The sequence below is a fragment of the Emys orbicularis genome, chromosome 11 (assembly GCF_028017835.1).
Source record: "Emys orbicularis isolate rEmyOrb1 chromosome 11, rEmyOrb1.hap1, whole genome shotgun sequence".
NCBI classification, from domain to species: domain Eukaryota; kingdom Metazoa; phylum Chordata; order Testudines; family Emydidae; genus Emys; species Emys orbicularis.
In genome coordinates, this window is record NC_088693.1 from 25,964,198 (window position 1) to 26,252,555 (window position 288,358).

The 288,358-nt window shown below is 42.2% G+C and overlaps 2 protein-coding genes across 3 annotated transcripts; both read left to right on the forward strand.

Moving 5' to 3' along the window:
* Positions 1-4,903: 4,903 nt before the first annotated feature.
* KIF5C (kinesin family member 5C) lies at positions 4,904-118,672 on the forward strand. Of its 2 annotated transcripts, none has more exons than XM_065413242.1 (25): positions 4,904-5,029; positions 45,924-46,014; positions 54,273-54,346; positions 59,255-59,359; positions 63,085-63,133; positions 64,163-64,218; positions 64,954-65,041; positions 73,754-73,878; positions 75,668-75,772; positions 76,155-76,303; positions 78,867-79,015; positions 84,649-84,824; positions 88,239-88,307; positions 96,158-96,364; positions 98,065-98,211; positions 100,362-100,550; positions 103,836-103,953; positions 105,390-105,466; positions 107,117-107,226; positions 108,247-108,348; positions 109,873-109,933; positions 114,244-114,315; positions 115,143-115,247; positions 117,071-117,287; positions 118,563-118,672. In XM_065413242.1, exons 1-25 carry the CDS (start codon positions 4,904-4,906, stop codon positions 118,670-118,672), a joined length of 2,877 nt encoding a protein of 958 aa, XP_065269314.1. The 2 variants fall into 2 exon arrangements, with proteins under 2 accessions (XP_065269314.1, XP_065269315.1); XM_065413243.1 differs by having other exon boundaries at positions 45,927-46,014.
* A 127,919-nt stretch (positions 118,673-246,591) lies between these two features.
* On the forward strand, positions 246,592-257,561 carry LYPD6B (LY6/PLAUR domain containing 6B). The gene is made up of 4 exons (XM_065413816.1): positions 246,592-246,706; positions 247,960-248,058; positions 251,004-251,134; positions 257,397-257,561. The coding sequence occupies exons 1-4, from the start codon at positions 246,592-246,594 to the stop codon at positions 257,559-257,561; spliced, it is 510 nt and encodes a 169-aa protein (XP_065269888.1).
* The last annotated feature ends 30,797 nt before the right edge of the window (positions 257,562-288,358 follow it).

Here is a 288,358-nt window from a genome sequence, read left to right on the forward strand (position 1 = left end):
TAAAAGCATGTGCAGTTCTTATTGAAATCCAGGAGAATTGTGTGCACTTATGTGAGGGAGGAATTGACTTCTAGGGTTTTAGGCCTCTTTTGGTCAGTACTTCACCTTGTTATTTTATGTGACAAATTTCATATACTGGTGATGGATACCTAGGCAAGGCTAGGTGCATGAGAATATATTAATGAACACTATGCGATGAAGAGAGTGTTTGGTGTTTTCTAGTTTATTGTGGTTTACATTCTTCATATCACACACACACACACACACACACACTCACTCTCCCCCCCCCCTCAAGAAATCAGCATGGTAAACATATTCTGGTATTGAATCTCTGCTGAGTTTTTTTTTTGGAACACACGTGCATATATTTTGCTTTTGGTCAGCGTTAATATGCCATTTTACTGACAGAGTAGTTCTAATACATTTATTGTGGGCAACCACAGCTAAATATTGTATGGCTTAGTCCTGTATAGGATATACAGTGGTAAACTATTGGAGTGGCACAGAGAGAATTCCTTCCTACCCAATCTCTTTGAATGTTTCCCAACTGATATCTTTGTCCTCTTCTATGCTATCCCTTACACTTGAAATTCTGCTACAAAATCTTCATGTTATGTATAAAGGACTTCTAACACATGGGACTCTAAACCTATGTGCATTTTGTACTTGAATGTTCTTATCTCTGATTAACTTGTAAGATCCTTAGGCTTGAGACCAAGACTTCTATGTTTGTACAGTAGTTGGCATATTTATGGTACTCAACAAATAACTACTGTAGATTGGTAAAACTGCCTATTTATCTCCCTGGGTGGGGGTGGGGGTGTCAGATCTCATTAATGTTTATATAGTGCTTTAGAGAAAGGTAAGTGCTATAATAATTACTACATCATACTTACTGGCCTGTAGTTTTGGTTTAGTAGTAGATTGTTTATGAATAGGTAGCAAGGAAGGGTTGGCATCTACCAGAGAACAAACCAATACATAAAATATAATGAAGCTAAAGCACCTTTGACTCGGCCATGCCCTAAGAAGATATGGATTGTAGCAACGAAAACTAATGGATAGCAACTTCCGTGAAGGCCACTTGCAATAATGATTGTGAGACAAACTGATACTCTGTACAGTTTATATTTAGCCAGAGATACCCATGTTTGACACTTGGTGAAGCTTGCATCCTGCAGTGGACTGAAAAAGTCTGTAGTGGTGATGATGGCTTTCCATCATTATGGAATAATGACAGTTGTTCCATAGTTAAAGATAAGGTTGTAACAGAGGTTCTGTTATAAGTCTAATTTTTGCATCTCTCTTCTTTAAAACAAAAAACAAAACAAAAAAAAGAGAGAGAGAAACACACACAACAGGCTCAAAACTGGTAGGGTAGATCTGAGCCTAAGGTAGAATTGTTCCAAGTGTCAAGTGATTGGCTCAAGAACTGCCTGAGTTATGACACCCTAAAAACAATCCAGTCAGGAAGGGTCCCAACAACTTAGCACATTACTGCTCTTTTGGAGCATGACAGCTGTAGTCATATGTTTGTTAGATCCATGATTAATCCTGCACAATAAGCAGAGTATCGTATCTTTCATGTTAAGTTATTCATTGGACCACAATAAAACAAACAGTGATCTGTCTCTAAACACACTATAGTTTCCACATATAGAAAACAGCATCTTTATTACAACATGCTATTGACAGGGGGCTACAGCTTTCAAACCTTTGTGGCTTCCCCCACCTCTTGTGAATTTCACAGCCAGATCATTTCAGATGTAGTTGTTTTACTCCGCAATTCATTACAATCTCAAAAAGGAAAAAAAAAGGTTAAAAAGGTTTTTGAGCACTTGGTTAAGCAAGGAGAGCCCTGCCCATGCTAGGTGTCAGCAAATGAGGGATGACCCTAATCAACCAATCAAATTGAAATAGGTTAGCTGATGGATAGACAACAATTCAGTAGAAGTTTTTTTTCCATGGACCACTTTGCCCCCCCTTCATCACGTCAGAGGAGCCTGGATCAAGATAAACTGCTAGGAAACAAAACTTATCTTTTCATGCAAATGTATCTAATGACAACTCCCTTCCTACTGCCCCTGCCTATGAATTTATTGTTTCTAAGTAGAACTTTTTTCTAAGCTTCCCAGGAATTGATAACAGCCTATTTAAAAACTTTTATGGTAATAAAACTGCATAATGAGGAGTTTCCTGTTAGCATTTGGGTTAGGCTGCAATTATAGCCTGCTTCATGGCCTCTCACACTGGAGAAGGTTGCAACCCATGGACTAACTATATGGCTAAAATAGAGATCCCCCAAACCATTTTTTATTGTAACATAGAATCATAGTTCAGGCCAACTGCACCTGTGTTTCCCCTCAGTGGTCCAGCAAAGGCATCTGCACTCAGCCTTCTGGCCTCCTAGCCATTGCCTTTCTTGGGTGGAGACTTACATCTCTCTCCCTCGTGACCTGGGTATGTCCAGGCTGAAATGTTCCCTGCCTTCATCATATTATTCCCAGCAAAAGACAGTTCACCTAAACACACTTGCTTCTCCCCTCAGAGACAGCACACAGTGTCATTTCCCACTGTTATAAGTTACCACACAACTCTTCCTATGCAGGCTTATTTATTATGGTAAAAGTATTAGAGAAAACACATTAAAAACAATAAAAATCTACAAGCATGCTAAAAATAAGCTTGCAAGAGATCTCCCCCCAGTGTCTGCACCATGCACTCTGGCAGGTGAGCTCCCACAGGAGGTCTTGTTTGTGGTCACAAGTTTATAACAGCCTCAGCTCAGAACTAGCACCTAGTCTTATGGGGCTGCAATAGGCCATGTTCTTCCAACCCTTCCCTAAGGATTGAGGCCCTCCATGGACCAGAGATCCTGTTCATTTGCTGGAATACGAAGAAGCTCTGAGTCATCTTAAACTCAGGCTATTTATCCAATCATTTTTTCTTTGTCAGTTACTCCCTGGAGAATGCAGGTTGGGTCTCTGAACTGTCCTCATGTCACAGGTGATCAGCAGACAAAAGGTTCCCCATCAGGGAAAAGCTTCAAAGGCTGAGTCAGTAGGTGGGGGTTGCAACCCTCTCTCCCCCAGTACCTCCTAAGAATTCCACTTCACACATATTGTCCGAAAAGATCAGTCATGTCTGCTATATTATTTGTCAGGCTTTTGAAATTCACATTGTCTCCCAGAGATTACATTAATCCTTCGTCCTAAAGAAGTTCCATAAATCCCACAGTAGTACACAAACATTTCCATTTTCAATACAATGGACCCTGAAGTTACTAAGTGTAATTAAATATGTTTTACTTCATTCCATAAGGTTTGCACACGATATTGCAGGATATTGTCATATCTGTCACAAATGGTATGGAAATGGTTGAGAATCAGTGCTCTACTTACACACATTCATTAGGTGCTAAAAGAACCAACCCACCAATAGAACATAAAATAATCCAATCTATTGTCACATGAACAAACACAGGGGGTGAAGTCCCGACCCCCTTGAAATCAATGACAAATCTCTCATTGACTTCAACAGGGCCTGAATTTCAACCAGAGACTACTACAGAACATGTTTGCTTCATTTCACATTTTCAGAAAAGCATGGGATAGTGACTATAAAGTAAAAAATCCTGTGACATATCTCCCAATCAGGTGTACAGAAGCTCTTTAGCATGGTTTAATACTATGGGATATTGATTCTATTATATTTTCCATATGCAAAGAGCAAAACATACTTCCAGTCAGAATGACCTTTATTTTATATTAAGAGTCCAACAAAGCAAGAAGGAACAAAGGTAAAGTCTGCAAAAGAGAGCACAGAGTGTGTGTATGTCTCATGTGCAGCAGGAAAGGAAACATCTGCATTTAAAAGTGCACTTCACAGAACATGTCAGAACATTAACAAGCCACATATACCATAGGGTCTATTCCCCTTTTCTCTCTAGCTCTCATTTTTAATTAAGTATAATTGGGGTTTCTGGATTTAGGGTTAAACTGATAAAACCCCATGCTGGAAACAAAAGTAAGAAAAATAATAATAAAAAAGCTAAACAAACACCCAAACTGACATGTTTTGGAGTGTTGAAAAATCTTTAGGGGGTGGGGAGGAAGGAGGAGTTATGAAAAATAACTCAGAGCTCATTCCCTGCTGAGCGGGTGTAATGTTAATGTAATTAACAAAAACGACCAAGATTGGAAATTCAAGACCCTGATTGGAAACCGGGGAAAATATGTTTGTCATTGTTAAACACTTTTGATGTGATTTGTGAAACTTTGAAACATTTCACCCTGATCTAATTAGAAACGGATTTCCTCTCAGCTGGGGAGCTGTAATCGGCTTTCAAAATAGCGCCCACCGCCACCACCCGTCAATCCTCACCCCCCAGCTATCAGTAGTTAGTCGGACACCTAAAGAAAGTGGGGTACGGCCCTTTCCTTCACCCCCCCCCCACCTGTATGTCGCTCGGAGGACTACAGCTCCCAGCATGCCTTGTTGGCGCCTCTCCCCTCGAGCCCGAGCTTTGGGAGGGGTTGATGTAATGCGGTGAAGTCACAAAGCCTCTGGGGGCGGTGAGGGGTGGTGGGGCTCGCAAGAGGCTGCTGAAGGGGCAAAGGAGCGGCCGCTTTGTCTGTTCGCTGCCCGCAGAGAGCCACCTGCAGCCCCCGCGCGGGGTGCGAGCCCCACCCCGGTGCTCTGCAGAAGTGGTTCTGCCGCGGGGCCGGCTGGTTTTTTTGCCGGAGAAGCTGGACAATGCAGGGGCGCTGCTTTCTCGAACCCCCCCACCCCATGACCTGCTGAAGGTGGGCCGGGTGTTTGCGGTCCCTGCCTCGCTGGAGGCTGGATGCATTAGGCACGCGGGTTGCAGCTCGCCCTTCAGCATCCCTCCCACCCCTCCGAGATGGCGGACCCCGCTGAATGCAGCATCAAAGTGATGTGCCGGTTCCGGCCCCTCAACGAGGCGGAGATCCTCCGCGGGGACAAATTCATCCCCAAGTTCAAAGGCGAGGAGACGGTGGTGATCGGGGTAAGTTTCGTCGGGAGGTCCCGCTCCCAGCCACCGTGGGGCTGAGCATCCTGGGGCCGCGGTTCTGCAGCCTTGGCAAAAAGCACCATCGCCCCCCCTTGCGCGCCGCGCAGCACCCGCGCCCTGGGCACCCGGCTCCCTCCCTGCTGCGACCCATTGTTCCCGCTCTAGGATGGGGGCTGGGGGGCAGGGGTTATCCCAGGGCTCTGGTGTAGCTAGCGGGGGTCTGTGCAGGCACCTACCGCAGAATTGCAGGGACCCCGCTTCCTCCCGGAGGGGGCAGGGGCTCGGGCACGCCCCCAGGGTTTCTCTCAGTTCCCAACCCCCCCCCCATCCTTTCACTTGGGGTTTATTGCCCCCCCCCGCGGGCACGCGGCCCCCTGTTGGGATGAGAAGGGTCTGGGGGATGCAGACGCCAGGCAGGGGGGAGAAGTTCCTCGGAGTGGGGTGGGTGGCACTAGCCTGCTCTGCACACCGCGGCTTTTCCCCCGGGGACCAGTTACCGCCTCCGCTGCCCGCGGCTCCAGCCCCGGGGCCAGGCTGGGAGGGCAGAGGGCAGCCCGTGTGCCGCGCTCCCCTCGTTTGTACCTGCGGTGGGGAGGAATTGAATGGAGTCGGCCTCGATTCCCACCTGGGTTGCAGCCTCCCAGCCCCCAGTATTGATGAAGCTGATGTCATTCTGTTCACTGGGCATGCTCGCGCGCTCCCTCGCTCGTGGGGTACCTCAACTGATTGGCAGGTGACAACAATTTCGGGAGAGAATTGCAGAGCTCAGTGTGTGAGTCCTTTCTCTTCCCCTCCCCCCTCCGGGCTTGGCTTGCGCTCAGCCTCTGCATCTCACCAGCGGCGCTGTGTAAAAACCTGCCAGGCTGCGGTCGGTGCAGATGGAAGGAGAGAGGTGTACGGGCTGCGTGTGCGCTGGTTATTGCTGGGTTCCCTTCAGCCCCGTTGCTGTCACATAGCTAGAGAGAGCTCTTTGCGGCAGCCGCTGGAGGCCGCCTTCTTTCCCGGGAAAGTTTCTTCGCTTGAATGGATCGAAGAGCCTTCCGCCACTCTCGCTCTACACGAGCCGAGGAGTAGTGCTTGGGGTTCTTACGGGTTTCTGAGCCCCTCGAGCACCTGGCCCGTGGTTACTTCGTGCTCACTGTGTTTTGTGGAACACAGGAATGTGCTCCCTGAATGTGCTAGGTCAATGATAGTTCTGTCGCACCTGTTTTGCATTGTGTTTGCATTAGAGCCATGTGAGGTCAAAGAGAGAAGCAGGAGGCAGAGATTAAATCCTAATCTGTTTGTTCGAAGCAGGAATCAAAGTATAGTTTTGCAGTATGTAATTGCTGAGTATAGTTTGTATGTAAAGCAATCATTACATTTTATTATGTATTATTTATAGAGGCACATTGATAAATGGTTACAGATTCCAGTAGAACAAATAGTTGATTCTAATCGTCTGGGAGCACAGTGTAGTAAAATCTCATTACATGGGCAAGTTAGTGATACAGTTGAAATGTTCATCCTTATATATGTAACCCTTCTGCCCATCTAAGTTGGCAGCAACAAGGGCTGGGTTCTGTATCTAGGGGTTCTGTTTCAATAACACAATGCAAAACCGGCTCGAGCCCCCACCCAGTGACCTGGGACAATTACATACCACCCCCCTGGGTACCTCTAAGAGGCAATACTTCCCCTCTCGCAAGCACGGAGTCTGAGTGTAGCAGAAAATGTTTAATAACATGAGGTAAACGACATCAGCATAAAATTGGAAAAACACCACAAACAGGATTCCTAACACAAACCATGAGCAAAACCCACCCCAGCAAATTGGGCTGTGTCCTTTCCCTTTGGCACTTGAATCCAGCAACCCAAAAATCACCCAGAGTCCCCAAAGTCCAACACCCCCAAAGTCTCTTGGGTCCAGCAACCACCCAAAGTCCCAAAAGTCCAATAACCCCCCAAAGTCTCTGTCCCTGGTCAGTGCAGCCCCAGAGTAAAAGGGGGGGCACGCAGAGTGTTAAGGGGCACCTTACGTGATCCGAGGCTGGCCAGCCGTCTGTTTCCCTGTGGGGGTTCCGCCGCAGCCTTCACCACAAGCCAGTCCACTTTCCTGCCATCCCATGAACTGCTCCGCTCTACAAGCTGCTCCGCTCCACTCCGCTCACCGACCTGTGAGCCGTTCCAGCCGTCCCCGCAAACAGCTCCACTCGCCGTTCCTTGGGCCACTCCAACCGGCCCCTCCAGTCGTCCCCACAAATTACTCTGCCAGCTGCTGAGCAATATAGCTTCAGGCTCCCCCACTAGTTAACACAGCACTCAGTGATCTCAGCTCTTAATAACTTTAGCTCTTTTGTGATTTCAGCTCATAGTATAGTAGGGGAGCCCCAGTGCTAGTGCACCATTGGCCCAAAGTGAATTCAGCTCAGCAGCCTGTAACTAGACTCCTAATAGAATCAAAGTTAGCTCTGACATTCAACAGTAGAGAGAGGAGATGGTGCAATTGGTGTTTTGAACCCTCAGAGGGGGCCCATACCATCAGGCACAAATACCTGTCCCCATCCTCTCTCAATTCACTGGGTTTTGTAACCCATGCCCCTTGTCAAGCAAGTGCTACTTAGGTAATGGTGAAGGACTCACTCAGTCCTTCTGTCATACAACAGTTCCACTGGCCTTGATTCACAGAATCAGGGTAACAAAACTTTATTCTTCCTGCCTCAATAATAGAGAAACTGGGGATCCCACACCAGCCAAAGTAACCACTTTCAGTTGCTGTTGTTTCATGCCAGGCGAGTGGGTGTGCCTATGCAAACAAGATCAGCCCCTGGAGTTCTTTTCCACACTCACCATAATTCACCACCAGATGTCAGGGTAGAGCTCATCCTGACTCTGCTTACATATAAGTAGATCTGCACATGGTGTTTCTTTCTACCACAAAGTCTAAAATATATATTTAAGCATCAGTTCACTACTCCAGGTCCTAGTGACAACAGATTTCTGGACAGGCCAATATTCTTGTTCCACCAGCATATCACGCTGGGAAGTAACCTTCATAACAGCAAAGGGCTCTGGAATCACTGACTAGAGCATATTTAATATGATCACTAAAAAACAGTCTATGTGGTTATTTGGATCCCTGTATGGTCTGGGACTAGGGTGACCATATTTCTGTATGCTGAATATGGGACACCTAGTAAAATTACTCGTATTCAAGCAAGTTCAATGAAAATCAATCAGAATTATGCAGTACAAATGTTCAAATTAACATCAAGTTGACTGAACCCCTGTTAAAAAGAAATACTGCACAGTTGGATTCTTTTTATTTACTTCTTATCTTTAAGGCTTTAGGGTTCACTCGTGGAGAGGTGACACACACACACACACACTCCCATATACCTCTCTCTCACAGAGACAGTGACCCACCGACCCGACTCTCCTTTCCCAGTGCCCTCCGTGCTTGGCTGGGCCCCCAGGATGGACCTGCCTCTCCTGGTACCTGGTGCTGCGTCTTCCTGAGGCAGCACATGGGGGCGGCATGCAGGGTCACGTGCCCCCCCCACACCAGATTTCTGCCAGGGTTCACACCAGAAAGTGGCCAGCAGCAGCCTTTCGGCACTGCACGGGAGGGCAGGGGGCTGTGCTGATGGACCAGCAGGAGGAGTGGCTAGCCGTGCATGCTGCAGCTTTGTCCTGCCACCAGCCTTGCACACCCACTCCCATCGTTGGTCATTGCCCCCCCCCCCGCCCCCTCACTGCTGGTGGGCGGGTGGTTGGCAAGCAGGGATCCGGTCAGCACCAGTACAGATTTAGGGGGAGACAGAAAATATGGGACAATTTGCCCGTTTTTAAGAAAGTCAGGACACCTGCAGGAGGGCTTAAATATGGGACTGTCCCTTTAAAAACAAGACATCTGGGACCCAACTCTCCCACAGACTGTTTGATTATCAGGCAGTTAAGATAGTCTGGGGTGTGCTTGCTGTGAGTTTTTGGAGCTGACGTTTTCCAATTGAGGGCCCTTATCTTTGGAATGGGCTCCCTTTGGCAGTCTGCCAACATTGGGCTTTGGTTTTCTTCAGTGCATGATGTAGGTCATTTCTACTTGAGCTAGTATGTGGTTAATTGTCTGACTTGCTGGATTTTATTTTCCCTTAGTGCTTTGTTTTGTATTTTGGTCTGCAGTGATCACAGCCATGTTTATGTTACTCGTTATAAGGTTTATTTTTATAACCAAATACTTAAATAAGTGCTTGAGATCAATAAATAAATAATAAACCACATAAATGGCTAGTTGGTTATTAACAAGGTTCTTATTTCAACTGCTTACAGCTGTTGTCAGAATTTATTGGAAGGACAAGCACTTTTTCATTAGAGAGCTGCTAAATGACTCATGAAAGACTGAAATGTTTTGAGATAAATTTTATAGAAAAGTCTATTTCTCTTCTCTTTTTAATTATTGAGGGCATTGCATCAAAACAGGATATTTGCTTTCTGAGCAGATAAACTCTCATTCCTCACCTTGAGTTGTAATCATCATAATCTCCACAGCAATTAATCTGATGTCAAAAACAGAGGATTGTAACTTCAGGCCATGAATGTTTAGAATGAAGGAGAAATAATTAGCAGAAAGAGATGAAACCGTATGAAAGAGAGATCTTTCCATGCAAATGTTAGTGATCTTAAAAACCACACAAAGTACATTAATTAAACTAAGTGAAACAATGTGCAAATTGTAATTCTGGTTATAGCGCATCTCTGCTTATAATGTAGTTCTTTGGAAAACACTGAGTTCAGTTTAAAATGATTCAACTGAAGAAACTGCTCAAACATCACTATAAAGCATTAGCTGCTCTCTCCAAAGACAAAAAGGAAAAACAGATATTTTCTAGTTCTTATGCATTGGAGGTCATAGTCTCTAATTTATGACATATAAAAGTGTATTTTGACCCTTGTGTATAACTTGTGGTTTGGCAGGATAAATCTTCAGCACCTTTAGTTATCATCCTGGAAAGCTTGTCTCAACCAGAACAGCTTCTTCATTTCTCTTTCTCATGACATAGGCAGGGTCTGGGAAGAAGACCTAGTGACATCCAATGAGACTTAGGGCTTGTCTACACTACCGACCGGATCGACAGGCAGCTATCGATCTAGCAGGAGTCGATTTATAGTGTCTAGTATAGACGCAATAAATCGACCACCGATCGCTCTAGCATCGATTCTGGTACTCCGCTTCAATGAGAAGCACAAGGGGAATCGACGGGAGAGCATCTCCCGTCAACACAACGCAGTGAAGACACCGCGGTAAGTAGATCTAGGTATGTCGACTTCAGCTACGTGAATAACGTAGCTGAAGTTGCATAATTTAGATCTATTTTTTTCCCCCTCTCCCCCCAGTAGTGTAGACCAGCCCTTGGTTTGCTTAGTTGTAAGTCTGTCACATTAAACAGAGAAAAAACTGTATCTCCTGAGTTGGGTTCACTGCCATGATACCTGTGAGAAATCAGCTAGTTTATACTGGCTTGAGGGGGCTGATGTTTTCTGTATCTCTTTACAGTTTTTGAATTATAAACATACATATGAATATTTTCACACTTGAGGCCTTGACCTTAACTGGAACCTATGGGTACTACTGCAATATACTATTAATAATAGAATGTATTATTGATCTTCATTATTTAGTGTGTCAGATTGAATGCTCAGATCCAATAACTAGTAATACTTACCCACAGAAAAATCACATTTCTGCTAGAAAATATTCCCAGCATGGTCTTCATTTTAGAAGAGCGCTCTGTTTCTTTAACATTCATAAAGTTATTAAGATGGAACTGCAAAGCTAAATTAAACAAATCAACCACAATTTCAAATGGTCCTTTGTTGCTTCTGAATAAAGGCCATAAAGTGGGTTTTTTGTTAGTCCAGCAGCTTTTTCTTCAGCAATATCATGACTGATTTTTCTATGAGAAGACAAAATTCCACTATTTTCAGTCATCACAAAAGACAAGACTGAAACTTGAATAGCTGAAAGGAAAGAAGATGTCTAATCCAACTCTTCTGAACCCTTAAAGAGAGATTTTTTTTTTCTTAACTCAAGCTCCTGACAAACAACTGGGGGAAAATGCTTTCTTTGTGAAATAGTCAACATCATGCTGTGACGGGTTGGATCACAGAAACCCCCTTGGGAGCTGCCACCCGATGTGCAAAGACTACCCCTGCTTCTGTTTTCCCTGCCAGCTCAGGACTCCAGCACCCTGTCTTGCTGAGCCAGACACTCCCGTCTGCTCCAACACAGACCCAGGGTCTGAATCACTTTTCCCAAAGCTGCAAGTTTACCTGAAAACAGCTCACAGAAGTGTGCTTGTCTTTAGCACTCAGATGCCCAACTCCCAATGGAGTCTAAACCCAGATAAATCCGTTTTACCCTGCATAAAGCTTATGCAGGGCAAACTCATAAATTGTTCGCCCTCTGTAACACTGATAGAGAGATATGCACAGCTGTTTGCTCCCCCAGGTATTAATACATACCCTGAGTAAATTACTAAATAAAAAGTGATTTTATTAAATACAGACAGTAGGATTTAAGTGGTTCCAAGTAGTAACAGACAGAACAAAGTAAGTCACCAAGCAAAATAAAATAAAATGCGCAAATCTATGTCTAATCAAACTGAATACAGATAATCTCACCCTGAGAGATGCTTCAGTAAGTTTCTTCTCAGGCTGGAGACCTTCCAGGCCTGGGCACAATTCTTTCCCCGGTACAGCTCTTGTTCCAGCTCAGGTGATAGCTAGGGGATTCTTCATGATGGCTCCTCCCCCCTTTGTTCTCTTCCACCCCTTTATATATCTTTTGCATAAGGCGGGAACCCTTTGTCCCTCTGGGTTTCCACCCCCCCTCACTGGAAAAGCACCAGGTTAAAGATGGATTCCAGTTCAGGTGACATGATCACATGTAACTGCAAGACTTCACTGCCCACTTGCCAGCACACACATATACAGGAAGACTAACAGGTAAACACAGCCATCTGCAGACAATGGTCCTGGTTAATGGAAGTCATAAAGATTCCAAACCATCGTTAATGGCCCACACTTTACATAATTACAATAGGCCCTCAGAGTTATGTTTTATATTTCTAGTTTTAGATACAAGAGTGGTACATTTCTACAAATAGGATGATCACACTCAGTAGATTATGAGCTTTGTAATGATACCTTACAAGAGACCTTTTGCATGAAGCATATCCCAGTTGCATTATATTCACTTATTATCAAATCTTTATAAAACTATCCGAGTTACATTATATTCACTTATTATCATGTTTTTATAAAACCATATAGACTGCACAATGTCACACATGCACCTCCAGTTATTCTCTCCTATTATAGTTTTATGGGCTTCAGAAGGTTCTCCAGCAACTACAGGAAGGGAAGACTTGTAATTACTGCTGTTTCTTTTTTCTTTTTTAAAGGAAAATGACTCCTCCTCCCACAACTTCTTTTGGGACATCTTTGAGTCTATTTCTATACATCATGAATAAAGCTGTACATTTATCATATCCACGACTCTCTGACTTTCAGGATTTGCTTATCTAAAACAATCAAATCCTGGCCCCATTGAAGTCAATGGCAAAATTCCCCTTGACTTTAATAGGAGTGGGATTTCATCCATGGTCTTTGTCACCTGAACCAGCCTCCTCCATGAATCTTCTCAGATTTGGCTGTACATGTGTGCCATTTAGTATGGATAAACTAATATAACTAAATGGCTTTAATCAATTTTTAATTGCAAATTGGAGACTAATTAACTTTTCTCAATTTTCCATGGGCAACAATATAATGAAAATTTTAGTGTGCCACGACTTATTTTTAAATTCAGATTATGATTCCTATGTTTTTACTGTGACTTAACCCTTTTTTTTGCCATGATGGCCAGCTGACCTTGATCATAGTAGGGCACTAAGAGGCAAAAGCAATAAATAAATTGCTTTCTTTTGCAGTTCACTTTTAACTAAGCTACTGGATTCCTTATTGAGCTTCACAACAGATTTTCAGTAGACTGCTGCTTAGTTTGTTGTCTTTGTTCCTCTGTACCCTGAAGTTAGCTATTTGGTTTTGCCTGATGTGTCTGCAAATGTATTTTCCTTGGCAATTTTTTTTTTGTATTCTGTGAGTGTTAAGTGGTGTGCTCAGCTCAGCCAGTGAAGTATCTTGCTGGCTTGGGGACCTGAAAACACTTAACACCTGCAACTACTGTACTCACATGCCTAAGTGTTTGCAGGATCGGGGACTGGGAGGGATACACAGGGAGACTCTGTGAGGAAATAAGCTGCCTGTGATGTAAAAAGACTTTTTTCCCAGCTAAGTTTGTGGGCCCACAATATATTTTCCCCCAAAATTTAAAAAATAAATAAGGAGTAAGGAATTGAACTGAACTGAGGAAAATGCAGGAACAAGTTCATTCTTTGTTCTTCAGGTGGATCTGTCGTGCCCACTCATTTTGAAGCTTGCTGTTAGTGAAAGGCAGAAGAAACTGATGTATTTAGTCTTAGTTGTGATATTTAGCAATGTGGATTTCCTGAACTAATTTCTCGCTGTCGTAATGTCAGTGTTTTCTATTTCCAGGAAGGAGACAGAAATTAACTTTGGTTCTGATTTCACATTCCTTTTTTGAGATGAAACTTAGGGCTGAACTAGGGCAAAATATTGGCATGTACCTCTGCATACTGAATCTGCTGAGTTTCGCACATCTCTTGTTGTGCAGGCAACGTAGGGGTAGGGAGGGAGAGGAATGTTTGGTTTTAGTTGTTGCTCAACAGGATTCATTCCAGCTGACTAAGTGTGGCACTGGTGGGCTTTGAAGCAAGTCCTTGCCAGTTGTGCTTGACTAGAAGGATGATGGCTATGATATGGGACCTCAAAGTGTGTGTGAGTGTGAGAGAGAAAAAACAGTAAGGAAAAATGGAACAAGCCTAAGGGTCCTTATACTAGCATACGTAGTTTGTTCCCCCCAGAGGGAAGTCCTACTATCTATTGTTTCAGCCTTGAATTGCTCTAAAGATTCCTTATTGTATTCAGTGACTACATTTTTGTGAAGAGACATTGAATAATTTTTTCTTTTGTTAATCAGACACTACAGAACATGTAGGAATATAGGGAGCAAAAGGTCAAATGATGTTTCACAGCATAACACATACAGTACTTGTCAGATGCAAATAATGATAGCCCATTCCTCTAGGGAAACAATGTCTATTTTTACCTAGTTTTCTAATGTGTTTACTACTGAGAATTATGACTGTGTACTACTGACAATATATTTTCTCCTTAAAGTATCAGGTCAGACTATTCTCTTTCTCTTATGCAGGAATGATAATGAAGTTAATGAAAGTTGCACTAGTAAGAAGAGAATTAGATCCATAAATTCTTTCTGTTTAAATATCTTTGCAGACTATTTATCTGGATCATTCATGCCTAATTAGCTTATTTAGCAAAAACTCCTAAAACAAATGCATAAAAATCCTCATTGGTTCTTGAAAGTCATTTCCATGATTTGATAGTTCTCTTTGATGCTGCATGGCATGTTGCTGTTTTAATGAAATCCACACCAATATTTCCACCTCTCAATGCACAAGGGTAGACTATCATATCTTGATGTGAGACACCCTAGAAATACTAGAAATTATACTCTCATAGATTGATGTGGGGTGGGAATGTCTGCATTGCTAGTGAAGTTGATTTTATTTTAAATTAGCGAAATCTAACCTGTCAATTTGTTCAGTTAAACATATTAATTTTTTTTTTGAGAAAATATATTTAGCCATGTGGTGTTGGGATTTTTTTCTTTCCTTTTATAAAACACACACAATACATATTTGATGTACAGTCATTCATTAGGTGTGTGATATATTTTGTTACAATGTTTCTACTGGGAAAACTTAAGCTGGAAACCTTTAATGTGTTATAACGGTGCATCTTTAGTCCATTTCCCTGCCCCCTCCTAACTTCTTTATTCCCATGAAGTTTAAGGATTGTTTCCACAAAAGAGCTCATCTGAGATACCTGTAATGAAGTACAAGCAGCTTGCAGAGATAAACATATCATATCTTTGAAGCCTATGATCTCCAAAGGCACCATGAAATGATACAAATGTGTGGTGGGTTCTTCTCTTTTAAAAAACATGACAAATCCTCCCACGCCATCAGGTTTTCCTTCAGTATGACATAAATTGATAAATTGCAAAGCATGTGCTTGACCCGATGCCTTTCATCTTTCTGCTTTATGTATAAGATGTAATGCTGTGCTAACTTTCCTGTAATGTTGGGCTGTGTTGTTTCCATGCCTGATTATTTCTAGACAGGGCCGTAGCAACAAAGAACGTGGCCCCCTCCGAACATATGTCCGGGCGGGACCCCTTACAATGCAGAAACTGGAATGCGGTATTTATTTTATACAATATACAGGGTTCATATTATGTATACATAGGCCTACAGTGTACATGTATTCCGTATTTACGCAAAGCGCTTCTTTCGAGCCTTGTTCTCCGCAAATTGGTTAATCAATGCGTCATAGTCCAGAGATCTGGCAATCTTGTTTTCGATTGAGATAACTGCAAGCGCAGAAAGCCTGTCATCTGTCATGGTTGAGCGCAGGATATTCTTGATCAGTTTCATTCTGCTGAAGCTCCTTTCAGCACCAGCGACAGTAACTGGTGTGGTCAGAAGAATTCTGATGCAAATGCAAAGATTCGGATATATCTCCTGAAGGCTGTTCTTGTATATGTACGTTAAAAAATTGTTTGCCGTGACAAGTCCTCTCTCTTTCTCGATGACATAAATAAAACGATTCAATTCCATTATGAGTTCGTTGGCATCAATGTCTCCCATTTTTCTTTCAAAATTTTTGCTGTGATTCTCCAGTTCATTTTCTCTGTGACACTGCTTCAGGCTGTTAGCGTTGTACAGAAATCCAAACAACTTATACCACTCCACGAGTTGGTCAAATCGCGACGAAACAGAAGATATGGCCTGATCAGTGAGAACAAGAAAGAACTGCGATTTGAATTTTTCTTCGGCAGAAAGACAACTCGAATCATCAGCACATTCGTAATCAAACATTCTCTTCTTACGTCGCACCCTGGTTTCTGGAAACACCTGCTCAATACCCATATGCTCTGCTATTTCACGTGCATTTGTGACCACAGAGATATATCCTGTATTTCGATAGTCTTCCAAAAACTTCTTTGTAGCACCGACTTCTGCCTGCAGTACGTCAATTGACACATCTGGTGACTGAATTAATTTGCTGGTTTTATTGACGTGAAATAGTATATCGTACCACGTGTACACAGTCAGAACAAAAGGCCACGTAGTAACATGGTCTAAAAGCGCACCGGCTTCTGTTGCTGTATTGCTATCTTTCTTTTCGAGTGCATATTCTCGCAAAGATGACAAAGCATTGCACAATTCTTCAAGGTGATAACGCAATGGCTTCACAGCATCAATTCTCAACTCCCAACGAGTGTCCGATAACCCTTTAACAGATATTGGCATATGTTCTTGAAGTATATCCCAACGTGAAGGTGAAGAAGAAAATATAACGTATATTCTGTTAATCAGACTGAAAAAGTCAACGGCATATTTCGACTTTGCCGTGTCTGAGATCACAAGATTCCAAGTGTGAGCTCCACATGGTACATACAAGGCATGGTCATTTATTTCTAGCATGCGGGCTTGAACTCCTTTATTCTTTCCTCTTATATTTGCGCTGTTATCATAAGCTTGGCCTCTCATGTCAGCAATGTCTATTCCTAAGTTGTTTGCCTTTTCAAGAAACGCTTCCAATAAGCCCTCGCCAGTTGTATCATGAACATTAAGAAAACCAACAAACGCTTCACGAATATTGACACCATCTTCACCGTTGCATTCAACAAAGCGTAACACCACAGACATCTGTTCTTCATGTGACACGTCGGGAGTACAGTCCAAAATAACTGAATAATATTTTGCTTTTTTAAGCTGCGCTATGTTGGCCTCTTGAATGTTACTGGCAACAAGTTGAATCAGCTCGTTTTGGATCTGTGGACTGAGGTACTGAACATGTGTCTCTGCCTTCTTAATCCTCTGTAAAAGTTCGCTGAGGACAGTATCATACTTTGCAAGCAATTCAAACAGTCCCCAAAAGTTGCCATTTGAAGGATCGCCGAGCTTTTCATTACTTCCTCGAAATGCCAAGTTTCTTTCGGACAAGAAAATAACGACATCAACCATGCGTTTGACAACATTTCTCCAGAAATCTCTTCCTTTCAGAAAAGCCTGCAATTCGAGTTGGTCAATAGATGTACGGTTTACTATGCCTGACCGAAGGTCAAACCATTTCACCATACAGTCTTGATGACCTTTGCCTGTTTCATGCTGCTGAAGTCTTTTTGACAGTGCTTTCCAAGCAGATGTTCCACGACGTAGCGGTATGTTGCCAGTGCCAAATAATTTACAACAAAAAAAAAATGGCATCTTTCTGAACTGAGTACGTTAACCATGAACGTCTTATTTTCTCGCCATTTGCCATGGTTCGATAGAAATGAGTAGTTGTGAACCTCCGTCTTTCCTCGTTAAATGGAAATTCGTAACTTTCATTCTGCTGCGGTGGGCCACGTGCAGCAATGTCACACACTTGCCTGTCCGATATTATAGACGGCCAATCTCCTGGATCATCAGTCAGTGGTTCAGATTCAGATACTTCTTTCCCGGCAGCATCTGGAATATCTGTCACAGTTTGTTTGGTAGAACAACTGGCTTCACCTTCGACCTCACTTGAAGCACTTCTGGATACTTCTGGATACGATTCGTCGCTGCTAGCGCTGTCCATTTCATGTGCCTGTACCTGTACGTTGGATTGCAGCGCAAAATACGTTGACAACTTTGGAATTTTCTCAAGTTCCTTCTCGGCATCTTTTGCTGCCTTTTGTTTACTAGCTCCGCTCTTATACGTTCTCTTAGACATCACAAAGCACGCTTCTGCGTTGGAAATGAATTGTTTCAAACGATAAAAAATTAAACAACTAAATTAATAACATTTATCCGCCGACCGCCATTATGAACGCAAATACACATTCTTTGAATGGGTCCAACTAAAATTCGAAACTGACCGACAGACAACTGATGTAGCCAATAGCATTATGATGTATCATAATGACTTCACGGTTTTGTCAGTAAAACCGACATGGATTGTGCAATAGCGTCAATAAATGTCACTTACCTAGTTATACCTTACATTTTTTTTGCCACTTTTAGGGGCCCCCTTCCTTGCGGGGCCCCCTCCGGTCAGAGGGTACGGAGGGCGCTCGCTACGCCTCTGTTTCTAGAGATGGAACAGCAGAGTGCTGGCAAATCTGTCACTTTATTTCTGTGGTGATTTCCCTCCTACTCCAACCCATGAATTAGCTCAAGGTGAATGGGACACATCTTGTATAAGTACCACATTTTCTTTCAGTTTATAAGGCTTCCTTATCTGCTGCAGAACAAACATGTTTCACTAACTTAAGGACTGTAGTTGTAGCCATCCAGGGAGTAATTGTTGGAACTGCTAAAAAGAGTAGATTGCTCTAGGTCTGTTATGCTTAATAATTAATTGAAGGGGAAGCTGTTTAGGAGGTGGAGTTCTTACTGCAGTGGAATAATTAGTGTAGTAGAGTTTCTGGTTCTAACAGAGAAGTTAATTGTCTAGTACATGAGGGCTGGATCTGCAGCTGCCTTCTTTATTAAGAAGAAATTAATTTTTGCAGCTTCCCTCTTTGAAAAACAGCCAACCATCCAATGAATTTAAAAATCTAATATATTGCATTCTCAATTGTAATTTAGGGCAACAAGCGATTTAACTGCAAATATATATTTGTACAGATAAGGGCGTCCTGCAGACATTTCTGTATTCTCAAATTTAAATTTGCTTTCCTTCAAACCACCTCATCTCTGATCCTGCCAGATTTCACAAGCTGGGCTGGGTTAGTACATCATTAGGACACTTCTAAGGACTAGTCTACACTGGCAACGCGGCAGCGCTTTAATGTGCCTTGTGTGGTGGCAGCGCAGTGCTGGGAGTGCTTTTAAAAAAAAACAAAAAAAAAAACCCCATCTCAATGAGGGGCATAGCTCCCAGCGCTGGGGCACTGTTTACACTGGTGCTTTATAGTGCTGCAACTTGCTGTGCTCAGGGGTGTGTTTTTTCACACCCCTGAGCGAGAAAGTTGCAGCACTATTAATTGCCAATGTAGGTAAGGAACATATTGGTCTTGTCTGTTTCTGTGAAATTTCCCTTGTGTGCAGCAGCACTGGGAGTTCTGGTGTAGACTGATTATTGGTAATATCTTAAACCACTGTGTATGAGCAAGGCTAGATGATGTGATGGTACAAATGCTGGTGGCTGGACTTCATTAACAGTGATTGCACCACCACAAAAGCTCAATGGTGGGAGGTTTCCTGAAGGTGTAGCCTTAGGTGCTGCAGGAAGAGCTGTTGCTGAGTTAGCCATTGGTACCCTGTGAGCTGGTACAGGACCAGTTCTCTAACACAGTTTTGAGGCAGAAGCGTTTGCCTTTCAGATGCAAAACCAACATCATGAACCATGGTGGCTATTAAAGATTCCATGGGACTCTAAGAAAGTATAGGTGGATTGCCAGATTTCAGTGTGAGTAACTATGTTCTGCTTGCCAAAATTCCTTCTGGAGAGTCATTTGGAAAGAGCATTCTTTATGTCCTATTCTAAGGTGTTGTGCTGATAATTAAAAAATAATGTTTCAACCCATATTTGCATTTCAGTGGTGGATTAAGTGATCCTGTGGGTGTTTTGTCGAGGGGAAAAATGAAATGAAAAACAGCTTCCATTTACACTCATTTCAAGCATGTGTGTTTCTTACAATAATGTTAATTGTTTTCACTGAAGCAAGTTCCTTTCAGCCCTCCTTGTGTACTGTAGGTTTTTTGAATGCAGTCTTTTCCAAGTCCCTGTTCCACTTTTATTTTATTTTTTGATGTCCTATAAACACCAGTATGTGTGTCAACAGTGTGGAATTATAACTAAAGGTTTGAAATTTTGAAGTTCAGATTCTTGATTTTTACATGATACCTGATTTATAAAATTCTAAAACAATTGTAGAAATAGTTGCAGTTACATATCTCTTGTGCCCTGGCCAATCATGTTCTGCTAGCTGCTATATGGTTTTCTTTCTCTTGGAGAAACACATTGGGGTGAATTTTTTTAATAAATAGAAGTATATGATTTGGCATGACTTTTTCCCTGTGACTTTTTTTGTCTATATATTTTCTTATGGACAGTCTTCTAGTCTGGGAAAAGAGATGATGATGGATTTTTAATTCAGTGCTTCAAGTGAAGAATTTCACAAGGTAGACAGAAGACAAGTGTCTCTCAGGGTCATCCTGTGAGTAAGGGAGGTGTTAAATTTATAATTTATAGGGGGAGAGGGGAGAAGAGACGGGTGAGGGCTCCTTTTGAAAAGTGGACATATCTAAGATCTTGAAATCAAGGTCTCAGCATTGATGTTTAGATTCCTTGACTTCAGGGAATAGTTCTGTCTATGGTCCAATTTCTAATGTGGGTTGCTTCCCTTTGTCTTGAATATATGATCATGAGTTATCTTGAAACTAGGCCATAGAGGTAGCCAGACAGGAATTGGGGAAACCTTTATTGAAATATTTTGGAGGAAGTGAGATTGAGGAGTCTTTGAAAGTTAATCTAACATTGTGGTTCTCAACCAGGGATATGCCTACCCCTGGGGGTACTCAGAGGTCTTCCAGGGGGCACTTCAAGTCATTTAGATATTTGCTAGTGCTTTTTATGTAGACTGTTGTACTGACTTTGCCTAGTTTTACAAAGTAAAATTTCATGCAGACAATGTTTTGTTCATACTGCTTTATACCTGAAATGTAAGTACAATATTTATATTCCAATGGATTTATTTTATAATTATATGGTAAAAATGAGAAAGTAAGCACATTTTCAGTAACAGCGTGCTGTGACACTCTTGTATTTTTATATCTGATTTTGTAAGCAAGTAGGTTTTAAGCAAGGTGAAACTTGGGGTACGTAAGACAAATCAGACTCCTGAAAGGGGTACAGTAGTTTGGAAAGCCACTGATCTAACAAAAAAAAGTGGGATACGTGTGTTCTCTCTCTCTCTCTCAGACTCCAGCTTGCATTAATTAATGTTTGTAAAGCACTTTGAAGATAAAAACCACTATATAGGCACTAATAATGTCAATCCCTGAGATGGAGATTGAGTTATGGTTCATAAATGTGGGTATGTTCATAATTTTTTATTATGTCTATCCTTTATATTACTTAACTTTTCAATAGCAAGAACATCTTAATTGCTACCATATTTTCAATTTCTAGTGTCTCATCTTCTGCCTTGTCAGTAATGTTAAATGCTATCACTTCAGTTGTCCTTGAGTGTGATATTTGGGAAGTATGGTATCTCAAAGAATAACCATGCATTATGGAGAAAACTAATCAACCTCTTTAGCTGGGCATTAAGAGTATTTGAAACAGATCCTGGGTGAATGCTGAACATGAGTAGATGTGGTGCTAAGGTGCTGAGTCCATGGCAGAGAGCTAAATTCCCATGTTGCAGCCTGTTCGTAATGGGAGCTGTGCAAGGTGCTGAAACACTAACCTTCAGTAAATCTTGGTTCCTCATTATCATTGACTTCTAGCAACCACAAGTCCATTAACCCTTTTCTAATGAAGGCGATCTGGATACGTTTGTCTGAAGCATCCCAAAGCAAACCTCTCTGTAGCTACAATATGGTCCTGCCTACCCAATGACAGGCTTTTTCTTTTCTTTCTCTCCCCCCTCCCCCCCCCCCCCCACTCTTGGTGCAAAGAGGAGGAAATCTAACTGATGTGAAGGCAGGAAACTGTGCATTTAGTCTTTGGCAGAGCTGGGAATAAAACTCAAGAAGTCCTATCTTACCTTTCCTGTGACTCACCTATCAAGTGAAGATTAACTAATTTTTATAAAGCACTTTGAGGCCCTCTAGAGGGTGTCCCTATAGAAGTGAAAATAAGTCCCCCAATTGACATTTAGTTTATCATATGTCTTGACTTGATAAAAATGTATCCAATACTTTAGATAAATGTATTGTGCCTTAGTAATGCTGTAGTTAGGCATGCACATTTAATTCAAAACCGACCTGATTTGTGTCTTAACCTTTGTCAAAGAATTTAAATGTTTCCCTTATTTAATAATATATTTACACATTCTTTAGTCACAAAATTGTCTGCATTAAGAACTTCTGTTAGCTTCATTGTTGCTTTGTGACAGTGTTTCTTAGCTGTTGTAGCTATTCCAGCAAATATGAGGCTTCAATGGATTTTTCCAAGGAGGCTTTTCCATTATATATTATGTTGTGTGTTTACATGCACCAAAGCTCAGTGTTAATAGCAATGGTAGATGTAAAGATTTAGAGGAATGCTAATTGCTTGCAATGTGTTCAGCAGCTGGGCTTGCCTATATCTTTCTAGTTTGGCAGACTTATTGTGTTGTTAGTACATCTGAGGGGAGGCAGTCGATGGTAGTGCTGAAATTGACTTCAGGACACTCCTGTTCACTCTAGTACAGTCATAAGAGAAGCTTTCAGAGAATACTGCTCCATCCATCGGGGTTTTTTTGTATGGTCAGAGGAGACTTTGTATGAGGTTCTTCACTCCCCCTGAGGTAAACGGGGGAGCAGTGGCTGTTTTGGTTAAGAAAGTGATGTGATGCTCTTATACTGGAAGAAATGCAGAGATGCTTCAGACCTTGCTTAACAGAGCACTGTGAGGCTGTCAGTGATTGGCTGTAGCAAATGATAAAATGGAAGAGGAAACGAGAGCTGCTGACCGTGGACCTTCCAATAAGAACATGCTTATTTTTTCCCTACAATTTTTTCAAGACTTATTTTTCAGTTTTGAGTGTGAGGAATATTGGAATTTCATAATGTCTTGTAAAAATGCACTGTTGATTACCATTACCCCCCACCACAACTGGTCACCCTATGTCCTTACCATCACCTGCCAACAGCAGCCATCAAAGTGAGTCACTTAAAGATTTCCTATTTCTTCCATGTTGACTTGTGTAGTACCTCATGTGTTTCTAGCCATTCATGAACCTTCTCAGCTGTGTAAGTTGCATTGCAATCAGCCTGCTAAAACAGCTGACTGTATTTAGATGTCTACAGCTGGAAAGAGGGGGCCACTTCAGTGTGAATAATGTTTAAAGTTTCATTTGTAAGTAGATGTCTCATCTTTGTATATTTTTTTGTTTAAAAGACTTAGAAATGTATAAGACTTAGATGTGCATAAGTGAAGTTATGTAGTGGTGGTTGTAATAGCTTTCTAAATGGCCAAAAGCGTAACTTACTTATGAGTGCAGAAGGGGAAATATTTTTACTGAAGAAAAAGATGAATTGAATGATCTAGTCTCCTTTTTGGAGCGAGGTGTGTGCATAATTGAAATTCCATCCATTTAGCCTCCAGGGCTTGGAACGTTTTGGTTGATTATCATTTCCTTTAGTTTGCTAACTCTTGGTGTCTGGATTTTTTTTTTCTAAGTATGAATGCAGGCAAATTTCAGTTGCAACTTTTCATTGAATGTAATTTTTCTAAACAGAAGAACTACTTTTCTTATTAAGAGCACCTAATGCATACGCGTACTTTGTGTCCATTTTGTTAAATCTCTTAGCTGAGCCTGTAACGCTACATCTCCGTGAAGCAGAACAAGATCTAACACAACCTATTTACCCCATGCAGCTTCTTACAGACGCTTCCCTTTCCTTCATTCATTTTTATCTTGCTTTAGCCTTTCAAAACCCAAAGGTCACATCTAGAAGAGACCTTGATTCCAGAGTGGTATTAGTCATGCCATTCTGATCGCTTGAAGAAATTGTGAATGTAGAGTTGAATATAGCTGCAGAGTAGATTTTCTATTAAGAAACTGTTCAGACTACTGCAGTCTGAAGCAGCAAAGTTCAGAGCATGTCTTTCAGCAGTGTCTCTGCAGGATACTGAAAGGATATTGAGTGCAAGTCATTTGAGATAGTAGCCTATGTGTGCAATATACAGTAAACCCTGCTTGAGCTGACTGCTTGTATGGAAGCAGAAAAATGACATTGGGGAGAAGGGCAGGAAGGTGGGCAATTACTGAGTGACTGTGGGGCAACCAAGGCTTTCCTTAGCTCCAAAGAAAAATCCATGTTGGAATATTAATGGCTTCCCCATGGGAATATTTTACAATATACTGAGCAGGGGACTCTACCTCCCTTCAAATTATCAGGTTTTCGAGTGTGAGAAAGCTGTGTATTAAAAAAACAAACAAGCCCATAAAATACCCCAAACTCTTCCCTTTAAGAATTCTTAAAGAGCTGTTGCTCAGAGGCACATGTCTTTCCTGTTGGGTCTGTCTATTGGAGAAATCAAAGTCTCTTTGAAATAGCTGTCTGAAATATTGTGGCCCTTTCCTTCTCTTTAAATCTGTCTTCCTGAAATGGAAATCTACTGACTTCATCTAAAACCACAGTGGTGGAGGCAGCCATGGGGCCTGGCTTTGGGGGAATGTGCATGTTATCCTTCAAGTGGACGTTGACTTTAGAAGGCTGATTGTGGTCCTCCTTGTAACTCCAAGAAAACCTCCTAGTTGGGGTTCAGGATTATTTAAAACCAGAACACTTTTTTGAAATACATGATTTAACTGGGTGAGTGCTTCTTTAGTAAGAGAAGTAAGATGTCAAAAAAGAGTCTAATATTATGCAAAATGTCTACAGTATTTCTCTGTGCCCCTCTGTCTGCTGAATGAAATCCTCTTGCACTGCAAAATTTGAAACACCAGTAAATTTTGCTATTCATGCAAGAGATTATCTTCAACTGCACAGTAAAATTTTGGTTATTTTAAAACTAGGTACACTGCTATCAGTGAAGCTGGTGGAGGGGAAGAAGGTGGCAACAGAAAATAATTTTCATCATTATCAATCTTTGAACTGGCCCAAGCTAATTTTGAGAAGGAAATGGAGGTTCCAGCATTTGGTAAAAATGACTTCTTGTGCATTTTGGTAACACATACAACTTCACCTTTGTTTATCTCTTACGTACCTACGTGGTCCCCACTCTCATAGTATCTGAATTAGGGATGTAAAATTTCTGGAAATTTGAAGGCATGGCTTTTTCCATGGAAATTTTGGGAAAAATTGAAATTTGCAGTAGTTACTTGCTTATCAAAACTAAACTTTATTTACTTATTCAAGAGTGAGAAATGTATTCTGTATAATTTACTTGTCAGATTGTGACTGAGTGCTGAGAGCTAGCGGGTGAGCCAGCACTCTGATCAATCAGCTCTCCTGGAGAAGGCTGACTGAGGATATGCAAGCTAATTAGCTGATCAGGCTGGGAGAGCTGATGAGCCAATTCACCCAGCAGCTGAGGGGTATAAAAGACACAGGAAGGGAGAGGGTGGGTAACCAGGGCCAGGTGAGCTCAGTGTGTGAAGAGGCCTCAAGAAAGGGAGACCACTGTTCCTCCCTGGCCCTGCAAGAGAGGGCTAACGGCAGAGAAGCATTGTATGTAATATTGGTGCACAGGACTGTGTTAGTGTTGGTAGTGATGCAACTCGGTGGAGAGAGTCTGAGGGCAGATCTTAAGTGCTGCTTAGGTCTTCTAAATGTTGTCACATAGCAACTGTAACTATGTGGAGTGTGTGTATTTTTTTTAATGGTTTGGAATAAAAATGGCTCCTGCCTTTTTAGCCTACTACTCTCATGGAGCCTAAAGCATCTTTCAAACGTTAATTAAGCCTCTCCTCTCCCATGTGAAGTGGTATCCTCCATTAACAGACAGGGAAAAGAGGGCATAGAGAGTGACTTTCCTCAGGATACTCTGCAAGCTGACATCAGAACTGGGAATGGGACTTAGGAGTGGAATGAACTGACTGCCAATTCTCTGCTCTAAGCATTAGACTAGAATGCTTCACTGCCTTCCATTACTTTTTCTCTTATGGTATAATCTTGTTAAGGGTGGGTTGTTCTAGGTCGGTCCTGTAAGCGATAACACTGACTGATACCAAGTTAATCTAAAATCAGATTTATCACCATCTTGCTGAGGCAGGCAGTACATCCCCCAAATAGCTCTGTGACTTTCTGCATTTGTCACAGCGGTGGAACATGCATGTGAGTCTGAACTGTCCCTGTCCTTTAATCAAAAACATTTGAAAGGCTGTTTATTCAATTTGGTGTAAAAACTGACACTGCTGCACATTCAGAAATGGCTAACTTGTTTGCTGCAGTAACAAATGCTGTGTTCAGTAGACCTCTCATCTGTTAATCACTCTGCCAGAATGCGCTTCCTGACAGGGAAGCTTTCCCTTTGTCATCAGGAACACTACAAGGCACTTGCTGTTAATCCTGGGGGAATTCTGTGCCAAAAAATAAAAAATTCTGCACACAATAATTTAAACTCTGCAAATTTCTGCATATTTTATATTGTCAAAATAGTACAAAATAATCACGCCCGTTTCAATTATTTTGGTAATTTATTTTAAAATACCTGTCAGCAAGTATGTCTGTAACAATATAGACAACAAAAAAGATTCAGGAAATGTTTCTTGACGAATCGATTCTTTACTAGGCATATTAATACAGAACTTGGAGTAATTCATTTAAATTACAATACAGAAACGTATTTCCCACACCCCTCAGAAGCAGTGGGCAGTGCAAAAGCTTGGGGGAGGTAAGGGTAACAGAGAAGCTGAGGGAGAGGGAAATAATTGCTGGGAAGGAGCCTGGGAGTGAACCTGGAGGGTTGTTGGGTGTGTGTGTGTTGGGCGGGGGGGGGGGGGGGGGGGTGAGGGGAGGAAAGTGTGGAACAGTTTTTTTCCAGGGGAGGGATTGTAAGGGAGTTGGGGAACCTCCCCCATGCAGACTCTGGCTGACCCCAGCCTCTCCCATTCAGTCATTTGCCCCTGCACCCCACTACCATTCAGCCCCTGGCTCAATGCTGTCATCCCACTAGCTCCTGCGCCCTGCCCCAGTCTTTTCCCCCACTACCCCTTCTGAACTCCAGTCTGTGTGAGGTGCCCCCCCAGCAGCCCAGTGTGCCCTGCTTTGTCTGTCCCCCCCATACTCTGTGTCTCCTCATCTGTCTCCACGGGCAGGGTGCTGTGAGGAATTCAGCTGTCCTCCTCCCTCTCTGCAGCTGGCTGCTCTGGCCTGTGAGCCAGCTGCCCTCTGTTCTGGTGCCACAGCAGCCCCTGGTGGGCAAAAGGGGTAATTGCAGCAGCTCTCTGGCAGAATCTGTTTTCTGCGGAGAAAAAAATAATCTGCGGGCAACATTAATTCTGTGTGTCTGCAGTGGAGCAGAATTCCCCCAGGAGTACTGTGTGCTAGATTTTTGGAAAGGCTTATTGAAGTGGATGTTTTCTAACTGCAGCCTGAACCACTTATTTGCCTGCTACCTTTATTGCATCAGCAGAATTGGTGAATGTCGCACCACACAGAATGGTATTTCTGCTTTTTAACCCATCTCCCTGTTTACATTGGACCTAAGCTGAAATGCAGAATTTTTATGTCCTTTGGTGTGTTCTCTACATGCTGTTCTGGCTTGATGCACCTCATAACCTGTTTAGCTTTAACAGTACTTCTGCAGTTGAATGGTTTTATGATTAAGACATTGGACAGGGACTCCGGAGATCTGGGTTTAATTCCTGGCTCTGTCACAAATAAAAAGAGCTGCTGCTTGTGGCTCTTCAGTGCAAAGATCTTAGTGACTGCTTTTTCCAGGGATGCCTGCCGGACAGAATGATTTGGAGAAGGATTTATGTAGAATGCCTTGACGGTACAAACAGGATTGATGAGCTTAATGATGCCAGTAGAGCACAGATGCTAAATTATCTGACAATCCTGGTCCTTCATGCTCTGGGAAGAAGGTTAATGTGTGAGAGACCTGACATAATGACCACCTGCACTCTGGGTGGTCTAGCTGTTCTGAGTAGCCGTATTGTGAAATCCAGATCTTCAGTGAATATCCTATGTATGCTGTGTTCTTAGTTTGGTTGCTTCTACTTCCCTAAGGAGCTACGTATTACAGCTAGTTGACCCATCCTCTCATGGGTTTATTAAGGGAGTACATATTTAGGTATTTTTTTCTCCCTGTTACTAAGATTTGGGATACCAGCATTTCCCCATCTGAGAATCTGACATCTTTGGCTAGAAAACTTGGCTGACTAGCTGCTTCTTGCACGTTTGTCCCAATTTGTTTACTGTTAATTGTGTGTCGTCCTTTCCTCTTCCTCCATCTGGCAGATTCCTTCTGTTAGGTGGAGACATGCAAGAAGGCCTGGATTAGCCATGATCCTATGTTAATAGTCCTTGTTTTGATGATTGGGATTATAAGGAGGTTGATCTTGTTGTCTGATGTGGACATGGTCCTTTTTTCCACTGTTTTTTTCAGTGAGGGTGAGAAATTAAGCCTATGTTCCTTCATTTGAGTCTGAAACTAGTGTTCCAGAGGCAGTGTTCACATTGTCTACCCGAATCCCACTACCTTTGTGCCCCTAAGACTCCAGGTGCTATTAATTAATTTTGTATAATAAGAAGCTGCAGAGGAAAAGGCTGTAATGGCAAGACTATATACTGTTTGAAGGATAAGTCAGGAAATTCTACTCAGTGTGACCAGTTTTAGCAGGAAAAAAGGGGCGAGATAATATCCAGTAACTTCCTGTCAGCCTTATTGCTACACAGCAAGAGAAGAGAACATAAATATGAACATATTGTCTATGTAAGCCTTATTGCATTTTGAGTGGGTAACCGATTCACAGGAATTGTAGGCCAAAAGATCCATTTCCTGCTTTATTTATAAAGAGCAAGCCCAAGAAAGAGACTTCTAAAAGAAAACAACTCCCCAATATTTTAAATAAAATTCCAATCAATATAGGAAAATATTAGACTGTATATTTTATTTCTAATTGGCTCCACGCCATAAATATTTATCAATCTGGCAGTGAAGTCATGTTATTTTTCAATTATTCATACTGTTTATGTAATAACTGTTTGGATTACAGTAGTGCATAGTGGCTCCAGCTGAAATTAGGGTCCCATTGTACAAGGCCCAGGAGAATATATCCCTTCCTGCCCAGATAAATATGTTGACAGGTGGGTTGGCATAGGCACCTCTGTACCAACTGCTGGTCTCTCTAAGCCAGTCAGAGTCAGTGCAATCAAATTTTGGATAAAGTCACACAACTCTGGATTTCCTGACTTTTGAGTTCCTGATTTCTTAGCTTTAATGTTGCCTTAATGCTAGTGTGTGTATGTTTGGCTTTTTGGGTGGTGGTGGAAGAGCGGGAGGGGGCAGGTTCTTCATATAAAGCATAACATTTTATAATCTATCCCCCTGTTTCAGAAAACTGAAAAAATGTTGTTCTATTTCAGGCATGCTAGTTGTCTTCATGGCATGTGCTTCAAAATTAGGAGAGGAAGGTACTTCAACATTCTTGCAAGCATGAACTTTGTTTCTGCCCACCTCTAGGTTGATACTTTCAAATGAAGACTGCCCCTATTTCCTTGAAATAAGGTTGGTTATACTGAATCATTCTAAGGACTCAACCATTATATCAGGGTCCACCCCCAATGTTCCCTTTAATTTTTCCCATCAATGTGCGGAATGAATTTTGCTATGTGCACCAATATGGATGTAATGTGCGGCGGGGCTGGGGCTGAGGGGTTCGAAGTGTGGGAGGAAGCTCAGGGCTGGGGAAGAGGGTTGAGATGTGGGGGGTGAGGGCTCTGGCTGGGGGTGCAGGCTCTGGGGTGGGGCTGGGGAGAAAGGATGCTCCCTCCCCCCAAGCAACTCCTGGACCGGGGGAGAGCACCTCTCCTCGCAGTAGCAATCCAGGGCTGGGGCCGGGGAGAGGCGCCTTTCTCCCCGCCACAGCAGCTCCAGGGTTGGAGGAGTTAGGTGCGCGGCCCTTGGTGGTACCTTAGCTGGAACTTAGTCCACCCGTCCCTAAAGTATGAGATTTAAAAATAATAAATGTTGGGATCTTTTTATTTGCCATCTAGTTTTTGAACTTTTAGGATTCAGATTTTCAAGCTTTTTTCCCCCTGGAACCACAAGGGCTAGGAACCTTATATATAGAATCTGAGATTCTAATGTAATCACCTGATTCCAGATGTTGGAGCTTTAAAGACAACACCAAATATTGTGAGACTTGTGTTTAAAATCATGAGTGCTGGCAATGCTGATGACTCACCCTTAAAATCAAGGTGATCTGTTTTCTTTCTTAAATTAATGAGAGAAGATTCATCAGGAAAATATTTCTTCAGACTGAACATCAGAAGCTCATGGAATTCAAGATCATGAATAGAAGGGTCTTGACTGCCTTTTACAGGGCAGGAGCCCCACTGATCAGTGTCGTCTTGTTAGAATCAAAGTTTCCAGTGACTGACTCAATTAGTGACCACTTTGTGCCTCTCGGTTGGGCTGCTGTTCCCTTCCTTGGATTAGAAAATTGATTTGTTTAAAAAAGATGGTCATGGATGGTGTGTGAAATGTTAGGAGGAGAGTGAAGCACACAGCAGTCTAGCTGAGAACAGAATTGAAGGAAATGTAGGGTGACCAGATGTCCTGATTTTTATAGGGACAGTCCTGACATTTAGGTCTTTGTCTTATATAGCGTCTCTTACCCCCCCCCACCCTCTGTCCTGATTTTTCACACTTGCTGTCTGGTCACCCTAAGGAAATGACAAATGAAATCGAAGTGTTGCACAGTGACAAGAATTTAGCGATTGTGAAGCGAGAACATGATGTCCAACAGTATGTGGAACACTACACCAGAGAGATGGAAAATACAGCTTTAACAAATAGATCCTGTGTATTTCTTATTTGTCTCTTGCTCTTATACAGTGAGCTTCTAGGTACAAGTTACATTAATCAAGCTTATACCATACTGTAATAATATTGTACACAAAGCAGAAATCAGACTGCTGCACAGTCAATGAAGGGGAATCTTCAGAAGTACCACTACAAAGAAAAACGGCTTGCATGCAATAAATAATCAAAATGTTTACACATGTATAAGTGTAATAGGATCTCTCTCTGGTTGCAGTCTTCGCTCCATCTCGAAAGAGGATTCTGCCATGAGCAGCCAGTCTTTGGATCACTTACAGAGACAGGGCAGTACCTGCTTTGATGACACTTGGGATTTGGAAAGCCTTTTGGACAATGGGATTTTAGCCCCTGGTGTAGCTGCATTGGTGTAAGCCCCTACATAAACAATTTACACCATATGTAAATAGACTGAAACCAGGTAAGCTGCATGCTAGAAGTATGTGCTTGTGCAGCTATGCTGGTGGCTAAAGGCTGAAGCTACCGTCAGAGTGCTTGCTATCTTTTATGTCCATGTATTTTTGCATGTAGTTCCCCAAGAATAGCATTATGGAGAGACGGAAGGAGGTATGCAACTGGTTGTGCTGTAATTTGCCAACATTAATTCTATTACTGTTTTTTTTTTTTTAAATGGGTCTTTTAAATTGTGTTACATGCGAAGCCGCTGAGGTAGGCTGGTAATACTTAAAATTTAGAGCATAATATAAATGCTCAGAGTGTTGTAAAAACATTAAATAATTGAGCCTCTCAACCCTTCTCTAAGATTGGAAATTACTTTGTGTGCCAGATGAGTTAGTATGTTCAAGTGACTTGCTTATGGCCTCACAGTGAGTCAGTCAGTGATGCAGCAGGGACTAGAATTTAGGCGTTCCTAGGCTCTAGTAACATACTCATTCCACTATTAGATCACAGGCTCTGTTGTCACGCTCTTTCTGCTACCTTGGAACACTACTTGGTTTTGACTTCTAAGAATCTACAGTTTTTTCTCATGTAGGATGGAAAAAAAACAGCTAAATGTTCCAATTTATCTAGTAATAAAATTTACTATCTGTACTTGCACGTTAACAGTAATGGGATTGTTATTGTTATGGTAGTCTGGATGTTAAACACTCAGAGTTTGTGGAAATATCTGTGTCTCAGTTACTTTGACTTGGATATATCTTCAGGTTAGCGTTGCAGAGGAAATCAGTGAGTGTGGACAACAAGCAATGAATCTCATGTGCAGAAATATATGGGCCTTTACTTTTTTATTTTTATTTTTTTGAATATGGAAGTTTTATATGTGCTTGTGAGTTGTGTTGGCTCAACTCCACTGCCAACAGAGCAGGTATTGTACAGCACAGGCAGTGGGAGTGCAAGCTTCCATATGTTTTCCTTCCAGTGTATGTCTACCCTGACCTGGAGGGACCATCTCGAGCAGTAAGCAACTAATTTAGCTCTCCATTCCCATTCAGGCCTTGGCTTTGCTGAGAGGGCCAAGAAGGATACTGTTTATGGGGACCAAGACTGCCATCTCATTTCATGATGACCCCTGCTGACCTGGCTTGGATTTGAATTTGTGACCTAGAATGCTCTGTATCCTATTACTAATCCCCTGAGCCATCTAGTCTCCCATAAATCTGTAAGTGATACCTTGACCCAAGATGCCAAAATGGGGTTACAATGAAGGGGTCACATACTATGGTACTGATGCTGCAGTTCTCTTCCATATGCAGAGTTGATAATCAGCAGCTCCATTTATCATTTGTGCTTCCCTAAAAGCATGTTTAATTTTTCTCAGATAGTGTTTGCCTATCTCTTGTGCTTGTATGAATGCTTTTGTAAAAAAACCTCACGTTAAATAGAGACTTTGCTCCATCTGTGGTTCATCTGAATATGACCATTTTCCATTGACTTTTTGAGAGGGCATTGTGTGTCATCTGTTGCTATTGTTATGATCTGGCTCAGAATATCTTATTAATAAATTCATTTCCATGTTGTTGTGAATAGTATAATATATCTTTAAATTTCTAGTTTTCTTTAAATGGGACTTAGAAACAATATTTGATGCTTCTCTAGTGGTTCTGCAGCAGAGTTCTTTTGTGTTTTTATAAAAAATGGAATATTAAAAGCGATGTAATTCTGTTCAAGTGCACTTCAAGTGCAAGGGGAGAATAAAGATGGCTTATTAGAGAAGCACATGTACTAGAGTGTTAGTTTCAGGCCTCTAGGGGAGGGTATTACAAACAGTAACTTCTCTTCCCCTTGTCCTTCTGTAAAGCTAGGTTTTGATAGTGTCTCCAAGTTATTAATTTTACACATACAAAAACAAACATGGGAGATGAATTGGAACCCTATCTTTTAATTTTTACAACCCAATGATTCAGCAAAGCAGCCATGTTATCCTTGGCTTTTGTCCTCAAACCCAGTAAAACTTGAGTAAAGGATTGTTGGAAAAATCATGAGCCCATCTTTCATTCAAAAGTCTGCTTGGCAATGCTTTAGCTGGATGCTTACAAGGGGCCTCTCATCTTGCTGGTCCTGGAACGTCACCATTGAAGATGGAAAGCATTGAATGTGTTGGAAAAGAAAGTCAACATGTTAATTGTGGCCTGGAATAATGTGTCTAGTGTCCTTACATGACTTTTGTTTACCTAAGGACTTCCGAATGTGGTCTGAGAGAGCATGGCTTGTCTTAAGAGCAGTTGGAAAGCAGCATTTTAAAATGTTTAGCTCAGACTGACTTTGACTGTGTTTTGTGGAAGTAAAATGAATTAGTTTGTGACTGTGTGCTGAATGGGACTGCAAATACATTCCATGTCAATAAGGGCATTTTAACCTAAAATAATACTGGCTTTTCCCCCATAATGCAGTAACACAAACTAGTGGAAAACTGTGAGAACAAGTATTGGGTTGGACAGAATGTCTTGCTCTCTCCTGTAGTACTATTTCAACTGCATCTGTAGGTAAAGGAGTAAATCCAGATTCACTGATGTGTATTGGAATTGCATCTGTTTATGCTAGTGGTTCATTTGGTACATACTGTGTGATATAGTGGCACAATATAACGGGAGAGATTTACACCTATTCTAGATGGGTGCAAACTAACATCTCAAACTCACGTGTGTGAAGAACAGGTTTCTCCTTGCAATCTCATTATGGCAAAAATTTACCCTTTTTTTGATCTGCCTTTATCTACATCTGGATTCTTAATGCAGCAGCCTTTCTGTGATTTAGGAATAAATGCCTAATTTATTGTGTGTCTGAAATATTTTTTTTATTCTGCCTTAATTCATATAATTTAAAGGGAAAAGAGGGAGGAAGGCTGGGGGAAGCCCTTTAACTTTATGAAAGCAACTTCAGTTGGAAATTCATGATTTTAATTCCACCGCACATGGTAAATGACCCAAATAGTGAGGTTGTGAATGTGCATTTTAAATCCGTGTTATACAGGCTCTAAATGAAATCCTTTTTCCAATTAATTATTAACATAGTTTCTTCTCTGCATGGCTTCTTCTCTGCGAAGACTAAAAATGAAGCTTAAATTAAACTGCGGAAAGATAATGCTGCTGTTCAAATGTCCATTGTTTGCTGTGAATTAATCAAGTACTATGTAAGAGAGAGAGAGAGAGAGAGAGAAACTGATTGTGAGGTGTTACATACATTGAAAAGTAATTAAGGCCCCCATCTGCAAGCTGTTTTGTGTGGCACTGGGGTCCCCTTGCATGATGCAGCTTGCTATATTCAGGCCAAAATTAAGATGTAGAGAAATATTATAAACTTTCTCAGAGATAAGAAATCGGGGGAGGGGGAGTTCATTTATCTGATTTACGGGTATTGGTGCTCATCTCTGTAGTATCTAAGCATCTTACAAAATGAATTTATCCTTGCAATACCCCTGTGAAGTGGGAAGTATTATGTCCCTCTTACAGCAGGAGAAATTAAAGTGCAAATAATAAGTTACGTGACTTGCCCAATGTCACAAACTTGTGACAGAACTGTAAAAGCAGTTCTGTCACAAGTTTGTTACTTTTACAGAACTGTAAAAGAACTGTGGCACCTTATAGACTAACAGACGTACTGGAGCATGAGCATTCGTGGGTGAATACCACTTCGTCGGATGCAGACTAACACGGCTACCCCCTGATACTTGTGACAGAACTGTGACTAGAATCCAGACCTTTTGACTTCATTCCAGTAACTTCCCTACCAGCCCATCCTAATTCTTTGTCCATTATTGCCCTTAATATAGGCAGTAGAATTCCTGATCCTATCTGATAGCAAGAAGTCATCCTACTCTACTGTAGAAAGGTGGTGTTTGTTACCATTCTTTTGGATTAATCCATCTGAGGCTTTACTTTGATAATTTTTAATGATAAACTTGTCCTTCTACCAAAATGCAATTAGTAAAGCTGTTCAGAACTCACCATATCACAATGAGGGCAGATAAGTGACACTTTAAGCACCAAACACATCTATCTGGGGAATCCTACAAAATGTTGTTAATTCCTTTCCTCAGGCTTCCCTGGAATTTCCCCTTCCTTCCCACTACATTTCTGTTTCCTCCATAATAGGATGGGCACTGTAGCATCCGCAGAATACCAGACATTCCAGTACTTCTGGGAATGGCATGATTGCGCCTCGCCGGAGTGATGTGTGAGGTGGGTCACACTGGCTGGGGGTGGCACGCTCTGAAAAAATAAGGTCCTCCATGCATCCACCAACTGCATGTGAAAATACCAGACAACCATATCCAGTTCTAAATTGCTACTGGACAGGGGGCAGTACTTTAGAAAACCAGGACTGTATGGCTTAAAACTGGATGAATGGCTTCCCTGCTCCACAAAACAGCCTCAAAGGTCCAGTGCTGTCATGACCCTTCCTCTGGCTAATAAGGGCTGGATATTGCTCCCTGCAGAGCCCCTCAGCAGTATTCTTTGCATCTGCACAGGGAGATTGCTAAAGAGGAATGTGGGGCTTCCTTCCTTCAACATGGGTTCTATCTCAAAGGTACGTCTACACTGCAAACCGCTTCGCCTCCTCCCCCCCCCCCCCCCAAAAAAAACCAACAACAAAAAACAACCAAACCAACCCACTCAGGCTTGCATTATGGAGCTAAAAGTAGATGTGTGAATGCTACTGCTCAGGCTGAAGCATGGGCTCTGAGGCCTGTCAAGGGGGGTGGATCTCAGAGCCTGGGCTCCTGCCTGAGCAGTAATGTGCATGCTACCATTTTAGCCCCATAGCGCGAGCCCTGCAAGCCTGAGCCAGTTTGTTTTGAACTCTGAGATTTGCTGCCATGTCTCTCTTTTTCCCCCCCCCCCCTTTCAGTGTAGACGTACCATAAGAGTTTTGTACTGCTGCCTGTCACCATAGTATCTGAGCACCTTCAATGTAAAATCCGTAGTGATAGCGAGGTCCTGAGTGAATTTCCTGGAATCTCTCTCTCTTTCTTTCTTTTTTTTAAAGGGGTAAAATCCCTGCTTGAGGTATAGGGCTTTTGTTGTTTGATTTCTGTTTGTTTCCGGTATTGTTTTTTTTTTTTTTGAGGGGTGTGTGTGTGTGTTTGAATGGAGTGTCATTCTTGCTATGATGGAAAGCTGAGACTGAAAGCTGAGGGTATGTTTACATTGCAGTTAGACACCCAGAGCTGATTCAGTCTTGTGGGTCTCGGGTTAAGGGGCTGTTTAATTGCAGTGTAGATGTTCAGGCTCAGGGTACAGCCTGAGTTCTGGGACCCTCCCATCTCGAAAGGTCCTACAGCCTGGGCTCCCGGCTGAGCTCGAATGTGTACATCGCAATTATACAGCCCCTTAGCCTGAGCCCTGCGAGCCCAACTCAGCAGGCATAGGTCTTTTGCGGGTGTCTAATTGAATGGTGAAGACTGCGTGTTCTATTCACTTAGTGCATTTAGCGGTTGCTGCTGTAACCAGAGGCTTATGGAAAGGTTGGGCACTTAAAGAATTTATTTTTATCGGTTAGCTATTTAAGTTGGCTTCTTTGTATTATGAAGACTTTTTATGTTCATGCCCTAATGTTCTAAGGCATTTTCAAAGAGAACAGTTTCCAGGTCTATTACCTTAACATGAATTCAGGGGAAACTAAAACTGAGGAGTGACTTCTAGAACTTCTATTTCTAGATTGAAAACTATTCCACCATATCAACAATTTCGTGATGTAAAATTTCTTTACTCTTTGAACATGTTACAAAAGGTTAAAGATTCTTTCCGCAGAGAATGAAAGTTACAAATTGCACTGCAGCTGTGTGCTAGATTCCAGCAACCCCAGCGAAATACTCAAGTCTGCTGTGTGGTCTGTCAAGCTATTTCCTGACTTGAATTGCTCTGCAGTGCCTGTTCATACGTAATTGCTTGGTCTCATTTATTTTTCAGTTGAGGATTAGGATTATCATCAGGATTTAATAGTTCATGGGAAATGCTGTTGGTGTACATTGACTGTGGTATTCCAGAGAGATTATGAGCTGAGTAATTAATTTAGTTATCTGTAAAACCTTTTCTTATACCTGTCTTTAAATCTTATTTATTCTTAGATGTATTTAACATGTTCTAATCTTTTTTTAAAATAAAGAGCAGTTATGGTCCGAAAATGTCCTGGGTAAAAAAGATACATCCTTACTCAGTACAACCGCTGGCCTCTTCCTTTTTATTTAATCAGATTTGTTTACTTTCTGAACAAATACATTTTTAACCTTCTTTCTAATTCTGCTGGCACTCTGAAGCTAACATAGCTATGGGAGAGTGAGATGGGTTCTGTTTGTTCTTGTGCATCAGCAGGAATTGTAAACTAAGATTCAATTGTAGAATCTGTATTGGTGAAAAAGAACCCATTTAGACTTTCAGATCCCAGACTGACTTCAGAGGGAAGGCTGTTAGCCCTTTCTACTTGTGAATGGAACAAATTTGATATAGCAGTCATGATGCAATCAACGTGGCCCCTACACTTAAAATTTTGAGATGGCATCAAATGTAATATTTTGACACTAATATAGGCTAGGAAGATGACATGAAATAATTGTTCTCTTCTTGGCAATAATACCAGTACTAGACATAGGGTGGCTGAGTTAGATTGCGTGCCTCTGTAACAGGGTTCACGCTGCGCCCCTAGGCCCCCCTCTTCAATGAGTCAGGGACACTTCAGTCTGGTGCAACACCCATGCTCTTTTTTCTCAAAAGGTTTCCCACCACCAGTTCCCAACTATATACAGTCTTCAGAGCTACTTTGCCTACAACAGGCCTGGCCAGCAACAGACTAGGGGGCTCCCACTTCCTTCTGTGCTTGACCTTTCTCTTTCCCTTTCCCCCCCCTTCTCTGCCTTCCTCCCAGCCTTTATAGCCAGGCTAATAAGACTGGCAGGTGTGGCCAGTTACCAGGCAGGCACCGGGCTATTCACTCAGCCCCAATCCATTCCCCTTGATTGGGGCTGGAGTAGCAGGAGCTGATATAATTAAGGGCTTCTTAACCAGCACCTTGCCACAGCCTCCCAATACATTGCTTTCCACTCTCTATAAAACTTATGTTCTTATGTTCCCTTTCAGGCATGCGACAAGTATTCTTTTCTTGTTTGTGTTGTATGTGAATGGTGTCATTTTTAAAGTATGCATATTTGAATGATCTGAGATATTATATGTATAATGAAGTCATATGACCATCTGTTTGTACTTTCGATATCTTGGTGAATGTACTTTGCTTGATAGGTTAAACCCAGTTATACATTATTAATTTTAGCATCAACAACAATAATCTCTGACCTGAATTATCAATGATGCAGAATAATGACCAAGTTTTCTCAATAGTCATAGTGCACGCAATCCACCTGGTAAAGACGACTATGTGGTCTAAAACAGCTCTGCAGTATTCCCCTGTGAGAGGATCAAAAGGATTTAGTGCCACTAAATGATTGACTGACAGTAACTATCAGAGTCACATCTCTGAATGCACCTCAAAGGCATTGTCTGGACTAGTGGGGGTAGGGGCGTAGGAGAGTAGTGGCCCATATAAGAGTCCCCTCTCCCTTGGTGGTTGTGCGTGGGAGGTCACTGGGAGAGGGGGGCCCCATCACCTGAGTGGGAAGGTGGGAGGGCCATCAAAGCTCAAGTAAGCCATTGGCTCCTGCAAATGTGGGGGAGGGTATATTAAATCCTGTGCTTCCAGAGTCTAGCCTGAGTCCCCTCACATGTCCAGATTAGTAGCCCAACTCTCAGGAGCTCTTTCCCAGCCTAATGGCAGTGACTACCTGCAAGAATGAAGTCACGAGTCAGAGAGATGATTCTGAAGTATAAAGCAGGCAGTGGTCTACAGTGGTAACTGCCAGTTCTTCAAATTACTAGGAATACAAGGTGGATGAAATTTGAGAGTTGGTGTTTAGAGCCAGCCAGCCATTCGGGGCAGCTAGATCTCTGGAACCTTGGTTCTTGACCAGTTTTACTTGTTGCAAAGCAACTAACATCTTGAACATTCAGGTTTACATTATGGAGGAGTTTACTTAACTTTATTTGAAGGCATGGGTTTGCCCTCTGAGTTGTTGACACTACACTGTGCATTGTCATGGCTACTGCAAGGACAGCCTCTATCAGGGTTAATAAGGGAATCAGCAAGGAAGGATTTAGATAGGGCTTTGGAATTTGGGGATCTGCAATTGGAGGGAGAGGTTTGAAACTCTGATGTACATGTACATATACATATACTGAAATGTAAATACAATATTTATATTCTATTTGATTTCTTTTATAATTATATGCTAAAAATGAGAAAGTAAGCAATTTTTCAGTAACAGTATGCTGTGACACTGTTTTAGTTGTTTGATTTTGTAAGCAAGTATTTTTAAGTGAGGTGAAACTTGGGGGTATGCAAGACAAATCAGACTCCTGAAAGGGGTACAGTAGTTTAGAAAGGTTGAGATCCACTGGCCTAACTAAACCACATCCCTTGCATCTTGTCCATCTTTCCATGTCCTGGACAAACCATCTCTTTCCCTGTTCTCGCTCTTTATGCTTGATTAGCTGAAGTGCTGCTGTTGCCCACCATCTCTAGATTTGTACATCTGGGAGCAGAGAGCTCTCAGTGAAAGGCACTTTTCTCTGTACTTTTCCCCTTGCTTCATTCTCGAAAACAGCAAAATAGCAATTTGCACATGCTCCATTTTAGCGGCTAAATTCCCTGAAGATTCTGTCTGCACTAGGCACGCCCCCACTCTGGAGCTGAACGGGTCTTTCTCTGCAGTTGCAGCTTTGGGCTGCTGCAGACTGTGTCAGGTCCAAGCACTTGAACTGAGAGCAGGGAGTCTCTCTCTTCTTGCTGGAGGAAGCTGCCTGATTTGAACACAGAGGGGTCAAAAGCCAGATCTGCAGGGCAGGGAGTAAGGAGCACCGATTGGGACAAGAAGCCTGGGATGGGGAACGGAAACTAAGTCTGGAAGCTGGGGGAGGGGGACTGGGGAGGGAAAATGGGACCATGAGTTGGGAGTGGGGTTGGGGACTGGGATTGGGACTGCTTCTCCAGCTTTCCTTGAGTGGGCCCTGCGGGAGGGTGCTCTCCACCCACCCCTCACTTCCGGCCCGCAGAAATTCATCATTGGGCTCCTGCCCTGTGAGCCTCCCTGGAAACACCCAATATGCCACCTGAGCTGCCTGAGCAACATCCAGCCAGTCTGCCTCTGAGCTTAATCCAGAGAACATCTGAATATGCTCATGCTTCATAATATCCACTTCCTTGCCCTAGTGTCCTGCCCCAACACCAAGCGGCCGGACCTCTTACCACCTTAGAAGGACGAAGAACCCCAGTGGGCCAGCCTGTACTCCACTCTGGTTCTATGGCCCTCTGGGAATACTAGTTGGCGGCTCCTCTAAGGAGCCATGAACATGGGTGTGCACCTGGTGCAATTCACAAACTCCCCTAACACCCGTCCCTTGTGCTGCATCTATTTAGTGTGTCAGTTTGCAGCCCTTCTTCTGGCTCCTCTAAAACCTTCTACTGAGGTTCTGGCTTCACTGTTCCCCACATCTCCTGATCTATGTACACCCTATATGTACACCCTTGTGTCCTATTTTGTAAGGACACAAAAGGCCATTTGTGGCCTTACAAAATTGCAGGACCGCCTCGTCAATCTCTTCCTGGCATTGACTAAGATGGACCTCCATCCAGGAAGAGGAAGCTGCACACGGGGCGCTCTGCGGATGCGGGGCCTATTTCTGATCCCTTGTTTGCTCGCGTATCCTGGCAGAATTCCTCTGGGTAGTGTCTGACATCTTGGACACCTTTCAGGAGTAGTGGGTACTGTTTGGGATTCTCTGCTTGATGTCCCCTTCTAGTTCCTTTATTTTTCAACCTTTGACCTCATTCCCATTCCTGTTTTCTCCTTTGTCCCCCATAATCAGTTGGAACCTGTACTTAGTGGTCCCTCTGCCTTAGTTGAGGGGGAGGGCCTTTAGTTATGGGTGGGCTTAGACCTGCCTGCACAAGTACTTCAAATAGTACAGACTTTCCATCTTCAGGAAGATCTGAGGGGTCCTGCTGTATTAATTTAGATGGAATAAATGGGCCAAAAGTCCTTGCATAACCCAGTCACTGTTCAACAGTATAAAGAAGGTTTGGTATACAGAGACCTCAGCCTGCTTAATGCCATGGCAAAGACACCATTAAAAATCCTTCTAACTTTTTATTAAAGATACAGAAAAGGAGGGAAACCAGTTACAGCATTTGAAATGTAAAATATTAAGTAAGGCTTTCATTTTAACAACATCCCTTGTTCCTTTCCCTTTAGCTGGAGAGAGTTTTTAGATGGAAACCCCACCTTGTTTGACAGTCTTTTAGAGGGTATCAAGGAGGGTAATAACTGTCCTTTTGGGGAAAAGAGAAAGTTTGTGGTGGGCTGGAGCAGTTGTTGTTGCTGTTAGTCTGATCACATTTCATCCCAGGTTAGTGGTTGAGATTCATCTGGAGTTGGCAGGGGGTGGCGATATTATCTGGGTCCCCCTCTCTGCCCTGGTCTGGTCAAGTTATCTCTTAGGATTAGGATAAAGAAGGTTCTGAGTTCCAGAAGATGGTGAAGGTAGCAGCCATGATGGTGAGGCTTGCTTCAGTAGCCTACATCTGTTCTTTTCTCTCTTCCTCAAAAAAAATTTTAAGGATGCAAAAAGGGGATGGTGATTGGACTAGCTCATCCTCTCGTTATTTATTGTCAACAAATTAGGCCTAATGTCTGACACACCAATTTTGGTTCATTATTTTCCAGTTCCCCATCTGTTTATATAAGCATGATTTCAACACTGTCCTTGAATTTGCTCAAGGCCTATGATCTTTGGACTAATTTAGTCTCTGTGTTGTTCTCTTGTACCTGCTTATATCATTCTTTATTGAAAATGTCTTGACCTATTTTCCATGGTAAATACCTAAGCAGGCACAAGTTATAGCCCAATTGTCACAATAATCTTGTGCAAAAAATATATGATCATGTAATTGAAAACTGTGTTATCATGCATATGCATAAAGGGTCTGAATTAAGGTTGTAGACTACCTTAATTCTTGCATTTCCTAACTTTTGAGTGCTTGGTATTGGAGTCTTAATGTTCCTTTAACATAGGTTTTGTGTGTGTGTGTGTGTGTGTATGTGTGTGTGTGTGTGTGTGTGTGTTGATGTTACAAGTTAAAGTGAGCTCACATTAGTCCATTTTATAAAACATTTGCTACTTGTACCTTTTTTCACATGTGGAAAAAACAAAGCAAAGGTGTGAAGAGTTTGGAATGTTTAAAAGTATTATATAAAGGCAGTTGTGAACAACGTTACGATTAAACCTGAAAAACTGACAGGTGTGGGAGGAGCTCATGGTAGGGTATTGATGGTAGGCTAAAGAAGGGGTGTGTGGGGGATAGAGGAGTTGGAGAACCCTGTTTACACTACCTTAAATGTAATTATAACTTTCCTTAGAGAGAGTACTGTCCATTGAATTGGATATATTGGGACCCATTCTTTAATAGCTCCAGAATTTGGCTACCAGTAACAGTGTTTGTTAGAGATTACTTTATACCAAAGCCCTGGATCTAAAGAGCTCCCTACTCTAGGAGTTTGAATGCTTGCTCAAATTTGTGCCTTGGGTCCATCTCTAATTTTAGTGAGTGATTTCAGGGATGCCTCATAAGGTCAGAAGTTAATGGTTCTAGACAGCTGTGATGAATCTTGCAGTTTAATTTTCCTTAGTTAGTTATTGTTGCTATTAGTATATCCTTTCTGAAGCTCTCCTTTCTAAAATGCAAGTGATCATCTGGGTTGAAAATTAATGTGGTGAGACTGCTAGAAGTGATATAAAATAAATTAGCTGGCATTTTTTTCAAAAGAACTGTATGAGGTAATTTAACCTACATGGCACTTTTTGAGCTGTTTGCTCACACTCTTTTACTTTTTAGTTTGATTAATAAAACAATTTAATGTTTGTAACTTGCAGATAGTGCTTGTGAAATTTACCCTTTCAGCTGTGTACAACAAAATTATGATGGATCATCTACCTGAGTTCTTGAAGATCTCTGGCATTTTTCTTGTTGAGTGCTCATGAAAGAGCTGGATTGATTGCCCTGGAGACTGAAGTTCTCTGTGTACATGGTAACAATATGGTGCAAGGTCTGCCGTATTGTTTGGCTAATGTGCCTCAACCCTAACCTGGGGCAAATGTCTCTGTGGGTGAGAGGGTAGTTCAGGCTCCATGTACATTCAGTCCTTCCTTGGGCTTTCTGCTCATGGCTTGTCTTACATGGGGAAATTAACCAGGATAGCTATTGTGGATTAAATTGAAGTGGGAAAAGATGCTCTTTTTTCTACTCAGGGAATTATTCCAGAATAGCTATAGCACTTTAAACTCACACCCTACCCAATTCCAGAATAACTTCCCAGTGTAGACAAGCCCTTAAGACAGGGGTTGGCAACGTTCGGCACGCGGCTCGCCAGGGTAAGCACCCTGGCGGGCCGGGCCAGTTTTATTTCCCTGCTGACGCGGCAGGTTCAGCCAATCGCGGCCCCCACTGGCCGCTGTTCGCCGTCCCGGGCCAATGGGGGCGGCGAGAAGTGGCGCGGGCGAGCGATGTGCTGGCCGCGGCTTCTCGCTGCCCCCATTGGCCCGGGACGGCGAACCGCGGCCAGTGGGGGCCGCGATCGGCCGAACCTGCCGCGTCAGCAGGGAAATAAAACTGGCCCGGCCCGCCAGGGTGCTTACCCTGGCGAGCCGCGTGCCGAACGTTGCCGACCCCTGCCTTAAGATATCAAAAAAGGGGATCATGCATGTGCATGAGAGAGAGATGGAAACCTATTAACTAGGAACTGGATGAAGGCAACTAAATTCATTTCACATAGGCTACTTGAGATCTGTGCTTTGAGAATATCCCACACATGCTTTATTGCAACAGGACTGTACATAGTTTTATGTGCTTCCAACTTTTTAAAAAAATGGTTGGTAATATATGATCTTATCTACAGTATTTCATATCTTAAGGATGAGCTTTTTCTAATATATTTTATATTTATCTTGCTTGTATGTGTTTTACTGTAGTTTAAGAAGTGAATGTTCAGAATTACGGAAGTGTCAGGTACATGGTTAGCTTAAAATAAATCAGAGTGCAACAAGAAAATAGTGAGTCAAGCACAAATATTTGAACAGCTGGCTACAGATGGCAGATGTGATTGCATGATTGACAAGAGTGTGACCATTATGGCAGATTTAGCCATCAATCAGTTACTTGGAAATCCCTGTAATGCTGTTTCAGAACAAGTATTGTATTTTGGATTGGAGGTATTGCATTCTTTGGTGGAAAACAAGAGAGAGAGAGAGAGAGAGAGAAGAATTGGCTTCTGTTCTTCATGGCATTTAACTGAAGAAATCTTATTTTAAATGAAGATAGCTTAGCATTTACTTGTTTTTACTGATCTGTAAGGATGCTATCTAAGCTTCTGTCTTAAAAATTATTTACCTTTTAATGTCTTCCACATCAAAGGTTTATTTCAGGATAGCTGGCATGTATTTCTTTGTAACCAATCCCATGTTGCTGCCAGAAAGAAGAAAAGCAGATTCCACTTCGTTAATGCACGTGTATCATTTTTCCACTTACTTATTCACGTCTTTTCAGTGCACCATTTGCCATGGTATTTAGAATCCATGGCTAACTTTGTTTCTGTGGTAAGATCATCCTCTGCAACCTGAGAAAATCCCAATAATAAAATCCCCAAAGCCAAATGTTTTTGTTTCATTTCATAAACATGTGCTTCACTTTGTAATCATATTTGTTTCTAGTGCACAAAAAAGCATTCATATTGTTCAAGCCAAAAATCTTTGTAATTCTTTGAGTAAAAGACTAGTCTACTAACTGGTTAGGCCTTCCACTCCTTGGCTTCTTTTCTTTGGTTATGGCTATGCTTCAACTTATTTGCATTTTCAGCACTTAGCTGAAGCCCAGCTATTTTCTTTCCAAATAATCAAAATGTGCTAACAACACTCAAGATTGATATGGGGCTGGTTAGACAGCAATGCAGGGCTTTTAAAACTGATGATAATTTGAATTAATTTGGTCTGTCTTCAGTGATCTTTACCCCTATGGTTAGAATGGTAGAAAGTTGTGATGAACTTTGACACAGATTCCTTTTCAATCATAGATTTGGGTTAGAACTGTGGATCTTCTATCTTAAATTCTGGAAGAGATGGGGAAGAGCTCCGGATTACATTGGTCACATTTTAGCCCATTGTTTCCTTCCACTTTCTTTAACTTAGGAAATTTGAGGGCAACATGTGCCACTCCATATTTGCTAATGACTGGGAACAGATTTTCAGACAACACCAGATGTGTCGTTTATTCATTGTTTGTTCACTGAAATGCATCATTTCTGTTGCATTGAACATCTTCCCTAATTTAAACAGCCATGCCTTTTATCAGGGTGCCTATTAAATGGGTTCTGCCTTCTTACTGCTTTGGCTATAGGTTTTTATCATTTTCTAAAACATTACTTTGTGTTTTATTATTTCAGCAGGCAAAACCTTATGTCTTTGATAGAGTGTTACCACCAAACACGACCCAGGAACAAGTTTATAATGCCTGTGCCAAGCAGATTGTTAAAGGTAAGTGATGTCACAATTGCTCTCTATTACAGCAAATGTAAACCTTAAATTTTTTTCTGGATTTAACTATAAAAGCTGTATTGTCCCATTTATATTGGAGTTCATCCTCTGGTAGGAACCAGCTTTTAAATGAGTTTTAAAAACAATTTCTGCTAACGTGGGTTAAACACAGTTTGTTTAGTGAGTGTGGAATCATTTTAAAACACTGTCAGAAACTATTTCCTCCACTAGCACCTCGTCTAGAAAATGGCTTTCTAAGATTGGTTTAACATGTTTTTGTCTGCTGTACTGTGACTAAGGAAACTGTGTTTTAAACCCATGTTAGCAGGAACCTTTTTTTGAAAAAAAAAAATAAAAAAAAAAATCCCACAAAACAGTAGTGGAGACTGCTTTCTAAAAACTTTCCTAAATGTGGGTAGGACCATAGGACAGGGCCTGGTCACCTATCCAACTGAAGATGATAGAGTGGCTTCAAGAAAGATGAGAAACTTCAGTTTTGCTAAAAGGATGAAGATCAGCTGCTGCTGAGGTACTTTACTAGAACAATTTATGGCTTCAAAGATGTTTATTGTCTAAGAGAACACGAAGGGCTTAATTCTGCTGCTGCTTTGAGCACAGATAGCACCCATTAAAGGAAGCTAAACACACAAAAAACGTACGTCTACACTGTTGCTGGGAGCATGCCTCACAGCCCAGGTAGACAGACATGCATTAGTTCTGCTTAATCTAGTATGCTAAAAATAGCAATGTGGACTTCGAAGCATGGGCAGTGGCATGGGTTAGCCACCAGACTATGAGCATGCCTGACCCCTGGGGTCGGAGCTTGGTTGGCTAGCTCATTAGCACACTAACTCAAGTAGAGCTTGCATGTGTCTGTCTGTCTGGCCTGGGAGTCACGCTCCAAGCTGCAGTGTAGACATACCTTAGTGACGGTCAGATTGCACACCAGTATCTGGGAAAAAAAATTACTATAAGTCATTTCAGTTTTATGCTTTAACTTGAGAACCCTGAACATATTCAACACCCTCTAAGGATGTGATCCAGAGGTGCTGAGCAATAGCAGGTGGCCATGTAGTTGTTCAGTACCTCTCAGGGTCAGCCCAGATCTGTTTCACCATGGCAAATAAGACACCAAGGCAGATGGTTGCACTTTTTGGATGCTGAAAGCACTTGACAGCCTTGCTTAAAGCTTTTTAATACTCCTTTAGGGTGTTATAAACTGTCCAGAGGTGCATCAATTTGTTGTTTAATGCAGTGTTACTCTCAGTGTGAGGGGTGCTCCCTGGGGGTGTGAAGGGCTGGCTGGGGAAGTGTGGACCCACCTCTGTTATTCTCCAGAGTCTCCCTCCCCCCTCCCCCCAAAAATGAAAGCTGTGTCTTCAGCTGTTATGGTTGCAAAGGAAATCTTACACTCACTTCGTGTTTTGAACAGATGGATATCCATCTACCTGAGTTCATAGAGAGCCTGAAACAACAGCTCTGAGGTCTGAACTGCCTCATTCTTTTTAATGGGGTTTAACTCCGATGCCAATGATGTTGTTTTAAATGTCAACATTAACTATTTCACGGCTCAAGGTATTAAAAACAAATAAAATAAAAAAAAGTAGTATCCTGCTATGAAGATCTACACCCAAGGTTTTCCAAAGGAGGGGGCCCAATTATAGGGATTGTGTAAATTAGGAAGGGTCTGCCTTTAACAACACAATGGGAGTTGGGTTGGGGGAGTAGGGGAATGATTTGTTTCATTTTCCTCAACTGGGACTCCGCTTTCAAAAGCTTTTGGAAAACACTGATTGAATGCATTCCATTGAAAATATTTACTGATGTTATCTTGCTGGCATCCTGGGTGCCAGACTCATTGTTTTTATGTTTGAGTAGCTTTCCAATAGTTCTCTTGCATCCTTATTCAAAATATACTCTCACAGGACCCAGTGGTTTCATTGTGATTAATATAATTATAGAGAATGCCAGCTGGCTTAATGACTGACCGCTGGTTTCTAAAATTATGGTTATAATAATTGCATTGACAGTAGAATTTTCTAAATGAGTCCTTTTTAATAAACAGCAATAGCTAAGCCAAATTATTTTCATATCCCTATGTATATGGACCATATGAAACCATACACTTTTGTACAGAAACAATCTATGTAGTATAATAATCTAGATTTTAGAGGCATTTGTTAATCTCTCCAGTGTGGTGATTTTTGTAAAATCCATTTTTTTGAAGGATTATAATAGGCCGTAGTGGGTCGTATATTCATTCTTTTTTCTTTTGCTCTATTTTCCGCCCTCCTGTTCCTTCCCACTCTGATCTGGTCTTTTATCATCAGAAAAAAGGCTTCAGCTTTTTTCCTATACAGAGAGATGATTAGGTCTGAGGTCTTTGTCTTTCATGCACTGTCCTATTGGAAGAATACTGCTGACTGAAAGGAATTAAACACCATGGTTACGAGACGTTGTTAAACTACGTGGTCGATATGTAATGGCCAACACTAGGTATTCAGTGGGCTTTGTTTTTTAGTTGTAGCAATTTTTACTGTTTATGTGCAGCCTTGGAGGAAGAGACAATGAATTGTTTTAATGATTTCTTTGTGGTAATTGCTTTTTGGGTAGTTCTCATTGAGTAGCCCATTGACTGTCTTTCAGTTACTTGTGTACTTTTTTGAATATTTAATTATAGAATTGTAGGTGGAAGAGAAATACTGGATTATACTGCCTACCTCTAGGATAATTGATTCAACAATATTTTTAAATCTCTATATTGTTTTAGATTATATTTAATGTTTAAAAGTCTTGCCTTAGGATCTTGTATCAGATATAAATACCAGTAACCTGTTTAAACAGAATGAGCAGAATAAGCCCCCCCCCCCTTTTTTTTTTAATTAAAAAAGGCTCATGAATTCTGGAGGAAAGCATTTATTCTCCACAGAAAATAGGAGCACTGAAGTAATTTTTTTTAAATTTAAAAACACATGCAAGAAAACTTTCATTATACAGAGTCTACAAACAGGTTTAAGGACACAAGTGGCCCTATTTTCAAGTTTAAGTGTTTCTTTTTACAGGCTATTCTTTAACACTGCTTAAAAAAAAAGAAACTGTGGAAAGGAACAGACAGACTCTGTGAGAGGGTATAAGTATGAGAGGGCTAAGTAGCAAGGACAGGAATGATAACAAAGGAGAAAAATGACTGGAATGGGCCAGAGAATGTGGTCCCATATGAGCTGATCCTCAGTGGTCAGCATGTACTAATATTTACCACACCGTAATAGCTGAATGGCTGAGCTCACTGTGTCGATGGAGGGAAGCAGGGAGGGCAGGCATGTGGGTACAGGGGGATATCCTGGATTAAGGATTAGCTTCATTTGGATTTTAGAGTTTGAAGAAAAGAATAACACTTAAAATGTGTTTATAGAGACGGGTTGGGTCAGGAATTAATGATGACTCAGACGAGGGGCACTCGAGTGTGTGTGTGTTTGTGTGTGTGTGTGTGTGTGTTTGTGTAAATGTGTACAGACCACTTCTCACTCCATGACTCTTTGCAGGAGCTGCAGTCACCAAAGGCAATATAACTGACAAAGGCCAAAGCAAAAATCTCTCTCACAAAGGAAGAGGACATTTTACGTGGAAAGCTTTCCATTGTGGAACCCTCTTTGTTTATATATTGCAGCAGAACCTTAAATGTTCTAGGCTCTATCTCAGAGCAGAGGAAGATAGTTCATGTCACAGAGAGATTACAAGCCAAAAGGGCAGAAAACAGATTGAGAGAAAGGGAAAGAAAATAGAGAGTGGTAAGAACCAAGTGTATATATGCGTGTGCACACATCCATCCGAATGTGGTGTGAGAGAACCTGAACCTAGAACTTTCAGGGCTGTAGTGGTCAGGACCAACCCCTTGAAGCAAATGCTGTATTTAATTTTGGAGCCAGTGAAGGTTGCATATCAATTGTGTAATATACCATTATGACATAGCGGGGCACAATCCAGACTAATGAATAGCTGTGTCACCCCGCCCTGTAATCTGGGGTGCCCCTTATAATGCTTTGCTGCTGTAGCCTCCAACCTGGACGGCTCACAAACAAACAGCCTCCAGCACGTAGTCACTCCCAGATATGGCTGTGTGCTGCAGCCAGCCACGCCTTGGCTCTTACCAGCCTTGGCTATGCTGCAGGGTGACCCCAACATACCCCCAGTTCCAGCTGTTCCCCAGAAATGTATGTTCTGTACTGCCCAGCCCTCTCCTGGACATTACAAATATATTTAGTCCATTATACCTTTAAGGGAATACTATGCTATTTTATTATTTTAAATAGAGTACCCAGACACTCCAATTTAAATACAATAGATTAGATAAAACAGTAAAACAAGTTTATTAACTATAACAAGACAGATTTTTAGTATAAGTAATGAGGCATACAAGTCAGAAGTGGTTACAATAAAAATAAAATGTCTTTTAGTGCTGAACTTGACAAACTATATTAGATTCAAGCAAAGTTTCCCACCATATGCTGCAGCAGATTACTGATCAAACTCTCAGGTCAGGACCCCTCCTCCAGAGTCCAATGGCTGTTTCATTTTGTCTTCACAGGTAAAGAGAATGAGGTGGGAAGGGAGAGAGAGAGAGAGGGATCTCTTGGGCTGTCTGCCCCTTCTTTTTATAGTCCTGTCCCCCCTCCCTCTCAGAAGCAGTTCCACCTGGGAGCCAAGGGGAGAGGCAGTCTGGTGAAGAAAGGAAGCTCCATGCAGTATTTTTGCTAAGATGTACATTTTTGTCCCCGCCCCCTTCCTTGCCAAAAAATGGCCACTTAGCACATCATGGTCCATCAGCCTTGTTGACACCTGGCTGAGGCGTCAGCTTGCCCTTTGTCTCTGAGGAACTGGCATAGCCTCTCCCCAGACTTATCTTGGAAACGTGCTTATGTTCATAACTTTAGAGATAATGTTATGTGTATTTTGGCATGATATTATTGTTCAGCAAATTGAATTTTTAAATATCTCACAAGCCATACCTTGTGTGACCCTCCTCTCCTCCACCCCCTTTCCGTGAGACCTCCGCAGCTTGCTGCATTTCTCCTCCACCCCCTTCCCCAGCAAGGCCCACCTCCTTGCCATTTCCTTCCTCTCCTCCCTATGAGCCCCCCCCCGCCTTGGGAGAGGGAGGGGAGGAGAGGAGGGACGTTGCGAGCAGTGGCTGGGGGGGCCAAGTGGGTGGGGCCCAGGGGAAGCTTCACCCACCGCCTTTGCCTCTTCACCATGGCACCCCCCCCCCACCTCAACTATGGCGCCCTGGGCTGTCGCCCACCCCTAAGGTCAACTTGGGTTCTCCCTCCCGCTTTCACTACCACCACAGCTATTTCCCAGATTCTCATTGCTTTAGGCATTCCTCCCTATCCAGCCACCCACGACAGCCCTCCTAGGCTGCCCCAGGCATTGTCGGTTGCCTAGACTAACAGATAGAAACTCAACATTTGAGTTTCTAGGGCAAGCCATTTTAAAGTTTTGATTATCCACAAAAGTTAAGAAAATGTTAAATGAGAGAATCCCCCCTCTAACCATCATACCTTCTAAACACCTTGTCTGATGTGCCTCAAGCTTTCTAGAAAAGTGGCATTAAAATCGCACCCAGGAAATTACAAGTGAATTTGTTTAGTTTTGATGTAGGCAGGTATAATGGTGGTCAGAATCAGGGCCTATAAATAATTGAAGGCTACCTGCAACCAGACCTCTGGAAAGGCTGTTGTCTCTGTAATATTCAGGCTAATACTGCTATAGGCATTTCTGTCTGCCTGAGCTCACGCTTCATTTAACTGCAAATCAATAAGATGCTTCTTCCAAAAGGGAATTCTGAATGAATGTTGTGAAATAATAAAGAGAAACTCAGACCTGTTTAGAGGCCCCTTGGTAAATATAATGGGCTGGACTGAATTCATGGACTAGTTTGTTTATACCAGAGTAGACTTCTTTTCATACTCTTTTTCCATTTGTGAATTTATTACAGGCCTTCTCTCGCTAGGGAAGGGGAAAGCTACATTTTATTTCTGTGATATTTTTATATATGGAAAGAGGAGATAAGATGATCTGAGTGCAAATGTATTTTAATCATCTTGATGCACAGATACTCTGGTGCTCTGCATTATTATCTGATTATTTGATTTCAGGACCTGAAAAATTTACCCAGTACTACTAGCCCGAGTTCTTAAAAATCCATGAGTGTTACGAACACCTGTGTATATCCCCCCCCCCCCGCCTGAAGATCCCGCTTACATTGTAAATAAACAATTATGTACTGTTGTGTGCTGTATTGAACTATAACATTGTACCAATCAACTTTCTTTTTAATATATTTTAAAAAATATAACTTCGCTCCTTTTCCTTTTTCAATCTTATTGTATATCAGATCATGATGTCTCTTTGCTTGAGTTGTCTTCAGTCTACTCCCTCCCTTTTTTTTTTCTGCTTTCCTGTTAATTTATATTTTCAACTGTCTCCCTGTATTTTCTCTTTCTCACTTTCACCTCTTCATCTCCATCTCCCTCCTAAGTATCCTTCCGGTTAATCTCTCTCTTCTTCTCTCTGGGCCCCTCCATGCACGTACCCTCCTGATACCCATCAACCTGCACAGAAACAGAGGTTGGAAATCTTATCAGATACCTAATAGCCAGAGAGGACTAAACCTAAAAGCCAAAGACTGCTAGGAAAGATGGAGGGCCCATTGTCAAAGGGCAGTGCCGAGGTGAGGATTCATTTCCCCTCATCCTGTATGCACCAGAGAAAGGACCGAGTACTGGAGTTCCTACCAAGTTATTGTCCCTGGACCCTGCTTGGGACTCTGTTTTATTTTTTTAAACCAGTCTCCAGCTCATAGTTGGTTGACCAATTTGAAGTCTCCATTCAGCCTTCTCTGCATGCTAGAAAGGTAGGGGAGCATTTTTATTTCTTGTGTACACATACGCGGTCTCTCTCTCTTTCTCTCTTTCCCCCTCCCCTCCTGGCTGCTACAGTGGCAGGTGGCATGTCTCTGATACTTTATACCGCTCTGCAGTGGCAAGAGGTGTGTCAGAATGGGACACCGTGCCACACTGAGGGTATAACTACACAGCAAAAACTGTGCACAGGTGAGCCAACCCAGGCTAGCTTGAATCCTACTGCAGTGAAGACACCTCTGTGTGAGCTTCAGAGCAGGCTAGCGGGCAGAGTAAGTACCCAGTGTCCATGCTGGGTCTGTACTATCCAGAGAGGGTGTGGGCTACGTTGGCTCCAGTGCCTGCCTCTGCAACTGCTGAGTGAAAGTACAGCAATAGAAACTGAGAAGATGTTCATTTTTTACTCTGTGGTAGTATAGGGAAACTCTGAGCAGCCACAGAGGCTCTGGCGCTGTCCCTCTGCAGAGACCTAGGAAGACAGCACTACATTTGGTTATACTCGATTCATATTCAATAATTTGGTTTGCTTGTTTACTGGCAGCCATAAGGGTTAGAAATTTAAGTGGTGTGTATATTTTAGTGTTTTGTAATAAAAGCTGCTGTAAGTAGATGGCCATTGCCCAGGAAAGCTTCCTACTCTCATGGGTAAATGAGCTTTCACCTGGCTAACACTCCTTGCAGATTCCTGTATTTAGATTTGTAGAAACTAATACTTATTGGTATGTTTCTGGTTTTTAGAGTGCTTATCTTTTGTGTGATAACTCATTGTTTAGAACTTTCTGGTTACTCCATTTTTTAATTTCTTTTTAGTTTTTATAAAAACTTCTATAGGCGTCCATTCTATAAATTAAAAACATAGTGCTAATAACACATTATAAAGGATTGTTTATCCTGCCTTAACAGATAAATATTCACCAGCAAATATAATCAGAATAAAATAAACCCCAAATCCTCCAGCTCTCAGGCTGCCCCCTCCCCACTACTCCCTGGAAAATTAATGAAGCTGTAAATATTGCCAATGCCATGGGTATGGGAAATGGTAAGTATCAAACTTATATCTGAGTTTTTCATTTTCTCTCCAGTATTTGATAAATTTAGGGTGTACAAATGATTTTTTAATTATCTAAATTAGATCTTGTTGTAAAGAAATCAAATCCCACTTTTTTCATTAACATAGTGACTCGGTGCATCTATGTGCTTTTCTGTTTCTTTCCACAAATTTCTTCATTTTCTTATTGAATTTTGATCAATGTAAATAGTGATTTGCTAAACACTTTTCTGAAAATGCAGTATTTAAGACAAGAATGTGGATTTTGATTATTTTCTTCTTTCCTGCAGATGTTCTTGAAGGCTACAATGGAACAATTTTTGCTTATGGACAGACATCTTCGGGAAAAACACATACTATGGAGGTAAAGTAGCAATATTTGATTGTAATTGAGTAGGAATTTGGGAATTAAATGGAATCGGTTACTTCAGAGAATCTGGATGCCTAGAAAAATGAATTGTACTTCTGTGGCATACAAATGGCATGTAAGAAGACATACATATGTCTTGTTTATAATGCTTGTAGAGATTTCTTCAGTGTAGAATTTTCTCAAGGGTTTTTATTGATAAGTAGCTGACATAAGGAACAGTGAATGACAAGTGCAAACTGCAGCTTCTCCAGATTTATCATACCAGGTTAGATGTATGTATTTTTAGAGGTTTAGAATGGGATTTGTTAATCACAAAACAAAAGCAATAATAAGGGTTCGTGTACTCATCTTGAATGCAGCATTGTGAAAATTCATCCTTCAATTTTTGTTTTTCTCATTTGCAATCCTCTTATGGGAATTCTACTCACGCATGCTGCCGCATAAAAAGCTGAGCATTTGAATCATTGCTCTTGAAGAGAGGAATGCAAGGCCAAAGGCTGAAGTCCTGAGTATATCCATGTTTCCAGCATAGAGAAGTATAATGTGGTCTGCAGCCTCAGGGCATCTTACCCTTAACAAGGGGATGGTACCCTACACGCACAGGCAGTTAGATGATATTTTGATCTCTTGATCTAATCCTCTAAATCTCTGCAAACATTTAATTGTGTGATGGGTTTACTTACACGTGATGCAGTCTGAGTGTTGGGCTGAGATCTGTCTCACAGCAAGAGCCTCCCAAAGTCAGTAGATAAGAAGCTGGATAACGTTTTTCCAGCATATTTTCAGTTCAAGCTACAAACCGTAAATAGAGGGCTGTGAAAGAAGCAGCTCCAACCAGGAAAGACGTCTTACTCAGACTTGTTTAGCAGCATCAAGCAGATTTTCTGAATGATTAATACAAGTGACCTAATTACCCTAAAGGTGCAGGGAGAAAGCCAGGAATATTTTCTTCAGCTTTTTAATTTTTTTGTTTTGTTTTCAGGTGCTTGTAGAATTGCTGTTTGTTTGCCACAATTGCTCCTTTACAGAGCCGTGATGGCTCATGTCTAATTAAGTCTGCCCTTACTTCCTTTTGTAAATTGAGGGCTGGGAGGGGAGAGGAAACATCAACTCAGTCCACACAGATGGTGGATTATTCAGTCATCCCACCAGCTCATAATGTAATTAAATCAAAATGTCTGCAGGGTTTGAGCTGGTGCTTTCACATACTATGAGGAAAGATTTCTTCAAGTCAATTTATATTCAGAATTACAGACTCTGATAAGGAAAACTGCCCGCTGTGGAAAAAGGGGGCATTTTCTTGCTTTTTTTTTTTTTATTTAAAAAAAAATTAATAAAGCCACCTGTCACATTTAAAGAGGAATCATGTCTGTTTTCAGCTTTAATCCCTCTTTTTAACCCAACATCCTCTTGTAATGCCATTACAATACTTTAAAGGGGGAAATACATAAGCTGATCTAAAATAGAAGAAATATTAAATCCTTAAGGTGAAGCTTTTATGGTGGATTTTCTGTAATATATGTGAAATATCTCACATTTCAGTGTTACACTTAACAGGACAAAGTAATACAATGGAGCTCTGGTAAACCCATGTCTTGCATTTGTAACTTGTATAGGGAAGCCTGAGAGAGCCACATAGAACTAGATAAGACTCGTATCAATCTGCATGTGTAGGGAGGTACCTTTTCTTTTGTCCACTAATCTCACGTAAATTTATATTCAGTTGATTCATATGGGCTTTGAGCTCACGCTAGACTCTTCAGAAGCAAGTCTGCCATAGGTCCTCGTTATTGTGTCAACGGCCTGAAATAAGAGCACTGTCTCAGTGTTACAATTCACTAGCTGCTGCTTGTCGCCCATGTTAAAATGTGGGAAATAATGTTCTTATTAAAATGAAGGGTTTTAATGAGCAAAGCATTGCTGTTTGGTGTGTTCACTGACAGCACTGTCAGGATGGCAGCTGTAGAACTTTCCTCTAAACCATTCTTGAGGTTACAACTGGAACAATGAGAGTTTTGTAGCTTTAACTTCTGTGTGACGAGGCCACCTTGGTTTCTCTTGCCTTCCAACATTGATATGAATATATATATATATATATATATATATATATATTTAATTCTAATACAGTGGAACCTGCTTCAGTGAACTCTGATTTTAGTGAAACTCGATTTATAGTGAAATAGAATAAAATTTCCTCCTCTTTCAGTGCATCACAAGGTGCAAATGTTAATAAATCCCACTATGCTAAGCCTCTTGAAAAAAGTATTTCTGTGCGGCAGGAGGAAAAATATTGTTGTCTTTGTGAGCATGATATTGCTTCCATTGAAGAAAGTTCCTATTGACCTCAATGGAAACAGGGCCTGGCCCTAGAAGAGGATTACAAAGTGTATTCTGGGTTTTCAATTTGCATGCACACTTCATTTATCTTTTTTCACATAGACCCTTTGTTTTCTGGGACTGGCCTATGTACGTAAGGAGAGGGTGGAGCATGAGAGCTCATTAAGGAAAGGAGAACTTTTTATTTTATGTTTTTACATTGTCATTTATTTGGGGTGTGTGTAAGATATTCTCTTCCCATTAGAGAAAGCACACTCCAAGCAGTACTATAGGGCAGGTGTGCTAGCAAAGCTGATTGCAGACTGATCCAAAGGGCAGGAATTAATGGCATTAAAGTTATACTGCAGTGCCAGTTCAGTAATAGCATGTCTTAATGGCAAAGACATAGGCAATGAGGCATGAGCCCTTTGGTGGCAAGGTAAAGCGTGGATCATCTCCACTCCCTCCCCCGACCCCCAAAATAATCAGGGATTCAAAAACAATTTATTTTTAATTTAATATATCACCTCTATTTTCCTTCTCACTGACTACAGTGAACTACCGTACTGAGCAATGCAGGCTTCTCATTCTTTGAGGAGCTGAAAGGGTTGCCACACATATAGGCTTGGCAGAATTTGATTTTTTTCCCCATCAGATAATGTCAACGTCTATTTTGAGCATTTCTACTTGCATTGATTTAAATTTTCAGTTGTGTGAAATTATGGGGTTTAAGTTTTTGTTTGTTTGTTTTTTTTAATTTTTATTGATTTAAATGTTCCAAGTTGTGGGAAATTATGAGGAGATGAGACAGTTATTTAATGACAGACATTGAGATTCAAAAAGTGTAAACTTTATGATCATTAAATCACAAATTGTCAATTTATACAGAGTAAATATAATTAAATCAAACACAAAGTTGTCAGGCAGCATTTTTCTTAGCTTGCTTATCTGTAAATTTTAATTATTGTCGATGGAAATACTTTTACAGTTGTTTGTATTTGTATGTTGAAATCATGTTTACTAACATTTACCAGTAAAAATCTAATTCTTCCAAGCCAAACTATATAGTGGTTAATGTTAACTTTGTATAAATACCAAAACACATACACGTTTTAACATTAGTTGAATATTCATGGTTTAAATATAGCTGAGTTCTGCTTTTCTAGGAAGGGGCATGTAGCAGTATAATTGATTCTATTTTCCCCTAGGATCTGTAATTCAAGGGCAGAAAACTAGTGGACACTTTGAACAAAATCCTTGAGATAGACTGCTATATATAGAACGTACCAGTTTTCATGTTTAATTTCTGTCATACTGGCTTAATGTTTATAAGATGACTGTCACTCCACCCGCTCCAGTGTATTTAAATGCAGCAAGTTGTGTCTACAGGGACTGTATCTGAAAACAGTAATAATAGCTGACTGATTGGTAGGACAGTTGTATATGACAAACCACTAAGATCCAGAAATTTGTACATGATATAAAAAGCTATATAACTAGTCTGTAAATTCACAGTCTTTTCTTCCTAACTTGCTCTGATTTTTGTGTGTGTTGCTTTTACAGTTGAAATGGGTTTTACTCATAGAAATGACTACTGACTATATTTTTTAAATGATTTCTCATGATTCATAGCAACATGGACATCTACCCAATTTTTAAAAGTAGCGGTATGATACTGAAATCAACATCTTCTCTGATGTTGACCATTTTTATTAGTGATGTTAACACTTTTATGGGGTTTGTTTTTGCAGACCATATCTTTCTTGAGTCCATATGTTTCAATAATATTTCATAATCACTGGAAAAAATCCTTTCTATTGTATCATCAGGCCCTTTCTTTAACTATGTGTGAATGTAAATGACTGCACAAGGTGTGAGATATTTTTCTGCTATTTTCATAGAAAGATTTTGTTTCAAGCTCTGATCATAATTCACTTTTAAGGTTACCCATCTGTATAAAGGAAAGCAACAGAAAGATGTCATGCAGTTAGGGAAACTGTTTTTACTTAATATTTGGAGCTGCTTGATAGGGCATAGGAAGCTGGCTGTGCCCGCTAAGAGAATGGTCCTGTTTGCAAGACTGTGCATCTTGGCAGCTGGCCCAACAAAATCAAGCCACAGTGTAACCAAAATACCCGCCTTCCCAGATTCCTTTTTAGCTGCCTGCACCAGGGAAGTGGTAGAATAGAGTCTGATGAATGCAGCGTCAGGAGGTTTTTCTTTTCTGCAGGTTTCCATACATCTCAATTTAACCAGGAAGACCATTCCATATTTTCTGAGTGGGTTTTGTTTGTGTGTTTTCTCAGAGTTAAATCGGAGTTGGATGGTGTGATTGGCAGTAGGAGAGCATTCTGCACAGAATGCCGGCAACTGACAAAACTAGTGGGCACTTTGTAGAGTGAAGAGTGCTAACACATTGAGTCACTCTGCCACCTTTTAATGTGTGTTTTACATCAAGCAAATCCCTAGAGAGCAGGGGACGTGTTCAGAGGTGCCCACTGTGTGAAGATTTGTTTGAGGAAGGCCTTCTCTATTTTGACACACAAACAACCCTTTCCAAGTTACAGTTTTCCATTGTGTCTTTAGGGGAAGCTGCACGACCATCAGTTAATGGGAATAATTCCAAGAATTGCACATGACATCTTTGATCACATCTATTCCATGGATGAAAACCTGGAGTTTCACATAAAGGTAAATGCAGAATGACTTGTTATGTAATGGGTCAGATGGAAGACAATGAACTGGATGGTAAAAACTCAATCTTGTTACAAAATGTAACATTTCACTGCAGGATTTTTCATTTTCCTTAGGTGATTCAAAGACCCATTAATATAAAATAGGTTTTTGTACAGGAATCCAATATAGTTGTGTCTGCTGTAGTTAGGCTATGGAAAATATCCTTGCTGAGTTTTTTTTCTTTTTGTATTTCTTTCAGATCTCTGTAATAGTGTAATGCACTGTTTTTCTATATTGCTTCCCTAACTCAAATACATGGTGTTTCAGATCAGCCCTTGTTATTGGTTATTAACAATTTGATATGCATGGCACTTTAGTGAGAGACTATAGAGCAGGGGTGGGCAAACTACGGCCTGCGGGCTGTGTTCGGCCCATCAGACCTTCTAATCTGGCCCTCGAGTTCCCGCTGGGGAGTGGGGTCGGGGGCTTGCTCTGTTGCAGCTGGGGAGCGGGGTTGGAGGCTTGCCCCACTCTGCGTGTGCCGTGGCTCCACGCGGCTCCTGGAACCAGCGGCATGTCCCCCATAAACATAGGAGCAGCCAGGGGTCTCCGCACGCTGCCCCCGCCCAAGCGTCGGCTCTGCAGCTCCCATTGGCCAGGAACCGTGGCCAATGGGAGCTGCAGGGGCAGCACCTGCAGACGGGGCGGTGCACGGAGCCGCCTGACCGCGCCTCCGCTTAGGAGCCAGAGGGGCACATGCTGCTGCTTCTGGGAGCCGCTTGAGGTAAGCACCATCTGGAGCCTGCACTCCTGACCTCCTCCCGCGTCCCAACCCCCTGCCCCAGCCTTAATCCCCCTCCTGCCCGCCGAACTCTTCGGTCCCAGCCCGGAACACCCTTTCCCCCCCCCCCCTTCCCCACCCTAGCTGTACTACTGGGCTGCTGGATGATCTTGGACAAAGTCTGTTCACCTCTGTGCCTCAATTTCCCCATCTGTAAAATGGGGATAATGATACTGACCTCCTTTATAAAGTGCTTTGCGTTCTACTGAATAAAAGTGTAATATAAGAGCTTGGTATTACTGCTTACTACTCTGGTAAATGTATTAAGTAAATCACAGGTCTGAGAGATTTAACTGGCAGAAATCTGTCTTTGAGCGCTGCTCTAGTAATTGAAGTAGGGGGCGGAAATAATGCTTTTAACTATTGTGAGAACACATCTGTAAAGTTTTTTAAAAAAACGTTTATTTTCTGATTTATTTTATTGTTCAAAGCCTAAATTTGTGATCCACGTTACCCAGTAATGTCAGTAATCACTTATAAAAAATGTATTAAACAGATTGATGGTGTCAATTAGAGTGCTAGCCTGAAAAATGAGGAGAATGGGGCTTGAGCAACCTAAAGTTTACTCCCATCTCTGCCACTGATTGGAGCAAGTAGTTTAAGCTTTGTGTGCTTCCATTTCCCTTTTTCTAACACAGGGATTCTTACCTCCTCACAGTGCAGTTACAAGGATTAATTTATTAGCAGTAATGTTTGCAGATTGCTTTGAGGTCCTCTGATTATAGGTGTTATACAATAGCAAATTATCAGTATTTATTTATTTATTTATTTATTTCTACATGGGATAAGTGAATGTTTTGAGGCATGAGGCTCATGGTCTTTGGAAAGCATGGAGCCATAGTCATCTCTCCTTACTCAGGCAAAACTTCCCTTGATTGCAGACTGCAGAAGGGAGTGCTGTCACATAGCCCATAGTGACTAGTGTGTGTGTATATATAAACAGATATCTTCTTGTTATTCCCAGACACTTAAAGCCATGCCACTAAATTTCAGTTTTAAAACCTGTTTGTTTAAGCTATAACAATCTCTTGTTGAAATGTGTCTAGAAGTCAATTTAGTTTAAATTCTGGGCCAGTTAGTTGGATTAGAGTCACTTGCATGCCACAGTGATAGCATAGTATAAAAATATGGGTAGAATCCCTGTAGCTTTGGGTGCAACTGCATTAACAAAATGTAGACCTGTAGTTAATCATTGGTGATTCTCCATCAGTGGTAGCAATGATGAAAATGCTAGCATGGAGTGGGCTAGGTGGTAGAGTTACAGCATTTGTGACTTACGGGTTTGAATATTGCTAGTGTTGGCAAAGCCTTAGAGCAAGTGGGTTGGACAGGATTTCGAATGGCCTAGAATGGAATCTTCCAATGGCTGTTAATATCAGAAATTCGTTTTAAAATGCATGCAGTAAGCTGGTTTCATTAAATAATAAGAATTATTCCATTAAAATCTTTTACCCAATAACGCAACTACCCTGACTGTTCTGCCTGAATAGCTAATACTTTGAAAGAGATTTAATTTTAAAAATTAATGAGATCTGCAATAAAAAGACCCTAACAAAATGGATTGTAGTGTATTATCCAGTCAAACAGAGTAAATAAGGAGGCACATTCTGAAAACTTCACATTTGGTTTAATGGCTTATCAACCATAGAACACAGAGTTTAATGTGTAGCTGCTGACAAAATAAACAGGAAATATTAATGTAGGTACTTCCTTGGGCTTTTTGACAAATTACTTCAAACAAAAAAACTTCCACCAGCTCAGCTGCTTATGATGAAATCTGTTTTTTTTTTTCACTCTTTCGTCTCTTGACTTGAATGTGTAAGTCTGAAACTTTTTTGGTGTCCAGGAGGAGACTGTAATTGAGACCTATGAGCTTTGTTCATGTCTTTTCCTGTAATGAATGATGGCGTATCTTCTAGACTTCTTTCTTGCCAATCATTGCCTTATTAAATCTCATCTACTTAGTAGTGCCATCTATTTAACCATTTTAGCCTTTGGTGTGAACTCTAGGAAAACAAAGATTTTGTTCCATTACAAATGTAATGGAGCTGACCTGCAATAGATATAATTACATGTCAAAATAAGTTGACAATATAAAGTTATCCCTTAATTGCCTACAGCAGCACTGCTACAGTAAATGATAAAGAAACTTTTGTCACGCTAAAACAAATTGGCAACAGAGTTATGAGTGTAGCTTATTTTTTCCTTAAAATAAAATTATTCAGATAAAACAGAGCCTAACTATACAAATACTCATTCACTGGACAAAACTTAATCCAGATACTAGTAGCCACAACTCCATTAACTTAAATGGGGTTTTGTTTGTTTATGCCAATGCTGAGTTAGCCCTTTATTTTGAGGTTTTTGTACATTTTCTCTCCCAATTTTTATTTTTAAACAAAGCATTGTTTCTCTTCAGCTCACTCCTCCTTTTGGTCCTGATTCAGAAAGCGCTTATGCAGGTGCTTAACTTTAAGGATGGTCTTAACTTGGATTAACTAGTTTAATACAGATGTTGTACTAAACCTGCTAAGTGTCTTCTTGTAATGTACATCAGTATAGCTTTTACAAATGTCAAAGTGGTACCTTCTACTACATATGCTAAGGTAAATACATATGCTAAGGTAACATTTGAGCTTGTTAATTTTCTGCTATCTCAATTTGCATTTTCAATTCTGCATGTCTGAAGAGACTTGTGAAAGAAAAGAACAAAGGTAGATTTATTCACCTTATTTTGTTGATGGGCCAGTGTGAAATTACTCTTCACTGGGTAGTACTGGACACCTTTTTAGTTGAGTCATTTGCCTCCTCTTATTTTCATAGATATGACAGTGCAAGTAAAGAAGAACAGTTTTGAGTCAGTGCTATAAATCTAAAACAAATACTTGTTTTGCACTAGGTTTCTTACTTTGAAATTTACTTGGACAAAATAAGGGACTTACTTGATGGTAAGTAACAGCATGCTTTTTTGTTCCCCACTGGCTGGGTTGTGGGGAGTTTGGGGAATGTGTTTCTTTCCTGTTTATAATTGATTCAATGCTGTTGTATTGAAAAGCTTGAATTACATTTACAGCTGAAAGACTGAATTTCTAAATTTTATTTAAACTGGTTTAGGTTATCTGATTATCTGGCTCTTTTATTTTATGATATTAGAAGAGGCATTTGAATAGTTGAGACACTGTGTGCCACAGCTTTTCTGTGTAAATGAGGATGCTTCAGTGGTGTACAAAATCCAAGTGCCAGAGGTGCATTTGTGTCCAGTGTAGATATTCATAGCTTGCTTATAAGCTACAGACTTCTGAGATTTTGTACTTTCTTGCCAACCAGACTACTTCTGAGTCCTGCAAACTAACATTATTTTCATGCATGCTGTACATGTAAACCTCATGACTTACAGCCAGTTTGCAATTGAAATGCAGACTTTATACAGTATTTGTCAGAAGTTAGGTTAGATTTACATAGTTAAATTTTAGCCCAGAGTATGAGAATAGACCAAGCTTTAATCAGTGTTTTACTATGTTTCTATTGGTTAGAAGAACTTGGAAACATTAAAAAAAAATAGATTCTTTCAACTGTTGTTCCAGCCTGCACCTATTTAATTAGTCTGGAGATGAGGGGTGGTGGTGAACTGTAATATTAACACAAGAGCAGTGAAGTTGGCTGGAACTCTATTAAGCCTTTGAAATATTTGCTTTGTTCAGGAAATCCAAGTTGGTTTCATGTTTCTTCAATACATGTTTATATTGATTGGAGCGTGCAACAAAAGCTCTCAGCCATAAAAATCATTTTAGATAAAAAGCCCTCCCCTGAAATTAAGGGTAACTTTTTTAAAGTAAGGAACAGGAAAAAATATCCTCATTCTGAATTTGAGTTTTGTAATGAATTGTTATAGTGTGTTCAAATTATTCTTTTGTCATTTCTACAATTGACAGAATTTGTAAGTGAAATACTGCCAATACATGTAATCTTTCTTCTAGTGTCAAAGACGAACCTTGCAGTACATGAGGATAAAAACAGAGTTCCATATGTAAAGGTATAAGGAAGACTTTCAGATGTTTGATTTGGTTCATTTTCCCCTTCTCCCCACCTTAAACCAGCTTCTGCTTTTATGTGGGGATTTCCATTTGCACCTTCCTTAACGTGCAGTTTGTGTGTGTGTGTGTGGGGGGGGGGGGGACAGGGACAAGGAGTCTGGTGACACCTTAAAGATTAACAGATTTATTTGGGCATAAGCTTTTGTGGGTAAAAAACCCACTTCTTCAGATCCAGAAGTGGGTTTTTTACCCACAAAAGTGTATGCCCAAATAAATCTGTTAGTCTTTAAGATGCCACCGGACTCCTCGTTGTTTTTGTGGATACAGACGAACACAGCTATCCCTATGACACTTTGTGCGTGTGGAGGCAATAGAATTTACAGAATAAAAACCCTGAACATGTAGGCAATTGTGAGGAAAATAATCTAGAAGAATTTAGAGGTTCTAATGGAAGTTATTTGATACTTCAGCATTTTCTGATTGTATAGAATCCTCTTATTTGGAGTGTTTGATTTGACTGATCCTTTAATACAATCTGAGAGTAGAATCTTCTCAAGTTACCCCCCCTAAACCCTACTGAAGTCAATTTGAGGGCAGATTTTGGCCATATCTCTCTTGAAGGTTCATATTGGATATTTATTTTTGCCTGAGAGAGATGAACATTTTACATTACTATGAAAAGATGCAAAGACACATTTTCTATACTTCTAAATACTGAATTTACGTGTTTCTAGGGCTGCACAGAGAGGTTTGTCTCTAGTCCTGAAGAAGTTATGGATGTCATTGATGAAGGGAAAGCAAACCGCCATGTAGCTGTTACAAGTAAGTGATCTCAAAGAAGTATATAAAGAAACAATAGCACTTAGTACCTATATTTTGTGTCTTGCTTAGATTAGGAAATAACACCCCAATCCATCAAAGCACGTGCATAATTCTGTTGAAGTAAACGGGATTGCTTGTGTGTTTACAATTAAGCATGTGTTTAAGTACTTTACTTACTAACTCACTCTCAGGTACCAGTGTGCTAGAACAGTTGGTGAATGTTGACTTTTTAATGATGATCTGTGATGTGAGAAGATCTTTTAACTTTGGCCCAGTAAATGACTCTTGGAGACCATTAAAAAGCAAATGGGAAAACCAAGTGCAAATAGACATTTAGGGCTCATCCAGCTCCGACTGATAACAATTTGAAAACTCTTATTGACTTCAATGGGAGCTGAATTGGTACCTCAGTTTAACATGCATTGCATACATTGCAATTTCTTGACATAGGCTTTGTGAGATTCCTTACATTTTTAGCAGCGATATATACTATTGTATGTGTGTGCCATAAAAGGTATAACTTTTTAAAGAATGGCTTGTGTGATACTGTTTTCAAAATAACATGGATACTATTTTTTAAGATTGTCTTAGTATTTAAAAATATTTTAATAAGTTTTATTTTGTAATATTTATTTTAGCAGACAAAAGTTATAGAATGAAAAGTTATGAAATAATTGTCAAGCTAGTGGTTTTTTTAAAATCACTGTTAATTGCTGTTTTGTATTGTGGGTGACTTTTGTGTAGACAGTCTGTTAGTGTTGACATTAGTTATGATGTGTGTTTCACTAAGAAAATGAGCAGTGGATGGATGCACTAACTACATATAGCTCACTATAGTTTATTTATTCTGTCAGTCATTATTGAATAAGATGTGACAAATTATACCTGAAAAATAATTTCCAAGCTTTTACCACGGGAAAATAAGTAATTTTACTTTTGAGCAAGGGATTTCTATTAAATTGTAATTTAAATCAGTCCAAATTATAATGCTAGATTTCATAACTTCAGCTCTAAAATGTTTTAGCTTGTCCACAGTTTACTGCTGTTCAATATACCTCCGATATCTTGAAAATGTGAATGTAGGCATCTGGTGGGTTCCAGGCTGAGGGTTTTATTTTGTGAATTCTAGGTTTTGTCCATATTCCCACTATGTCCCTGCCCTCATTTTGTGATTCGTTCTAGTTTTATGATTTATCTCTGCCTCAGTTTACTCATCTGTAAAGTAGAGATAATACTTTCCTACCTAGCTGATGATGAGATTCTTAATATTCACAAAGTGCTTTACTAAGTGAACGGGGCTGTGTTTAAATCCTACTGATTTTGGGCTTCTTTGCATGCATACATTTCATTGGCTACATTCCAGATTTTTGAGACCTGAATATAACAAATAAGATTTTAAAAAGAGGAATTGTTTCCTTTTCTGTACTATAATTCAAAATTCTGGAGGAATCAGTTGGTCACAATAACATATAAAGACGGCAGAATGTTGTTTAAACAGACCTTCAAAATAATTCTGCTGTCTTTTGCATTGTTTCCTTATCCTACTGCAGCAGTGGCCTGGACTGAGTTCCAGTAGCCGCAAAGCGAATAAACCTTTTAAAACATGTATTTACTATTTTGTATTTTACTGCACCCTATACCAGATCTGTAACTATTATCATGGTGCATTATACTATGCTGGGCATGGTGATGAAAAAGACAGATATCATTGACCCAGTCCCTAGACTATAGCATAGGCTGCCTTTGATGCAACTAGTGAGTTTGGCACAGACATATCTCATTACTCAAGTATATTTGGAAACTTCTCCCCTAAAAAAGCAAATGACTACCTCCTAGACAATTCTGGCAGTTCCTTCTGATTCCTTGTTGTTCTTCAGTTTGCTGTTACTCAGTGGATAATACCATTCTCCCCTACACTCTCACCGCCTTCCATTTTTAAAGTACTGTGCTCTTCTGGTTTTCCTTTGCCTTTCTTACCACACCTAAATAACTTCTATAGAACAGCTTTTCTTTCTTTCTTTCTTTCTTTCTTTCTTTCTTTCTTTCTTTCTTTCTTTCTTTCTTTCTTTCTTTCTTTCTTTCTTTCTTGTCTATGCTTCCATGTTTCTACTACTTTCTTTAGACTAAACACCCAAATCTACTCTTAACTTCATGTCCAGCCCCACACCAAGGTGTAGAAGTCCAGACAGGAATCAACCAGAGAACAAACTAGTGCCTGGGTTGAAGTTGGGAGAGGAAGAGGAAAACTTTGGGAATGTTGTAGAGAAAGTGAGGGGAGAAAGAGAGTGGAACTGAAGTGAACACAAAGATTGCAAGCTTGGGAGAGAAGAAAGATGGTAGTGAGGTCAGTGGTGATAGAGAAGGGTGTGTGTGTGGAGGGAAAGAAGGTGGTTACTTGTCTGACATCTTCTCTTGGATATCTCACTACAACCGCCAACACAATGTGGTTAGATCCAAGCTTATGTTGTATGGAAACTTGCACTGCGCCTGACCATGCTGTACCTATTGTGCGGATAATTGAGGATTCCAGGCCTCAGGGCTCTCACTCTGACACAAAAGCAACAAAAATCACTTTAAATTTCCCATACAAATTCTCATGTGCATTTCTGATTAACATCATGGCAACAATTACATCCAGACCCATTTCAATTCAAATGCTTTGTGACTCGCATGATAATTCTCAAAAACACTTGCACTCCACACCTTAACAAACTTCCTTCCCATTCCATATACCATACTCATTCTCTTGCTACAGTACTATTTTTTTAATAATGTATTTTCTAGCCTGTGTGTGTGTGTGTGTGTGTGTGTGCACACACGCTATGCACTTGTTACCAAACACAGCAGGGAAATTGTCATGTTCCGGGGGCGCAATCCAGACCAGCAAGAGGCTGTGTCACCATCTGCCGCACAACCTTGGGTGCCTCACAATGCTTTGCTATTGTAGCTTCCAACTAGGGCTGCTCACAAACAACCTAACAACACGCAGGCTACACCCTGAATGTCTGTGTACAGCTACACCCCTGGTCCAGCAACTCCAACCCCAGCAGCCTGTCAGCAACACTCTAGTCAAACTGTGTCTTCCGCCAGCCTGGATTACTACTTGCGGGGTGATCCTAAAACACTCCCAGTCCCAGATTTTTCCAAAAACATGTTCTGCACTGTCCAGCCCTTTCCTGGACAGGTTAGATATTAAAGTTCTGTTGCCCTTGCTAAAGAGTCAATATTCAACAGTTTGCTACTTTATTTGGTAACTGGATTAGTTTAGATTAAAAATAAGACAAATTTATTTACAAAGAAAAGTTTTAAGTGAGTACAAGTATAAGGTATTAAAGTTAGAAATGGTTATAAAAAATAAAGATAAAACGCCTCCTACTAGCTGAAACTTAACAAGCTAGACTTGGTTTAAGGTAAAATCTTTACTACATGTTCCCAGCAACAGGGATAATCAAATTCTCATGTCAGGATCAGTCAGTCCCAAAGTCCATGGGCTGGTTCCTTTGTCATTTTATGTGAGAGGAGAGAGAGAGCTTGGGATGTTTTTGCCCCTAACTTTTATAATCCAGTCACCCTTTGAAATTCATGTTCCTGAGGATTACCCCTAGATAAAGTTCATTCCAGCTGTGAGAAAAGAAATATGAAGTCTCTTAGAGAAAGAGGTTCCGTGTTTGCTAAGGGTATATCTACACTACGGGATTAATCCGAATTTATATAATTCGAATTTTGGAAACAGATTGTATAAAGTCGAATGTATGCGGCCACACTAAGCACATTAATTCGGTGGTGTGCGTCCATGTACCGGGGCTAGCGTCGATTTCCGGAGCGTTGCACTGTGGGTAGCTATCCCATAGCTATCCCATAGTTCCCGCAGTCTCCTCCGCCCATTGGAATTCTGGGTTGAGATCCCAGTGCCTGATGGGACAAAAAACATTGTCGCGGGTGGTTCTGGGTATATCCTCCCCCCTCTCCAGGGAAGCAACGGCAGACAACCATTTCGCGCCTTTTTCCTGGGTGAACAGTGCAGACGCCATACCACGGCAAGCATGGAGCCCGCTCAACTCAAGGCAGCAGTGATGAACATTGTAAATACCTCGCGCGTTATCGTGCAGTTTATGCTGAACCAGAACCTGCAAAACCAGGCGGCGAGGAGTAGGCTACGGCAGCGCGGCGGCGAGAGTGATGAGGATATGGACATGGAATTCTATCGAACCGCGGGACCCGGTGCTTTGGAGATCATGCTGTTAATGGGGCAGGTTATAGCCGTGGAACGCTGATTCTGGGCCCGGGAAACAAGCACAGACTGGTGGGACCGCATAGTGTTGCAGGTGTGGGACGATTCCCAGTGGCTGCGAAACTTTCGCATGCGTAAGGGCACTTTCTTGGAACTTTGTGACTTGCTTTCCCCTGCCCTGAAGCGCAAGAATACCAAGATGAGAGCAGCCCTCACAGTTGAGAAGCGAGTGGCGATAGCCCTGTGGAAGCTTGCAACGCCAGACAGCTACCGGTCAGTCGGGAATCAATTTGGAGTGGGCAAATCTACTGTGGGGGCTGCTGTGATGCAAGTAGCCAAAGCAATCACTGAGGTGCTGCTACGAAAGGTAGTGACTCTGGGAGATGTGCAGGTCATAGTGGATGGCTTTGCTGCAATGGGATTCCCTAACTGTGGTGGGGCGATAGATGGAACCCACATCCCTATCTTGGCACCGGAGCACCAGGGTACCCAGTACATAAACCGCGAGGGGTACTTTTCAATGGTGCTGCAAGCACTTGTGGATCACAAGGGACGTTTCACCAACATCAACGTGGGCTGGCCGGGAAGGGTTCATGACGCTCGCGTCTTCAGGAACACTACTCTGTTTAAAGGGCTGCAGCAAGGGACTTACTTCCCGGACCAGAAAATAACCGTTGGGGATGTTGAAATGCCAATAGTTATTCTTGGGGATCCAGCCTACCCCTTAATGCCATGGCTCATGAAGCCATACACAGGCAGCCTGGACAGGAGTCAGGAGCTGTTCAACTACAGGCTGAGCAAGTGCAGAATGGTGGTAGAATGTGCATTTGGCCGTTTAAAAGGTCGCTGGCGATCGCTACTGACTCGCTCAGACCTCAGCCAAACCAATCTCCCCATTGTTATTTCTGCTTGCTGTGTGCTCCACAATCTCTGTGAAAGTAAGGGGGAGACCTTTATGGCAGGGTGGGAGGCTGAGGCAAATCGCCTGGCTGCTGATTACGCGCAGCCAGACACCAGGGCGATTAGAAGAGCACACCAGGAAGCGCTGTGCATCAGAGAAGCTTTGAAAACCAGTTTCATGACTGGCCAGGCTACAGTGTGATATTTCTGTTTGTTTCTCCTTCATGAAAACCCGCCCCCTTTATTGACTCATTCTCTGTAAGGAACCCACCCTCCCCGTTCCCCCAGCTTGCTTTCAAAGGAAATAAAGTCACTATCGTTTAAAAATCATGTATTCTTTATTAAGTGATTATAAACATAGGGAGAGAACCAACAAGGTAATCTGGGTGAGGTTTGGGAGGAGGATAGGAGGGAAGTAAAAGGCCACTGAAAAAATTCAATATAATGACCGCCTTTTGGTTGGACTGTCCACTGGGGTGGAGTGGGAGGGTGCACGGAGCCTCCCCCCCACGTTCTTACACGTCTGGGTGAGGAGGATATGGAACATGGTGAGCGGGGAGGGAGGTTATACAGCGGCTGCAGCGGCAGTCTGTCATCCTGCTGCCGTTCCTGAAGCTCCACCAGACGCCGGAGCATGTCCGTTTGATCACGCAGCAGCCCCAGCGTTGCAGCCTGCCACCTCTCATCTCGAGCGTCCCTCATGACCTCACGTTCACTGGCATCTTTCCTAAATTTAGATACCGTGTCCTTCCACTCATTCAAATGAGCTCTTTCATTGCGGGTGCATTCCATTATTTCCATGAACATCTCGTCTCGCGTCCTGTTTCTACGCCGCCGCCTTATCTGAGATAGCCTTCGGGACGGAGGAGGGAGGCTTGAAACATTTGCAGCTGCTGGAGGGAGGGTTGAAAAAAAGGAGAGAAGTTTTAAAAATGATACTTTTTACAGAACAATGCTTATACTCTTTCATGGTGAACAACACTATTCACATTACATAGCACATGTGATTTCAGTACAAGGTCGCATTTTCCATCTTAATATTGAGTGCCTGTGGCTTTGGTGTTAGAGATCACAGACGCAGGTCCGGGCAACAGAATTCAGCTTGCACGCATGCAGCCATGGTAAGTCATTGTCTTTCGGCTTCTGCGCCCTCCTTTCCCACATACCAAGCAAAGCCCGTTGACTGCTGCGGTTTTCCTGTTAACCTTCAGCAGCAGAAAACAAACTAACCCCACCCCCCATCCAATTCTCTGGGATGATTGCTGTACCCCTCCCCCCACCGCGTGGCTGGTAACAGGGAAGATCCCTGCTAGCCAAACGCGAAAAGCTCAGGGCCAATTCCCCCCAGGGAACTGCAGGGAAGGATTTCTTTTCAGCCACAGGCAAACAGCCCAGTAGGAACGGCCACCTCTGTCCCCTTAATTAAATTCCCGTATTTCAACCAGGTTACCATGAGCGATATCACTCTCCTGAGGATTACACAACGAGATAAAGAACGGATGTTGCTTGAATTCCAGCAAACACCGGGACCATATGCTGCCAGGCTTTGTCAGGCAATGATACCAGATTACTTGCTGCAAGCATGGCATGGTCAAGTGTCCTACCATGGAGGACGGAATAAGGCTGCACTGCCCAGAAACCTTGTGGCAAGGCTTTTGGAGTACCTCCAGGAGAGCTTCATGGAGATGTCCCTGGAGGATTTCCGCTCCATCCCCAGACACGTTAACAGACTTTTCCAGTAGCTGTACTGGCTGCGAATGCATCCCAAGTCCTCAGGGCAAAGTAATCATTAAAAAACGCTTGCTTTTAAAACAAGTTTTATATTTTAAAAGGTAAACTTACCTGAGGTCCCTTCCATGGGGTCATGGTCTTGGATACTGGCTTGGGAGGGTACTTCAGTCAGGCTGAGAAAAAGATCCTGGCTGTTGGGGAGAATGGAGTGCTGGGTGCTCTCCGCAAGCTCGTCCTCCTTCTCCTCCTCCTCCTCCTCCTCTTCCCCATCCGCAGAATCCTCAGGTGTAGCTGATGAGATTATCCCCGCCTGGGAATCCACGGTCACAGGTGGGGTAGTGGTGGCGGCCCCCCCATAGAATTGCATGCAGCTCGGCGTAGAAGCGGCATGTCCGCGGCTCTGACCCGGAGCGACCGTTTGCCTCCTTTGTTTTTTGATAGGCTTGTCTGAGCTCCTTGACTTTCACGCGGCACTGATCTGAGTCCCTATTGTGGCCTCTCTCCATCATGCCCTTGGAGATTTTTTCAAAAGTTTTGGCATTTCGTCTTTTCGAACGAAGTTCTGCTAGCACTGAATCCTCTCCCCATATAGCGATCAGATCCAGTACCTCCCGTACAGTCCATGCTGGTGCTCTTTTTCGATTATCAGCCTGCATGGTTACCTGTGCTGATGAGCTGAGCTATCTGTGGTCACCTGTGCTCTCCATGCTGGGCAAACAGGAAATGAAATTCAAATGTTCGTGGGGCTTTTCCTGTCTACCTGGCCAGTGCATGTGAGTTCAGATTGCTGTCCAGAGCGGTCAAAATGGTGCACTCTGGGACAGCTCCCGGAGGCCAATACCATCGAATTGCGGCCACACTAACCCTAATTCGAAATGACAATATCGATTTTGGCGCTACTCCGCTCGTCAGGGTGGAGTACAGAAATCGATTTTAAGAGCCCTTTATTTTGAAATAAATGGCTTCGTTGTGTGGACGGGTGCAGGGTTAATTCGATTTAACGCTGCTAAATCCGAATTAAAGTCATAGTGTAGACCAGGCCTAAGATGCAGATAAATCTGTTCCTGCCCCCCTTCATTGCCAAAGAATGGCCACTTGACCGGTGATTTCCAATCCGCTTTGACGACACCTGGCTAGAGGCATCATCTTATCATTTGTTTACCCCCTCCCCAGATTTGTCTGGTAAACACACTCTAGTCATAATTTCAGTTCATGTTCATAACTCTTAATATGCATCTCATACATAGGTTGCACAAGAAGATTGATTAGTGTGGTGTTAGTTTTTAAATGATACCTGACAAGGCATATTTTGCATAGAGATTATTACAGTAATGTGTAGGGTGTGAATACAAGGGTGCTTTTGATCACAGGAATATCATCTGTAATTCTGCTTTGTACTCCTAACTCTCTTGGGTTTTCATTGACTTTTTATTTTAGTGAAAACAAATTAGGATTCTCAATTTAGGCCCAAAGTGTATGCTGTTTAACAAAAATTATTTGATGAGGGTCCTTCTAAAGAAATGCTTCACATTTTCCACCCCATCCCCCCAGGATCATGTCATTTGTCATGAATCCGGCTAATTTTTTAGCCATGTTGATGGAAAATAAAAGCTCATTCTAGACCGCATAAATGTTCGTCACTACTCTTGAGGGGCAACTGCTTTCAGAAGGGTTCAAGAAGTTGTCTGAAATTTATACTTCTGAGTAGACTATTGTGTGGGGCTTCTATGCTTATTGACTAGTCACAGGCCAACTATGATAAAATGAAATAAGAACATATATTGGCAGATTTTTAAAATCTCTACAAATGGGAGTGTTAAACAAAACTATTAAGTATTATTTCTTTATAGATATGAATGAACACAGCTCTAGAAGCCACAGTATCTTCTTGATTAATATTAAACAAGAGAATGTAGAAACTGAAAAGAAACTCAGTGGAAAGCTTTATCTGGTGGACTTGGCTGGAAGTGAGAAGGTAATGAGTATGTTTTTATCAGTAATTTTTACAGGCTTAGAAGTATTATTGTATTCCTAAATTGAGTGTGTTTTGGTGCAACTTAAATCTATGGATGTAGTTTTATGCAACTTCTGGAACTAAACGTAGCATATCCTTATTATTATTGTTATTTTATTTATTATTAAAAGTCTAGTATGTAGATAAGAATATTGGCTCAAACTTAATCTGTGACATGATTGGAGTTCAAGGTGGGGAAAAGTAAACAGGTCAGTAGTACTAACTAGAATGAAATGCAAAACACAGCATCTGTAGTTGGTCGTTAATTTGTAATGGAGTGAATTGCAACAACATAATTTTCATATAACTTGACACATTCTGTATCGGAGTATGTATCTTCATGTTTGCTGTAATGGAAGGCCGGTTTTGTTCACTAGCATCTGGAGAAAGCTGTTATGGGCATGAGTATAGACTTTCCACCAGTTTTGGTTTGGGGGGGGGGCATGTAACCTTTCTGTAAGATGTTATATTGGGCCATTACTGTAATTTTAATTCAGACATATCCCATTTCCAGTGCTTCAGTTTTTTAGCATATTAGGGTGTTGAGACATTAGTATTTAATTTAGTTGGTATAGCTGAAAGCTACATGTATGTTATTGAGGCTCCCTGCAGATAATTTTCATAACACTGATGGCATAAGCTATTTTTGCTTTCATTTGGATACAGAAAAAATGTTAAGCAGAATGAAATTTGTATCTTTTTACTCAGAATTACAATGGAACAAATCTCCATTTTGTTGCCCAGAACTGATCTGAACATCAAAGGAAATGTTCTTAACATGCAGTCAAACAGAATGTCTGGCTGTAAATAAATAGTAATAAAAAATTCCTTGGTTAGAAGGATTACTTCAGATCACTTCAGATCTAATTTAGGACTCTGTTGCATTTCTCTGTGCTCTCCACCCACACGCCTCTCACTAAGTATTTGAGAAATAATCAAACTTAAATAGTATAGATGGCTCTTCCATAATGGTAATAGACTTTATTTTTCTCTCTTTAGAGACAAATGGGTAAAATAAATGTGTTGCAGTATATTGCGTGGTTGGTAAAATAGCCTTCTTCATATATTGGTTGATAATTCCACTGGAGATTGCCTTTACATTGTGGCAGCAAAAAGCACTTTCACTTTAAATAAATCCATGCATACATTTCTTTATGTCCATTAGAGAATTCAGAATATTGTTATAGCAGTTTGGAAAACGAGTTCCCAGTTAGCTTCCCTTCATCCTTAAATTCACAGATTTGAGATTTGTTAAATTGGTTTGGGGGCATTCAGAAGAAAACCTGAAATTATGCAGCCTGTCAGTAGGCTAGCCGGTTCATGGATGGGAAATTTTTTCACTTGTCTGTGAGGTAGCATCCATTTCCCATGGCTGGATGCAGAAGTAATATCAGGCATATATTGTACCTTCAGCGGTACAATAAAAAGAAATATATGGCCTGATCCTACACTTCTTAAAATTCCCATTGAACTCCTTTGACCAAGTAAGGACCCACCCATAGACTGTGTTCCTACTTTGAGCTAATGGGAAGAGAACCAAGAGAAAGATGGAAAATGCCATTAAATAGACTTTTTCTAAGATGCTTTAAAAGTATTAGATACATTTTTAAATAACTTCTTTAGTTTGACGGTAACATTTTTTTCTCTTCCAAGGTTCTCTAATTTTTCCATTGTCTCTTCCTGTATCGTAACATTATTTGCACAAGCTCTCATTGACAGTTTAGTCTGACTTATTTCTGCTATCTGGTAGGTCAGCAAAACTGGAGCAGAGGGCTCTGTTCTTGATGAAGCTAAAAATATCAATAAGTCTTTGTCTGCTCTGGGCAACGTGATCTCGGCCTTGGCAGAGGGAACTGTAAGTAATCCTTTTTACTTTTTGTGCTACTAAATAATAATAATAAGCTATGTTTGTCAATCAGCTTTCTTTACCATGGATACATGAAATAAGCTGACATCTCCACTTAGAAAGGAGAAAGGGGAGTATTAGCTTTGAACGCTAAACGAATATAGCACTGTCTTTTTCTATTTAATTTAGAAAGTATAATGAAAACTAACTCCTAATGACTACCAGGCACAACACATTAGCAGGCACAACACATCTTAATAGAATTAAAACAAGTATACCTATGTCACACGTTGCAAACTCAGTAAAATCTAAATCGTTGGTACGTCATGCTCTTTCTAATGTGCCTATTAAAAATATTGTTTGAAGAGTAATTTATCTGTCTTTCAATTAGAAAACCCATGTTCCATACCGAGACAGCAAAATGACCCGCATTCTTCAAGACTCCTTAGGTGGGAACTGCAGAACTACCATTGTTATTTGCTGTTCTCCCTCCATCTTCAATGAAGCAGAAACCAAGTCTACCCTAATGTTTGGACAAAGGTGAGTCCCAGCATTGGCCTGGACGTTGTTTCTTCTGTCTGCCCTGGCAGCATGTTCTGAACCAGCTGAACTGCAGAGTGTTTAGAAGAGAACTATGTTAGGTGGACATTGGTTTTTAAATGGAGGCTGCAGTTTCTGTACAAACTGCAGTTAAAAAGTTTTAGTTTGTCCTGAAGGATGCTACAGAAATATAAGTAGTATCGTTGTTCCTTGGATTATAAGAAAAAATAAATGTTACAATGGCAGGAAACGACACTGGTCAAGGGTTCAAAGCCGCCACTTGTCACTGGAAGGACTAAGCACAGTAGCATCACTTTAAAATGTTGTGGAAATGGCAACATTACTGTGTTTTTCATCCCCGAGCTAACCCAGTAGCCAATTTCTGGTTTTGCTTCATCTGGGAAGCTTTCACTTGAGGCTGCTTTTGAATCTTTTACGGTTTAGTTTTCCCTTGAATGACACCTTGATGTAACTGACGGGACTGCTAAGGAAGCATTTTCTGCCGCTACTTAGGAGGAGTATAATGTGGATTTGTGTGTAATGTCTATTTCAGTAGGTTTTTTGCATAAATGGGATCCTGACACTTTTAAAGATTTCTGGAGATGAAGGCAAGAATGGAAATGGTCAGAATGAAAATCTTTCTCTCACACTGGTCCACAAGAAACAGTTCTATGAAGTCCATGGTGGGAGTTTGGGGGGGGGGGGGAAATGCCAGACTCATTAAATAATTAGTGTTTTTATTATAATCTGTGGAGTCTCTGATACTTTTGGAAATTACTTGCTTTGTGTAGTATATGACTGATAAACAAAACAATATGTGCTAATAATTGCTCTTTGCAATGTTATTTACTTAACCATTTGTATAATATATTGGAATCTCATTTATCTGTCAGAAATTGGGTTATGTTTCCTGATGTGCACAATTTGCAACAAAACCCACCCTTCTGAAGGAGCATTTTACATGGGATGGTATAAGAATGTGGAAAGTTTTACCTGGCAACCCTTTATTCATTATGGCCCCATTCCAGCTTCTATTAAAGTTAATAGGAGTTTTGCTATTGACTTCAGTGGGAGAAGGATGGAACCTGTGTTTCTTAATTGGTGCCTGATGATGCCTTCCTTGCACATAGACAGGTGCATAAAGAGTGCAATATATTGGGGGGGGGCAGGTGAGGGGGCAAAGGAGGAGGTGAAAAGGCTCAACTGAATGCACCCCTCTATGCATTTGGAGCTTTGCTGTGTGGGGCAGTTAGTGGGTGGAGCCAGAGGTGACAGTGAGTGGAGCCATTCTGCAGCACGCTCCCCTTATGGACATTCTGATGCTGCTCCAGTATTAACTTGCCCTTGGCATCTGCTAGGACCCGGTCAGGGCAGATAGGACCCAGACGTGGCAAAACAGACACAAGCTATGGGAAGCACGACTGACTTCCTGTGAGTTCTGCTGCCATTGGAGAAGAGTCTTTATCCCCTTCCCGCTTGTTACTGTTGATATGTGTATTAGGGTTTTGCTTACTTCCTACTCTAGCAGTATAATAAGGCTTATGGTTTTGTTTATAATTGTGTATGCTTTTCTAAGGCACACAAAGGCCTTTGGATATTAAGCACCAACAATTTAAACATTATTAGTATTATTGGCCTATATCCCTCTTGGAGCACATCAGGCAGGATCTCTCAAGTTCAGCAGTTTTGGCCCTGGTCAGTATCTGGACGGGAGACACCCTAGGAAAGGCCAGCGTTCTTCATGTAGTTGTGCTGTGATTTTAGTAAGCGGTACTCTTAGTTCTGAGACAGTGCCATATTATGGCTTTAGGGAGCAGCATGCCATTGAAGGAGCCATCTTTAAAGGGGAAATAAAGTTATCCATTTTTACTAGCTGTGGTCACTAAAGATTTTTTTTCTCTCCTTTTGAGAGAACAGGGTTAGCCATGACATCCCAACCACATTACAATTTGGGTAATTACGTTCTGCCTACTTAAACTCCCCCTGCAAATTCAGCTGGATTTAATATTTTTGTGCTAGAGTGGTATGCAGTGTTACTTTATACTGTCCAAGGTGAATTACAAAATGTACATGAAAATCTGTTCCTAACTCTACATGCAGAATCCTTCTTCTAACCAAGCTGTGGGGGAGAATTCTTCACAGACATGAGTTTTTAACTAACTTGAAGAAAATTAAGGCAAAACTTTCTGGTGCTGAATACCTCCCACAGCATGTTTTTTGTGGTTTTTTTTTTTTTTTTTTTTTTTTTTTTGTTAAATTTAAAAGGGATTTTTTTTTTAACTTCTTTACCTCAAAGTGGTTCTGCTTTTTGAGACTTGATCCCTTTACTAATCAGTTGCTGCATTTGCTATGTGAACATTTTTATATTTAAGCTCCAAGGGGCCAAGGTGTTTAAGAGAAGAGTGAACTGTGGCATTGTACTTTATTTCCTAAGGTGGAGGCATTCGGTGTTTTGGTTCTGTTTTTTTAAATCTGAATCCTTGCTATGTTACACTGAGAAATATTGTGATGAAAACAATTTAATGATCACTTACATTTTCATGCCTTCCTTATTATTGCACAGAGCCAAGACTATTAAGAACACAGTTTCTGTGAATCTAGAGCTGACTGCAGAAGAATGGAAGAAAAAATATGAGAAGGAAAAAGACAAAAACAAGAGTTTGAAGAATGTTATCCAGCATCTGGAGATGGAACTGAATAGGTGGAGAAATGGTAAGAAACGATGAAACAAAATATGTATTTATTTTTCATTCTAGATGTTTAAATCTTTCTTTGAATTGCAAAACAGTCATACAAGTTTTCAACACAGAAAAATACAAATTTTCCAAATGATGATGAACTATATTGAACTGGTAAGACACTTCCATGATAAGTGATTATTCAGTCTACTAGGTCCATATATATTACAGCACCAGAAAAAATGGAACATTGGGGTACCAAGGTGGCCTAGTGAGTTAGTTCACTAGTCTCACCTCATGAAGACTGGATTTGAGTTGTCATAACTAAAAATTAGTTGCATTACCATTAGACTGCAGACTACTGACCTGCTGTATTATTTGCCATAACTAGCAGGTTTTTTGCTCAGAGGAATACCAGCACTGGAATAGGAAGTAACAAATCAGGATTGAATTGAAGTGACAGTTGTATAAGGAAGTTTGCACAGTGTCTGTCTGCATTGTACTAGTCTCAGAACAGTGCTAAAAACTCACTTTCATGAGTACCTACTTTCACCATAGTGTCTTTGGAGAAACTTTAAAGCCTTTGAGTTTGGGGATGGATGTGCATAGCGGCTTAATTGATGTATTGCAGTATATTCTGCCTTTGTTTAATTGATGTTGCTTACCACTTTGAATCATTGTGCTAAAGCAGAATAATTCCTTTCAAGATCACCACTCTGCAAAGTTGGCCATTTTAATCGCTCCTTAGAATCTTTAGATCACTTTTGTCCTTAGGGGATATGTCTACACTGCAATTAAAACCCATGGCTAGCCTGGACTAGTGGACTAATGGGCTGTTGAATTGCATTGTAGATATTCTGACTCAGACTGGAGTCAAGGTGAGAGGGTCACAGAGCTCAGGCTGAAGCTCGAGCCCATATTTCTATATCTCAATTACAAGAGCCCAGGCCGGCTGGCCTGTGCCAGCCGTGGGTGTCTAACTGCAATGTAGACATACCCTGTGTGACTGCAGATGCCTTCATTGCCCTTATGGGGAACAGCAGCCATAGCTGCCTCTGTGCTTATCTCAGTGTCAGAAGTGGTCACAATCTCTTCTCAGGGTTTGAGAGAGGACAGAGACGATATTCTTAAAAAGCTAGCTTGTCACTTTCTCAAACCGATCCAATTCAGAGTCGATAAAATAGAGGTCCCAAACTCTTCCATAGTAAGGGCCATATTTTACAGAGAAAGTCTTATGAACAATCTGCTTCCTCCTCTTCATGAGTATGTGGACTGCTTCCCTCACATTTATGATCGCATAATGTCTCTTGCAACTACATCATTGCTTATGAGGAATAGTAGTATTAAGGAAGTATATATTTTTAGTGTCTCTTAATGCTGTTTAGCAGTTGAGAAAATTAGGAGGAGGAGTCCATGAACCACAATTTAGGAGCCTATATAAGCAATATCAATTATTGCGGTTTTGATTATTTTTTTTTAAAGTTTCAGGTCTCTATTGCGCACTTTAGGAACATACGTAATAGAGAACTAAAACTTAAAATATAAAAAACCAAAACCACCCCAAGCCTAAATAATCAATATTGCTTTAAGTTTAGTGTACTTAACAAACATCTAATTAATGGCACCTTCCACCTCACAGCAACTGGAACTATTGACCTGACCATAAGGCTGTAACCACTTGCAGCCAAGTCTAGTAATGCCTGCCATTGTCTGGTTCATCCTAGTCTAGCCTCCACTGGTTTAGCTCATTTCCTGGTACGGTAGAAATCTCCTGACTCTTTAACACTCAGATGAAATGTTCATGCTGCTGGAAATCCATAGATGCAAGGAAGATCCTAGTTTTCAACAAAGCTTTAAAAAAATCCTATATACAGATACTAGTAATATTGGAATTGGACATGTTGGTCATCCTCTCATGCTCACACTTGTCTGTAATAACTTTTAGGACAAGATCATTTTCTGCATTTGGAGTTGATAAAAACACCCAGATGGGGCAAAATATTGGTGTAGATTTTTTTATTTTATTTCATTTTATTTTTTTTGTGAAGCAAGATCTGAAAACAGTCTTTTGTTTAATTTTAACCTGCAAATTTGGTGTGTTCCAATGGCTTTGCTCAAAAGAAATGAAGGAATTTGTGATTAAATGATTTTGTCTATATTAACCACTAAATTGAATTCATTTACTGCAAATGAACACAATTTCAGGTAAATTTTCTAGAGCATAAATGGTCATATGATAGCTGCAATTACACAGTTGCTTGTCTAACTGCATAATGAATGGAAAATTATATTGTAATTTATTTGTTACTACGGCGTTCAATTAGGTACATCTGGAGTAACTGGGCTGTTGTAGTAATGAAATCATATAGCATTTACTTGGTAAATAAGTGTGAAATTTATGAACAGAAAATGTAATGTTAAGATTTTTTTTCCTGTAAGAGATCTTCTCTAATGTGGTTTTCACTGTGGTTTGTTACAAAATAATTAAACTAGCATAATAAGAATATGTACAATTATTATAAGGCATCTAGGTCCAAATTCCGTTTTCAATTAAACCAGTGTAAATCTGGAGTAACTGCACTGAAGTTAGTGAGCTGCTTTAGATTTACACTGGTGCAGCTGAAAGCAGAAGTTGGCCTCTGGAACTGCTATCACTAATTGCACAGAGCTCTGTTCTCTTCCAGCGTATCAACAGCTTCTGGAAGTAAAAAGCTGCACAGCAAATTTTGGAGCTAGACCCATTATTTCAGCTGGCAAGACTGCAAGCAGTTTACAGTATCTTTCATAAGTACTAAAATTCACATATGTGCTACGTACTATGATAGGGTCACAGGAAGGCACAGTAGAGGAGATACAAACATTTATAAAGGATCTTATTAATTTCTCACCTTTATTTTTATTTTTTTTAATCACTATTTTCCAGCATGGAATTCTACTTTCTGGTGCCTCTAGTATAGCTGGATATCTCCTAGATGTGAGTTTGGCATTAGAATAAGCAATCCGTTAGAACTGCATTAGAGACTGTCAATCTGATCGCCTGCCTGCCTGCCCTCCTGTGGCTTTCAGATGGAATTTCTGTGGAGATGAGTAAATGTGCTGTTCTGAGTAGCACAAAGAGTGGAATTGCTATTCCATTCTCTGCATAGGGTTCAGTTCATTTAGCGGGAGAGAAGGTAATTTGGTAGATAGTTTTTGTGTTTGAAATTTCAACATGTAAATGCTAATTTATAGGATTTTATCTACTCCAGCATTCTGACAAATACAGTAGTGATATTTCGACAAATAGTTAACTGTGACTATCTTTACTTAATACTTGACTGCAGTTTTTTTCTTATTAAAAATAAACTGTAATTATGGGAAAAACCACTTGAATGGGGTCATTACAAAAACTTTTTTTTACTTCAGCCAAATCCTGTGTGTTTCTGCAGCTAGTAATCGAAAGGTTAATGTATGCAACACACAAAAAAGGCTGGTAATCTGAAGTAAATGCACACCAGTGATTTGGCATGGACAGATATGAAAACCTTTGAATTTGTCGTCAGAAGATAGATCAGTTACACTTATTCTGAACATCATATGTAAAATCTTCATTGGAAAGAGGCAACTGCTTTTGATTTTGCTGAAAGCAGGAGAAATCAAACCTTTCCATTTATATAAATGCTCTCTTTCCCCAGGTGTTGTTTGTGGTTGTCTTCCTTATTACAGTCAACTGACTGTAATGATAGCTTTCTTGGGCCATCTCTGGAGACTCAGGCCACTTCCGTGCAGGGAATATTTCTCCATTAGTGCAGTGAAATTGCCATGGAGACCGTTTGTCTGGTGTTGGGTCTTGTGTAGTGCTGGGAATTTATAGTCTCCTAATATGCTTGTATGTTTGATTCTATGTTTGTTAAATGTAACTTTCCAAATCTCCTTTCCATCCTAGAAGGACAGTAGCATTTTAGAAAAGGGAACACAGATGCATGGCTGTATGCAGAGTAATCAGCTCTTACAGCAAACTGTCTTTTATTTATTTATTTTTATTTTATTATTATTATTTTTTTTAATGTATGCACTTTCTCAACCCAATTCTGTCTCACTGGCCTGGCCTACAAGCAGATTAACTGCAATCAGAAATATATTATTGGCTGTCTGTCTGGTGGAAGGCTCCATAAAAGGTGACTTTCTCTCCAAATGAAGCTGTAATAGAAATAAAGATGTGTGCACAAATCCCAAGGACAGTCAGTCAGCGCCAATTAAGTGTGCACGTACCCAAGGACAGAATTTGACTTGTGTGTTCCAGTAAGAAGGATAATGTCATATAGTTTTAAGATCCAAATTTTGGTGGTGGTTGTTTTTCCACACAAAGCAACATGAATGAAAAAGTTTTTCTTTTTAAAAAACAAAAAAGAAAATTAAAATGTTTGAACTTTTTTTGTACAGGTTATTTACAAACCTTGGAAACTGTTCTAGTTCCCAAGGGCAGAAAGTATCTGCTTTCATTGTTTAATATGGGCGAAATGCAAAAGCTAAATCAAAAGCATAAATGGTGAAAAATAAATTAGATTTAACATTTTCAGTATTAATCGTATAAAGTGGTATCAGCAATGTAGACAAGGAATTTTTTTAATGTAGGATTTCTATGGTGCTTGATTTTGTCTTATATGTCTAATAATTTTGTAATTTTTTTAAAGCTTGAAAATTTTATTTTCTCACTAACTTCATCTGATTACATCTGGGAACATTGATCGTTACACTCCCAGGCCCAATTCTTTCTCCCAGGGTTGAATTACCATGTCTCCTTTTGTTTTGTTACATTTGCGTTATTTACTTTACCTAGCAGTGTTATGGATAGTGTCTGCACAGTTGACAGGAGTTACTGCTAGTTATTTCATCTATGGAACAACAATTTGGTAGGCTCTGCCTTAAACTGTAGCTATTCTCTAGATTTAAAAAAATCTTCATGCAGAATAGTGGAATTTAACCTTCCCCATACAATACACACAGTATTTACCAACTAGAGGAGTGTTCCCACCAGATTATAATGAACACCAATTCAATTTTTGGCATTAACTACTTGCCTGTTCCTTTTCAATGAATTGCAACAGACTAGTAATTGGAACGCACATATGTTTTTGTAAAGAAAATATTCTTCAGAGAAAATTCTTCTGAAGAAAAAAGTTTAAGAACATCATATCTAGTTTTATTCTGCCACTGCATACCAATCTAAATTATTCCACTTTTGATGCCCAGAGTTACAATTGCATGTTGCTTTTTCCTGTTTCAGTCTCTGTGACTGTACTGGAAGTTGGCTGTTTTCATGCAGCTGTTTGATCTTTGTATTCCTATAGCAATACGTAGGGGTGGGAAGGAGAGGACAACAGAAAAATGGGGAAAATAGATACTTAAGTCTAATATGCTTTAAAATGAGTCTGATTTCCCCCCCCCTTACTTACCATAACTCCTCCTTCTAATTGCCAGTGTGGGGGTGTGGCCATCCCGTCCCTGAATCTGGCTGAATAGCTGTTTTTATGGTCTCTTCCTTCAGGCTCCTATGACTTGCGCTAGGGACCAGTGTGACAGCTGAGTTCCTGGCCTCTTGTCTAACCCTTGTTTTCAGAAGTGCCTCTCTTTCTCATGGATTCTAATGACACGCTTCCTGTAACTGTTTCCTCTCTGCCACTGCAGGAGAAGCAGTGCCTGAGGATGAGCAGATCAGTGCTAAGGAGCAGAAAAATCTGGAGCCATGTGACAACACACCCATCATTGACAACATTGCACCTGTTGTTGCCAGCATCTCAACTGAGGAGAAGCAGAAATACGATGAAGAGATTACCAGTCTCTACAGACAGTTGGATGATAAGGTCTGGAAATTGTTTCGTTGAGTCTGCTTTATGTACGTAAACTGCTTCCCAACAGTCAATGGGTACATGTACCTAGCTGTTGCATTATCAGTGCTGTATCCTTCCCAAACTTCAAGCTGTAGTCCTTTCTATTTACTATTTAGAATAGGCCTCGCCTCCATCTTCACAGCTTGGGAGTGACGCGCACGGCTGCCTACCCTCACAATGGTGAGAGGCACCTATGAGGCTGCCCCTCCCCACAGGTGAGGGGGCTGTTGGCTTACTCCAGTTTTTATATAGTTTTAAGAAACGTTTTCTCTGCTATATACTTTTATTTAAACTAGTCTCTCTATGTGTTCTTGGCTTGTAAGCATATCCTAACTGCCTTCAATTTTCTTTCTCAAAGTTGCTCATTTTCAGTCTAACTGTAGTGTGGAACTGTTTGAACTGCTTTAGGGATTTCTCCGTGTTGTGTATAGGAACTTTATGTTCTCACTGCTGTTACTCTTGAGTGCCTCTGTTTATGGTAAATACTGGTCCTATGGATTATTTTTTCCCCTTATGCAGTCCCACTGTGACTATAACTGCACAGCACAGTAAATAGACTTTGACTTTTCCGTTACTGGTGAATCATCCTAAAAACAGTAGGCTCATCTGATATCTACAGCTTGATATTTAATACACACTAGCTGATATGAAAATAGAACAGGGGAGAGCCTTCCAGCCCCATTTGATTTTTTTAACATCTAGTGAATTTTGGCACAAGAGCCATATAATTGAAACTCACTAAACCTCTACCAAGCCACCATTTTACATAATTACTCAGTTTGAAGGTCACAGATTTTCTATATTTTCATTTTGAGCCCCATGTATTTTCTTTCTGGGTGGGTAGGAAGCAACCCAGGATTCAAAGTCCCACCACCAGATCTGCTGTATCCATCTATTTTACTCCACACTCTCTTCATGTATGTCTCTATACAGCTCTCATTGAAGTCTAGGGAAAGATTGAGATTAATTTGTAAGGTTCTGACCCACTTCCTCCTGAATCCCTCACCTTTTCCAGGAGATCCAGAACCCACATCAGTTATCTACCACCTCATCTCAACATTATTTAGGAGAAGGCAGGGGTGGGAGGGAAGAGAGCATGAGATACAAATATTAGATTTTAATTTAACAAGTAAAATCTAAGACCATCCTTTAGGTCTTCTAATGAATGCATCTTGTCTGATCTATGTCAGTCTCCTAGAATGCAAGTACCTTGGGACAGGAGTCTTTCATTTGTCTTGTGCAGGTCCAATACATTATCAGTACTTCTCAAATATATGATAGAGCAATTTATTGGGCACCTATCATTCTGAATAGTTGGGCTTGGGTGACAAAAGAAAATACTTCTGTTCGGGAGATTTTAACTATAAGCATATATGTTAGGAGTGCCAAAAGATAAGAACATTTTGGCAAAAACTGATGATTGCTTAAAAATATTCCTGAACCAAAACTTCATTTGAACTCATGTATTTTTTCATCAGGATTGTCCAACACAAATGGAAAATCATGCATAAAAAGCTGCATTGGCTCTGTATCTGCTGATAGCTAAAAGCTGTTGGACTCAGGAGAGCACAGGGAGTGCACTTGTCTCTGAGTCCTGAATGAAGTGGGAGAGAGTGTTAGGGCTACTTGAACATGTGCTTTCCATTGTGCTCTTGGACAAGGACCATGCACAGCCTGACCCCAGAAATATCAAGCAGTGTTTTAATCTTTTATTTGATTTTCAAAATACCATCTGAGCCTCTTGGTGAAATTGCAGATATTCCACCTAGCTTATCAAGAGGTAAAAATTCTAGTAATAAAATACTTAACTATTTACTCTCCCCCTGTCCCCTCTAAACCCACACAGGCTATATTATTCTTCAAAGGATTAACTATAGATTGTTCTAGTCACTTGCACTTTTTTTGAGATTTATTTCTCCAGGAAATATAGGAATGCACAATTCAATCCATTATTACACTATTGTAGGGAATATGAAGGGTGATGATTTTCCCTAGTATAAAAACAAGGCTTTCCCATTTATAACTCACAAGAACCCACATTTTATGTTTACAGGAAATCTGAAAGACCATTTTAAGTGTTGGGAGTGAAGTGTCCTATATACTGTACTTGATAGCTAGCCTTGCCATCAGAAATCAATCTATTGTTTAGGATGGCTGCCAGGAAAATTCAGAATTCTGATTGACTCCGACGGGGCACAAAAGCAGCCACTTAGATGCTGAGTTGCTTTAGAGATAGACATCCCTTTTCACAAGAGTGGATGAGAGTGACTTTGTCAGCTGCCAGGATTGACCTGTCTGTCTGAATCCATGCTTTTAGAGAATATATTCAGTGGAGTCAGACATTTCTGTTCTACTTCTGCATTCAACAACAATTTCTAACCCTGAGGATATTGTCTTAACTAAAAACCTGAAATGTCAATAGAATTGAACACCTGGAGTTGCAGTAGACACAAAGGTGGATAATGTTTCCTTCAAGGTCTTTGATAGGGAAGGAAAGATATAAATGTAACAAAGTGTACACATCCCGTGTTTTATGATGTATTTTTTTTAATGAAGTTCAGGGCTGGCCCTAGTTCTTGTTTAATAAACCTATTTCCTTTCAGAATAGAGCGGCAGACATTTTTATAAAATAATATCTATATTATCACAGCTAAATTAAACTTTTGAAAGTCAAACATGACAGTAAAACTGCTGACTGATCTTTCCCTATAAAAGCACCTCCATTTTAGGGGCACCATGACTGTCAAGATTTTGGAACTCTTTCAGTGTAAGCAGGGAGAGATGAGATATAAAAGCCCTCAACTGAAGTCTGCAATCTTAGCACTGAAGATCTTGTTGTGTTATACAATTACAAATTGACTGTTACTGGTTTGTTTGCTTGATGCAGTTACTGCCATTTCAGTGTCTTAGTCATGATCTGAGGCAAGCCTGCTTAGCTACATGCTATGATTTTTATTGAGACATCTAATCACTAATGACAGGTTTCAGAGTAGCAGCCGTGTTAGTCTGTATCCGCAAAAATAACAGGAGTACTTGTGGCACCTTAGAGACTAACAAATTTATTAGAGCATAAGCTTTCGTGGGCTACAACCCACTTCTTCGGATGCATATGCATATGCATCCGAAGAAGTGGGTTGTAGCCCACGAAAGCTTATGCTCTAATAAATTTGTTAGTCTCTAAGGTGCCACAAGTACTCCTGTTATTTTTGCTAATCACTAATGTATTTTTTTTAACCATGTAGCTGTTCTTTATAATTCTTTTTCTTTTGCCCATCCATATTTATACTCATTTCATTTCCATCTTGGGGCATTACTGTTGTCCAGGTCCTGCAAAAGAAAAGGGTTCAAATCCAAATTACAGAAATAAATCTTTTTATTAAATTGCAGGATGATGAAATCAACCAGCAGAGCCAGTTGGCTGAGAAACTAAAACAACAAATGTTGGATCAAGATGAGGTAAAAAAAAATATCCAAAGAACCTTTGTTACAAAAGTTTTGTTTCACAGAGAGCTTTTGTTTTTTAACATTACTGTATTAGCTATGCTGTTAGATGTCATAACTGGCTAAAAATCTGTTGGATAAGACAACGACAAGTCCCTATGGCACCTTGGAGACAAACAAATTTATTTGGGCATAAGCTTTCGTGGGCTAGAACCCACTTCATCAGTGGAAAATACAGGAGCAGGTATAAATACACGAAAAGATGCGAGATGCCTTACCAAGTGTGAGGTCAGTTGCCTTATGTGACAGATGGAAGGGTTTAAACTTTAAATTTGTTAGTCTGGTCACCTTGAGAATTTGAAGTCTAAATGAGCACACATTCAAGTACACCATATTGCTGGGCCATAATATAGAGCAGGGGTGGGCAAACTATGGCCTGGAGGCCGGATCCAGCCCGCGAGCCATTTTAAGCCGGCTTGCGAGCCACACCACGCAGCTCGGCCCCGCTCCGGTCGGGGCGCAAGGTCGGGGGCTGCACCACCGGCTCCTGGAAGCTGCGGCATGACCCTGCTCCGGCTCCTACATGCTCCAATGGCCCCTTCTGGCGCTCCAATGGGAGCTGCAGGGGCGGTGCCTGCAGATGGGGCAGCATGCAGAGCCGCCTGGCCGCGTCTCTGCTTAGGAGCCGGAGAAGGGACATGGCACTGCTTCCAGGAGCCACTTGAGGTAAGCGCCGGTCAGATCCTGCACCCCTGAGCCTCTCCCCACGCCCCAACCCCCTGCCCCAGCCCTGATTCCCCTCCCACCCTCTGAACCCCTCGGTCTCAGCCCAGGCCATCCTCCTACACTCCAAACTCCTCATCCCCAGCCCCACCCCAGAGCCCGCACCCCAACCCCAATTTTGTGAGCATTCATGGCCCACCATACAATTTCTGTTTCCCGACATGGCCCTCGGGCCAAAAAGTTTGCGCCCCTCTCCACTTCCCCCCTATATAGAGGATGGTAGCTCTGGGGTTTTGAAAGTAAGAAATGCTGGTAAAACATTTTTCAGTATGTTCGTCTTGTAAAATGCAAGCCAAGGTGGACGTTAGCCAATTACCTGATTTCCTTGGGAATGCTGACGCTTTAAAAATTATTACTACTGGTGAATTAGTAATGCCCAGGATTGGCCATTACTGATGGGTAGGCTGCATAGTTTAGTGGAGTGTATGTGGGAAATGGAACCAGTTTTTCTTGAGTTTTCATCCTGGCACTGCCACTGATGTGCTCTGAGGCCTTAAGTGAATCAGTTAATATCTCTTTATATCAGTGTCTGTGTCTGAAAAAGGAATGTGTGTGTGTTTTAATGAGGATGATCCTTACCTACCTCACAGAGATGGTAAGAGGATACAGTAGTAATTGTGTGAAGATGTAAAGTACTGTATAAATGCTAAATCACTATTACTGAGCTTCCAAAATGTAGTTGTGGTATTTTTCGGAAAATTTGGAGGAGGTGAAATGTTTCATAGCGAGTTAAATTCTCTATTTTTTGCTGTGCTTTCTTTTGCAGTTTGACCCACTTTTTAAAAATATTTTAAAGCTTTTCTTGGGTCAATTTCTGCTGTTAAAGCAGTGTAAATACAGAGTAACTCTGATACACCAGTGCAGCAAGTGAACTGAGATCAGTTAAACAGAGCAAAATTTGCCCCTTCACCCACCTCTTTTCTTTTTTGAGAGTTCTTCCTGCTTATTCCCCATATTTCTCACATCCGTATACAGACATCTAAGATACTGATTTGATTTCCCCTCTATGTTCTCTCTTTTCTCGCCCTTATTCCTCCTGTAATGGCACATGCTCCACCTAGGTTCTGACCCTTGTCCCGGATCTCCATGTTTTTGATTTACATGTGGGCTTTTGTCTCCTGCTCCCATCAAATCTAGTTTTAAAACCCTCCTCACTAGGTTAGCCATAGTAAAAAAGAAGAATTTTCAGAAACCTAGATGAACACAATATGTCTCACCAATCCATTAGAATTCTTTGAGGGGGTCAACAAACGTATGGACTAGGGTGATCCAGAGGATTTAGTGTACTTGGGCTTTCAGAAAGCCTTTGACAAGGTCCCTCACTAAAGGCTCTTAAGGAAAGTAGGCAGTCATAGGATAGGAGAGAAGGTCCTCTCGTGAATCAGTAACTGGTTAAAATATAGGAAACAAGGAGTAAGAATAAATGGTCCGTTTTCAGAAGTGAGAGAGGTCCCCGAAGGATCTGTACTGCGACCAGTGCTTTTCAACATATTACATAAGAAAATAAGAATGGCCATACTGGATCTGACCAATGGTCCATCTAGCCCAGTATCCTGTCTTCCCACAGTGGCCAAGGAGAGGTGCTTCAGAGGGAATGAACAGAACAGATAATCATAGAATCATAGAATATCAGGGTTGGAAGGGACCTCAGGAGGTCATCTAGTACAACCCCCTGCTCAAAGCAGGACCAATTCCCAACTAAATCATCCCAGCCAGGGCTTTGTCAAGCCTGACCTTAAAAACCTCTAAGGAAGGAGATTCCACCACCTCCCTAGGTAACCCATTCCAGTGCTTCACCACCCTCCTAGTGAAAAAGTTTTTCCTAATATCCAACCTAAACCTCCCCCACTGCAACTTGAGACCATTACTCCTTGTTCTGTCATCAGGTATCACTGAGAACAGTCTAGATCCATCCTCTTTGGAACCCCCTTTCAGGTATTTGAAAGCAGCTATCAAATCCCCCCTCATTCTTCTCTTCTGCAGACTAAACAATCCCAGTTCCCTCAGCCTCTCCTCATAAGTCATGTGCTCCAGCCCCCTAATCATTTTTGTTGCCCTCCGCTGGACTCTTTCCAATTTTTCCACAGATCAAATGATCTGGAAAAAGGGGTACATAGTGTGGTGGCAAAGCTTGCAGATGATAGAAAATTACTCAAAATAGTTAATCCCAAAGCTGCCTGTGAAGAATTACAAAGGGATCTCACAAAATTAGGTGACTGGGTAACAAAATGGCAGATGAAATTATGCACATTGGAAAACATAATCTCAACTACCACTCTCAAGGACGAGATCTTGGAGACATTGTAGAGCATTCTCTGAAAACATCTGCTCAATCTGTAGCGGCAGTCAGAAAAGCTAACCATGTTAGGAACCATTAGGAAACGGGTAGCTGATTAGCCAGAAAATATCATAATGCCTCTATGTGAAGCCATGGTAGGCTTGAATACTGCATGTGGTTCTGGTCATCCTATCTCAAAAATAATGTATTAGAATAGGAAAAGGTTCAGATAGGGGCAACAAAAATGATTAGGGGTATGGAACAGCATCCATACAAGGAGAAATTAGAAAGACTGGGACTGTTCAGCTTTGAACAGCTGTCAACCTGTGGAACTTGTTGCCAGGGGATGTTGTATGTTCAAAAAAGAATAAGATAAGTTTATGGAGGATAGCTCCATCAATGGCCATTAATCAGGATGGTCAGGGATGCAACCCCATACTCTGCCAGAAGCTGGGACTGGATAACAGGGAATGATCACTTGATAAATTGTCCTGTTCTGTTCATTCACTCTGAAGCATCTGGCACCGACTACTGTCAGAAGACAGGAAACTGGGATAGGTGGACCATTAGTCTGACCTGGTATGGCTATTCTTATGAGTGTCTTGATTAGTGTTGCATTTCACATATTGCCAGCAATAATACTTCAAATTACATTCTACAACTTGCTGATGTGTATTCTTAACTATATAGGGTTTTAAGCCATCTACTTCTGTTTCATAAAAGAATGTAGTCCTTTGTGGATCTAATGTCTGTAAGTCTAATTTAGTGTCCAAATCTCACTCATTTTCACTAGTTCCCCATTTGTATAGTTTCTGTACTCCTGGGTTCTGGCATCTTTTCTTACCTTTATTTCTTGGGCTATTTGTATCACTCTCCTTTTGGATGTTTGTTTACTTGGGAGTCTCCTGTATTCTAGCTCATCTCCTGCCTCCCTCTGGATCCTTATTTAATATTAGTTTGTTTTCAGTGACCTCTAATCCCTGCCATGGTGACCATTTTCTTTCTTTTTTGCATTCATTCCTGCTTCACCAACTTTATTATCAAAATCCCTGAGGCTAGTGTTGTACCACTGGCTTAGAAGCTTTACTGGCTCTTCCAGTGGGGATGGCAGTCTGTCACCTCTGGAGGCCAGTGCAATATTTTTGTTAGTTTGACTCTCTCTAAAGGAGGAAATTAAGGTTTTTTAGGCTTTGACTTCATGTCTGTAAACTTCATGAGCTTCTCACAGCTCTCATTGAAATGATCCACCTGCAGTCTACTACTGCTTGTGATTAGTGCATTGATATATGATGCAACGTGGCTGTTCTCCCTAATTAGCCAGAGCACTTATTTCTGGCTGATTAAACTAGTAGATTCAATGCTATTATAAACCATGTTACGGATAGGACACGTGCTGTTATAATACCCTTAGAATTCCTTTGCCATGGGTTAACTATTTCTTTCGCAGGTGAAAGTACATACACTTGAGCTACATACTGCTATATGGTATTCTCAGATGAAGTTCTGAATCTTCGCAGGAAGGCCGTGCCTAAACTTTACTAGAACATGAGGGGTAGAACTCCATGTACTAAATTAAGCTTAATTGCTAGATAAATTGTTCTGGTCTGCTTTCTTTCTAGGTATGTGTTCATAAATTGACCTTTCACAGTGTTCCAACCATCCTAAGATTTCAGTCACTCTTCCTTTGGATGGATGGCCAATAACTTGTTCACTCCTATATATTTTGATTCTTTCTCTTTGGCCTCTGTAGTAAATACGCTGCTTCTAATAGCCCCCACAGTGAAGCTTACATCTCAAAGTTGTGAAACATGGGGAATAGAACTCCAGAAACACAGATCTGTATCCCTTAAGGTAGAGAACTCCTCCTTGCACCTATCTGTCAGTATTAAGGCTTATCTCTTCTTTGTGAACCAGTCGGTAGAGAATGAGATAACTAAGCTCCTGAAGTCTTGATTTCCCCCCCTTCCCCTGCAATCAAGTAAAGGGTAGTGTTGCCACTTACACATTAGGTAGTATATTGCACCAATGGATTTTTGGTATTGTGAAACCACAGTGGTAAGCACATCAAAATATCTTTAAATAAATTGTAAGGAGTAGTCCATGTCAGTTTAGCAGAGAAATACTTTTAAGGTGTTTGGTTATTATTGTTTAAATCATCTCCTATCCCTAGGTCCTGATAAATTAACTAACACTTCACTTTGAGGATACAGTATTACCAGCTGGGTGCATTTCCCTAATGGTGAATCATCTCTTCCACACTTTTGGAGCAGGGGCATGTGTCCTGAAACTAACCTGCTTACTTCCTATTTTCCAGCTTTCCTCTTAGACATCTCTAGATGCTGAATATATTGAAAGAGAAGGTGAAGAGATACTATCTCAGTTCTGGTTTTGTATCTAGAGCTGAACTTCCTCAAGGCTTGGGGGTGAAGAGGTAGTGGACAGTGGTAGTTCAGGCTGATGATAACCACATACTTACCTAACTTTTTATCACTCCTATGAAGTGTGGCAGTAGAAAGAAGAGCCTACCACATCATCTTTCAGAGCTCCACTTTTTTTCTTAATTGTTTTAACCGTCCACTCCCATGGCATGTTCATTATCCTTCTGGCTAAACCGGACAGGATTTAATTCTTCAGCCCCCACCAGGACTACTAATTTGGCACTAAGGGCTGTGAGTAGCCTAGGAGAACGCCATCTACAGCACTTCAAGCTCCAGTCAACCCATAAAGTGAGACCCTTAAAAACAAAAGCATCTCCTGAATAAATATCCAGGATGTTGCCATTAGGATGACCCCAATCAATAACCCCTTCTTTTAATTGATGGATTAAATTTGTAGTCTTTATTTGGTGCTGCTTTTTGCCTTATTTTATTTTTTTAAACAATGATTTTTCAACTTGTGACTTTCCAAAAGTGTATTATTAGCAATAAATATTGTGAGATACTTTTCAGTTTTCTCTTTTATTTTGACACTGTTCTCTTATAGGTAACTTTACTTGAGAGGTTTTCCAGTTCAGTGTGCAATCTGAATTTTGAAGAATTTTCCATGGTTTAATTTTTTGTATTAAGATGGAATAGGATATGAGAGTAGAATATGAAATTGACCTCTGCACAATCTTCGCCATCCTATAAACTTACCTACGTCCCTTCTTATTTGAGAATGAAATGGATTAGATGGGTATACCAGGAAGGTTAGAGACAGCCATCAGTCTGTGCTAAACCTGTGTTCTTTTTATTAATCAACGGTTTGCGCATAAAAATGCTTATTTTAAGTTGATCTCTGCAAATAGGAGTAATTTTTTTAAAAGAAGTCTGTCTATAGTTTCTTTTAACTCAAGTTAAAATGATTATCACAGTTTTTCCTGTTAAAATACTCAGTTATTAATGGTTCCCAATCCTGCTGGATAGGCAAAACAAGTGGGGTTCCGCAGGGGTCTGTTTTGGGACCGGCTCTGTTCAATATCTTCATTAACGACTTAGATATTGGCATAGAAAGTACGCTTATTAAGTTTGCAGATGATACCAAACTGGGAGGGATTGCAACTGCTTTGGAGGACAGGGTCATCATTCAAAATGATCTGGACAAATTGGAGAAATGGTCTGAGGTAAACAGGATGAAGTTTAACAAAGACAAATGCAAAGTGCTCCACTTAGGAAGGAAAAATCAGTTTCACACATACAGAATGGGAAGAGACTGTCTAGGAAGGAGTACGGCAGAAAGGGATCTAGGGGTTATAGTGGACCACAAGCTAAATATGAGTCAACAGTGTGATGCTGTTGCAAAAAAAGCAAACCTGATTCTGGGATGTATTAACAGGTGTGTTGTGAGCAAGACACGAGAAGTCATTCTTCCGCTCTACTCTGCGCTGGTTAGGCCTCAACTGGAGTATTGTGTCCAGTTCTGGGCACCGCATTTCAAGAAAGATGTGGAGAAATTGGAGAGGGTCCAGAGAAGAGCAACAAGAATGATTAAAGGTCTTGAGAACATGACCTATGAAGGAAGGCTGAAAGAATTGGGTTTGCTTAGCTTGGAAAAGAGAAGACTGAGAGGGGACATGTTAGCAGTTTTCAGGTATCTAAAAGGGTGTCATAAGGAGGAGGGAGAAAACTTGTTCACCTTAGTCTCTAAGGATAGAACAAGAAGCAATGGGCTTAAACTGCAGCAAGGGAGGTCTAGGTTGGACATTAGGAAAAAGTTCCTAACTGTCAGGGTGGTTAAACACTGGAATAAATTGCCTAGGGAGGTTGTGGAATCTCCATCTCTGGAGATATTTAAGAGTAGGTTAGATAAATGTCTATCAGGGATGGTCTAGACAGTATTTGGTCCTGCCATGAAGGCAGGGGACTGGACTCGATGACCTCTCGAGGTCCCTTCCAGTCCTAGAATCTATGAATCTATAACAAAATGACACGAGACACCCCAAGCTACTTTAGACAGCTTATTATGTGGTTCACTTCAAAGTTGTGACACTTTGGCTTGAAGTCTTTTTCATTTTGGTTCTTAGCTTGGACAGCATTGAATTCAGAGTAGAAAAAGCATCTGAAGCTATGAAATTGCTCAAAATAAGTTTTTGTTTCTGTCTGAATCTTGTGGCATAATAGGATTTGATTAAGCTTTCTTTTCCATGAGGTCCAGAGGTTTTTTGCTTAGTTTCTTCAAAGATATATTTGCACATTACACCTGCTGCTTATATTGTTTCTGGTAGAGTGGCAAGGTCTCTTGTCTCCTGTAGTCAATGTTGTAAATCTTTTGAGCTAGTTCTTGGGGGAACAGCGACCTACTTGTGATCTCTGCCATCTATTTCCAGCTTTTGGCTTCCACTAGAAGAGATTATGAGAAGATCCAAGAGGAACTGACTCGTCTTCAGATTGAAAATGAGGCTGCAAAAGATGAGGTGAAAGAGGTTCTTCAGGCCCTGGAGGAATTAGCTGTCAATTATGACCAGAAATCGCAAGAAGTGGAGGACAAGACCCGAGCCAATGAACAGCTGGCTGATGAACTGTCACAGAAAACAGTAGGAACATTGCTGGTTATTCCTTTATCTGATGTCTGTTTTTTACATGCAGTTTATTATTGTCAAAAAAACTGATTTTTAGGGAGATACCCACTAGTCTGTACCAATTTATAAATCTTTTCTTAATATTCTAGTCAAGTGTATTACTAGCTTTTGTTGCTAAAAACTGAAGTAGAGAAGCCATTAAAAGGCCAACATTTGCCAAGAGTTACCTCTTGTATCGCCCATCTTGAAGAATAAAATTGTGGTAGACTCTGATACTACTGTGTGGTAATTGTTGGCAGATACTTGCATACCACACTCAAAATATAATGGTAATTTGTAGGAGCAAAGCACAATAGTAATGTTCTTTCTAATGACTAGACTTTCTTCTCAGCAGCTGTTAGCTTTATCGTCTCTTTGTTCTTCCAATATTCTGGTATGTAGATCTACTTTGTCACTACAGTGTCTCAGCCTCACTCGCTAAGGGTACATCTAAGCTTCAGGCTGGCAGTGTAAATTCCAGCTCAAGGAGACATACCCACACTAGCTCTGATTGAGGTACCTGCACTCTAACAATATAGTCAGTGTTGGGAGTGGTGGGACGGGCTAGCTGCCCAAGTACAATCCTATCCAAGATGCTAGGCATGTACTCAGGGCAGCTAACCCCTCCTACCACTCATGTTGCTACAGCTACACTCTATTTTTAGGGCTCTAGCTTGATTGGAGCTAGCATGGGTATGTTGCTTCAAGCTGAAATTTATCCAGTTAGTAGTGTAAGTCTACATTAAAACTGCCAGGTTGGTGAAAATCTCCCTCCTTCACCCCTCTCCCTTCAAGGATGTTGGAATAATCTGCATCTTGACAAGCCCCACCAGAATGTAACAACTGTTTCTTTTCCCTGACTTCTCTGGCTGCAGTAGAGAAAACTTAGCATTGGGGATAAAGTAAGAGTGCAAATATTTACAAGAACATTTTGTATTCACTCACTTCTTATTCTCTTCTCCTATGACACACACCTTAGCTTCTTGGATGTGATCAAACTACATCACCTACTATATCCTAGTCTACAAGAGTTTCAAATCTAGATTTGGTTTAAATACCCAAAGGGTTAGGCAGGATAGACTCTGGAGCATGTGTGATTCATGCCTATTTGGGTCATTGTCAGGTTCTGATTTCCATTATTTTGTAACTGATACCAACAATATTGATTTCATGTTGGTAATGTTTTTAACATTATATTAGCAATTTTCATTTTACTGTGCTATTTGCTAAAAGGCATACTGGCTGTCTGCTGAGGACACTGGTGATAAGGACAGGCAGTTAGATAGAAGGCATTACTGTACAAACACTAGAAAGATGCAGATGTTGGTGTGTTTAATATGTAACTTGGATGTCAGACTCTAAGTGAATTCTGCAAAAGGATGAATAAAATAAATAATCCTGTAGCCTGAAAGCCATAATTGAACAGCCTGTACCCATGGAATGGCACTGAAACAAGGGAAAATGAAATGTGGGGTCACAATTATACCTCTATCAAAGGGGAGACATAAAAACAACCATATAAAGACAATCTTTTAAATGTAGAAATAGGAAAACTGACCTATGTGGGTTTGTTCTGTTCAGAGTATGAACTGTCAGTTTTCTGAACTATAGTTGCTGTTCTATATAAAGGGAATCATTGGACAGGTTTGTAATCTCATCTCTTAAATCTTTTCCAGACGGCTTTGACTGCCACCCAACGAGAACTGGGTCAGTTGCAGGAACTCAGTAATCATCAGAAAAAGAGAGCTACAGAGATCTTGAACTTACTGCTTAAAGATCTGGGAGAGATTGGAGGAATCATTGGTACCAATGATGTTAAAACGGTAAACCAGATCTTATATTGCTTTTTTCAAAAGACTATAAAGATGTAGTTCTGAGGATGGGTGGTATGGGTATTTACAGCCCCAACCTTTCACCTCTGTAGTCTGATATTTAAATCCTCCTTGGATCACAAATTAAAATAATTTGTTTTGGTCTTGGTGGATGTTTTTCTAGGTCATAAAACCACCATGCAGCTTACGCAATCTATTGTGATAGGCGCTCTCTGTTCTTGAGAAGTCAAGGATTTGTATTAGCACCCGTTCAGCAGATCAGGACAGAGTCATGTCAGGAGAAATGTTTGTGGCTTATCATTTAAACACTGGCTGAATTTAGAAATTTCACAAATTTTCAGGGAAATCAAAGTATTGGTGACAAACTCAAGTCTGTCAATTTCCAGCATTGGTGAATTTTTCTGATTACCCCATAAATGTCAGCATTGCTGTAGCATACGCCTGACTATAGCCAATGTAGGAGAGGAAACTTATTGATGGTTTCTTCTTCTGTGGAATAACAAAGTGGAAAATAAATGAATGCTATTGACAAAGTAGAACCCTGGGAGTGGAAATGTTTCTGGAGATACCTGAAATCTTGCTCCACTCAGTGCTTTGAAATTTGCATGCTGACTGGCTCCTCTGAATACAGACAGCTGGCCAAGTTCTTCAAGGTTTTCACTTCTCCCACTGTAGATAAAGGAAATTTCAACAATTGGAAATGGTATTTCAATGGCCATTGGCTAAAACTGTGCATCAAGTAACTGAACAAACTATTCACTGTAGGTGATATACAAATTCTCTTTACACTGTTGACCATGTCACTTTTTTCTTTTGAAACTAAATGTTATGTCTATTTGCTAGACCATTCCGGCAAGTTTGCATGAGACAAATCTATTTCCAAGTAGTATTTCATGTTGTCTTTTTAGTGTACTAACTTTCTCCTTTTTGCTTCACTTGGAATATTGGAGCTGGCATCTTACTTTTTAAACTCTTTCCCCATACTTCAAGGATAAAAAACAAGTATGTGTTGCTGGATACCCTGTCCATGATATACCCCTTGGACCTGATCCTGAGAGTTGTTGTGCACCTGCCTCTCTCTCACTGAAGTCAATGGGATTTGCAAGTGCTCAATTCCTCTCTGATTACAAAGGACATGATCTTTGTCTGTCTGGCAATGTGTTTCTTATGACACGTCCTGCATCATTATTTCCCGGAGTATGAACTGTTCATTTAAGAGTTGCTAGAAGGCATGTTTGGGTAGGGGAGGGAAAGGAAATCCATGCTTGCTGAGGAATTCCTTGCTCAATGAACTGAGAGAAAATTGGGCTCCTGGAATTCTGCTGTTATCATTGGATTCCACAGGTTCTGAATGTTCCTTAGTTTATTAATTTATATTAAAGTATTTGATAATTCTGGAAATCTAGCTGTTGCAATCTCAAAATAAGCAAAATAAACTGTCATGCCATTTCAGTTTTTGGCTGATACGAATAGCCAGTAAATCTAGGGTTGATATAAGATTACAGGGAGCTCTGTCCAAATTAATGTGATCTGATCTGGAAGTTCTTTTTAACCATTTTTTTCCTAGTAGTACAAGAGTGAATCTTGCATAAGATGTTACAGCAACCCCTGGTGGTCATGTAATTGTATATGAAATTATATTAAAGGGTACAGTACTTGAAAATAGATGTTTACCATTTAGTGGAGGCTTTGTACTAATTAAGAAGCCAGTTTTCAGTGTAAACAAGTAACAATGGAAGGTGCTTTATAATGTCATTTTAAAAAGGGAGGTTCCTGGCCTCTCCAGCAGCATCGGAAAGCTCTTCTGCAATGTGTCACTGCAATTAGGGCAAGTGTTCTAAATTATTCCCACTTTTAATGTTGAGTCATTGGATCAGTGGTTATAACCTGAGCAGGAAGATTTAACTTTTGGCCTTTGTCTGACTTTTATCCATGAAGTTTCGGAGAGGTTGAGTGATATGACATCTTGGAATGTAAATGGGGAAAAAATCCAAGCTGGTGTACCCAGGACTTGTGAGTTGTGCTGTGTATTACTGAGATCTCCTAGCTCTAGACAACTGGTTCACTAGTAGAAAGTTTTCTGCATTGGCTATTTTCTTTTATAAGCCTGCATTAAGCAATGCAACTCTTTGTGTGTTTAGTTAGCAGATGTGAACGGGGTAATCGAGGAAGAGTTCACCATGGCACGGCTGTATATCAGTAAGATGAAGTCTGAGGTGAAATCTCTGGTGAACCGCAGCAAGCAGCTGGAGAGTGCCCAGATAGACTCCAACAGGAAGATGAATGCCAGTGAGAGGGAACTTGCAGCCTGCCAGCTCCTCATCTCACAAGTATGCCTCTTTCCTCCTCCTCCTCTCTTTGGCAGAAGTCTCACTGATTTACCCTCTTCTTCCTTGAAATGTCCTGCCTCCACCCCCAACCTTCTTAAACATGCTACTTCTCAATGATGAGATCATGCCTGCTTGGCTGTAGATTTCTATCTCCCTCATACTGTAAAGTACAGCTTATCCACACATGCTGAAGAAACAACTTTTTATTTCTGCAACTCTATACCTTTAACACTCTGCCTTTAACTTAAAAAATGACATGCAAATGAAATTAACAAAATTAATATCCAGTTCATTTGTAAAACATGCTGGGAGAGGCATTCATCCCATTAGCAAATATACAGTATAGTACAGGGGTCGGCAAACTACGGCACGCGTGCCAAACACGGCATGCGAGCCAATTCTGAGTGGCACGCAGCTCCCTTCCGCGGTCCCAGCCCCACGCAGCCCCCCCGCCCACCGCTCTCCCCTGCGGGGGCAGGAGGCAGAAGCTTGGTTCTGCGGCAGCCAAGCTTCCCCCCTCCCCCACTTCTTCCCCCAGCGTGGTGCTTTCCAGCCCCTCCTCCTCTCCTTCCCTGGCCAATCAGCTGATGGCCCTAGCGAGGGGGAGGGGGAAGAGCGGCAGCATGCTCCCTGCTCCGTAGAGGACGCAGAGAGAAGTAGGGACGGAGCCTGGGGGAAGGGGGTGGAACAGGGCATATCCCTTCCAGCCCCCTGCCCTGAGCCGCTCAGGGAGCACCCCCATGAGCCGAGCACCCCAGCCTTTTGCTCTGCACCCCCCCCACCCCAACACACACCCATCCCTCTGCCCTGACCCCCCCCCACCCCAACACAAACCCATCCCTCTGCCCTGCACCCCCACAGCCCCATTCCTCTGCCCTGAACCCCCCCACCCCAACACACACACAGCCTTCTGCCCTGAACCCCCCACACCCCAACACACACACAGCCTTCTGCCCTGCACCCCCCACATCCCCTAGCCCTCTGCCCTGAACCCCCCACACCCCAACACACACACAGCCTTCTGCCCTGCACCCCCCACAGCCCCTAGCCCTCTGCCCTGATCTCTGAACCCCTGCCACACACACACACACACCAGCCTTCTGCCCTGAACCCCCTCCCCCAGCCCTCTGCCCTGACCCCTGAAACCCCCACCCCCCCCCAGGTCTGGGTCCCGGCCGCAGGCCCTGGTCAGCCCTCTGCCGGCCTAGGTGAACAGAACCCCAGGCTGGCAGCAAGCTGAGCAGGCTGGTGGCATAAGATCAGCATTTTAATTTAATTTTAAGTGACGCTTCTTAAACATTTTGAAAACCTTGTTTACTTTACATACAATAGTTTAGTTATATAATATAGACTTATAAAAAGAGACCTTCTAAAAACGTTAAAATGTATTACCGGCACACGAAATCTTAAATTAGAGTGAATAAATGAAGACTCGGCACACCACTTCTGAAAGGTTGCCGACCCCTGGTATAGTATATGAAATGATACTGTTAACACTATGGAGACTGGTGCCATATAATTCTGAGCAGCAGGGTTTCCTGGTGACTGTTGTGTGACCAGAAAAAGAGCTTGGAGGATGCCCCTCTGGGTCAGACTTTTTGTGATCCTAAAGGGGAAAAAGGAAAGGAAATGTGCTGAATGCCAGCTACTGCCAATATGTTGGGGTTTTGTTGATTCCACATGGTCATCTCCATGTTCCCTGATTGTGGGGAGGAATTGTGAGTCCACCACATGTAATTTGCTGGCACTTAGTCTGAAAAAACTGGAGTTTATCATTAAAATGTAAGTAGGGACAGACCCAGTTTTGCAGTTGCTGTGGCTCTCCAATCCATTGAACTTGCTGTAGATCTTGATAAGGAAAGGCAGAAGTTGTAGCATGCTTCTAAATGTTCCAGAAAGACACTAGACCAGTTTGTGGCTGGATAGATCATTTGTTCAGAAATGTGAAATGAACCATGCATGTGAATGATCTTATCCCAGGGCTTTTTTTTAATCAATAAAATTGTATACTGGAGTCTGGTAATACTTAACAGTTACATAGCACTTTTCATGTTCAAAGCACTTAACAAATGTTACCTAATTATTTCCCCTCCACACCCCTGTAAAGATAGAGAATCTGAGGCAAAAAGGTTAAGTGACTTGCTAGAGGCCATTGAATGAGGCGGGATCAGAAGTGGGAGTGGAACTCACTACTGTGCTGAGACTGATGGTCTACACCTCTCTTCTGGCATTTGAATGCTTTTAGTGCTGTGTGGAAACCAACCAGATTAATTCTTTCAAGCATGAGAACTTTTTTTCTTGTCATTCTGGGAGCCCTGTGAATAAGACCATGATGAGGTTCCCTCTGTATTTAAGCCTAGAAGGAAACTTAGTAACAGTTAACAGAGGTTTGAACTGTTTAATTGAGCCCTTAAAATTGAGTATCTCTGCCATGTGCTGCTCTAATTCCACACTTTGGGGAATGAGCATTCCAAACGTTTCTTGTCAAATTTAGTAATCTAGCAGACTGTCATCATGATAGATGTGGCATTTGACATGTACTTTTCATTGAGAACTCAGTCCTGAGAGGTACTGAACTCTTTCAACTCCCATTAAGGTTAGGAGGTACTCGGCACCTTTCAAGCTTTTGCCCTTAATGCGGAAATATAATGTGAACTCAAAAATCTAGACCTCTTCTCCATGCTGAGGCAGGTCTTCTTAAAATGAAATGATCTCATCAGTAGAACTGTAATAGCTCCCACACAGGCCCCTCTTAACTCAGAAATTAGGAATAGAATTTGTTTCAAAATAAAATATATTTTGTTCTTTTTACCTTTGAAATGTGTCAGCTGCTATTTTTATTAATTAAAGTGACCTTTCTTGTTTAAAGACGTGCTAACAAAAAATAGGAGCAAATGATCAGTGTTGCTATTCACCAACACATCTGGCTTCCTAGTAGTACAGCTTGAGATGCGCAGGAAGCTACTCAATTATGTATTCCATCCTAATGTTAAATGAATTTGACTTTAAAATATTGCTGCTGGTTGATAACAAGCTGGTCCTGCATTCCATATGGTATTGTGGAAATACTTGTCATGCTTCATAGTGTTAACCACAGGCCACAAAGAGTTAAGATTGTGTTGGTGTTACATCCATCGTAGATCTTGTACAGCACGTCCACCTAGTAGGTAGCTCTGGATGCAGAGAGCTTTCACACGTCCCTAATCTTTATAGGAAGAGAGCACCTGAATTTCTAAATTACAAGCTTTACCATTTATATCTGCTTATTGTTCACTTTTTTTAAAGCATGAAGCAAAGATTAAGTCCCTTACAGACTACATGCAAAATATGGAACAGAAGAGAAGGCACCTAGAAGAGTCACAAGACTCGCTTAATGAAGAGCTGGCCAAGTTACGTGCTCAAGGTACTGTACTTAAAACAGGGTAATTAATTGTGGGGGGCCCTCTAGTCCTAGACTTTTTACCTCTACAGTCTAGAAAATTGAGTTCTATCCAACTGGCACATTGACAACTCTTCTGGGGATCTTGTATTTTGTTGTGGCTTTCCTTGCAAATAATGGTTGCCCCTGCCGACCTGCTATTCATTCCTCCCATTACTAGAAGGATGACACGGCTGAGCCAGATTGGATAGTCAGGATTTTAATTCACTTGCCTAATCCTAGGCATTGCTCAGGGTCTCTTTGAAGCAAAAGCAAACTCTGAAGAGGATGCATGGATGTAGCTAATGGGAAACCTGAATGTGCAAACTTGACAACAAATGATTTCCCCCATCCTCTTAATAAATTGTCCTGCATGCTTAGTATTCAGTCATAGAACAGTACAACTGAGTCAATATCACACAGTTCAGTGACTTGCAGTACACACTGTGCTTGTTATGAAACTCAAAGTTAAGCCACAGCAGCCTAGTTCATGCAGTTGAAGGAGCATCAGGCCCTCCTGGTATTGTAATATTCTTCGAGTCCAGTCCAACTGGAATAATCCCCCTAGTTGCTGACCCATACAAGCCCTGTGGGTTGCCTGCTCTACAACTGGGGAGACTGCGCCCTGTTTGATCCTGGGTGAAATGCTCCTTTCGTAGCTGCTACGTTACATCCTGCAAATACATGGGCTTCGTTTTATGGATTGCAAATTAGGTTTTTGTGACAACATATCAAAATTTATTGAAAGAGCAATTCTCTCTAGTGTTCTTAAGCCTCTGTAGCACACACTGCCACCGTGGGTCCTGATTTCCACCATACACCTGCCAACCCAGAACATCACCCCATATTCCTTGTTCGGGGTCCCTTCGGACTCCAGGAGCAGCAGGCTGTGTCAGAGAATTCATTATTTAACGTTCTGGCAAGTTGTGTTTTGGCTCCACCTTCAGGCTTCCCCATCTATTCCTAGGGGTAGGTGTGGCATCAGATGCTTTGGATCCTCTGAAAAGGTAGAAGAAAAGGATGGAAGACACCAAGGCCTAAGGACAGTGGGAAGGGTCACAAGTAGACATGAGGATGCTGGGAATGGGGAGGAGTTGTAGGCATATGGGGGGTATGACCTGGTGATAAGTGGAGAAGGTGATGGATGGGTTATCCACATGTCACTTCAGATAGAGCCCTGCATAGCCATATGTGAGTCTTTCAACAAATGACTGTTAGTGTGCCCATTTATTTTGTTACCATTAAAAATGTATCGGAGAGGGTAATGTGATATTCTTGAATTGAGAGCTGAAGTTCTCTGTCTGCTTCTGGAAAGAAAAAGCTGTTGTAGTGATTTTTTTTTTTGTAATGGTTTCAGATTCAGTGTGTCGAGTAAGTCTCTGGTTAATTCTTAACTTTTTTTTTTTTTAAACTCTTAACAGAAAAAATGCATGAAGTCAGCTTCCAGGATAAAGAGAAGGAGCATCTGACCCTGCTTCAGGATGCAGAGGAAATGAAGGTAGCATTGCAGGCCACAATTATAGATTTTCCTCACCAAGAACACTTGTCAAACTGACAGTTAGGTCTAAATTCTGCTTTCGGATGCACATGTGCTGCCCAATAATTTTTAATAAACTTTTATAATCTATCAGAGCCATAAACTTCCATTGGGAAACCTACATGCCACGTAGGAGTGACTTTCCTGATTTGAAAGGGAAGAGCTTGATAATGTTGATAAAGTAAATTTGTGGGGGGAAAAGGTACATTGTAGCCAAAATATGGTTGGATGGTTTGGAAGTTGAGCTAACTTCAAAAGGTGAAAAGATTCAGTTGAAAGATTTGTACAAATTTAATCAAAAAGGTTTTAGTAAATCCACTTCTTCATTTGAACCCAGGAGAGAAATTCAGTGCCTAATATAGTACACCTCTACCCCGATATAACGCGACCCGATATAACACGAATTCGGATATAACAAGGTAAAGCTGCGCTCCGGAGGAGCGGGGCTGCGCACTCCAGTGGATCAAAGCAAGTTCGATATAACACGGTTTCACCTATAACGCGGTAAGGTTTTTTGGCTCCCGAGGACAGCATTATATCGAGGTAGAGGTGTACTCTTAATTGGAAATGGTTTCCTTACCTACACACACAAAAATGAGCCTGATTCATTCAGCCTGCATTACTTCAGTCTTATACCAGTAGAAATCTATTGAAGTAAATTAGTTAAGTGGTGAATCAGGCCTTATGGATCAATGTGATTTTTATACTGGAATTTAATAAGGAAAGGCCAGATCATATTTAAACAATTGCCCAATCATCTGGAAAGAACCTCCTCCTAAATATGACCTAATGAATTATAAAGCCCAAACACATTTTCTGATATTTATCCTTCCTGTTTGCAAGTAGAATGCAAGGAGGAAATATTAAGCAATAATGTAGAGAACTGGTATGTTTTTTTAATGAGGATTACAGTTTGTGTGAAGCGGGGGGGAAATCCTGTGTTTAACAGGGATAGTAACTGAACTTCAAAAATTTGACCTCGGATTCAAAAACCTAAATTAATGATTAAATAGCCATGCAGAATTATTCCATGTCTGGTGTGAGGGGAAAATGTCCTATGTAACATCAAGCCAAAAAGAGAGAGAATAAAAATATAGCTTTCCCAAGTACTTGAAATATCTCTAGCTCTAGGAGTTCGGCAGTAGTGTCATGGGTAAGCTGCTCTCCCCCCCCCCCCCCCCGCCCCGGCCCCACTACCGCCCTTTAGGTGTTCTTCATCTGCACAACTAAAGCAGTAAAAAATTTTTTTCCTGGTAAACAGATGGGTACAATGGTATAGAAGGTGGCAGGAACAGCTGTAATTCTTGGGGTATGCTTAGTAACACACACCTGCCATCTTCCTGTACATGTTCTTTGCAAAGCCACAAAAATAGAAATCGGGGCTTCCCCACATAAGACAGATGCATAGTCATGAATCTAGCACTTGGTGCAATAGATGGTACCGCGCTGTCTATATAAATCAGTATATTGAGTAAAGTTCTGATGTGATTTAGTTTTTAAATCTAAAACTATAGGTTTGACTTAGCTCGTATGTACAGAAAAGAGAGGATTAGGCATTAGCAAAAGCAGATAAACTATTGAAATACACCATTTCTGTTTTTCAAACTGCAGAAAGCGCTGGAGCAGCAGATGGAGAGTCACAGGGAAGCCCACCAGAAACAGCTGTCCAGGCTACGAGATGAGATTGAAGAGAAGCAGAAAATCATTGATGAAATCAGAGAGTATGCTTGCTCATTGTTTCCCTGTCATTTAGCTCTTTTCTATACTGTTCTAATGACATTGTAAGATTGTTCTTCCATCCATACCTATGTATCTCAGAGTTCTACTAGCACTAGCTGGCCTTAGAAACCAGCATGTACAGGTACCCTGTATAACTATTCTGTACTGATTTGAAGATAAAGGGACAGAAAAGTATAGAATATTATGGATTAAACTGTCCTTTTCCTTGCTGTGTATCTCTTCCTCCCCTCCACAATTCTTTTTATTGAAGTAAAGACACAATAATGTTATGCCTAAAGGCTTATAGATAATAGAAATAGTAGATGAGAACAAATTGGAAAAATAAAGACTCTGAACACCTGTCATGGTGACTGGTCCTGCCACAGCCTTTCTGGTTCTTCAAACAACTACTAGCCAGTAAACTCCAGCTGCTTCCTGTTACAGCACTATGGGTGTTTTTTCTTGGCATCACCAGTTTCAGTATATATCGGTTAATGAAGTACCCCGAAAACATACTGAAGCCAAGTCTGTACTTCTAGTGCATGATTCTGCACTGGAATTCTTTCTCAATAGAATTATGATGTAAAGTACAATGTGGGGCACTGTGCTCCTTACTGCTATACCCTTGGTTCTGTAAACAGTTAATTAAATCTGTCTCATCCCAATGTAATGCTCATTTTCCACTGCATTTATAAAAGGGATAAGGCATGATAACAGAAAAATGAGAAATGTGAAAACAGAATAGTTTTGGAAGTACAGGTTGTGCCCTTGAGGTATAAAAAGGGTATGTGGGGGGAGGGGACAAGAGCTGTTTGTATGTTTTGTTTCCCCAAAATATTTAAATGAAGGCTATTATTCCAGTTAATGATCCTTCATGGATAGTATAAATACCAAAATCTCTCAGTGGAACTGCAGGTTCATTCTCTGTGAGTAACTCTGTTCTGAATGTGAAGGTTTCTCGAAGTGTTTTACCTACAATGGTCTGTATCAAGCTGGCTAGGTTTTTCCCCTTCTCATTTCAGTATGAACCAGAAGCTGCAACTGGAACAAGAGAAATTGAGCTCTGATTATGATAAATTGAAAATAGAGGATCAGGAAAGAGAAATGAAACTGGAAAAGCTCATGTAAGTTTGCAGTCTCCTTCTCTGATCTCTTTAAGCTTTGTTTCTTGTATATTGTCATACTTCCGGGCTAGCTGCACCTCTGATCCCTTTCTGATCTCTTTGAGTGCACCTGCTCAGGTGATAGGCCTTATCTGTCTTGGGGTGAAATCACACAATTCTTCCATTCTGAGATTGTTACCCTTTGTATACCAGCCACTTAGAGGGGAAGGATGGTATAGTGGTTAGGACACCGGCCTAGGACTTGGGGGGGGGCATGAGTTCAGTTCCCTGTTCTGCCAACAGACTTCTTGTGTGACCTTGGACAAGTCACTTTGCCTGTGTTGCCTCATTTGCCCATCTGTAAAATGTGGATAATAGCACTTGCCTACTTCCCAGGGGTGTTGTGAGGATAAATACACTAAAGACTGAGGTGCTTGGATATTATGGGAATGGAGAAGGCCATATAGGTACCTCAGAAGATGGAATATTACTCAGCAGATCCAGTTGGGTTTCAGGCACCTGTTTCCTTCTTACAGGGACAAGTGACATAGTGACCAACAACCTTCTTAAAACAAAGCATTTTTATTTAACAATTGGATCAAAGCATTAGAGAAAAGTGGATTTTAAATCAACAGCGTGTAAATATGTCTATCTTACCTAAAGTATTACCATCCCATAATGGCAACCGAGGCAGGCCTAGCTTCTTCGGACACCTGCACAGTCTGTGTGTGTCTGTCTGGTTCCCCCTTTATATCCTCAAGAGAGTCCTTTTTAACCCTACAAGGATTCTGTTTTCCTGGAGGCCTCTTCAAGTCGTGGCCAGCTTTGAACCGTCCTGGTCAGACGAGTTCTGTAGGTTGTCCAGGACTATGGCAGAGTCACCAGAGATAATATTTATGGTGTTGTCCCTTAACAACTCTTAAGTGGAAGCTGACCATCTTGAGCCATGTCTTCCTTCCTGCCTGACTCATCCCAGATTGTCTCCTAGTGAGAAGCATTTACACCAAAATACTCATACAGAAGACACCATCCCAATAACCAGGCTAACCTACAAATTACAGGGCACACCACATTGGTTATGTCATGTTTTTTTGTTGTTTTAGTATGTGCCAAAATAAGTTTTTCAGAGCTCTAGTTTTGTTACCTTGTGCAAGGAGATAAACTGAAAATGTCTTGCTCGTTGCAAGATTGCAGATTGGCTTTTTGTACTGTAAAAACAAACAATCCACCACTAACAAAACCACCTAGTTGCTTATTTGGGGTTTTTCTCAAACTTTCCTGAAAATATAGAAGATTAAATTTTCAAATACAGTTACAAGAGATGCATGTCAAAATGGAGATGGTGGCCCAGTCATTAGTGCTGAAAAAGCCTGCACATATGTGTGCAGTTGGGTAATTGCATGTGCAGTTTACTTAGATGTGCGAATGTGGGACACCTGTTCCATCCAAATCTGAAAACTTTGACTGATGTTATTCTGTTTTATGTTCTTTTATTTTCATGATTTCAGTATGTTGTTTGGCTTACATAATGGTCTCTCTTTTTAGACTGCTTAATGATAAAAGGGAACAAGCAAGAGAAGATCTTAAAGGGCTGGAGGAAACTGTGGTATGTTATAACTAAAACATCAGCTTTTTTGCAAGGGCTTAGGCAGTGATTTGTTGCCAGCCTTTTTGTATGTGCTTGTTGCCTACAATGTTTTTGCAAGAAAATGACCAGCTTAGGTGAGAAATAAGTTTTAAAAAGTAGTATATTTCCAAACTCTTCTGTCTTGAACTTGATTTGAATACGTTTAGGATCTGACCCAACCCACTTTTGCCCATATCTAGGTTACACCTTATTTCTAAATTTCCTAAAGCTATTTTACTGATCTGTTTACTTATCATCCTACATATACTCATCTCAATGGCTCATTCTACAAGTTTTTCAATATTTGATATTTATGATTTAATGTCATAACCAATGTATTAAATTAATACATTTAAATTGCGTTTCTCAAAGATGTTAGTACTTTATCACTGTGCAATCTGTATAGTCCTGTATAAAATGCATTATGCTCTGCAATCAGTACTGAAAGGACACTTCTTTTGAAGAACTAGTGCTGTCTTCAGATCAATGCTATGAAATCTTCTTGTGAAAAACTTTGACTTTGTGCAATATACAAGACTTTTGGAAGAGGTAAAAAGGCTGGTTGAAACAATAGTGATTTTCTTCTTGATTACAATATGAGTGAATTAATTGTCCCACTCTACTTGGCACTGGCGAGGCATTAGGTGGAGTCAGAGGTGAAAGTAAGCCGGTACGCCGTACCGGGGCGGCCCGGCTTCCCCAGGCGGCAATTTAAAGGGCCTGGGGCTCCCAGCAGCGGCTGGAGCCCCAGGCCCTTTAAATTGCTGCCAGAGCCCCGCCGCTGGAGCCCTGGGGTAGCGGCAGTGGGTCTCTGGGGGTTATTTAAAGGGCCGGGCTCCCGCTGCCTCTACTGCCCTGGACCCTTTAAATAGCTGCCGGAGCCCCGCTGCTGCTACCCCAGGGCTCCGGGGGCTATTTAAAGGGCAGGGGCGGTAGAAGCAGGGGAGTCCTGGGCCCTTTAAATAGCCCCTGGAGCCCTGCCGCCAGAGCCCTGGGGTAGCAGCAGCAGCCGGGGGCTCAGGCAGCGGTTTAAAGGGCCCGGGGGAGAGGGAGGGCACTTACCGGTACAGGGCGGGCCGGGGCTGGCTCTGGGGGCCAGAGCTGGCCCCAACACAGCCCCGTACCAGTAAGTCCCTATTTCTAGCTTCACCCCTGGGTGGAGTACTGTGTCGAGTTTTGGGTGCCATACTTTAAGAAGATATGGACAAATTGTAGAGAGTCACAAGGAGAGCTACAAAAATGATAAAAGATTTAGAAAAGCTGATGTATGTGGAAACGTTAAAAAATCTGGGTATGTTTTGTCTTAAGAACAGAAGACTGACGGTGACCTGATAAGTCTTCAGATATGTTAAGGGCTGTTATAAAGAGGAAAATGATCAATTGTGCTCCATGTCCTCTCAAAATAGGACAAGAAGTAATGTGCTTAATCTGCAACAAGGAAAATTTAGGTGTTATATTAGGAAAAACTTTCTAACTGTAAGGACAGTTAAGCTCTGGAATAGGCTTCCAAGGGAGGTTGTGGAATCCCCATCATTGGAGGTTTTTAAGAACAGGTTGGACAAACACCTGTCAGGGATGGTCTAGGTATATTTGGCCCTTCCTCAGAACATGGGGCTCCTGAGGTCCCTTCCTGCCCTACATTTGTATTAGCCTTTGAAGGAGGAGTAGATTGTATGGTAGGTTAACATGCTAGCTTTTTACTTCTGAAAACTGAATCTGAAGGGAAAATAAATCTGGTGTTGTTTCTCATAATCCCAGGTGGACATTGGTGTGTGCCCCCAAACTACCACACAATAGGCAGTTTTTTCTGCTCAACTTTGGAATATCAGCGGTAGTTCAGGAAAGATGTGTGTTTTCAGAGCTGTATGGTGAAACTTGTTCAGCCCTTGCCAACAATTTGTCTGGCTCTAGCCAGTTTTGTTTTTCCTTTACCTTCTTGAGCAAAACATTCAAACGTTATCTTTTAAAGTTTTTCAGAACTTCATTTTTTAGTAATTCTTCCAGTTACTGTATAAGTTGTTGAATTCAAAATATAATATTTTGCATAGTTAATCAAGAAGCATAATTGCTTACATATTTTGTTAATTTATTTTTTTCCTATGGAGCATAATTTTAAATTAAGGCTGTATTGACCCTGGGAGCAGTCTCAAAAATCAGGCTATTTTTATTTTGGAGCTAAACTTTAGGCACCCAGATTTCATATATAAAATATATATATTTGATAAACATTTCCTGATTTTTAAAAAAAGTGTTTAACTACCCTCCTGATTTCAGATGAGTTCTCTTGCAGCTATACTGCTCATGAATTCTGAGAATAACCTGTGACGATATTGTCCTATTCAGTGAGTAAGTGATATAATTGGAGCTCAGTTTTAAGCAATAGGACATGGATATTTTGCACCGATTATATCAGATGGTGTTTTTGTTTAAAATCAAGGAACTACTTAAACTGTTGTACACTCATGCACTCTTTTGTTCATTCCCATGGCATCTCAGGGGGTGTTGCTGCAGCTATATTAAAATATTAGCAATGATCAAAATTTCAGTCTGTAATTACTGCAGCAGGAGGAAAAATCAAATAAAACAAATTACATGCAACATGTGCCATTTTAGTCCAAGATCATGGCTTTCTCGTGTGCACAGAGAAGTAAGGGAGTGTAAACCTCTGCAAGCATGGTGTGCCTCCTAGGTCACTGTGTGGTGGGGAGAGCTGTCTCCGTGGGGTTGCTATGTCCCTGTCCTGTGCAGGTAGGTCTCCAGCAGGAGACCTGTCTCCATCAGGGCTGGAGAATGGGCATAGCCTTGACTTGGCCCCCCACTGACCGCCAGCACAGTTGAGCCAGTGTGGTGAGGGAAGTAATCAGGAGCAGATGGCTTAGTTTCAGGATGGAACCAGGGAAGGAATTGGGACTCATGCTGCCCCTTGCTTTGGATAAGAGCTGTGGGGTAAGAATAAACTCTGTCTAGCTCTAAATTACATTTCCCCTTCTGAGAGTAGTAATGTGCATCTGTATGTTTGTATTAGAACAGTGTAAGGTATGTGTTATGAATACAACAGTATATGTGGATAATTGTACATCAGATTTTTTTTTTTTTGGGTGTCTGTGGATAATTGGAAGTAAGCACTTCTATCCGTCCTTTTGCAGTAGCATCTCCTTTTTTGGGTTCAGAATCGCTTTCTAGTTTTCCCCAGTAAGTGATAAAGATAAGAAGTGGCAGTCCAAAAGCTTATAGTCTTATCGCTCCTGATTTATTGAGTGGCCAGTTCAAATTTCTGTGTGAGAAGATGAAAATAAGATAGAAAAGCAAAGGTTGTGCTTATCAACTTGGGGCATATCCTTCATACCAGTGCAATATATAAAAAGTAGAGAATGGGTTGGAATTCACTGTTTATCCAAATGGTTATTCACATTTCCTTCCTGTAACTGGTTTCTCTGCCCTTCACAGAATGGGCAAAGGATTAAGACTTTTTGTGCTATGCCTCTCGCATTTCTCTTTGAATAAAGTGGCTCTTATGCTGAAGTTTAGCAAAATTAAGTAGTGTTGAAAGATTAGGAATGAACCTGTGGTATTTATAAGGCACCTATCACCTTGGTATCTAAGTGCCTGTATAATGTCACCATCTTTCAGTGCATAGGTTTGGTCAGCAAAATTGTCATAGCATGAATTCAAGTCTCAATGATTTAAGTGCCATTTAATAGCTGGGGACGTTACCACAGCCAGCTTTTGAGACTGTCTTTCTGGTTGGTTTATTTTTTTCTTCAGTGTGTTAGATGTGTTTTCAGAGAGAACTTCACTGCAGACACGTAGCCAAAAACAATGAACTATGGGGATGTGACTGAGTGAGACAGAATATATACAAACAAGGGTTTGGGTTTTTTGCTAATTACAATTGCTTGCTTTTAGTCACATGAACTAAGCCTTAACTCATTGTGATGGTTCCTCCTCCCCCCCCCCCCCATTTTACAATCAGTTCAATTTTGGCTGATGTGAAATGATTATGGACAGTAAAGTGAGGTGTGATAGAGGTACTGTTTCACACTAGATAATCACCTTTGTGAAACCATCAGATTCCCACACACCAATTACATCCCAAATTCATGCCCTTCTGTCAACTAATGCAATTCATTAATTTAAAGTTACTTAAACAGTAATGATATATGTATGTTTTCAAGCATACCTGCATATATACTTATAGATAATGTACTCTACATGTTCTTATGTGAGGAGAAATTTTACAACAGTGTCTGCAAAATTTTACTGACTTTTTGTTTAAATTCTATTTCCAGGCAAGAGAACTTCAGACCCTCCACAACCTACGAAAACTCTTTGTTCAAGACCTCACCACTCGAGTCAAAAAAGTAAGTTCAAATATTACTTGAATTTTATTTTAACACAATCTACCCCCTTCCCCCAGTAAAAATCTTGCCAGGCTATTATATCGCGTAGTGTATATAATTCCTGATGTAAATTCAGCAGACTGGTAATTTATTTATCAATGTTCTTATACCATGCCCAATTACCTTGGTTTCTGGGAGCCTGAGAGCTTGCTGGTTGTACTTTGGGGGAGTGAGATTTGGAGTGCTTTCAGCTGTGTCTAGGAAAGTTGAATTCTGCTTCAGCTCCTGTTTTTGAGGCTTTTCCCTCTAACTAGTTATTCAGTGAAGTGGGCTGATCTCACTTATCAGTTCAGTTACTGACTCAGAGTTTAGTGAACCAGAACTGACCCAAACCCACACCTAAAACTTGTGCTGACCTGAGCCGTAAATGTGGGCTGTGGTTCTTTTTTATGGTTCAAAACTCCTCATCCTTTCCCCAGGCAAAATAAATTTGAGAAATTCATTGTGCACCTCCGACATATGATTTTTAGCAGAATTTAAGGTATTTTTTTTATCACAGACAAACTGAAATTTTTATCAACATGAAAGCCAGTCAAAAGTTTGCACGGCACTCCCCTTTCCGGATCCTTAAGGTTTTTTTGTGAAGGTTTTTATTTGTTTAATTTCCATATTGAGGAAATGTAGCTGTTGAGAACACACAATGAACAGAAAAAGCAATGTATTTTTTGACCTTTTGTTGAGAAGTAGTCTCCCTTTGGGGAGCTTACAAGACCCCCAAAAACCCTAGCTTTTCCCTCTCCTTGGGTTCAAAGTCTTCCCCCTAATTCTATAATTTGCTCTCTGTACAGAGTGTTGAACTGGACAGCGATGATGGAGGAGGAAGTGCTGCTCAGAAGCAGAAAATTTCCTTTCTTGAGAACAACCTGGAGCAGCTTACAAAGGTTCACAAACAGGTGGGACTAATACCTCTGGCTTCGATTTTAGCAGACACTCTTTAAAAAGAAAGTGGGCTAGTCTAGTAGTTTGTTTTCTTCAGTTAATTTTTAACCATGGTCTTCGCTGAAATTCTAGCCATAGGAGAATCCTGTTAACTTGTTACTATTTTATATTATTCCAAATCACATTTTAATTGACCTTTTTGATGGATGATTTTGTATTTAATTGAGACTAATTATCTATATAATTACCCCCAGGATAGTTTATTGAAGGTAATTTGCCTCAGATATTGTTAGATTGATTGAAATAATGTTTAAATTGCCAAAATATCCATGATATTCAGTTAAAATTCATTGCATCAGTAGTAAATCGGAGTCTGAGTTGGTCTCCTGCACTCACAATGTTTGTGTAATGAATGCATGTGTCATGAACATGTGATGCTTGGCATAAATATACATTTGTGTACATTTATGCCAGTCTAATGTGCTTTGGTAATTGTTTGGGCAAGACTTTATCAATGTGTCTGTACAACATTTAAAAAAACCAAAACTGTTAGTTATCTTCAGTGCCCTTTTATGTAGGGACTAGAGATGAATAAAGCCCCCCTTTTGTGTGCACACACAAACACACACATCCCTCATTGGACCTGTCCCTTTGTTTCCCCCTGCTCTCCTCTATTGCTGTCTCTGTGACTGTTCTTTCCTGTCTCTAAACGGGTTTGCGGGTATGACCTCTCTTGCCAACAGTGGTTCATGGCTTGAGGGAGAAATTGGGAACTGACAGCAGTGGGAAGTGGAGTGTAGTATGGAAGAGAAGAGGTAGGGTTCTCTGTTCAGGTTAAGGACGGGTTCCTCCCAAGCGTCCTGATGCTGGCCCAGCTCCTGGCAGCCAGAAACCCATTTTCCCTCTGTGATGGGGAATGCCCACTCACTTCCAGTAGTTCATCTGAAACTGTAGAAAACTAGCTGTTCCCCCAATATGTTAAATATCTGTGGGTAGTCAGTGTTCTGAGGGTTAATGAATTCATTATTGCTTGATCATTTTTTCCCCTTTGTGAGGTTTCAGCAGCAGCAGACTGATTCAACAAGCTGTAAATCCTTACTGAGGTAGGAAGAGAGACAGGAAATGGGAGACGAGGCTCTGTTTCACATGCATTTAACCACTAATGATGGTATAGTTCAAGAAGGTAGTGCTGAAGGCAGTCTAAGACATGAAGCAGTCTTGTTAGTAGCATGAAGTTTAAGCATATGGAACACAAAGAGCATCTCTAGTTTGATCTTGTATGAATCTGGACAACAAGCTATGGATTTATTTATCTTTGAAATTCAATGTAGGCAGATTTATTTCCTAAATACAGTGTTGAGGTTTACAAATTAAATACAGCTGTCACTGAAAGAGGTTTGACTCTTGCTTTCCTTGTATATCCAAAACTTTCATTACTGGACTTCTCTTTGAACAGCACTGTGTAGCTCGAAAGCTTGTCTGTCTCTGTCTCTCTCTTTCACTGACAGAAGTAGGTCCAATAAAAGATATTACCTCACCATCTTCTCTCGCTAGTATCCTGGGACCAACACAGCTATTAAAACACAGCATACAAAACTTTCAGGTTTTCAGTGGAAGAACAAGGGAATACCATCTCCTAAATCTTTATAGTTGAATAAACTTCCTCTTTCCTGTGTACTTTACAGTGAATTTTACAGAACCCTATTTGTTTCACCCCAGTACATTTCTGTAAGGATGACAGTGAAATCTTCTATCCCCGCAGGACACAATGGCTTATTCACTAGACCACATGGCTTTGCAAAAGGAGTAATACCATTTCTTCTTCTTCCTACTACAGTTGGTACGTGATAATGCAGATCTTCGTTGTGAGCTTCCTAAGCTGGAAAAACGACTTCGAGCTACAGCAGAGAGAGTTAAGACTCTGGAGAGTGCACTGAAGGAAGCCAAGGAGAACGCCATGCGGGACCGCAAACGCTACCAGCAGGAGGTAGATCGCATTAAAGAGGCTGTAAGAGCCAAGAACATGGCAAGGAGAGCACACTCTGCTCAGATTGGTAAGGACATAAAGCAAACAAGGTATTGGGTTGTTCACAAACTTTGTGTACATTTTAAAAGTGCTGTGATAGTAGAAGGCATCCAGGGCAAACTATTGATTCCCAGCTGTGTTTTGCCAGTGCACCCTTCCTTACAGGAAGAACACTTCCATGGGCGGCGGGTAATGAAGGCTGGGGAAGGCTAAGCCTCTCCAAACCTCCGCTAATGCTGGGGCCAGGCCATGACGGGGCTCACAGCTCCTCCAGGTGGCCCAGGCTAGGGGCTCTTTCAGACTGCTCTGGGTGGCCAGGACTTGGGTCTCCTCTTGACTGCTCCGGGCACCAGAGGGTTGGCCGGGGGGCTCGGGGTTGCTCTGGGCACCAGCTGGGAGGCTTGGGGGTGGGTGGAGTGGGAGTGGAGCTTATGGCAGAGTGGGGCAGGGCCTCAGACTGAAGGACTGGGGCAAGGGGATAGCCTCCCTGAACAGGGTGTGCACACCACACCCATGGCCACTTCAGGGACCTCACTTTTATAGAACATAACCCACCTGAAGGATAAAGCTCCTCAGATATTTGTTTACTGATTTAGATAGCTTAATGTGTCTTGTGTACTTCTAATGACCTTTCTTAAGTTGGACTGTCTCTTCCAGTCCCCTTTCTCATCCTCTCACTTCTGTACACACTTTGTTTTAAAATGTAATTGCTGTGCAGCTTAGGGATGTCTGGTGCTACCAGGGCACTGGACAGACTGCACACCAGCCATGTAGTGTTTAAAGTGGAATTCATTGTGGAACTTTTTTCAAATCTTGTGGTGGAGCACACCGGAAAACCTGAGGGGGGCAGCAGGGAGCACATATACGTAAATGCTTTCATTCTGCTTCCTCCAGAAAGTCCCCCAAAGATGCCTTCTCATCTCCTCCATAGTAGTGGGAGGAAAGTGGGCATATGCAAGTACCTGGCTGGCCAACCCAAGCAGTGGTCACCATGTACAGTCTTCCCCACTCAGCTGCACTGAGAAGTCCTTTTTCCAGAAGCAGAATGTATGAGGTGGTTGTATAGAGGGATGATCGCTGGCAGAAAGCAGGTGCAAGTGATCACCTTTGCAGCATGTGTCTGTGAGCAGGGTGAGGGAAGTTGTCACTTTCCCCACAGCCAGAATTTGGCCCAAACTATTGTAGATGTCAGGAAATGCCTAGAACAGTTACTTTTATAACAGTACAGTGAGGTGCTAGAGCAGAAAGTGAGGTGCAATTGCTTCTATGAGTGCTAAATTTTGTTTTGATTTTCACGCTACAGCCAAGCCTATCCGTCCCGGCCATTACCCAGCATCTTCTCCAACAGCTGTTCATGTTATCCGAGGAGGAGGAGGAATGTCAAACTCCAGTTACTACCAAAACATGAAATAAACAGTAAGTGAGTTCAACATGACTTTTAAATCTGTTGCTGTTCAACATTCACTTTTTTTATATCCCATTCTTGTTTTTAGAAAACCTGTGAAGGCTTTTGTATGGAATCTATTTTTCTGGTGGTTTAGTTATGAAGAACAATAATAACCATTGTAGTGAGAAGGAATGCACTGTCAGAACACTTTGCAAGCTGCTGGTTTAGATTATCTGTCCTTTTTCATTATATCCAGACCTGAAGCTCAAAAGCTTGTCTCTGTCACCAACAGAATTTGGTCCAATAAAATATATTACCTCCCCCACCTTGTCTCTCTGTGAACAACACAGCTACAACAATCTGCAAGCAACCTTCTCATTGTGGATGTTTTTTATGTAAACTGAACTGTTGTTACAAATATAGGCTGAAATATGGAATGTACAAAAGTAAAACCTGTGTTATATGGAGAAGATTCCCCATGTACAGTGGCTGCCCTTGCAAACTTTCTTTGGATAACTTAATGTGCCTGTTACGCAGCAATGTTCAATTTCTTGTGCCACATTCTACCAAACTCAATAACGTGAGCAGCGAGAGCACTGCTAGTTGTAGTAAACAAAAGGGAGAACAATATATCAGTGGGCTGATGCCTCAGCCACACTGCCATTTAGCCAGAGGAAGGGAATTGGTGTTGGCCAACATGTTGGATTAGCTCTGTGTTTTTACTAGGAAAGTGAAAGGGGAGTTGGGTTGTTTATATTAGAACTCGGTGGGAAACAATTTTGTAGTCTTGCAAAAATGTTGGAGATTTAAAAAAATGTTCCCGTGTCAAATTGGGATGCAAAATCAAAATTGCAAATTTTCACAAACCAAAAATCCAAAAAATAATTGGTTTGGGTCAATCAAAACATTTTGTTTTGATAATTTTGAAATGTATTATATTGATTTTGACCATTTTTTTACAGTAATTAGCAGATGTTTTGAACAGAAAACCAGAATTTTTGTTTTGAAAATGTCAAATTGAAACATTTTGATAACTTCAAAATCTTTAAGTTGAAAATTTTTCATCAAAACTGACCCTTTCCTGTGGAAAAAAGTTGTTTTGATGAATTGTCATTTTCTGATGGAAACAATGTGTTTAGAAAAAAAAAATTCTGCCCAGCTCTAGTTCATGTATTATGATTTTCATTGATATTTGATGGTGGTGAAGATCTTACTGCATTGTAAACAAAGGCGTGAATGGCAAAGCTGGCTTTCGGGAAGGCTTTTTTCCCCCTCTAGGATCATACAATACAAGCAACATTCAGGATATACAATAGAGGCAATTACACTACATCAAGCATCACTAGTTTTAATACACTATCTGCAGAATCAGAACATCACTTTCATGTGTTGTTCCCTCCTTATCTATCTCATTGTGGTGTGTGTGTGTGTGTTTTGAAGGCATCACTGTTTATCTGCACAGATTTATTTATAAAACATGCACATTTTGATTAAGAAACTAGAACAATACAAAATCAACATGACACAAGTCCAGTGGATTAAAATCTGGCTAACTGATAGGTCTCCATGTTATAGTAAATGAGAAATTATTATTGAGTGTTTCTAGATGCAGTGTCCAACCTCAGAGATTGGTTGTCCTTATGCTACCTAACATAAAATCATTGCTGATGAAGTTTGCAGATGACCCAAATATTGGGGGAGTGGTGAATAATGAAGAGGACAGGTCACTGATACAGAGCAATCTGGAGTGCTTGGCAAACTGGGTGCAAGCAAACGTTTTGTGTTTTAGTAAGGTCAAATGTAAAATCATGCATCTAGGAAGAAAGTGTATAGGCCATACTTACAGAATGGGGGACTCTCTCATGGGAAGCACTGACTGAAAAAGAGTTCGGGGTCATGGTGGATAATCAGCTAACATGAGCTCACAATGTGATGCTATGGCCAAAAGGGTTGCTAATAATTATATTAATAATATCTAGCTCTTGCATAGCATTTTTCATTAGTAGATCTCAAAGTGCTTCACAAAGGGAGGTCAGTGTCATTATCCCCAGTTTACAGAAGGAGAAACTGAGGCAAGGAGGTGAAGTAACTTGCCCAAGTCCTAGTCCCGTGCCCTATCCACTGAGACATACTATCTGCTCCACAGTGCGATCCTTGGGTGTCCAACAGAGAAATACTGAGCAGGCACAGGAAGGTTATATTACCTCTGCATTTGTCATTGTTGGTGATGGCTATTGGATCACTGTGCCCATTTCCAGTGTCCACAATTCAAGAAAGATGTTGAAAAATTGGAGAGGGCTCAGAGAAGAGCCATAAGAATTATTAAAGGATTGGAAAACCTGCCTTTATAGTAGATTCAAAAGACTCAATCTGTTTAGCCTAACCTTTTCTAGGATAGGCTAAATAGATTAGGAGGTGACTTGATCAGTGTCTTACGAATACCTGTATGGGGAACAGAAATTTGGGAACAGTGGTCTTTTCCTTCTAGCAGACAAAAATATACTAAGATTCCATGGCTGGAAGTTGAAGCTGGATAAATTCAGACTGGAAATATGGCACAGATTTTTATCAGTGAGGATAATTAACTATTGGAACAACTAATTAAGGGCTGTGGTGGATTCTCCATCACTGGAAATTTTAAATCAAGACTGGATGTTTTTCTAAAAGATATGCTCTAGTTCGACTTTAGCTATTGGATGTGAAGCAGGTATTAATTCAGGGAAGTCCTATGGCTTGTGTTATGCAGGAGATCAGAGTAGGTGATCACAGTGGTCCCTTCTGACCATAAAATATATGCATCTATGAAGCCTAATCCTTTAATCAGTTTGCTGGCTTTAAATGTTTCCTCTCCTCTCTGTTTTCTCAGCTTTGCCTAAGCATCGCCTCCATGTACAGCTTTGATATGTTCCTGTGGCTTTTTCCTCGTCTAGGAATTTTTCTCTGTATATTTAGATTGTGGCTAAATATCCCAACTCTGATATAGTTTGTAGTTTGTTCATATTGATTTACATTAGCTTCTTGAATGTGAAGCTAGTTAAAAATATTTGCCAAGCAGTGAGAACCATGAATGTTCAATATTTGTGCACCAGGTGGAGCCAGTGTGACGCTCCTGAGAATGTTTGTTTTTTAAAGGAATTGCTCATGAAGGGAGGAAATGTGGTTGGTTGGAGCCCCCCCCCCCTCCCTTTTTGTGTGCAGGACTGCTTCACAAATTTGTTTCCTATAAAGGCTGGAAATTCCTAGCCATCGGATTATCCCCCTTTCTCAGCAGATTAATCAATAAATGTGGCCAGGATTACCACTGGAACAGTGTGCTGACTTCACATGGTTAACTCCATGCTGATGTTGATGTTAATACCGAAGTTTTTTGTAAACATATTGTTGGCTTTTTTATATTTTCTACATTTTCCGGGAAGATTTCAATTGAAAAACCTATTAGCTAACAGTTTAAATTAGTCACGAGGATTTCAAATGAGCAAAGCGGCTTCTACTGGGAGGACCAGCAATGTATCCTCTCTCGTGTATTATTTACTTTGTAACTCATTGTCTCCTAAAAGTGCTTTATTTCTTCAATATTTTAAAATTCTAATTATTATTTTAGGCAGTTAGTAGCTTTACTTAGCTGTACAGTTCCATCGCACTGACTAAAATGACTTGGACTCTAGCCAGGTGCCTGTCAGTTGTGAAAGAGGCTGGGGGATGGTTATGTTCTTTTCAGTGATTTTGACTTTTTTCTCCTCCCTTAAGGATGGCTCTTATTCTTCTCTTTTGTGACTCTTCTCTGGTTTCTTTTTTGAAAGTTTGCTGTTTCCTTTAGGCACTAAGCATTCTTGGATACTGTGTGTTTTTTTGCTGAGAATGTTTCTTGTCATACATGCATGCAAACCATCCGTCTAATCACATTCACGCTATTTAATATCCTGTGTGGGTTGTTTTTGCTGCTTGTGTTTGCCTTGAGCCCTGTTGCTACAGGCAGCATATTTTTGCTATGGATGAATTGGGCAAGCCTTTGCTGGGGCTTTTCATGTATTAGCTCATTCTTAATTGAAGTTTGCTTTTTGGTCTTGCCAGCAACATAACCCAAGAACTTCATTGTATTGTCATCTACACATAATTACAAAGGAAAAGTGTACAGTAAGAGGCATATAAGAAGTTTTTTACAACAAGAACTATACTGGGAAAAATAAACTGTATCCGTATATACTGAGTGTGCCTTTAGGAAATCATCTGCACAAAAGTACAATAATAAATGGCAAAATCAAATCTGCTACATAGCAGGTGCAGGAAGCCCTCAAACAAACAGAACTGCAGAAGCGGTCATCTTCTCAGAGACACCCTGTTCACTGCTTCCATGTTCCAGGAGCACACTGTTGCTGAACACCCTGGATCAACAGACCTTGGAACTAAATCTGTCTGAAACTGGAAATTTCCTGCAAACCAAAGATTCTGAATTTTTTTAATTTCGGACACACTGATACATGATGTTTCTGAAATGAAACATGTCCCCTGGATCAGCAGCTGTGCATGAAATTGAGGTGATTCTTGAAAGTTTGTCTAACCTGAGATGTCTTCACAAAACATTTTGGGTTCAACAAATCAGCATTTTTGACAAAACTGTCATATATACTTAATTTTTTTTCAAGTTTTAATCCCACTAGAACAGAAAACCAACACAGCTATAAGTTGGATTCTGTTTTGGTACTTGCATCATCCATAGATTTTTTTTTTATTTAATTTCCAGTTGCAGGGCCAAATTCACTCTGTTACATCTATGCAACCCTATTAAAAATGGTACATGTGTAATATAAGGTAGTTTTTGATATGGCGAATATTTCTTACTGATCACTATGCTTGGGCCGTAAAAGACATTACTTGAATTTCAGATCCTAGAATATGGTGGTTAACAATTGGTCAGCTGAATAACTTTGATCTGAAAGTCACTGATACAATAAATATGGAACTTCATGTTACTATTTTTGGAGTTGCTACTTCAGAATATAACTATATGCTTTAAATTTTTTTCTTTTAACTCAATTATGTTGCCAAAATCTAGGAGGGCAACTTCATTCTCCAGTCCATTAATATGCCTTGGTCAATTTACTGAATTGTTTACTCTCTGAGAATACATTGGCCCTGCAGCTAAGGGCCAATACTCTGCAACCAGGCTGAGCAAGTGATCCCTAGCTAGATACAGTAGTCCAAATGCTTTGAGATCTTTGGATGAAAGCCACTGCATAACTGTCAGTGTATTATTAAAATGGAGTGTCTTGCACAGATACTCACACAGATTATTTTCACAGCATAGCTGATAAGTCATCACCATTGCACCCCATCATTTGAATAGTTTTAGAACTCCTGAAATAAAATTGTGCCCTGCTGAACTTCCTTTATAATCTCTCAACAGCAATGAAACAGGAATGTGATTCCTACATGGACTGTTTATTGTCAAGTGGCGTAGTCTACCCTATCTCCAGAATGGAAATTTTATGACATGATGAGGGAAGTTATCTTAATAGCCCATTGATCATTTCACACTAGAGATAAGTCATTTATTGCTGTTGGTCTGGTCATTTATGTCCACTTATTAATCACAACATGGTAACGCGTTTGTCAGTAAGTCAGTGCTATTTTTGCCATTTCTACTAGCTCCAATGGTGCACAGACTTGGATAAGCAGTTGTAAATATAAAAAGCTAGATCTGGACAAAGAAACCAAGTCACTCAATCAAGACTTTGATTGCCCCATCATGGTCCCATTGTGTTAGGAGCTGTACACATCTAGTAAAAAGATAGTCTCTAGCTCAAGGAACTTAGCATATGACAAGACAGCAGGTGGAGGAAAGAAAGATGGGGCATGAGGAGAAGAAGGGAACAGGGAAATAATTGGCATAAGTAGCACTCATAGCAGATCAGCTGCTTAACCATTGTCAAGTGTTTTGTAAGCATCATGTCCGAGGTATTAGGCCCTGTCCACATTAGAGAAATTTGCAAAATGTGCAAACCTCAAATGTAGATGTGCTGCACTGATATAAAGTGTGGTTTTTTGCTGGTGTGGCTACTCCATTAATTTACTAGATAAATCTTACCAGTGTCATCTTCACTTCACATAAGTAAACTGTGTCTGCATTAGAAGGTGGCCCACATGTAAGTACATCAATGTAGTTACTCTGCTGCCAGTGTCTAATGGAGACAGAACATCAAGGAATTCTAAATTTCTACTTCGGTTCCACAATTACTTAGCCAGTTCTTAACCAATTCTTATCATTACAAACTCAGAATAGATAAACTAAAGCTGTTCAAAATTTTTTGAATTTCAAAGAAATTTTTAGAATTTACAAATTTTGACTTTTGGAGAAAAGTGTGTGGTGGAAGATTTTTCTTTTATTTATAAAAGTCTCTTCCTCCCCGTGCGCACACACAGTCTCCTTCTGACTAGCTGCAAATCACACCCAAATACCAGAATTTGGTTGAGCATTTTAGTTTCTGTGATGCTCAGCCAGGGAATGTAAAGATACATGGCCAAGTTAAAAACTACATTTAAAAGAAGAGTCAACTTGTGTTACTAAATGCAACTTAAATTTTTTAAACTGCAAATTTCAAATGGCTCATTTATTTTTCACCATTCATCTGGTGAAGAGGAGAAGGGATGGTGCAGGGGGTGAGAAGGAGGTTGCTGAATTTTGTTCGGTTTGGACATTGCAAATAGAGTAGTCAGTTTTCACTTTCTGCTTTTCATGCTGTCATACAAATGTCTAGGTTGCAAACACTGCAGGGAATGCTCAAACCTAAATGAGTTGTTTTCATGTATTTTTTTTAAGTTTTATAAAAATAATTTGTATTAATAAAAACAACAAGGAGTCCGGTGGCACCTTAAAGACTAACAGATTTATTTGGGCATAAGCTTTTCACTTCTTCAGATGCAAGTGAGGTTTTTTACCCACGAAAGCTTATGCCCAGATGAATCGGATAGTCCTTAAGGTGCCACGGGACTCGTTGTTGTTTTTGTGGATACAGACTAACACGGCTACCCCTGATACTTGTATTAATAGCAGCTTTTAAAAAAAGTGAATACATAAAACACAAAGTCAGGGCCTGACTGATCCTTGAAGTGTGACCGTAGTAATTCACATTGTTGACTTTGAGCTGGGTGCTGAAGAAGAGAAAAAAAATGCAGCAGTTCTTGTTCTGGGGGCATGCCCTGAGCAGTATGGCACTATGGTCATTCATGGCTGCTCAGTGGCTTTTGGGGGGCTGTGACATCCAGGCATAGTTTAAAGCATTCCTGATCCTGCTCTAATTATAGCTGGGGCTGGACCTGCCTCCACAATCCCAGGAATCGGGGGAGCAGAAAAGTGACACTGAGCAGAGCTCTGGTGCAGCTGAGGATCTGAGCCTTGGAGGGTCAAGTGTGGAAAGCCAAAGCCTTTCACAACTCTCTCTCTCTCACAAACCACCTTGTTAGAGAGAAGCTTAATGAACACAAAAGCATTCCCCAAAACTTTGTTTGCTACCAGCACTCCAGCAACACTACTCTGAAATGCTGACCTGCAACCTGGAAATCATTATCCAGATAATGATATACAAATAAGCAAGCTGGTGTGCTTGGAGCCCATTATCTGTGTGGAAATACCAAACAGACTAGCCAATGATAGGTAGGAAGCCTACAAATGTATTCAGTTCTTCCTTGATGATATATGAATGTCTTCATGTTTCAGTCTTCAAGGAGGCTTGTTCCCTGCTCCTCCTCCTCTTACTTGATATTTGCTGAAATTTGCATGACACCTTATTTAGTAAGAGGTGGGGAAATTCAAATGGAAATACTTTTACAATAGAAGTAATGCCACTCCGTGGTCTATTGAAATTATGAAAGCAATATGTGTTGGGATCTGTATAAATGAAATACTGTGTAAACATAGGCTAGTCATGTATATCTGTGCCTTTTCCTAATCCTGAAATCTATGGTATGTTCCCAGCACCTCCCCATCCTTACGCAAGCTAGAACATTATTTAATCAACCAATAAAAAGCATATATTAAAAACTGCTCTGGTTAGTTGGCAAGAATTTACAAGCAGAGTGAGTAGAAGCTGACATACTGTCCCTGCATTTGTTTCAAAGCAAACTTAAAGAAAAAAATTCAGTGGTTTGGTATTGAAAACACAAGTAAAAAGAAATGTTGGCTCCATTGACTTTTTAATTGCATTTTGGATAACAGCATTTATTCTTTTTTTATTTACCATAACAAACTTACAAGAAAAAGTGAATAATTGGATTGCCTGGCAGCAAGACTTTGATCTTCCTCTAATCTCCAATTATTGTTATAACCAGGCATGCAGAAAAGTATTAAATATATTAATTTGTTTAGTGATAGGCAAATGAAACAGGGAATTTTGAGATATATCTATATCTATATCTATATATATAATGGGAAGCCTGTGACATGATTTAAAATCAAATATTTTTCTTGGAAGCCAATTCTTCCAAGTTGCTGTTTGTGAAATTATTTTAATGTACTTTAAGTAGCTTCCTCTTGTACTTGGCTGTTTTATATACCTTGAACTTTATTTCCTAAAATTGTTTGTTTCCATTATTTGTGGTGGATAAGAACGATGTAGGTTGTACAAGCAGATGAGTATCTCTATGTTAAGACATACATTGAACCTTTGGATGTGATTTGTTTTTCTTTATCCACATCCTGCTGTGGTTACAAACTCAAATACAGATATGTTCCTTACTAAATAATATTTAGACAAATGGGCTTGATAGTAAAGATATTTAGCTACCTAAAACCACCTTTAAATATATCCCATTCTGAAATTGTACATCTCTATTGTTATATCCATATACCTAGCAATAGAGGGAAAGCCCTATTAAAAGGTTGAGGGGAAAAGAGGAAAAGAACAATTAAGTACTCTATGATTGTAAATAGTCCAATGGGACATATTTAAATAAGGACACCCTATTACATTTTAGATGGAAAAGAATGATTTTCACCATGGTTATTAATATTAATGTATTGTGCCAATTGTGTACTAGGAGCTTTAAAAATAGACAAGAAAAAATTACCTGCCCTCAGAGCTTACTGTCTAAGGCCCCATCCTGCAAACGCTTAGACGCATGTTTAACTTTAAGCATGTGAGTAATTCCATTTATGATATCTGGACTACTCCCGTGCTTAAAGCTCTTTATGTGAGTAGTGTGTTTACAGGATTGGACCCAATAAATGTTCCCTTGCTGACCTAAACGTTCACTAACTTTTTCTTTTCTCTCTCTTCTCTTTTGACAGGTCAAGCGCCACGTAGCATGTTAAAAGACAGACATTAATTCACTGATATTTTTTTTTTCTTCTTCAACCTGCTCTGCGTCCTGTTCATCATGTACTTTCTACAGCCATCTGCAGTGCACTTTTTTTCAAATAATTTGAGCTTCATAGAATCTCCATGTGTACAGAAGTGTGTTCAGCTCAGCTCTTCTTTGGAAACATGTACAATATCTGTAACATATCCATCTAAGTAACAATAGAAGGTCTGCCATTCAAAATATCTTCCATTGACTTCATTTTACCCCTTGGCGCTGGTTAAGTTGGGGCTTCTCTGCTGGCACTGATGCTGTTTGAAGTACTCTGTGGCATCAGTAAATCCTGACTTCTGGCATCAAAGAGTTAATCATTCATCGACCAAGTGCCATCAAAGGCAGTTGATTGTGTTCTATCATGACTGATTTACTGTATAATATACATATTATTTTATATTTTTAGGGGATGAAAATGTGCTGCTATATTATTAAAATAGTTTAAACACATTTTCTGAAGTAAATTTCCCCAAAGAAGCATTTTTAATATCCTGGTAAAATCTTTAGACCTGTATAAAAATATCCTTTACTAGCATACCTATTAAAGATCAAACTATGGAATGGAGAGAAATCTGTTAGTATAGCATTACATTTTGAAGTTCAGTGGTCACACCAACTATCTTAACATCTGATCTGCTTGTAATTCTGCCTATGATGAGATGAGTATTCCCTGAATTTGATAGCTAGCCATTGAGTTTATAAGCATTGTTTATCATGAAATTCTGAACGTTTTCAAAATGCTGCAGAAATCTTGTTTTGAAAAAAAGTGAGCTGCTTCCCCCTCCCATCATTTTTCTGGCAAGCCCTGATATGTTCATATTGGAATTCAGAAATGGGAGCTAATAGTCTCTTGGGTACCTAGAGAAAATTCTGTTGAGTGCTCCTAAGAGAGTATGAGGGTACATACTTCAATTGTGCTGTGCAAAGAGAATTTAGGAAGATGGCACATGTTAATATAGGGGCAAAGAATGTAAATAATAAATTCATACTGGAACTTGATAATATGCAAGTCTGCCTCTGGATAACTTCAGCTCATTCAACCAGTAATGAGACTACTTGCCTTTTTTGGATTCTCTTTTAGTGCCAGATATGAAGTTTCCATCTTCACAGCAGCGGGCACTGGAATCACCATGGAAAAGCTAGGTTAGCAGGCCAAAGTCAAAGCTCTTATGTTGTATACCTACTGCTTTTGTTTCACATGTGCATATCAAACTATGTCTTAAAGCAGTATAGATTTCAAGATGACTAAAGCAAGAGTATACCCCTTTAGTCTTGGTTGCTGCTGTTAATTCTTATTTAATGTTAGGGTTAGTTTGGGGGTTCTGAATGTGTCCTGTGTGTTGGTAGACATATATTTAAAAATATTTAACCTGCTATAGAGAATATCTAAAGATTCTGAATTGACTTCAGACATTTTTTTTTCTACAAAAATTATTTAGAAAGCTCTCAATTATAGCACAGTAAGTTGGATTTAATTTATTTTTTTTAAATGTTGCACTATTTTGGGGAGCATTTTGTTAAAAGTATTTAATAAAGACTGCAAATTTGCATTTAATTTATTTTGTATTTTCCTAGGTTTCATTTTTTATTTTTCTTTAAAATATGTGCATAGGCACCACCAGGAAAATGAACTGTGAACTTGTCATATGCGATTTCCAGTAATGGGACTATTTCAAAGTTACCCTGTGCTATCTTAATAGCCGTGTATAGCTAAAATTTGTATATTTAACAAAGTATCAACTCTCTTCTTCTTTTGTTTCTAAAACCGTTGTCTGAGTGGAATGCCAACTATGAATTACTATCATTTTATTGTACAGCAAACATTCTGTATTATTTCTTCATACGCTGAAGTCATATAACTGGACTACTGTAGAATATGTTTTTCCTGTATCCTTGATTTGAAATCTGTCACACAGCTATATTTAAAAATTGCTTCTAGCTTAAAAACAAAGTCCAGGTTCCACATCAGAACAAAAAGCAAAATCATCCTGTTATGCATAACAGTTTTGATAGTTATCTTCAGTTTCATTGATGAGTTAACACTGATGTTTCTTAGATAATCATGCTAGTGCTGATCAGCCAGTCAGTCCATCTAGCTTAGATCACTTAAGCGCCTCAGAGTTAACTTTTAGATCCTACCTATGATAACTTTATCACTGAAATGCTGAAGAGGTACATTATACTGTAATCCTCAAAATGGAGGACTGAAAATTTCTATAATTTGAACTCATGAATGTGTTGCTATAATTTATGCTGCTGCTAGTATCTTCCATTCTTAAGACTGTTTTAGGTAATGGTTTAATTTCATCCTACATAATTTGCATTCAACATTTTTGTACTACTTTTACAGTATCTTACATATTTTATACACAAATGGAAACCACGCCTCTGCTACTCAGAGCTCAAAAGTCTGTATTTTGCTATTTCAATTAATACTGTTGTGCTTCCTTTTTGAATGTCATATTACATATTTATTCTAGATGTTTGTTTGCAAGGAAACTGATTTAAATAATTTAGATTAAATTTCATATGTAAAACTTCACACAGGACAAGTTTTACTAAGATAATGGAGATGCTTTCATGGATTGACTTGCAATATGTGCACATTTTTCATTTTGCTACTAATTAACAGCATGTTCTGCTCAGTTGTTTTTTTTTACTAATGAGTTCTATTATCTTGTGTTTTATCCTCAAATTCATCTTTTATTTATTGAAATGTGTTTTTGTTTTTGCTGAAAGTAAGGAATGCTTTAAAAGCTTGAAAGATCCTGGCTGATAGATGCAACCAAGTGTGTATTTCACCAAACAAGGCTGAGAATAGATTATCCTGAATGTATTGGAAACTTTTAAAAATAGAATCTTAACTACGTTAATGTCTGTCTACAACAGACTTCTGAGTGACTTTTTTAAACTTCAATTCATGAAGAACCAGGAATTAACATACCCTTGCAGTTCTCAGGTAGATTTGTAACTGTAGAATATGTGAAATAGAGTGCAATCCTCATCAGTTCATTAAATATGAACAAATCTCTAACTAAACCAAATCACTCTTTGGATTCCATATATCTGAAAGGAATAAGTGTTTGAGGATTGTGGCTTCATACAATAGCGTGAATGTAATTTTCCTTTGGGGGGGGGGGGACAGCAAGGAGGGGGAAATAACTTTTTATAATATAAAGAAGATACCCATGACAAGAAAGGGAATCATTAAATCATACTAGCAGGATAATCTTAATTGACCTTTGCTGTGATATTTTTGCTTTAAGGACTTTATGAACTGAAAAACACACAAATATCTGCTAAACAACTACAGAAACCACACTTCAGAGTCTGTCTTAAACAACTTTGTCTGTCAATTTGAAATACTTTTCATTTCAGGAGGACTATGGGGACTGAGGCATTCTGTAGAATTATACGTGTCTAGTTTGTAAAGTGTGTAATGTGTACTGCAGATGTGTATTTTCTGGGCTCTGTGTATCTGTACAGTAGTGTTCATTTTAGGAAAAATTAAATTGTGGACACGTTTTGGTGGTAACAAGGGGAATAAATTGCCACTACAGCAAATGACGCTGTAATGTATTAAACTCTTAACAGCAGATCTGAACCCCTCTCCCCCTTCCATGGATAAATCTTTTAATCTTGGTTCTAAATTACTATCTATTAAAGATGTATGGATACACTGGCAGACTGCATGATGTATCATTTAAAAACTGTTGAAGTGGAAAATAAAATTGAATTAAACTTTCTTGTATGCTGTGTTTGTGGCATGTATTAACAACATCTGTGGTGCCGACATGTCTTTTTGGCTTTTTTCACCAAGAAATCTCAGCTCCTGGCATTATGGAAGTTAATTATTTTTGTGGCAAGCAGTATAAATGTACTGGAGCACTTGAAAAATGTCTGCATTTTAATCCTCCCCTAAAGGTGTGAGGTAGTCAGAGTTTTTCCATGTGCTCTAGGGGAGCATGTGCGGGAGTGGGGACTCTACCCCCCTTTTACAAGTGCTTCTTCCCTTCCAGCTCCCCACCCAAATCTTCCATCCACCCATGCTTTGCTGGCTGGCATATGTGAGGGAGAGATGGCAGGGCATAATCCTGCTCTCGTTCTATCCCCTTTAGGGAGCTTAATCATAGTGACACTGTCTGCTTTCTGTGCTCCAATTATAGCAAGCCTCTACACATACAGTGCAATGGGGGAAGGCTCTTGCATCCTCACTACTTCCCTTTCTGAGCCATCTAATGTTTGGTATGGTTAAATTTCTGTTTAAATGATGCACTAAAACCCTTATTTGAGAATTAAACTGCGAGGGAGTTTAGGCTTGATATAAAAGTTGATTATTTCTCTGGATACCCATAGGCACCATAATAATAATAATTAATAATAATCCATGTCAGCGAGTCTCAGAGCCTAGGTCAACTTTTGTGTTCAAAGGGCTCACACAAACAAGCTAAAAATAGCAGTGTAGACATTTGTGCTCTGAGACTCACTGCCACAGGTCTTTTTTTTTTCCTGTATAAACATACCCTCTATTGAAAAAGTGCATGAGCTGACATTCATCATCACTTGCATCTTCACCATATGTTCCATTCCGTTGCTTCACTTGGGATCCATACCAACATTTACACACTCAAAATAGCATTCGTGGGCAGGGGGCTCTTCTGTCACCAATAGGCAGCTCCTTGTTCATGATAGATGCTCAATGCCAGATGAAGGCCTCTTACTTCACAGTAGGCATTGCAGATTTCAGCTGCTGGCCTTGTGATTGCTGACTACTATGCCACTGACCAGCTAAAGTATATGTACATAATCCTGTTCTTGGATAGACTATTTTCCAGTCTGTTTCGCTGCTGATCACTGTTGTGGGAATGGAGGTTATTCTGCCATTAAATCTGGGAGTTAACCATTATTTTGATACTTAAATTTAAACACTTTTTCTTATTAGTTTTCAGTGTATGGTGAAAAATTTCTATATGCTGGCTCAGAAGCCATGTATACAGAACAAAAAGCTTCAAATTCAGCAGCATGAGGAAGTTTCCCCATTTTAGGGTTAAAGAGAGTAAATCAGGAAACTCAATCCTGGGCATTTTCCCCCCAGCCTTGCAAGCAAAGGCAGATACTAGGAGGGGAGAGAATATATTTTCCCATGAGGTACAAAAAAACCAAACATCCCCCCCCCCAAAAGTCCCCACATATAAACTTGTGCCTGGAGGACAAGTTCAATAACCGAGCAAAAGGCTTGCAGGAATATCCAACAGTTTTCTGTTCAGAGAGTTGGATTGCATCAGTTAATTACCTTCTCTCTCTCCACTTCCTTTTCAAAATTCAGTTTGCCGAACTACAATAAGGAGCAAAAGATAAGATTTTTCTATCTCTAGAAGAGATTAGTTCAACTACTAAAATATTAATTCCACGTAAAGCTACCAATTTAGATGAGAATGTATTCTTGACAAGACGCTGGGAATGCTATAATACATTTCTCTTCTAACCATGCCAAACTTGGGTACTTAAATTGAAGGCCAATATCATTTTTAAATGGGAACTGCAAAATATTTGACTTCTCAGTCTTGCAAAGAGCAGCTCTTCAGTCCCGAAACAGAAACATTAGTAGACAATTGAGTCCTTAATGTCAAAAAAGTGTTGTCTGTAAAGTTCAGTTGATGAAAGTTTGGTGATCAACAGGGACATTGGTGGGTTAAATGTGCACTCCCACTGCCCATGCTGGATCTCTTATAGCTTGTCACCTGGGCTGTCAAGGCAGCTTCTTTCATGAGCACTATATTTACTTTAAAATACTGGCTCCAATTTACATTTCTTCTTTCATTCCCTCCGAAAGTCAGTGCAGATTCCCACCTAACTGAACAAATATTAAATCAAGGAGCTTGGTATACAACACATTTATGTTGTAAGTCACTTTTGTAATGTGCCACGCATCTAGTTTGATACTAACTCCCCATTTAATAAAAATAACCAATTATTCTACTATATATTTACTTCACTAACCGATCTTATGCCTTAGCTAAAAACAAGTTTAATTTTTTGTTGCAAGACTCCATTCTTTTTTCACTCTGATTCTGTGACTCTGAAAGCTGATCAGGCTAATAAAATGAATTGTCTTTCTATATATTTTCTCAACTACAGTTTGTAGAATTAATTGGAAATGTGTCTTAAGCCTTCATTCAGCAAATTTTTCTGCATTGTCAGAACCTCTCCCGCCCCACTCACCGGGATTCCAAGTAGGCACACTTGGGAAAGTTTACAGGATTAGGAACTTTAAACTGGGGAGGAGGTAGATTAAGTGTGTTCACGCCACTGTTTTGTTTTTAGGTGGGTTTGGCGGGGGTGTCCAGCTCAAATTAAATTAACAATACGTGGTCAGTAAAGCAAGATAACTCACCAAATAAATTCAAGATTTACATTCAGGAGTAATGAAGTAATTACTAGCTGATGTGCAGCCCTGAAATTGTGATGCAGATAAAAGTTAATACATAGCCCAATTCAACCCCTACTGTTTGATTCACAGTGGATAGGTAAGATGGTTTTGGTTTTAGTTACAAGAAGCCAAATGCCAGAAATACTCTGAATTTTTATTTAAAATAAAAAAGTCTAGCCTATGTGGTTGTGAAGATAATCTTAAAGATGTGAACTAAGTGCATAGGTGCTGGGGATGATGCTGATCCCCTGGCTTGAAGTGGTTTCCATTATATACATGGTTTACAGTTTGGTTCAATGGCTCTCAGGACCCCTGACTAAGTGTCAACCAATGGTGTAGTTTTTGCCTGAATCTTTGGACAGCCTAAAATATAATTCAGAGCAGTGTAAATTGTCCCTTATTGCAATGGGCTGTTGATTCTGAAGCCTAAGAATGACACAAATCGGTTAACAGTACTTTAATCAGCAATGAAAGAGTTATGATGGATACTCACCCTAGAGTGTACCCTGACAGTCTGTTGCAGAAAGTAGTTGTATCCTTGCCTCAGCCTAATGGTCTTTCAGTTAGTTCAGTGAGGCTTTTAGGGGTCTAGTTTATTTAACAAATGGCCACAACCTGGTACAAGAGGAAGCCTTCACAGTAGGATCATAACTAAGGCTACACAATTTTTTCACCGAGGTCGTGGAAGTCATGGAATCCATGTCTTCCAGAAACCTCTGTGAATTCATCCCAGTCAGCCAGGAGCTTCAGGGTCCCCCCACTGCGAGGGGGAGGGGGGGGACGACACAGGACTCCACAGGTCCTCATGGCCGTGGGTGCTGGGGGCCCCTGGAGTTCCCAGCTGCTATGGGTGGTGGGGGGACCCTCCCCAGCTCCTGTCCAATATGGGTGGAAGGGGGCTCCCCTGGAGCTCCAAGCCCCCACAGGCAGTGGGGATCCCCAGAGCTCGGAGTGGCCCCCAGAACTGCCCAACCTTTGCAGGCAGTGTGGGGACCCTGGTCACAGGCTTCCATCAATTTTTGTTTATTGCCCATTACCTATCAGTGACTTTTGCTAAAAATATCCGTGACAAAATCTTACCCTAACATTAACTCTACTTCCTAGTTATGACTAAGGCTATCTGTCCCACTTGCTTTCCTCTGTCTCCTCCATCCAGGTGCCTTACCTTTTCTGGAGTCAGGCCTCTTGTCACCACCTGGGGAAGCATCCCCCCACAGAACTCAGGGCCCCTGCAGAGGGCAAACCACTACAACTCTTCTCTGGCATTGCATGTAGTTCCACCACAATCTGGACTACCTACTGCTGTCTGGGAGGCTTCTTTTGCTGGGCCCAGGTGTCCCTTGGGCCTTGGCACATTCCTAGCTCTCCCCTCAGAACCTCTTCCCTCTATGACAGTGGTTCTCAATAGGGGGTGTGCAGCCCCCTGGGGGTTTGTGAACCTTTTCAGGGGGGCCACGGGGCCCCACAGCTAAAACCCAGAGCCCAAGCACCTCCCGTGGGGCCAAAGCCCTGATTCCCCAGCGCCCTCCATGGGACAGAGTTGGGGAGCATGGGGGTGTTGCCCACCCCCAAACTGCAGTGCAAGAGCAGGGCAATCCTGTCGCAGGCAGCTCTACACTCCCCGCCCCCTAGCCAGGTTGGAGGTGGGCAGCCGGAGCCGAGCAGTACGGGACAGCCGCTGCTCCGGCTGGTACCATGGAGCAGGCAATGGCACTGTTCCCTTGTCTCCTGCTGCTGCAGGGAGTTGAAGCTGCTGCTCAGCTCCCGCTCAGCTCCCAGCCTCCTTCACTCACACAGCCGGTAAGAGCTGTTGGGCTGGGGACCGACTTCATGGCTGGCAGAGCCCTGGGGGAACAGGGAGCACAGCTGCAGGGGGGAGATAACCCCTAACTACCCCTCTCCCTGCACTCTGAGCTATCCCTCCTTGCACCCTGAGTGAACCCCCTAGCTACCGCCCTGCCTGCACACAGCCCTAAACTGTTCTCAAACTTTTTGAGCTGAGCCCCCCACCATTGAGTTATAATTTTTGGTTACCCCCCCACCCACCCCCCCACCCTGCCTAGACAGGTGGGTGGCCTGCTGAGGTGAGTCAGGTGGTGGAGGTGGCGCTCCTTCCCCAAACCCTGTCATGTAGAGCTGGCTTGAGCCCTGCTGGCCCCTGCCCACCCAAAATAGAAGTCAAATTACACCTACGCCCGAGTCCCATCCTCCACTGCTGGGCCCTGGAGTTTTTATGGCATGTTGCGGGGGCCTCAGAAAGAAAAAGGTTGAGAATGCCTTGTGACGTTCCCCTGGTGTTATCTGGACTGGTGATCTGCTAGGTCACTCCAGTCTGACTCTGGGAGCCAGCCTTACCCTACTCTGCTGTGAGACCCCCCACTCCTGGGCTGTTCATGCACAGCCTCTAGCATGTAAGCTGCTTGGATTGTGCAACCGAATGACACTAGCTAATATCTCCGGTCCCAGACACAATCCTAGGAACCTCCAGCTTGCAGTGTCCAAGTTATGCCTGCTAGATGCTGCAAGCTTATATGAGTTCATCAATTTAACAAAGAAACTGATATGTACCAGGCTTATTATCCCAAGGGAAGTCTCTGACATGCTTCAAACCAAATGCACTGCTCAGGTAGAATAAACAAACAAATTTATTAACTACTAAAGATAGATTTAAAGTGATTATAAGTCAAAGAACAAGAAGTCAGATTTGGTCAAATGAAATAAAAGCAAAATGTATTCTAAACTGATCTTAACACTTTCAGTGCCCTTACAAACTTAGATGCTTCTCACCACAGGCTGGCGGGTTGTCCTTCATCCAGGCTCTCCCCTTTGATCAGCAGTTCAGTTGCTTGGTGGGAAGAGCATTGCGCCCCCCCCTTTCAGAGTCAGGTGAGCATTACCTCATCGTAGTCCTAAACTGCACAAGGGAAGGGGGGTGACTCACTCGAGAGTCCAACAGATCCTTTGTTGCTGCCTAGGCCAGTGTCCTTTGTTCCTGTGAGGCTGGGCTGGGTTTGTCCCTTACATGCTCTGATGAGGTGTGAACTGCCTCTCTGTTCCTGGAGAGTTTTTGCCTGGGCTTGTTTTAAGCCATGAGGACACATTTTCAGCCTCATAACCAGGGCTGGCTTTAGCAGGTGCGGGACCCCACGCCGGGACGCGAATTGCCTCGCGCCCCCTCCTGCCTCAACTCCGCCCCGGCCCTGCCCCGACTCTGCCCCCTCCCTGCCCCATTGGATCCCTCCCCAAATCCCTGCCCTGGCCCCCTCAGCCCCACCCCTCACTGCCCCATTGGATCCCTCCCCAAATCCCCGCCCTGGCCCCACGTCTTCCCCAAGCACGCCGCATTCCTCCTCCTCACCCCTCCCTCCCAGGCTTGCGCTGATCAGCTGTATGGCGGCGCAAGCGCTGGAGGGAGGGGAGAGGAGCAGGACGTGGATTTTTTTTTTTGCCCCCCGCTCCGCCGGCAGCCCTGGACGTTGCGGGGCCCCATTCCGGGGAATCGGCCGAATCGGCTTAAAGCCGGCCCTGCTCATAACTATATACCTGAAATTACAACCTATAACAACAATGGTCAGTGCATCATGAGCCTTCCAAAGACACTCGACATGACAAACTTTGCATTGGATACCACACAATCATATTATAAGGACGAACATGGGGGTGCAGGGTGTTCCCTGGAGATTACAGAGTGTCACACCCCTGCTCTAGGAGTTCATTTCCTGGGGCACTCTCTGACCAGCTCCCCAGAGCAGTCCCTCTCCTCAGGCGCTTCCTCTGCATTCTGGCTTCTTCAGTGAGCTGAGTAACTGCTGCCCAGCCACCTAGGCACTAAGAAACTCTCAGGTGCTTGGGGGCTGGCTCATTCTCCTGTGGCAAGCCTAGCTAGGGACCAGCTACCTGTACCAAGTGCCCACAAGCATGACTGTAGTGTCAAACCCTACTGTAAGGGGGAGGTCCCAGAGCAGCCTTGCCCCATGGCAGAGCTGGCGCCTACGGCTCCTTCACCCCCTTGCTAAGCAGCACTCTGGAAATCCCCAGGGGCCCTGCACTCTGGCTTCAGCTCGCTGCAGGGGGCAGGGCCGGCTCTAGCTTTTTTGCTGCCCCAAGCAGTGAAGAAGAAAAAAGATAAAGCCGCGGTCAGTGGCACTTTGGCGGCTGCTCTACCGCGCGGTTTCATTCTTCGGCAGGAATTCGGTGGCCGGTCCCGCCCCAAGCACCTGCTTCCTGCGCTGGGGGGGTGCTAGCTCTGGGGATAGACCTTGTCCCTGGCGCCCTGCCAGCGCCCCAGGGTTTCAGGGGAGCTCCCTGAGATGGGAGGAGAAGGCTGCGGCCAGGCTCTACTGCTCAGCCAGCAGGGACTTCGCACCCGGCGCTCCTTACCTGGAGCCCGCCCCGGGAGGGAGGGAGCAAGCCCCGCCCCGCCCCGCCCGAGCAGCCGCCCAGGTGAGGCGCGTGTGAGGGGCGCGGCTACAGCGGGCTGGGGTCTGGAGCAGCCGGGGGTGCGCAGCGGCTACTCGCGCCGGACTCTGGCCCCGAGCCGCAGACGGGCCCCACCCCCTTGGGGGCTGGCTGGGAAGGGGCTTGGCAGCGCCGGCAGCTGCAATAGGCGCTCGGAAAGCCGGGAGGCTGCAGCTAGCGGGTGAGTGCTCGGGGCTGGCGGCTCCCAGCGCCGCAGGCTTTGCCCAGCGCGCAGCCGCTCGGACTCTGCCTCGGGGCGGGCAGCTGGCGCCTGGGTGTGACGGATGGAAGCAGCGGCAGCGCACGGCGGCGGGAGGTGGGTTAAGCGTCGGCGGGGCTTTGGGACCGGTTCCGAGCGGGCAGCGCGAGCAGGGGCAGGGTCCGTCCTGCTGCCCCCTTCATCGCCTCTCCCAGCGCGCCCGCTCCCTTCCAGAGCCCGGGGAAGGAGCCGGAGCTTTCTGCTGTCACTGGCGCGGTGTTTCTAGCCGGGACTCTCGGCCGGCTTAGCAACAACGGCGAGACTGCCCCGGGCTTGGGGTTTGTGAGCACAGCTCAGCCAATCGCTACCGTGAAATAACGTCACACCCAAGCTAGTCAGTCGTCACTTTATTTGTGTTTCACATGGGCTTTATGACAGGACAGGAGCAATCTGACTGGCCAGGGAAGGTTTCCATAAAGCAGAGCAGAGCTTTTTACTCATACTTTGTATGCAGCACCTTTCAGGCTAGGATTGCGAAATGCTGTATAAAGTTTAATTAAACCTCACAACCCTTCTCCCCCTCTCCCCCCAATTCAGGTGGAATGTGTAAGTATTATTTCTGTTTTGTAGATGGGTAAACTGAGGTACAAGTGCAGTGATTTGTCCATGGTCAGAATGAATTATTGTCAGATCAGGAAATAGAAGCACACAGGCCTTTGCTTTTAACAATTAGATCACACTGCCTTTCCCATTAACAGGTTGTTGTAAACATTTAACAAAGTAATTCCCAGAAGATGGACTGTGTCAAACAGTGCAGTTATGTAGGATTCCTTTGCTTCTGGGATTGTTGAAATCACTTGGCCTTTGACCTCATGCTTCTCAGTGCATTCAAGGCATGTGGGCATCAGGGCCGGCACTTCCATTTAGGCGACCTAGGCGGTCGCCTAGGGCACCAGGATTTGGGGGGGTGGCATTTTGCCGCCCTTGGCGGCAATTCGGCGGCCGGGGGTCCTTCCGCGCTCCGGGTCTTCGGCGGCAATTCTGCGGCGGGTCCTTCACTCGCTCCGGGACCCACCGCCGAAGTGCCCCAAAGACCGGGAGCGCGGAAGGACCCCCCGCCGCAGAATTGCCGACGACCGGGAGCGCGGAAGGACCCCTGCTTAGGTTGCCAAAAACCCTGGCGCCGCTCCTGGTGGGCATCCAGTATAACCGTACACTCCATTACTAACAGATCTATCCATTTGTCTTCCATGTACAGTTTACCATTCTTTTTATAGCGATTGTAGTGGCATATAATACATGGAAAGACAGACAGCACTTACTTCAAAGAGAGAGATCAGATCTACATTTTCTAGATTAATGAGACGGAAACTTTATTTAACATTCAAGAAACAAGAGTGAGAGTGAAAATCTGAAGGGCATCAGGTGTTCATTATTAAATACTTTAAATCCAAAGTATAAACCAGGTGTCCTATTTGTATGAGACGTTTGTACATATTATTACATTTACTAATCCTATGGACCTGATAGTGCTTTACCTGGTCATAGTAGTGTTAGCAGATTGACTGATTCATTGGGATTTATAATAAATGCATTAGATTTTAAAATAAAGGAAAGCAAACAAAGAAAAACACCCCAAAATGTAAAACTCTTGGTTGAAATCATGCCAGTAGGTAAAGAAAGCCCTTGAATGTGTATGAAAACAGATGTTCAGACCAGAAAACAGAGAATGCAAAATTAGATGGAGGATGACCCAACTCTGGCTAGTCACTGTATCCAAATAATCAAGCCACTTTGTGCAAGAAGCACAAGGTCATCTGCTTCTAGGGTGACCAGATGTCCTGATTTTACAGGGACAGTCCTGATTTTTGAGTCTTTTTCTTATGTGGGCTCCTATTACCCCCCTACCTCCATCCCGATTTTTCACACTTGCTGTCTTGTCACCCTATCTGCTTCCTATGTAGTTCTAGTAATGGCATCCAGATGTAATTGTAGATGTTCATTTTATAGTCTGGATGAAGGGAGTTGTCCCATTTGGCCCTGGTGAAGAGGCCAGTGCTTCATGTTTGGTATCCGTTTGCTCTTTCAGTTTATCAGCACAATTAGCTTAGCTACCCGTTCTGTCCACAGGAGCCATTCCCTCTCCTCCTCCTCCTTTGATCACTTTAAGTGGGTTAGATTTCCCAACACAACAATTACTGTGTTCTCTTTTGCAGCCAGTTCCATCCCTTTAATGACATCCTTCCCAAAGCAGACAGTGATAGGGCACTCGGTGTTAGCCAGGCTTTGTAAGAGCTGTGTCTCCCACACTTGACATCTGCCATTCTAGCCATGCAATGTTAACTGTATGGAGTCCAGGAAATCCTGTGATCAGCTTATATGGGATGGATCCAACATGTTGATCCCTGGAGCACATCTGATGATTTCCACCCCCTGCTGGCACCAGATGGTGCATGCTTTGTCCCGCTCATTCTCTGCTGGATGATGTAGCAGAGATGAGAGGAGAGAGAGTCCATGAGTTGTGGATGGTGTGGGGTACAGGGGATTAGCTAGTGCAGCCTCTACAAGCTGCTTCAGGGGGAAGGTGCAGGAACTGCAGGAGATGAGACTTCTCCTGCACCATTGGGGACTTTGCAGGAGAGAGAGTGTCACTTCCTATTAGTGGCAATGTGATCCTCTCCACCCAGTAGATTTATCCTCCTAGGACTTTGCCCCTACCCATCTGCAGATGTGAGGTAGGGGACAGGGAATGCTCCCTTTCACACAGGTGGAAGCTGGCATTGTGTCAGTTATGTGGGTACTATGGAAGGTATATTGGCAGAGTTCCTGTCTGGCAGTCCTGGTCTCAACCAGTGAATTGAGAGAGAGAGACTGAAAATGCTAATGCAAACTAAGGTTAAACCTATTAGGAAACCCCTCCATTTGACTGTAGGACCTTTCAGCTTGGAGAGGCTATGTGGTCAGCAATACCAATAGGTCGCTGGACTTTCTGCAGCTTTGCATATTCTGTGCAAATTATTTAGTGAGCATATTTGCATATCCACTATAAACTTTGACTTAGTCATCTCTGCCTGCTCCCAAGCAGTGTGGGGAGGTGGAGCTTGGCAGCTGCATCTGGAATGGGTGGGAGAGAGTTTGGGGGCTCTTTGGAGAGGATGCTGGATAGCCCAGTACCAGTACTGGGCCCCCCTCAACTTCTGACCCACCATTGCCTCTGTTACAGCTGTCCCCACTCAGATCCAATTGGGGGAACAGTAAGAGGGAAGGGGGAGCAGCTGTGGCCCCAGGTGGCAGGGAGGAGGTACTGCAGAGTAATCCCTGCTATATGTGTGTGGTGGAGCTGGCAAATCCATGTCACATGAGTTGCAGGACACTGGGCAGCCCTGTTTTCCCGTGCAAGTCAGTGGAAGAGCACATCTCTTAGCATGTGATATCTCTGTCAAAATGTGATAAATTTTGCATGATGTGAGGTCATGTAATAATTAGGGCTTTCATTAATCACAGGTTTCAGAGTGGTAGCCGTGTTAGTCTGTATCAACAAAAACAACATGGAGTCCTTGTGGCACCTTAGAGACTAACAAATTTATTTGGGCATAAGTTTTCATGGGCTAGAACCCAGTTCATCAGATGAATGAAGTGAAAAATACAGGAGCAGGTATAAATACATGAAAGGATGGGGGTTGCTTTACCAAGTGTGAGGTCAGTCTAACGAGATAAATCACAGTTAACTCATCATGCGATTAACTCAAAAAAATTAACTATGATTAAAAAAAATAAATCGCGATTAATCGCACTTATAACCATAGAATACCAATTGAAATGTATTAAATATTTTTGGATGTTTTTCTATACAGCATTTTCAATATTGATTTCAATTGCAACACAGAATACAAAGTGCACAGTGCTCACTTTATATTATTATTTTTGATTACAAATATATGCACTGTAAAAATGATAAAAGAAATAGTATTTTTCAATTCACCTTATACAAATACTGAAGTGCAATCTCTTTATCGTGAAAATGTAACTTACAAATGCAGATTTTTTTCTGGTTACATAACTGCACTGAAAAACAAAACAGTGTGAAACTTCAGAACCTACAAGTCCACTCAGTCCTACTTCTTATTCTGCCAATCGGTAAGATAAACAAGTTTGTTTACATTGACGGGAGATACTGCTGCCTGCTTCTTATTTACAATGTCACCTGAAAGTGAGAACAGGCATTCACATGGCACTCTTGTAGCCGGCATTGCAAAGTATTTACATGCCAGATATGCTGAACATTCGTATGCCCCTTCCATGCTTCAGCCACCATTCCAGAGGACATGCTTCCATGCTGATGATGCTAGTTTAAAAAAAAAAAAAGCATCAATTAAATTTGTGATTGTACTCCTCGAGAGGAGAATTGTATGTCTCCTGCTCTGTTTTACCCACATTCTGCATATATTTCATGTAATAGCAGTCTCGGATGATGACCCAGCACACGTTCGTTTTAAGAACACTTTCACAGCAGATTTGACAAAACACAAAGAAGGTACCGATGTAAAAATAGCTACAGCACTCGACCCAAGGTTTAAGAATCTGAAGTGCCATCCAAAATCTGAGAGGGACGAAGTGTGGAGCATGGTTTTAGATGTCTTAAAAGAGCAACACTCCGATGCAGAAACTACAGAACCCGAACCACCAAAAAAGAAAATGAACCTTCTGCTGGTGGCATCTGACTCAGATGATGAAAATGAACATGTGTCAGTCCACATTAGGGTGACCAGACGTCCCAATTTTATCGGGACTGTCCCGATATTTCCTTGTTTGTCCCACATCCCGACTGATGTGCGGTCGGGACACTGGACAAACAAGGAAATGCTCCGGAGCCCGGAAGTGCTCGCGCCCCCCCCCCCCCCCGCCTAGAATAATGGGGCCTTGATTTCTGACTGGAACTATTTGAGACTGCTGTAGTATAAATAAAAATAAGCTTTGCCCCCCATTCTGTATGGAGCAGCACAATGCTGATCCTCCTCTGGAGGTGCTTTGCAGGAAAAGGCAAATGCCATATAAGCAAAAGAGGAGAGGAAAAAAGAGGGAGAGGTTAGAGACAGATAATTGTAAGCCGTTTGGGGGCAGGGACTTCATTTTTGTTTTATGTTTGTATAGCATCTAGGACCATGGAGTTACAAGTCTCTAAGTCTGGGGTCATAAGTAGGTGGACTGTGAGCCAAATCCGGACTGCCAGATGCTTTGAATGGACCTCAAAATCTTTTTATTTACTTATTATTATCATTTCTGTTATTATGTTTATTATTTTCTCTGGAATCTGGACCATGACTATACCTTGACCAAGAACTTTGGGCTTTGACAAAAATAAATGACGACCCCTGCTTTAGGTAATACAAATAATTAATAACGAGAAATAAAGTTAAGGTGGAGAGAGAACATGACCAACTACATATCAGGGAAATAAAGGTCACATGAAAAATCTATCTTGTGGGTTTATCCTGGGACCCATCACTAGGTCTATTGAGATAAATTTGGGGCCCCACTCCCTCTCATTTCACTTTATTTACACAGATATTACATATGTTTTTGGGGACCCTCAAGCTTGGGGCCCTGATACAATTTTCATTTGTTCTCCCCTCTCATCAGCTCTGCCCATCACCATAATACCTGAGCACCTTCAATAGTGAAGGCCCTAGACCACTTAATGGGGTCTCTGGCACTTTTCCCTTTTTGGGGTAAAATCTCTACTTGCACTAGAGGTTAATTTGGAGAGTGGGGTGTTTTCTGATTTAGACTATTCATTTCCCTTTTTGTTGTTGTTGCTGCTGTTAGGGATTTAGGGACAGAAGGGAGATGTCTGTTATGCTTGTCATTCTGATGGTGGACTGGCCTTTACGAATCAAGGCCCCTTTGCTGTACAGTTCTTGTTTTCAAGAGACAATTGATGTTTTAGTCATACTTCTTAGCTTCTTATTGGAGATTGGTGCCTAATGTCCTTCAACCTAATAAGGAAAATCTCTTAAAACACAAGATGGGTGGTCTCTCTAAGAGAAAGGGAGACACCTGGTAGGATGAGGAGCTAGTCTGACTGTTTAGTGGACATCTGACTTTTGTGATTGTCCATCACTCATCAATCCACAAGTTTCTGGGAGCACTGAAGGGACAACAGATACAAATAAAATTATTTCCCTAATCCATTTTACCCTTCAGAAGGTTTTTGGGAAAATCCCCTCTTCCAACATACTGAAATAAGGTTTCATTTCTGCTACATGGAAAATGAGAAATTAAAATAAGATGGGTTATTAAGCCTCACTTGTGGAATGTTGTTTATCCTTATGCCACACTCATGCCCTGTAACTGGGATTCTGTTGATTCAAAGAACACTTACAGTTATGTTGTTACATGTATGTAAAGTGAGTCAAAGTTTAATGACTTCCAGGCTTGGGATTAGGTGTATGTTTGACAGTTTGGAGCAGGTGGAAGCGTGTGTATGACAGCTGAGGCGGCAGCGTTCGTAAACTTCCGACTCAGCAGAGCCAAATTTTCATTAACACTTAGAGATCAAAACCATTGGTACTAAAAGGTACAGTTCTGAAGGTAAATATTTTCATGGGTAAAACTTCCAATAATAACTTTACTCAGAGATTGAGTCCTGGTCTTGTGTTGTGTACAGCAGGCGTGATTCCATTTTATTCTACTATTACTTAGAATCATAGAATCATAGAATATCAGGGTTGGAAGGGACCTCAGGAGGTCATCTAGTCCAACCCCCTGCTCAAAGCAGGACCAATTCCCAACTAAATCATCCCAGCCAGGGCTTTGTCAAGCCGGGCCTTAAAAACCTCCAAGGAAGGAGACTCCACCACCTCCCTAGGTAACGCATTCCAGTGCTTCACCACCCTCCTAGTGAAATAGTGTTTCCTAATATCCAACCTAGACCTCCCCCACTGCAACTTGAGACCATTGCTCCTTGTTCTGTCATCTGCCACCATTGAGAACAGCCGAGTTCCATCCTCTTTGGAACCCCCCTTCAGGTAGTTGAAGGCTGCTATCAAATCCCCCCTCATTCTTCTCTTCTGGAGACTAAATAATCCCAGTTCCTTCAGCCTCTCCTCATAAGTCATGCGCTCCAGACCCCTAATCATTTTTGTTGCCCTCCGCTGGACTCTTTCCAATTTTTCCACATCCTTCTTGTAGTGTGGGGCCCAAAACTGGACACAGTACTCCAGATGAGGCCTCACCAATGTCGAATAAAGGGGAACGATCACGTCCCTCGATCTGCTGGCAATGCCCCTACTTATACAGCCCAAAATACCGTTAGCCTTCTTGGCAACAAGAGCACACTGTTGACTCATATCCAGCTTCTCGTCCACTGTGACCCCTAGGTCCTTTTCTGCAGAACTGCTACCTAGCCATTCGGTCCCTAGTCTGTAGCTGTGCCTGGGATTCTTCCGTCCTAAGTGCAGGACTCTGCACTTGTCCTTGTTGAACCTCATCAGGTTTCTTTTGGCCCAATCCTCTAATTTGTCTAGGTCCCTCTGTATCCGATCCCTACCCTCTAGTGTATCTACCACGCCTCCTAGTTTAGTGTCATCGGCAAACTTGCTGAGAGTGCAGTCTACACCATCCTCCAGATCATTAATAAAGATATTAAACAAAACCGGCCCCAGGACCGACCCTTGGGGCACTCCGCTTGAAACCGGCTGCCAACTAGACATGGAGCCATTGATCACTACCCGTTGAGCCCGATACATACTTGTTAAATGAGCCATTCAATCTACATAATAGGTAAAAATCTTCTGGCCTTTGTATTTGCTTACAGGAGATTGCTGATCACAGTGCTCTTTATTCTAAGCCCAGAATGCCTGAATGAAACCAAGGTAGAGTTCAGTTCTACCCCTATCTGTGCTCTTTTCTTGCTCGATCTTCAAAGTGTACTTCAGAATCAGGATACAAGACATATGTTAAAATCCAAAGCGTTGCTGTTTTTGTTTCCACTAAAATATTATGGCAGCATATGTTGAGAAACTTTCTACTTCTCGAGTTAAGGTTGATGCCAGTTTGTTGACTTATTTAGGAATATTTGTTTGCTGGGGGTGGGGTGTCCCACTCAGGGCCCAGACCTGCAGTCCTTATAATAAGTGTAACCATGTTCCTTGTAATCCTTTAAATTTTTGCAGTAAGGACTGCAGGATTTACACTTCCCATGTTAGAAGAATATATTTCCACACATTGAAGCAGATGTAAATGGGGGTGGGGTGGGGGAGAATCTCAGTCTGCCTAATTGCTTTAGCAATAAATTAACTAAGGAAGTAAAACTTTAATTTTCTAGAACATACCCTATAGCTATATAAATTCCAAATAGCGGTGAATAGTTGTAGTTGAAATGCCTTTTAAAAAATCAAGTTACTCTTTTCTCTTGAGTAATCATACATTGAACAACATAATGGGCATTGTTCTGCTTCGGAATGGAAATGCTGACACTAAAGCTGTGCCTGAGATTTGGAACAGAGCTAGGTTCAGGTTTCAATTCCCCAACGTTTGTGGGCTTTCTGATGAACTTGGGTTGAGCTACAGCCTTTGGAAGCAATGAGGTGGAATATTTTGGTTTTGTATGATTTTTGCTTAAAACCAGGTCAAATTGGTAGTTTCATCTGAGTTTCACTTTGCAGTTTGGGTTTAAACCCAAAACTCTCTGTGTGGGTGTGCGTGTAGGTGTGGGAGGTGCGTGGCCTGGTCTACACTATAGAGTTAGGTCAACAGGGCCGTCCTCAGGATTTAATGGGCCCTATGCAGTATTATTAAACTGGTTCACCTATGCCCGACTTGCTCTTAGCAACACAAACGTAAGCTTACAGTATTCAAAAACTTGCCACATGCACTTTATTAAAAACAGTTTAAACAAATTAAGCACACTATAGTGCTGATGGACTTGCACTAAAGAAGTAGTGCTATAGAAAAAATTCTAATTTATTGATAGAATGATGCAAATAATAAATTTTTTCAATATTTTATTGGAAATTACTATGAAGAGGTATTGGAACATGGATTTGTTTTTAATTAAAAGCAATCTTTTTGGCTTTTTTGGCTGCAAAGTCAGTAATAATGTCATCGTATGACAAACACAAAGTGATGTCTTGTTCGATTGCAAGAATAGTAAGATCAGTCAATAAGCTTTAGTTTTAAGAAACTCCGTTCTCCTGATGCTACTGTTATAGGAATTATCAGAAGAATACGAGTGGCAATGTACACATTAGGATATGTTTCAGAGAGGTAGCCGTGTTAGTCTGTATCAGCAAAAAGAACGAGGAGTACTTGTGGCACCTTAGAGACTAACAAATTTATTTGGGCATAAGCTTTCGTGGGCTAAAACCCACTTAATCGGATGCATGCAGTGGAAAATACAGTAGGAAGATATATATATATACACGGAAATATATACATACATATACATAGTATATATGTCATCAAGTTTGCTGGTATGAATAAACTGTACATTGTCCATCACTGACTTTGTACAGTTCAAGTCCATTTAAATCAAAACTATCACCATGCTTCAGGAGGCTCTCTAGGTTCTTGCACTTTGTAATTAGCTGCTCTTGTTTTCCTATTTCGTTGAATTTAGTTATGTCATACAAAAATCCAAACTGTTCATGGTGTGCTCGTAAAGTATTAAACCTTTCATCAACAGCAGGTATTGCTTTATCCATCACAACATTAGAAAATTCAACCTCCAATTTCTTTTCTGGATCTTCTATGGGTTCATCTGCTCCTTCATATTCTGCTTGCCGCTTTTTTTTCGAAACTCTTGTCACATTTGGACATGGAAATTTTGGTTCTACATCAAGTGTCTCTGCAAACTCTCTTGCTGTAACCTGTGCTTCTTTGAATCCAGTTTCTCTGTATTTCACTAAAAAGTCTTGTGTGTTGTTTAGTAAGGTAAGTGTTGAATCAAGCTGCATCGTTGGACTCTCCATTATTTTGCTTACACTTGGCCGGGAATGGCGAATCGCGGCCACTGGGAGCTGCAAGCGGCCGTACCTGCGGATGCTCAGGTAAACAAAACATCTCGCGGCCTCCCAGGGGCTTACCTTGAACAAGCCGCAAACCAAGTTTGGGAATCACTGCCCTACCGTGACCACTCTGGTCACCGTTTTGAACTCTGCTGCCGGGTGTCCAGATACACATGAATGCGCCCTTCCCCTTTGAAAGCCCTGCAAAATTTTGAAATTCCATTTCCTGTTTTTTTGGCGTGGAGAGCTCACCTTGCAATTGCCCAACTGACCAAGTTGGCCCCATGCTGCAGATGCACTCCTGCCTGGAGTACACAGGTGGTGGTGGATCTCCTGGGTCCATGGGGAAAAGAGGTTGTGCAGGCACAGCTCTGATCCAGCCATAAAAAGGTAGATATCTACGAGCAGATCACTTGTGGCATGGTAAAGAAGGGCTACAAGAGGGACATGCAGAATTGCCACCTGAAAGTCAAGGAGCTGTGGCAGGTGTACCAGAAGGCAAGGGAGGCTAACAGTCATTCTGGTGTGGAGCTGCACACATACTGCTTTTATAAAGAGCTGTGTGCCATCCCTGGCAAAGACACCACCATTACCAAGAGTCCTATGGATACTTTGGGGGAACTGGAGTCACAGCGAGGAGGAGGAGTATGAGGGACAGGTGACTGGGGGAATCCAGTGGTGCAGGGAACCAGCACCTGTTCTTGACTATAGAGCAGTCGAATCAGTCCCTACAGTCCAGCATGGGCAAGACTGATGCAGGGGAAGGAACCTCTGGTAAATATGCAGTTTACTTTGATATTGCAGGGACACATCTGTTCATTTACTTTTTTTTAATAATTTTAAATAGGAAGAGGTAATGAAATAACTAAGAAAGGTAGAGTTGCTATCTGCTTCTCATTCCCCTGCATAATTAGCAGAGGGGGTCCTGCAGAACAGTTTATGTGCACCGGGATGTCTTGTGAATCCTCCATAGAGATCTCAAAAGGTTCCTGAAGGTAGTCTTCAATTCTGTGATGAAGGTTTCTGGGGAGGGCTGCCTTATTTTTTTCTGCTGTGGTAGGACACTTCCCAACACCACTAAGCAATGACTTCAGCAGGCACCATTGCAGCATACAAGCTAGCAGCCTACGGACCTGGTCTGTAGCCAGATGCATGCAGGAGCTGTTCCCTTTCGGTCTCCATTACCCTCAGGAGTGTGATATCAGCTAAAATCACCACCCACCACCGGTAGAAAATGGTGCCAGTATTCAGTTCAATGGCCCTATCTGCATATACTCATGCCCGTGAGCTACCTTCCTCCATAGTCCCAACTTGCCCACTAATCCCCCCCCACCCAAGCTGTCCCATGGTTGGGACTGCCACCGTGCTCTATGAATCCCAAGGAGAAGTGAGAATGTAGTGCTTGGAACTTGTGTGGACCAAAGGGAGTCAGTTCAGTATGCCAAGTTTCCATTTATCTTGTGAATACGCTCTCAGTAGTAGCTCTGTGCATTGTATCTTTTGCAGCTGGAAATGTGGCCTTGAGGGACTCTCCATTCACATCGGCAGAGCAGCTCCGCCAGATAAGGAGGAGAAGGAAGAGGACGTGAGATGACATGGTCCAAGAGATCCTGCAAGCCGAGCACAGGCTTGGAGGATCACTATCATGGACAGAACAGACAGGGATAGAGCAGAGAGGAGAAAAGCACAGGAGAGAGACATGCAGCAGGACATGCTAACGCTTCTCAAAACGCAAACAGCCATGCTGGAGACACTTGTTGACCTTCAGTTTCAACAGACCTGTGCTCACCTCCCTCTGCAGCCCACAGAGAACTGCATTTTGGGACCTCCCTACCTCTTTCCCCCCCCCCCATTCCATGTGGTGTCCGGGGCTGCTGCTCTACACCTACCACTCCACCCTGGAGGACAGTACAGACAATCACAGTGCACATACAGTGACCCATGAGAGAGACAGTTGGTGTATGTGTTTGTGAAATGAAAATTACTGTTCTTTCCCTTTCAAAGGTATTTCCCCCTGTATTTATAAAGTCTCATTCAGTTATAAATATGTCTATTTGCCTGGATTTGGAATAAATAGCTAGTTATGGAAACTGAATTCATCTTTACTAGTTTACAACATATGCTGGCTGGGTCTTGGATCATTCAGAGATAATAGCAATAGGTACATGTGTGATGTTACTCTCCGCACTCATTACAAGGTTCATACCAGGGTGAACAAAAACAATGCCAGGCAGAGCATGCTGCAGAAACACACATTACTGTGGCTCACTATTAAGATGGTCTTTCAATGACTCCCTGAGTCCCTATAGCTCCCTATTGAGCTCTTTTTATAGCCCTGATATCTGGCTGCTCAAAATCAGCAGATAACCATTCCTCTTCCACCCCGGCAGAAACTTTTCCCCCTTTGCTTCACAGATATTATGAAGTGCACAGTAGGCAGCTATAACCATTGAGATTTTTTTTTCACTGAGGTCTAATCTTGTGAGTAGACTGCACCAGCGGCCTTTCAAATGGCCAAAGACACATTCAACTGTCATTCTGCACTTGCTCAGCCTGTAGCTGAAGTGCTCCTTGCTGTTGTTGAAGTGGCCAGTGTACAGCCACAGAAATAAGGGGTAGGCTGGGTCTCGACGAATCACTATTGGCATCTCAACATCCGCAATGGTAATCTGTCGGTCTGGAAAGAAGGTCCCTGCTTGCAGCTTTCTGAACAGGCCTGTGTTCTTAAAGATCATACACCTTCCCTGACCATCTTGTGCTGATGTTGGTAAAACATCCCTGGTGATTCACCATCACTTGCAATAGAAAAGTAGCCCTTTCTGTTGATGTACTCCGTGGCAAGGTGGTCTGGTGCCAAATTGCTGCAAAACCATCCACTACATTCTGAACGTTGCCCAGAGTCACAGTCCTTTGCAGTAGGATGCAATTAATGGCCTGGCACACTTGCATCACAGCAACCCCCACGTTGGATTTCCTAACTCCAAATTGATTCCCGACTGATTGGTAGCAATCTGGCATTGCAAGCTGCCACACAGTCCTCACCACTCGCTTCTCCACTGTCAGTGCAGCTCTCATTTTGGTGTTGCTATGCCGGAGGGCTGGGGCAAGTTCCACACACACTTCCAGGAATGTGGCCTTGCGCATCCAAAAGTTCTGCAGCCACAGCTCGTCATCCCATACCTGTATAATGATGCGATCCTACCAGTCAGTGCTTGTTTCTCTGGCCCAGAACCGGTGCTCCACTGTCTGCAGCTGCTCCATGAATGCCAGCAACAACCTTGAATTGTTTGTTTCTAGGTCCAACAGCAAGGCAGCCTCTAAGGAATTATCTTGTTCTGCTGCCCGGCTCCTCTGGCGGCTCTGCAAATACTGCAGGATCAGGTACATTGTGCTTGCAACACTCATCACAGTAGTGCAGAGCTGTGTAGGATCCATGCGTCTCACACCGATGGCAGACGTGCTGGTTTGCAGGGCTTTTGAAAAGAGGCACGAAACATTATGGGATGCAGATAAAATTCTGGGATGGAGAAAACTGCATCATGGGATGTTGAAACCATGTTCCCAGTCACCCCTGCGCAACTCGTTTGCCCTCCTGAGGCATTGCAAACCCCTCCTAAAACACCCTGTGCTAGATGGTGGCAAACTGCACAGTGGGATAGCTATTCACTGTGCACTGCTCTCTGCATTGATGCAAGCCCTGGTAGTGAGGACATGCACTGTTGACCCAAGGAGCATAGTGAACATGCAAAAGTGATTTAATTACTGCGGCGGCTGTATGTCAACGGAACTTAGCTTGAATTAATTTTATAGTGTAGACTTGCCCTTAGAGTGTGTGTGTGTGTGTGTAGTGAAACAAATGTTTGTTCAAACTTCTGTGCACTGAATCCACTGTGCTTTACACAGCAATTGTGAGAACTCTGTGAGCAGTGTAGTGATGTGATTAGATCATGGGACTTGTAGTCAGGAGACCTGGGTTCTAGTTGTGACTCTAACTAATTAACTAGCTCTGGACAAGCCACTTATTTTCTCTGTGTTTTCCTCTCTGTTAAGGGGGAATAATAATGCTTACCTATCTACTTCACAGGGAGAAACATGTTTGGGCCGGTTCCCTGTAAAGTGGCTGTCGACCATGCAGCTGCTTTTAACAGCAAAGGGGCCAGGCAAGGGAGGGTCTTCAAACTTTGCCCGTTAGCAAAATTCCTTTCTCTGTGCCATCTCCTTGGAGGTTGGGACCTGGTGGCCTAACTTCAGTTTTTCTGGAGGAAGGAGGAGGAGTAATGATCCTCCTACCCCGCTAGGGTGGCTTCTTGTTCCCTAGTCACTGGGTGTAGGTGAGCAGACTTCCCTCTCCCAGTCCCATCTGGCTTTGTTTTTACAGACCATCAGGCAGAGACTGTAGGAAGAAGTTCCCTGTCCTTCCTTGCTGTAGTTACTGTTATCGTTTCCCAGGCAGCTGTCCTACACGTTATTTGGGCATTTCCCCCTCTGGGGTGGGAGTCCTAGGTTTGGCTGTGAACCCCACCTGCCCTGGTGTCGGTATCCCTACTTTTGGCTGGAGACACTGCCATCACCATGCTCTGTACTGCCTCTGGTTCTCTTTTCAGGGTAGGCAGAGATCTTAATTCTCTGAAGGATGGGGGTCTCATTCCCCCCCCCCCACAGGTATTTGTTTGCGTACTCCATGGAGGTAACCTGATTCCTCTTGGATACTAGCTTCCTCCTTGTCAGCTACTCCATTTGAAGTTTGGCTGACACAGTCACTTTCGTGTCTGGAGCTACCTGAGGGGGTCTGATTGACCTGTCCTTCTTTTAAAGCCATAATATCATTCCCCAAAAGGAAAGATTGTGGGATATCTGACAACGTGCCTGTACTAGCACCCTGGATAGACATCTGTGCTGTAGGCTGAGCGAAGGCTTTTACACCAGAAACTTTAAACCAGATTTCACACCCTGGGAGCATTTGATGGGGTTTCATGACTTGGGGCTTAACTATAGTCTTAGCAGCCCCAGTATCGCTCCATCCAATGAATGTCTCCCCATTAACTACCACCTTCCTCTCCCACTGATGGGCAGATGGAGCTGTACCCGGGAGGGTGTAGCATGACGTGGGCAGTGATTTGAAGTGTGAATGTCTCATCATGAACATTATATGCCATTGGCAGACTGGCTATGCGACTCCCTCCCACCAGAGCTTCAATCACACAGCTAACTCTGAGGGGCTAGGGTGCAGCTGGCCTTTTGAGCACTGCACTGGGCCTCAGTGGGTGGATTGGGCAATCCCTGGCCAAGTGTTGCCGCCGTCCACATACGGAACACTGCTTTTGCCCAGCCATCCCAGGGCTTCTCAGAGATGGTTTCCCTCCCCCTGGGTGTGCCTCTTGTCTTGGGCTTATCCTCTGATCCCATTCCATCTATGTTAAGTTTGCTATCAAATCCGGCTCAGCTATCTGCATGTTGGTTGGCCCATTTCCAGTTATGGTTACATCTCTGGGTAGTATTCAGAACTGGATACTACTTGAGGACAATTGTGATATAACTGGGTATCTCAACATCATTGTGTCTGCAGTATAGATGGGCCATAAAAATCTGACCTCTGCTAAACAGTTATTTGATTGAAAATGAAGCTTTAAAAAAAAAATGGAGCCAAATATTGAAAGAATCAAAGTATTGAAAAAAACTGATTTGATTTGAGAATGTACCAGGTCAAGTCTTGCCCTCATTTATGTTTACATTGGTGAAAGCTGTGCACGTGTATCATGGGCAGAATTTGGCCCCCATATCTAAATTAAATCAGTTACAGCACAAACAGTTCAGTCTAGTGAGGTGTTTTGTTTTTTTGTTAAGCTAAATGAACCCATTGCCTGTAGATCAGGAATTTCAAACCAGGTGAAAATGTATATGGGCTAACCTGGTATAGCTTAAATACATCAGTGCAGCATGTTGCTATTACGGCAATAGGTACTTCAGAAGAGCTGATTGTTATCTTTCCTAATGATAGAAGGAGGATGTGGCTGAGGCACAATACAAGGAGTCAGGAGGTCTGGCATTTTTTGCTCATGTCTAAATTTTTGTCTGTCAAGAATACCTCTGTGTGTGAGAGCTTTCAGACAAATTAGCTGATGGATTTTCTAGGAATATTTTTCTTACAGCCTAATAAAATTGTACTTGTAGATACAAGCGATAGAGAAAATGAACCTGAAATACTTAGTCCCACCCTGGATTAGGTGATTAGTTAGGATTAAAGATTGACACCAGTGGTAGGAGCAGTGCTTCACTTTATTTTATTGGGTTTATCCTAGGTTTAAATGTGAAGTGCTGTGATTTTTGCCCACTTATTTAAATGGCAAGCTTATATAAAAGACTGTCCACTTTTTTGTAGTGGATTATAAACCATTGACAGTAATAGTACTGCTGTTCTGAAAATACTTCTGTGATATTTGGTGGATTGCTGTCATGAATCCTTAACTAGCTAGAGGAGCAAATATAATTATAATTGCAGTCTGAAATAAGACTTAATCTTCAGACTGTAGACTACAGAGATTTTTTGAATATTTGAACACACAAGTTGATACAATAGACTAGATCATAGATCTTAGACCAATAATCTGTCTCAGGCAGTGCCCAACATCTGTTTCAAAGGAAGACTAAAATCGGTCTATAATACACGTGTGCAATGTCATTAACATGAGGTTGTGGATAGGAATGCCTCTTTGACCCTCATAGGTTATGCCCTGAAATGTGGTGGTGATTACCTTTACTGTAGTTGAAACTTGCATAACTGCAGATGTTAATAGTTATACAGTCATCTAGCATCTATTCCTTTAAAAAAAAAAAGTGCAGCCACAATACTTGCCTTGATGATTGCATTGATTCTGTTGTAACAAAGTGGCACTAAAACTCAAAGCTCATTTGAATATATAGAGCTATGAGTAGAAGTTTCTGAAATCAATAGGGAAAACATAGGGCACCTAATATCACAGAGCCTTGGTAACTTGGCACGCACCGTGCATGTCCCCTTGACTCCAAAGCCTGGCCTACTAGCCACCTTCTTTCCACCATAGATGAAGCTTCACTTAGGGCTAGTCTACACTAGAATTGCTACAGCAGTACAGCTGTACCGATGTAGCTGCGCCGCTGTAGTATTGCTAGTACAGATGCTCTGTGCTGACGGGAGAGAGCTCTCCCGTCGGCATAATTCTCCACCTCCCCGAGTGGCGAGAGCTATGTCGGCAGGAGAGCTTCTCCTGCCAGCATAGTGCTGTCCACTCCTGCATTTAGGTCGGTGTCACTTACATCGCTCAGGGGGGTGGCTCTGACTGATGATGTTTCTCCCATGAAAAGTAAAGGCTAGTTAGGAAAACAAACATGGCCATTGCTCCTTCCAAGCAGATTCCCCACAGCTCGTAGCTTCATGACTAGTGTTGTCACAGTAGCATTGTACTCTGGGTTGGAATCTGCTTTCTTCCCAGAAGACCCCTGTCTGGCTTAGGTAATGCAACACCTCACTCATACTTGTCATTGCCATTATTTGTACCCAGTTCTCAGTCCCTCATGGTTGCAAGACTGCATGGTATTGTCTTTTGCCTAATGTTTATTACACAAAAGTGACGGGGGAGGGAAAATTATCAGCTGGAATCTGAGCTACCCAGGAAAGTTTCAAACTACTCCAAAATCTGACTTTGTCCACACAAGTCCTTTGTCTGCTTTCTACAAATCTATGACTATGAATTGCATGTAAACAAACTGAGTTTATTTTTTTTAAATGTTTTCTCAAAAGGTAGAATTTGTGTTAAACAGCAAAATAATTAAAAACACAAACATTCAAAAGCCCACATTCATTTCAGTTTTGAAAAAATAATCAACAGCAAGCTGGCATGTTGGTCCAGATCCTCCAATCCACCTGAACTGTGCTTAGCTGGGGCCCAAAGGTGGCTTACTGTCCCTGATCCTGGGACTGTCTGGAGGTCATTCCAATTATTAGCATCTGGGTGGTTTGGTAACTGATTGGGTGAATGGTGGATTATATTTTGCAGCCCCACACCTGGAGATCTAACCTTCCTTTACAGTACGTTGCTGGTAAATGTCAATTTGATATTCCTCTTGTGGAATGTAAATGCAAACTAATGATCGTTTCCTACACCTGTTCCAATCCAGGATAATTTCATTTAATTGCCTAAAAAAGGATCAAAATTGTTCTCTTAAAAAAACAAAAGACGTGCAACAAAGTGTTCCAGGCAAACGAGAGGTGAGATGGATATTGTGTAACATGTCTAGCCTGATTAGACACTGGGCTTCATCTCAGGTTTTGAGCAGCATGCACAGCCACTAGGATGTACCTTGTATCGAAATACCGTATGATTGTAAGTTTCAGGGGATCTCACCTACCTGTACAAAACTTAAAGGCCACCAGGATGCTAACGACTTTAAAAAAAAAAAAAAAAAAAAAAGCTTAAAGATTATTATTGCACAGTGCTTGATCTCAGGTGATGACAATAAAACTCAAAATGGGAAAGGGAAATGCCATTACAGCTTGCTTACATGCAGTCTATGAGCCCTTACATTCCTTTGCAATTCTTCAACTGCCTCTTTCCCTAGGGAAATTTTACCAAGGGCATTTTTTTAACCAGTTCAGATCCCAGCCTGTCATCCTATTGACAACTCCACTTGATTGCCCTTTCTGACAGATGATACCTGGTATTCAAGCATGTACTTGTTAACAGCTCTTTGAATAGTGAACATCTAATAGCACATCATTGAGGTTAAGGTAATAAGTGCCTGTCAGTTGGCAGATACATTCTGATAACCTCGCTTCTCTAAGTCTAAGGAGGTGGTTGTTCACTTGGACGTCAGATTGTCATTCATTCTTTTTGGCTTAATACCAAAGCATTGTGCCTGTTCCTGTCCCATACAATCCTTTTCTGTCCTCGAATAGTGATCATGCCTCATATATAGCAAAACTATTTTAGTATACAAATAAAGCAGGAGAATTTACTACCTCAGATTTATTTACTGGCTAAGAAAAATGTGATCTACATCTCCCTGTTTCCCATGGTCACAATTAGCTTCTTTGGGTCACAGGATTATTTAATGAGAGGCTTTGGGGACAGGGCTTGAAAGATTTACACACCTAGTATCCTGGGAATTAAGCTCACTAGCCGGGGGAAATGCTTGTTACCACTTTTCTCAGGGTCATGCCCCCTGCAATTTAAAGGCACACAAAAAAGAAAAAATTTGGGGCTCCTGTCTTTTATTTTTCTTTGTTTTTCAACAATGGGGAGTATTAGAGGATCACTAAAAAGTTACAGAAGATGTAAAGAAATACAACTATTCAAGGATATCTTAGGGCATGTCTACACTACAATGTTAAATTGATGTAAGGCAGCTTATGATGACTTAACTATGTAAATGTACATACTACATTGTTCCTCCCACTGCTGTAACTCCCCTGCTATGCCGACCTAATAAATCCACTCCGATGAGAGGCGTAAGGCTTAGTCAATGTAGTTCATGTGGGAGCTCTGTGCAGCAGGGAGCTGAGAACTCGGGTGGCAGCTGGGCTCCAGCTGGGAGCTCTGTGCAGTGAGAGGGGGGGCTGAGAGCCTGGAAAGCAGTCGGGCTCCAGCGGGGAGCTCAGCGCTGAGCTGAGAGGCCAGCTCTCAGCCCCGCACTCTGCCCTTCTTAAGTCAGTGCAAGCACTCCTGGTGAGGACGTGCCCCATAGACAGAAGGAGGGTGGCGTGGACATGAAAAACTGCAGTAATTACTGTGGTGCTTGTAAGGTGACCTGACTTAGTTGTGTAGTGTAGACATGGCCTTAGGCGCTGGTTCATCAAGACACTTAAGCATGTAAGTAGCCCAGGGCCGGCTCCAGGCACCAGACGAGAGAGCATGTGCCTGTGGCGGCACATTGTAAGGGGCGGCATTCTGGCCAATTTTGGGGCGGCCAGCCCAGCCCTGCAGGGGCACGAACTAGCAACCCCCGCCGGGCTCCCCGGGACGCACCACTCCCCGCCGCCTGCACCGGCCTCCACCTCCCGTGCCGCTCTGAGCCCGGCCCGGCCGAGCTGCCTTTAAAGGAGCGGCTGAGCCAGCACCTCCTGCAGCCCCCGGGGCCTCCGCCTGCCCGGCCAGGAGAGGCACCCCAAGGCCGGAGGGCTGCCCCTGGGTGGAGGGAGTGGGCGGGTGCTGCCCTTCACCCCCCTGCAAGCCGCTTTTTTTTTTTTTTTTTTTTGCTTCGGCAGTCCAGCTGCCTTTTTTTTTTTTTTTTTTTTTGCCTGGGGCGGCAAAACAGCTAGAGCTGGCCCTGAAGTAGCCCCACTGAAATCAACAGGACCACTCGGGGTCTTAATTACCTTGCTGAATCAAAGCCTTGGAGATCTCTCTCCTATAGGAGAGTTCTGCTTTCATGGAAGGAAAGAAACCTGAAAGCCAACAGATGGTAAGAAAGGAAGGATGGCCCAGTGGTTCAGTCTCTCACCTGGGACTTGGGAGATGTGGCTTTAGTTCCTTGCTCCGCCAGACTTCCTGTGTGACCTTGGGCAAGTCACTCAGTCTCTCTGCTTCAGTTCCCCAACTGTAAAATGAAGATAATAGCACTTCCATGCTTCAAAGGGCTGTTGTGAAGATAGATAAGTTGAAAGACAATGAGATACTACAGTAATGGAGGGCTACCTAAGTATCTAAAACAGATAGAATTGTGGCAAGATCTGTAATGGGGAACCATTTCAAACATAACCATTGTCGGTCTTGGTTTTAGTAGGTACCCATGTGTCTGATTCATTCCAGGTAAATCAGTGTCACCAATGTAAAATGTTCAAGAATCACAAATCCATTCCCCACAAACAGTCATGACACTGGTTTAAAAATAAAGATTTTTTTTGGGGGGGGGAATTGTGGGTGCTTTTTATTTGCCTCCTGGCTTCACTTTGGGTCATCACATTTTCAAACTTTTCTCTGTAAATACAAGGGCTAGAAACTTAATTAAAACAAACAAACAAAAAAACCCGTAAGTTTCTCACCTAATCAGATTTGTGCAGAAGATCAGGCTTTAAGAAAAAACCAAATATTGCAAGGCTCATCATAGAATCACAAGAATTGGGAACAGTGAAAAATCCATTAACAGTGATTTGTTTGAATCCACATACTGAAAGATTCCTTTATTTATTTATTTAATTTAATTTAATTTTTAAATCACAATCCAAATCAGTTGCTGTTAAACCAAGCTTAATTTAATGCTAAACATGCAGCATTATTACAAAGTGCTATTGAATTATGAAACACTTAGAGGAGAGGAAAGTGATCAGGAACAGTCAGCATGGATTCACCAAGGGGAAGTCGTGCCTGACTAACCTAATTGCCTTCTATGATATGAGAACTGGCTCTGTGGATGAGGGGAAAGCAGTGGATGTGTTATTCCTTGACTTTAGCAAAGCTTTTGATGCGGTCTCCCACAGTATTCTTGCTGCCAAGTTAAAGAAGTATGGGCTGGATGAATGGACTGTAAGGTGGATAGAAAGCTGGCTAGATCGTCGGGCTCAACGGGTAGTGATCAATGGCTCCATGTCTAGTTGGCAGCCAGTTTCAAGCGGCGTGCCCCAAGGGTCGGTCCTGGGGCCGGTTTTGTTTAATATCTTTATTAATGATCTGGAGGATGGAGTGGACTGCACTCTCAGCAAGTTTGCCGATGACACTAAACTAGGAGGCGTGGTAGATACACTAGAGGGTAGGGATCGGATACAGAGGGACCTAGACAAATTAGAGGATTGGGCTAAAAGAAACCTGATGAGGTTCAACAAGGACATGTGCAGAGTCCTGCACTTAGGACGGAAGAATCCCATGCACAGCTACAGACTAGGGACCGAATGGCTAGGTAGCAGTTCTGCAGAAAAGGACCTAGGGGTCACAGTGGACAAGAAGCTGGATATGAGTCAACAGTGTGCTCTTGTTGCCAAGAAGGCTAACGGCATTTTGGGCTGTATAAGTAGGGGCATTGCCAGCAGATCGAGGGACGTGATCGTTCCCCTTTATTCGACATTGGTGAGGCCTCATCTGGAGTACTGTGTCCAGTTTTGGGCCCCACACTACAAGAAGGATGTGGAAAAATTGGAAAGAGTCCAGCGGAGGGCAACAAAAATGATTAGGGGTCTGGAGCGCATGACTTATGAGGAGAGGCTGAAGGAACTGGGATTGTTTAGTCTCCAGAAGAGAAGAATGAGGGGGGATTTGATAGCAGCCTTCAACTACCTGAAGGGGGGTTCCAAAGAGGATGGAACTCGGCTGTTCTCAATGGTGGCAGATGACAGAACAAGGAGCAATGGTCTCAAGTTGCAGTGGGGGAGGTCTAGGTTGGATATTAGGAAACACTATTTCACTAGGAGGGTGGCGAAGCACTGGAATGCGTTACCTAGGGAGGTGGTGGAGTCTCCTTCCTTGGAGGTTTTTAAGGCCTGGCTTGACAAAGCCCTGGCTGGGATGATTTAGTTGGGAATTGGTCCTGCTTTGAGCAGGGGGTTGGACTAGATGACCTCCTGAGGTCCCTTCCAACCCTGATATTCTATGATTCTATGAATTGAATACTGAAACCGGACACGTTTTTAAAGATAATGTAATTTGTATCTATGTGAACAAAGAAGAAGTGTATGAAATGTCAGGCATGAGGGTGTAAACTAATCACTGTAGGATCCAGGAAGGACTGTTTATCCCCTTGTATATTGCATTTATGAACCAGCTGTGTTCATTTTTATTGTCACCTTCCTCTAATGTACTAAGTATTGGCTGTTATAGTAGGCAGTATATCTGATTGATTGAAAGGATCAATAGTCAGACTTTGCATGGCAAATCAGACATACTTATACTGAAAAAGAAAATCCATATGGTAGGCCTATTTATATGAACAAAATAGCTAATAAATGATTGTTCTCCTTATGTTTCCTTTCATCCTCTATTATAAAGAAGGATGGTAACATTCCTAGACGTTACACTTAAAAGGAGTGCCCGAACATTACTCCTTTTTGAAATTTTAACTCCTTTAATCGCCTCAACTAGTGAACAAATATATTCATTCTTATTCAGTGGACCCTCTCTTTATATATTCACAATCATATCTGCTTATTTTTCTGTATGGTGACTTGGTAGAAATTAGATCTTCCCCCTGAACAAGTGGTGGTGTTTTGGTTTTGATCAACTTTTATTTTCATGCAAACTAAGGGATTTAAATTCTGTTTTAACTGCAAAACTGAACTCAGACTTAATTATACAGAGCCTAATTTTTATTTACACCAAGACTCCTTTACATTGCTCTGACTGAACTTAAAGGGGGTGTAAATAAGGCCCACTTTAGCTGGCGGGGGAATGGGAGACCTTAGTGAAAATGAGAATAGGACCCAGTGTCACTGCTGGTTGCTCCATAATATGCTGAAGTGCAACAGTTTTTCAGTTTTCAATAATACAGTGTTATTTCTTGTAAAGTTTGAAAGCTGGGAGAAGTAGATGATTCTTGGGTACAGTAGACCTTGCCTACTCTGCCTTGAGCCACACTAGCTTTGGACAGCACCTTTACGTGTCAGTATGGTCTCCCCATTTTCAGATGGCCTCAACCTGCATTGCCTGGAACAAAAATGTCACTTGGTTCCCCAAATCAGATACTGGTGTTGGCTATGCAGGGTATATGTTGTCCATATTGTGTAAAATCAGAATGAATGTGCAAGTTTAGTTGTGTTGTGATAACAGGGTAAATCTGTAGGCCCAAATTTTGAGCTGAACTGTAAAAAGTGAGTGAAAGTTCATAAGATGTCACAATAACCTATAACAACAAATGTTGATGAGAAAAGATGCAGAAGCAAGATGGACAGACTGAATTAGTCCAAACAAAAAGACCTCTTAATAAAATTCAAGGACTGTATTAAGACCATGCATGGTCAACAAGAATCCCCACCGTATTTCTTTTCTTTCTCTCCTTTTGCCTTCTGTTTAATAAGAGTCTGGCTTAGCCAGCTAAGACTCCATGATTTGCAACACAGCTGTGAACCTGTGAGCAGAGAGGTAGCTAAAAGCAATGTCTTAAGCAGCTGATACTGTATAAGTTTGCCAGATCTGAGGCCATGTCTACACTTACCGGGGATCAACACTGCTGCGATTGATGCAGCAGGGGTCGATTTAGTGGGTCTAGTGAAGACCCACTAAATTGACTGTAGAGAGCTCTCTGGTACTCCACCGGAACGAGAGGAGTAAGGTAAATGAATGGGAGACCATCTCCTGTTGACGTAGCGCAGTGAAGACGCCGCTGTAAGTTGACCGAAGTTACGTCGACTCCAGCTACATTATTCACAGGAGCTGGATTAGCGTAATTTAGGTCAATTTACCGGCAGTGTAGACAAGGCCTGAGTGTCTGATAAGATAATGGGCTGTGCCTGTGGCCCCCCTCCCCAGCAGTGAGGTTGCAAGTGAAAGTCAATACTAGAGACAGAAGCTGTGTTTTCTGTTTGCTGTTCTTTTATCTCCCCTTTTGTGTGTGTTTGTCTTGTTTTGTTGTCTTAGGAAACCGGATCAGACTTTAACAATAACAACAGCTCCAGCCCATCTCAACGGACTTCTCTTTTCCCCAAAATGTACAGCTATTACCATATTTAATATCATCTAAAAGACTGTCAAGCAAGGGTTTTTTTTGTCTTAAGAATTCTCTAGCTAAAGGGAAAGGGAACAAGGGATGTTAAAAAGAGAGCCTTATTTATTGCTTTCTATTTCAAATGCTTGATTGTTTTTCTTTTCTGTATCTTTATTAAAAGGTTAAAAAGATGTTTAATGATGTATTTGCCATGGTACCAAGCAGGATGAGGTCTTTGTATCCCAGACTTTGAACCTTGTTTAAAACTGTTTAATGTTGGACCATGACTATGTTACCTTAACACCTTTAACTCTTTGGGCTCATATATTCCATCTAAATTAATACAACAGTTGCCAGTTTTATAAGCACTTCTCATTTTCAAGTTGGGCCCATGTAAAGTTAACCAATTCTATGTTCTTACTGAAGTAAGAATTTAGCTGCTTTCATTATAGGCCCAGATGCAGCTAAGTGAATGTGTTAGAGGATTGCTGTGCTCCTGACAGACCTTTACTTGGTGGTTTTAGAACGTTCACGCTTTATTTTTATGATTAAACATGAACTTTGCAGCCAAGAATTCTTCTCTTTAAATAGTTCTTCATACAGTTCTGAGACACAAACACTTCACCCAGGGAGCTGCCTATTTGGCTCTTATGAATATATAAGAAACTGAATATCAATTTTTGAACTAGACTAAAGGCTTACATTTTGCATTACATCTCCACCTGTAACTCTCATTGAAATCCATGCACACTTTGAATTCAGAACCAAGCCCAAGTATAACATTTAGTACCTAAACCCATGTCTTTTTTTCGTGTCCCTTATGACTAAATCCCTCAAATGGCATTAATACAGCAGGTTAATATGCGATTCTCATAAAGTGGGGATGAGAGAAGCGGGGATAGGACTGAAAACCAGAACTATCCTAGGTTCTAGTCCTGGCTCTCTGACTTGCTGTGACCTTGGCCAAGTGACTTGACCTAGTCTGTTTCCCTATATGTAAAATCATCACCGTTCATCTACTTTGTCCAATGCCAATATTGGATAAGGGTGACTTCTGACTGTTTCTTGGTTTAGGTAAGTACCTAGATCACCAGCCATCTTAGACGTAGGCCCATTTTACAAATGGGGAACTGAGGCACAGAGAGGCTAATTGACTTGCCCACGGTCATACAGGAAGTCTGTGGTAGAATAGGGTCTTGAACCCAAATCTCCTATCTCCTAGGCTAGTGCCCCACCACTGGACCATTCTTCCTCTCCCAGTTGTAAAATGGTGCTAATTATATTTACTTACCTGAAGGTGTTGTGAAAATTAATTACCGGTAGTTAATATTTGTACATCACTTTGAGCTGCAAAGTGCTCTCAGTTAAGCGTTTGATAAATTGGGCCTATGTTTTGTTTGGTGAATGTACCTGACATGGAACACAAGAAAATTGAAGTCAGTTACTTTGTAGAGTTGGTACGGACATCTCCTGAGCTAACGGCAATCCCTCATTAACTGTGCGAACGCTTTACTGAAGATGAGATTCTTTCTGAGTCAATATTTGTTTTTTCTCTGTACACCTCTACTCCGATATAACGCTGTCCTCGGGAGCCTAAAAATCTTATCGCGTTATAGGTGAAACCACGTTATATCGAACTTGCTTTGATCCGCCGGAGTGCCAGCCCCGCCCCCCCGGAGCACTGCTTTACTGCGTTATATCCGAATTTGTGTTCTATCGGGTCGCGTTATATCGGGGTAGAGGTGTAATGCTTTTGTGTAGCATTCTGGAGGTGCCATTCATGGCATGACACAGTTGCTATTCTAAATGCCATATTTCTGGTTTATCTATAGCTCAGTCATACAAAATTTGCTGAGTACTGAAATTTATCATTCAAGCTTTGGCTCAGGAGTGATGCATTTAATTTTCCCCTATAAATCTGTATGATTTTATTTGCACCAAGGAAGCTTTAAATGTATTGCATAAAGTTTAGCAGTTTAAAATTGGGTTACACTCAGAAAAGTGATGGTAAAAATTACTCATTCTTATTCAGAAGATTGTCTCTATATATTCACTATCATGTCTGCTTATTTTCCTGAATAAAGTAGATTTTTACTACATTTTGCACGTCAGCACTTAATAGCCAATACAGATAAGGGTGAATGATCTAGCTTCTATTTTGGGTCTTACATGAACAGAATTGATAACTTAAGGACTTGATGCACAGCATTTTACAGGGCTACTTGTATCAATATCCATTAATTTCAGTGGAATTTGAGTGTGCTCAGAACCTCTCAGAATTGAGGCTCTAAATTACTAGGCTGATACTTAAAAAAAAAGTCTAACTTTAGTCATGTGAACAGTCCTATTTAAGTCTGGTGTAATGATGGATGAGTGAGAGAGAGAGAGTACAGCATAGGTTTGGTTTATACTACAGAGTTAAGTCGAGGTAAGGTAACTTAAGTCGACCTAATTATGTCATACTACAGTCTTGTTCCCACCAATGTAAGTGCCCTACTACAGCCACATCATTACTCTGCCTCCACAAGAGGCGTAGGGCTTATATCAGGGTAGTTAGGTTGATGCCGTGTCCACGTAGACGCTGCGGATTACTTACATTGGCTGTTGGCTCTCATTCTTGTCAATTTCATGTCTCCAGGCTGGAGCTGTGAAATTGACAAGTAAGCTGGGCAGTCACCCGGGGCTGGGGGTGGGGCTCCAGCTAGAGCCCAGCTGTCCCCCGGGCTCCCAGCTCCCCAGCTCAGAGTTGAGAGCAGGGGGCAGGCCTGCTCCTGGTGGGAAGTGAGGAGCTGAGAGGGCAGGCCTGCTCCCAGTGGGGAGCTGAGAGCCCAGGGCAGAGCTGGGGTCCTGGCGAGGAGCTGTGTGTGGAGCTGAAAACCTGGACTGCCCCTCGTAAGTCGATGGAAGTGCTCTGGTGAGGACAAGCACCACCGACAGAAGGAAAGTAGTGTACACATGACCTAACGTAAGTCCACTTAAGTTTGTAGTGTAGATATGCCCTTAGCCTTCAGTTTATAGGGCAGACAGGAAAAAAATTCTATATCTATAAACTGAGCACATTTGATATGGAGTCATTTGGAAGAAACAAAAATGCTGTACTTATTCAATTTTCAGAGTATAATAGCACTTGAAGATATCTTAGTCAGGACAAATGTTAAAGCAAATCTGCCTAGCTGGTGAGCTAAAGTCTTTTTGAAAGAGCCAAAGAGCAAAGGAGGGATCAATATTTTTGTTTTAAGCAAAATAGCTTTGTTCAGAGTATTATTTCATCTCATGTAATGGTTGAACTGAAGGAGCTTCCTAGATTACTTCTTGAGCTATTTCTCCCCCTCGTACCCCCAATTCTATAGTTTCAGCCTGATCAAAACCCCTCCATCTCCTTAGTTTTAGGATACCATGTACAGATGAAGTGTCATGGGAATGTCTGCACATGAGTTTTGTCTCCACCTAACTTCCCCAGCTTGGTGGGCAATCATGATACAGTAACTCACAGACTCTATCATAGCAAGTTGAGAACTGGATTGATGGACTCAATAGTAAAAGAGATCAGCCTTCTGTAAAGTAGAACACATCCTTCCAAACAGGTGTGGCAGCTCTTGAGGCTTTGGAAGTTAATTGGACAGGCAGGTTATTTTTTACAAGGACATTATCTTTAATGGAAAAAAGCAGTGGAAGGTGTGATGAGGTTTAGTTTTTGTTTTTCTTTCAGGAGCAAGAGACTGGGGATATTTGTTAATGCCGTGACATTGAGCAATTAAACATACACAAGTGGGAAAGGCACATGGGATATGAATTCTGTATCCACATTTGTATTAAACAGAAGAGTATTATGAATAAGTTGACTAGACTTCATGCTACGATAGTCAAGTCATCTATTGGGAACGGTGGAGTAAATGGTGGTAAAAGAAATCAGCTTTCTGCAAAGTAGAACACATCCTTCCAAATAGGTTTGGCAGATCTTTAGGCTTAGATCTGACAAACTATGTACCGTAGATGGTTGCCATTAACAAGTTGGCACTTGCTAGCTGTGACTAAGTGGGAATGTTCTTAATGTTTTCTCTGAATACTGTGTGGGTGCCTCAGTTTCCCCTATGCATTTCTTAAATATCTAGGTGGTGGGATAAGGGTGTGCGATTGTTGCAGAGCCCTAGAGGGCAGGGGTGTGCAAGGGTCTGCACAGAGAATGGCCGACACCCTGTCTCCTGGCAACTAATGGCCTGGGCCCCTCCTCTGCAAAGGTGCCAACTGAAGGTGTTGGAGAACAAAGACATCAGGTGATCTCTTGGCCCAGGAAAGAGACAAAGGGAGAGGGGGGGGCTGGGGAGTTTGTTTGGAGCAGGCTGGGAAAATGGAGGGGAGCCCAGATGGGGCTCTGGCCTCCCAATGGGGCTCTGGCCTCCCTGGCCCCCCAAGATGGACCTGACTGTGGGGGTCCTGTTGTCTGTATCTGCAAGACCTGTCTTGGACTGTGTTCCTGTCGTCTAAATAAACCTTCTGCTTTACTGGCTGGTTAAGAGTCATGGTGAATCGCAGGAAGCCGGGGGTGCAGGGCCTTGACTCCCCCAAACTCTGTGACACTAGCATGGCAGTTAGACTACCATGTTCCACCCCTCTCCCCTGCCCCAACACATACACGGTACTTAGCATACGACAGACTTGTGAGAACTGTTAAGGAATATTGGCTCTTTAATGCCGTCTACTATATGTGGGTAATACATTCAGATAACAACAATGGGACCAGATGGTGCATGGAATTGGTAATGGGTCGCAGTGTCTTTAACCTTTAGGTGAATCTAATCCAAAATCAGTAGTTGTTGAACATTCAAATCATGATAATGTCTAGAGGCTTAGAGTCAGGGCCCCGTTATGTCTGGCACTGTACAAAGGTACAGCTGTATGGCCTTATCTGTTGCACATTGTTCAAACCCAGCTCTGAAGACTGAATTATTAATTTTCTCATGGGCTTTTCTTTGGAGCACCCCACAACAGTATCCGAGTGCTTCACAAGCATTAATTTATCTTCACCACACTCCTGATAGGTATTAGCCCCATTTTACAGATGGGGAGAAGAGGCACAGAGATATTAAGGTCTAATTTCCACTAATTTTGGTGACCAATCTGAGATGACTAGAACCTGATTTTTCAAAGCACTTAGAATTATATAGCACTTCCCCTTTTCCCCCTGCACTCCATCTCCTTGCCAGATCTTTCTCCCTTCCCCATGTCTCCATTTCCCCCCACATACTGGCTCCTAATCCTAGTTTCCTTGTTCAGACATTCCCAGTCTCCTCTCCAGCTCCTTGTCTTATCTCTGTGTCCTCCCCTCCCTACATAACTCTTACCGGCTCCTAGTCCCAGCCTTCCCACCCAACCAGTCTTAGCCTGCCCTTCCTACTGGGGCACCCAGGCTCCTTGCTCATTCAGTCCGAATCTCCCCCTTTCAATTTCCAGTTTCTCTCCACTGCCATCCAGTCTATCACTAGCCTCTTTGTCCCAATTTCTCCTTTCCCTCCCCTCAGTCCAGTTTTTGTCCCCTCTTTTCATTTGAATCAGACAGCTTCTGTCTCCATGTTGCCTGGATGTCAACAGTGGGGTCATTGAGAGCCCAGGAGAAATGGGATGCCTGTTGTCAGTTGCAGTGCCAGGCCCCACACTGGCCTGGAGCAGCTGGAGGCAGCCATTAGGGGAAAGCCTTTCTAAGCCCCAGTAGCCCAAGGCTGGAACATGTGCAGTCTGGTTAGCATGAGGAGCTGCGAGAGGCTCAAGCATGCTTTGTAAGGATAGAATCTTCAGACATTTTAGCTGCTCCAATTTAAGAAGTCTCTACTGAGCATGTGCGATCTGCAATCTTTCAAAGGCTTATAACTTGGCCAAATTTGGGAGGATTTTCATGGGGATGGCAAATGGCACATCCCTGACACAAAGGCCATTCCATGCCAAATATCAAGTCCCTGCTCCAAAACATGGAGGTGCGACAGCTGTTCAAAGCAAAGGTCTAAATTTTTTGTTTAACATGGGCAAAAAACCTTATTTTTCTTTAGCTTCACTTTAGAAAATGGCTGGAATGTTTTGGCTGAAATAAAAAACAAACACACACAAAACAGCTGAGACAGTCACCAGGCATGCAAAATTTCAGCCAAATGGTTAAATTTTCACAAAATTATAAACAACTGAAAATGGAATCTTATAATAGGAGCCGCCAAGCAACCTTAATAGGTGTGGCTATTATTACCTACAGTGACAGTGCTTGTGCAAAAGAGATTAGAATCTGAAAACTGTTGCTGTGGTCTGAGTCGAGTTCTTAGATGTACACATCCCAACAAGCACTGTTGTTGGCAGTTCATGCAGAAAGACGTAGTGAGCATGGAAGTGGAACTTCTTTCACCCTAGTTGTGTTGCCTTCAAATCAGAGATGAAGCATGTTGCCCTGGGGGGCTCTCCATTTGTTTTGTTTTTTTGCTAGGCTCAGGCCTCGTGTTGTTTTACATCGGATAGGCAGGGGAGTGGAAGCTGGGAAAGCTGAGGTGTGTTCCAACTTTGCCACTGACTGGCTGTGTGGCCTTCGGCAAATAATTTAACTTCTGTGGCTCGCTTTGTTCATAATTAAAATGAGGCTAATAAATATTTACCCACCTCCCTCACAGGAGCGTTGTGAGGATTAAGCAATCTACTTTGATCATAACAATGTCTATCGTGGCACTGCATGCAGAATTGGAAAGCATTGTGCCCATACAAAGAGGGGGATTCTGCCTCCCAGCTTCCCTCTCAGCCCCCAGCTTAAAGAGAAAAGATGTACTTGAAACAAAAGTGCAAAAACTTACTATATTAAGAATTTAGGAAGAATTCGGAAGCCATTGGCAGTGCATAACAACTTTATTGAACCTACTAAGGTATGGACAATCCTACATGTTATGCACAGTAGGTACATAATAAATTTACAAACTTTTAGTCTATACAATCATAGAAATGTAGGACTGGAAGCTCCCCAAGAGGTCATCTTGTCCAGCCCCCATGTTGAGGTAGATCCAAATAAACCTAGACCATATCTGACAGGTGTTTGTCCAACCTGTTCTGTTGGTGGGAAAGTAGTTTCCTGGAGTGGAGCTATGGAACTACCAAAGTTCATGTTTCAAGTATAAAATGACTGAGGGTAGTTGTTCAAACACCAACTATGCCTTTCTCTATGTTGTATTCATCTGCATTTATGTGAGGAGCAAGAAACTGATATAGCCTGAGAGCTGTGGTGTTGATTCCCCAAATTCCCTCTCAAACCTTCTCACTTATTTTCTACTTCCAGGAAATCCTTTTCAACTCTGGAAAGAGACAGTAAAACAGAGATTAGGATTAGAGCACAATCTGCCTGCAGGTAAATGTCATTCATGTTTCATAATAACCTGCCTGAAAAAACCTGTGCAGTTTAAACACCTCTGTTCTATTAAAAGCACGTGGCTGACAGGTGGTTCTGCTGGCACAAGTTAGTATCGCATCCCTTCTCCACCCAGGAGACTCAGGGTATGTCTACACTACGAGGGTATTTCGATTTCACTTAAATAGAATATGTGGAATCGATATTGCAAAGTCGAACTTGTGTGTCCACACTAAGGACAGTAATTCGACTTTGTGAGTCCACACTAACGGGGAAAGCGTCGACATTGGAAGCGGTGCACTGTGGGCAGCTATCCCACAGTTTCCGCAGTCCCCGCTGCCCATTGGAATTCTGGGTCGAGCCGCCAATGCCTTCTGGGTAAAAAAAAAGGGTCGAGGGTGCTTTTGGGTAATTGTCGTCATCCGTCTGTCACTACCGCCCTCCCTCCCTCCCTGAAAGCGCCGGCGGGAAATCAGTTCGCGCACTTTTCGGGTCAGTGACAGCGCGGACGCCACAGCACTGCGAGCATGGATCCCGCTGCGACCATCGCTGCAGTTGTGGCACTTGTGAACGCCTCGCAGGTTATCATCCACCTTTCCCAGAGGCAGATGCAGATGAACCAGGCGAGGAGGCTACGGCACCGCGGTGAGGGCCTGAACTCTGAGAGGGGCACAGACCTCTCACAAAGCACGGGACCCAGCTCCGAGGACATCACGGTGACAATGGGTTATCTGGATGTTGTGGAACGGCGATTCTGGGCACGGGAAACAAGCACTGACTGGTGGGACCGCATAGTGCTGCAGGTCTGGGACGAATCCCAGTGGCTGCGAAACTTTCGCATGCGGAAGGGGACTTTCCTTGAACTTTGTGAGTTGCTGTCCCCTGCTCTGAAGCGCAATGACACCCGGATGTGAGCAGCCCTGACTGTCCAGAAGCGAGTGGCCATAGCCCTCTGGAAGCTTGCAACGCCGGACAGCTACCGGTCTGTCGCGAACCAGTTTGGCGTGGGCAAATCTACCGTGGGGGTTGTTGTGATGCAAGTAGCCAACGCAATCGTCAAGGTACTGCTCTCAAAGGTAGTGACCCTGGGAAACGTGGAGGTCATCATAGATGGCTTCGCCGCGATGGGATTCCCAAACTGCGGTGGGGCTATAGATGGAACTCACATCCCTATCCTGGGACCGGACCACCAGGCCAGCCAGTACATCAACCGAAAGGGCTACTTTTCAATGGTGCTGCAAGCACTGGTGGACCACAGGGGACGTTTTACCAACATCAACGTTGGATGGCCGGGCAAGGTTCATGACGCTCGCGTCTTCAGGAACTCTGGTCTGTTTAGACGGCTGCAGGAAGGTATTTACTTCCCGGACCACAAAATAACTCTTGGGGATGTGGAGATGCCTACAGTGATCCTTGGGAACCCAGCCTACCCGCTAATGCCCTGGCTCATGAAGCCCTACACTGGCGCCCTGGACACTGAAAAAGAACTCTTCAACTACCGGCTGAGCAAGTGCAGAATGGTGGTGGAGTGTGCTTTTGGACGTCTCAAGGGGAGATGGAGAAGCTTACTCACTCGCTGTGATCTCAGCGAAACCAATATCCCCATTGTTATAGCTGCTTGCTGTGTGCTCCACAATCTGTGTGAGAGCAAGGGGGAGACCTTTATGGCGGGGTGGGAGGTTGAGGCAAATAGCCTGGCATCTGATTACGCCCAGCCAGACAGCCGGGCGATTAGAAGAGCCCAGCGGGACGCCCTGTGCATCCGGGAGGCTTTGAAAGCCAGGTTCCACAGTGAGCAGGGTAACCAGTGACTTTTAAGTTTCTGTACAGAGAAGCTGAACCTGCCCCCGTTTCTTTACCCAGTTAAGGATGACTATCCTCTCCAGTATCAGAGGGGTAGCCGTGTTAGTCTGAATCTGTAAAAAGCAACAGAGGGTCCTGTGGCACCTTTAAGACTAACAGAAGTATTGGGAGCATAAGCTTTCGTGGGTAAAAACCTCACTTCTTCAGATGCAAGAAGTGAGGTTCTTACCCACGAAAGCTTATGCTCCCAATACTTCTGTTAGTCTTAAAGGTGCCACAGGACCCTCTATCCTCTCCAGTTACAGACCCCCTCCACCCCCTTCCAAAAAAATAAAATCAGTTTTACTTTTGTTATTGAACACCGTTGTCTTTAGTACTGTTTTCGCGGGAATCTTTGAAACCGGGGACGCAGACTGTGGTGGGGAGCGGGTGTAGTGTACTGATGCAAATGATCCTTCTAAACTCCAGGAATGACAGGATTCACAGTAGCGGACTGGTTGTTTCAACGGAGCCTGCCAGCCCTCCTGAGTGGGACTGCGTGTATGTGGGGGCTATGTGAGTTTATGGCAGGGGGAGGAGGGTTACAGATCCCCTGCTGCGTGGCTCTGTGATCCAGGACAAGGACCGCTGCATACGATCTGTAACTGCCCTCCCCCGCCACAAAGTCACAGAGCAACTAACCCCCCCCCGCCCCCCACAGAACATGAAAACCACCTCCCAGACTGACCAGGGTAACTAGTCACTGCACTGTGTATGTGCCCTGCTGCTGGACCTGCCCCCGCCTCTGTAGCCTGCTAAAGGTGACTGTCCTGTCCAATTACCAAGCCCCTTCCCCCCCTGCAGACAGACTCTCCCTCAAAACAGTATGACTGAAACAGTAATGAACAGAAACGTATTTTTTATTAACAACCACACATGAAACTGGGGGGTGAAAGTTGGACGGGGGCTTGGGTGAGGCTGCCAGGAAAGGACTTTTCAAATTTTGGGGAATGACAGCCTTCTGGTGCTTGAGCAGTCTGCAGGGGTGGAGTGAGAGTTTTCATGGACTCTTCCGCCCCTCCTTCTTTGGACTTTGGGCGAGGGGGGTATGGGACTTGGTGGCGGGGGAGTGCGGTTACTGATAGACTGCAGCGGGGCTCTGTCCTCCTGCCTCCGTTCCTGCAGAACATCAACAAGGCGCCGGAGCATGTCCGTTTGCTCCCTCAGAAGTCCAAGCAGCGTTTGAGTCGCCTGCTGGTCTTCCTGCCGCCACCTCTCCTCACGGTCCATGTGTGTCCGGTGCATTTGGGACAAATTCTCCCTCCACTGGTTATGCTGTGCTGCCTGGGCTCGGGAGCAGCCCATTAGTTCTGAGAACATGTCTTCTCGCGTCTTCTTCTTCCTCCGCCTAATGTGCGCTAGCCTCTGGGAGTGTGTTGCCAGGCTGGGTTGGGAGACAGTTGCAGATGTGGCTGTGGGAATGAGGAAAAGGCAGTGAATTCCTCCGAAAGATAAATGTAGTTGTGAATCAAGAACATAGTCTTTCTCTGTGAACAAGACCATGAACCACACCTATCACATGCGCACTGAGGACAAGGTCGAATTTTCGAACCTCGCCTTCAGTGCCTGGGCTTTTGCACTGCAGATCTGGGAACCGGGGCAGGACACGGTACTCTCTCTAGCAGGCAAACATGGTAAGCCGTAGACTTGTGGCAGATTAAAACTTTAGGAGTACCACTGGCCACCTTTCACATTGAAAGCACTGCCAGTCTGTGCTGCCAGCAATCGGCCAAGCAGTAACTCTGGCCCTGTCCCACCCCCTCGCGGATGTGCCAGGGAAAGATCCCTGGATGCTGGCCCTCTCCCGCCCCCACCGCGTGGCTGTAAACCAGCGGTCACAGTTCTGTAAAGGAACTTGTTGCAAGCAGTCCCAATACTAACAGTCCCCTACCTAATTCAAAGCAGGTTGTCATGAGCGACATTACCCTCATGAGGATCCCGGACACCGAGATCCAAAGGATGCTTCGAGAAAGCCTGCAGAGACCGGGGCCCTATGCCGCCATGCTATGCAAGGCACTGATCCCAGAGTACCTGCTTGTCTCCTGGCGCGGGAAGTCTCGTACTTCGGAGGACCAAGTAAAGCCGCTCTCCCCAGGAACCTGATGAACAGGCTATCCCATTACTTGCAGGAGAGCTTTGTGGAGATGTCCGTGGAGGACTACTGCTCTATCCCCGGACATATAGACAGGATTTTCATCTAGCTGCAGTAGCAGGGACTAAAGAGTGGAGCAGCTTGGGCAGCACAATCATGCACAACCGGACACTGTTTGATTTTTTTATAAATAGTTGTTACTGATTACTTAAGCGCCCAGGGGGAAGAAATCATGAATCACAGATTGTTATTACTCTTAATATTCAAGTTTTGTAAAAAATAAAGGTTTATATGTTTAAAGCACTTACCGCTTGATCCTTCCCCTGAATCTGTGTCCGGGTTACATGCTGGGGAGGGTTGGTAGGGGATCTCTGTAAGGGTGATGAAGAGCTCCTGGCTGTCGGGGAAATCAGCTTGGTAAGCGCTGTCGACTGCCTCGTCCTCCTCATCTCCTTCCTCATCTTCCCCGTCCGCTAACATGTCCGAGGAACCGGCCCTGGACAATATCCCATCCTCAGAGTCCACGGTCAGTGGTGGGGTAGTGGTGGCGGCCGCACCAAGGATGGAATGCAGTGCCTCGTAGAAACGGGATGTGTGGGGCTGGGATCCGGAGCGTCCGTTTGCCTCTTTGGTCTTCTGATAGCCTTGTCTCAGCTCCTTGATTTTCACGCGGCACTGCGTTGCATCCCGGTTGTATCCTCTCTCTGCCATGGCTTTAGAGATCTTCTCATAGATCTTTGCGTTCCGTCTTTTGGAGCGCAGCTCGGAAAGCACGGACTCATCGCCCCACACAGCGATGAGATCCAAGACTTCCCGATCAGTCCATGCTGGGGCCCTCTTTCTATTCTGGGATTGCACGGCCATCTCGGCTGGAGAACTCTGCATCGTTGCCACTGCTGCTGAGCTCGCCACGCTGTCCAAACAGGAAATGAGATTCAAACTGCCCAGACAGGAAAAGGAATTCAAATTTTCCCGGGCCTTTTCCTGTGTGGCTGGTCAGAGCATCCGAGCTCGGACTGCTGTCCAGAGTGTCAACAGAGTGGTGCACTGTGGGATAGCTCCCGGAGCTATTAGCGTCGATTTCCATCCACACCAAGCCTAATTCGATATGGCCATGTCGAATTTAGCGCTACTCCCCTCGTTGGGGAGGAGTACAGAAGTCGAATTTAAGAGCCCTCTATGTCGAACTAAATAGCCTCGTGGTGTGGACGGGTGCAGGGTTAATTCAATGTAACGGCGCTAAATTCGACATAAACGCCTAGTGTAGACCAGGCCTCAGTCTGTATAGCTGTGCAATTACCACACAAAACATATTTAACCTAATTATTGTTTTGCTGGAATATAAAGCTATCCTGGCAAATGCTGGGTGCTTTAGAGCAGAACACATAATTAAGAGCCTGATCCTGTAAACTCTGGCTCAAGTGCAGACCAATTGAAATTTGGCTCGTTAAGAGTTTGGCAGGATTGGGCCATAAGATTTTTATTTTCCCTAAGTGAGTGGATGTGATTTAATACAGGTAGGTTAGCAGAAGTTTGAGTGATGAGCTTTGGCATTAGTTGGTCTGGTATCTTTACTGCTTTTGCATTTAAAAAAAAAAACAATAAAAATCAGCCAATACCAGTGCTTGTTGTTCTGTTAAGCATAAATAATGTTCTCATCACATTAAGACACAAATACAGACAGTCTTTGCTTCAGTGATCTTCCAATCTAAAAGTTATGGTGGAGGATAATTTAATAAAACTTGCTAATGGAGGTCCTGTATTGTTAAAGGTTCCTTCTGTAGCATCTTCAGCCCCAACATACAGGGTACCTCTATCTGTGTCCTGCATCATCCAACAATTCCAGTTGTGATACTTTCCTGAGCAAGGAATAATAGTCAAGCTAAATTGTGTAGTGCTTTGAGAGAGAGAGGCATCTAAGACCAGCATCTTCTATGCATGTTTTTAGTGGTTCCATTATGAGGATCACAGAGCAAAGGACTTTATAAGAAGTGATTTTTATTTTGGTACATCCTTTGATATGACAAATAACTTAACTCTTTTATTCTAGGGGATCTTCTAGCTATAAACATAGGGGGTATTGGAATAGATGTAGCTGTGTTTTACTCCTAGTAGCATTTGTTTAACAACTTTTGTGCTTCATATTACCCCCATACATCTAGTGCAATTTCCAAGTGAATCCCACATTTCAGGGGATTTCAAGATTTAAAAAGATTTCAAGACTAAAAAGAATTTGAATTACATATACATTTTGTCTATTATACCAAATACCAAGAATAAGAATGTTTTCAAAACCTTTCCTTAAAGAAAATAAGAGGGTTTAGAACAACAGAGCATTGGAAGTTAAACTGCATAACGTTGAAGGCAAGCCCCTAACAATTTCCCTGTGAAGGAATCCGGTTAGGTGGTTAATAATCACTGTTTAATCAAATGACCAGAAAGATGTGACAAATGAACCAGGCTTTCTACTTCATTAGTTATAGGAAATAGGGGATTCAGTGTGTGGAACAGATGCATAGCTGCTTGAGAGAAATTAGGTGTAGGGTTGAGAAGGAAATTTGAACTGGCTATGTGCAGAGATGCTATATAACACTTTGTACTCTTGAAGCTCTGAAGTATAGGCTTGAGCCCTAATTTATATTCGTTCAAGTACGCTGTTAATTTAACACAAATCTGAACCTCTTTAGAAACTATTAGTCATTCAAAAATGAAGGGCAATTGTCACTATGCTGGTTTGGAAGATTGCAGGGTGAGTTGTTAAAATGAACTTGCCCACTTTTGTACGCTCTAGGATAAACTGAATTTCAACATTCAGGTTCATAATAGCTTCCCTGCTACCCCTCCTCAAGCACTAGAAATAGCTTGCAACACAGACATAAGGGCACTGGCCCTTTAGTTGGAGCCATTTTGTGAGCTCAGAGGGCCAGCCCCACCTCTGTGTGTTGCTGTGGCACCTCTTGACCAACCCCAGAATTTTCTTGTTGGAGAGGGGTGTTGCCATTGGTCAATCTTGGGGGTCTCTAAAGGCAGCTAAGATTGGCTGATGGGACGCCACCCTTAAAAGGCAGTTTAGAAGCAGGCCTCTTCCTGTTCCATCTCTGCTATCACAAATATCCTCCTTCCTGCAGAGCTCACTGGTTTTGAGTCAATTTAAAGTGTTGTTTCCTGTTTTTTTATCATGCTTTGAGTGATTGCGGGGTTTTTGGTTATCAGATTGTGTGGGTCCTTTTGAACTTCGAAGCAATTGTGCAGGTTATGTTGAATGGTCACAAAATACCCAAGATATGAGCATGGGTGTTGTGGTTTAATTTACTGATATGTTTTTCATAGGATTGCAACAGAAACAATTTGTCTTAGTGTGATGGCTGCCATCTTGGTCAACACACTGGGAATTCAACTCAGGATCTCCAGAGCCAAAAAAACCTTATGAGCTACTACAACTTGAGCTAAAGATCACTGACTAGGGCTATAACAGATTCATGTCCTCTGCAGATCAGGCACAGGGGGGACTTGTAACACACATTTGTCTGTGGGTTACATTAGCAGCAGGGATCAGTCCCCTATTAGTGGGGTTAGAATCATTAAGGTGTGATGGTTGGTTCCCTGCCCATTGGAGGTTGGGAAATAGGGTAAATGCCCTTTTCTGCATTAGCCCTTCTGTGCTGATGTAAATTAGATTGGCATGAACATCTTAGCCCTTGTGAGGTAAGGCAGTTCACCATGCAGTAGCTTGTATGAGGCCCACAGGCTTGGGATTCAATGGGTCTGTCAGGACCCTGGGGTTAGGTCTTGAACAGTTAGTGTGGTCTGGTTTTAAATACTGAAATGGGGGGCAAGTGGATGGTGGCCTGAGGTCTTTAGATGTTGGTTTAGTTGTCATTTTAAGTTATGAATCAAGTTGTGTCTGCTTAGCCAAAAAGTATCCATCCTCATTGATACCTGCCATTTGTAATTACTTGTTTGCCCCCAATGCTCTGTAACCTGACTCCCAAGGGATATATAGTGGTGTTGCTAGAGACAATTGCAGAGGACAACAGCCAGTTTAGGATTTACATGTCCCAACTGGGTGAAGAGAATCAGCTGGTGAAATCTGTACTGATGTTAACCAGGTGGAAAATGTTCTAAGCTAATGTTTTCAGACTGAATCGCATGCATGCAAGTTTTGCATGTATGCTAAATCTGCATTTACACATGCTAGGTGGGTTCTGTAGAATTGACTCCCCCCCCTCCCTTTTTTTGTTTTGTTTTGTTTTTTTTGGGTGCAGATGCTATTTGTTCAAATGCAAGTTCTGTAAACACAAGATTTGTGGGTGCCACCTAGTCACCAAGGTCTGAAATTCTGACCCTTTTTGTCAACTCATGTGTCTGCCCAGAGATAGTCATAGGTAAATGCCGGAGTAGATGTCCCACCTTTTACTGTCCAGCATTGACTCTAGTAACATCCCAGTGATTTGACAAATAAGGGGTTGTTTGGCAGGAAAGTATTGTTTGCAGCAGTCCAAACAAAGCCAGATGCAGCAGGCACAGTGGGGTAGCTCAGAAAGAATAAATAGGGGAAGAAGGGTTCTAGCTGGCACACTCTATTTACACTGGCTTCAAAGCCAGAAGTGATTTCATTGATCGACCAGTCTTGCAGGGGCAAGCTTTGAAATAGTAGGGTTGCTGTATTATTTGTACTGAGTTCTCTTACCTTTCATCAGTGCTGAGCTAGGGAGCAAGAGACTGGTATTAAAGTCCCTTTTATGCTTTGCATAGTGTGTTTTAGTCACGATACATAGCACATTTAAATTAAAACTGAGAGACTCAAGTTTTCCATCCAGGTTTGTGTCATTTTTGAGTTGGGCAGAACCAAGTCACTTACATGTTGACATCTTTACAGCAGCTCCTGGGGGAAAGGAAGGCCAGAGGTCTCCATAAAATCTAAACTTCATGTTGCCCTGGACAACTAATTACCTGGCAAGGAATGAATCCAAGAACTGTCCAACCAGTATAAAGCAGCCAAAACTTCATGTGATAGCACCTGCACCAGTGTAAACAGCCTGTCAATTCTTATCCACTCTGCATTTTACTTTGCATTGGGGAGGCCCACCTGGGAACAGCAAAGCAAATAGAAGTAACCTCTATGGAATGACAGCCATAAAGGAGCCATTGGCTGGAAAACGTGAGTAAACCTTCAGCAAAGGAAGCAAGTCATTTTTTTTAAATCCTTGCCAGTTCCCTTTTGCATTTAAGAATAAAGCAGCTTAATAAAATGACTAATACATTTTTGAGTGCTACATATATAATAGTAATAATGGATTGATCGGTCCTGCTGCACTTTTATTCGCCTGTAGCTGTTGTGTTTGAATTCCAAACTATTGCAATGTTGCCCTCCCTTCCAGAGAAGGTTTTCATTTTTAGCTGCATTACTGAAATTAATCCTCCCCGCCCCACTCCCGAAAGTCAATAATAAAACTCCCATTGATTTGAAAGGGGCCAGGATTTCAGCTGTAGACTTCAAAATCACATAAGAACAAAACAGCAACTCTGCAAAATCCTTAGACCAGTAGAAAACACTTGCATCCCTACAGTGTGGGCCAGATTTTTGAATGGAGCTCAGCATGTTGGGTGCAGATGTCTGTTGAGAACCTGCCTAAAAGTGTCACAATGGGAGCAGGCAGGAGCTGAGCACTTTTGAAAATATCGACTCTTTTTCTGTGCCTAAGTAGGAGGACTCTCTTGAGAAATCTGGCCCATTGGGGGTGCTGAACACCTGAAAATTTGGTCACCTCTAGGGAATTCATACATACTTAAGGGAACCTCTGTGTGGTCCACATAAGAGTTAATTTGGAAGAGGCGACTTCTTTCAGAATTACACTAGAAATATTGTTGGTGCCTTTTGGCTAGGGTGACCTGATTTTTCAAAGCAAAAGAGCTAGGACAGTATCTCACAGGGGTTTGGGGTCTGGGTGAGTGCATGGTGGAGAGTCAGTAATTGAGAGGTACAGACTAGGGAGGGTTTTGACAGCTTGGAGGGAGAGGCTGGAATCCCTGCTTTCCTCTTGCCTCCTTGTGCAGCAACACATTGTGGCTAGGAATAGCTCTGAAGCAGTCTTCAAAAACTTGGGTGGGGGGAGGGGCTATGTTTAATGTAAAGCTGACCAGGGGGTTTGAATTGCCCTGAATCTGAGAGAGTCACAGCTGGTTAACTTGATTACTGGTGAGAAGAATGGCAGGCTGGCTACAAATGACCAGCCTGGCAAGTGGTGGCATCTGAATTTCATATCCACTTACTCAGCTTGCTGTCAATTTTGTTGGCTTGGCGGTGGTTCCTGCAGGCTGCCAGAGTCTACAGGGGGTTACAATGCCTGGCACATAATTTTTTTTTGAGGGGCTCTGAAAACCAGGACACTGACAGTTTTCATTGACATAGTGGAGTAAAACTTGGGAAACTGAGTCACAAGTCCATCCAATTTAGGCCTAATCAATTTTTGCCTTTATTTATACAATTTCAGAGAGAATTATTGCCACTTATAGTGTCTGGACATACATTTATGCCAGACAAATAATAACAGACCAGACAGAATTGGTAAATGGGCCCAAGTTACCACATTCCAGGGAATCATTGCCTTCTCTGACCCCCGGGTCTTGTCTTTCCTTCAGTTTCTGGTCCAGTGTTTCTCCAGTTTGGTCTCTTATACATTTCTATATTCTAGATTACTTAACCTTTATCCAACTGGCTTTTAACACACCAGCCCTTTGGGTTTGTGGTAACTTGTACATTATGCATGTACAAGTTTCAATTACCCAACTTCTGCACTTTTTTCTGCTGGTTTTGCAATTTCAGTGCCATATTATTTTTTGTCACCCTGCCCTGGGTCTTCCCAGAAAAAGGTTTTTTTGTTATTGCAGGTTTGAATATTTTTATCTCAAAACTTCCAGCACAATATGTTACCTCTGTCCGCAATAACCACATTTTAAGCAGCTCAGCAATGTATATCAAAGAATTGGCAAAAACACACACTTGCCAGCAAGGCATTGGCCTAAGTGTCTTCTTATCTGTACTCATTCACTATACATAATTACACATCATTAAAATATAACAAAACTTTTAATTTTACCATTTAGCAATCCTTCATTTTTATTTTTCCATGTTATAAGTCAGTTTATGTTAGCCTCTTAATATATTTGGGGAGGGGAGTTCGGAGAGCACACTATGATTCTCTAACGAAGATAAAAAATGTTGACATTTAACATGCGTTTTTCATTCAAAGTCCAGTTTTGTTTGTGAATCATTATCAAGAAACTTCTTTAGAAATTTTCCTGCAAATGCATTTTGAGAGGTGTCTCAATTTTAGGGCCTTGATAAAGTTGCTTTTAATGGTACCCCGACAGATACATTTTCCTATTTCAGGGTATGATCCGTGCTGAGAGTTCTTAAGATTTAATGCTTCTAACTTGTTCCTTCTGAGTCTATTGATACCTTACTTGAGAGTTTTAATGATGGAATTTGGTGGAAGCTCAGAGGCATTTGTCTCTTAGGGCATGGCTACATTTGCAGATGTAGAGTGCTTTGAGTTAAACCAGCCTTCGTAGAGCGCAGTAGGGAAAGCGCTGCAATCTGTCCACACTGACAGCTTCAAGCGCACTGGCGTGGCCACATTTGCGGCACTTGCAGCAGCAGCATTGGGAGCGGTGCATTATGGGCAGCTATCCCAGCATGCAAGTGACTGCAACGTGCTTTTCAAATGTGGGGGTGGGGTGGAGTGTGACAGGGAGTGTTGTGTGTATGTGGGGGGGAGAGAGAGTATGTTTTTGGGGGGCTGAGAGCATGTCAGCATGCTGTCTTGTAAGTTCAGACAGCAGCAGACCCCCCCCACCCCCCACAGCATTCCACACTAATGGTTGCTTTGTCTCGGGGCAGATAAGCAGCCGGCTGTGAGAAATGGAGCTTTCAAAGGGCATATCCACATTCCTGCTGCGATTCAAAAAAAAAAAAAAAAAAAAAAAAAGACAAGAGTGGCCACTTGACTTAAGGGGACTATGGACGTTTCCGGAGGCCGATCAGAGCGCAGTAATGCAACACCCCGTTCACACTGGTGCTGTGGTGCTCCAGCGGGGGCGCAGCAAACGTTATTCCACTCACTGAGGTGGAGTACCAGCAGCGCTGTAGCCGCGGAGTCAGAGCGCTCTAACGTGCGTTGCCAGTGTGGACGGGGAGTGGGCTAATGCATCCGGGGCTCCTTTATTGCGCTGTAACTCGCAAGTGTAGCCAAGCCCTTAATGTGTGGTTTAACCCCAGTTGTTTTTAAAACTTTCCTCCAGACTCAATTACTGTTGTTTAAGACACAACACTTCCTCAATAGTAAGTGGAAAGGATGACTTGTGTAATATATTGGTCTTGTCTTTTACATAGATATAAAAACATTTTTTGGCTGTGTGAATATTTAAGTAAGTGCCAGTGTGATTGATTAAATTGCAGAGGGATATTTTGAAAGTAGTCATGAACCTGGCTAGATCCATACTGAATGAATTCCAGTATGGGTAGGTTGCATGTTAGAACTGATGTAAACCCACATTAAAGAGGTTATGTAACTGAAAGATGCATTTTAATCTGTACAGTTCACTGCCAGATCTGAGGAAATAAACTCTAAGTGTAGAAATAAGAAAAGAGACCGGGTCTAACTGACAGAATGCTCTCTTAACTAGTTAAATCCGTGTTTGCAACCTTGTTTGTGGTTAATCACTTCTAGATGATGTCATGAGCCTTCTTTTACTGGGACTGTTAAAATGCAATGGAGCAACACAATTAGATTTAATTTCTCTGTGTTTTTTTTTTTTTATGACTGTTCCTGGCTTTGAGAGTGGTGGTTTTTTGTTTTGTTTTGTTGCAGTGAATTTAATCAGCAAATTAAACGGTTGTAATCTGTTGTGGTTGAACAAAAATAGGAAGAGATACTTAATGGTTTGCTTGTAGTAATCCTACAATATATGCCTGTTTGTCCTGCTACTTCTCTGTTTCAGAGGCTTCTACTGTAGGTGGAGTGTTAGTAATTTTTCTAATATGGTAAATCACATATCTGGTCATATGCAAGATATGACATGAAGCCTCGCAGAAATCCTTTTAAACAAATATGACTGAAAATGGCCACAGCCTATGGGTTGCCTTGGCTACAGCTGTGCATAATGAAACCTGACTTTTTGTTTCTTTGCTATCATGGATGAAGTTTATGGAAAGTACTTAAGTACAACAGTGACCTCAACCTTTGCACAGCAGTTAGTTGTTACAATTGAAGATGTTTGCTATTGGCTTATCAGTTAAGTGATGGTTGATGTAGAGCTTTTGGGTTATGCTGGCTGGGTCCCCTTGTTTGCTACTAGTCACATTTATGGTACAGAGATTGCAGTACATATATTTTCAACCATAAGGGCAAATGTACTACCCAGCACTCAGCCAAAGTAGTCTGATCAGGTAGACAGATGCCTGGGTTACGTTCCCTGAGACTATGCCATGCCATGCCTGCAGAGCTGTTCTGCAGAGGTTAATTCAACTCAATGGCTGAAATAACCTCAGCTTTTACCCAGGCCACACATGTGTGGAGAATGAGACTATCAGTGCAGTAGTGGGTCCTCCATCTTCATCACTCCCCTTGCCAATCTGTGTCCTGGCCCCTCCTCCCCTGCACCTTCCATACAGGGTTCTTTCCCTGGGTTGGGCTCTGTGCAGGAGTTGCACATCCCCTATTTGCTACCACATTGCCACTTTCTCTCATACAGTGACGTCCACTGATTCCACTGCCAACAAACATTTTGCATTGGGACTAATGGCAGTTATCCCGTCATTTCTGTTTTAAAGGTGTCAGCTGGAATCTGGGTTGTTTAATGACATTAAGGGACTGATCCTGCAATGGGTCTGAGCATCCACAACTATTGACTTCACTTGGAGAAGAGAGTGCTCATCATCTTGCAGTATTGGGTCCTCAGTACAGCCCTTTGGCTCCTGGCAAGTTTTATTTAATTTCTTTGTATGAGATAAAACAGCCCTATCCCAGGCTTGAAGCACCTTAAACCTGTCACTATGGCTTTCATTTGGGCAAAGTTTGGAGATCTCTAAAACAGTGGTTCTCAAAGCCGGTCCGCTTGTTTACCTGCCACGTCCGGAGGTTCGGCCGATCGCGGCTCCCGTTGGCCGCAATTCACCACTCCAGGCCAGTGGGGGCTGCGGGAAGCGGCACGGGCCGAGGGATGTTCTGGCCGCAGCTTCCCACCACCCCCATTGGCCTGGAGCGGCGAACCGCGGCCAGTGGGAGCTGCGATCGGCTGAACCTGCGGACACGGCAGGTAAACAAACCGGCCCGGCCCGCCAGGGGCTTTTCCTGAACAAGCAGCAGACTGGCTTTGAGAACCACTGCTCTAGAATACAATTTTCTTTGTGGTCTCTGTTGATGAGTCTCACTTGGATTGCATTTTATTTCTCTAACGCAGGGGTTCCTAAACTGCGGGTCACAGCCCAAAGGTGGGCTGTGACGTAGTCCCTGGTGGTCCACTGGCACAGGTGCATTCTCCAATCAAGCTGGGGTGGAGTTTTTTTTGGGGGGGGGGGCATGTAGCGGCATTGCCCCTTCCCCAAAAAACTGCATCTTTCCTTTCCATTCCCCTACCGACCCTGGTCCTTCAGCGCAGCTCCAGGGCACATGGCCCCATCCACTTGCCTCGTCTGACAGAGCCTACATAGGGAAAGCATATGGGTCTGCACTCAAGGGCTGGAGTAAACAGGGGGCTGAAAATTGAAGATGAGATCAGGTTGAGCCTCACTAACATATGTCCCCACCTGGAAAAACTGTGCAAAGAGAAGCAGGCACAGCCAGCCCATTAAGAAGACTCCGGGTCTGTAAGTTATTTTGTTTTTATTTACAATATTTGATACTTTTCTAATTAGTAAAGAGTAGGGTTGAGTCTTTACTTAAACAGCACAAACATTCAGATTTTACACAATAAAAATTTGAAAACACAATATAGTGTTCATAGTTGGACAAATATTTTGTTTTAAAATCAATAAATAGTGTGGGTTTTTTTAAACAATTTTGTTAGCGCTGTGTTGCTTATTAATCTGTTTTATACAAAGTTGTGTTTTCCCTGTTTGAACAACACATTTTGCTCTCAACATTTTTTTAAAATGTAGTTTTACTAAAATTGTTTGGTTTCAAAGATCTTGAAACATTTCTTTGAGTGCATATTGCTAGGGATTTCTATCATTACAATTGTTTACATTAAAATGAAAAGGAAACGTGCATTGTTTATTTACAGTGACATTTATATGTAGGTAATAATTCAAATTAATAGTTTTCCTCAAGAAGTGTTAATAGTGGCCTGCAGTGCCTTTTGCAGTTGCACAGGTAGGCCTCGGGGGAAGAGAGTCTGGGAACTCCTGCCCTATCATACCATATTTTGTGCCAGAATTGACATGCCAAGGAAGATTTCCAAGTGGAGTTTTGGCATGTGTTGGACATCAGCGGTAGTGACAATAAAGGTGTGAAGCTAAGATTGCCTTCTGCAAGGGCAGCTCATCCGAGGGCTAGGGAAAAACATAAACTGAACAATAAAATTACAGGGAAAGCTTCATGTTTACTTTACTCATTTTACTACTGCAGGAAAAAAGTGTAATATACTCACAACATAAACAGATTTGTTTTACGTGTAAATATAGTTAGTGTCCTTTGAAGAGGTAGCTAAGAGACATGGGAATCCTTTGAGAGGCTCAGGTAATAGCTATAATCCTTGTCAAGTGGTCATTCTCATCTAGCAAAATCCTCTTGGTATAGTTGAACAAACATTCACCAGTAAAGCTTGTTTTTTTTCTGTACCACGGATGCAGTTGTTAAACAACTTCTTCCAAACCCACTTTGGGACTGAGTTCAATCATTAATCTCAATACAATATTGTTGGCTTCTAATAGTATCTGGTTTAGATTGGATGAAATTTATTACATTAACCCTTTATAGTTATTTAGGGATTTTTCCAGCCACAAAGAGCACCACGTGTTGTTTTTTTTTTTTTGTTTTTTTTTTGACAATCTGCTATAGCTGTGGTCTAATTACAGTTCTGCTCTGGACACAGATAAGTTTGCCATCTTTTTGTCCCATGGAAGAAAAAATATTCAGGGGTTTTATGTACCTCCATCCTAGCTAATCTGCAAATTTCAGGACTGGTGGCAGTTTTGGTGGTGATGTACATATATTTAAATCTCCCCTGAAATCTGAGGCTGATGTAATCAGCTTTACAATAAGAATGGTTCAAATAAAGAACTTTGTTGTAATTCTTTCCCAGCCTGGATGCCTTTGCCATGAAAGGGTTAATAATGACTTAGTAGCAGGTTGTGCATGGATGCACTTTCACTTCCTGAATGTTGACAAATCACCCAAATATCTTTCTCTGCTGGACATATTGACCTGTCATTGCAATAATCAGTGGTTCAGAAAACTTCCTGAATTTTTAACCCAAGTTTTAACAGAAGTGGCTTTGGCTGCATATGTGTTTCCTGCAGTGTAATGGCCAATAATGTATCCGACGTGCAAGGGCAGTTCCTGGAGGCTGCAGCTATAATGATATGCTAAACACTTAATAAAAAGCACATAAATCTTTTTCTTCGCCTCAGAAATATGTGCCACAACACCTATTAATGTGGTTTTTCTACATTTTGATCTCGCCAGTGTGCAACAATTCAAGAAAAAGTAAAGCTTAAGATCAAATTTCAGAGCATGACTTGGGGGTCTTGAATAATTACTACCATGTCAAAACTACAAATTATTGTTACTTCCATGATCTTTACAGCATTACTTGCATGCTTCTGGCTGGTTTCTCTCTCTCTATATGTATGTGCATAAGTAGATATATGTACATACCATCCAAAACATTTTGGGTCTGATTCAAGCTGATGATAAACATAGATGCCCCTCAGAAAACCAAGTTCAATCTTGTAATACACTTCATTTTTTTCGGAGGCCCATATTTTAGCTTAAATTTGCAGTGGAATTCCTAGCATTGGGAGTGATGTTCATAGAGTACAGGCAATATACGGGTCTAAGGAAATCTATCCAAATTTTAATTTGGATTAAATTAAACTGCTGGTACAATTAATTTCTGTTGCCGTCTCTCTTGGCCAGACAATAGCTGGACATAACAATAGCTGGACATAACCATAGTATTTATAACTCTCTCTATTGGATTTGGTTCAAGATTGTCTCATGTAGTGCTACAGAAGCCTCAATTGTTTGCAATGTGTGTATTTCAGTAAAAGCATCTGTTGTGCAATTCCAAAGATACTTTGTGCAAAGAAAATGATGCTGTCCTATCAGAGTATGATCTTGGAAATTATTTCCAAGATCTAACTGAGCTGTAGTGTCTTTGTTAGGACAGAATAATTTGGTTTTGGTTTAATGAAGCTCTAATTGTTCAGAAATGTAAGAATGTGCAATAGAAAAGTCCCAAAGTCCATGCTTTCCATGTGCATGCATGCACAGCTGTCCAAGGTCCCAAGTACGTGCAATGCTAAGTGTTTCCTGATAGGTGGCTGACAAGTACGGCTGGACCCCTTTGCAGCCTTAGTACTGTTTGTAGCCGAGTATTGTCAAATGCCTACATGACCTAGCAGGAGTAGATGATGAAGCAATATAATGGCTCCAATTGTTCTTCTCTATCAGAACTCCCTGAGTGGTGGTGAGTAATTGGTTCTCCCCTTCTGGGGTCCCAGAGGGATCATATGATCACTGCTTCTCTTCAATATCTACATGAAACCATTGGGAGAGATAGTGAGATGCCATGGACTTGGCTGCCAGCATTGTGTCAATGACGCTCAACTCTGTATCTCATTCTCAGCTGATGCAACCACTGCTACTGCTCAAATGTCAGAATGCTGACAAGATATTGGCTCTTGGGTGAGGAGTAGCTGTCTCAAGCTGAATCCGGGCAAAATTGAAGTTATGGCTCAGATCACTGTGAGCATATTAGGCTTGTGCTCAAGTCTTTCCACTGGCTCCCAGACCTCCTCCCAAAGCCAGTTTAAGACCTTGGTCCTAATTTTTAAAGCAGTTAATGGATCAAGTCCCAGCTACACCCAAGACTAAATTTTGATTTATGGACCACCATGATGGTGGTTCTCCTTTAGGACAATGCATATTTCAAAGCCCAGCACAAAGCACATGAGAGCTGGGGTCAAAGCATCTTCTGTTGAGGACATCCAGCTATGGAGCAATCTTCCACAGGAGACCAAGCAAATCAAGAGTCTGACTATCTTCAGGAAATATTGGAAAGCCTTTCTCTTTGAGAAGAAATTTGTACCGGTAAGTGATGCTCACAATTAAAATACTCCTTTTATTTCCAACCCCCTGCCAACTATCTCACAAAAAACAAAACCCTACCTGCAAGCAAAGCTTTGACCCTATAAAGGGAGAAGGGTCAGTGACTCCATGAAATCCCCTAGGAACTTTGCTATTGTTATTGATTTTATGTGGGAGACTATGGTGATGGGCAGCAGTATAAAGCCCTAAGATAGAGTACAATCAATTTCAGTTGACTTCCATTGGAGTTAAGGATGCACAGTTTCTCACAGGGTTTCTACCCTTTAAAACACATGGGCTATGGGAAATATTTAGTTTTTTTTAGAAAGCAATTGTATTTATCTTTAAAAAATCACATAGTATTTTCAACAAGTGAGCTCCACTGGTCTTTTTTCCAAGTATGGTTTTCAGGGATGTTACAGGAGAAACATGAAGTTTGAAAGACAACTATTAAATATATTTTACCCTTCAGTGTATACTGGAGTGCAATATTACTGTCTTAATGACCATTTGGCACTTTTCTGTAGCTTGTGAGATTTCTGAATAATGCCTTGTGCATTCACTCTGGACATGGGGCAGACAGTGTCATTGTAATCTTATTTTTAGTGTGAAAATAAGGTACTAATAAGACAATTGGCATTTTTCTTTCTTGTCTGTTTCAACTTTAATATCTTGGGCTTATTCTAGAAAAATAGATTCTTGTGGTAGTCTTTTAAGATGGTATCAAGACAATGGAAGAATACAAGACACCATTGCAGAAAGAGAGGTCAATGATGATACATACTATTATATTTTGTGCTTGAAAAGCAAGAAAAATGGAACCCAAAATAAACAGAGTATAACTTTTTAAAGAAATAGTCACGGACAGCAGAATGATGAGGTACCAGGAGTAAAAGTGATGTATCCCCTGCACCTTCCCACACACCGGATCCTTGAGAGGAGAAATTGCTTTGTAAATGCAGAAAACCTAAAAAGTCAGCCTTATTCTAACATGGGACTGTCAGCAGGCCTCAAATGAAGCTTTTGGGAATGATGAAAACTTTAAAAGCTCACTTTTATCACCACACAGAGGTTCGTACAGGGCTGCTTAGAGGGTTAATCTGTAATGACAGACACAAGCAGAGAGACTGGTTGTACACTGTAGACCAGAAATCCAAAACCCTTTTACCAGTCCTGGCTTCTGTTTTTTCCAGTCTTAATTTATAGATATTTCCTGAACATTAGCAGCTGCCATATTAGCATGGACAAGGTCTATCTACTCCAATATCCTGTCTCCAACAGTGGTCAGTACCAAATGCTTCAGAGAAGTTTTCTGACTTTTTGGGATAATGCTTCTAATGGTGCTGTACTGTCCAATGAGAAATTCTACAGAATATTACCCTGAATCAGCAGGAATCATAGTCCTTATAGCCTTCACAAGGATTTGTATCAGGCTTTTGGGAGCCTATAATACCCTGTTTCACACTACGAACTGGATTCAGTGTGTCAGTGGCCACAGAGGGAAGCTGGCACAAGGCCCTGGGAAGGTAGGGTTCTGCATTGCTGAACTAAATCTAGTCTGGGCTCTGAGGAGAGGGTGCACAGCTTCATGGCCCTGATTCAGCACAGCATGTATGCAGGTGGTTATGTTCGAATGCAGTAAATGGAATGTAATCACATGCTTAAATGTTTTGCTAAATTGGGATCTATGTAATTTAAATACAGAGAGCCAGATTCTTGTCTTATTTACTTCAGTGTGTAGGTGGGGTCACTACTGAAGTCAGTCTAGATACTCTGGCTTGTGTAATTGATAGCTGAACCTGAAGGAGACTTCAGCTTTGAGATGTGTGTGATGTCTAGTTCAACACTGAAACATGGTGAGATACAACAGAACAGACTTGGAAGTTTAAATGTTATGTGAAGTTATTTTTTGTTATAGCTGAATTTACTGAGTTGACATACTATCCACACCAACCCTCTGGGGCAGGTAAGCTTTTTGCAGAAGAGTAGAGACAGAGCCACAGACCCGGTGAAGTGATTTGTCCAAGGTCACACAGAATGTGAGCAGTAGAGCTGGGAATAGAGTCCAGGAGTTCTGGCTCCCAGTCCCCAGTTCTAACCATGCAGCAGCACTGCGTTCCCTATCTTTGGAAAAACAACAACCCCAAAATAAAGAGGCTGCCTGTATCGTTTTAAATATTATGATACATTTCAAGAAAGCTGCACAACTCTTGTGATGTAATATGAGTAAATCTGTTGCAAGAATTATGCTCTGGAGCAATTTATTGTTTTTTACATTATGGAGTCTCTGTGACTGGAGTACTGTATGAATGCCTGAATTTAATTTGATGAATAAGAGTTGCTGCGTGCTTGAGCATCATGTTCTATCTATCTCTGACATTAGGGCAGTATTTCCCTGACACCATTTGCTTCAAGCCCTTAGGGGAAAGTCTTTCTTTTGGAATGTTCTTTTAATCATGACACATGTTTTTTGTTTCTGGACTTTACACATTAACTTTGAACTTCAGAAGGATGTGAGAAGCATAGACTTCTATTACATGGTTTGGCTCTCAGCCCACAGAAACTAGCAACAGCCACCTTCATTTCATTAAAAACAAAATTTGAAGAATTTTAGGGTCATAACCATCAATCTATCATCACAGTTTTCTCAAGGAGGCATGCAACACTCAAAAAATAAAATATAAGGAAGGAAAATTGCTGAATGAGGTAGGTCATCTTAGGAGATTTTTGATGAAAGCATTAAAGCTTTCTGTTTAAGTTTCTGTAATGGAGTCAACAAAGCATCAGATGTGCAAACTGTTTTGAAAAGGCTGAGCAGTACTGTATATTGCTGGATCTTGATTTAACTTTGGTAATACACATTTTATAGAAAAGCTGTTGGTACTCTACCCGTGAAGATATTGTTTTCCTACTTGAAGAACTGCCACTCAGGAAATTTGATTTTTATTATATGTTCCTCATCTCTTTGAAATACAACACTTCAATTAGCCCCAGGATAATTTAAAATAGAAGGCTGGTTTCATACTTGTCTACCACACCAAATAGCCTAACTTTTAGCAAATTAACTGTAACTTCTCTTAGAAAATACCCATAGCATTGTGTCTAGCTCAATGCACAGTATTGTTAAAAAATCAGAGTGGTTTGAATGTCTCAAGAATGGGATAGAAAATCATACTCAAAATTAGAGCTGCTCAGAAAAATGTTGACCAAAAAAAAAGTTTTAATGGAAATCAAATGTTGTGAACATTTTCACTCTCCCCATACACCCCTTATTTTTGATCCCCTCCACTGAAAATATTATAGTCCTTTTATATAAATTGATGGCTCACTCTTACCTGGAATATTATGTTCAGAGACCTGACCCCTTCTCAAAATTAGAAATGGAGGAAATTGAAAATGTCCAGAGATGGGTGACAGAAATTATTAGAGCCATGTAGAGACTTCTGTATGAGGAGAGATTGAGAAGACCGAGATAGTTTAGTTGAGAGGAGAGATGAGAACACAAAATATGGAATGGTAGAGAAGAGATAAATCAGGTGCTCCTGTTTACCTTTTCTCATAAAACAAAAATAAGGGAATAGAATAAAACTGAAAAACAATATATTTAAAGATGATAAAAGGAAATTTTTTACACCATATTTAATTAGTCGGCAAAACTCCTTGGCACCACATATCATAAGACCTTATGTAAATAATGAGATGATCCACACTTACAATGAATCCACAATTATTTCTTATAGGACAAAGTTATCAAGGATGTGAGCCCTTATGCCTCAGGTCCCTTCTGGCCTAGGAATCTCCGAATCTATAATCAAATCACTAACTGATATGGGCTAGGTCAAGAAACTCCCTTTATGGGCAAGGTATTCCACTGTGGTGTTTCTTGCATCTTCCTCTGAAGCATTTGGGATTAGCCACTGTTGGAGACAAGAGAACCAGACTAGGTGCACCACTTGCCTATGTTTATAAGGCACCTGTGCTAGCAGTAATGTGTCATGTATGCACAGACTGTTTATGGGGATGATTTTGAGTTCTTATTCCTTGTGTAAACATTTCTTCAGGACTATTTATATCCCTTGGAAAAGAATCCATGGCATTTTCTGTGTTCAGTTTCCACTGCATGTTCCTAATATCCATTTTCGTCCGGGAAGAAATCTCAATACCTTTTTGTTGCTTCCCTTTGTAGCTTGATTTCTGTAACTGAATAATGTTCTGCACAGTCCGTATGCTGCTGGCTGGTAAACTGTCGTGTTGATGAGAGATGCCTCTTGTTACCAAGTTCTCCATGACCTTTACAGGCCTCATACAGGGACAACTTTGCAAGTATTTTGTATGCTTGCCATATTATTTGCAAATCCACTCTTCCTCAAGGCCTCAAGCCTAAAATTTCTATTATTGTGGATTTGGGGGAGTAAAAGGGGTGACTATAATGTTTTTATGATGTATCTTTTTTTTTTTAAATAAGATGGAAAATTGATTTTTTTTGAAAGGCCTCCCTGTCGGGGGCTAGTTTAAAACATGATATTAAATTACTTATTTACTAGAGAGTAACATCTGGAGCTGTGCTGTCCATTTGCAATCAAACTCATTTTATTACAAAAAGTCTAGTCAGTTTCACAGAAAGCTTTGCCAAGGATGAACAGGTCATGGGGACTGAGAGGAAGGGATGAGCTTGTAGTTTTGCACAACACTGGAACTTAGGAGATCTAGTTCTATTTGTAGCTCTGCAGGCAGTTCTGGTGTGACTTCATATGGGATAAATGATGACTTATTTAAGGACTTGCTTAAAATGGGGCTGTGCAGATAATGCACATTTGTCATTTTTACAAAATCCATTGACTCATTTACTGCATGTTTTGCCACGTTTTCCCCCTCTTCTGGGACTCATTGTGCTGTGATTCTGTGTGTCAAGTTGGAGATTGCTACTAACATTGGACAGTAGGAAGAGTTGTAGCATCTGCTGCTAATAGCGCTATTAACTTGTAACGCTCAAAGTTGAAGGAAGGCTACATTCTAGTCACACTGCTATCAGCTAATTCTTGTTGTGCCACCAAATTGTATTGGTAGAGCTGTGGCTAGCCACTAATGATGCATGTAACTAATGGTGTGAACTGTTGCTAGAGCTTGTGAGAATACATTCACTGTTTCTTTAAATCTACATCAGGAAGTCAGGTAGGAGGAAAGCTAGGGAAAGTTTTAGGTAGTAGCTGGAGAGTGAAGAAGAGAGGGGAAGAGTAGCTTCTTCGGCTAATGCTGTTTCCTTATTCTAACATTGTTCAGTGTTAGAAGTGGCTTTTTCTGTACTTCTTTGCCAGTGTCACATGACAGTGCTGATCACTGATCAATGCTTGGCTTTCTTTCCCTGATTTCAGGGAACTGAATGCTGATCAAACTAATGCTCTCTGCTGCTTGCCATTAGACCAGGAGAACTGAGCCCTCTAACCATCTCTCTTCCCTCATCATGTGACGCTACCAAATACCTAACGTTTGTGTAAGGGAGCAAGACTAAGGAAAATCCATGCTTGGAGATGGCTTGGAAGACACAGGAGGAGCTAAAATTAAAGTCAGGGAGAAAGTGTGGTGGCTGGCCCCAGAAAGGGGGAAAAAGGAGGGGGGGCTTTCCAGTTACAAAAGGGTACAGAAGGAGTAGGGGAGGGGAGAAGTTATTGCTGGGAAGCTGTGTGTAGGGCTGGTGATGCACCCGTATAATATATAATTGTAAAAGATATTGGCTGCATAGTAAGTAGTTCCTGTCTGTTCTGTGAAATGAAATTTACCTTGACAACAGTAAGTTACTTCTTCATTTCTGTATTTTGTTCTTCATCCCAAGGTCAGGCAAGAGTGCTGCAGAAGATCTGTTGTGTGAAAACAGCTCTAATGCCAGCCACCTGCTGTAAAGCCCGCTCCATGTTTGTAAATGATCACTTTCACCTTGTGACGTGCATCTTTTATTTAATGAATAATTCATCTTTTATTGAAATACACAGTTGAATCCCTAATAGATGTTCTGGGGTATGAATAGTAGGACTGTTTGCTGAGTGAAAAGACAGATTTATCCTGAAACTCACTTACAGTATTTAGCCCTCAAAGTTAACTGGCTCACTGAATCCTTCTTGTGTCCACTTTTAGGATTTATTTGTTCTGGAAGTTGATTTTGTATCTATATTAATTTCTAAATATTTTGTAGATGTTCATGCTTCTATCACTCCTGTATAATTTTTTATTACTTTTGCCAGATAATCTGATACAAGATTAACATAGCATTTGAATTATTATTCTCTTCTCTCAAACTGAAGGCTGTTGCAGAAGGCAAAATGCAGAATTTTTTCCCTTGGGGTTACTTGAACTGCAAAAACGTTCTTAAATTTCTTAACACAACTTTCTGAAAGGTTATTTATTACAAAGCTGTGTGCTGGTGGTGCTACTGCTGTTGTATGTAATTGATCCAGTCCTTCATCTTACCAATATACAGAAATTGAGAGCCCACTTATTTTACAATGTGAATGGTTTTTGTATCACGTCTTAAAAAGTGACGTTCTGTCTGCCCCTATGTGGACATTAGAGATCCTGTTTAAGCTTTGCATAAAATTAGTGGTTTGCCTCTGTGTCCTTGAACAAAATGTCCCTTTCTTGAATTCTAATTACTTGTTTCTCATTTCCTAAAATTATTTGAAAATGTGCAAGGAAGGGGTTGTTTTGTTTTTAAATCAAGGGCCAGTAAGATGGTGTGCTCCACTTGAAAGGGATGTTCTGTAACTTGGAAACAGATTATGGGGGTCGGGTAGGGGGAGAGGGTAGGTATGTTTGAGACTGCTTAAAAGCAAGGCATGTGACCTACAGGTGTAGAATATACACTAATTGTAGTTGGCCTTACCCCCATTAAATTAGTCCCCCTGCTTTCTTTAGCTTGTTGAGAAAATTGCAAATGCAATGCTTCATGGTTCCTTGTCAGTTAGGAGTTTAGCAGGACACTGATACCTAGTAGATTTCAAGACAGACTCCCATTGTTTATAATTAAAATCTGCCAAGAACTTATCAGATGCTGTGTGTATTGGAGCTCTTTCTTTTAGGGTAAGCTCTAGTACTGTTGAGGAACTGATCTTAATTATTGATCTTCATTTAATAGTAATCACTCTGAAGGAGAAAAGCTTATTCTGTTTCCAACTCTCTCCACATGGTTTTGATCCAGAACAAAAGAATAGTTAAGGTGTATTTGTGATACTTGTTAAATGGGCTGTGGCTACTTGCAGTGTTAGTGCACTGACAGTGGATTTTCTCAGGAATGGGCCTGTCAAGTTCTTTTGTCTAGTTTGTGGTGTGTTTTCACCTATGTGGTATTCAGATTTTATTTTTCAGTGATGTCTTCTTTCCTTTAAAGCAATAAATCACCAGGTAATGCATCAGGACTTGACATAATCAAAATGTTTGTGTGTATAGTTGGGAACTATATAAACTGATTTTTTTTAAAATTGGTATTACTTAGAAGCCCCAGTCATGGAACAGCATCTCATTGTACTAGGCACTGTACAAATACAGATCAAAATGTGATGGTCCTATTTGCCAATATCCATAGATATAGTGGTTAAAGCACAGGAGTTGTAATAAGATGTGGAATCTAATCCTGGTTCTGCAACTTCCTGCGTAGCTGTGGGCACACAGGTCTGTGCTGGTGGGGATCTGTGCTGCAAGTAATAACTCAAACTGCTATGCGTGTGAGCAAGAAAACTCTTATGCTTTCCCTTCTGGTTCTGTATACTGCAGGGGTCGGCAACCGTTCAGAAGTGGTGCGCCGAGTCTTCATTTATTCACTATAATTTACGGTTTCGCGTGCCAGTAATACATTTTAACATTTTTAGAAGGTCTCTCTCTATAAGTCTGTATTATATAACTAAACTATTGTTGTATGTAAAGTAAACAAGGTTTTTAAAATGTTTAAGAAGCTTCATTTAAAATTAAATTTAAAATGCAGATTTTATCAGTTTAGTGCAGTGGTTCTTAACCTGGGGGGCACGAGATGCCCTTTCTGGGGGTGCGAGACATGCGAGATCTTTTTTAGAAGGTAAATCATCAAAAACACAAATTAAGCACAGGCACTGAGAAATGGTCTGAGAAATGGCCTTTTTTTCAACAATTTCCATAAAACATTTTCAATTAAACTGGAAATATTAACTTTTTGTTTTTGTTTTATTTTCTTCTCTTCCCCCCCCCCCCCACACTTTTTCCTCTTTCTTCTCTCCCCATTTCAATGGCAAAGGAGGGGAAAATGAGAAAAAATGCAAAGAGGTAGGGAGAATGAAAATGGAAATTTTCTATTAAAAATTCACTAAAAGTCTGGAATAAATGAAAACAATTTTTTTCTTGAAACTTGAACAACAAAAATGGCTTCTGATTCCTTCCCTCACCCACTCCCCCAGATGCTCTCCTCCCGCCCCATTTTTTAAAAAAGCTTTAATTATTTTGATTGGGCCGTGTTCAAAATATAATTTCTTGGTGTCCATATAATGGAACCTGTCTGTCTTCTGAGTACTAAAGAATGGTATATCAATAGCAATGCATTTTCCTAGTATCTGGATGATTGCCACTGTGGGTTAACAAAGCCCAGATTTTCTCATGGAATGCAAGCACTGATATCTTTGCTGTTTCTATTAGAGCTATTAGCACTAGAATGAAGGCATCTCATTTTGTGTCAGGTGTGCACAAAGAGTGTTGCTGTTAGAGAGTGAAGTAAGAAACAGTGACTTTATGCTGCTCAGCTGTACACATTTTCAGAGGGAGACCAGGAGATGTAATCTGACATCTCATTAAGCTGACCCCATTTCTACCTCTTCTTGTAATAATGTTACAGGAGTACCTAAAAATTTTATGCAAACACTATAAGTGTTGGTTCAAGAGAACTTCAGGTTAAGTGGTGACAGGTGCTGTAGCATGTATTAGCAAGTAGCTGTTTTTGTCTTAAACTGGATAAGTAGAAATTATAAGAGTTTGTGAGGGGGAACGTGATTTTAGTTTAAATGTAAACATTTACCAGGGTACAGTGATGGAACAGGAGCCTCAGTGCTCATGTTGAGATATTCGGGGGGATGGGTCCATTAAAAATAACTTGGATGGGTAGACAGTTCAGGCTTAATTACTTTGATCTATCACTTAATTATGGATGTTTGATTTTCTTTTTAAGGGATTTGTAGACAACAACCCTTCAGGGGCAGTGAGGGAGAGAGAGATGAAAGACAGCTAGATTAACTTCTGAGATTTAGTGAGGACTCATTTTCAGTTTTGGAGGTAACTGAGGGAGAAAAGGTTGCAGAGTCAAATTTCTGGGCCTCATTCAGAGGTTCGCAGCTCCCTGGTGTGGTTGGCATTACTAGGATGGAACTAGACATATAAACAACATTGGAAATCGTTATCTGCTGGCCTACGAGTTAATCATTCTGACCTGGGAATGAGTCTAGGGTTGCTAACTTTCTACTAGCACAAAACCGAACACCCCTGCCTGCCCCTTCCCAGAGGCCATGCCCATGCCCCGCCTCTTCTGAGGCCCTGCCCCTGCTCGCTCCATCCCCCCTGCCTCCATTGCTCGCTCTCCCCCACCCGCACTCACTTTCACCGGGCTGGGACACTGGGGCTCTGGCTGGGGATGTGGGCTTTGGGGTGGGGCTGGGGATAAGGGGGTTTGGGGTGCAGGATGGGGTTTGGGGCCAGGGATGAGGGGTTTGGGGGATGTGTGGGGCCTCTGGGTTGGGGTGCAGGGGTGGTGAGGGCTCTGGGGTGGGGCTGGGGATGGTTTGGGGTGCAGGAGGGGCTTGGAGTGAAGGAGAGGGCACTGGGCTGGGGCAGGGTTGTAGGGTGTATGTGGGGGGTGCAGGCTCCAGCTGGGGGTGTGGGCTCTGGGGTGGGACTGTGGATGAGGGGTTTGGGGTGCAGGAGGAGGCTGGGGATGAGGGGTTTGGGGTGCAGGAGGGGGCTCGGCGCTGGGGCAGGGTTGTAGGGTGCAGGGGGGGGGAGTGCAGGCTCCAGCTGGGGGTGTGGGCTCTGGGGTGGGGCCGTGGATGAGGGGCTTGGGGTGCAGGAGGGGGCTCAGGGCCAGGAATGAGGAGTTTGGGGTGCAGGAGGGGGCTCCAGGCTGGGGCAGGGCTGTAGGGTGCGGGGGGGGGGGAGTGCAGGCTCCAACTGGGGGGTGTGGGCTCTGGGGTGGGGTGCAGGAGGGAGTTTATGGCTGGGGCAGGGTATTGGGGGTGTGTGGGGTATGCGCTCTGGAAGGGAGTTTGGGTGCGGGAGGGGACTCTGGGCTGGGGCAAGGGGTTGGGGTGCAGGAGGACGTGCGTGGTCCTGGCAGCACTTACCATGGCTCCTAGAAAGCAACTGCCAGGTCCCTGCGGCCCCTAGATGCATGGGCGGCCAGGGAGGCTCTGCAGCGCTGCACGCTGTCCTCACACCTGCAGGCACTGCCTCTGCAGCTCCCATGGGTTGCAGCTCCCATGGGTTGCAGCTCCCATGGGTTGCAGCTCCCGGCCAATGGGAGCTGCAGATCCAGCACTCAGGTAGGGGCAGCGCGTGGAGCCTCCCTGTGCCGAGGGGCCACCAGGATCTGGTGGCCGCTTCCGGGAGCCGCATGGGGCCAAGGCAGATAGGAAGCCTGCCTTAGCTCTGGGCCCCTACTGCGTTGCCAACCAGACTTTTAACGGCCCGGTCGGCAGTGCCGACCGGAGCCGCCAGGGTCTGTTTTCAACCGGGCGTTCTGGTTGAAAACTGGACACCTGGCAACCCTAGGAATGACTCTGGCTTCCACAGTAAGAACAGAATAAGGCTTAATCTTGCAGCTGTTATTCATGTAGTTTTGACTTTGGCTTGGGAGTCAGTGGGATCGCTTTCGTGCGTCAGGTCTTCAGTACTGGGCCCTGAGAGAGGAACTCAATTCTGTCTGAGGAAACTCAGCACTGTGGGCCTGATCCATCTCCCATTGACTTCAGTGGGAGGTTTTCCGTTGACTTTTATTGGAGCAGGAGCAGGCCCCATCTGTCTGTGGTGTTTATATCGTATAGGTGTCTGAGCACAAGCAAGTACATACCTGCTGTGAGTGAAATGATTTATTGCCAAAGCACATAAGCAATAGAAACCTGTTACTCAAGCACCAACATCAAGAGCAGGATCAGGTGGTCATGGAGGATGGTAAGAAACCTCAGACGCTTCTTTGATTTTTCCTGTACTTGGATTCTGAGTTCCATTACTTTTTCTTTGGTGGGTTTATTTAGGAGGGGATAAGCTGCAGGGAAGGGAGATTGCAGGGAAAGGAGGTGCAGGGAACAAGGAAGGGGTGAATAGGGTAAGAGAGTGACACTGAGGTGAAGTGACTGAAGAAGAAGGAGTGGGATGGTTAAAGGAAACAGCCAATCAGCACAGGGCAGAGAAAGTCCAGTGAAAACTGTAGAAAGGTCTCAGAAGGGCCAAAGGTCGCTGATTCGGCTGCTTCTGCCCTTAACAGGATGGAGTCTCAGGAGAGCTTCTCTTTGCAGCTTTCTCCCAAGCCCACATTGGTGGATGCAGGGGACACCAGCTAGGTCCTAGTGCTCCCAGAATGTGTGTGCAGTTTCCCAGATACATGTATTTCCCCATTTTATGTAAGGGCAAACTGAGGCAGAGCAGTTAAATGACTTGTCCAAGGTAACAGAGGGAAGGGGTGTGAGAGCTGGGAATTTTAAGCTTTTTGCCTCTTTGATTCTGTTTTTTTTCTTTTCTTTTTGCTAGAACTTAAAAACAAGGCCCAATGAATATATATTAAAATAAAGGTTTTAAAAGATCCTTGAGTGCAATTTTTAAAATATGCCCTACGACATATGAAAGAATATTTGTGCTGGAGTCTGTTTGGAGAAGAAAAGAGATGGGACTGTCATAACATAATAGAAAACGATGATACAGTTGCACAACACATATAGCATTGTGTATTAGTTTCCTAGCAGCTGTGACATTTATCAAGATAGCTAAACCCTTGAAACTCCTGTTCAGCATTTTTAGAAGCAAAGTACTGTACTTTAAGTGGACAACTCTGCCAACAGTCATAATTCTGTAAATAGGGATATTGTGAAATGTAAGCAATCAGAGACACTGTTAGTTTTATATTGTCTGCCAAACCTAAATAAACTGAGATTGATAAATCATAGAACTTCTTGCACTCCATGTCTAACAATGAGCCTTGGGCAATTTTCAATGTGAAAGAAATATGGGAAATATGGATCCTAGAGCAAATAGAAATATAAAGAAAGTGCAATAAAAAAAACAACGCATATGTGACATTTAGTATTATAAATGTTCATTAGCAGTTCGACACTATTGGGTTTGGTTTTAGAGGAATTAGATTAGAATTAGCTGTGCAGTATCTCAGTGACGTGAAATAAGAGGAATATAGCCATGATCTGTACAATATTTTGATGATCTAACATGAAAGATGTATTTTGTTTGTTGTGCTTTAAAGTGTGCAGTATACTGGAAAATGGAGCGATCTCTTTACTCACAGCAAAGTCAGCATAGCTAATGGGAGTAGTACCCTTACCTTACTGGAGTTGTTGGTCCACCATAATATGCAGCCATCTCTTGGGTAAAAGAGAGTGATGTATGTTTTCTGGTTCTGTGGCAGGATTGCATGAGGTATCTGCTGTATTTATAACTTCTTACCAAGATAAAACATGAGGAAGAGAAATGTATAAAACATAAGTACACAACTTTTCACTCTAGATTTTTTTAATTAGCTGCAAATAATGAATTGTTACATTTGGCAACTCGTAGATCCTTTGTGGGTGGCACTCTGTGTTCCTATTGAGACATTCCTTGCCACCCCTGTCAAATTAATAAAAGTGTGGAGTGAAGTAAGTAGTGTGCTTCTGTAGCTAAAGCGTTGAAAGGAAGGTGAAGAGGCAGAAATAGTTCCCAAGAGCCATGTCCTTAGTCTGGTCAAAGTCATGGGGGTATGTAAAGCGTCACTTGTCACAAATTATATCTGTTACTCAAAATGTATATCTTAAAGGCCCGAATCCTTAAGTCTTTACCAGTTTTTACTCGAGCAAAAGTCTCATTGCCTTCAGTAAATGATAAAGTTTTCTATTGAAGTCGGTGGAGTTCTGTCTGTGTTTAAAGCCTTGTCTACATTATGAAGGGTTTGCTGATATAGCTTATACCAAGCAAATACGCTATTCTGGCAAAACACTTTTTTGCTGGTATAACTGTATCTACACCAGGCCTTTATCATTTCAACTATGTTGGTAAAAGAAAAGAAAACAAACAAAAAAATTGTACCCCTAACCAACATAGCTATACTTACATAAATTTTGAGTGTAGACCAGGCCTCCTTCATTTGGCACATAGTGCCTTTCATCTTGAAGGGTCCCAAAGCACTTTGCAACCCATGTATAAATGAATCACTTTATGCATCACTGGATTCAACCAGAGCTGCTCAGGCATTTTTCAAAGAAATGTTCTGATTTGTTGAAACCAAAACTTTTTATGGGGCAAAAGGAGAGACAAGGTGGGTGACTAATATCTCTGGACCAACTTCTGTTAGTGAAAGAGACAAGCTTTCGAGCTACACAGACTATTACTTCAGAGCTGCTTCTTCCAAGACCGGAAGAACTTTGGAACTTGAAAGCTTGTCTCTTTCACCATTAGAAGTTGGTCCAATAAAATATATTACCCCACCCACTTTGTGTGTCTCAGATCCTGGGATCAACATGTAGACAACATTGGAAAAGGGTCAGTTTTGATGAATTTCCCATTTTAAACAATTTTTGAAAAAAGTTTTGAAAATGTCAACTTTTTTCATAATTTCAAAATTTCTTTCAAAAATAAATCATAGTAAAAATCTAAACATAAAGGTCAAAATTTAAATGGAAAATATGAAAATGAAACCTTTTGATTTGCCCAATCTGAATTTTTTTGGAGGGGTGTGGTTCATGAAAATTTCAGATTTCAACTTTTTGTTCTGATTCAGGATGGAAAAAAAAAGTTAATTCTCATTGCATGGGAAAATCATTTACTCCCCAGCTCTAGATTCAACCACTTCTACACTTCCAAGCAAAATGTAGGATACTGTATCCAACTGCATGGGGAATTTAGCTAGGCAGATTGTAGTTCTCTAAATTAGGATTTGGCCAAGGCAGCAGCAATAATAAAATACCCTTGCTAAATGTACCGTGGGCTATTTAATGGTCACAAGTGTTCAGGACCCCTTTTTTACATATCTGAAAAATAGGTCAGTACTTACGTCCAACGCAACACAGCCCCTAATGCCATGATTGATTCAGAGAAGTTTTGGAAGGAAAATAGTCTAAGGCAGCCCCAGCACCATATCCTGCAACACAGACTTTTCTTGAGGTCTGTTATCCAAACGTGGTGCAGGCGCTTAGCCATCCAGTCCTCCATGAGAGTAAGCCTTAACCACTGGACTTTTGGCTATTCTGGAGGTTAGCTATGTACACAACTGGATGGATCCAAATTTTTGAAAGTTTAAAAAAAAAAATCTATGAATGATAGCAGCTATCTCCATCTGTCCCACAGCCCAGCCAGTATTTATTGGCAAATTTCTTGTCGGTGTCACAGCAGAAGTGGGCCTTAAGAAGAGATTTTAAGGAGAGGCTGGTGGCTTTCCAGATTAGTTGTGGGAGGAAGTTTTACAGTGCAGTTAAATGGTCTCTTTGGAAATCTGTGTGCTTCATCTGTTCTGTTTACACTTGGGATGCACAGTCTCTGCTTGTCTGGTCACCATGTGTCGTCTATGTAGTGAAGTTCAGTGAGCTGACTTCACTGATCCTTCAGAAGGGCTTTGTACATATTGAAGTGTATATGTTGGGTCATTTGGATTCCATGGTTCTGTGGCTATGTAATTTGAGCTGGTCTGAAGAATTTTCTCCCAGTAGCAGCAGCAGCTTTGAGTATAAAAGTCTGATTGGAAACCTCCTATATAGTCTCCCTTCCCTCCAGCTAGGGTGACCAGATAGCAAGTGTGAAAAATTGGGACAGGGGTGAGGGGTAATAGGAGCTCATATTAAAAAACCCCAAATATCGGGACTGTCCCTATAAAATCGGGACATCTGGTCTCCCTACCTCCAGCAGTAATGAACTCATGGTGGTGGAGGGCTGGGGTGGAAAAGGAAGCTGACAGTGGGCTGCTCCGTTTGGTACCCTGGCCCCATCTCTCCTGCACTAGTGGCAATCCCAGGAAGAGAAAGCTGATGCTAATTTCTTCCCCACTTTTTTTGTGACCATCAACTGCATGCACTTATTTCCCATTAATATCAGACCCCTGCAGTGGAGCTGTTACTCTCTCTACGCATCACTTAGAATGTTTTCCCTATTACAATTCTAGGCTGATGGATGAATGTTTCTGAAACTGCGAACAGTGGCTGACTAACTCAGAAGAGTAAATTCAATTTATCTCTGCCCAGGTTTGACAAATTCCCCTTTGCCTGGTGTTTATAAAATTCTGATTTTCACAGAGGAAAATCTGCAGTGATTCACATTCCTCTGCTGTTTGCACAAAGATAAACCAGAAACCCAGGTGATACTGAAAAAGTCGCTATTTGCAGACCTTGGAGTACCCGAAGGTGATTTACTTTTAATAACAGAGGTGTGTTCCACATGTATTCACAAGGAAATTCCTTCTGGGAAGAACCAAGGAGGATTGGTACGGTTGTGTCAACAAATCAGGGAGTTGCATATAAGCTTCAGGGAGCTACCACCTTTAGCAAAACAAAAAGAACCCCCCAAACACGCCCACCCACACATATAATGGTGAGGCACAGAGAGTGCAGAGAAGGAGTTGGATAGTAACAGAATGCACAGAAGGCCTGAGGTCAGATTAGCAAATGGAAGGGTGAGGCTCAAGAATTAGTTTCAGATCTCTTGTGAGCTATGCTAGTAGTGTCTCAGTGCTGCCTATTCAACCCTCTTCCTCTGCTGAGATGGCAGTGGGACAGAGGGGTGGTCAGCAGAATATTCATGGAGACCATATATGATGGCAGTGGGTATATCAAGTCTGTTCTGACTCCGCTAGGGTTACCATACGTCCGTTTTTTCCCGGACATGTCCGGCTTTTTGGTAATCAAACCCCCGTCCGGGGGGAATTGCCAAAAAGCCGAACATGTCCGGGAAAAATACTGCCGGCCGGGCACTTCCCCTCCCGCGGCTGCTGTGCTCCCTACCTTGACTCTTCTGCTCTGTTTAAAGCCGAGCTGCCCGAGCACTACCGGCTTCGGGCAGCCTCCATGCTTCCGGACCCTGAGCCACCAGCCGGGCACTTCCCCTCCCGGGCTCCAGCTGCTGTGCTCCTCTCCTGATTCTTCTGCTCTGTTTAAAGCCGAGCTGCCCAAGCGCTACTGGCTTCGGGCAGCCCCCTTGCCTCCGGACCCTGAGCCACCGGCCGGGCATTTCCGCTCCCGGGCTCCGGGGGCGCAGGGTCCAGAGGCCTGGGGGCTGCCCGAAGCTGGTAGCGCTCGGGCAGCTCGGCTCTTAAACAGAGCCGAAGAGTCAGGGGCGGAGCACAGCAGCCGGAGCCCGGGAGGGGAAGTGCCCGGCCGGGGGCGCAGGGTCCGGAGGCATGGGGGCTGCCCGAAGCCCGAGCACTACCGGCTTCACGGTTTGCCGAGCAGCCTCCAGACCCTTCGCCCCCGGCTGGGCGCTTCCCCACCCGGGCTCCAGCTGTGCTGGGGAAGCGCCAGCCGGGGGCGCAGGGTCTGGGGGCTGCCCGGCAAACTGTGAAGCCGGTAGTGCTCAGGCAGCCCTTTTCGTGTGGCTGGGAGGGAGGAGGGGGAATGCGGGGCGCTCAGGGGAAGGGGTGGAGTTAGGGCGGGGACTTTGGGGAATGGGCGGAGTTGGGGCGGGGAAGGGGCGGAGTTGGGGTGGGGCCAGGGGTGGGGAAGGGGCGGGGCCAGGGCCCCGTGGAGTGTCCTCTTTTTTTTGTTTTTTAAATATGGTAACCCTAGACTCTGCGCGGGCCAAGGGATGTGCTGGCTGCCCTTCCCGCAGCCCCCATTGGCCTGGAGCGGCGAACCACAGCCAGTGGGAGCCACCATCGGCCGAACCTGCAGACGCAGCAGGTAAACAAACCGGCCTGGACCGCCAGGGGCTTTCCCTGAACAAGCAGCGGACCGGGTTTGAGAAGCACTGCTGTAGATCACCAATTGGACATCTACATCTACATCTCACGTCGGTTGTTTTTTTTGGAGACAACACAGTTTTATTTTTGTAAGTTTAAAATGTGCGTTGCTTTCTCTCTCTCTCTCTCTCTCTCTCTCTCTCTCTCTCTCCTAGGAATGTAAAGCCAAGTCTCAGGAAGGGTGCTGTGCAGGCTTCAGTTCAGACCTGTGCCAGTGCAACGTTACCAATCACAACCAATCAAAAATCACAAGGCTGACCCCAGAAAATCACGAGACTGGCTTAAAAATCACAAGAGGTTGAAAATAAATGTTGGGTTCTTTGTATTCACCTTCTGGTCTTTGACCCCCTTTACGGGTCACATTTTCAAGCTTATAGCCACTACCAGGAGGGCTAGAAACTTTAAACAAAAACAAAAACACCCACCTTGCCTTAAGATTCTTAGTACTTACATGAATCCAGGAGCTGGGGATTTAAGGAAAAAACCTAAATATTGCAAGACTCATGATAAAACAGGAAGATTTGGCAATACTGCTATGGACTTCAGCCCTGGCCTGTAAAAACCGCACTTCCTTCCTTGCCTTTCAAGAGTAGAAACAGTTTTGTTAAACTGTACTGGGTTTTGTGATATGGATTAATGTTTACTGTGAATTAGGGGGACTCCACTAACTGTATTTCACTTGTGACTTAGCGTTGGATTTGAACTCTATATGCAGGGCCAGCTCTGGCTTTTTTGCCGCCCCAGGCAAAAAAGCCTCCGCTGCCCCCCCGGCGGCCGGAGCCCGGGGGGGGGGGCGGCGAGCCCCGGCGGCCGGGGGGAGGGCGCCGGAGGGGAGGGCGGCCGGAGCCCTGGGAGGAGGGCGGCGAGCCCCGGCGGGGGCTCGGCTCTCCCCCCCCCCCCCGGCGGCCAGAGCGCCGGGGGCAGGGCGGCGAGAGGGCGGCGAGCCCCGGCTGGGGCTCGGCTCTCCCCCCGGCGGCCAGAGCGCCGCGCCGCCCCCCTCCAGGTGCCGCCCCAAGCACCAGCTTGGTTGCCTGGTGCCTGGAGCCGGCCCTGTCTATATGTATCCATTTTAAGTACTTATGTAGTTCCTATCACCATAGTATCTGAGCACCTCACAATCTTAGGATATGTCTACACTTTGAGCTGGAGATGTGATTGCCAGCACAAGGTAAGGTGACCAGATAACAAGTGTAAAAAATTGGGACGGGGGTGGGGGTAAATAGGTGCCTATATAAGAAAAAGCCCCCAAAATTGGGACTGTCCCTATAAAATTGGGACATCTGGTCACCCTAGTGCAAGGAAACATGTCAGTGCTAGTTCCGATTAAGTTAGTGTGCTAAAAGGTATAGCAACAGTGGCGTGAGGGGCTGGCCACCCTGAGTTTGTATCTATCGACTGACAGGTAAGTACTTAGGGTAGCTAGCCCTTCCTGCCACTCGTACTGCTGTGACTACACTCTATTTTTTTGCTCACTACCTCAATTAGACTAATGTGGTTATGTCCCATCCAGGGGTCAATCACACTGCCAACATACCCTTAAGCAAGTGCCCTAAGTACTGGACCATCCTTCATTTCTACATCTTCAGGTAAATGGCCAGTGATTTATCTTAGGCCACTTAGCCCTGGAGTTTATAGTTGGTCTCTGTTCTTTAACTTCAGAGTATGTTATACAAAGAGTAGTACAACAGTTAATGCTCTGGAGTGAGATTAAAGTGTTCTTCTTTCATTCCAGCACCTTTATCACATTAATTTTCCTGTCACTAGTTATTGTTCAGATTGCTTCAAGTAAGCTGTTCTCAGGGCAGGTTAGCAGGTCCTTAACTTACCTTATCTCTTGTTCTGGTGGGTGGACTGACCTGCCCTACTTGCAAGCAAATATCTTCATTCTCTAGCTGAGCAGCTTCATTCTCTAAAGCATGGGCTTAAGCAGTAATAAAACACCATCGTGTTCCTGAGCTAGGCCTGCTTAATTAGGGTGCATTAACTTCTGACCCCATTCTGGGATAACAGTAGCAACCATCAGTGGACTGAGAAGCTTATCTTCCCAAGGCTGTTATAATGTTTACACTCTATCTAGAGAATGAGGAGCAGAATTCCTTAGTCTTTTACATTCAGTCAAAAGTCGCTTTGTTGCATTCAGTCTGAAGTTGCTTTGTCAGACTATAAGGATACTGAGTTTGCAATATTGATACAAGTTAACTTGTATATGGAAAATTATCCTTGGACAGAGCAAAGTCTGTCTACATGTATAGGCCATAATTACAGACACAGCATAGATATATTGATAGTTTAGAAGGTTCTGTTACCTCCCACTGAAGACACTTTCCCCCCCCAGTAAAAATGCTACAGTATCTACCTTGCTTTTGTGATAGTATTGATTGGTGTGACTCAACCAGCTGCCCCATTTTGATGGGGCCCTTTTTGAGCTGGGTGCGTGCTCTTGATTTAGGAATTTGCTTCCCTTGCTTACCTGATAGATCCAGAGTGTTCTAACCCTTAGGACAGATAATTGGGTGCAATTTATATAGTAAATCAAATAAATTAAACAAACCCTAAACAAGCGTGAATGTTTCTACAGCTTACTGGTGGCAGTGATGCAACTGGCAGCTACCAGATATTTTTCCTAGCACAAGTAGTAGAGGCTTATATGTTAGAGGAAACTATGCTATATTCCAGGGGTTCTCAAACTTCATTGCACCGTGACCCCCTTCTGACAGCAAAAATTACTACATGACCCCAGGAGTGGGGACCGAAATCTGAGCCCCCTGAGTCCTGCCATTCCGGGGGGATGGGAGGCAAGCTGAAGCTGAGCCCTGCTGCCCTGGGCAGGGGGACTAAAGCTGAAGCCAAAGGGCTTCAGCCTTGGGCAGGGTGGGGCAGCTTGTAACCTGAGCTGAAGCCAAAGCCTGAGGCCCACTGCCCAGGGTGGTGGGGCTTGGGCTTCGGCCCCAGGCCCCAGCAAGTGTAACACCGGCCCTGACAACTCCATTAAAATGGGGTCGGGACCCACTTTGGGGTCCCAACCCACAGTTTGAGAACCACTGCTATGTGTTTGTTGAATAGCTGATGGCTGGAGGGTGGGGTGGGGTGGGGTGTTGCCACAGATTTGTTATGACAAGTGTTGCTAGTTGCATACTCGAGAGCAAATTTAAAATACAGGCAAAGGGGTTTCTGTCTTTAAGGGCTGCAAATAAACAGTGCACATCAAAGATCAGACAGGCAAACTGTGTCTGTGGTAGAATTACAAGATTGACTGACCCTGGTGGTCCTTTCTAAGTCTTAAATCTATGAAACATCAAAGAGTCAGCCAAAGTCAGTGTGTGAAGCATAGGAAGTGACACACACATACTAACAGAGCACTTAGGTGCTTAAGTGTTAACTGCTCTTCTGTAGCCTTTTGTGTGTGTTAGCAGGGTTTCAATGTGGCAGGGGCTTGTAGATTTGAATTGTTTAAGCGCTGATGGTGGGAATGTTTTCAGATTATTTTTCTAGGCTTTAACATTGTTTTGCACTTAATATTGCAGCACATTGCATCATCTAGACAATTTTGGGTTAGAGCTTGGGATTCCCGCATGCCCATCTCATTGTTCCCTCGTCCCCTCAAAGAGATTATTGCAGTACAGAAAGCTTCCCGAGATTATCCTCATAGCTCATCAGACGAGGAATATTGGCTGGGTAGGCCTGATGGAGATAAACCGTTCTCTCCTCTCCCACTGCTCCACCTAGGAACTTGGTATGCTGCCACTGTACTACTCCTAGCCCATGTGGGCTTGAGGCGCAAACGATCTGCACTAGGATGCTTTGTGTGCTGACACATTTAGATGCCAGTAGCTTGCTACCCAGCCCAGCTTTGTCAAAGCTGTATTGTAATTGCCAAACAACCAGATACCTTGAACTCTTACTGTGTATTCACCTGCATCCTAGCTGCTAGTTTCAGTATGACATAGTAACAGGTCATGTTGTATTGCAGCTATACCATAACACTGATTAATTAAGAAAGTTGGTTTTATATCTATCTCTATCTCGCTATCTCTCTAAAATGTTAAAGGAAGATATGCTCTTTCACTAGACCCAATGTATGGCACTACCCAGTTGACCAGGTGTGTTTTGTGAGGTTTTCTCTTCCAAGTAGTGGTAACTCCTGAAGGCAGGACACCAGGTGTGATGAATGTAGGATTCCTTATTTCTGGTACATCCAATATTCCATGTATGCGAAACTACTTTTTGAAAGCATTGTCATATGGCTGAGATGCTTCTGGTGATGTGAGATTCTTTTGTACCAGTGACACAAGCTATCAAAGCATAAAGCTATGCAGGATAATTTAGGAAATTATGGGTTAGATACTCAAAACCCCAGTCATTTTGAACAGTTTAACAAAACATGCTGCTGTGAAGGGGTTCTGTCTTCGGATTCTGCACTGATGACCTGCAGGTAGAAAATTGTTCAGATGCTGAGGGTTTGAGATTGGTGGTGGAGATCTGAAATAGGAAATATTAAGGGGATTGTAGGTGTCCCTCTTTCCTTCTCGCCGCCGCATGGTCTGTGTTGGAACTTCCAGTGTCCTCATCTCTGATGCATCTTTAAATACATAGTTGTAAATAGTTTTTAGAATTTTAGAGTTTTATCATAGTTTTAAAATTGTATTGTAGTTTATAATAGTTTTTAGTGATTAGTATAGATAGATCATGTCTTTCCGCTCCCTTCCCTTCCCAACTAACACACAGGTACAATAGAACGTCAGAGTTATGAACATCTTGGGAATGGAGGTTGTACAAACTCTGAAGTTTTGTAATTCTGAACAAAATGTTATGGTGGTTGTTTCAGAAGTTTTACTACTGAACATTGACTTAATACAGCTTTGAAACTTTACAATGCAGAAGAAAAATGCTGCTTTCCCTTTATTTATTCTTTTGTAGTTTGTTTAACATGGCTCTCTTTATTATTATTTTTTGGTCTCTGCTGCTGTCTGATTGCATACTTCTGGTTCCACATGAGGGGTGTGGTTGACCGGTCAGTTAGCGATTCTGGTGTTGGTAACTCTGAGGTTCTACTGTGCTAGACTATGCCAAGGACCCAGGACTTTAAACTCCATTCCTCCTGCCTGTGCTCCTTTTCCGTCAGTAAGGAGCACCAGAGCTGCCTCTACTGCTTGGAGGAAGTTCATATCGCATCCAGGTGCAGTATCTGCCCGGCCTTCCCCAGTTGTACCCGAGAAGGCCGGGCACTCTGCCTCTGGGAGCACAAAATGGAAGTTGCCATGAGGCCTCACTCTGACCCAGGCTGGGGGACCTCCCCGCACATTGGCCTGTAATCGCGAGGAGTGCACCTCCTGGTACCGACTCCAAATCCGGCACCAGCAGTACCACCACTGTGGACCCCATGCTGGAACCTAGTTGGGAACTAAGGAAGCATACCCATAAAACGGGGAATAAGTCTTCCTCAAAAGCAAAGAAAGTGGATGCTCCTTCCACAAGTTTGAGCCATGGAGGGACCATTGTCGTGGTACCACCCATACATGCTCTCATGGAGGCCATCCTAGTCAACTCCATCCTCTGCTCCAATCTCCACGAAGCCACTGGTATCCCATGCCATGGGGACCACCTCAACATCCTCTAGATCCTAACTACTGGCCATATTGGGGACCCTGGTCCCAATACCCTCCCTCAGAACCAGCCCGATCTGTGAAGGAACCTTAACCTTCCTCCCCATTGAGGGCCTCTTGCAGATGCTCGGATCCATTGATGGAGGAGAAACCCCTTAGCCCAGCACTGACGGTGCCACCGGAACCGGTGAGATTTCCCACCTGTTCCCTGATGAGGCATCTCCTTCACCTCTGGATGACTTTAGGCAGTTCCAGAGGTACTGTGCAGAGTCGCTGGGGAACTCCACATTTCCCTAGAGGAAATCCAAGATACCCAGCATTAACTCCAGGATATCCTCCACTCCTCGGGACCAACTAGAGTTGCACTGCCATTAATGAATGCCATTCTTGAGCCTGCCAGGACAGTATGGCACACCCCAGCCACATGCACACCTATCCCCAAAGGGGCAGAAAGATGCTACTACATTCTGGCTAAGGGGTCTGAGTTTCTCTTCTCGCACCCCTTCTTCCCAAACTCCCTGGTTTTCCAAGCAGCCACTGAATGAGCCAGACAACAGCACCCTCGTGCCACTCCAGCTGACAAGGAGGGCAATCATTTGGACCTTTTGGGGAGTCAGGTCTTTTCCTCAGCTAGTCTGCAATTCAGGATTTTGAACTATCAGGCATTACTAGCCAAATAATACCACCTGAATTACAGCAAATTTGAGGAATTTGCTGATCAACTCCCACAACAGGACTGGACTCATTTTCAGACACCCACTGAGTAAGGGAAGCTAGTAGCCAAAACAGCACTTTAAACAGCACAGAAGTAGCAGATACCTCTTCCAGGGCTGTGACTACAGCCATAGTTATACATAGAGAGTCTTGGCTCCACTTTTCCAGTTTCCCTCAGGACAATGCAAAACACTATCAAAGACACCTCCCCTTTGATGAATCCCATCTTTTTAATCAAAAGACAGATGATTCCCTACATACCCTCAAGGACTCTTGAGCCACCATTTGCTTGCTGGGCATCTACACTCCTGCCCCAAAGCATAAGTTCCACCCACACACTACAGGTCCCCCCAATTGTTGTCTCGGAGACCTTATGATCTACCAAGGAAGCAACAGAAGACCCAGAGATCCAACTTCCTGGGACCCCCTTCACAGGCTTCCACCTCACAGTTTCAGAAATATCTCTTGGTCAGAGGTTGAAACAACCTCAAGAGCCACCAACCAACTTGACTGCCACCTCACGACCACACTACCCCCCTTTGGGGGTCGTTTAGCACTCTTTACTCAAGTTTGGAGTGCAATAACAATGGACAAATGGATGCTGAATGTCATCCACCATTGTTATACGATCAAATTAATCATGCTACCTCCTTCAAAACTCCCCTCCTCAGGGACCACTCTCACGACAGCGTTCTCGCCCCCAAGAGGTGAATTCCTTACTACAATGGGGAGCGGTAGAACACATTCCCCTGGAATATTAGGGAATGGGAATCAGCTTACTTCCTGATACCCAAGAAGAAAAGCAGATGGAGACCAATCCTGGACCTCCGTCATCTCAGTTGCTTCATCCACAAACCCAAGTTTCATATTGTCATACTGGCAGCTATTATCTCATCCCTAGAAAAAAGCATGTGGTTTACAGCTCTCAATATGCAGGACCCTTATGTTTACATTGATATTCACCCAGGCCACACACATGTCCTGAGCGTCACAGTCAGCACTCACCATTTTCAGTACAAGGTGCTCCCCTTAAGAATAATCATAGTGGCCTATATCGGATGTTACAAGGTCCTGGTGTTTCCATACCTCTACGGCTGGCTTCTAGTTGCATGATCAGTCACGAAACCTGAGTTTCAACCTCCATGCTACTTGCCATTCTTTCATCCCTGGGAGTCAGCATCAGAATCGATCCTAGACCCTACATAATCTCTGGACTTTATAGGGGCCACCATCAATTCAGTCACAGCATGGGCCTACCTACTAATGGACAGGTTCCACACATGAGAGAAATCATAACTCTATACAATTATTATAGAAATTGTATTAGAATGTAAATACATTGTAAAAGTGCTTTGCCTGATAATTATGTCATGACATTCTACATGTCCTTCTGTTTATATGTTAACTTAGTTTATGGAATGGATCAACCCTATACCATGGCATTCAATGCAGCAGAGTGTTTGGTTTAGGTTAGGATAAGCATGTTCCAGGTTTTAGGTGTAGTGCTGATGGTTTTTCTGTTGCATTTGAATCGCTGAAATCCATTCATGACAGATAAGTGGAAAGCAGAGAATTCCAACAGGAAGGTTCTCTTCTTTCAAAAGGCTGCTGAGCTTCTTTTCTCCTGTAATAAACTTAATTGCTTCCTATGCATTTGCATGGTGATATAGAAAACAGTTACCTGCCACCTGCTGTGTAAATTAATGCCACAGAATTTGTCAACTTATGCTTAAAAATAAAAGATATTTACTAATTCAGTGCATTTTTTCACACTCTGAGCCAAGTCCTAGATCTGTTGCCTATGATTTTTATTGTCTAATTATTTTATTGATTCAGTTCATATTGGGTTTTATGTTTGAAAAGGGTTTTCTCCCTGGCTCTTTCGTTAAGCTATATTTTTTCAGGACAGTAATAATTAAGAGTCTGTCAGTATATCATTTATGTACCCCTCTCTGTTTTCAAGAATGAATACTGTAGCTCAGCCATAAAAATTTGCCCCAGGCTTACACTTTGGTTAGAAGATCTGAACTTGGGAATGCTTTGTGAAAGACTTTACTACATATTTACGCACAGCTACAGTCATGCAGTAGATAGTAATTTTCTGTTGTCAATTTTTAGATAATCCACTTTAAAATAACAGGTAGTAGCAAACTGTGATTCCACTCTTGTTTACATGAGCAATCTCATTGATGGTGGTAGGACTGTCCATATGAGGAAGGACTGATTCCATGATTTAACATTCATTTTCACATTCTGCATGGTATAGTGCAGCTCATACAATATGTACAGTTATCCTCTGTTTGGAGAGCCCACTTCCAGGTTCTAATACATGTTTTCTTCAGGAGCCTAATAGGAAATGCATATGCTAAAACATAGAAATTGGGGCTATCATTAGCAGAAATGAGATAAAGCAGCAGCTGAGTAGAAGTGGAGGCCAAATAGTCACTTAACATTTTTAATATTTTTTTCAGATTGTAGGGCCAGTAGCTAGCAAGTTCATGACATTGAGCACAGTGTGCATACCGGCACTTGTTTGCAAAGAAAGAAGAGAAGAATTTCCAAACTGCTACCCTGGAGCACAGTCTGAATCATTATCTCCTGCTGGGAACAGCCAACAGTAGAACAATGGTGACATCTTGGATACTTGAAAATGGCTGTTCTTATTTTCACATAAAAAATATGATAGAAAAATTTGCAAAAATCATTTATTTAACCCAATGGAAAATAAATTGAAGATGTCTTGTAATACACAAACATTTACTCGAAAAAAATAGTCCTGGAAGATGTATAGCAGAATTGCCAATCCCAAGGGCTCAAAAATTAAGTCAGATCCACAAAATCATGAGATGCACTTAAAATTAATGAGATTTTAAAACTGTGTGGTTCCTTTTTATTTGCCTTCTGATTTCTGAGCCTTTGATTCATGTTTTTTCAGCTTTTCTTCATGACCATGGGGGGGCTAGAAACTTGAAAAGAAATGCCAAATCTCTCAAGACTTGCAATACGATTATTACAGCTGGTAACAACAGTTGTCCAAATACATTTATAGGCATGCCTGGTATGACATTTTAGGGTGTACATGTAAATGTGATGGCCCTTCCACTAAGCTTGAAGGCCTCTTCAGGAAAGGTGTAAGGAGATGTGCTTCTCTCTGGAAAAATTCCCCAAAGCAGAAGTTGAATACTTCTAACATTAATTGCTTTTGAATGCAGATTAAGGACTTTGTCATGATTTTTATTTAATTTGAATGTGGTGGTTAAAGCAACATGGATCATAGATGATTGGTTCTGGAAATGACCTGTAGAATCATCTAGTTTGTTCCCCCCAATAAGCCCACTTGCTACAGTGCAGGATTGTCCTCTACGTTATTTCTACAAATGTTTTACCTAATCTGCTTATGTGGAGCTTTTGTATATAAGCATGTATGTCTCTTCCCCTAGTCAGGTGAGCAGATCTATTCATTCTCATTCTATTAAACCCTGTATGTCCCTTTCACTGATCTGAGGCTGGAATATAGATTTTAAACATAAGATACTTATCATGGTGTAAAAATCCATTAGGCAATGAACCCTGGATTTTGGTGCGACCAATCTGCCTTCCAGCAAGTAGCTAATGTGTGAATTTGAATTGGTGACCTAGAGGTAAAAGGATCCATGTCTCATTGCCAATCCCTCAAGCTACACAGTTACCTTTTTTTTTTTTTAATGCTTTAAAATTATCCAAGAATCTTATATGCAGTGTTAAATCCCTATAGATCAGGTCCCTAAGTTTATTTTTTTCTAATGAAAATTGGCTTTAATACCTTGGAATACTGATTTCCAGACTTAAAGGAAAGACCATTTGAGGAGATCTGTCTTCTATAGTCTTATTTTCTTAGATATAAATGAATCTGAATGCAATCTTTAATCAATGAAATAGTCTTACTCCCTTGTTTCCTGGCAGTCCCTCTCTTTGCATGTACTGTATAATTGTTTGTGATCAATGACGAGAATATGTGTAGCCTGTTTTTTGGAGGTTGTAAAACTCTCTTGATATGGGAGTATCACCAAAGACTCCATGTACAAGGAATAGCTCTTGCATTCAGAGATCCCAGTATATTGCTTACCAATGTTTTTCTTTTGCCTTTATGTCCGACTTATTCTATTGATAATTTGATAGTACCATATCTTCCTAAAATACATCCAAGGTCATTCAAAGAATCTGTGCAAAGTTTTGGGTATCGTTATGAAAAGCACCCAGTAGCTTTGATTGTGAATAGTTTGAATGAGAGCTTCCACACACAAAAGGAATAGGATTTCCTTCCCCCGCTAGTGAATTACCTCCTGTTTAGAGTGGAATAGCAGTAAGGTAAGTTTTCATCTGTGTTCATGTATAGAGGTAGCATTTTGAAATGGTGTCTTATAGATTTTGGACCTGGTGTACATGCTGATAATGAAGAAAGTAAGGAGGAGCAGCAGGAATAAAGCATTTATTCGCTCTTTTATACTGAATTGTGCACCCATTTTGAAACACACCCAGTGTGTAAGTATTTGTGTGCATAGATTACATATGAAGTTGTGTCTTAACTTGCAGGTAACATTTATCTTTAAGTAGTGAAATGATTTGCTTGTTCCAATGAGTATGTGATGCTGCTCCATGCATGTTGGCGAGGTGGGGTTGTGATGCCATGTTTTAGTGAGGAGTCTTTCAGATAAGTAAAAAGGATAGTTTGAGCATCTGTGTCCTGACTTTTTAACCAGTCCTTTCATTGCCACCTGATAACCAGTTTGTAAGTCTGTGATATTACATCAGAAATTCATCATTAATCTGAAAGTATGGGATTTCACAAGCAGGAACTGGTATCCGATCTTAAAAGAAAACAGCAGCTTTTAAGTAGTCAGTTCAAAATCATCCAAAGGGACAGAGATCTCATTGTTTCCCATCACTTAAGAGAATATTTTTTTATTGGTGGTGGTTTCCTTTATATTAAGGACATAAGAACAGTCATACTGGGTCAGACCAGTGATCCATCTAGCCCAGTATTCTGTCCTGACAGAGGCCAGATGCTTCAGAGGGAATGAATGGAACAGGGCAATTTCAAATGGTCCATCCCCTGTTGTCCTGTCACAGCTTCTGGCAACCAGAGGTTTAGGGACACATGGAGAATGGGGTTGCATCCCTCATGATCTTGGCTAATAACCTCTAATGGACCTATCCTCCATGAATTTAGCTAATTCTTTTTTTGAACCCAGTTATACTTTTGGCCTTCACAACATCCTGTGGCAACAGGTTCCAGAGGTTGACTGTCCATTGTGTGAAGAAGTACTTCCTTTGTTTTAAATCTGCTGCCTACTATGTTCAGTGGTTCTTGTATTATGTGAAGCGGTAAATAACACTTCCTTATTTACTTTCTCCACACCATTCATGATTTTATAGCTCTCTATCATATTCCCCCTTAGTCGTCTCTTTTCTAAGATGAACAGTCCCCATCTTTTTAATCTCTCCTTGTATGGAAGCTGTTATTTTTATTACCCTTCTCTGCACCTTTTCCAATTCAAATATATCTTTTTTGAGATCAGGCAACCAGAACTGCATGCATATTCAGGGTGGGCATACCATCATTTGTATAGTGGCAATATGGTATTTTCTGTCCTTATTATCTATCCCTTTCTTAATGGTTGCTAACATTGTTAGCTTTTTTGACTGCTGCTGCACATTGAACAAATGTTTTCAGAGAACTGTCCGTGATGACTCCAAGATCTTTCTTGACTGGTAACAGTTAATTTAGACCTCAGAGCTTTGTATGTATAGTTGGGAGTATTTTTCCAATGTGTATCACTTTGCATTTATCAGCACTGAATTTCATCTGCTATGTTGTTGCCCAGTCATGCCGTTTTGTGAGATCCCTTTGTAACTTTTCGCAGTCAGATTTGGACTTAACTATCTTAAGTAATTTTGTATCATCTGCCACCTCTCTGTTCACCCTGTTTTCTAGATCTTTTATGAATATGTTGAACAGCACAGGTCCAAGTACAGATTCTTGGAGGACCCAGCTATTTACCTCTCTCCATTCTGAAAACTGACCATTTATTCCTACTCTTCATTTCCTATCTTTTAACCAGTTACTGATGCATGAGAGGACTTTCTCTCTTATCCCATGACTGCTTAGTTTGCTTAAGAGCCTTTGGTGAGGGACCCTGTCCAAGGTTTCTGGGTGGCATTATTGTAATTTATCATTTGTATTGCTTCAGCAACTCAAAGCCCCCATTGGATAGGGCCTTATTGTACTATAAAGTAATACATACACCGAGGAGAAAAGCGATTCCTACCCCCAAGGAGCTTAGATTAAAAAGCAGTTAGCATTTAATACCTGTGGTATTATTTACCAATGTATCTGCAGTATTTCTTGTGTTAACCAACTTAATAAAATATCATGCAGTAAATGCTGTTTGTTAATGTCTCTCACCATATATTAATTGACACTGTAAAGGTAAGTTATTTGCTGATGTAAAATGCTCCACAGATTAAGCCTTTTACAGTGCAGAAGAACAAGTAGTTTTAGCGGCCCTACAAAATCCAGGAGCTATGCTAAATATTCTTGAGCACCATCTACTGACATCTTATTTATTAACTATTTACGTATATACAAATGTAGAGCAATCTCTTAACAGCTGTCATCCTAGGTGATTTGAACTCAGGAATTCCAGGCTCTACTGAGTGAACTAGCCCTATGGAACAAAAGAAAAGCGATGCTAGTGGGGAAACCCTGCTGTAATTTAGCTGCAGTACAGTGGGTTGGTAAAATGGTTTGGAAATGTCAAAAGCTAACGCTCATGGAGTATGTCTGCCTTTTACTTTTAGAAAGTGGGTGTTTAGGAGTCTTAACATTCAGTGAGCACTTGACTCACTCTTAGTCTTAGAAGATTTGACAGACATTTACTGATAAATAAAATATGTACAGTGCAGATCTTTAGAGAACCTTTATGTTTGACAGAAACATTAATATACATTAAATAATCTTCAGTGAATTGAGGTGAAACTGCTGTTCGCAAGAATAAAAGCCAACAATTAAGAGAAATGGAAAGACTTACTGCCTGTTTTGCAGTAACTGAACACAACTATCTAAGGAAAGTTGGAGCAAATGGAAAGACTTGATTAAAAACAAATCACTGTTATATCTTTTATGACTTAGTTTGTATTCAAGCTAACCTATAACTCAATGTATTCTCTTGTACACCTAATGCTCTTATGCCTTATGTAAAAGGATGCCTGGTACTGTCAATAGTTCTATTTACCTTTTAATAAAAAATAGAAATTAAAACTAGTGGAGGTATTGCATTCTCTTTAGTTTCTAAGTATAAGAAATGCCAGATTTTTGCTAAACTTCACTAGTTGTTCTTGCCCTTTGCTTCAGGAAGCCATATAGTAGCAGACTCTGTTACGCACCATTACACTTGCAAAACCAACTAGATTAATGAAGTCGCTGGTGGTAGGCAATAATTAATTAGAAGTATTCAAAGCAGTCAGCTTTTTGTGTTTTCTGCAGTTTAAACAGCCCATTTTCAAAGAGACTTTTTAGTTCTCCAGTGTAATAACAAGGATTATGTCAGCTGCTTTTTAATGGTATTTTGGGGTGAAGGCAGGGTGGGAGAAGGCAGGTGTTATGGAAGGTGAGACTTCACTAGAACCAAAAGCTCCACCCTTGAAGAGCATGCCTGGTTTGGGTTTCATTATTAACTAGAAACAAGGCCCAGGATAGTCTAGAGGTAATAATATCTTTGCTTAACTTTCAAGGCTGGACCGATATATAGTTTTGCCCTGAAACTAGAGATATGGCCAAACAGTAAAATTTGGCTCTAGAATCATCTCTAAACCCCACCTATTCCCACATTTGATGTGTGTATGTGGATCTGATATTCCAATTCAGACCACCTGTAGTTGAAACCATGCAAACCCCATGATTTCATCTAAGAAGCAGGTACAATTATTGGTTTTCAGCTCAGTGTTTGTTTAAATCCCAAACTTAAGTTAAAATCAGAGGCTGTGAACATGTATGAACTGGAATGAAGAAAAGATTCTTGAAAACTGAAACTGCCAAATTTTCACAATTCTAACTTGAATAAGGCTTAATGTTACTGTACCTTGGCATGCACACTAAGGCCTTGGCTACACTCGCGGATTCACAGCGCTGCCGCGGCTGCGGCAAGTACTCCACCTCTCCGAGGGGAATAGCTTGCAGCGCTGCGAGGGAGCGTGCAGCGCTGCAGGCGCTGATTACATTGGCGCTTTACAGCGCTGCACTCGCTGCGCTCAGGGGGGGTGTTTTTTCACACCCCTGAGCGCAGCAAGTGCAGCGCTGTGAATTGCCAGTGTAGCCAAGGCCTAAAAGTCTAACCATTGTCAGCAGGGTTTGTAGAGGCTGCATTTGTTCACAGAGCATTTGTTCGCAAGAGAAGTGCTACTGCTCTTCAATTGCTGGCATTCCCAGTTCACTCAAGAATTCCAAGTTTAAGCAGAGGCAATGAATTTTTCCATGTTACTATTGAGGAGGCATTTCCCATAGTGCATACATTTTGTAGGAAGGAAAGATTGATTTTTTTGTATAATGGAAAAAGTTCCTAGCAGTGGAACCTCTAGTGAATTTATAGCATCATCATTAGCATGATGGTCTGTTCTTGACAGTGCCAAACCCAGTTTTTGCAGGCCCCTAAGCAATGTAATTTGTACAACTCCTTCTGTACCTATGTCTAGGCCTCTCAACCTCTGCATGCCAACTGAGTGAAACAACTGCTAATGGGTGTAGTAGCAGGTCATTATGCCAGGAATGCAACAGGGGAGATGGACCTCTGTCCATGAGGTGGAGAGGGGCAATGGCTCAATCTCTCCTGATACATGTGCAATGGTTGAGCAGAGCAGGCATGCACAGAACTCTTATTTACTTCTCTATAGGGTTCCTCTCAACCAAGGACATGCTGCAGCCAGCCCTGCTGGTGGGAAATCCTCTCTGCCTGGTTGGGGCCACTTTGTAAAAAGATAAACAGAGCCTCTGGGCAGGGAGAGAGGTGTACATAGCACTGAGAAAGGCAGTCCATTTGGTGGATCTCTGTTTGAGCAGAGAATGCCCGTCGTACAGCTCAGTACAGTGTGTTTTGCCATGCACACAGATTAGGAAAAAAGCCCCCACAATCGCTTTGATTTGTGATCAAAACAGGATTTGAACTCAGTTCTCCACAGGCGAAAGGTTAGAGCGCACTAGCCTACTGCATCCTTCCATGATGCTGTGTACTAAAATAAGGATGGGGCTGTTCCTAATATCTGGAGAATGGAAGAGTCCCAAGTGTGGTGATTTGTATTCTTCAGATACAGACAGAGGTATGGAAATGAACCTGAGACAGAGATAAAGTGACTTGCTGCAGTTCATATGTGAGTTACTTGCAAAGCTGGGGTTGGAAATCAGGTGCTTCTGACTCCCAGGCCTGTGCAGGCTGCAGTGCCTTTCACATCAGACTGAAAGAAAAGAGAATCATTGGTGAAAACAATATTATAAAATAAATGTTGTTTGCAGTGTTATTGTAGCCATGTTGGTCCCAGGATAATAGAGAGACAAAGTGGGTGAGGGTAAGAAAAGCTCTGGGTAAACTCAAAAATTTCTCTCTCACCAACAGAATTTGGTCCAATAAAAGCTATTTCTTCACTCACCATGTGTCTCTAATAAAATAAATATCAGCTTGGCTTTGACAATGAGCACCTTGAAGTGCCCTGTATCTTTGGATGTTCTGATTCTTTCTGAACCCTGGGAATGTGTGTTTGGATGATTCACTCTAGCAAATGAGACTAGCAACCCAGACATGATGGAAGCTAGGTCTCACTTTCAGCTGGCATGTGCAATGGTTAATAAAGTTTCTTGTATCCTCTAGAATAAACTACAACTCCAGCTCAGTAGTCTGGAGACAGGTTATTCGTGGTGAGGTTGGAGCATAAGAAATTGTACAAAATCTACCGCTTAGCAGCAGATTGTCCCAGTGGAATTTTGTGAGTAGAAGTTGTGTGCTCACACCTGTGTAGATTTGACCCTTTGAGTGGAATGAAGCAGAGCAAGCTTTGTTTTTTCTAGTTGCAGTTATACATACATGTTTGGACACTTCTGAATAGGAGATATTTATGTTCACACACCATTCAGCAGTATAGGCAATTCATTTTGCTATTACACTGCCAAAAGTAATATATTATGTTGGAAAGATAAATTGAGCCAAACAATGCTTCACTAAAATAGTTGTGAGCTAGCAAGCCTGAAAACCGAGCAGCGTGATCTGCCATTTGTTACGTTCCACTTTCTGGGTTGTACTGTTGGATGGTGTGAAACAAAGGTTGTGTTATACAGAGGTCAGCCTAGGTGATCTAACGGTTCCTTCTGGGCAGGAAATCTGTGAAACCAGGCCCAGAGATACAGCAATTAACTCCATTCTTTTTGAGTTTGTTACTGTTTATGTTCACAGCATACACACAGAAAAATTAGAATTACCTTTGTTGAAAAGTTGCAACATAGTCTACTTTATTTCTGAGAATTCAGAATTAAACCATGCAAGAACCCCAAAACAGAAAACGGGCTGCTCCCTAGGGTAGGCTCACTCACAACGTGCCCCATCTTATTGTAAGTTGGCTTTCAGAAGAACTGATTGCTGATCACACAGAGCAGAGCCTGCCTCCTAGCTTGCAAGCAAAAAACAGGAAAACCCCAGCCCCACGCTTAAAGTGATAGCTTGCAAATCCAACATGGTCCTCAATACACCACAGTTAGCACGTAAGGAATTAAAACTGACTTTACATCTGTCCACTAATACTCATGGGAAACTTTTAGCACTTGTCAAACATTATAAAAACAAACAAATACTGTTTCTCCTTTCCCCATCACTTGCATTTATTGTGAGGTGGAGGGGATCTGTACCTTGTTTGCAAGCCACTAATTAAAAAGCAAATGCTGTCATGTATACTGCCACACATGTCAAGCACTGGTAACTCTCATCAACTCCAGCCTGTCATCTCACCCTTTGATAGCAAGTAGTGAGAGTGAAAGGGTTCAAGTGGAAAGAGTCCCCAGTGGATACTGTAAACGGAAAACTTCATAGTGGAAATTGAATCACATTTATTTCTCTCCATAGCTTTTTATAGACTGCCTACTACTACTACATCTTTAAGAAATTTTAATTGGAGCATCCATCAATCCAGACTGATCTATTTATGTAAAGTGCTTCTGTGAGAAAAATCCTAGAGCAATGCATGATAGGAATGCGTCAGGTGGCTCAGGCTTATCTGAGAAAAAGAGGATCTGCAGGCTGTCCAGCGAAGACATCCCAAGGGCAGAGACATTTAGGAGGTTATTGTCGGGGAAAGGGGAATTTCTGAGATAGCAGAGAGGAGAGATGGGGCAGTCTCTTGAGCTCATGATGGATGTGGGTGGGGAGAGAGAGAGTATTTTTCAGTCAACTGCCAGAACCTGTGTCTATATGAGAAATCTGGAAGAGTTCAGACTTGTACAATAAGGTCTGCATTATCTGGTAGATATAATGGGTGGTACTGTGTATAATTTTCTGTTTGAAATTAATTGTGCTACATGACTTCACTGCAGCATTAAATGTGACATGTTATGCTAAGTTATAATGATACAAAACCATCTAGGGTCCAAAACTTTAAGTGAAGAGATTTTATATGAATTAGCTAGTTGCTACTTTTAGCAAACCTCTCAGAAAACACAAACACCATAGGTGAAATCCTAGCTTGATTGAGTTTAATGGGATTTTCACCAATGATTTTAATAGAGCCAGGATTTTTTCACCCCTGGCCTCCAACATATTTCAGATTAAAATCAATTCACTTGATAAACATAAGAACACGTGAGCCATGAAAACATAATCCTCAAACCTGAAATCTCCATTCACTTCAGTTTTACAAAAATACATTTTTGTGATTATTTAATAAAAGCTGGCTTTGCTAGCTCCTTCAATGTGCCCAGGCAGCCTCAGCCTACAGTGCACTGGAGATAGAATTGTAGGCCTGGAAGGGACCTCAAGAGGTCATCTAGTCCAGTCCCATGCTCTCATGGCAGGACTAAATATTATCTAGACCATCCCTGACAGGTGTCTGTCCAATCTGCTCTTAAAAATCTCCAACAAAGGAGATTCCATAACCTCCTTAGGCAATTTATTCCAGTGGTTAACCACAGTTAGAAGTTTTTCCTAATGTCCAACCTAAACTGCGCTTGCTGCAATTTAAGTCCATTGCCTTTTGTCCTATCCTCAAAGGTTAAGGAGAATAATTTTCTCCCTTCTCCTTGTAACAACCTTTTATGTTCTTGAAACCTGTTATCATGTCCCCTCTGTCTTCTCTTCTCCAGACTAAACAAACCCAATTTTTTCAATCTTCCCACATATGTTTTCTAGACCTTTAATTATTTTGTTGCTCTTCTCTGGACTTTCTCCAATTTGTCCACATCTTTCCTGAAATGTGGTGCTCAGAACTAGACACAATGCTCCAGCTGAGGCTTAATCAGCATGGAGTAGAGTGGAAGAATTACTTCTCATGTCTTGCTTACAACTTGCCTGCTAATACAGCCCAGAATGATGTTTGCCTTTTTTTTTTTTTTTGGCAACAGTTTTATATTGTACATTGGCCAAACCAGACAGTCTCTACGCAAAAGAATAAATGGACACAAATCAGACGTCAAGAATGATAACATTCAAAAACGAGTTGGAGAACACTTCAACCTCCCTGGTCACTCAATTACAGACCTAAAATTACAGACCAATTCTCTGACAAAAAAACTTCAAAAACAGACTCCAACGAGAAACTGCAGAATTGGAATTAATTTGCAAACTGGACACCATTAAATTAGGCTTGAATAAAGACTGGGAGTGGATGGGTCATTACACAAAGTAAAAACTATTTCCCCATGATAATTTTCCCCCTACTGTTACTCACACCTTCTTGTCAACTGTTGGAAATGGGCCATCCTGATTATCACTACAAAAGTTCTTTTTTCTCCTGCTGATAATAGCTCACCTTAATTGATTAGTCTCGTTATAGTTGGTATGGCAACACCTGTTTTTTCATGTTCTGTGTATATATATCTTCCTACTGTATTTTCCACTGCATGCATCCGATGAAGTTGATTTTAGCCCACGAAAGCTTATGCCCAAATAAATTTGTTAGTCTCTAAGGTGCCACAAATACTCCTCGTTCTTTTTAGTGTTATATTGTTGACTCATATTTAGCTTGTGATCCACTATGAACCCCAGATCCATTTCTGTAGTACTCCTGCCTAGGCAGTCATTTCCCATTTTGTATGTGTGCAACTGATTGTTCCTCCCTAAGTGGAGTACTTTGCATTTGTCCTTATTGAATTTCATCCTATGTTTGTGAGCATGATTGTTTTGCCTGTATAGCTGCACAGCTTACCTGGATCTTGCTCTGTGTGTCGGAGGGGGGAAACCAGGCTCCATGGGGCCGCTACTTCTCCCCTCCCTTCCTATTCAGGGAGTGGTCTTGGTTCTGCCCCTGACATGCCAGTCTGCAGATCTGACCTGGCATTGGGGGCAGGAAAGTTATCTGTGCCGGCTAAGGGGTGAGACAGTTGATTTCTCTCTGGATATCCAGGATGGAACCAAGGTAGAAACTATGACTCTGAGCCATAGTTCATTCCCTGGGCTTCTGTTGGGCTCAGCTGTGTACTGCTTCATATACAGGGTGAGAGAGACAGTCTCATTGCAGCCCAAAGCAAAAACATTGTCCTAGACAGAAAGCCAATACAAGCTTTGTTTCAGTGGCCCAGTGCTATCAGATCACTCTAGTGTATAGGGGCAGCATTTCTTCGTGACGTAACTTGCTGGAGATAAGTTAATGACAGGTTCTATAAACGTAAAACAAATTAGATGGACCACGAGCAGTGGTTTATGGCTACTGCAATGCAGTTGTGATTCACTGGATACAGAATTATAGAGCATGGGCCTACAGCAGACGTGGGCAAACTTTTTGGCCTGAGGGCCACATCGGAGTTTCGAAACTGTATGGAGGGCCAGGTAGGGAAGGCTGTGCCTTTCCAAACAGCCTTCCCACTTCCCACCACCTGACTGCCCCCCTCAGAACCCCCAACCCATCCAACCCCCTGCCCCTAACCGCCCCCCCAGGACCCCACCCCCATCCAACCCCCCCTGCTCCCTGTCCCCTGATTACCCCTTGGGACCCCCTGCCCCTTATCCAATCCCTCCGCCCCCTTACCATGCTGCTCAGAGCAGCAGGACTGGCAGCTGTGCCGCCCAGCCAGAGCCAGCCACGCTGCTGCGCTGCCTGGCAGGAGCTCACATCCCCACTGCCCAGAGCGCTGGCAGCACGGCGAGCTGAGGCTGCGGGGGATGGGGGACAGCCTCCCTGGCCGGGAGCTCAAGGGCTGGGCTGGATGGTCCCACGGGCCGGATGTGGCCCGCGGGCCGTAGTTTGTTCACCTCTGGCCTACAGGCATCCATAAATTGTCCTTGTGGTCAGTCCCCGGGCATTAGAGCGGACTACAAAACCTATAATCATAGAACATATACAGTAACTATACTTCATCAAACATGAGGCGAAGCTCACACCAGACAAATGTTAGTGGCATGCTGAAAGATCTCAAAATGTAACTGTAAATGTGGAATCATCATCAAAAGGGTGTATTTCTAGAGACGTCCAGCAGGGATTAGTTCTTGGCCCTATATTGTTACCATGTTAATCAACGGACTGGAAGAAAACATAAAATCATCACTGATCAAGTATGCTGATGATATAAAGATTGGGGAGTGGTAAATAATGAAAAGGACAAGTCACTAATACAGAGTGATCTGTCTCACTTGGTAAATTGGATGCAGGCAAACCATGTGTATGGCCAAATGTAAATGTATACTTCTAGGAACAAAGAATGTAGGCCATACTTACAAGACAGGAGACTCTATCCTGGGAAGCAATGATTCTGAGAAAGATTTGGGGAGGGGGTGGATAATCAGCTGAATGTGAACTCCAGTGCTACATTATGGCCAAAAGGGTGAATGCGATCCTTTGATGTAGAAACAAGGGACTCTTGAGTAGGAGCAGAGAGGTTATTTTACCTCTGTAAAATTAAGGCTGGTCTTGGATCTGGTATATCTGGGTTTCATTTTATCCTCTGAAGTTCAGGAATAGGACCCCCAAGAAAGTATGGATAAGTGGATTTAAGTATAGCTTATCTATCACCAGTCTACATGATAAATAGAAATCCCAGTGTGTAATTAGTGGAGGAGATATCAGTGATGTAGATGATTCCAGGTGCTTTATTTACACATACACACCATTTCTGCAACAGAGGCAACCACAGTGAATAGTCAGTGCCCTCATCCAGAAATATCAGCCCATATACTATAGTAGAACTCAGAGTTACGGACACCTCGGGAATGGAGGTGGTCCATAACTCTGAAATGTTCGTAACTCTGAACAAAACGCAGCTCCGGCTTTTAGCAGTTCACACTCCGGGCCAGGTTCCAGCAGCAGCTAGGCAGCTTCTTTCCCTGCCCGCGCAAGCTTGTCCCTCTCCTGGCCAAGGGGATGGAAGGGTTGTGGTGGTGAAAACCGCATATCCCCCTCCTGGCGGGGTGAAAACAGCGCCCTTCCCTCCCAGCCAGGGGAGCGGGGGCATGAAAACAGCGCCCACGTCTTACAGGAAAGCAATGCAGACCCCAATGCTGCTCCTCCTCCTCCGATTGCCTTGGGCTGGCAGCGGGGACTCACAGCTTTGCCAGTGCATCTCAGCTCCTAGCTGTAAGTGGGTGCTCTGCGCTTGGGGATGGGGGTAGGGGTGGGGACAGGCAGCCTAGATGTGCCTACCTTTAAGATGCAATACAGACACAGTACAGTATTCGCTTTTTGTGTGTGTGTGTGTGTGTCTGTTGCTGTCTGATTGGTTACTTCCAGTTCCACATGGTGTCTGGTTGACTTGTCAGTCCATAACTCTGGTGTTCATATCTTAGAGGTTCTACTGTAATGCCCAGTTCTTAGGAAGCTACTCTGTCCCACGAATTGCATTCAAATATAGAAAATTAAGTGGAGAGCAAACTGTCTGCCACAACTTCTTTCCAAGGGCTGCTACTAACAAGACTAACAACCATACAGCATTCCTTCAAAGACTAAAAACTTGCTCACAAACTAAGAAAGAGAACTTGCAAGGCTGTATGTAACAGCATCATCTAGTGACCCCTGCCAAAACATGTTTATATAGTGCCTAGTACAATTGGGCTCTGGCTCGGTGGGTAGATGCAATAAAAATGTTTAATAATAATACGCATTTGGACTTTGAATTCTAAACAGCTGAAGAACAGCAAACCTAAGGCTATGTCTTACCCTCCTTCTCTCCTGTGAACAAACAGGATATAGGCAATTATAGAAGCATCTCTACATGGGGTTTCAGCTGCTTTGTAGAATTTATCCATAGCTAGGACATATATTTTGTTAGTATGCTGGCCTGGGCATTGCATCTCCCAGGTAGGCTTGCTCTTTGGTACAGGCCGTGCTCCCCACCTCGCCCCCAGCTTAACACTATGAGCAGCAAGCACTACCTTGTAGATGGTGGACATCTTGCTCCTGAGGGTTAGAATAGCAGTATGCACATCATGGTACTGTGCTGGCAAGTCTCCTGCAGCAGAGGACTTACCTGAAAGCATCTTTGCACACACACACTTTCCGTGCTAGCACCAGGGCAAGATTTAGCTTTCCAGGGAGTTTCTAAAAATTCTGCCTTGTTTTACTTTCTCCTGTTTGTGTGTTTGGATTAATTCGTTGCCAAACAGGAACAGCTCTGGAAATAAATGTGGATAGACCACATCTGCCAAAACATGATGCTCTTACTTTAACACTGGGTGCAATTAACCAAACAAGAGTATATCAGGTCTTGGTGTATGGACTACATTTGTAAATGTAATCATTCTGCAGCTGCTGCTCACAGATTTTCACAGATTTTTTTTCTAGAACGCAATCCTGTTAAATGCTTACTCAGTGTAGTCTGGGTTTTTCAGTCATTTCACTTTCATAACCTATCTTTTAAAATACCCTTAAAATTGAATTAGCATTGTTGCTATTGTAACGACATTGGGGTTCATTAAATAATAAACCAGTTAATGGGAGAGGAATAAAACTTGAATAAAACAAACTGGAGAGCGTCTCTGGTGAGCTGTTGCACACAGCCATGCGGTGTTCCCAATCCATGCCTTCAGGGCATATCTCCCAATTCCTATGTTCATAATATTGTCCCTTAGTAGGGAGCATCTCTAAATTATCTTCTACAAAGATATCTCTACACCTATCACAAATGGCCTTTTAAAAATCTTGATGAACTCCAGCTATGCCACATTCCATATAACTAAACTCTGTAGTTGAACTGTAGGTAATTCCTGCTGTTGTTCAATGCTTCATTTGCGAGCCTGGGGTGGAAGAGAAGAAGCTCATGAGAAGCAACAAACAAAACAGTCCAGCTAAGGATGGTTGATGAAACCTGTGATGCTGTATGGAATATGGGTGACCATTTATGATATTATGGATACCAATATTACAAAATTGCAATGAATTTTACAAGATATGCCATGTAAGGTATCAGTGGAAAAGTTATGATTTGCTAAGTATGATCATCTTGTTTATATTTATGTATCATCTTTGTATTGTGGGTTATAAATATGTGTGATATATTTGTATCTCAAACTTGTGCTGTGTTTCTGGGTGACAACCCCAGACAGATTGGCATCAGCACTATTCTGTCTGCTTGATGGCCCATCAAAGGCAATCAGCTGTACAATGAACCCATTGAGAGAATCCAGGGGCTATCAACAGGACATGTAGGGACATGCATGTGGACAGGGGACTCCAAGCAGGGCCGGCTCCAGGCACCAGGCAACCAAGCTGGTGCTTGGGGCGGCACCTGGAGGGGGGCGGCGCGGCGCTCGGGCCGCCGGGGAGAGCGGGGCCACAGCCGGGCTCGCCGCCCTCCCCCCGGCGCTCTGGCCGCCCTCCCCCCCGCGCCCTCCCCCCGGCTGCCGGGGGGAGAGCGGCGAGCCCCCTGCGCTCTGGCCGCTGGGGGGAGAGCCGAGCCCCAGCCGGGGCTCGCCGCCCTCTCGCCGCCCTGCCCCCGGCGCTCTGGCCGCCGGGGGGAGAGCCGAGCCCCCGCCGGGGCTCGCCGCCCTGCCCCCGGCGCTCTGGCCGCCCTCCTCCCAGGGCTCCGGCCGCCCTCCCCTCTGGCGCCCTCCCCCCGGCCGCCGGCGGGAGAGCGGAGCCCCCGCCAGGGCTCGCCGCCCCCCCCCCCGTGGGGGGGGGGGGCGGCCGGAGGCTTTTTTGCCCGGGGCGGCAAAAAAGCCAGAGCCGGCCCTGACTCCAAGAGCTTTTTCATGCCCATGTGCTATGAGTTTGTGTTTGGGACAAAGGAGGTACAAGCCACATGGCAAAGAATTTAAAAGGGCAGCTGCATCTTCTCCATTTTGTCTTCAATCCTGCTTCATACCTCTGGAGTAACTTCTTTACAAACTGAAGCTTTGAACAAAGGACTGACAGACCCATCCAGGCTTTGGATGTGTTCCAGAGGGACTTTACAAGCCAGCAAACTCACCAATGCCTCGAAGAACCTGATATATGGACTCTGAAATCATATGTATGTATCTGATTGCTTTGACCATTTAACAACTCTCTTCTTGTTCATTTCTTTTATAATAATCCTTTAGTTTTAGATAGTAAAGGATTGGCTGGCAGTGTGGTATTTTGGGTAACATCCAAACTAGTATTGATCTGGTAATGTGGCTGGCCCCTTTGAGTATCAGAAAAACATTTTGTGTATTGAATAGAGTTTTAAGTAGCCTCTCAGTTTACTGGGCCTATTTGCTGGCTGGGAGTCAGAGACTGGAATGCAATAAAGGGGGCTGTGTGATTTCTTTTTTTCAGCTTCTTGATAACTAATGTGGGGAATCAGAAGCACAGTTTGTGACTGGTTGTTGAGTCTAACTACAGTGTTAACCACCAGTTTTGGGGGAATCTGCTCTTCTTTTTGCTGTCTGCCCTGACTTTGGCATTTACAATGTAGGCTACCCTAGGCACTTCGGGTCACAACACCCATGTGAACAAAATTCTCAACTGACCTTGTTCATCTCTGCATGGAATTTTAGGCTCAGTGTGGTTGACTACATCACTACATCTTTCGGGAACTCTGGGGAGGGAGTGTCAGAGTCTGAGTTCTGCACTACTTTGTGGTGCTCAAGCGGTGCAAAATGGTCAGATTCTGGCCAATGGAGGCTGATGCTGGCAGCAGGGAGCTATCCACTGGTACAAAGCCCAGCTGCCTCTCCCATCCACATCATGGGGTGTGTGGTGGGGGACAGTGGATGTACTGGGACAGGGAGAAGGTGGATGGGGGCATGGCAGAGCTAGGCTGCTCCAATTCATGCAGCCTAGGGGTCTGTCAATGCTGAAACAGGGACTACTTAAATGACTACTTGATGCTCCCCTCTGTGCTGAGTAGAGCTTGTATGCAGGGAAGAATTAAGCCCTTGATCTCCACATGAATATATGGGTCAGGCTTTGCCCATTCTGATCAGCATCTCCAGTGATACACTGAGAAAAGATCAGAACTTAAATGAATAACAGTACAACAAACTGACGTTGTGCATTATTCATTCAAACTATTTTGATGTGCTAGGAAATCCAAAGGAGCATAATTTAGGGACCCGGGACACTGCAGTATGTGCAGTTGTGTTGAACAGGTGCAGACCTTTCATTAAGGTCCGTGGTAGTGTCGAGATTCAAGCATGAGTTGGGGGCTCAGGAGATCTGAGGTCTATTCCCAGCTCTGCCACAGACTTCATGTGTGATGTGAGGCAAGTCAGTCAATCTCCTTACTTCAGTTGCTCTGTTCGTAAAACTGAGATGTGATTGTTTCCCTGCCTCAGAAGGCTCTTGTGAGGCTAAATTCATTGATGTTGGTAATTTGCTTTGATTGAGTGTGGCTCTATTTAAGTGCAGTGGATTGTTTATAATTCTGTCCATTTAGGATCATTCATACTATTAGAGCAAATATATTTCTCTGTACCTTGCTGTGTTTGTTTTCCCCCCTCATCTTTCACATGGAAAAATGGAAGTTAACTCTTTCCTGCCTAGTTCTTTGTTCAAAAATTACAAAATAAACTGGGGGCAGAAACATTTTGAAAGATGATCTTGCATGTTTGCTTTGTGCTGGAGCCAGGGAGTGATTAGTTCTATCTGGAGTGTTATATCTTGTGTTCTCTGTTAGAAATGACATAACCAGTGTGCTGCTAAAATTGACCTTTGGAGAAAGAGGTGATAAGAGACCAAAGTTTCTGTTAGTGAGCTAATAGGGACAGGAGTGGGGGGGAAAAAAGAGAATTGTAGGGTTAGGAATGTGGCTGTTCAAGTTTGCAGCATGAAACATATGAAAGAACAGCACACGTACACATTGTAAAAGTGGAGCTATTATTGTATGACACTGTTTTTAGTTTGGAACCTCTAGTGCTTTCATGGAAAGGTTCTGGCAAGAAAAAACTCCCTCCTTCAAAGTTTGAGTTTCACTTATTGAAAGCAGAAGTTGGCATCACTGATTAGAGTTTACATTAACATGTACACTGCTCTGAACTGGTTTTGACTTGGAAGATGTTAGCTGTAATGGGGGAAGAATAGAAAAGGTCAGGTAGAGAGAACCCAAATTTTTTTGGGGGGTGTGACTGTAATCAACTTTCTGCTGGTGGGAAAGAAGACAAAGTGTCATGAAATGAGATCAATGAGCAGGTGTAGATAAGTGGAGGCTGATATCAAGGGGTTTGCCCTATGTGTCAGTTACGCTGGGTTACCAGAGTGAGAGAAGCATTCTCTTCAGCTCTGAAATCAAGGTAGCAAATTATTGAAATCTTGGTTGAGAGATGTAATTGAGAGTGAAGCTTGTGAGAAATATTGTTATGAATAATGAGACAAAGCTGTCAGGCCATATCTTCTAACCGGCTTAATCACAGTTATGCTAATTTGGCTTAAAATTTATTTTTAGCTGGTTATACAGTTGTACAAAAAAGATTTATTTTGTATTGCTGTGGCTGAAGATTATTTGTTGCTATAATCCTTTTCATAAAAGCTTAAGATAGCATTTTGACTCACGATAAACAAAAATACCTTGTGAAAGTTCTCAGTTTTTATTACCTAGAATGACTTACTTTACAAGATGGATTGTGGGTGCATAATCTTTGCATTGCATCTAGATCTAAGTTATTGGGGACCAGTTTGTATCAGAAACAGAATTCCTCCTGAAACATAAAAAGCAACAAAAATGAAGCAACTGTACTCTGGAGTTTTATGCTATATTTAAAAAACAGCAACAAGTTGGCACTTCCATTTTCTATTCAGTATTACACATGATGAGCCAGATCCTCATGTGGTGTAAATCAACAAGAATCCATTGACATCAGTGGAGCCAGGCTGATTTAAGATCCGGTCCATTGTTTTTTGGACCACTTCTCCTTCCCCCCAGAAGATATATTGGACAATTCTGGTTTGCTATTTATGGAACATGCAGTGTTAAACTGTATCAATACATGAATTACACAGGGTAGGAATGATTTAATCTTAGCCCATTGGAACAAAGTTGTTTATGGTACCAATTGTCACCAATATAATAATAATTTTACCTAATGACAGAGCAACTGTTTGAGAGAAACAAATAGGAGAATAAAATGAGAGAATAAAGAGAAATATAAACTATGTATGTAATAATGTAGAACATTATAATGTAAAAGAAGGGAGACACATCTGGAGCAAGAGACTGCAAGTCAGGAGTCCTGGGTTGTATTCCCAGCTGGTTTGATGATGATTTATATGATCCTTATTTAAATCACTTAACCTGTCTGTGCCTCAGTTTATTCATATGTAAAAAGAGTGTACTAATTTTTACCTACTTCACAGGGGTATTGAGACTCAGTTAGTTAATGATGATTTAGTGCTTTGAGGGACTTGAAAGTTAAGTTCCATAAAAGTGTAAAATAGTAAAACTAACAGTCTAATTTATGAGTGCTTTTAGCAAAGAAATAATACTCAATCATTCACCGTTTAAAGTGCTAAGTCAGCTTTAATATAAAATAATATTTTACAATGTTCTACAGTACCCTCATTTTAAAATAGTTAAATGAGATATTGAAAGAAGCTTAAGCTCATAAATATAGCAATTTTGGCAATGTAGTAAAGAAATGAGAAATGCAGAAGCATTCAAATATTTTCAGAGATAGCAGGAAAGGTGTGTGTGTGTGTGTATCTCAATTTGAAGCAAGGGTGGATAAATCCGTTCCTTCTGATTTTCCACTAGGAAAGTAAAAGCTTTCTGCTACGTGGGAAACATCTCTTTCTTCTTCGAGGGATGGTCCCTATTGTATTCCACTGAGGGTGTACGCATGCACACCATGCGTCTGGAGCTAGAGAATCTGAAAGTAGTAGTGTCCGTTGGTCTGCACATGCGCCCTTGCTTTGCCTCACGGTTTCAACCGAAGTGACAAAGGGCAGGGCCTCCAGTTCCTTCTCACAGCCGCAAGGTCTGCGCTGGAGCCATTACTGTCCTCTTGTCTCTGATGCATTTTAAAAAAACCCCACATAGTATTTGAATAGTATAAAATTTATTTTCTTCTAGTTTTTGCTGTTTTAAGTCAGTTTAGTGTAAAGTAGTAGTTTTTAGGAGATAAGAGTCTTTGGGGAATCCGTTTACCAGTGAGGCTTCCCCAACCCCAGATCCAATACGCATGCCTGGATACTGGATTATGCCAAAGACACCCAGATTCAAAATCTGCGCCTTCTGCCTGCGTTCTTTCTCAGTAAGTGACGAGCACCAACACTGCCTCTATTGCTTTGGGAGAAGCCCACATTTCATCCAGGTGCAGTATCTGCCTGTCCTTCCCAAGTTGTACCCGAGAAGGTTGGGCTCTCTGCCTCAAGAAGCACCTCATGGAGGTCACCATGAGGCTGTAGTAGGATCCAGGCTGGGGAAACCCTCCAGTGCATCGACCTGAGAAACCCAGGAGTGTGTCTCTGACCGCAGAGATCGATTCCAGTTTCGGCAGAGATTGAGTCTGGTTCCGGCGGTCCCAGTGTTACAGACCCTGTGCTGTGGCCTAGTCGGGAGGCAAGGAAGCATGGCAGTAAGTCTTCCTTCAGGCTTAAGAAGGATGATGTGCCTTCTACAAGTTCCAGCCACGGAGAAGTGGCGCGTTCCAAGGCTCACAAGCAGGACAAGAAATCGTGCAGACCGGCAGATCCGCCAGTACGGAGCACTGAGCCACACACGCCTTCCATGTTGGCCCCCACCTTAAGTCAAGAGAAACCATCATTTCAAGACAGTCCTCCACTTTGGCTCTGGTTCTGGCTACGAAGTGTGTGCCGTTGACACCGGGGAAGTTGGAGACGGCGCTGGAGCCACATGAACTCTTTGCCCTTGGGGAACTGTCATCTCCATGCCTTCCTTTACTGCACCTAGGGAGGTATGATCTCCAACCCAGGACTTACCGAGTCCTGCTTCCACCCATTCCCCTATGGTGTACACCGCTCCACCGGTTCCGACGGTACTGCCATTGGAACTGGCATCTGAGTTTTTGTCATCAGAGGATTTGGATGAAGCGCAGGGGACGCCCATCCCTTACCGCCACTAGGAATACCCAAAGGGACCACCAGCTTTGTGGCAGTACCCTCCTCTTCCCCAGCAGAGAACTGGTATCCTACTCCATGAGGCCCTCCGCAGCATCCTCCAGATCCATCCTATTGGCTGTATTGGGAGTCTTGGTCTCAATATTTTCCTTTGGAGCCTTCCTGCTCAGCAAGAGAGGGTTCACCTCATCCCTGCTTCAGCCATCCTTGAGTAGGCTTTCGGTACTGGTTTTGAAGGAGCCACTCAGTTCAGTACCAATGGAACAGGAATGTTTCCCATCAACATCTCCAGATGCTACTGTGACCTCTTCTTCCCCCCCTTACCTCCAGATGATTTTCACCAGTTCCAGGACTTCCTACACAGGGTGGCTGCTGACTTGCATATTCCACTGGAGGGAAGTACAAGACAGACAGCATCAGCTGAAACAACGAGGAGTCCTTGTGGAACCTTAGAGACTAATAAATTTATTTGGGCATAACATCTTTCATGCCTTGGTACTGACCAGCGTTGCTCTACCAATCAATGATGCCATTCTTCAGTCAGCTCGAACTGTTTGGCATATCCCAGTCACTTGTGCACCTACCTCCAAGGGGGCAGAAAACCAGCACTATGTACCAGCTAAGGGGTCTGAGTTTCTGTTCTCTCACGCCTCACCCAATTCCCTCATGATCCAAGTGGCAACGGAGCAGGCCAGGCAACAGCACCCACGATCCACCCTGGCAGACAGGGAGGGTAAGCGACTAGACCATCTGGGTCAAAAGGTCTTCTTGTTGGCTAGCCTCCAATTTCAGATCTCTATCTATCAGGCCTCATTGGCCAAATATGACCTTTTCAACTACAGTAAACTGGAGGACTTTACTGACAAATCCCAGCAGGATTGAGCCTGTTTCCTGGCTATTCTGAAAGAGGGTAAACTGATCGTCAGAATGGTGCTTCAGTCTGCTGTGGACACAGCGGATACCACTTTGCACACTGTGGCTATGGGAATTGTCATGCGGAGGGAATCGTGGCTGCATTCATCTGGCTGCATTCATCAGAGAGGTACAAAATACCATAGAAGATCTCCATTTCGATGAGTTTAACCTCTTTAACGAGAAGACCGATGATTCCCTCCACTCCCTGAGCCAGACTACGATCCCTGGGTATCCATACACCTGCACCCAAGTGAAACTTCTACGATCCGCCACCTGCAGAAGAGTTCAGGACTCCCCAGTTCTTCCACCAATGACCCTACAACCCACCTCACAAGCTACAGAGGTCCCAGCGATCCCGTCTTCCAGGACCACCTTCACAGCCTTCAGCACCACATGTTCAGTCCTCTCAGAAGTGATACTTCTGAATGCACCTAGATAGCTGCCAACCACCTTGCTTCCTGCCATGCACCCGACCCTTCGGGGGTCATCTAGCATTCTTTTTACCAGCTTGGAGTGTGATAATACTGGACAAGTGGGTCCTGGATGTCATTGGACATGGCTATACAAACTCGTTCACAACACTACCTCATCCACATCCCCCACCCTAATGCCTCCTCAGGGACCACTCTCATGACAGTATCCTTGCTCTAGAGGTAGACTCCCTACTGCAAAGCGGAGCAATAGAACACATTCCTTTGAACTGTCTAAGCATGGGGTTCTATTCCACTTATTTTCTGTTACCCAAGAAGAAGGGTGGTTGGAGACCAGTCTTGGACTTCTGCTGCCTCCATTGTTTCCTCTGCAAACCCAAGTTTCATATGGTCACCTTAGCAGCCCTCATACTGTCGCTAGAAAGAGGCATGTGGTTTGCGGCTCTCGATATGCAGGATACCTATTTTCACATAGACATCCATTCAATCCATAGAAGGTTCTTGAGATTCACGGTACGGCCTCAGCACTTTCAATACAGGATTCTACCATTTGGACTCACCACTGCTCCGTGGTCTTCACCAAGGTTTTCTCTGTTGTAGCAGCCCACCTCCAGTGTCATGGGGTCCTCAACAGAGGAGGCTCAAGCCTCAACCTCCATGTTACTAAGAATCCTTTCCTCCCTAGGGGTAAGTGTAAATGTCAAAAAATCGACTTTGGTTACCATACAGTCTCTGGATTTCATAGGGGTCTTCATCGATGTGGTCTCAGCACAAGCCTACCTACTGAGGGACAGGTTCCAGATCCTGCAGGAACTCGTCACCCAAGTGGTCCATGGTCCTGTTCCGATCAGGATTTGCCTATCCCTCTTTCGCCACATGGCAGCCTGCATGTACATCACTGCCTTCGCTCACCTCCTCCTTCGCTATCTTCAGCTGTGGCTCCAGAGAGTCTATTCACCCATGCAACATACTATGGACTTTCTGTTGACAGTCCCCCCCCCCATTGTGCTCTCCTCCATCCAGTGGTGGACGGACCTGGGGCAGGTCTGTGCTGGGATGCCTTTCCTCTTATCCTCCCTGGACATGATTATCATAATGGATGCATCACTTACTGGATGGGGTACCCATATGGGCGAGCACATGACGCAAGGGACTTGGACCCCTTGGGAATCCAGAATGCACATCAACATTCTGGAGGTTCAGGTGACATGGAGAGCATGTTGAGCATTCTTCCCATTCATTTGCTCCCACCGTGTTCTCATCATGTCTGACAGCACCACCACCATTTATTACATCAACAAACAAGGGGACATGAAGTCAATTGTACTCTATGCGGAAGTGGTTTATCTGTAGGATTGGTACATTGCCCACAAGATCCTGTTGTCGGCAGCCTATCTTCCAGGGCCTCAGAATGTGATTGCAAACTCTCTCAGCGGGAAGTTCATGGCCGACCATGAATGGGAACTTCATGACACTGCAATCAATGACATTTTCAGCCAATGGGGGACTCTTTGCCGCCCATGCCAACAGCAAGTGCCCCATCTACTGCTCCATGGGGAGGGGTACCAGTGTCCATTCCCAAGGTGATGCCTTTGTCCTTCACTGGTTGGACCAGATCAATTACGCCTTTCCCCATCTCCTGCTCCTGCCACGAGACCTCCACAAGATCAGGTGGGAGAAGGCCATAGTCATTCTGGTTGCCCCATTCTGGCCATTCCAATTCTGGTTTCCTCCGCTTCTTTGCATGTTGACTTGTCCCCTGTGTCCCCTGCCAGCTTTCCTGAAACTCCTCACTCAACACGGCAGGATCAGGCATCCCGATCTATACACAGTTCACCTCAGAGCTTGGTTTTTGGATGGGCATTTTCGCTAGAATGGGAATGTTCCTGGGAGTACAAGACATCCTTTCGAGCAGCAGGAAAGAGTCCACAAGGCATTCCTATTGGGCCAAGGGGAAGTGCTTCACCTCCTGGGCCCAACAGAGGGGCCTTGTCCCTGAAAACATGGACATTCCCCTTTGTTTAGACTACCTCCTCTCCTTGAAGATGTTGGGACTCACTCTGAACTCCATCAAGGTCCACATAGCGGCTCTTAGTACCCACCACTCCATCCCCCCACCCTCCCTATGGAAGGCCACTCCATATTTATGCATCCGTTGACTGCCAGATTTTGAAAGGGTCTCCTCAGAACCTTCCCACCTGTCCAACCTATTGCTCTTGAGTGGGACCTCAATCTCGTTTTCTTGATGTTAATGAAATTGCCCTTCGAGCCACTGGCTTCCTGCTCCCTGTCCCTCCTTTTCATGAAAGTCATCTTCCTAGTAGCTATTACTTCCATGAGAAGGGTAACTGTGGGCCATGATGGCGGACTCCTCCTTTCACCGTATTCCATAAGGACAAAGTCTCCCTGAATCTGCACCCCAAGTTTCTACCAAAGATTGTATCCCGGTTTCATCTCCACTAACCCATACGCTTACTTGCTTTCTTTCTGAAGCCTCATGTCTCAGTGGAGGAGTGGTGCCTTCACTCTCTCAATGTCCACAGGGCATTGGCCTTTTACCTGCAGAGAATAAGACCAATCAGGAAATCCCCTAGACTGTTTGTTGCTATAGTTGAAAGGATTAAGGGGAAGGCAATCTCCACACAGAGGATTTCTAAGTGGATTTCGTGATGCATTACACTTTGCTATCAGTTGTCAGGACTGCCTCCATGCCTTGGGTGAGAGCCCATTAGACGAGAGCACAAGCATCGACTACGGCCACCCTGCACAATATATTGCTTCCAGACATATGTAGGGCAACCATGTGGAGTTCGGTACATACCTTCACTACGCATTATGTCTTGGTGCAAGACTCTGTGACGGATGCCTCATTCGGCATGGCTGTCCTCCAATCCACCATTCCATCCTCTTCCTTGTACCCTCCTCCAAAATAGGTACTGCTTGTTAATTACTCACAGTGGAATACAATAGGGACCATCACTCGAAGAAGAAGAGGAGGTAACTTACCTGTAACTGGAGGTTCTTCGAGATGTGTGGTCCCTATCTGTATTCCACTTCCCACCCTCCTTCCCCTTTGCTGCAGATCTGTTCAATTTGCAGTGAAAAAGGAAGTGGAGGTGCAGCCTGGTCTGCCTCGCCCTTTATCTCCACAGTCAAAACCATGAGGCAAAACAAGGGTGCATGGGCAGACCAACGAACACTACTACTTTCAAATTCTCTGGCTCCGGATGCATGGTGCACATGCAGAAACCTTCAGTGGAACACAGATAGGGACCACATATCTCCAGTTACAGATAAGTAAACTCCTCTTCCTGACTGGTATAAGCTCCCAGTGTTGGGAGATGCAGATTTTAAAGTCATTACATTGTTCTACATAATAGCTATTATAGGTCCAGGATTGAATTGCTTGCCTATCCCTGCCCTTCGGCAGGTGTAATTCTTTGACAAAATCAACATTTGCAGAGCGGAGGAGGAAACGTTCTCATGGCAGGTTCTATTTTTAAAAGAGGGAGGGAAGGAAGGAAGAAGGGAAAAGGCGATTCAAAGGTGATCTGAGCTTTGCAATTTTAAGAATAATTTTCATGGACACAGCTCAATGGGCAGAGAGTAGGTTAGGCAGTGAAAGGTACATGATAAATCATCACGTTAAATGGATATCACTTTTTCTCATGGGTAGGGTTGCCAGTTTTGGTTGGACATATTTCTGGAGGTTTCATCACATGACATAATCTTTAATAAAGATTAATCTTTAATTTCTGGAGACCCCAGGACAATCCTGGAGGGTTAGCAACCCTACTCATGGGGTGTGTATGTGTATACAAATGTAGGCCTCAATCCAGCAAATGCTTTAGTGGGAATACTCCCATTTCTAATATTATTCACATCCATAGGTGTTTGCAGGAGTGGGGCCATAGTGTGTGCATTGGATTGCCAGTATTCCAGTGCCCACATATGTCTATCACCCTTTGTCATAGGCAGCAGGTGACCAGGGCTAGAGCAGGGTCAGCCCTCACCCCCTCACCTCCCAAATCTATTTTTGAGCCACTCTGCTGTCCGCATGCCTGTCCACCTCGGCCTGTGAAGGGTGTTGTGGGGAGAGGGCCCTGCCTGCCTGCTGGATTCCTGGTATGTGGAGCTATATTCTTGAGTCCCAGCAGGGGATGCTGGCTGCTGAGCAGTGCTTCTCATGAAGGTTCATTGCAGAGAGTCCTAGGGGAAGGGCGGGGCAGGGCGGGGGGAGGGGAGAAAGGGAGAAGAGTTTTGGGTGAAGGAGGGAGATCCTGAGGCCCTGTGTTTGGAGTGGCGTGGGGAAAAGTCCCTGCCTGTGCATGGATGAGAATCCGCCCTTCTGTATTTGTATTCCCTAAAATTTTCCATTTGCCACAGGGTATGTGATTTGAGCAATAGGAACTGGGATAGGGTGGGGGAATCTTGAATTTGTAGAACACCGGCACAGGTGTAATTGTGCTTCTATGTGCTATCCAGGTGTATTTGATAAAGTTCACTGGTTTTGTAGATCTTTCTTTATAGAAAGGCAAATGTTTCCCAATTTGCCAATACAAACTAAAGGAAATGTATATGAGGCAGATAAACCTCACTACTGCTGTGCGTTGAAATGGTTCAGTCCTTCACAGAGCAAGTATAAAACAATAGGCTTGCTAGCTCAGCTGTCAGAAGTATATTTAGAGTCAAGACTGATTAAAATTGTCCTGACTAGGTAAAAGCAACTAATCTGTGATATTTGAAGAGCATAGCATGGGCTATTTAATGAAAGAATGGAAGATTAATTGTTTGCATTCGGAGCAAAAAAACAACTGAGTTGGGGCAGTGCCACCAAAATGTTCAAAGCATCATGCAGGGATTCAGGGCCTAATTAAGTGTTTAGCCCTTATGGGTTTGATGCAAACATTCAAAATCGATCTGAGTTTAAACATGTCATGCTGCCTGTCTAAGGGGTGCAGGGATTGAGGTGGAGGCATAAAGGCAACTTTGTCACCCCTGTCCTGGCGCAAGTTAGAGTAGCCTCAGGGCAGACATAATTTTAGGGGTGCACCAGTGGCCATCCATGTCCTTACCCCTTATATGTCCCTGGCATACTAGGGTATGTGCAGCAGGGAGGGCGAAGGGGATGCTGTATGTGTGAACGATCTCTACTGCTGCAGAATCCCATCCTGCCCATTTAGGGCAGCTTAGTTCCCTTTGTGCAACCAGAGTGACCCATATGGTATGTTGTGTGAGTGGGGACTGGCCTCTGTATTTGTAAAAATAGGCATAATGGAAAAGAGCTGGCTGTTTAAATGGATCATAATTAGGATTAATTAATCTCCCCTCCTAGATGTTCTAAATGCACACACTGGTGCTCTCATTTGAGAGCTAGGGGAGAGAACCAAGTTTTAGCCCCAATGTATCTTGACCATTTAATTTGATCATTTAAACAGATAACCTTTTTCTAATGTGGCTGTTTTTAGGGGAAGTGTATCTTTATAGGCAATGTATTTAAATGGGGATTTACTTTGAAGACCTTTTACACCTGCACTTTTTCATTTATCCTGGGGCGGTGGTATGGCTCTATTAATGAATGATGGCATGGCAGTGTTTGATTTCTTCCCTTGTGCAGTGCATTGAAACCTGAGCAGAAAACTTCAAGTTTACTGTACGCTGAGGATTTTTTTAGCTTCGTCAGTGAAGCAAAGAAGGAACTCATCACTTTTCTCAATGGCTCTCTCAGAGGAAAGGAACTGAAAAACTTCCATCTCTTGACACGGATAATATGTTGATCTAGTAGCAAGAACTGAGACATGAGCCACATGATTTATAATGTGCAGGGTGGGAAAAGAGCATAAGTGGTATTTCTGCCATGGGACCTTCTTCAGGCATTGATTTAAAATAAAAGCAAATAATACAGAACACACAGAGAACTTTTGGGGGACTGGTGCTCTCTCAACAAATGTTGGTTCAAACCATTCGTTCTAGGAAGGATTAAATGAGGACAAAATAAGCCAGATGATGTGCTGGGACAATGGTAAATTGTTCTAGGGTCACCATCCTGGTTTTTTCCCATTGTTGGTTCTGATTTCTATGGGATAATCCCAGGCTCTGCAAATCTATCTTGCAGAATATTAAAGGGTCCTTAAATAGACTTCAGCACCCATGGAACATCACTGCATCATGACATCAACTTACAACATTGTGATGCAACGTTATGTTGATTTATGCCTTGCCAGCAGGAAAGTATCACTCATGACACAAACACTTGTCCCATCTGTTAAATGTTGGGGTTCTTAGGAATTGGCTTGTTTTGGCCTTGTTTTGAAATGGGATTAGCTTGATTTTTGGTTTATTGTGAAAGTCGGGGTGCTTATTTACCACGTGAAAGTTGGCAACTGTAATTAGCATGGCACTCACTAGTGAATAGTAGGGTAATATAGTTCAAATCTTTTATGGCATATTTGTTATTGGCCTAGATACATATGTTCTTTTCTTTTATTACCAATAATATTAAGGGCATATTATGTCTGAGCTGTCTCTTTCCCTGTGTACCGAATAATGATCACAAAGCCACTGTTTGGTTCTTTCAGATGCTTTTCTTGACCTGTTTGTGAACAATTTGGGCTCTAGTACTAGGAAGACCTGACCTGGGGCATCCGCAGAAAACAGTCCTGGAGATACACTGTAAGTGTGGTGCAAAAACAGTTTCTCAAATATCTGTTAAAATATCCTAAAAATAAACATAAATTTAAAAAAATCTTTGTTCACAAAAGTTAGTGCACAAAGGCCTAGTGCACAAAACAAAACCTTCTGCCACTGATTGGTTGCAGGCCAAGAGTCTGTTTGAAGTAGTTCTTCTCCGAAGCACAGGAGCAGGAAGAAAGTCTCAGGCCCCTCTCCCTTTCCCCGCAGTGTGCCACACATGCAGTTCGTGCAGCTACTGGCCTGGAGTTGACTTGATGGCACTTTGACTCCCCCCACCCCATGGACTGGGATTGACTGGAGGATTCACGAATCAGCTCTCCTTGCCCATCCCTGCTCTGTCTTCAAAGGTCTGCCACCCTCTTGTGTGCAGTGGGCCCCTAAAGCCTGCCCAACGTCCATCCCAACCCTACCTTTCTCCATGCAGAATGTCACCATTCCACTGAATCTGGGGTCCTCCACATCCATGCAGAGGGGCACAGGATTTCCTCCATAATGCACACCTAAATGCCCGCACACATATTTCCCCTGCACTAACACACACAGGGGAGAGGACTTAATGCCTGAGCATGCAGGGGATAGAATTTACTAGAACTGGCTAAAAAAAGAAAAGTAGCATGAATTGTTTGTGAAAATGTCTGCAAAAAATGTGTCCCTGTTTTTCAAAGAAAAACGTTGAGTTGTGAAATGATTTCAACCAGCGCTAGAATTTACGTGCACAAGCTCAGGAGACAAATAGAGTTTCACACTGAAGACCTATCACCTGTGCATGCAGTTGCTTGAAAAGTATGAACACAAAGCGGAATGTGTACAAAAGAGAGGTTCGGTGGGGCTGATATGATGATTGGACTCTTTACTGCAAGTGCACCAGGATAAAGGAATGACAGAATGCTATTAATGGTTCTCCCTCTAATTTGTGGTTATGACGACAGCTTGCTTCAGCTTTTCTTCGAGGAATACATTTTTTTAAGGATAAATTAAATTGTAAAAACCTATGTATTTAAATACCATGCCAGTCAGAAGTGTGCTTATGAAAAACAAGGACCAACAATTAAGACCAGTTTCTGCACTGCTGTATATTGGCATAACTCATTGATGTCAGTTGTGCTACACCAATTTATGCCAGCTGGGATCTGGCCCTTTGAGTTGAGATTTTACATTGCTGATGTAAAAAACGACATCTGAGATTGCATCTTGCCTGGTCTACAAATATTTTCATTTTGTCAAACTCGTGTTATAAACAAGATACGAAAGTATTTTTCCATGAACACTAAGGGTAGTTCTTCACTGCAATAAAAGCCCCTGTGGCACAGCCATGACTGGCCTGGGTCAGCAGACCTGGGCTCGGGCTGTGGGGTTACGAAATAGCAGTGTAGGTGTTCAGGCTCAGGCTAGAGCCTGGCTCTGAGACCCCACGAGGGGGAGGGTATCAGGGTCTGTCTACACGGGAATAAAAAACCCACGGCTGGCCTGGGTCAGCTGACTCAGGCTCGTGGGGCTGAAAAATTGCTGAACATCTACACAGCAATTTTTAGCCCTGTGAGACTGAGTCAGCTGACCTGAGCCAGGTGCAGCCATGCTGTGGGGCTTTTATCCCCTTGTAGACATATCCTTGGGCCTGGGTTCCAGCCCAAGCCTGAATGTCTTCACTGCTACTTTTAGACTTGCAGCCTGAGCGCCCATGAGCCCGTCAGCTGACGTGGGGTCTGAGACTCGGTGCCTCAGGTTTTGTATCACAGTGTAGACATCCCCTTATAAGCCGTTTCTAAGACTGATATTGCCTGGGGGAACTCATCATGTAGCTGAATAACATAGCATACCAAAATTACTACAGTACTGATTGTAGAAATGTAGCTGTCCTGTACAAAATGCTAACCAGTAGAAGGCAGCAGCTGCTCAGCTTTGAATGGCTCGTAATGGTTAGTGATGTATGCTTACAGGCAGTAGCAGTCCAGATCCAATCACTGAACTGTCAAGGTTTCAAATCAAGTTTACAGGAAGTCCAATGCTCCACATTCTCAGTTCTTTATGGTTCCTCTGGTACATCATAATGTATGTTTCTTCTTTTCTAGGCACAAGTATTTTAGATTTCCCTGTTCAGTAATAGTCAGCATGCTATTATTCTCTCACATGTTGGCTGTAGCTTCTCTTCAGATCTTCATCCTCTCAGGGAATTGGGCTCTAGCCAAGAACATCAACTTCTATAATGTGAGACCTCCATTAGACCGTAAGTAGCCAGTTGCAGCTTTCTTGTATTTGAGAACATAGGTTAATGTTTCAGCTATCAGCTTTTCCATTGTTATCCCTTGTTTTCAGGGCTGACTCTTAAACATAAAGTGGCTGTCTCTTAGACATTTGGGATCTCCTCTAGAGTTTAAAACAAAACATTCATTTCGGTGCCTTCTATGGTTACTCAGTATCATTCCTAACATTTGAGATACAGTCTGAATGGAGTTGAACAGAGAGGGAGAGAACTGTTCTCTTTGATTTGTACTTTGATAATAAACCGTTTCAGATTTTGGATGCTTTTATTGCAGTTTTATGTCTCAAAATGACTTCATTTTGTACAATATAAATGTTTGCAATGGACTAGCTGTTTCTGTTTGTTGTATTGCTTTTTTGGTGGGTGGGGTAGGGAGGTAGGTGTATTGAACACTTTTAAAGTTATCACTAAATGAAAGTATGAAAGTTAGTATGAAGTTAAAACCACTGCAGTAGCTGGGAAATCAGCTGTTAGTAATAGCATCACATGTCTGCTTCTTACCTTGCACTCACATTACTCTCCCTGTGCACCCAACTGGATAACAGTCTCTGTGATATAAAGGATTAAAGTGGAAAAGTAGTGATGGTTAGCAGGTGGGGTGTTTGATGCCAAGCTGCTTTAAAACTCCTGTATGTGTGTATATAAAATGTTATAAAAACAGAATTTGAAATCAAACTCATTAATCCCTAATTGGCAACTTCTTGCTCAGAGTTGGGGGCAGTGACTTGGAGCTGGTTTCAAAGCAGTATCTGCCACATCTAGGGAAGCAAAAGCTGATTAAATGTAGATTGTGCGACAGTGTACATGTGTGCATACATAGAGAAGATATGTGTATCTTCTATGTTATAATACTGTATATGTAATGTGCAATGATACACTCTCTCTCCATTTAAACAGCGTTTTGATTGTGAGAGAGAATGAAAAGGCCAGGAAATGTTTTAAAGTTAAGACATGATGATGTTAGTACGAGAAGTAAAAGCTCCTATGGTAAGGTATGAAATAGTTCTTATTTACCCAATAGATTGACATGAACTGTATATGCTATTCTTCTACACATGTATAAATGTGTGAATGTGTGTGTATATATATATATATATATATATGCTAATATTTATAAATAAGTATTTTTGTCTAATAAATGTAAAAGCAAGCACTTTTTGTTTGACATTTTAATTTTTGATATTTGCAAACTTAACATACTTATTATATTTTTAAAGCCACTCCATTTCCAAACAGCTTTAAGTGTTTCACCTGTGCAAATGCAGTTGACAATTACAACTGTAACAGATGGGCTGAAGATAAATGGTGTCCTGAAAGTAAGTGTGCCTGTCTTAGGGAGATTCTTTAAGGTATTTAATTTTGTTTTTCCCCTGATTCAACCATCTCTCAGACAGCTAGTTATATAGGATTAACATACCATCACACTGATGCCCTGGGGATATATTTAGTAATAATGAGTCTTATGATTTCTCTTGAGATGGATATTCCAGCCATTTGAATATGCTCAGCAATACTACAAATCATGTTGAAGACCTTGTATGTTAGACTTACAGTAGAACCTCAGAGTTATGAACATAGGAGGAATGGAAGTTGTTCGTAACTCTGACATGTCCGTAACTCTGAACAAAACATTATGGTGGTTCTTTCAGAAGTTTTACAACTGAATATTGACTTAATACAGCTTTCAAACTTTACTATGCAGAAGAAAAATGCTGCTTTCCCTTTATTTTTTTCATAGTTTATGTTTAACACAGTACTGTATTTACTTTTTTTTTTTTTTTTTTTTTTTTAGCTTTTTGTCTCTGTTGCTATCTGATTGCATACTTCTGGTTTCCAGTGAGGTGTGTGGTTGACCAGTCAGTTCGTAACTTTAGTGTTCATAACTGTGAGGTTCTAGTGTAGTATGTATTTGAATGAGTACTGTGTAAAGCATCTTTTTATAAAATAAAGAAGCTGCTCACTAGAGTAGCGGTTTTCAAACTGTGGGTCACAACCCACATCCGAAGAAGTGGATATTCACCCACGAAAGCTCATGCTCCTATACGTCTGTTAGTCTATAAGGTGCCACAGGACTCTTTGCTAATGTTAATAAGTGCTAAGTAATACAGACTAGAAAAAACAATCCAACTATACATAGATGCTGAAACTAGGGGTGCTGCCGCATCCCCTAGCTTGAAGTGGTTTCCATCATATACAGGGTTTACAGTTTGGTTCAATGGCTCTATACAAATTGTTACAGCACCTCTGCAACTATACATATAAAGTGATGGGGGCTGAATTAGCTGTTGCCACTCAAGAAAGAGATCTTGGAGTCGTCATGGATAGTTCTCTGAAAATATTCACTCAATGTGTAGCAGCAGTCAAAACAGAATGTTAGGAACCATTTGGAAAGGGATAGATATGAAGACAGAAAATATCATAATGCCAATATATAAATCCACAATATGCCCAAACCTTGAATACTGCATACGGTTCTGGTTGTCACATCTCAAAAAAGCTGTATTAGAATTGGAAAAGGTACAGAGCAGACCAACAAAAATGATTAGGGGTATGGAACAGCTTCCATACAAGGAGAGATTAAAAAGACTGAGACTGCTCAGCTTGGAAAAGAAATAACTAAGGGGGGATAAGAGAGAGGTTTATAAAATCATGAATAGTGTGGAGAAAGTGAATAGCGAAGTGTTATTTACCCCTTCACTTAACACAAGAACCAGGGGTTGCCCAATTAAATTAATAGGCAGCAGGTTTGAAACAAACACGAGGAAGTACTTCACACAAACCGCAGTCAACCTGTAGAACTCGTTGCCAGGGGATTTTGTGAAGGGCAAAAGTATAACTGTGTTCAAAAAAGTATTAGGTGAGTTTGTGGAGGATAGGCCCATCATTGGCCATTAGCCAAAATGGTCACGGCCATAACCACATGCCCTGGGTATCCCTAAACGTCTGACTGCCAGAAGCTGTGTCTGGTGATGGGATGGATCACTCAAAAATTGTCTGTTCTGTTCATTCCCTCTGAAGTATCTGGCACTGGCCACTATCGGAAGACAAGATACTGGGCTAGATGGACTATTGGTCTTGACCCAGTTTGGCCATTCTTATGTTATCCTCCCTCTTTGTAGTTTTATGCCAGATTAATCTAATATGTATCATAAATCTCTATAAACACACTTTGGATTCCTGTTTTCCAATCCCTTTTTCCTGTTTTCCTTGTGCTTGTGAAGAAACAAATAGTTTTATTAGGCTGTCTTTATACTTCTAATGTAATGTTGGTCTTGTTTGCATTTCCTCTGAACTTAGCGATTAACTTATCCAACACTGATACATGGTGGGAAAACAGTTTGTACTGTCAAATGATATTCCCCTCTCCAAAGCCAGCTATTACCTTAGTACTGTCTCCAAGAGTCAGCTGTTCAGGGGTAAAGACCATTTCTTAATTCAGTCCCGCAGTCAAAGCTAAATGTGCTACCAAATCTACCATCAGTCCTAGTGTCTTTTGAAAAGTTAACATAGGAGCTGAAACAATTACTTCTAATATTTAGTGCAGATTTGTTATTTAGGGATGACTTTATAAAAGACAGCTATATAAAAGGCCTAATGCAAGGTTTATGCTAAGCTGTAGGCATACATCATTGCTGCATGTGGTTTCAGATGTGTTGTATGTGAACTCTCAAAATGGAAAGTGTCATGTTAGTGCATCCATTGGTAGTGCAGAAACATTTGGCAATAAGACCTGAAGATCACACTTGGAAGAGAGAATAGCAGGGTCACTGAAACTAGGGAAGGTAACGTACCCCAAAGAGAGGGGAAAGGAGGAAAAATGTTGGAAGAAGGGGAGTTGGGGGCTAGGGGCGAGGTGGGGTGGAAGAGTGAAATGAAAAAGGTAAAGAAGTCTAAATGGAGGGGAAAGAGAATGAGAAGGGAGTGCAAGAGGGAAAGGAAGAACCAGGAGAGCCGCTGCTAAAACTAGTTAGCTAGAGATGAAGTGTTAGATACACAGTACAAATCTCAATGGCCTTCTTCATAAGTTGCAGTCTAGGGGCCAAATGGCCCATTTAATTTAAGGTCTAGCTAATACATCATGACTGCTAAATGACAAATTTTTGGGAATATAATGCCATCTTATTGCTCTAAACCCCACACAATCTCTAACTTTTCTCAGTGCAAGCACTTTATTGTAACTTGTCATTTAGTGAAAACTTTTGAAGTATGTGAAAGAGCGCACACTGCATGAAAATAAACCTGATTTTGATTTATTTCTTAGATACAAAGTACTGCTTGACAGTTCATCATTTCACAAGCCATGGAAGGAGTACATCTGTGACCAAAAAATGTGCTACCAGGGATGAATGCCGTTTTGTTGGCTGTCACCCCCACAGAGAGACAGGCCATACAGTAAGCATCAGTTTTTGTAATGGAGAATGTTTGTTTTAAGACATTCTAAATAAGGGTCCTGTTCAGCACTTGTTACTCAAATAACTACTGCTGGAGTGAATAACACCTGCCAGATGAGACTATCTAATGTTTGTCAGGGCTGGGTCATGGGAGCCGGAACTTGTAGTCAGAGCTGGGGTTCACGGTCAGGAGCCAAGGGTCAGCTGGGTCAAGATACTGGGAGATCAGAGGCATAATACAAACTGGAGATCAGAACCACAAGTCAGATGCCATGAGCCAAGCCAGGTCAGGGCACCGGGAAGTCAAGTCAGGGGAGCAGGAACAGGAGGCACAAAGTACACAGTACAGAGCATGGTGGATCCCAATCATTTGGACAGCTTCCTGTTGCTGGTTTAAGTAGGTTGGCTACCCTGGCATGTCAAGGGTAGAGCCTCAAACTGGGGCTGGGTGTCCTGGGTCAGCAGTTGTCAGCAGGCTGCCAAGTTGAAGTGTGGCTTCTCCTGTAAACCCTGTAGATCTGGGTTCGAGGCCCCTGGATCATGAAAATGTTTTAGTAATGGAAGTCAAAGTTCTAGAACAGGAGCCAGATTAGCACCTCTTCCTATTTTTCTATGAAGAAGTTAAGCTGTATTTGCGAGGGAGGGTCAAATTCTTGAGTCAAACTTAGCTCAATAACACCATTTATTATGGTGATTATAACATCAAGCTACCTTGTAGAGGATCAGAGTTCCAATTCAAACTTGGCCATTCCTTTTCTAGGTGTCAATTGGCTGGCTTGCTCATAAAAGTAGTAGTTTCCCTTTGGAGAGGATGCACCTCTTGTAGCTCTATAGTGACCTCTCTGGCTAGAGGCAGCCATGTTCAGCTTTATTCAGTCAGAAGGATAATTTCCCCAGTGTAAGTCATGGAAACAAAACAACACTGGATTTAGGCTTGGAACTTGCTATATTTCTTTGGGCAGAAGTGTCAAAAAAGCACTGCTACGTTAAGGGGCTGGTGTAAGTTAAAAGGACCCACGTCTTACAAACCACAAGGGACTGAAACAAAAGCTATATACCATTGTCACATTCTGGGGTGAAATCCAGACTAGTGAGGGGCTGTGTCACTGCCTACTCCACAACCTTGGAAGCCTCTCAATGCTTTGCCGTTGTAGCTCCAACCAGGGCCACTCACAAATGGCCTAACAGCATGCAGGTCACACCCGGAGTGTCTGTGTACAGCTACAGCCATGGTCCAGCAACTCTGACTCCAGCAGCTTATCAGCAACACTTCAGTCACACTCTGGCTTCTGCCAGCCTCGGTTACTACTTGCAGGGTGACTCCGACATGCTCCCAGTCCTAAACATTCCCATAAACGTGTTCTGCACTGTCCAGCCCTCTTCTGGACAGTTCAGATATCAAAGGTCCATTGCCCCTGTAAAGGGTCAATATCCAACAGTTAGCTACTTTAACTGGAGTTACCAAACACTCAGTTTAAACACACACTGGATTATTTTAGATAAAAATAAAACAAGTTTATTTACCTACAAAGAGAGAGGTTTTAAGTGAGTACAAGTATAATCTATTAGTCAGAAATGGTTACAAGAGAAACAAAAGAATGCTTTCTAGTAGCTAAAACTTAACAAGCTAGACTTGGTTCAAGGTAAAATCCTTACCACATGTTTCCAGCAACAGGACTAACCAAATTCTCAGGTCAGGATTTCCCCCCAAAGTCAAGGGGCTGGTTCTTTTGTCATCTTAGGAGAAAGAGAAAGAGAATTTGGGGTGTTTTTGCCCCTCACTTTTATAGTCCAGTCACCCTTTGAAATACATTTTCCTGAGGGTTCCCCCTAGATAAAGTTCATTCCAGCCGTGAGAACGGAGACATGGACTCTTGTGGTGAAACAGGTTCCATGTTGTTGTTTGCTAAATTGCAGATCAATCTGTTCCTGCCCCCCCTTCACTGCCAAAGAATGGCCACTTGACCAGTAATTGCCAATCAACTTTGGCATCTGGCTAAAGGCATCAGCTTGTCATTTGTCTTTGAGAAACCAGTTTACCCCCTCCACAGACTTGTCTGGTATACACACTGTAGTCATAATTTCAGCTTATGTTCATAACTGTTAATATTCATGTTTTACACAAGAATATTGATCTGTTAGTTAGTTTTTAAATGATACCTCACAAGGTATATTTTGCACATCGATTAATACAATAATGTGTAGGGTGTGAATAGAGAGGTGATTTTGGTCACAACCATTTGTAAGTGGAAAAAAAATTACCTCAACGTTTGTTGATATGTCTGATTAACAAGATACCAGACTTTAACACCATGTCATTCTTATTACCACATTGCTTTTGTCCCATTTCAGTTATGACCTAATTTTAGCATCTGGTAAATTACAAATTGCTAAAATTATAGATGATTACTTTATATAGGTGGTATAAACCATTGATTTCTAGTCCAATTCACTGTAAAAATGAATATCTTTATTTTTAAAAATATAGAGTACAGTATAATGTTGAAGAGTTGTGTACTAGTGTGTTATACATACTGACTGACATAAACAACCGTTGCTATAACTCTTGCTTTTGAAAAGGAAGTATAGCAAACTTTCTAGTGTGACAGACCCAGACCAGTTGGGTGAAGGAGTCTGGTAGAAGGCAAATATACTGGCCACTGGATGAATAGTTTTCTGTTCCCTGAGTGACCAGAGCAGGGGCTGCCCTAGAGCAATCAGGAACCTGCTAGAACCAATTAAGACAGGCAAGCTAATTAAAACACCTGGAGCCAATTAAGAACTTACTAGAATCAATTATGGCAGGCAGGCTAATCAGGACACCTGGTTTAAAAAGGACCTCCCCCATCAGTTAGTGGGGGGCGTGCAAGGAGCAGGAAGTGAGAAGGCATGCTGCTGGAGGACTGAGGAGTACAAGCGTTATCAGGCTTCAGGAGGAAGGTCCTGAGGTGAGGATAAAGAAGGTGCTGAGGGGAGGCCATGGGGAAGTAGCCCAGGGAGTTGTAGCTGTCACGCAGCTAATACAGGAGACATTGTAGACAGCTGCTATCCACAGGGCCCTGGGCTGGAACCCAGTGTAGAGTGTGGGCCCGGGTTCCTCCCATCCCTCCAACTCCCTATCTGACACAGGAGGAGTTGACCTGGTCTGTGAGACACACCAGAGGGGAAGGTCTAATTTGGAAAGGGATCTGACCTGTCCCTGACCCACTAGGTGGGACAACAGAGACTGCGAAGATTGTTCTCCATTTCCCCCATGCTGGCCAGCGATGAGGTTAGCTGAGTGAACGGCAGGTTTGAGTCTCTCTAGCAAAAGCGGACAAACTGAAGGCTGCTGTGAATCTCTGAGGCGAGCAAATCCACCAGAAAGCGCAGGACCCACCAAGGCAGAGGAACTTTGTCACACTAGGTAAAATGGTTAGGATGTTTTATATCCTATATAATACAGAACTGGAAGGATATTTTAGAAATCAGTGTCTTGGTAAAATCTTTTAGCAGGATTTGAATGATCTTAGTGTGTAAGATTTCAGATATATTGAAGACAGCAGACAATCTGTATGTTAAATATGAAAGGACATATATATGTTGCATTTGATCTGAGCACAGTCTCCTGTTGATGTCAATGAGTGTTGATGGATTGAAGGAAATATATGGCCTTTAGGAGCTCCAGCCTGTCTTATGCTGCATTTTATCTTGTAAAATATACTATTGTTCCTTTGCATACAATGCAAACTGCAGTGTGGAAATGGGTACGCTCTGCAACTGCTCAAGTAAGGAACATCAGTTTCAATGTTTCCCCAAATAAACTACTAGTGAAGAAGATGATGAACATTAACAGTTGTTCTCTAGCACTGGAAATTTGACAGAAGATGCAAATGTAAAGATCAAAATATGAGATTATGCTGTATAAAAGCTTATGAGGGAAATTAAACATGATCATAGTCTATTTTCATTAAAAAATGTGTGACAAGAAAACATTCAAAAGCATGTTTGTGCTTAATACATAGGAAGGTGATAATTATGGGACGCTTTCCCTACTTTCTTATATGTTGAGAAATCTGTCAGACATAGCTAATCATTAACTATCATCAGATCATGGTAACAGGAGTCCATTAATTACAATGCATGATAATGAGCTATGAGAACACTGCCGTGCATGATTTTGCAGCCGTAACTGATAGGCCAACTCAGATCACAGGCTACCAGACGGAAGTAATTAATATTGCTGGTTGGGAATTTCCTGGCAAAATGTTTTTGTTTTGTTTGTTTTTGGCTAAACATTGATTTTGTGAAAACAAACTATTTGTGGGAAAGGGTCCGTTTCAACAAATCTGATTTCCTAATTTTTTGGGGGGGAATGGTTGAAAGGACTTTTCATTTCAAAATACTAGTTAATTTATTGTTTTATTTTTAAAAAGATCGAAATCTAAATGAAACATTTTGATTGGATTTTAGGTTCAAAATTTTTTTTGAGACTTTGACTTTTTGTCAAGATTCAAGGTGGGAAAAAAATTGCAAAACCTTAAACTCTTGTGGGACAGGAAAACGGTTTCCTGCCCAGCAATGGTGATTAGCGTATTTTTTAGTAATAACTAGGGCTGTTGATTAATCGCAGTTAACTCATGCGATTATCTCAAAAAAATTAATCATGAATAAAAAAAGTAATCGCGGTTAATCACAGTTTTAATCACACTGTAAGCAATAGAATACCAAGTGAAATTTATTAAATATTTTTGGATGTTTTTCTACATTTTCAAATATATTGATTTCAATTACAACACAGAATACAAAGTTTACAGTGCTCACTTTATATTATTATTTTTGATTACTAATATTTGCACTCTAAAATGATAAACGAAAGTATTTTTCAGTTCACCTCATATGAGTACTGTAGTGCAATTTCTTTATCGTGAAAGTGCAACTTACAAATGTAGATTTCTTTTTGTTACATAACTGCACACAAAAAACAAAATAGTGTAAAACTTTATTATTTACAATGTCACCTGAAAGTGAGAACAGGCGTTCGCATGGCACTTTTGTAGCCAGCATTGCAAGGTATTTACATGCCAGATATGCTAAACATTCGTATGCCCCTTTATGCTTCGTCCACCATTCCAGAGGACATGCATCAATGCTGATGATGCTCGTTAAAAAAATGTGTTAATTACATTTGTGACTGAACTCTCTGGGGGAGAATTGTATGTCTCCTGCTCTGTTTTACCCGAATTCTGCCATATATTTCATGTTATAGCAGTCTCGGATGATGACCCAGCACATGTTGTTTGTTTTAAGAACACTTTCACCGCAGATTTGACAAAACGCAAAGAAGGTACCAAGGTGAGATTTCTAAAGATAGCTACAGCACTCGATCCAAGGTTTAAGAATCTCAAGTGCCTTCCAAAATCTGCTAGGGACTAGGTGTGGAGCATGCTTTCAGAAGTCTTAAAAGAGCAACACTCCGATGCGGAAACTACAGAACCCGAACCACCAAAAAAGAAAATGAACCTTCTGCTGGTGGCATCTGACTCAAATGATGAAAATGAAAATGCGTCAGTCTGTACTGCTTTGGATCATTATCAAGCAGAACTCATCATCAGCATGGATGCATGTCCTATGGAATGGTGGTTGAAGCATGAAGGGACATATGAATCTTTAGGGCATTTGACATGTAAGTATCTTGTGACACTGGCTACAACAGTGCCGTGTGAATGCCTGTTCTCACTTTCAGGTAACATTGTAAACAAGAAGCAGGCAGCATTATCTCCTGCAAATGTAAACAAACTTGTTTGTCTGAGTGATTGGCTGAACAAGAAGTAGGACTGAGTGGAGTTGTAGGTTGTAAAGTTTTACATTGTTTTATTTTTGAATGCAGGTGTTTTTTACATAATACTATGTTTGTAAATTCAACTTTCATGATAACAAGATTGCACTACAGTACTTGCAATGGGGGAATTGAAAAATACTATTTATTTTGTTTTTTACAGTGAAAATATTTGTAAACAAAAATAAATATAAACTGAGCACTGTACACTTTGTATTCTGTGTTGTAAATGAAATCAATATATTTGAAAATGTAGAAAACATCCAAAAATATTTAAATAAATTGTATTCTATTATTATTTAACAGCATGATTAATCCCGATTAATTGCAATTAATTTTTTTAATTGCTTGACAGCCCTAGTAATAACCCTTGCAATTGAAAGCATATACTCTATAAACGTCTGTTGCAGTCACTCCTGCCTACCAATCTCCTTTTTATTAACAGGAATGCGTTTCTTGCTGTGAAGGGATGATCTGCAATGTAGAAATACCAACCAATCACACAAATGCAGTGTTTTCAGTAATGCATGCTCAGAGGAAATCAGATGGCAGCAGGAGGACAATTAGCATTCCGGTGCTTGCATCAGTCATAACAATTATGTTGTTATGATGCAGATTTCCATGTGCCAAATGTGATTCAGAGGGATAAACTTTATGGGCTCTAACATGACGCTATAAGAAGAATGTTTCAGTTTGAACAAAGTCTCCGTCCCCCTTCAGATTATAGAAGATGGTAGGAAAACATGGACATGCATATCATGAAGTTTGTTTATTATTTACTGAAAATTCTTTCAAAGAGTCTGAAGTATTTAAAAGAAAAAACTGGTGACCAGACACTATAGTAGACTTTAACCAGTTATCTGAATTCTTCATTTGGTGGTGGAAGCGTGTATACACTCTGCACATTACTTGAACAAGGAAACTGATTGTCTGTAGGCAGTCAATTGATCAGGTGAGATAAAGGGGTACTTCAAGATGCAAAAGCTGTGCCAAGCTTATCTCAAGAGAAGCCACTTTTTTCATAACTTCGTGTATTGACTTGTTGTGTTGAGTCTCTTGTCTGCCTTATTGATGAGAAAATGTTACGTTTAAGTTCATCCTTAACATGGTGTTCATGGAGAACTGTACATTTTCCAACAAGGTGTCTAAGAAATAGACAAAAGTGCCTTTTTAAATTCAGTTTTGGTCAGAACTTTCATGTCCTATGGAAAAACTGAAAAATATTTGTAAAAATTTGTTTTTGTCTCTCCTACTACAACATTGTGACACCTCCTCAGATTATACAATGATGAATCCACACCAAAAAAAAAATCCTAACAAAAGATGCCCAACTGCTTAGGTTCCTATAGGTCTCTATTTAGGCATGTAACTAAAAGCGGTCTGATTTTCAAGAGTGCTGAATACCTGTATCTCTCTGATAGGATTTGTGGGTGATCAGTTCTTCCAGATTCTTCCAGTGGTTCTTCTCACCACTTTTATTTAGGAGTCTAATGTTAGGCACCCAGCTTTGAAAAGTATGGCCTAAGTTTCTAAAAATAATGTTGCCAGTCTTACTTTTGTTTTCATAGCTGTAGTAGATTTTTTTTTTTTCCAAGCCTGGTTTATTGCATATTTTGACTAATGTCGGACATCTGACCAGTTGGAAAAATTAGAAATGGTAGAATTTAGGTTACTGTTGCACATTACAAAAAAATCTGTTTTTCTTTGTAGGCCTTGCAATGAACAATGTGTGTTTCATATTTATGTGTATTCTCATCCCTCTGGTTCAAGGGCTGGATACTTTCAGATTCACTGTCTCTTTCACATGAAGAAGTCAATCCTGAAGACTGATAGAAATTGATTTCACTTATTTTCAGTCAGTATTCGGTCTGATTTGCAACATACGCCAATGTTGACTATTTTTGTTGTTAATATTTTGACTCCGATTCTCTGTGCTTGAAAACTCCCTGATCCTGTGGACCAGCATATGTCAGCCCGGTCCTGAGCACAACCTCAAGCCTCAAGGCTCCCAGCAGGCTCTGGACCTGGGCTGATGGTTATGGATGGAGGGAAGTTTCAGCCATGCCTCCTTTTTTGCCCAAGCCTGCACCCAGAGCCTTCACTTACTGGATCCACCATCCCCTTTGCACTGCAGCATGGTCATGAGTCTGACCCATACAGTTGGAACAGAGCACTGTATTGCATTTTTTGCTTCAGAATTTTTTTTTGGTACTTTATTTGTGAATTCACAGATGTAACCACTAAAGTTAGACTCTTTTGATTTCTCATCATCTTAGTTTTTCAACAAAGCTTTCTGTTTAATCAGAATTGGTTGAAAAATTCAGGGGAGGGGGGAAGTTGTGAAAATTTTGTCCAAATATTTTTGTGGGATTTTTAATTGAAATTTTCAGTGCAACATAAAGATTTCATCAAAAATTGAATCTCTGAAAATTTTTACCAACTCTGTAGTTTCAGCCTGTGTGTGTCAAATCTTTTGTATTTCTCTCTAACTTGTTTAAGTACACTTAGCTATTTTAATTTTAACTGGCAATTGGAAAACCTCCTTCGCTGATGTTTTCAAAATTGATGATGGTCTACGCCAACAAATATCCAGAGAAGTTCTTAGAATGGTGACCCTTTTTCTTCTATTTTTCCTGTATGCAAATATGTGACATGTCTAAAATCTATCTCCGTGATCTGATGAAGAGGTACTTACAAAAAATAATTTAGAGTTGTAAAAAGTTACAGATGGAGAAGATCATTCACTCCCTTTGCTTGCCAATGCAGGGTTCTTTCCTGCCATCTAAATATTTCAAGCAATGGATTTTTGAAATCTTCTTATGGAAGACTGACTATTCCAAAGTCCAATAGATCAGGCTATAAGGAAGAATTTCCTAGTATTAAGCAAAATGTTTCTTTCTTTAAATGTAATGTCTTTAATGCTTCTTTAATTGTTATATCAGTCTAGCAGGTAATGACAGCTGTAGCTGAGATCACAGAACACTTTCCATTGTTAGTTCCTGGTTTTAGGTTTCTGAAACATTCTCTTTGGGCTGATGTTTTCCGGACTTGGTTCTCTGCCCGAAGGTGAATTCTTCAATAAAATTAAAGCAAAATCTTTTCAATGGTTTTCTGAACTATGAAAGCATGTAAGAATACATTTTCCTGACTTCTGCCTCTTAACCTGCACACTCCCACCCCTCTCCAGCCCTCCAGGCTCTAGGTGCTCCCTCAAATTCTATTCCTTGGAATGATTTGTGCAGTTGAAAATGACAATATAAGGCTTAACAAGGCTTGTGGCCTTAGATGAGTTTACTGTAAATAGTTTAAGAAGATCTAAAACTTTAGATTTGTTTATTCTGCAAATAAGATTCCAAATTACACAACTTGGGAGCAGAGCTAGGATCTTGAAGTACTGGCCAGAAGGTTGGCCATGTTTATGCTACTTTAAGATTTTCTTGAAGTGATAAGATTATCTCCTGTGCATGCAGAGGTGAGGAATGCAATTGACAATAATAAGAGACAGTAGTTCCTCATTGGCAGTCTGGTGCTTGTTAAATCTGCACATGTGCAGGCTGCTAATGACATTGATAGGCTCTAGTTGGCCTTGGTTAATTGGTGCCTGCTAGTTATAAAACTGTTTTTTTTTTCCTTTTAAGAAACTCTAGGAAATAAATGCAAAAAACGGTCAATTCAACATGAAGGTTGCACAATTAAGCACTCGGATCAGGACATGTGAAAGTTAAGATTGACTGTGCATCATTGCCTCTGCCATTTTGCATATACATACAGTAACGCCTCGCTTAACGTTGTAGTTATGTTCCTGAAAAATGCGACTTTAAGCGAAACAATGTTAAGCGAATCCAATTTCCCCATATGAATTAATGTAAATAGGAGGGGTTAGGTTCCAGGGAAATTTTTTTCACCGGACAAAAAACTATATATTATATAGATATACACACAGTATATGTTTTAAACAAACAATTTAATACTGTTCACAGCTATGATGATTGTGAAGCTTGGTTGAGGTGGTGAAGTTAGAGGGTGGAAGGAGGAGGGATATTTCCCAGGGAATGCCTTGCTGCTAAATGATGAACTGGCACTCGGCTGAGCCCTCAAAGGTTAACACGTTGTTAATGTAGCCTCTCATCAAGGCAGCACGAACAGGAGGGAGGGGAGACAGCATAGCAGACAGAGACAGACACACACCTTGTGTGTGGGAGAGAGAGAGAGATGCACACTGCCCCTTTAAGTAAGCTGACCCACTCTTAAGTGCATTGTCTTTTTAAGTGGATCAGGAAGTTGAGGCAGCAGCTACTGCCCCAAGCTCTCTCTGTCTCTCTCCGTCCGTGTCCCCATCGTGCTCTATTTGGAGAAGGGGTAAGTGGGGTGCAGGAGCAGGGGGGAGCGGGACACCCTGACATTAGCCCCCCCCTTCTCTCCCTGCACAGCAAGCAGGAGTCTCTGGGAGCAGCTCCAAGGCAGAGGGCAGGAGCAGCACATGGCAGTGGGGGGAGGGACAGCTGAACTGTCAATTGATAGCCTGATGGGCGGCTGCAGCACCGGAAACTTAGGAGAGTGGGGAGCTGATAGGGGGGCTGCCGGTCCACCTTGGTTCCAAGCCCCCACCAGCTAGCTGCAACAAGCTGCTCTTCCTGCAAGCAGTGGACAAAGCAGGCGACTGCCAAATGTTAGAAGGGAGCATTGCACAACTTTAAACGAGCATGTTCCCTAATTGATCAGCAATGTAACAACGAAACAATGTTAGCCGGGACGACTTTAAGTGAGGAGTTACTGTAAAACCTCTATATTTGTGATTGTATTTTATCTTGGACATACTTGTGAATTTAAGTTCATAGAAAAAGATTGTGTTCTATTATTCTAGTGTTCTGGTATTAGAGAAATAGGATGTGATTACATAATTTAAGACTGCATCACAATGGGATACAGAGGTTTCATATTAAACCTTAGCTTTCACATTTTTGACTTTATAAGGCTTGCATGTGCAATCATGTTATATTAATGTAGCATTTTTGTATTTAAGAAATAGGTTAAAATATGGCCTACATTCTGCCCTCAGTTATCAATATGCAAATCCTATTAGTTTCAGTGGGAGCATCTGGGGGCACCATTTGACTCTAGGAGTATGATTTTCAGTAGCTAGGCATTGCATGTACTTACACACACGAATTTTCTCCTACCAAACAGGCATTAAATGTGGTTGCATTGTCATCAGTGATGGGCTAAATGTCTTTGGATGCAGCAAGCAATCATTAAAATCAATGGGCGCCATATTCAAGTGTATCCCAGGACAGAACAATCCCTTTGTATTATGCTTTGAAATAAAATTAAATATATGGTGTGAAATCCAATCCATGGAGTTATACCAAGGTTGAACTGCTATGAAGATTAAGCTATCACGACCACAAAATGGTTATTCCAAGCTTATAACAAATAGGACCCAAAAAGGGTATTGCTCTTGTCTTTGAAGTAATTTGTACAGTTAAGTGGTAAACAGCTTTGTTTAAATATTGCATTTTTACATTGTACTAGGGACAGTCTAGAGTTGATTGTTTTTCCAAAGTTTGAATGTATTTGTAACAAAACATCTTCACTATTCAATGTTTGTGTCTGTATCAGTGTTTCTTATCTCTGTTCCTGTTTTAAGCCTCCTTTGAAAAACTGGCACTTTTGATTAAAGATATTAAAATATTAGTTGGTGGAGAATATTTATATATTGAAATAGCCAAGAAGAAAGAACGGAATTTTGCTACTTAAAAAAATTAAATAGTGTGGGCCAGAGACTGTCACTCTTCTTAGCACTTTGACTCCAGGAGGAGCCATTCCAGTCCATCGATTCCAATGGACTTATATATTACTCAATTTGGTAAGTAAGAGTGGCAGATTTTGGTATTGTGGGATTTATTGATCTAGAATTTGAGGTCAGATTGTGATGCTTATACGCTTCTTGTTTATTACTGTTACCCCTTCTTCCAATGCCAGTGCCCAGCTTCTGACACTACTATTGCCCCTCTGCTGATTGGTAGCAGAGTTCTTGGGTTTGAAGGTCAGCGTCTCAGTGGAGGAAAAGTCTCCAGTTGGGCACAAATTAAAACCAAGGAACATGCAATTAGTGATCACCTGTGAAAAGTTTGAATTTCCTAGCATCACATAGGAAATCTGTGGCTGAGGCAGGGCCGGCTCTACCTTTTTTGCTGCCCCAAGCAGCAAAGGAAAAAAAAAAGCTGCTGCCAACGAGGGAACCGCCGGAGGAGCCGCCGCCACCAAAGAGGGAACCACCAGAGGCGCTGCTGCCGGCATGCCGCCGCAGTGTCGCCCTAAGGCCGCCTGGGAAGCCGTCCTTTCCCATTTGCCACCCCAGGCACACGCTTGCGAGGCTGGTGCCTAGAGACGGCCCTGCGCTGAGGCAGGGATAGAATCCAATTTAGCATTCAACTGTCTTAACCACAAGACTATCCTTTCTTTTTCTGCAATCCCCTATCTCAGTTGCATAGCTTCCAGCTTCTGTAACTAATGAAACGGGGTCCTATGGACAGCAGCCTCCTTCACAATACTATCCTGTGCACTGAGTGAGGCAGGGATCCTGTGGAAAGAACAGGATGTTGTCATGTATTTAAAGACTGCGCTCTTAATGAGGAGACTGAATAAGGACAGCTTATTTCTGGCATTTCCTAACTTTTGAGTGCTTCATTTTGCAATCTTAATATTCTTTTAATGCAATTATTATTAACAATATAACTTGCTATTTAAAAAAAAAACTTGTTTTTTTTTTCAGATGTTCCATCATATGAAACCATGTTGACTCCTCAATTGGTGGCCAACAAGGTTGCAATTACAGCTGGTCAAACTTTTGTACCAGAAATTTTATTCAGTGAAATGAATGCTGATTCAATGACATCTAAACGTTCTATGTGGACATGTCTATTCCGTCAACACTTTTAACAGAATATAGGCAGGCTGGTCAGCCTGTTTGTCTGGCTTCCTTCCATCCCTCCTGGCTCCCTGGCAGCCTACCTGCTAGGCTGCCTAGCACCCCAGCATACTGTCTGATGGGTTGCCTGGCTCCCAGGCTGCCCGGCTCCACATCTGGTTGCCTGCCCAGGTACCTGAGATACCTGAGTGCCCAGCTTCTGAGGATGCCTGGCTTGCAAGTTCCCTGGGCTGGTGAGCTTCTTAAGATGTCCAGTTACCTGTATGGCCGACTGCCTGGCCAGTTTGCAGGGAGCTGGCAGCCTGCCTACCAGGTGGAGAGCCAGGCTGTGCCTGCCTGTCTCCCAGGCAGGCAGCTGGTGCTTGGCAAGCCCAGGCAGCCAGGGTGCTGGCAAGTCCAGGCAGTTGGTGAGCTGGGCAGTCACACCCACCTGCCAGGGGGACAGCTGGAGAGCCAGCAAGCCCAGGCAGCAGGAACATTGTAGTCACATGAAAAATTTTGAGGTTTTGAATTTTTGTCCCAATTCAGGCCAATTTCCCCCTCCCCCCCGCCAAAAATAACCTCACTGTATTTTTAGTGGGATGGAGATTTTGTTTCCTGGCCATCTTTAGCTGGGCCTTTTAGATCCACAGCACTGACCCCCTACCAAACAGTGCTGCCTGTAATGAAAAGAAAAGCTGTATGTGTTTACATGTTATGGAGAGTATCTCTATTCGTTCTGGGCTTCCTCATTTGGGCTGAGCAGTTCCTCCAGTATTTTGAGCACCCTTAGCTCACACGAACTGCCAGTGGTGGAGCTAAAGGGGTAGGGAATTGACCTCTCTGCTCCTGGCAGCCATTAGGTGCCTTTTCAAGCATATTATGTAACTGACAAAAGGAGGTTTATGACATGAATTTTCATATGCTCTGGTGTTGTGACCTGGGGGCACCAACCATCCACGACCATGTTTTCTGGCCCCACACTGCAACCCTAATCCCAGCCTGGTGCAGAGGGCAGGCCTTGGTGGGGGGGGAAGACAGAGCAACCTGCCCTGCATTCACCCTGTGCATTGCGACATGGCATTGCATGGCCCTGTGACCTGTGGGCTATGTTGCAATGCCACTCCAATTTGGTCCAACTGCCCCTCCACTATGATGGAGAGGCAACCAGGCAAAACTTGAATGGATCTGCAACCCCATGCACAAGGTCTCAAGGCCCAGCCCCGTGGAACAAGAGTTGCTGCTGCTAGGAGAGTATGGGGCAGGTTTGCTCTCCCCCACCCGCTCCAGAGCTTCCCCTTTGCATCAGGCTAGGATTAGGATTGTGGTGCTGGGGCAGAGGGTGCTGCTACGGATGGTCAGTGCCCCCTCATCAGGAGGAGGAGGATTGCACCTAGGGCTTAAATTCTTATAGAGTACTTCCCAGAGCGCCACGTGCGCCCCCACCCCCCAGCAGTGTGCTATAAAAACTCCTCCAGGGGGTGGAGCTCTGCTCTGGACAGCTACAGCTGAATTTAAGCCCTGATTGCATCCATTGAATACGGAGGCTACTTCTACCACTGCTTAGCAATTCTGTGTTAGTTTTAGTGGTCATAATACACAGGCATGATAACGTGTGAAATTAGCAAGCCAATAGGTATAATTGAAGTTAGCACCACCAGTGACCCATTGCCCCTCCTGGTTTCAACTGCAGAACTGGCTCTGCAACTGCAGAACTGGACCGAGATGAAGTTGTTTCGGGGAGTGGGCTTGCTTTTCTAAGTGGAAAAAAGAATAAGACCATGGCCCTGTCCCTCCATGTATCATCATAGATGCTTTATGGGGTGTGCTTACTATCTATCCTGCCTCAGCACCAGTGGAAACGTAGGGTGAAATCCTGGTCCCAGTGAAGTCAGTGAGGGTTTTGCCATCTCAGACTGTGGTCGTCATTCCTTGTAAGTGGGTTTGGGCCTGGTGAGTATGTGGGTGGAGGATGGAAAGGCGAATCAACATACTTATTATATATATACTCATTGTGCTGGACTGCTGAACTTCCATTACAATTTAGCATGGTTGCTTTAAAATTCGGTGTCAGGGGAAAGTATTCTGTTAGCTCCAATTATCAAAAGTAGGAAAACTCTCTGAAGATGTTCAGTGTTTTGAATGAGGGAATATATTTGTGCAAGGATAAAACCTACAGTACTGCAGGAAGAGGTTTAAAGGTCACATCACAGTGTTCCTTTGTTTCCCTTTACTTTGGCCTTTTACTGCTTATTATTAGTTTTCAAATCGCCTCCCCTTATGTTGTGCCACTATAAACAGAAGAAAGAGTGACATGATGCTATTTTGAAGTAACAATCCTATGGTAGAGTTGAACGTATTTACTTTGGAATGATGTACAAATTAGGAGGTGGGGCGAGAACCACTCATTTCTGTAATATGAAAACAAAATGAATATAATGTTTGGTTAGTGCAGTGTAGCAGTTGTACTGACACTTCCATTTGAACTAAATAAAAGTTCTGCCTAGGCGAGACTAGATGTCTCCTAGTTTGGCTTTTGTAAACACATTATTCTTGCATTTGTTTCTCCTCTTTTAGTTTCCATTGTACAGGTTGTGTTGTCTGACCTTTCCCACTGTGTTCCTACAGAAATGTTACATTTGACTACATCATACCAATGTTTGTGTTTAACATGATTTTTCTTCCCCTACTTCTCATCCCTATTGAGCTTTCCTTTATTATTGTTTGTTTGTACTGTGGTGGCACCCAGAGGCCCTGTTCAGGATGGCAGCCCCACCGACTGCTGTTTGTACACAGAATAAGGACAGTCCCTGCGCCAAAGAGCTAACAGTTAATTTGTGACAAGGTGCTAAAATGAGATGTAAAGTCAGAAGGAACTGGGGAAGGAGGATGTAGGGAATAACCACAATTTACATTTACTCAGGTTAAATATAATCAAGTCAATTAGCCAAGTTTAGAAAGGTATTTTTTCTTTATAATATCCTGTGGCTGAAAGGTTTAGGAAAATATTTCCTTGTATCTGTTTTAAACGTGTTTCTCTTCTCATTCATTCCATCTTGTTCTTGTATGGTAGTTGGTAGGTAGGAGTAGCTGATTGGCCTTTCTGTGGCATTGATTTTGGATTCCAAGGAGAAAAAGAACTACTCACAGAATAAACAAGAGAGAGTGTATACATACACAGATATACATATATGAACATTGTAACCACCAGCTATACCACAGGTAACATATATACCAAAAAATAAACAAACATCCCTCCGTTCCATGCTTGAATTAATGTTGTGTCTATCACAGAAATATCTGAGAGCCTCACAGGCATTATTAATTAATTTAGTCTCCCGAGTATGGTGGGGAAATAATATCCTTCCTTTACAGGGGAATCGGTATACGAGAGACTCGTTTCCTAGGGATGCATCCAGTGCTTTAACCACAAGACCATTCTTTCTCTCGATCTCCAATTCTTGATTCATGTTCCAGCTTCCAAGAATTGTGTTAGCATTTTGAAATCACTTAGCTTCTCTTTCTTTCTCCTTAAACATTATCACTGCGGTCTACATTGTCAGCTGAACACACACAAGCGAATACAGCTTATATTATGGCTATTTTCTTGTAGTGAGGTACCTCTTTAATCTATGTTTAATTATGCTTATATGCTTTTTTCCCTTGCTGAATACAGGTAGAACTCAGAACACTACTGAATCTATCATCAAATATATTTTGGAATTCCATTCATGCTTTGACAGACAAGACTGTGTCCCAAAACCAACTCTATGCAAGGTTCTTATGCTATTCTTTCTTCTACGTTGTTTAACTTTGAAAAGAATATACTGCTAAAGAACAGTATGACACACAAAAGGAAACATGGGACATGTATTTTGGAAAGCAATATTTATTTTGAATACAATAGGTGAAATCATTGCTCAATTGAAGTCAATCGGGAATTTTGCCATTGACTTCAGTTGGGCAAGGATTTCACCCAATATATATGGTGGTTACATGCACAATTCCTTATTTTAAAACAAAATGTGAGAGTAATACAAATGGCAGGCAAAAATCTGTTAGCCTACAGTGCATTAAGCCATTATTGTGATAATACGAATGAATTACTGTGATGAGGTTATTTTGGGTAGATCCTACTAATGTAAATAAGACTGGCTAAAGTGATTTGTATATGGTGAATCACATGAAGAATACTGAATTGTTTCTCCTAGCACTTGAAAATTTGTTTGTGTGTATAAACAATATTTGAGTTGACAGCCAAAGTGGCAAAGCACATTGACCTGAGGCAATAAATATCCAAAGCCTTACCTTCTTATTGTGATTGTTAAATGAACTATGCAGTACAGAATTGATGGAAGAACCGATGTTAGCTGGGAGAAATAATCAAAAGAAATAGAATGAAATAGAATGTTACTGTCACCATCTGAAAGAACAGTAATAATACTTATCTCTTATATAGCACTTTTCGTCAGTAGCTCACAAAGTGCTTTACAATGGAGGAGAGCATCATTATCCCTATTTTACAGTGGAGAAACTGAGGCACAAGGAGGTGAAGTGCCTTGTCCAAGGTCTCCCCGCAGGCCAGTGGCAGAGCCAGGAAGAGAACCCACATCTCACATTAATCATCGTCCCCTGATTTATAACTTTTAAATTTGGTGCCAGCAGGCACATTGTGTATCACGCTGGGACAAAAACATGATGAAGATGGGTCTTTACATGCAATGAGAGTTGCAAGAATCACACTTAAGAGGAGACATAATTGTCAATATATTTTAGTTAAGGGATATGGGATCTTTCCCATGGCACAAAGACTGTTGGGTACTCAGCTCACACTGAAAGCCAGTGGGAGTTGGGTGCTTAACTCACATGTGTGCTTTTGAAAATCTGCTCCTTAATCTGTATCTTCCTCCAAAGATGCTCCGTGTATTGTCTTTTATTCAATTTTATTCTCCCTCCAAATCAAATAAAGACAAAGTGCATCCAAATACACCGCTACCTCGATATAACGTGACCCGATATAACACGAATTCGGATATAACGCGGTAAAGCAGTGCTCCGGGGGGGCGGGGCTGCGCACTCCCGTGGATCAAAGCAAGTTCAATATAACGCGGTTTCACCTATAACGCGGTAAGATTTTTTTGGCTCCTGAGGACAGCGTTATATCGAGGTAGAGGTGTAAATGCAACCAGTATCCAATTTTCTGGAACTTGAAACATGATTTTAAGGGCCAGCTTGTGGTAGCATCAGTCATAGAGTATTCGGTAGTACCTCACTCCACATATAGTCCCAATGAAGTGAATGAGGCTATGGGTTGACTAAGATGTTACCCAATGTTACACAATCTGCCCTAAATTTACATTGCTGGTCACAGGAAACTTGGGAATCTGAAGTCATGCTCTTTACCTGATTCCTCAGTGCTATTCAGTATCTTAGCCAGTGTTATGACCATGAGTTACTGAAATATTTAAGGTTATTGAACTCAGCTTACTTTACAGAAAACACAGTGGTAACATGATGATGCTTGGTAAAAGGAGCTTCAGCTGTGGGGCCATTCCTAATCATTCAGTTATTTTATGAAAGGAGATGAATGAAGGGACATGAGAAAGAGAAACAAAAAGCTTCCAAACAGGACTATTTTCTGCATATCATAGGTCAAGTCTGACAGTGTCACTTTAAGAAATAGCCTTGTGTGTCTGGAAGAAAGGGCTTAGAATATTATGGCAATAGGCACCATAAAAAATGCTAAGATAAACAGGCATCGTTAAAGTGTGCAAAACCTGGTCATCTGATAGAAAGAAAATTGAGTAATTTAAAATCAGCAAAGTGAAAGCAGAGACTGATAAGAACTCTGACCAGCGGTACATCCAGTTACCCTTGCAGGTTAATTTGAAGCTCCTCTTCACCAGCTCTTGCTTGTAGTTTCCATGACAATGCACATTGTGGTTCTGACCCTCTTCCAGGTAACATGCAATGTCATTAATTATTGTTTTGACTAATTTCTGACTGGCTCGGTCACCATTGTGAAACCCAGGAGGTCTTTCTAAAAAGTAGGTTCTCTGAGTGTGTTACCCATAGATCAGTCTTCTGGAGGTTGAACTTGATTAATTTAACGAGCATTTTAATTTCCATAGAGCCTGGAGAAAGTGGGGCATATTGTTGCCACCTCTCCATTTCCTCACATGTATTTAAACACCACTGCTTTTGGAATTTCACTTATACATTATGAGAAACCCCAAAGTCCTCTCCCTGACCCTTTCTTTTCAGTGTGGTGTACCTAGAGGAAAATCTAGAATAAGAGTGGTTTGTTTTTCATTTTACTTTACAGTAACAGCCGCTGCTGAAAACCAGCGGGTACCTCCGCTAGTCTAAGCCAGTTTAGAGAGATAGAATGGCTAATGTAAACAGCCTGGACATTTGAAAGACATTTGAAAACACAATGTCTCTGTAGAAAGGAATAGACTATACCCTTTACAAGGATTTTGGGTTTGCAAATGTTTTCATTAAGGCTTGATCTGCAGCTGGGAGGTGCTGTACAGATCAGTTGAGGTTACATCATTGAGCGGGTAGGTTCACTGAATGGAAAATTATGAGCTCTTGAATGAAGTGTTAATGGATATTTGAGACCAAAAATACACAAGATTTATTTTAGAAAAAGTCCCCCTCCTGTTTCAAAGTTTATATTCAGATGTGGGGCAAGGCATAACTGGCAGGTGGAGGGTGTAAAACAACTGTGTTTTCATGGTTTAAACATTATCCTGCAGGGCACTGAGTCCCCACAAATGCTATAAACTCATGAAACAGCCTTAGGTTTGTTTTCTCCAGAAACCTTGGAAAAATGTATTTGGGTTCTCAGATTTCAGAGCCTACACATCTAGCTATTATTCTACAAAAATGGGTGATTTTATACTAAAAGTTGCCTAGGTGACATTTCTTTTTTGGATAATGTATTTGACTAGTTACTTATTTCAGAAGGGTTGTATAAGGGCTTGTCTACAAATGGAGTTATTCAGGGATAACTCCACATATGGACACTCTTATTCCGGATTAAGGATGCCTTGTTCCTGTTTAGCTTAACCCACTTTGAAAATGGAGCAAGGTAATCTTATTCTGCAATACGTGTATCCACACATGGACTTATTCAGGAATAGCTATTCTGAAATAACTCCATGTGTAAACAAACCATTAGTAGTTTAAAGTATCAGGTGTGAAATGCCTAGGTTCCCTGAAATCATGGGTTTGAACCAGGGCCAAATTAACTCAGCCCTTCTGTGTTAGGCCTGGACTACACTACAGGGTTAGGTCGAATTTAGCCGTATTAGGTCGATTTAAAAATGAATGTGTCCACAAAACCAACCCCGTTCCGTCGACCTAAAGGGCTCTTAAAATCGACTTCTGTACTCCTCCCCAGCGAGGGGAGTAGCACTAAAATCGACTTTGCTGGGTCGAATTTGGGGTAGTGGGAGCGCAAATCGATGGTATTGGCCTCCAGGAGCTATTCCAGAGTGCTCCATTGTGACCGCTTTGGACAGCACTTTGAAGTCCGATGCACTAGCTAGGTACACAGGAAAATCCCCGGAAACTTTTGAATTTCATTTCCTGTTTGGTCAGCGTGGCGAACTCAGCAGCACAGGTGACCATGCAGTCCCCCCAGAATCGTAGAGCGTAGAATGTTTCTACGCTCCCCCTATCATCTCCGTCTCTGAGGTTATCGCAGATTAGAAGACGAAAAAAATGCACTCGCGATGACGTATTTTCCGAGCTGATGCAGTCCTCCCGCACTGATAGGACACAGCTTAATGCATGGAGGCATTCAGTGGCAGAGGCCAGGAAAGAATTAAGTGAGCGCAAAGAGCGGAGGCAGGATGCGATGCTGAGGCTAATGGGGGAGCAAACGGACGTGATGAAGCGTTTGTTGGAGCTGCAGGAAAGTCAACAAGAGCACAGATCCCCGCTGCAACCACTGTATAACTGCATGCCCTCCTCCCCAAGTTCCATAGCCTCCTCACCCAGATGCCCAAGAATGCGGGGAGGGAGGCTCCGGGCACCCAGCCACTCCACTCCAGAGGATGGCCCAAGAAACAGAAGGCTGTCATTCAAACAGTTTGATTTTTACTGTGGCTACAATAAACAATGTGGCCTTGTCCTTCCCTCCTCCCCCACCCACCCGGGCTATCTTGTCCGTTATCTCATTTTTAAAAATTAATTAATGAAGAATGCATGGTTTCAAAACAATAGTTACTTTATTTTGAAGGGAGGAGGGTGGTTGACTTACAGGGAATTAAAATCAACAAAGGGGGCGGGTTTGCATCAAGGAGAAACACACACAACTGTCACACCGAAGCCTGGCCAGTCATGAAACTGGTTTTCAAAGCCTCTCTGATGCGCAGCGCACCTTGCTGTGCTCTTCTAATCGCCCTAGTGTCTGGCTGCTCAAAATCGGACGCCAGTCGATTTGCCTCAATTTCCCACCCCTCCATAAACGTCTCCCCCTTACTCTCAGAGATATTATGGAGCACACAGCAAGCAGCAATAACAATGGGAATGTTGGTTGCGCTGAGGTCTGACCAACAGCGCCAGCAAGCTTTTAAATGTCCAAAGGCACATTCTACCACCATTCTGCACTTGCTTAGCCTATAGTTGAACTGCTCCTTACTACTGTCCAGGCTTCATGAATGGATTCCCCAAGCTCATCGCTGGGGAGTAGGAGAGCAGAGTTGCAGGGGAAGAGATGGAGCCATACACCACGCCCTGGAGGTTGCTAGGCACCAGGCCGGGAAGACGTTCCCAGAACCCCCAGCCAAGCTACATGTCCGATGAGGACGGTTAGCAGTCCTACTGCACCGTCTGCTGCCAGCTGCACCCAGGAGGACCCAGTACGGATCCCCCAAGTTTGTCGCCGGGGAGCAGGAGAGCAGAGTTGCAGCAGAAGTGGTGGATGACGACGGTTAGCAGTCCTACTGCACCATCTGCTGCGAAGGCAAGGAGCTGCTGCTGTGTTGCAATGCCAGCTGCTGCAGGTGTTTCTGTGTCGAATGCTTGGAGGTCCGGGTAGGGCAAGGTACCTTGGCCAAGGCAAAAGAGCAAGAGCCCTGGAGCTGTTACATGTGTCAACCACAGAAGTGCTATGGGGTGTTACAGCACCAACCGGACTGGAATGTACGGCTGCAAGACTTCTTCCCTAGCGACAAAGGACAGGAATATGATGCACCTAAAATCTAAAAAGGCCCGCACATTTCCCAGAGTCACTACCCTTGATAACAGAACATCAATGATTGCATTGGCTACTTGGATCACAGCAGCCCCCACAGTAGACTTGCCCACAACAGCAGCGGTGACGGTGAGCTGAGTGGGCTCCATGCTTGGTATGGCATCTGCACGGGTAACCCAGGAAAATTGGCGCGAAATGATTGTCTGCCGTTGCTTTCATGGAGAGAGGGGCGACTGACGACATGTACCCAAAACCACCTGCGACAATGTTTTTGCCCCATCGGGCATTGGGAACTTGACCCAGAATTCCAGTGGGTGGCGGAGACTGCAGGAACTGTGGGATAGCTACCCACAATGCACTGCTCCATAAGTCGATGCTAGCCACAGTAGTGAGGACACACTCTGCCGACTTAATGCGCTTAGTGTGGACGTACGCAATCGACTGTATAAAATCGATTTCTAAAAATCAGCTTCTATAAAATCGACCTAATTTCGTAGTGTAGACATACCCTTAGATAATGTGAGATTCATGCAATGTAATGGGCATGTGACTTAGGCCCTCTCTGTTCTTCATGAAAATTAAATATCCCATTGTGCTTTTCATAAGAGCAAGGGTTTATCTCAAAACCATTGGCCAAATGTTGCCTTCCTCTCACTACCACCAGGAGGTGGTTACATGGTTCCTGTAAGAATACACTGCCTGATCCTGATTACCCACAGCTATTGAAGTCAGTGGAATTGCACATGCTCAACCCCTCTCAAGAGCAGGCTTAGAGTATGTAAATCCACCATCCACCAGGATGAAAGTTGCTGTATGTAAAATTATCATTTCTTACAAGCTGCCCTAGAGCGGCTTAATCATTCCTGCATGTGAGGCTTGTTAATTGAAAAAAATCAAACCTAGTGTTGGATAGAGCATGCAGACCCTTCCTCATGTGAGTAGACCTTCCTGAAGTTAGCAGTTTCAATAGCTAGAGTTCAGAGTAAGGGTTTGCAGGACTGAGCCCAAAGTCTGTGATTCTGTTTTTGCAATTCAAGTACATGTTTTATCCTTCTAACTCATTTAACCCTTTCCTGGCAATCTGCCTTCTCACTGTGGAAAGAACCAGGTATTTTCAGCATTTTTGAAGAGAGATTGTTATGATGACAATGGAATAATTTATGAGCATTTGAGTGATTATAACAGTTTCTTGTAACCACCTTGAAGCCACTCTGCATTTACATCTGAAAGAGCGCCGGGGGGGGGGGGGGGGGGAGGGAGAGCGAGAGAGATTGCTGAGATGAATGTATTACCGTATTTTAATTCCTTAGCTGCCTATTTTCCCCTCAGGTTGCTCACATATTGTAATGCCTGTTAGCCTCATTGGAAATTATACCCATGTACCCAAGGAAGCATACATTCCCTGTAGCGGTATTTTTAGGAAAAAATATTTGTGAAAATGGGTTGCCATAAGGATGTTCTATTGTAGTTTGGGGCTCTTTTATCATTAGCATCACACCCTTATTACTTTTTTCATTAACATATTTTATTCAGAATATTTTTACATAAATAATGTAAACTAACTAAATAAATAATGAAGAGCAGCAGAGTGTGGTCTCTTTCTCTCCTCTTTGTTTTTTATTCTTCTGTAAAATTGCACTATTATATATTTTGTGAATGCGTATGTTAAAAAGAAAGGACAGCACACTGTGAAAGCTCCGTGTACAGATTTTGGACAATATGTAGACAATTCATTTTATGAATATCTCTGTTTTATACAGAGATGGGTTAAAGCAAAACCAGAGATCCAGAGTCCCCATATTTTGTTAAAAATCCAGAACTGAAATTAGCAACTGTTCTTTTCTCTTTAATAGGCTGGTGCAAAACATTGGAGCCAAATATCTTCTGTGTGTTTGAAATCTGATTCAAATATTGCACCTTGCATCCACTTGTAATGTTTTATATTCAGAAGTGGAATCACTAGCACTAGTCAACCATTTTTGACTTTTGTGTATTCACTGTGCCTGATGATCTCTTCTGATGAGGGGAGATCATAGCCATTGTAGGATCCTTCATTATTAAGCTCAGCACTGAAGACACTATGGAAGAGTTATTGAAACTCTGCACAGTTTTTATCTTCCTGAGTGCCAGCAAACTTACAATAAACAAGAAACTTGCCTTTTGCTGTCTCATATTTGATCCAGACAGTACTTAATTTGTAATGAAAGAGGTCCCGGGGCTCAAGCAATGTTTTTACTTTCATAATTGACACAAAAATAACAGGAGTACTTGTGGCACCTTAGAGACTAACAAATTTATTAGAGCATAAGCTTTCGTGGGCTACAACCCACTTCTTCGGATGCATAAGTGGGTTGTAGCCCACGAAAGCTTATGCTCTAATAAATTTGTTAGTCTCTAAGGTGCCACAAGTACTCCTGTTATTTTTGCGGATACAGACTAACACGGCTGCTACTCTGAAACCTGTCATAATTGACACAGTAAGCCTAGAGGTGCCAGGGCTCAGCCTTGGCAAGCCCGGGCACAAATTAAGCACTGGATCCAGAAAGTGCAAAGTAAAGATCTTGTCCACTTAGCAGAACCAGAATTCAGTCCTGGGCACTGGGAAGTAGACAGTTTGCCACAATAATTAATTATGGCTTGTGCTGAATACAATACAGTAATTTGGTTCGCGGGGGCAGTTGTCATGCTCAGTTGATCTGTTCATATTGGCACTAACTCAAGTTCATAAAAATACTTTTAATAGAAAACATATTTTACTAATGAGCTTTTTCCATTGGGACATCATTCTGTATTGTTGTCTGAAAAATTGTCCAGAAAACTAGTCAACAAGAGACCACAATTGCACTTACATTTTCCTCCCTCCCTGTTCTTGCTACAGCACATGACTGGTCCATCCTATGTGTGAACTTTAGAAAACAAAAATTATCTTGCTTTAATGCAACATGTGAAACCTGATATCTCTGAATTGCAGAAGACTGGAGTAATTACTGCAATGCCTACTTCTGTTCTGAATTTCCTTTCATTTTGCTAAAATTAACTGAGATTTGTATAGGGACAGACGGCAGTGGGATGAATACAAACTGTCTTTTGCTAAAGCAAATGTATATGCACAAACTACTTTAAAATATTTTAAAATTAAATGTGAAACTAGAAGGAGACAAGTCACACCATGTTCCCCATGGGTGGAATTCTCCCCATCATGATGGCCAGCAGGAGGTCTATGCAGTGCTAAATTCACGTCCTCAAAATAGGGTTTACATGGCTCTTCATTGCTGCATTAGGCCTTTTGCTACTTCTCAGTGCATGGATGATTTTTACCTCATGTGATCTGAAATTGAGACACAAATGGTAAAATAACTGTTTCTGGATTGTTGGGACAATGTGCATGCTAATACAGAAAACCCAGTTGCTGAAGATCATCATTTGGTTCAAGAGGGCAGTTGTCATGCTTAGTTAATCTGTCCATATTGGCAGTAGCTCAAGTGTGTAAAAATACGTTTCATGGAAAATCTATTTTACTAATGAGAATCGGCCATTGGGACATCATTCTCTGTTGTTGATGATCGGCTTTCCTTTAATCTTAAAAGAATAAAGCATCTCGGGAGATACAACCATTAACAATACAATAACCCATATCTGGAGGTATTCTTGCTAAATATTTAGCATTCTGGAATCATTTCTGGGTCTAAATAAGTGATCCCTTAGAACAGCATTAGCACAAAGAAAAAAGTGACGCGATGAACATGGCATTGAACCAGGGCACCAGGTCTTCCTACTTTAGGTCAGAGTTCACAGCTCAAGCTAATCTCTGCTCAGCTTTAACTATCATGGTGCTAACATCCCACTATAATAAGCAGAATCAAGACACCCAGCAAATTCACATCAGGATTTCATTTCAGGAGTGGTTAGGTCCAGAGTTTAGGTGATGGGGTTGCTTCTAAGAACTACAGACTTTTGTTTGTTTAAAAAAAAATGTGTATGCTATATTTACAGATGTTAAGGAGCCTTCTCCTTTTGCTATACGTCTGCCTCCTGGGGAATTTCTCATTAGGTTGTTTAGCCAAAGATTCTGATGAACTAATAAGCACCAGCAATAATCAGACTATGGGAAGTCTATTGATTTCTTTTCCTTTTTATTAATCCCTCACGGACAGTTGTTTAATGCTGTAGTTTGTGCATGTAAAGGGGAATTTTAGTGGCTCAATGTCAATTTAATTATATCGCTCATTCACAGAATAGTAATTTTGTGTCAGCTTGACCATAGCTTCCTTGAAGCTGCTGCATTTGGAAATATAATCAGATCTCTCTGTGCTTGTGCTCCCCAGATAATTCTCAGAAACACACACACATGCAATTTTTCCCCTCCAGGCCTCCACACAGCTTTAAGGGCTTGTTTATTTTGGCATCTGATTCAATGCCAAATCCTGCTAGACTTACATGATTGATTAATAAGTAAGGTGTAAGGTGAGCAGGATGTGGCCATAGATCTTGGCACTGGAGATGTAGGTATTAATCTGAATGAAGCAAATAGGCAATCAGTGACCTCACTTTCCAGAACCCATCATGTCATTTGCTGATTTATATGTCTGAGTATGGACAGGATTAAGAAGCTTTCACATGGTGTGGATCTAATTCATATATTTACAGATAGTTTTTAAGCTGTCATAACTCTGCTTTAAAAATTGATGCAACTGACTGTAGATTGTTGTATTTAGAACATGCTGTGTTTTGTTTCCTCTGTCCAACATATCAGGTTATCTGGGTTAATACATATCTCATTAGGGCAATGAGAAGGGCTACAGTGACTTCTTATTCCTCCTAGGGGGAGGTTCATGTCTTAACCATGTTTGCCACAATAATATATTAGCTTCAAAACATTGCTCCAACAGGGTCAATAACTATAGATAAACCTGTTCCCTATAAGAAGCAGGAATTTTTATAAATGTGGATTCAGTAGCACTGATGTAGTCATTATGAATTTATGCACTGAGTCCTTGCAGGGTTGGGAGGAAATAATGCCTCTGAGAGTATCTGTCCCCCTCCCTATCAGCAGAGCCCATTTTCATAGTGCCAAGGGAAAAAGAAAGCATGCCATGTAGTTCACTTCCTTCACATAAGTCTGGATGGAAAATACTGTGGCTTTTAAAACTGCAGCTTTCAGTGGGAGGCCTGGTCTGAACTCCAAGTCTTGGTTTGTCATGTTCTCTCTGGACATTCTTAGCCCTTAGAGTCTTAGAAAGGGAGTCCTTTGCAGCATTCAAGAGGGAACTTTTCAGTCAATTAAAGAGCAGTAGGAGAGGCCCCAAAGGAAGTTCTGTCTAGTCCTTCCTGAAAGACGATAAGACGACTAGAGCTGGTTGAACATTTTTTTGACAGAACATTTTTACATTGGAAAGTGCAGTTTCATCAAAATCTAAATGTCAATTTAGGAACATGTCAATTTTTGTGACATTTTCTACTGGAAAACTTAAAAACAATTTGTTTAATCTTTCTTGTTGTATTTTGATAATGTTGAAATGTTTCATGTCAGCTTTATTACTTTATTTAATTTTATTTTGACTTTTATATTATATTTAGCATTAATGTTAAATTTATGTATTACATTTTACATTTATATTACATGTTTTGATGTTATCTAAATGAACCAATTCTTCAAAACCAAGTCTTCAAAATCTAAATCTTTTTGGAATTTGCATTTCTTGGAAAATGTCAAAATTTTGATTTTTCATCCTAATTTGGGACATTTCCCCCCCCCCCCAAAATATTGTAATTTCTTGCTGGATGGAAATTGCACTTTTTGATCAGCTGTAATAGTGACCATTGCCTGAAGTCTCACAGGTGGGGAAGAAACAGGGAGATCCTCAGTGGCACAGCATCCATTCAGAAATGACTACTCTCCCAGGATACAAAATCTTGATAATTTCTCAGTCACGTTATTATCGAGGTAGTCGGTGAGATTTTGGCTTATGGAGGTGTGAAAGGTGAAGTGCAATTGATAATAAAAGGCCTCATACTGAAAAGTTCCCAAACTTTACGGGGTTTATTTGAACCTAATAAAAAGTATAGCCAGTCTGTATCACTGCCAATGGATTGGAGCTAGTTTACTTCTGAGAAAGAAGTAGGAAAAAAGAGCTGAGAAAGAGAGAGTGGGAGAAATGGTAAAAACTTCGCAGAAATATACATTTGTGCTGAAAAGCCTCTGGATATTCAGCTACCCTTTGGCCATATTCTGCAAGACAAAACAGAGTGAATGGGGCTCAGTTTGTCTCTTGACATCTTTACTTTGTAGAACATACTACGTTGCTTCTTGATTTGATTTTAAAAAATCGGATACTTTACACCAGCAATTAGTTTCTCATTATTGTAGTCCTACTTGACATCTAGATTTCAGAGATTTCTATATACAGCATCCTGTATTTTAGAACCGGGGAGATAACAGGGTATCCATTATAGTTGAATAATTTTTTTAAATGTAGAATAGAGTTCATATATTTGCCTGGGATTTAAGATCTCAGCATTTTAAATGAATCAGGAATATCTGGTTGTGTTAAAACCTAACCACATTTTTTTGTGAATTTTAATGACGCATACCTTATAACTGTTTACTTTATTGTAAAAGATGCAAGCCATGTTTCTTTAAAAATTATTTCCACAGTCCAATAGAACTGCACATGCTCCTCTACGATGTTACTAATATTTTCACTTTAATTGATAAGTGCTGCAGTGTTTGGATTTCACACTCTTCGGTGGGGTGGGGGAAGGTTTATTTACAAACAGATATTTTTCATTTGAAATCTTTTAAAATGTAGAAACATTTCTCTTGGTGATACCCTGTATAAATGCTGCTTTTTATAAAATTTTATTTTGGGACCAAATTTAAATTGACAATATTGTTTTAAGTCCATAAAAACCTTTAGTCCACCAGTCCGCAAAATGATCAATAATAAGAATGATTTTAAACATCAGGTCTTAAAAACAATTGCTCTTTAAACTTTCAGGTAGCATTTGTATGTGAACTGCATGGATTGCAAATGAAATTTACCTGTAGTAATTAAAATAAGGTTTTATTATTAGTTCCTTTTAAATTATTCCAAGTGATGTTAAATAGAGCTACCTTGTAAAATAATGTCTGTCCTAAATGGTTTTTGAGCACAAATGCATTCCCTTATTTCATGGCAGTCGTTAAATTATTACAAGATCTGTGGGATATTTTCCATTAAGGTTTCATAGGATGTATAGAATGCAGCTTTCTTCTATCTTTTTTTCCTTCTTGTAAAAAAGAGACAGAAGATCTTTCAGCGCTGCCTGTCTCTAAGAGATCTGGATCCAGGCCTTACTAAGGCCATCAGTTTTTGTCTTTCACAGAAAAAGAGCCAGTTTTCTGTCTTCACTATCTGACAAGATTACAGATGTCTTCCTCAAGGGGGTGGGGGGGGGGGGAAGAGAGGGAGGAAGGAGAGAATCACATCCATAAACACAAACTGTAAAGATCCTCTTCTTCATGTTGTTATTGTTGGCCACATTGTCATTAATTACAACACAAAGCTTCTGATTGGGGGAATGTTATGAGAGAGATGTCAAACAGTCAGCAGAACACTAAACTCTGCAAAATGATATTCCTCATGAATTTATTGCTGGGCAAAGGTGCTGTCGTGAGAGCCTTGGAGACTGAAGTCTCTGTTTTATCCACACAAAAGGCTTATCACCAGCAGAAACAGTGCAGACTTCCCCCACGCTGTTCAACAATGGGCCTTCACCTCTGCGAGAGAACTCAACCACTTTGACAGGAGAGAGTGGTTCAGTCTCCAGGCCTATTTATTCCTTATCCTCTCTGCTGACTTCCAACCAGAGTAAAATTAGTGCCCAGAGCCATGGTACTTTTTTGTGATAGGGACCAATCCACTAGGAACTGGACTAGGGCTACCAAATCCATTTTCCACAGGTCACCAAACAGCCATCAGATTGTAAATGATATTCCAGAAAAGATACTTGCTTTTAATTTTCACTCTTAGATTGTTACGCTTTTTAGGGTAAGGGCCATCTTTTTTGTTCAGTGTTTGCACAGTGCCTGGAACAATAGGGTCCTGGTCCATGACTGGGTCTCCGAAGTGCTACCACAATACAAATAATTCAATTAACCTTTTATTATATTAATGTCAAATGCACATAGACCAAATCGAAAATATTTTAAACCTAAAGTCAAACCACAGTGTGTGTTTGTTGCCACAGTTCATTTGATCTTATATGAAACCAAAACTCACACTGAGTTTTCCTTTTGGAACAAATCAGTGTAAAAGTTTCAATTATTTTTATAAAACTGGGCAGGGCTGCTTGAATATTTCATCATTGGGATTGGTAGGAGTGAAAGAGGGGGGAAAAGAAGCTAAGTGAATAAATTCTGCTTCCTCATTTCTTCTCCTTGGCCAAACCTTGTTTTTAACATGCTTTTAAGTTTTTCCTACTGTCATTGCCAGGCTGGCTGAGTTAGCTCTTCTGAAAACTGTGCTCTTCCCAACAGAAGAATCTGAGCCTAATTCATCTCTGAAATAAGAGCACTGAAGTCAAAGGAGTTACACTAAAGATGAACTTGGCCCAGTGTTTCCAAAATGTCCATTCAGCTCCGTATGGGAACAGCAGAGGTAGGAGGCCATTAAAATCTGGTGTTACTACAGTGCATTATTATTATTATTCACTTATATGGTGGTAGAGTTTAGAAGCCTCAACTCACTTGAGCCCCCTTTGTGTTAGACTCTCTTCAGACACAGTATGTGACAGTCCCTGCCCCCAAAGAGCTTGCAGTCTAAAAGACTAGGGGAATCAGAATGGACAGAAAATAGTGATTTATTTTCTTAAAATTTGAGATGTTAATATCAGAGGGGTCCAGGGATGCTCCTGAAAGGCATGAAAAGTTTGAGTCTTCAATAGTTTTTTTTTATTGGGATGCACGGCTCCTCTGTGTTTTTCATCATTTCATAAGTTCTTTCACCCTTCATGTTTGTTAGTCTTCTGTTACTTGAAGTCTTTACTTCTCACTCCCTATGTGCAAGTATCACATCCCCCAGGAATGTTCATTAGAGAAAACATTTTCTTTAGCTGATGCCTCTTTTCAAACTGTCAAAGCACGTGCAAATGAAATAAATCAGATAGGTTCCAGGGGATGGTAATGTATCAATCAACCTTCAAAAGACAGAGAAGATTAACCAGGAAGTTGAAAACCCATTAAATTGTCTTTTATATAATGTGCAGGAAATGAACAGTAAAATTAGAAGGAAGATGATACTGTAATAGGAGAGGTAACCAGTTACCATCAATAAACAGAAGATGCTGCTGTGATGCGATATGACTTTTTCTTGCAGTTCTGGCATAGATTGGAGATTTTTCCTCTGGATGACCGTGATTAAGACGCACCAGTGAATGTTACATTTGAGGCACCTGGAGAAAAGATGGTCCCCTCTATTAGAAGAGAAATGACTCTCAGAAATTAGGAAGTACTTCCACAAGCTGTTTTCAGGCCCTTCTCTGCCTACCCTGGAGCATTGGCCTCAAGCCACTGCTGCCTTCCATTGCAGGCCAGGGAGTAGTGCCCAAAATTAATTTCCAGATTCATCCAGAGTTGCCTTTAAAAATGCATTTTCGATATAAATACTAAAGAATACATGTCATATTTAGTTGTTGTTATTATTATTATTATTATTATTAGCATTCATGAAGCACCCATCTGGGTACTATTTAACATTTAGGCTTAATAGCAAACCACATTCCCTAAACGTGGGAACGTGCACTCTGTGATCCCCTATGGCCACAAACGATTTAATTTTAGAGGTGGAAAAACCTAAACTGCCTAAAAGTACTTATTAATCAAAAATGTTTATAAAATGCACGGGGGATACAAATGCATTCTTTCATAAAACTTGGAACCCTCCTTCAAGGTTTTGCTTGTTTCTAAGTGGTGGTGTGCTAAATAATTTGTCCCATTTAATAACAATCCATAAATTTTTTTTTTCTTCTCTCTGCTTTGTCAGTTAAAGTCTCCCTTGAACTCTGACAATGTGGCTTTTTCTACAGTTAGCTTCCACCATGATGGAAGACACATAAGAACAGAGGCAGATAGATTAGATAGAAACTGCTGTCTAAGGGCTTGATCCGATTCCTGCTGAAGTCCATGGACAGCCTTCAACTGACTTCATTGGACAGCTGACTGATCCCCTAAAAGAAATGTAACTTTTTAAGCACACACACATAATTTTGCATGTTAAAATTAATTACTGTCAGCTTTCTCCAAAATGTGAGATAATGTCCTTGGATGAAAATGATCCGTCCCTCACAGTTTTATGCAATAGCAAACAATAGCAGTCGCCTTGTGGAGTTATAAATTAGTGCAAGAATATAGATATACAACTGTTACTTTTGAAAATCTTGCCTTGTGAAAATCTTACATTCTGTACGTCTTACAAAGAGTGGAGTTAAAACTGTTTTCAACCTCCAGCTAGAAAGAGTTTCATAACTACTCAAGTCAGAAAACTGAAGCCAGTCAACAGATGTGTACAGCTTCCATAAGAGCATATCCTGCTAGAATGTCAGCGTTTGTACACACTAGATTACCACTCCTAAGTGAAAGTAATGACACCCTTCTGTCTTGATTTTCCTCCCACGTTTCAGACATTTAGAGAAAGAAATGTCATTGTCAAGTGTATACTGAGCAATAGGAATGGTCTGGGAAAGCAGTAGCATGCCAGTGAATTTCTCTTGTCTTGTTTGCTCTTTTACAAGACAGAAATTGCAATGACAGTCTTTCACACTATATACCCATGTGACTTTCTATATGGCAATATTTATCACCCAGCTTGATCGAAACCTTTTAAGAACAGCATTGAAAAAACGGATCCTTTCTTCATATTATTTTAAGTTGAAGGTGAATCTGTCAATTGTTTTTGTTGTCAGCATGGAGAACACCAAAGTGGTTTTAATAGCAAATCAAAGCTGCTGTGTGGGTCTAATGCAGTGGTTTTCAAACTTTTTTTCTGGCAACTCAGTTGAAGAAAATTGTTGATGCCCGCAACCCAATGGAGCTGGGAATGAGGGATTTGGGGTTTAGGAGGGGCTCCGGGCTGGGGCAGAGGGTTGGAGTGCGGGGGTGAGAGCTGTGGGGTGGGACCGGGAATGAGTGGCTCAGGGTATGGGAGGTGGCTCTGGGCTGGGGCAGGGGGTTGGGGTGTGGGAGCGGGTCAGGGCTCTGGGCTGGGCTGGGGATGAGGGCTTTGCGGTGCAGGAGGGGCTCTAGGTTTGGGGGGGCTCAGGGCTGGGATAGGGGTTTGGAGTGCAGTAAGGGGTCAGGGCTCTGGGCTGGTGGTGCAGGCTCTGGGGTGGGGCCAGGAATGAGGGGTTTGGGGTGCAAGAGGTCTCCGGGTTTGGGGGGGGGTCTCAGGGCTGGGGATTGGGGCACAGGCTTACCTCAGGCGACTACCAGTCTGCGGCACAGCGGGGGTGCTAAGGCTGCAGGCAGGCTTCCTGCCTGTCCTGGCACCGCAGACTGCGCTGTGCCCCAGAAGCGGCCAGCAGCAGGTCTGGCTCCTAGGCGGAAGCAGCTCTCGCCTGCAGGCACCGCCCTTCCCCAGCTCCCATTGGCCAGGTGCTCAGGGCCAGCGCTCGGGGTAGGGGCAGCGTGCAGAGTCCCGTGGCCCCCCTGCCTAGGAGCCGGACCTGCTGCTGGCCGCTTCCGTGGTGTAGCATGGTGTCAGAACAGGTAGGAACTAGCCTGCCTTAGCCGGGCAGCACCACCAACGGGACTTTTAATGGCCCAGTCGGAGGTGCTGACAAGAGCCGCCGTGACCCAGTGTCTTACAATCTGCGACCCAGCACTGGGTCACGACCTGCAGTTTGAAAACCACTAATCTAATGTACGTCTGTAGCAGATTTCTGCAGGTATTAGCCTGAGCCTTTAAGGTGTTTGATTTTGTTTTGTTACATAGCCCTAGGAGTGAGCTCTATCTTCCACTAAGCTTCTCCATCCATCAGACATTCCCCTCTGTCATTGTTCACTTAGAAAACCCTTTGAGTAATTTGGCTTTATGACAAATTTGTCTTTTAACGAATAATGCAATAAAAATCAAATACAGTTCCTGCCCTACCCATCAAAAATCTGCACCTTTGTGGGATTTAATTGAATGATATTTGATTTCCTATTTATTTCCTCCTGTTTATGGGTTTTTTTCCTAGAGCTAGATTTCTCTGTTATTGCAGCCATTCCAAAGTATTTCATTCGCATATAGAAGATGTGCTGAAAAATCCTGGAATTGGTCTTGATATACACATATTCTCACTTTACGTTTTAAATTTCATCGTATAATCATCTTGATAGTTTATTAAAAATGAGAAGGCTCTAAATCACTTTTCAGCTCCCTTCAGCCTGAGGCTGCCAGCAGTTGAATTGGCCCTCAGGATAACGTAGAACAGCATAAAGCCAGTCCAGCATTTGCCAGAGAGCTGTATGCTCTGGTCCTGGCCCTTCCTGCCCTCGCATGTTCCCCACACATATATCTTAATTATTTGTTGGCAACTTCTGCATAATATAACAATGCTTAATATTTGATCCCTATTTAGCACTTTGGTATGTACCACTTAAGCCCCTCGGCATTAGCCAAATGCATCCCCATTAAGTGGAATTTTTGCTAATATTGGCAATAAGGTATTTTTGCTAATCTTGCTAAAAGTCAGGATATCTGGTTTCCATTCTTGATTCTTCCAATGGCTCTCTATATCTGTTTCCCTATCTGAAAATAGGCTCATATTTTATCCACTTTGTAAAGAACTCTGAGATTTCTGGGGGGGAAATGCTATTAAGTGCTATGTCCTTTATTATTATGAAAACTCTGTGAGTTCATCTACATGATCATTGTCAACTTCACCTGTGATATTTAAGAAATTATTTAAGCAGTGTCTTTACCTGTAACAATATCACCATGTGTTCTGATTCAGTTCAGTATCAAATTTAAGCAGGTTTAAGACTGGATGGTACTTGAAAAAAGCCTTCAGGAGCAATAGTGCTGGTGAGTGTCTCAGTATAGGGCTGTCTGAGTAACTGAATATTTGCATCAGGTGCAGGTCTGAGAAAATGGGAAAAAATATTAATTTCTGGTTGACCCAAAGCAAAAATGTTTCAAAATTTTCAACAAAACAAAAATCAAAAAAATTTCATTTGGACTTCAAGAATTATTACATTTAAAAAAATTAGGAGAAATTCCAAAATGAAACCTTTTTCCAAAACAAAAGTTAAAATGTTTCATTTTAGAAATGCCAAAATGAGGCATTTTGACATTTTCTTTCTTTCTTTTTTTTTTTTTTTTAACAGAAAATGTCCCAACTGCATGAATTGCTTTGCTCGATCTAAATCTGCATTGTTTTGGGGGAGGGGGAGAGGTTTTGCATGAAAAATTCCCCCCAGTTCTACTAGGTAACACTTTCTCACTCAAGTTAGTACCGAACTAATGTCCCAGCGTGGTGTGACAAGGGACTATGATGCTAGATGAAGTCTTTTGGATGAATTACAAAACAAGGTTCTGAATGCTCAAGCTCAGAACCCCATAGTACTCTCCATAAAAGTAGAGGTGTAAACACTGGTGTTCTAGCCAAATTCTAACTCAGGCTAGGTCTACACTACCCGCCTGAATCGGCGGGTAGAAATCGACCTCTCGGGGATCGAATTATCGCGTCTCGTCGGGACGCGACAATCGATCCCCGAATCGACGCTCTTACTCCACCAGCGGAGGTGGGAGTAAGTGCCGTCGACGGGAAGCCGCGGAGGTCGATTTTGCCACCGTCCTTACAGCGGGGTAAGTCGGCTGCGATACGTCTAATTCAGCTACGCGAATTAGCTGAATTTGTGTATCTTAAATCGACCCCCCCCTGTAGTGAGGACGTAGCCTCAGATAATTGTAGGCTGCCTACCTCTATTTCCCTTGCAGTTGTAATTGGATAATGGATACTTCTTTACTCCCTGTCCTAAAATATTGTGTAAAACAACAGTTTTGCTCTATCTTCAGGTTGGAGTATTTCAGTAGTCAGCCTTGGTGATTCCTGCCTATCCCATACTTACCTTCTAAGACTTAATCAGTTAAGATTTGTAAAGTGCTTCAAGATCTTCAGATGACAGATGCTCTAGAAGTGATATTGTGCAGCTTCTGTTTTGGTAAGCTGAAGAATCACTAATTTCTGTGGTCTGAGAGGCTGTTTTTAAAATCTATATTCAGTTGCTTGAAAATTCTCTAATATGCGTCACATTCCTTTTCAAGCAAATATTTTCACTGGCTTCCTTTAAGATTTTGGATAAAATCTGATAACACTGCTATGCTTATTTTGCTCTGTTGAAAGAGATTACTATTAACTTACTCTTTCTTTAGAAACTGAAAGAGGTGCTATAGTTTCTCTGCTTAAGAAGCTGTCATTTAATACATTCATCATTTCTATCTTTCTCATGTTCCTGTCTTAGATGGTTCCCAATTAATACCCTGGAGGATGAAATTCCTGCTTATCATAGTCTTGTTATCTTTACATGCCCCTCTCACATCATCATATCGCATTTAATGCTGTCATTTATATCCTGGGTATTTAGACATGAGCTCAGAGGAAAATGAAGTTAGTTAGAAATTTTTTGGTGGATGTAAGCAAATGGCAAGCAGAGGCTGTTGAGAAGACTCCAGAACATAAGTTTTGATCTTAAAAGCCAAAGCTGAATTAAACTAGCAACAATAATTTGTTGTGCCAAACATCTTCCATTAGATGCTTAGGGTGAGGATTTAGAGTTATGATTATTAATAGTTTTCTAATCTTTGGTTGATCAAGATTATTTTTACTGCATCTTGAATAGGGGATGAATTTACAGACATATGGTCAACTGAAGTGTACTGGTAAAAAAAATATAAACATTAATACCTCCCCCCCATGTATTTATTGATTCCTACTGGTGGGGGTCAATATGAGGAAACCAAGCAGGAGAATCTTGAATTTTAACAAATGTTTGGTGAGGTAGGTAGTGTGTGTGTAGGATCATAGAGTAGTCAACAAATATCCAAGAGAATGTGACACAAAATCCTGATTATGGTGGTGGAAGAGTTTTATTGGTACGACCATCTTTTTAATAAGAAAATCTTAGATTTAATGGAAAAGATAACAGGCTAAGGTGGGAGGGGGCAGACAGAATAAATTTGGAGATTTCAATGGAGTATGTGGCTGTGTGTCAGAGAACAATGAGAAGGCAGTGAGGAATTTCTGTTGTTACTGACTGAGTGACCAA

Bases quoted from the DNA above. Each gene is read 5' to 3' on its own strand.
- LYPD6B (XM_065413816.1), top strand. From the start codon at position 246,592: ATGCTATTATTCTCTCACATGTTGGCTGTAGCTTCTCTTCAGATCTTC. The intron at 246,707-247,959 runs GTAAGTAGCCAG...ATATTTTTAAAG, and splicing joins TGTGAGACCTCCATTAGACC to CCACTCCATTTCCAAACAGC. The intron at 251,135-257,396 runs GTAAGCATCAGT...TTTTATTAACAG, and splicing joins ACAGAGAGACAGGCCATACA to GAATGCGTTTCTTGCTGTGA.
- KIF5C (XM_065413242.1), top strand. From the start codon at position 4,904: ATGGCGGACCCCGCTGAATGCAGCATCAAAGTGATGTGCCGGTTCCGG. The intron at 75,773-76,154 runs GTAAGTAATCCT...TCTTTCAATTAG, and splicing joins CGGCCTTGGCAGAGGGAACT to AAAACCCATGTTCCATACCG. The intron at 84,825-88,238 runs GTCTGGAAATTG...ATTAAATTGCAG, and splicing joins ACAGACAGTTGGATGATAAG to GATGATGAAATCAACCAGCA.